Source organism: Carassius gibelio, chromosome A4 (genome assembly GCF_023724105.1).
Source record: "Carassius gibelio isolate Cgi1373 ecotype wild population from Czech Republic chromosome A4, carGib1.2-hapl.c, whole genome shotgun sequence".
Taxonomy (NCBI): Eukaryota; Metazoa; Chordata; class Actinopteri; order Cypriniformes; family Cyprinidae; genus Carassius; species Carassius gibelio.
The window spans coordinates 24,908,444-25,152,236 of NC_068374.1; the positions used below are offsets into that span (position 1 = coordinate 24,908,444).

Below are 243,793 nucleotides of genomic sequence, written 5' to 3' on the forward strand. Positions count from 1 at the left end.
ATGATACATATTTTAAATACATTTCAAGGTCATTATTTTGTCCTTGTATCATTATCATTAGATTATCTATGTGTCATCACTGAGGGGGAAAAATATGTCTTTGTATTTCAGTACACTAGACAGATTTTTACAGCATAGACTTTATACCTACAGCCATAATAACTATCAAGATGATCTCCGTGATATCTTTGCAGATAAGACGTCGGTCCTCAGCGCAGTAATTAATCAATCGGTTTTAACTTTCACTGATGTCATCCCGACACATATTACAACATAAGTCTTGCATTAACGTTTATTAGGAAAGGTGTGTCATTGAAATAGTAGTGACCTGCTGTTCTGTTTTTAAGCCTGAATCATGTGTTACTGTTTGATAGTTTCTTACTGTGTGTGTATTCTCGTGCTAAGTTAAAGTAATATTAAAGATCAGAGAAAAGCAACAGAACAGAAATTAAACAAGTGCTGTTTTGATTTGCTTGCAATTTGTTTAATCTCAGACAAACGGCAAGGAAAATGTCAGACATTTTAATGAGATGATGGTTTGAATAGATACATTTCTTCATGTTTGTCATTGTTTATCAAAATTAAACTAGTCTCATTCAGTCCATGTCTGTTTGCTTTGAGGGAATTTAATCCTAAATGCTGACAAAATTCACTTTTAAACTTTAGTCTTTCTTTTCCAGAAAAATAGACAAACAAAATGTTAACTCCTGCACTAGAAATGTTTTGTCCAATCAGATTGTCTGTAAAATTAAAATGACACACCCCTAATACCACCTGCATCTGACTAGCAACAATAGCATGTGATGTGCCACAATTCCCTGTTGTAATAGGAAATGCATAAACACGGGGGAAAAAAGTTGTGCCCTGTTAATTCTGCTTGAGTCTCTTGGTTTGACATTACACATAAAAATAATTCATTAATTAATGACAGACCTTTTTTAGTTTCTGACTATAGTGATATCCAATCTAAGAACAAATCTGTGTCAGCAGACAAAAAAAAAAAGCTGGGCCTCGATACTGATGAATTTGGAGTCTTGTATTTGCCTCAAAAATGAGGCAGTAAAAATGAAAACACCACATGCTCTTTAACTTTTGCATTTGGTGGTTCTTATCTAGCTCAGATGTGGAAGTCTTCGTTAGCTCCACTTTCAGTTCTCCCAGGATGTCTCCTGACCCAAAATCAGCAAATGAATAGGACGACGATGAATGTCTTTCCCAGTGATTCTTAACAAGGGGAGTGTTTCCTGAGTTTGAAAGTCCAAAAATAGCCTAGACATAAAGGAGAAACACTTGTTTGATTTGTTGATTTGAGTTATTTTAACTGAAGTCATAAAATAAAAAGATATGGGATGCTCACCAAGTCCTGGATGTCATAGGTCTCTATCAGGTCCTCATCTTCTCTTTGTTGTCTTGCAACTGTTAAATCTAAAGAGAGAATATACAGTGTATACACTGCACATTTTGGGGAATTTTAATGTGCACAGAATGCTAGTTTTTTAAACGTTTTGAAAGAAGTCTTAGGCTCACCAAGGCTATGTGCATTTGGTCAAAAATACAGTAAAACCAGTAATATTCTGAAACGTCATTGATTCGTGTAATGGCAAAGTTGTATTTTCAGCCGCCATTATTCCAGTCTTCAGTGTCACATAATTCTTCAGAAATCATTCTAATATGCCAATAGGTGCTCAAGAAACATTTCATATTATCACTATATATATGGTGTTCCTTTAGCTCAAGTGGTAGAGCATTGCCTTTATCAAATGCAAGGTTGGGGTTCGATTCCCCAGGAACACATGATAAGTAAAAATTGATAGCCTGAATGCACTGTAAGTCGCTTTGGATAGAAGCTTCTGCTAAATGCATAAATTAAAGTACATTTTAATTTTAATTTATAGATAAATATTAATATATATATATATTTTTCCTCATTGAGCAATATCAACATTTTGCTCAAAGGAGTGCCAAACACTCCTTTTACTTATATCTTGTTTATCTTGTATCTTTGATTATCAGGATTTACAGTCCCCCAGATTATCAGGCTCAATAAACCAACAAGAAGTTTATCAGTCACCTTCCAAATTTATGTTATCATTGAGCAGCTTCATTATGAGACCGCTGACACATGGAACCATTATAATTTTACCTTCTCAGCTAATGGATCCTCTTCATTTCCAGTGGAGGTTTTCAGCTGGATGAATAGAATGGCGTCATGGGCTGAGAGGAAGAGATTGTCTCAAATAACCTCTTCATCAAAGAACGACAGGGCCTTCGTTCTCCTGACAAGCTCACCTGTGACATGAGGACCCCTTAGGTTATTCACTGTGTCCTAACCTGCCATTATCAAACTGGAGATTGGAGTAACAGCTTGTTGCAACATACTGTTATAGAGTCAGGCCTTACCATCACAGCCTGCGATGTAGACACTAAGCCCAATATGTATGATTGCCTTCACAGTCTGTGAAGATGGGAAATGACAGTTAGCTACTACTTAGTTTTTTATTTATTACTTAGCCTCACATCATTCCAAACCATTCTTATTTGAAACACACAAGAAGATATTTTGAACATTGGACCCCATTGACTTTCACTGTATGTACAATGACACTTTTTTCAAAATATCATCTTTTGTGTTCTGTGGAAGACGAAAAATGTCATACAGATTTGGAATGATAAAAAGGCCACCATCATATTGTAGTTATGCATTTTTGCAGTGGAACGATGACTCAGCAAAGGGCAATAAAGATAACGCATCAGTTTGAGGGACTTGGCTGCTACCACGTCCAGGAATGAAACGGCAGAGAAGTCTGTAAAAATGGACCCTGGGTACTGACACACTGACGGGCAGCTCAGATGACCAGTCTACCTGAACCTTCACGTCCAGCTCAGGAACCTGCTCTTTTTCAAAGGCTTTGTTTTTCTACTCCCAATGAGGCCACCGGTACCAAACCATCCTGTGAAGGAAGGCAGATACGGAAAAGACCAGAACTTTTATCCAGTAACTTTCCTGCACTGATGTTCGTGACAGTGCAGTGCTGGCCACAAAGCTTGAGAAAATGTTGCTGATGCCAAAAGCTATCAGCTCTTAAGGCGATTGAAAGGGTAGCAAACCAGATCAGGCTGTTTATATTTAATCTATATCAATTAAACACCAGCAATGCAGTCAATACACTTTTTCTTATATACTAAACAACAACAGCAATTTAAACTTTTCCTCTCTCTTTGGAGTGTTACAAGCTCTTGGTGCTGTAAGGTAAAGTAGCAAAGACTAAAGTCTCAAATCCAAAGATCTATTCTTAAACAAAGTTAAGACTCTACCACGCCACCCTAAAATGGCTTGTTCAAACATGCCCCCACATGTCTACATCACTGTGTGGAAATATTTGTGTAATGCCACCCAAATGTTTACGCACAGAAAGAAGCCGTGGTTTCAGTAACCACAGTTAGTGTTGAAGCAGCCATGACAGGAAGACGCTGTGTATAGAAAAAAGCAAAAGTAGATGCATTTAGGAACCTTTAAGATTACTTAACAGCAGAACAGCAACGCATTTTATGGACAACCGTTTCGTGGACCTTGTAGAGGAGGTAATTCTGACTTTGCTATGACAGTCTGGCACTTCTTAATTGGCTATTTCAAGTATTTGCTATTGACTGGTCAAATGTGGAGTTTTGCGGTGGTCTGCTCTTTGATGTGTTAAGCGTGCGAGTTGTCTCAGTGCAATTTATTTGAAAGAAGAAGCTCGTGATTATGGAAAGGGGCATAATATTTCCAATGTGTGCTTGAGGTGATCAGCCAATCACAATGCACTGGGTCATTTGGCCTATCAGAGCAGACTGCTCTTGTCGGAAGGAGGGACTTTGTAGAAAACTACACGTTTGAGAGAGGTGGGGCATAGAGGACCTACAATAACGTATGGTATTTGAAAAAAATGTGTTTTTTAAGCATTAAAGCAAATCAATATATACTATCACACCAAATACACTAAATAATGATCTTTAAAAGAGCATCATATTACCACTTTAAAGTGCAAAGAAAACAACGTGAAACGAAACAGAACAAAGCAAAAATGAAGCAACGTGCCAAACACAAGATGAAACAAAAAAATGAAACAAATGTTGCAAACTTAGATTCCTTAAAAATTAGTATGCAAATACATTTTGAACAAAACCCTAAGCAGAATCTTTAAAGACAGAACAAAACTGTAGCTGTGCCCTAAAGATTTATGCTTCTATACCTAGTTTAGAAAAAAATAACAGCTGCTGTTGCAAACTCAAATTCATTATCTTCTGGCAGGTGAAAGTGACCTTAAAAGGCCAAGTAGTTCTTTTCAATCAGTGGGAGAGTGATGATCTGAGCCTTTTTATACTCAACACTAAAATAAGCACCACTGCTCTTTTTATTTCCCCAGTACTTGTTTATAACACCCACATTTCTTGCAAGAAACTAAAGTTGTAGTTTTTAAATGGTTTTGCCACTGACAAAACACAAAATGAATTGTGTTCAGCACAAACCTTTTAGGTGTTATTTTCCCATGCTGATTTAGTGATTGGCTAGTGATTAGACTAAATGTCATTGTTCTAGAGATAACATTTCTGTTGAAAATCATTATGTCATGTCGGGGATCTGGAAGGAGGACCCAACAGTGTGAATAACATGGGTTTATTGACAGAACAGACCGATACAAGAGGGTTGTGAAGTGCACAAGTGATACTACAACAGGAACACAGTAAACAGACACCATTAGGGAAGGCCACTGGAACAGCTTCAGACATCAACTGGCAGAATACTATAGCTGCAGATGGGGCGGCAAGACCAGGCTGTTGGGAAAAAAACCCAAACAAGGCACCATAGAGCAGAGCTCAGTTACTCGTTGACCGCCGACTCTGAAGCAGACCAAGTGCCAGGCAGGTAAAGCCAGTGCCAGGACTCACAGGAACTCTAACACAAAGAGACACGACAAAGCTCCACAGGAACATAATTACCCCAGAATAAAGGGGATAAATAAGAGAAAGAACTGATAACCAGTAACCAACACACTAACTTAAAGAAAATACAAAGCCAAAGATCAGGATACAACAAGAATCTTACGAGTAAAAACACAAAAACAAGAATAAACTAATTGCTAAGACAAGGAGCTGGAAAAGAATCTGGAACTAAAAAGGACTAGAAAAAAAAGGGCACAAGACCAACCAGGTAGGAAGACACGGACATATACTCAGCAACATCCATAGAGAAAGACCACGAACTGGCAACGACAATAGGGCAAGGGGCACTATAAATGGGAAGGAAAACAAACGAGGGACAGGTGAGCACAATTAGACAAACAAGGCTAACAAAAGGGTGTGGTAAAGAGGAAACGAGGAGGGCCTAAGAAACAACAATCTCCATTAATCTTTCATCTGTCACTGTCTCATTCACACCTGTAATGTTCACTGAATGCAGAAAGTGCTCGTCGGGCGGGAGCTAAGGTCAAAACTACAGAGCCCACCATCAGACAGGTGACAGGGAATGGACCTAAATGAGAAATATATACAAATATGAGAACAACAAGAAAGCGCTGGATTTTTATTCAATATTTAAACATTTTCTATATGCATAAGGTTTTGGGGGTGAGTGTAACGAGTAAGTGCTGTGCAGGTAAAACCTCACTCCCCGATCTCAAGAGATGCACTAGCGACAGACGCCGAGCGAGTGCGCGGTGTTGCAGTGAGGACCCGGGAGAGAGGGGTTACACTTATTTGATACCAATAGAAATGTATTTATTAATAAAGCCATAGACCTACCCACAAAGATGTGTCCAGATGTGCCCAACAAAGTACGTGAGAAATGAAAATTCATAGACTGGTGCTACAGAGCAAAGCATATGCCACACATGTAAAACAAATTCAAATAATGACCTTATCTGTGGCATTATGCCGATACTAGTTTATGGGGTTTTCACAGTTCACAGATTGCATCTTACCCCGTAAACAGCTGTGGTGACCCCAGAAACGACATCACCGGGTAACCATTGCTTGACTGGGTATTTAGGGAGCCAATCCAAGATTGGCAGAAGCCCTTTTATCTTCATTAATTTTACATGAATGAATATGAAGATGAAATCACTAGATAATGGGCTATATACTCACCCTCTGGTTCTGCTCAGCCGTTCTCGTAAACTCTGGATCTCTTGGGCTTGTCTCTCATGAACCGATTTTGAGTAGATACGTCGTGATACGTGGTAATCGTTTCCATGAAAACACTAATCCATCATACTGCTTGATTGTTTGTCTGTAAAATCTGCTTGCATGTTGTATTTTATCTGTAAGAAAAACGAAAAGCAAACTGATTAGATTTCAGATTCATTTTGAGTTGCCATTCCATTTCCAATGAAAATTTAAGTACAAAATCTGGTTGTACATAAATCAGTCTTGATTATAAACTGTTGTAGATTTTCTACTGTCACAGATTCATTTTCTTTCTCTCTTCTTCAGGGTGAATTAATAAGTGAAAACTTATAATCTAAAGTCCTGCCTCCACTGTGTCAGAATAATTTTGATCGAACAGACCAAAAGAGCCGTTATACCTTTCAATAGACCAGCTCTTCCAGGTCTCCACTAAGATCACTTAACCCACTGACATCAGAAACCCTTGCAAAAGTTGGGAGGGGATCTAATCTCCCTCTCTACCACTCTTTCCCTCACATTTGAGAACCATAAGTACAAAAGCATTGCAAAATCTTATTCAAGTGTATTTTAATAAATTAATTTCTTGTCTATCATGGTTTATGCAAAAATACTAATTGATTATGAAGTCTTACCAGTTAGGTTTTGAGTTTGTTAAAGTGAAATTCAGGGTTCATCCATGGCATGCATCCTCTTAAATGCACTTATATCCATGACTATAAGGTCGGCTCTCTTAATAGGGCCAGCATCTCTTTCTTTTGTATTTATAAGCAGCATTGGAATGTGGGAGGTGTATCAGCGTTAAGCACCATAGGAAGCATGGGGAATTAGATCAGAGCCCCACAGCATGCATCCTTGCCAAGGGTGACTGTCCTCGCAATCTTGTTGGAAAGCATGTGTGCCTGTCTGATAGTAAATTAGTGTGTTTGTGACAGAAAGGGAGTGCTTTGGCAACACAAAATGTATTTTTGCCATGCCAATAAAGCTATTTGAATTGAACTGAAAGGGAATGAGGGGTGTGACTGAACACACAAATAATGATATGATCTAGCCTTCTTAGTCTGGAATGTCTAGATATGGCCATCTCTCCTCAGAACATTAGCCAGTTCTTGAATACATTGTGTCTGATGATCTGTCAGTTTCATAATTTATCAAAAATGAATTTTTTTGTGAGGAATGATTTTAACATCAAACTCTTTTTTGCATAATAATTTTTCCGAGTTTCTTCTCTTTCTTTCTTAGTGAGCTTGTGACATAATCATGATTGGTACCAAAATAAAACCTTGAAAGGTACTCTAACAGTGAGGCATGTACAATGGAAGTGATTGGGGCCAATCTTTGGAAGATTTAAAAGTAGAAATGTGAAGTGTATACTTTTATAACAGCACATATTAATTATTCTGTTAAAAATTGTGTAGTTACATTACATCCCATTTAATCATTTAGCAGATGCTTTTATCCAAAGTGACTTTCAAATGAGGACAATGGAAGCAATCAAAATCAGCAAAAGAGCAAAGACATACAAGTGCTATAACAAGTCTTTTAGCTTAACTCACTACACATAGCAAGGGCTTTTAATATATATATATATATATATATATATATATATATATATATATATATTAATATAATAAAAAGAAAACAGATATAATTAAATTTTTGTTAATTGAATAATAAATTTAAATAAAACAGATATAATACAAAAGTTTTTAGCCGAATCTGTGAAGTCTGTGAAAGGTACTTTGTGCTTCTTTGGGATGGCACTATAAAGTGATGTTAACTTGCAGAACGTAAGTTTCTAGTGGGCACATAAGTCTGAAGTTATTAATTTAGGTAAAGGGGTGCAGAGTCAGTGGTGGTTTTGTAGGCAAACATTAATGCCTTGAATTTTATGCGAGCAGCTATTGGTAGCCAGTGCAAATTGGGTGTGACGTGCATTATTTTCGGCTCATTAGAAATTAATCTTGCTGCATAATTCTGGATTAATTGTAAAGTTTTGATAGAACTGGCTGGAAGACCTGCAAAGAGAGCATTGCAATAGTCCAGCCTGGACAGAACAAGAGCTTGAACAAGGAGGCTGTGCAGCATGTTCCGAAAGAAAGGGCCTGATCTTATTGATGTTCAAAAAAGCAAATCTCCAGGATGGACAGTTTTAGCAATGTGGTCTGAGAAAGTCAGCTGATCATCAATCATAACTCCAAGGTTTCTTGAACAAGGAGGTTGTGCAGCATGTTCCGAAAGAAAGGGCCTGATCTTCTTGATGTTGAAAAAAGCTAATCTGCAGGACTGGACAGTTTTAGCAATGTGGTTTGAGAAGTCACCTGATCATCAATCATAACGCCAAGGTTTCTGGCTGTTTTTGAAGGAGTTATGGTTGATGTGCCTAACTGGATGGTGAAATTGTGATGAAACGATGGGTTTGATAAAAGCACAAGCACTTCTGTCTTGGTGATGGTTCTTCATCCAGCAAGAAACATCTGTTAGACAAGCTGAGATGCGAGCAACTATCATCGGATCATCAGGATGAAATGAGAGGTAGAGTTGGGTGTCATCAGCATAGCAGTTGAATGAAAAGGGATGTTTCTGAATGACAGAACCTAATGATGCCATGTAGACCGAGAAGAGAAATGGTCCAAGAACTGAGCCTTGAGGCACCCCAGTAATTAGATGTTGCGACTTGGACACCTCACCTATCCAAGATACTTTGAAGGACCTGTCTGATAGGTAATTCTCAAACCACTGGATTGCGGTTCCTGAGATGCCCTTTGCCAATAGATTTGACATGAAGATCCTGGAGGTGGTTATCTGTGTCAAAAGCAGCGGACAGATACAGCAAGATAAGTATTGATGATTTGGAATCCACTCTTGGCAGTCTTAGGGCTTCAATAACTGAGAGCAAGGCAGTCTCGGTTGATTGTCCACTTCTGAAGCCAGATTGGTTGCTGTCAAGGAGGTTCTTCTATGTGAGAAAGAGCATATATACAGTCAGGTCCATAAATATTGGGACATCGACACAATTCTAATCTTTTTGGCTCTATACACCACCACAATGGATTTGAAATGAAACGAACAAGATGTGCTTTAACTGCAGACATTCAGCTTTAATTTGAGGGTATTTATATCCAAATCAGGTGAACGGTGTAGGAATTACAACAGTTTGTATATGTACATCCCACTTTTTAAGGGACCAAAAGTAATGGGACAGATTAACAATCAAAAATCAAACTTTCATTTTTTAATACTTGGTTGCAAATCCTTTGCAGTCAATTACAGCCTGAAGTCTGGAGATCAATTAGACATCAGCGTACGCTGGGTTTCATCCCTGGTGATGCTCTGCCAGGCCTCTACTGCAACTGTCTTCAGTTCCTGCTTGTTCTTGGGGCATTTTCCCTTCAGTTTTGTCTTCAGCAAGTGAAATGCATGCTCAATCGGATTTAGGTCAGGTGATTGATTTGGCCATTGCATAACATTCCACTTCTTTCCCTTAAAAATCTCTTTGGTTGCTTTCCAAACACCAAACTACCCGGAAGACCATGGAAAACAACTGTGGTGGATGATCGAAGAATTCTTTCCCTGGTGAAGAAACCCTTCACAACAGTTGGCCAGATCAAGAACACTCTCCAAGAGGTAGGTGTATGTGTGTGTCAAAGTCAACAACCAAGAGAAGACTTCACCATGTGAATACAGAGGGTTCACCACAAGATGTAAACCATTGTTGATTCTCTAAAACAGGAAGGCCAGATTAGAGTTTGCCAAACAACATCTAAATAAGCCTTCACAGTTCTGGAACAACATCCTATGGACAGATGAGACAAAGATCAACTTGTACCAGAGTGATGGAAAGAGAAGAGTATGGAGAAGGAAAGGAACTGCTCATGATCCAAAGCATACCACCTCATCAGTGAAGCATGGTGGTGGTAGTGTTATGGTGTGGGCATGTATGGCTGCCAATGGAACTGGTTATCTTGTATTTATTGATGATGTGGCTGCTGACAAAAGCATTAGGATGAATTCTGAAGTGTTTCGGGCAATATTTTCTGCTCATATTCAGCCAAATGCTTCAGAAATCATTGGTCAGCGCTTCACAGTGCAGATGGACAATGACCCGAAGCATACTGCGAAAGCAACCAAAGAGATTTTTAAGGGAAAGAAGTGGAATGTTATGCAATGGCCAAGTCAATCACCTGACCTAAATCCGATTGAGCATGCATTTCACTTGCTGAAGACAAAACTGAAGGGAAAATGCCCCAAGAACAAGCAGGAACTGAAGACAGTTGCAGTAGAGGCCTGGCAGAGCATCACCAGGGATGAAACCCAGCGTACGCTGATGTCTAATTGATCTCCAGACTTCAGGCTGTAATTGACTGCAAAGGATTTGCAACCAAGTATTAAAAAATGAAAGTTTGATTTATGATTGTTAATCTGTCCCATTACTTTTGGTCCCTTAAAAAGTGGGATGTACATATACAAACTGTTGTAATTCCTACACCGTTCACCTGATTTAGATGTAAATACCCTCAAATTAAAGCTGAATGTCTGCAGTTAAAGCACATCTTGTTTGTTTCATTTCAAATCCATTGTGGTGGTGTATAGAGCCAAAAAGATTAGAATTGTGTCGATGTCCCAATATTTATGGACCTGACTGTATATATATATATATATATATATATATATATATATATATATATATATATATATATATATATATAAGGAAAATCCCAAATTCATCATCTCAGAAAATTTGAATATTGTGAAAAGGTTCAATATTGAAAACACCTACAGAATTATTGTTATCTACTGAACATCAGAGCAAGAAATGTTTAGTCAAAGTAAGTTAACTGTATGTGATTTTAATGTGATATTTGGCATTATTACATGATAGTGCTAGGCCTGAAGTATCTGATGTCACCTGATTTTATTATTTTAGATCTGGAAAAAGTTTCTGTACTATAAAGTGACATTTTATCCTTACACGTCTCTCACACGTGTTACATGTTGATTATGCAGTTTCCTCTCATATCCTGGCCAAGATAATCTTGAAGAAGAAAAACAAATTTTTTTTTTTTTTTTTACTTCTTAAAGTAGCTGTAAGACTGACAAAACATGCAGAACTAACAGATTCACTTCCACCAAAGTTGCATGCATGAACCTTGGCCAGATATAGAAATGCTTCCACCCATTACTTCATCACCCACAGAACCCTTTGCCTACCTTAATTAACCTCACACACAAAAAAGAAAAAATTCACAAGTGACTCCTTTTGCAAGGTTATTTATACTTCGAGAAGAAATATCAGTATACAATTCTTGAGCAAAGTTACATTGTTATGCCACAAGTGTGTTTTTTCCACACAAGCGGATTATTGAATCATTCACTCAATCGATTCATTGAACAATACTGAATTGTACACGACTGAAACAAGTCTACAAATTCAATTTGCTATTTTGCATTGTGTTTAAAAGTAAAAAATAATAATAATAATTAACACATTTTTACACATGACGAAAGCAAATATCATATTTTATCACAGTTCTGACTGCTTTTGACTTTTTGACAATATTGATTTATATGGCGCACTGAAGGAATGAAATGCTGTGTTGGCTGATTCCTTCATTTTGTTTAAATAAAATGGTTCAGTTCCAGTTTTTATAAATGATTATACATTTTATACATTTATTTCTTTAAAACACATTTGCAACACGTTTGAATGTTGTTATAGTTAGTCTTTGAAGGCAAAAAAGTATCAGTTCACTGAATGAAAAATGAGTCATGCATGTCATATGAGAAGGATTCCTTCACTTACAAGATTTGCTCAAACCAAAACACCACTTAGAATCACTTAGCATCACTCTTTTCGTTCTAGAATTGTATATTTAGCCATTGTAATTTGTAGCTATTATTATCATATAATAATGAAGTTTCACTTCCTTCTGAACGAAAGCCTACTAAATCAATTTAGAATAAATTCTTATTCTTCAACAAAACTCGCGGTCTACACTGAGGTTTTTAAGTTCACAAGTAGTAACCACTGCCCCCTCCCAACTGGTGCATTTCATTCCAGGTTGTGTTTCAAAATCTATCGAGCTGTCTACCTAGACAGCATTTTGGGCATCATAGACGCCTTTCTAGTCCTAATAGCTGCGGTAAAAGCTCTGGTTGGAACGCTTTTACGACGCGCAGAATGTTGCATACGCCCTTGTTACCCACAGTGCTGCCTAGGTAGTCAGCTCAGGAGGTTTTTAATCGCAGCCAGCGTCTCAGTTCCGCAATGCGAAGCGGTATCTGTCTCGGAATGTCAGCAGGATGTGTCATTATTAGGCTACTGTTGTTATGGATCTAAAAAGCGAGCTGCTGAAGTCCATCTGGTACGCGTTCACGTCTCTGGATGTAGAGCAGAGCGGAAAAGTGTCCAAGTCGCAACTGAAGGTCAGACCACCTGTGTACCTTTGACTTGACTTGCGTGTCAGTGTGTTCAAGTGACGTTTTCTTTAACTCTACATTAAATGGTTTGCTCACTTATTTTAAAAGTACAATGTAATAACGTTTTCTACATTGGAGATGGGTAAATGTCATATTTTATTATCAAGAGATTGATATTGTTGCAAAGAAAGGAACAAAAGTCCAAATATCCATGCAATATCAAAACTTAACGCTCATACACACACACTTTACTTATCTATCTATATGGGGACATTCGTAACGATATATTGTTTTTATACCGAGGTAGTTATAAAATACTACTAACATAAACCTGACCAAAACCCTAACAGAAACAACACTCAGCATTTTTATAATTAATATATGTGTGTATATATATTTATGAAGCGTTCATATGCAAAATCCTCTAAGTGCCATCTGAAATTTGTTTGGGTTCAGTCATTTTACTCTAATGGCGTGTATATGTCCATAATTTTATGCAATTAATGTGAAATAGATGAACATAAATTTAGGAGCCTGATAAAAATGCTCATTTTAGAAGAAAATTCCAGAAGGCACTTAGAGGCTTTTGCATCTGAACTCTTATATATATACATACATACTACATACATTTATATATTTATAGAATGTCAGATTTAACTCACTATTGGTACTTATTTGACACCAAAATATTGTTAGGTGGGTACACACTCAGCCTGATACAGTAATAAATGATCTCCGATAATCTAAAAGCTTATTTCTTATGGGTATCGAGAGGGCAACTGAATGGCATCACTGGTTGGTGAACTTGAAAATAATACAGCTTTGAGAGTCTTTCTCATGTTTAAACATGTCCCGGGTCAGCACTTTGATAAAAATTTAGGCATAAACAGACACGCGTCTAGACTTGTTAGTTCCTACACAAAGCATTTTTGCAAATGCCTGCAAGTTTCTGTGTGTAGAACTACTATTGTATATTATATAAAAGTCCTTCTACTGATTCTGTGTCATATAATATCAGCGCAGTGTCCCATTATCGTATCAATAAAATGGCTATTAGATGCTATTCATTTTTCACAGCTAGTGTGACTAAACGAATGCAGGTCATGCCTTTTCAAACAGTTAACTTTATTTTTCTGGGCCATTTTGGCCATTAATTCTACCCAACCGGTTTCTAGGTGATTTTTTTAGTGGATGTTCTGTATAAAGTCAGTTCGCCTCTAGTTCACACAGATATCCTAGCATAGTAACCACAAATTAACACTGAATATAGATATTTTCTCTACTGACTTTGACTAGAAAGTGTATTTGACTTATTTCGAACATTACATCTACTGTGGTATCATTTAAAAATATTTTGCTTTAAATATGTGCTTATGCTGTTTTTCAAAACAAATGTCATTCGGTCTGATATTTTGTTATCGAAGCCAACATTTTCAGGTTTGCACATCCTTTTGGGGTCACTTTAAGATAGCTCGTTTATATCTAACACACCAGGCTGTAGTTACACTTGCTCTCTTACCTCTTGTGTGTGGGGTCTTGATTATCTGTTATTGCGGCTATCACGATCTAAAACATAATGTGTGTGTGTCTTTCTTCACCAGGTTCTCTCACACAATCTCTATACAGTGCTGAATATTCCTCATGATCATGTGGTGTTAGAGGAGCACTTTAAGGACGATAATGATGGGCCCGTGTCCAACCAGGGGTACATGCCCTACCTCAACAAATACATTCTGGCAAAGGTCTAGTAACTCTCCAGAATTACAAAAAAAAATAAAAAAATACACTTGAATCTTTTCAAATATATCTTAAGTACATCTTTTTCTGTCATTTTATACTTCTATTATCTTTGAAATATGGTTTTAGTGTACTACCAAATGTACTGACATGCATTTATAGTGAACTAAAATATGCTTGTAGAAACCTGTATGTCATGTATGTATGTATATATATATATATATATTTGTAATCACACATTTGTAATAATATAGCTGCGTTTTAGTACATTTAAAATATATTAACTTTAAATTTAGTGTCAAATAACACTGAAATTATAATCAAGTACTTTGCATGTTAGACACAACATCAAAATAAACGTACTTCTTTAAAGAATGATAACTGAAACTTAATAATTTAGAATGTAGTTTAATGTGAACCCATATTATTTGACGTTATAATAAAGTGCACTATTTAAAAGCATGCTAAGAAACAGTCATGAAGTCTTTTAAGTAGCGCATGTACTTTTTATTTCTTTGAAGTTAATGGAATTTTATTTCATATTCTAATCTGTAAGTGCAGTTATAATTTTAACATTTAAAGTACACTCCAAGTGCAGGTGTGATATAAATGAGCGCGCTTCTTTTCCACGAGAGATTTCTCAACCTCATGTTGCTCCAAATCAATGTGACTGACTTTCTGCCATGAAACACAAACTGAGAAATTGTGTTCTAAGCAATTACAATGAATTGAGCTTGTTAGCATCGAAAAGCATGCAAATGTTCTCTAAGAGTACAATATATGTTTTTTATGTTTCTGCTTTTGTGCTCCACATAAAGCCATACAGTCTATGAATTAAATTATACTAATCAAATAATGAACTCATTTTAATAGAACACTGGGAAATGGTGGGTCAGGTGATGTTTCCTTGGCTGTTAATAGTGCTGTGTTCATTTACAGGCCACAGAGGGGACGTTCTGCAAGGAAACCTTTGATGATCTGTGCTGGACGATGACATCAAAGAAGAACTGCAAACCCAGCATTCAACAGGGCCTGTGTTCAGCCAAAGACTGCTTCAAACTCTTCTGTCTGTTCAACCTGCTCTCTGAAGACCGTTACCCATTAGTCATCATTCAGCCGGAGGTGAGTGTGAGAGAAGGAGGGGCAGATGCAGATAAGCAGAGTTGCAAATAAGTTTTGCTGAAACGATACACATGAAACCAGACTCTGGCTGAAGTAATAATAATGATAAAAAGAAAATTAAATAAATAAATCTCTTAAAATATGTATATAAAGATGAATAATATCAGACTAAAGCGTTCAGACACTGAACAACCCCTAATGCAGGTTAGACTTCCTCACTATTGGTTAGAGACAATTCTTATTTTTCCGAGCAGAGCAGTTTTACGAGGCTAAAGTGAGAGCTGACACTAAAAGCAAGACTCTAACCTTGAGAATCTCAAAGTTTGTTATTCAGGCAAAGTTGAAGTTGTATGAAGCTACACCACGGTGTTGCTTTTTAAGGAAGGAAGTGACACAAGAAATGGAACTACATATAGATGGGGTGATTTCCTGATGATAACACATGTCAAAAGTAGATTTTTATCAGGTAACCAAATCTGAGGATGTTGTAACATGCATTTCTTGCCATCTGTGTTCTCTCGTCTCATCCCCGTTGGGTGTTCTTTAGCATATAGCAAATGAAACTCCTTGAAAATACGCTTTATAAAATGTCATGTTTTAAACATCTGTCATGTTTTTTTTTTTATTTCCTTCAAGAAAATCAAACCTATATTTACTAATAAATGCAATTTATTTACATTTATTTTATTTTATTAAAATAATAAAATAGTTTATTAAATTAAAATGTGTTTTATTTATTACCCCCAAACTATATCGTTATTTTATTTCATTAATATTTTTTGGGTGACTCATCAATACACGTATATAATGTATAGCCTATAACAAGTACAGTATGTGTAAGTATATATTGTCTATAGGTATCTTAACTTATATATAATTAAGATACTTATTTTAACTTAGTGTTTAAGTTAACTGTTAACTGTTAACTGTCACCCCGTCCCGAATACGGGACGCCTACGTTGACTATACTATATTAAAATCAAATCTAATCTAATCTTGACAAACTATAAAAATCATTGGAAAGGTCTAAGACTCCCAAATATATATTTTACCAATATTTTTTGTTAAAATTTATGTAGGAAAAGTAATAGATTAATTTATGACAAGAGTGCACCCTCAGAAATCTACATTACAAAAGGAGTTTTGACCTTTGTTTAAAAAAAAGACTTCCTCGTTGCCTTTTTCTCTATCACATTTAAGAAATCATCAGAAGTTATATATCACTTGAAAACATAAAATTCATCCTTTAAAACCCATTTTAAAATCAGACATTGCATTACCATGTAAATGGCACATCAAAATCATGTTACAAAATGTTTTCAGTCATGAATTATAAAAATTTAGGTTTGTCTCATGCACATTCAAGTCTATCTTCAAAAACGTGAGTGACAGTTAAGAGGTTTTAATATAGATTTCAAATATCTTACCAATGCACATGCTCTAAAAGCTCATAAGTTGCAGGTACTAATGTGGCAACCCAAAGTCATGAATGCTCTTTTGCCTCTGTTGATTCAGATAGAGTACCTGCTGTCAAAAATCTCCAATGCAATGAGTCTGGAGTGGGATGGGTCTGCACTGGAGGAACTTTTGTCCCAGAATGCTGCTCTTCAGGACGGCATGTCAGTGTGGGAGTTCCTGGAACATTTGAGTGCTGGCCAGCTTTTGCATGTAGAGAGCAAGGAGACCTTCAGTCTCGCTGTGGACGATGTTTTTATGGAGATGTACCACGGCATTATCAAAAAGGTGACGATGATTCGTGTGCATGCTGTAACTTACACGCAACATCGTAGATTGGTTCTTCCTGCATTGTGAAACACATGGCATGTCATTAACACAATCATTTACAAAAAACTTTCAGTCCCATTCTATCTGTTTCCTGTTTGCTTCATCCATCAGGGCTACCTGTTAAAGAAGGGGCACGTTCGCAGGAACTGGCAGGAGCGCTGGTTTGTTTTAAAGCCTAGTAGCCTGATGTACTATGTCAACGAGGACCTGAAGGAAAAGAAAGGAGAGGTCCTGCTGGAGGAGGGCAGTGTGGTGGAGGTTGATCAGCAATCTGTATTCCACTGTAAAATAAATATCCGAAATGCATTAGGCCTCCTAACTTTCTCACTTTCGTCATCACACTCAGAATCTCTCTGATAAAGAAGGGCGCCGCTGTCTGTTCTGTGTGAATACTCCCGTCAGGACCTATGAGATGAGTGCCTCAGACATGAAGCAGAGAGTAGACTGGGTACAAGGTAAGATCACCTAATCCGACACTTAGTATTTGGTTATTTTTCTATGCCTTTCTAGTCATGCTAAGCTCTAAAACATTTTGGGTGAAAGGAGGGAACCTTAAAATATAGTTGTGGACAACAGAGGTGCTTCAAAAATCAACAGTTTTGAGATCCACTAGTCTAAATCAAGTTTAAATAGTTTTATTGCTATTTAGTTATTTAATTAGGTATTGATTGCATTTGAAACAGAAAGTTTTACATCCGGTCACATTAATGATGGTATTAAATACATCAGCCAATGCACGTGACATATATTGAAGTCTCCACTGTTGTGGTCTTGACTGGTCTTCAAACAAATCCTGAGTGATCTTAGACTGAGACCAAGACAAGCCAAGACCAAGACTTTAAAAAAAATGGTCTTTGATGATCTGTGAACCAAGACCTGTCTTAAGTACTAGAACACTACTAATAACACTCTTACTTTCTTGTCAAAGTGTCCTGTTTTTTTTTAAACGATGATGTCCTGTTTTGTAGCCATTCAGACAGCTTTGAGACTGAGGGCCGAGGGGAAGAGCTCTCTCCATCAGGAACTGAAATTGAGCAGGCGCAAGCAGAGAGAAATCCTTCAGAGAAGCCAGAACAACCAGAGCAGCCACAGTGAAACCATTACAGTTGAGGCGCCGCAGCACTCTGCTCCGGAGCAGCAGGGGGAGACGAAGAGCTCGGAGCCTCACATCGAAAGCACCACGCAAGTAACTGATGGGGGAATAGGGCAAAAGGGAAATGTTCGAAATAGCATGCTTTTATATTAATCGTATTATATCTGCAGGAAACAGTATGTGTACTGTGGACAGTACGCAGTATTTTGATCCACCTACTTTTTCTCTGAAAAGTGCAGTTTATAATATAGCAGTGGTTCTCAACCAGGGGCCTGAACAAACTACTTAGAGGGCTGAAGGTTGACTATTTAAATGAATACATTAACATCCTGTTTCATTAAAATGTGTTGTCACACTACATCTGCTTCTCACAACACATTTTTAACACATTCATTCACTTGTTCATACTGTTGTAAAAAAAAAAAAGGTTGGTAGTATGCAGTATGTACTGTGCAGTGTTGTGTTATTTTGTCTTAAAATTCTGAGCATGTGTTTTTGTTTGTCCTCCGAGAAACAGAGGGAGGTGGAGGCGAAGCGTATAGAAGAAGAGAAGCAGGAGCGAGAGAAACAGCAGGCAATACAGAGAGATCTGGAGAGACAGCTTGAAGAAGCTAAAGAGGTCAGACTGAGAAAAACAGCTTTTTTTTTTACCATCCTGTTTCATTAATAAGTGTTGTCACACTACATTCACTTAAACACATTTTAACACACTCATGCACTTGCATTACTAGGAAAAATTTATTCATTTTAAACACAATTTTTGTACTTTGAATAAAGCAGTTATATAATATTATGATATACTAATTCTGATTACCGGTCATTATGAATTCTTTTGTCTTTAAGTCTTTTTTGAAATAGGTCTCACAAAGGCTGCATTAGTTTGATTAAAAGTGCAGTTAAAACAGCAGTATTGTTAAATATAACTACAATTACAAAAAAAAATGTATTTAAAAAATGTTATTTAAAAATTTTAAATCTAATTTATTTCAGTAATGAAAAAGCAGTTTTTGATGTCACATGATCCTTCAGAAATCATAGTATGCTGATTTGGTGCTTAATAAGAATTATTTCTTATTATTCTCAATGTTAAAAACAATATTCTGTGAGAATCTCAGAAAGTTCAAAAGAACAGGATTTATTTAAAATACAAAATCTTTTGCAATATTATAAACGTTTTTACTGTCACTGTTGATCAACTTAATTATTTTTGAAACGTAAAGACATAAAATCTTACTGACCCCAGACATTTGAGTGTTATAAATATCAGCCCTTAAAGACAGGACATTGTAGTGTTAGAGCATTAGAAACAATAGTGATTAAGTTGCTTAAGTAGGCCAAAGAGAAGATGACCGCTACGTTGACTGAGATGGCGAAGGAGGTACAGCAGCAGAAGAAAATGATTCATGAATTACAACTCACGCAAGTTAAACTGGAGGAGGCGCTCAATGCTCAGATTCACGCCCGTTTAGAAGAAGACGGAATCCGACAGGAACTGGAGAGGTACTGCTGATCTCATATTATTTCATCACACTTTTGCCAACACACAAGGACGCTCTGATTTCTTTCATTTCTACTTGCAGGCAGCTTGAGGAGGAGCAGAAGAAACTTGTAGAGGTTCTCCTTTATCAAAGTCAGCTGGAAGCCTCTGCTCCGAGGAGTCAGGAGGATTCTTCCACCACAACACCTCCCATCAGTCAGCCAACAGAAGAGAGCACAGAGGTGAGACACTAAGCTGATGTGGAGAAATAAAGATCGTAAGGAGACACAATGTGTTTTATGCTTATATGGGTATATTAGTAGAGTAATGTAAAGAATAGGGAATGAGGGTATAGGGGGTTGATTTGGGATACATCTGTTGGGTTAGTAATGGTAACATTTCATTGAATGTGTCCATCAAGCCCTGTGTGATGACCTGTAGTACTGATTTAAAACAATAATATTCTATGACATTAGTAAGGCCAAGTGCCCTTGGTTGTGATGCACTCTAGCACTCGAAATCTTAGGGATGCAGGGTGCGATTTGCCGGGGGGATGCATGGGATTTCTACCTTTCTGGTCCCTGCCTCTGCTTAATTATTTTTGTCCCCAGTGGGGATAAATTTACCCCCCCCCCCCCCCCCCCCCAAAGTATTCAGTGCTATTACACTAGTGGCGAGACGGATCACAAAACTTATCACGGATCCGTGGTTTGATTAAAGTGAATTTTATTTAAAAATGTGCTACTTTGGCTGGCTCTGATATAGCTGCCGCACAGCCTCTCTGCAGACTTGCTCAATGTCCCGCCCACGGCGCTATCTGATTGGTTACACCTCACGAGTAATAGCCTATCAACACTTGCGAGACGGTTGAAGCCGGTCTGCTGGGCAGTGGAGTTGCTAACTTGGCGACTTTGTCGCAAGATTAAGTGACTTTTTTCCCATTTTTTTTTTCCAAATCTAGTGACTTTTTGGACAATAATTATTTAGTCTCTGAGACTCTCTGGTGCTGCCGCACGAGCGCGATCTCTCTTTCCCAGCGCGAGCCTCTCTCTCTGCATCTGCTGTGTTCAGCGAGCGCAGAGAGGAGCACCACTTTCAGGTAAAAAAAAAAAAAAGATATTCTGTTGCTTCTAAGTCTATTTTACAAGCAAGTATAGCCGACATCAGTCACTGCACAACCATTGACATTATCGTATGTGTATTTGATTACATTAGTGCAGATTAATGTTTGAGAGCTAGTTATGTCCTAGTCTTAATGGACCACGTTTCAGTCATTATAATATTCATTCAGTTGTCTGACAACAGACACATTAAAATATAGTAATAAAAACAGTTTTATTGAGAATTAAATTAAATGGCTAAATTAAATTGCAGTATGTGAGCATAGGGAGGCAATATACAATATGACACTCTTACTCATAAATATGCTAATAAGCGCATGACGTCATCTAGTTCATGTACTCATGATTTATTTTTATGAATTTAAATGTTTCGAAACATCCCCCCCTGTTTTTTTTTTCACAAATCGCACCCTGATTATATGATCAAAAGTAGAGTAAAAATTTTCAAAATTAATATTAATAGCAATACAGTAAAATTCTGTTTTAATATATTTTTAAATGTAGTTTATTCATATGATGGCAAAGCTGGATCAGCATCCATTACTTCATTCTTCAGTGTCACATGATCCTTCAGAAATCATTCTAATATGATGATTTGGTGCTTAAGAAACAATTATTATTATTTATGTATTTATTATCATTATTAAAAAACAACATGTATTTCAAGTATTTTGTAAAATTCGGTCTTTGCCTTTAATAATGATCAGTTTAGTGCATCCTTGCTGAATAATGATTGAACATTTTTTTACATTTTTTGACGGTATTTCGTGACACACTGTCAACCAGTTCGATAGCTGAAAATTGTAAATGAGATTTGGAACAAAAATTGGACCAGAATTATCCTTTTAAACAGTTTTGTCTTTAAGATTTCTTCATATAAATACCTTTTTTATAATTGACTGAAGTCCATGTTTCTGTGTAGTTCACACAGTCATGAAATGTGATTTAATGAAAGCATCGCTTGGCTGAATTAGCCCTGTTCTATTTACAGCTATTAATACACAGCTGTTTAATAGTGCAATAACAAACACCTTTTATTGTAGAAGGAGATACCTGTCCATGAATCGACTTCCACTGCAACACCACCCGACATCCAGCGATCAGAGAAGAGCAGCCAGCACAACACAGAAGTGAGAGACTAGAAAAGAGTGGGGCTAACAAAAAAGGCCATTTGTGCTACTTTGCCATTTGACGTCTCAAATCATGCCATATTGCTTTAAGTGACCAGGCTTTTGACCCCATGCCATATTCTATGTATTTCTATACCACTCAGATGCTTAAGAACTGGACAATTCAGCATAACCACCTCATGAAGCCAATCAGACCAGGAGGTAAGATACAGGGTCAATCACTAATGTTTTTATGGCCTGAGTAGTTTTGGTCCATCATGTGAATATGAAATAAACAAGATATGTTCCGCTTGATCATATCTACACAATCATAAATGGCTTTTATTATCATTGTTTTTTACCTGTCTGCTCTTTTACAGACAAAGTCGAACAGTCCACCTGCCTCAGACAGGGCCAGGCCCTCACCAGCACAGAGTTCATTGCTAAAGTTCAAACAGGCATCACTCAAGAAAAAGGAAATGGTTACAGCCCATCACCAACAGAAGAAGAGGAAGAACAGGATTCCTAAATTTGTGTCCTAAATCTGTGTATCTATAATAGATTATACATGTTTTCTACAGCTGGTTTGCCCAGTGTGTTTCAGTTTGGCTGCAGGTCGAAGTCTTATTTTATTATTTATGCACATAGCAATCAGCTTTTTTATTATTTAATATGCACAAAATGGTAACACTTTACAATAAGGTTCCATTAGTTAATGTATTAACTAACATGAACAATGCATTTATTACAGTTTTTATTCATCTTTGTTAATGTTAGTTAAAAAAATACAATCGTTCATTGTTGGTTCATGTTAATTCACAGTGCATTAACTAATGTTAACAAGCACAACTTTTGATTTCTATAATGCATTAGTAAATGTTGAAATGAACATGAATTAACTAAGATTAATAAGTGCTGTTGAAGTATTGTTCAGACTTAATATTCTTCAGCATTTACATTACAAATGAATTTGTGACTTTTGTCATTTATTTATGTTTTTACATACTAATACCAATTTCTCAGCAATTTTTACACATGGAAATATTTTAAACATGGCATAACCAAATTAAACTGAGAAATATGTCGGCTTATATTTTGATCATTAGTTCTTTTAGCTTATTTTAATTTATTAAAATGTTCTAATTTAAATGTTTGTCTTTTTTCTAATCACTTTAGTTCATCTTGAGGCTCACTTAGAAATTTGGCCTCCGGGTTGAGAGCCCACTTCTTTAGATAATACTTTAGTTTTTGTTACAGTGTGTAATTCTTGTGTGGTCAGTAGAAAGGGTGCTTGGTCTGAGCACAAGTTTCACATTAACCAAGACTAAAACTGACCGCACATATACACTATCTACTTTTTTCATCATTTTCTTGCCCCCAGCCTAATAGATCAGGAGACAAGTCATTCTGAGAAGCCAATTGACATACTTTTATTTTGCTAATCATGTTTTTAACTTGATTAACCAAGTCAAAACATTTAGGACACCCCTTTTTTGTGCTAAAAAAAGTCAAAGGAATCATGCAATCTATTTATAGATCCATGGAGGCCAGCAAGAAAGAACAGTTGAGTTTGTGGCTTTGAGGCCTCTTTTGAGAATGAATAATGGTTATCTCTGTTAGTTTTCAGTGGTCTTTAAGAGACTTGACAAGACAAATTATCTTTGTAAAAAAAAAAAAAAGTTGTGGCCATGATTTTTCCAGATAAATATCTTTTCCTCTTATGGTTTTGGAAGGTTTCTACCTGTGGGAGGTGGGTCTGAATGCAAGCTTGGAGTCCATTGTAAAAAAGTGGCGGGCTTTAATTGGACTAAGTGATTGGAGAAATCCAGCATATGTCACTAGAGAGAAGTATGTAGTTTCACACTTAGATATGTATATGTAGTTGCCATATTAAAGACTTTCTATGGGCTGCTGTATGTAAGCTGTCCGCCATATTGGAACAGTCAAAGCCAGTTAGTAAACACTCGAACAAGTTGACTGTCTGTCTGCATCCATTGTTATATGCATATATGATTGTTTATATCGATACAAGCACAATACAACAAGACAAAGGCATTAACACAACATCAAAGAATTTACCTAATATTACAGGTTCTGGAACTAAGGTAACTTTCTGACCATTACATCCTTGTTTTTCCTGTACGCATCCTGGCCTTTTAAAAGTCTATGGTCCGGGCCAGGATTTCAGTATTGCCTAAAATATCCAGGTTTGGGTTTGCTGTTTTCATATATCTTATAAGTGTCAACACACATACACTCAGAAAAAAAGATACACACATTTGTACCCAGAATCCATATTGGTTCCTTTAAGCTATATATAAGTACCTAAAGTGTACATTACAGTTCCTAAAAGGTAGAAAATGTACCACCCCAGTGCAGTATTCTGGAGGTCAAAAAAACTTAAGCACAGATGAATCCATCACAAAAAGATTAATAACATGCATTTAGAAAGGGTGAAATTTCATTCACAAGCATCACTCACTATATACTGTACATTCATTGACGATGGACATTTTTCTGAGACCGCAGGTATTGGTGGTTGTTATTTAGAAATTGTCAAAAATGCTTCTCAAAGTAAATGGATCTGTTACAAATACTAGACGAACCTCCTGTCAGTCAACTGTAGGCTAGTTTCTTATCTCTAATGACACGTTATGTCCTGTTGCACACAACAGTGTCAGCAATAGTTTCTAACACTCTCAATATTTAAACTGTTGTAGAATGAGCCTCCTCCTGGAATGAAAATGTGGCATGATATTATAATGTCTCCTGAAAGTCTTTCATTGTGAAAGCAATACTTCACTGCACCCAGCTGCTTCCCATGATGAAGTGTTTTATGAGAACCATATTAGAGCAGCACACATCCCAACTGCTATAATATTTCTGCAAGTGTTTCAGTGATCATTGATTTAGCACACATTTATCTGCTCAAGGACACCACGAACATTTGGAGTGGTGGAGGGGAACATTGTCGGCCGCCCCTGTAAGCCATTAAACACAGTAGATGCTTTCAGTTGGCTTCTGTCTCTAATGATCAATGACTGTTTTAAGGTCTGGTAGCGGCACTACCCCATTTATGCAGTAGCTGCGGGTCCACCCTTAACCCGAGGATATATGTCTGATACAAAACCACCTGTAATTATATTCTTCATGCAAGACCAACTTCCTTCAGTGCATTTCTCGGGCCAGAAAAAAACACAAAATGAACCACAGAATGGAAAGCCAATGACCCAAAAATACTCTGGCACTTTTGAGATTTCGAAGGGGAACTGTTGTTTCAGCTGGAACACTTTTCCCGACATTTTGTTTATAAAAAAACTGGATCAATTAATGTCCTTTGAACGTTTGATTCAGATGAATGGGTGTCAGATGGCCTGGCTTAAAATGATCTGATGATTTTATCCTTGAATGGGGACATCAAGAAAGTTATATCACGTAATAATATTTAGGAATTGCCACAAACATTTGGTCTGTCCTCTCAAGATCAGATTCAATCAGTGTCCTTCACTGAGAGACAAAAGTGTTGGCATAAAATAAAAGCTCAAAAAATTAAGGAATGTGACTATTTTGATTATAATGCATTCACTGGAAGGTGATTTTCGCCTGCTCCACCATATGGGTCTTGACCGCCTTGACTGTATGTAATAATTGAAATCTATTAAATGATTATTCAGTGAATTGTAGCAAAATCTTTTTTATTAATACATTTTAATTACCACGGTAATGTTGTGAAATTAAGAAAATTAAATATAAAAAGTCAAATCTCTTCAATCTCAGATTTAAGAGGTTATCTTACGCACACTTAAGAAGTTAATTGGTTTCTTTCAAATATGGTTTGTAGACTTGTAACAAAAAATATACACATTACCCTGTATCAAATCAAGAACCTTAACGTAAGTTCGCGGGCTTTTATTTTGAAATCCATTCTATCCGGGAGGCGGAAGTAAAGGGCTGTGTTTATGTGCGCGCGTGTTGATGGCAGCCTCCACTGACAGCATGGCGAACATAAACAGCGCGCTCTGTCAAATAGCCACGGAAAAACTTACAAACACGCATCTCATAACTTTGCAAACTGTGACGACAACTTTACGGGATGAGCAGTTCAGGTACTAGACACTTTCCACAAATGAACAGAAATGTGTGTGTGTCAGTCTATGTATACTGTGTACTTACACATGAACCAGTTATTGTTTATGAAGAAAATGGTAGGATGCATGTACTACCATAAACATTCACCGAGCTGAAAATTGACCGACACAGTTTCTGTTTTGTTTCAGAGCCAGTGTTGACAGAGAGGCTCTTGGAAACCTCTTTGCAGTGCTGTCAAGGCTTTTTGTGGATGTACAGCATATGGTTGAAAAAACGGATTCACAGGAAGAATCAGCATCTCTGTGCCTTAAACTCACCGCAGAGTGTTTCAGAGCGCACAGAAATGCCTGCGTACAGTGCACTCAAAACCAGTGCTGTCTGAGGTAGTGTAGTGTCCAAAAACTCTGAGCTTTTTCATTTCAAATGATTTCCTTGGCATAAATATGTGATTAAAATGTTGAAAATGTAACAAAAAATGTATTGTCTAAATATATGTGTTTCTTAGTATTTTGTATGTTCTTAATCTAATTCAGTTTGTTTCTTTATTTTATACGGGAACTGTTTTTAATATGTTCTTGAAATCCTAGGATTTTGCAGATTTTTGGTGCGGTCTCTGGCTTACGAACACTTTTTATAACATCATAATCATTATAAGCATATGAATATGACTGTGGCCTGTCCAACTTAAAAAAATATTTTTTTCACAGAGATCTAGGCTCTATCAAGCTATCTTTTGAGATCTTGACCATACTCCTCAAGATTTCGTCAAGAGGTTCAAATGACATTTGGGACGGTGAGTTTCAAGAGTTGTCAGCTCCTCTCAGAAAAGATCTCCTCTGCGAGATGGCGGGTAACAGGCAGATAACTCGATTTATGATTCTATCCATTGGCAGCACTTCGATGTGGGATTCAGTTTCTTGGTAACATTGCTGTTGGAAACCAGCTTTGCAAAGATGACATCTGGGAGCTTGGGTTCCCGCATGTCTTTTGGTGAGTGAATTTATGGTCCGGCGGCCGCTGCTGCATATATTACGATTGCAGTCAAAAAATGTATTTGGTCCTCATTTTGTAAAGCCCTCGGGTGCGGTTTATAACCACTTTTATATCATTCAAGGGACCTTTTGGAGCTTGCAGATGAGAGAGCGGTTTCATACACATGTATGGTGATCCACACTTGTCTGGATAAACACAAGACAGAACAGCTTGTTAAAGACACACAGCAGCTTAAATTGTCCCTGAAGATCATAGACTTGTGCAGGACGTTGCCTGATGTGGACTGGACGTAAGCTTTGTGTTTTCATTGAAACAAACAAAAGACAACCACATCTGTTATATACCCCATGTTGGTCATATATTACTCTTCTTACAGGGTCTTTATTGTCACAAAACACTTTCTCAAGTCGTCAGAGCTCATTAGGAAGATGTACACTGAAATGAGCAATGAGGAAAGGTAAAAACTATCAATTTTTTAATTCAATTATTGCACAAATAAGATAAGGTTAATATATCACAATACTGAGTTTTGACATTTCTGATGAGTTGATGTGTTTATTTAAGGCTCTGTTACAATTTCTAGTAATACTATACAATGTGGATACATTTGTTAACATTAATAACTACATTTATTCATTTTAGGTAGTGTTAATCTAAATGTTTACTATTATGTTTTCAAGTTCAGTAGTTTTAAGTGTTACTGCACCGTGAACTAACATGAACATGAACAATTTTATAAACGAACAAAGGTTTATAAATGCTAGTGAGCTGCCTAACTAGACTGCATTTTCAGACATCATTGGCTGTTCCAAATGCATTTTAAAACACCTAATATTCGAAGTTAACATTTCATCCTTTGTAGATAAGGAATTGTGAGGAACGGAGTAAAAAAAAAATGGTGGATGCCATTTAAAAAATTCCAAAAGAAAATACACATTCACATAACATAATAAAATAAAATAAAAAATTTCTCGACACTTTTGTACTTTCAGTGTGTTATTATCTATTGAAAATATAAATTAAAAACACTTTGGTTAGGACGCTTCACTGTGTCAGCTCACTAGGGTTTGGAACAGAGCCTGATTATCTCTCTTAAAACATAGTAAAATGGGCCACAAGAACAAATGTATCTTTCTAAATCATATTGTATGTTTAATATAGATTGTTTTGTGAATGTAACTGTTTACTACCAGGCTCACACTGTTGGAGCTGATATTAGCCCAGCTTGGTGTCGTTGAGGAGGAGAAGTGCTCAATGCCTCTGAGCACAGCTCAGTTCCTGGCTTCCTGTTTTACTGATCACTGCAGTGCTGTTCTCACTCTGAGCTCTGAATCATCAGATGACCAGGTCAGCTTCATATTGTATATATTATGGATGTTTTTTTGTTTTTTTTATCATTGTCTGTTGATATTGGACAGATATTGGAAACTACAGTTATTACTTATATTCTTGAGCATTAAATCAGCATTTTAAATTGATTTCTGAAGGATCATGTGAGACTGGACTAATGGCTGCTTTGCCAATACAGGAATACATTTTTTTTTTACAATATATGCTTGGTGAGCATTGAAAGAAGAGACTTCTTTCAAATAAACATTTTTAAAAATCTCATTGTCCTTAAAGTTACTGTATATTATATAGAAAATGTACTAAGCCTGGTATTTTCTCTACGTTTGTAGGAGGCTATGGTTGTCATCAGGCTTTTAGACATCCTTTGTGAGATGACCTCTGACTGCAAGGAGTTTATGGCCCTGCAGGATCACGCTGACCTTTTGAGAGCAACAGTTGGTAAATTTGGATTTCTGGCGTAATGCTTTTGTTGGAAATAAAAATCCTAATGCATTCCTAATGTGAATACATAAAAACCATAGGGAATTATCAAGTCTCTACCATGAATTGAAGATGCAAAATATTTGTTTTGGTGCAACTGCATAATCACACTGTAAACGCTCTTGAAAACATGGGGCTGAACTTGCTGTCCCTTATTCTGTCTTGGAGATGATTAACTAAACTGAAAAATCAAACCACACACCACTATATGCCTTTTCTCTCCTTTCCTATTTAAAACACAAAGCAGCCATTTCAGAAGGGTGCTTTACGAAACCAACACCTCTGACAGGTCACAGCTCACTGCAGACAGACACTATTTTCATTCTTCACAGACTCTGCTGTCATCTCCAGCTGTGATGTCACGCATTAAACATGAGATTCGTGCCAGCATGCATTTCTTTTTCTCTCGCTGTCTCTCAAATCTTCTATGTAATGTATAAATTCTACATTAATCGTCTTTGTCACCCTCAGATCTCTTGAAAGAGGTCCACTTACTGGGCAAAACCAGTAAAAATGTGTTTACTGCTGCACACGACTTCTCCTTGACAAGGCCAGGGGGCGCCGATACCCATCCTGTCCTCAGTTTCAAAGCTCATCTCATTCGGCTCATTGGAAACCTGTGTCATGGCCACGCTGTCAACCAGGACAAGGTACTGCACACAGTAGACACTTCTAGAATGGTGCTTAAGTGAGTCTGCATATATGAGATTTTGCATGAAAGTTGAAAGTCACATTATTAGAGATGTTCAGAACCGAGACCCCATATGTTTGTTGGATATTTAAGATTTAAGATTGCATTTTTGTGTCCACATTAAAATAAAATTTACAAAAGTAATTTTATATACATAGAAATTACATTAAATGCAAGTGTCTGCTTTAATCTTACAAATAACTTGTGGAAATGCCAAAATATGGGAGCGCAGCGTATATTTTTATAAAAATCAAACAAGATACTTATTCTGACCTGTACTTATTAAAATGTGTAAAAGAAAATGTAGAGCTACTTCATTTGATTATACTTAAAATTTTTAAAAACTTACAATTCATTGGTTTTGAGGGGGCTGCACTGCGATTCTTAAATAAAGTCTTTTAATGTCATCTAATCTTTCTTTCTAAATATGAAATAAATTGATGGTCGAGACTGGTTGTAGTTTTGTCTGACACCACCTTGCTTGAAATTCGTCAATGAAAGAGAACTGACTGATGGGTAAGAAAAACTTCAATAGTGTGATTGCCGAGGGAAGGAGGTAGTTAGCAGAATTCCTGGAAATCATCTTTTAAACTTCCTCTCCTGCGATTTCTATGACTTGTTGGAAAGTGAAGGAATGTGTTGGCAATGAATGATGAAACTAACACCATAGATTTTGCAGCCAACTCCAGTAAACTGCTGATCAATGGACAGCACAACCCAGTCGTGGTAAACACATTAACAATACTGTGGTTTAGAGCCTTTCTCTCTGTCCATCAACCCAGGCCTGGGCTTTTTGTTTGTGGAAGCTCCCTCCTTGAAAACTAATCAGGGGATTAATGCCGTTAGATAAAGACTTGAGAACCATGCTGAATTTCATGCTAGTACAGTCTCATTGCTTCCCCAAATCTTTTTCCACTTTGTTCCCTTTCTACTTTTTTTTCCCTTCTTTTTAATGAATTCTCTTCTAAGCAGTCTCCTGCGATGGAGGGATTTTCAGGTCTGTCCCCTTCAATCAGCACAGAGGAGAACCTAGTACTGGCCTTCTTAAATAAGGTCAAGGCACACAACTGAGAGGTCAAAGGTCAAAAAACAATAGCAAGCCCCCCCCCCCCAAGCCTGCACCCACAATTTTTGACCAAAACCCTCTTCCTAAACGTTGTGAGCGTACGGCTCCTATTGCTGCTTTCTAATGGGCCGTTCACTCAGAATGCATTTTTGCATTCCACTACGCTGCTTTTCCATAAATTTTCTATGTAAACCAGACGGGATGTGCTCGCCTCTCACCCGTGATCCATCTAAATTCCCAAATCTCTAAACCATTTTCTTTGTTAGAGGACCTCTAAAAAATATTCATTTAGACAGCTCTACATAAAAAGCAATACCACACCTGTTTGGATTTGTTTTATTGTTTGCTTTGCTGCAAGAAAGTATCTTAGATGGCGGTACAGTTAAGTAGGACGTGCTTTTGCATCAGGGGTGCTGATGTTTTAAAATGCTGCCTCTGTAGTAGTCCACTACATGTGAGGATAGCCAAACAAAACTAATTCTGTGGCTGAAGCATATGGTTACATAAGTTTCACTCATTTTGATTGCTTGCACTACTTTCTCAATCAAATGCCATGTTTGTCATTAGCAGAAGAAAATTGTCAGGGCTCTATGTCTTGTGTCTCCTCTTCCTTATTCAGTTTTTTCTTTTTTTATGTAATCAAAGTAGTTAAAGGGCAACCGCTGTTGCTCTTGGGTTATGATACATACTCAGGGTAATGTACGGTATAGTTAGAGACTGCATGTGACGAAAACCAGCGCAAACTTGTATGACTGCGCCAAACCAGAGCTCAACCGCATTGACTTTCCTCGATGGAAAATAATTGTTTTCTGTCCAGTCTGGCTCACGATGTCCCTGTTTTTTTTTTTCTATTTGTCCCCTATAGGTAAGAGAACTGGACGGTATAGCTCTCATTCTGGACAACTGCAGCATCGACAGCAACAACCCCTGTATCCTTGATTGTGACTCCATGCACTTATTTTTTCACACTGTGCTTTTGAGGTGTATTTAATGAGGGTTTTCTGGTTTAGTGAAAACCACCACAAAAATGCTAAGATATTGCTATCTAAAGTGTGAACTGCATTGTAATGGTCTCTTATATTCAATTACTAATAGAGGTTTTACCTCAGTGTTTCATGTTTGAGTGATTGAGGCTTGTTCAGACTTGAAAACGCAATTGAGATGTTATTAGAGCAAAGCCAGCATCTGGCCCAATGGTTTCATGTCCCACCACCTAGCAATGTCCACTGTACAGAGGTGGAACTGTTGGGCTGACTCACGATTATTTTGTAACCCTCACTCATCGGTCTCCTTGTGTGAAAGATCTAGTCGGAATAGTTTATGAAGCTAAATGTCGGTATTGCATTTCTGAGTAATTTGGTGGTGTTGACTGAAGTCTTTTTTTTATAGATGTGCAACACTTTCTGGAAAACTTGATTGAAATCCTGGGTGGAAAACCACCACTTGAATGAATTGAAGTGATATTTTGTATTTTTATAGTGTTGACCTGCATCCTGCCAACTCTGTTCCATATGAAATGGTTCATTGATAACACGACAATCTGATGTATTACAGCTGTGTATCCAAAGGCTCCTTGACTGAAGCTGGCACTGTTGTTTAAAAAAAACCTTTTCATTCTCTAGCGATCACTGCCGGTCTGTATTAGAGAGAGCAGGGCACAATGTCAGCTGCTCTTTCACTAGGGGATGAGCCGCTAAGCTGAGCTTGTGTCCTCATGGATGCTGCTTCCTGACCACATTAGGAAGTAGTCATTGTTTCTTACTGTTTAGCATGGTTGCTGGACCTGGTGTTGCTAGCTTCACTTCTGATATGGGCAAAGTTTGTATAAAATATTATGTGACGTACTGATCTACCGATATATTGTGCATCCCTGCCCTAAGTATAATCTTGGATATTAATTCAGAAAGTGATGTGCTATTGAATTTGCATTCTGGTGGACAAAGAAAATGGAAAAGTTGTTTTGAAGTTAGTTCTAGATTATATATCTAGAGTCCAGAATATCATGGAGACTTTTTGGCTGAAGCCAGCATGAAACCAACAAAGAACACCCTGACAACCACATAGCAGTGCATTAAAACGGTTGAAAACTATCCTTAACATTCTTTCCAGTCATAAGCCAGTGGGCTGTGTTTGCCATCCGGAACATCCTGGAACACAACCTAGAGAATCAGAAGCTGATACAAGGACTTCGGAGACAAGGTGTGGCAGACGACTCTATGCTCAGAGAAATGGGCTTCAGAGCGGAAGAAAGGGATGGAAGTCTACTGCTCAGGCCCCTAAAGAAAGACTCATAGTTGATTAAGTAGAGCTGGGAAACTGCTGTCCCGGAATGCCCATCCCCACACCCCTTTACCATGCTGTATTACACTCTGGAGATGGCTTAAAACGCCCACAACACATTGGGGTAATTAAATATCCAATCAGTAGTTGGGAACATAAAGGGGGTGGTCTGGGCTTTGTGTTCTCCACACAAGAGGAAATCAATCAGAGGAGCTTATGTGAGAGAACTCATGCTGGCGTCTGTGATGCATTTAGTGGTCTTTGATTCCAACCCCTGAAAGTGGGATTCAGATCCTATGAAACAAGGAGAACTGTGTCTTCCTGGCTTTTCAGCCACTAAAGAAACTCTGGTGACCAACAGGGAGTAGAGGTTAATCCCTAATTCAGTGCATTTTATTGAGACCAGGCTGTCTCTTGACCTGGACACACAAAGTTCGTCTTTGAATAGCTGTGAGACTTGGATCCTTCTTTTTGAAAACTGCCTTAAGATTTTGTGCTTTAAAATGGGGTTTGTATACAAAGCCGTGGAATTTCAACAATAATCAACAATTATTCAACAATATATATGTATAAATATATATATTATATATGTGTGTGTGTGTCTCTTATAATCTAATATGGAGTAGAAAACATACACACTTAATATAAAGTAAATATTTTCATGATTATAAATCAATTAATTTAAGTTTGTAAACGATGTGTTTTCCTTAGAATAAAATGTATACTCTACATGCTTTTAAAAGATAGTATAAATGTGTCTTTACACATAAAAATAAAATAGCTGCTCTTCTATTTTAGGAAAAGTGTCCCAGGATTCTTATTGATAGTTTTGCTTATTTACTGTCCAGCCTAACATACACACAGTGGGGAAAATATTTATTTGATCCCCTGCTGATTTTGTAAGTTTGTCCACTTTGTGATTTTTTTTGATAGGTTTATTGTTTTACTTATAGAGACATCATTCCAACCAAAACAATCGAGAAAAAACACATTATTTAAAGGGGGGTTGAAATGCTCATTTTCACACAATCTCCTGTTAATCTTGAGTACCTATAGAGTAGGTATAAGAATCACGAGCGCGAGTAGGCTTTTGCGTTGAGAGCGGGTTCATTCTGACGCTCCTCGGACTCGCTCCGAGCGGGGCTCGAACCCGGGTCTCCTCTAACATGGAGGCTAAATGGCTACAGCCACTAGCGTCTGTTGCTAGCGCGTCTCTTGAGATCGGGGAGGTTTACCTGCACAGGACTACTCGCTGGCATCCGTTACACTTAGCGGTTTTGGAAAATGACTAAGTTCCACTTTATGTCGTCTTTTTTTTTTCATTAAAGGTGTACAAGGTTTACTTGATGTGCTTACGCGCCAAAAGCTAAGTTAACAACACAGAGATATTTGAAGCAGTTTTACCCACCGCCTGCGGTTCCAACACACGATCGTGACCCTTTTTCATTGGGACTGCATTATCCTTAAGAAATAAACAATATGCAAATCCGGCGTCAAACTGGGCCTTGTTTGTAAAACAAGCATCTTCGAAATGCAGGGAACCAACAAAAACACTTGCACAACTCCGTCGATGCTCTTTAAAAATAAACTCCGTCCACTGGTCCCTTGATGTTTTTTTTCTGGTAATCTGTGCAGGGTTGTCTTGTCCTCACAACCAAAAACACACTTTCGCTCTGGTCAGTGAATGTCTCTGCTCTGCTATACGGGAGCGCGCGCTCTTCCGGGAGAAGTGCCTTTAGGACCCATATAAGGAAATTCCGCTCCATCTCACGTCACAGAGCCATACTCGAAAAAAACTTTCCGAAACTTGTGACAAACCGGAAGATTAATTTGTACGTCCTTCAAACGTACAAATTAATTTTTGAAACTTTGTCCATGTTTAGCATGGGAATCCAACTCTTTAACAGTGTAAAAAACTCAGTATGCATGAAATAGCATTTCACCCCCCCTTTAAAGGTTAGAATTGATTTGCATTTCAATGAGTGAAATAAGTATTTGATCCCCCAAACAAAACATGACTTAGTACTTGATGCAGAAACCCTTGTTGGCAAGCACAGAGGTAAGACGTACCTGGTAAGACCAGGTTAGGTTTGCACACATCTCAGGAGGGATTTTGTTCCACTCCTCTTTACAGATTCTGTATAAATCCTTAAGGTTTCTTGGCTGTTTTTTGGCAACTCAAAGTTTCCGCTCCCTCCACAGATTTTCTATAGGACTGAGGTCTGGAGACGGGCTTGGCCACTCCATGACCTTAATGTGATTCTTCTTGAGCCACTCCTTTGTTGCCTTAGCTGTATGTTTGGTGAAATCGTCCTGTAACCTTAGCAGAACAACAGCCCCAAAGCATGATGTTTCCAGTCAGCATTTCTCTCCCTCCAAACATGGCAAGTTGAGTTAATTTTGGTCTCATCTGACCACAACACTTTCTCCCAAGAAATGAATCATTTAGATGTTCTCTGGCAAACTTTAAACTGGCCTGTACATGTGCCTTCTTGAGCAGGAGGACCTTGTGGGCGCTGCAGGATTTCAGTCCATTGTGGCGTAGTGCCACCAATGTTTTGCTTGGTGACTTTGGTCCCAACTGTCTTAAGATCATGTGAAGCTGATTTATGATTATTTTGTATTTTATCCAATTCTGAATAATCGCTAGCCTGACAACGTCAGACTTCCTACTTCCGCTCAATTTCACTTCGCTTCTGTACTCAGTCTGATACAGCGTCAGAGCTTTCTGTTTGCCACCGGTCTGGAAACAGCCGGGCCAATCAACGAACAGAGGGCAGGCTGAGAGCCTTGACGTAGATGCGTAGATTAACTTCGCATAATCTGCAAAAGTCGTTTACAGCCATGTTCACTCCAGTATTTCGCTCGCATCATCATGTGTTTACAACAGGTTTACAGTGTTCAATCATAGATTTGAGTTCGATGCATGATGTCTGTGCTTCGATGCGGCTGTACAGGCGCATAACATACATCATAACTAAATGTATCTGATTGGCTTACGGTAACCAATGATTTTAAACTTCAGACAAGCGCCCCCTAGAAAGAGAGAAAACACTTCTCTATTATGCCATTCCAGACTCTGTCTACGAAGCAAAGTGAATTAGCAGAGTCTTACCAGGCTAAATAATCGCACCCACAGTTGTCTCCTTCTCACCAAGCTTTTTGCTGATGGTCATGTAGCCGATTCCAGCCTTGTCCAGATCTACAATCTTGTCTCTGACATCCTTTGACAGCTCTTTGGTCTTGTCCATGGTGGTGGGAGAGGTTGGAATGGAACAAACCGATTGCATGGACAGGTGTCTTATACACCCAACAAGCTGACATTAGGAGTAACTTAAAGTGGCAGGACTAATCGTTTAACATGGGCACATAACCAGTCTTTGGGAGCCAGAACTCTTGCTGGATGGTAGGGGATCAAATACTTATTTCACTCACTGAAATACAAAATGGGTTCTAACCTTTATATAATGTTTTTTCCAGATTTTTTTGGTTGGTGTTCTGTCTCTATCCATTAAAATAAACTTACAGACCCCTAATTTCTTTGTAATTGGGCAAACTCACAAAATCAGCAGGGGATCAAATAAATATTTTCCCCACTGTAGGACATTAGAAGAGCAACACCTCTTAAACCGACCAGAAATCAGTCCTCAGGCCTTTCTCTCTCTGGCTATCCCACAGCACTTTTTGGCTCTCCTGGTCATCTAGTTCTGCCCTTAGTTTGTCCTAAGTGAATCGGACCAGAAGTATTAGCTTGCAGAATCACATCTCACCCCGTCCTGTTCTGGAATGAGCTGAGTGGTCCACACACATACACCCCTGTAGCATTAATACCCCTCTGTGGAGGCCTCTGCTCTCCCAACCACACCCTGTTTTTTCTGCCTCATATTTTTTAATGACAAAATGTTTTTGTGAAACAATCGGGGTTGACTTTTCTCTCAATCCGGGGTATAGTGTTGGGAGCTTACGCGGTTCCGGTACCCAGCATTTCAGACGGCTAACAAAACAGGTCCACTTTACTTCTGCTTCGGTGACTGCCTGCAATGCTTTTCACCCACAGGAAAAAGACCAGAGGGGCAGAGAGCACGCGGCGGGTGAATGAATGAGCCAGGTCGGATGCCTATTCAAACCCAGGTGGGAACAGCTCTGCGTCACTCCGAGATCAGCGTTTCACAGTATCTACACCCACGGCTATAAGCTGCTTGGTGTTTCTGGGAAGAAACTTTCGAGTGAGATGTTGACATGCATTTAACAACATGGCATCATTTTTCTCAGTAAACAGATTCATTTAAATTGCCACAGTTTGATGCATTTGATCCAAACTCTTTGATTCTTTATTTATCTAGCAATTCTACTGTTAATCTTTGCCAAAAAAAAAAAAAAGTATAAATACATCTAGACAACAAAAAGATGAGATGGTTCAATATCAAACTTGAAAAAGAATTCATGGAGAACTCAAGAAAAGTCATAAAAAAAGCTTACATAATTCGACTGGGTCAAACATTGTAGATCTGAAATTAAACAATAAAAACATTACAGGGAAAACAGTATCAATAATTACTCTGAATGTACCTGACATAAAGTGCCATAATTCTCTACATAAAAAAATAAATTTTAACAAATTTGCCAGCTATTTAACTCGTATAAACAATAATAATAATAAAAAAATGCTACTCGAAATATTTCCAGTGACCTTTTAACCATTTTCAGACCCATAGCTGTATGGTTCATTGACTCAGGCGGAATATAACTTGACCTTGTGCACGCCGGAGCAGTGATGTGGAATCCCATGTCTCTGGCATTCGTGGGAATGGTTTGGTCACTCTATGAAGTATCTAAAAGCGCTCTCTCTTTAGTTCCCACACACATTTACACACTCCCGTTCAGAGTACTGCAGCATGCATGACCAAGTCTTGATTTGACAAAGGAACCTCTTCTCATAAAAAAAAAAAAAAAAAAACAGTATGCACCATAACCACCAGTGCAACAATGGGCAACATAATCACCAAGAAACGACTTGGCCACTTTTCTTCATCAGTAAACTGCAAAAGAAGCTCTTTTTACATACTCAGTGTCCTATACTGTTTCGGCTTGGGTTTTGGAAGCAACAGATCAGTAGCAATGATATTAGAAGTGTTTACTTCTGTGTACCATTACGAGACATCTACAGTATGAACATTTTCAATCTTTTTTTGTTTTTTCTCCCTGAAGAGAAGGTAAGAGGGTCATTTTTGTTTTCAGTGTTCAAACAGATACAGTGTGACTGAAGCTTTCCAGCATTTCCAGAGTTGCAAAGTTGCAGCACCTCTTTCCTCTTGAACGACCATAGTGGCTCAGCTGGTGGGATATTTTACAAGTTCCCCTTGCCTCAATCAGCTTTGTGAGCCGTTGAGAATGTCCAGTAGGAGTTTTGAGTCAATATCCCATCCTCAGAGAAGGCCTTTATTGACCATATGTCCATATGTTTGCGAGGTCAGTCTGAGGTCAGTGCATTTTCCTCTCAAGTTCCGGCATCATCTTTAACCTTCCCCGTTCTCTTTTGGCAACGGTCTTTCTTGCATAAAGACTGCCTGATGTGCAAAATAAAGCCATCCAGTTCCGACACTTCCGTTTCTGTTTCAAACACTTCCTGTTTCTTTCCACTGGCTTCTTGCCTTTCCTTCTTGTCCTTTTAACTCTTCCGTTTGCTCATTTACAGGTGAACACCTCTGTCTTTTCACTGCACGTGTTACACTTAACGAAGCAGCACCACTGGAATTTACAGTTGCACTGCCACACGCGCGTGTACTGATGGGTGTTGTGACCCCGGCCGCAGCACATCAGGTTGCACCCATCTGTGTGAGGGGACGTGTGGTTACACAGCCGTCCTCTCGTTCCAGTGCTCCCCGTCACAGCATCCTCCTCACAATAGTTGGGCGAGCGGTCCAAGTACACCAAGTCTGTGTCCGTGGGCTTTATGTACCCACGGGACTGCTTGAGACGCAGGAAAGAGGGTTGGCGAAAACGCGTGGCTCTCACGGCCTCCACCTCGACGGCAGTGGCATAACGCTCCTTAAGCAAATAGCCGATCTCTCGGAATTTGGGCAGAGTTGTCCAACAGGTTTTTGTGGTACATGAGCCAGAGACGCCATGACACTTACATTCCAGTTTCATCCTTTCCTCTAGAACCTGCAACAGTAGGGAAAAACCCAGTGTTAGCAAATGTTGGCGCTTCGTTTTGTAACTGAACATAATGTATACATCGTTTTATTAATTTTATTCATAATTTTGTGCAGTAATGTAACATATAATTGTAAAATGTAATTATGTATAATCATAAATATAACGTAAAATATCATTTTTTTACTTAAAATATAAGTAGTTATTTGTTTATATTGCTATATTAAATTTATATGCAAGGTTTATGTTTTTTATACTACATTTTAGATTTATTTACAATGCTCAGACCACTAAAATATCAACCTAAATACACACACACACACACACACACACACATGTGGTTGATCTGTTTTTTTTTTTTATTTCCTAGTAAGACTCATAGTATTTTACAATGGGCATGACTTCATCAGAGGCCTCTGAAGCTGAGGTGCCAGTGAATCCATGCAGCTGTTGGGTAAGGGAAATTCTTGACATTTTATCTCGACTGTTTTCAGCAATTTAAACCGAAACCCATTATTCAATAAGTCCTGAGCAATGTTTCGATGTGCAATGCCAGATATCTGTCAAAACTGAGGGGGAGAAATATGTTTTAGCCAGATCATACCCTGTAATTTTCTCTACCTTCTGCAGGGCCACATCAAAGAACGGGAGAAATGTCCATAATTCTCAAATCCCCATTTATGTATAGGGTTACATTTGAGTTAAAAGCAGAACTTTTGGGCTGTTTGATGTGTTCCTGATATGTTCAACAGACAGAGGTACGTGATAATTGACGTTTACCCATTTAGTTAAATGTTAATATTCCCCTTCAATGAGAGGGACTAGAAGTTTAGTAGTGATGTTCCTATGTTTTTCCCTTAAGTCTTTAATCTCTCGGTTTAAAAGCAATGTATTACAACTCATGGTTCTTCATGATATATATATGTATATATAGTCTATGTATGTATGTATTGCTCTATACAACTTGTCTTCCTTACCTTTCTTCCTGCTTCATTATTGTGCAAGTTCATTAGTCTCCTTGCATTTTTTTTAATCTCTCGGGCATCCACAAAGCGTCTGGAGAACTCCACTCCGTATTTGACATCTGCCGAGCAGCCGCCCCATTTCCATCCCTCTTCCTGGTCATGGTAGCCCTGCTTTTCTCTGTCACAGCCGCAGTGGCTCAGATTGCCCTGACTACAGGCTGCTGTCACAGCGTGGGCAACACCTGCTGCCGTGATGGCGTAGGTAAACGCAGCCTCCTTGCTACCTAGGAAGAAAAGAGTTGAACCTCCTGAGATGATCTGACACCATTGGCACCCCAAAGTTCATGCCAGTGAGTTCCCTCGAGTGCATCTTTAATAGATTTCATACTGAACGGTGTAGCTACTGCATTCACTAGCAGGGTATAACTTCCAATGCGAAGCAGCAAAAACACACCTGTCATTTTTAACCCTTAGAAATGATTAACTGTTTCATGTTTGTTTGATTAGTGATAGAACTAAACTCTGCAGGGATGTAAATCTCCAGGAGCACGACTGAGCACTCCTGATCTCGAGATTGCTGTAAGGAGACTAAACTGACCCCTGCTGGTCGGCCTTTATGAAAAGAGGTTAGTAAGAATAGACTGACCAACACAAAGATCTCTATTCTATTATCTCTATACTAACACATTAGTTAACGACCGAAGGTAAGAGTTTCACTTTGAATTAAAAACAAAGTGCTGTGGTCATTTGTCATTTGGTTACTTTCTATTCTATTTTATTCTATTCCGTTCCCCAAAATGTTTGTTATTCTATTGTACATTAGTGCCTTGTTGTGTAGTGTCGAACTATGGTTATCACTTTCGCAATTATAGTCATACCTTGTTTCCAAGCTTTACTTGAAGACTAATCATCAAGTCTGCCAATAATACCGCAATATTTTAGTATGCACCATTTGCATTTACAGTAAAAGCAGGAAACAAATATCAAATTGCTGTTCTCATTTTTTAGGATAATATCCCTCATTAAGATATGCTGGCAGTGAATCTTGTAAAGACAACAGTGATTACCTGCTCCATCCTACAAAAAAGACTATTAGTGTTGTGTTTTTTTTCTCATAGCTAAAGCCGAAATCTTACAAATGATCATCAGGTTTAACTGAGCACAGGGTTATTTTCCTTATCCAGCCAAAAGATCTAAATGATATAAAGTCTTTGTATAATTTGACAAGTAATGTCTGCCTGGATCTACTGGTGAATATTAGCTAATGTTATTTTAATGGATTTTTGTGGGGGAAAAAAAAACAATAGCCTTTCAGTAAAGTTCATAATGGCTAAACAACCTACGGTTTATCCTAAAATGTACATTCGAACAGCTAATTTGATTACGCTTTTAACTACTAATAAAGCATACTCAACTGTTTTGTTTAAATCAATTTTATAGTCAAAATTGGTGCAGGAATTGAGTAAGTCTGTAGATTCCATCCATTCCTAGATACTGCATATAAACTCATACCAGAGCATAAAAAGCTTCTTACATATTAGAACCCTCATATGCACAGTTTAGAGCTCACCATAGCTGAGAATCATACAAAAGAAATAAGATGTTGTTGTGTAGAGTCAACCAACCCCAAAAAGAGTGATTGTTACCAGGACCGTTGAATTAAACCAAGCCTCGCACCGCACCCTGACCGTAACAAAACATTTCTGACTGAAAGGCAATTTATATGGGAGTGCTATATTAAAAAAAAAAAAAAAACATTATTGTGTGTTCTTCGGTTGAGTTTCTCACAAAGTCAGTGGTGCCATTAGTGTGTGTTTGTGTAAGTGTGCAAATGATTTGAATGTAATTGCGGACAGATCACGTCCACTTTAACATCTTTTCATCTCACTTGTGTCGCAGGGCCACACTCTCACGGAAACAAATTGCAGCCAAAGCAACACATGCACACACACAAGAACAGATCTCAGGGCTGTACCTACTGACCTACTCTCAGCTCTTGCCCAAAGACGGTCCTCTCGCCAAGGGCAGAGCAGTTCCATCGTCCGTAGCGAAACTGATAGTGGCACTCGTTGACGCCCAGCTGAGCGCCTTCCCCAATGATGATGATGGCATCTGGGCGGCTCTGGCAGATGGCGCGCTGTCTGGGGGCCAGGCCAGGGATTTTGTTGCAGATGATGTTCGCACCCAAAGCCACGACTGAAGAAAAAGCCCTTTGGAGGAGACCAGGTATATTGATGTCAACAGCTGATATAGACCAGGTATTCAAGAAATGGGGACCCAAAAATGAACATTTGATTGGAGCCAAAATCTGCAGCGCATTGACCCTCCAAAGCAAATTTGAGGAACCCTGCTTTACTATATGAAAAAATTTAAGAACATCTCATGACTCATTTAAAACAGAACGACAAACTCAAAGTTCATGAAACAAAGCTTTTACAGGCAAGTGTGGAAATGAACTTGATAATAATGTCCCAAATCATGTCTAAACAGATGAGCAGACCAACCATACACTATTCTACATATAAAGACCATACACAACAATACGATCGCAAAATATACAGCCCAATTAAAGTGAAACTACACAAAATTGTAACCCCAGTGTTAGTCTATTGAGTCTATTGATCAAGTGAACATGATTCAGAAATATATTGACCTTTTTTTCTGACATAGTGGGAGATGTTCGTACTAATGACCAGAAGATGAAGTGTCCTAATGTCGTGATACAAATTTGGAATAAACCCATTTGAGCCAAGAAAGACAAATTTGAGAGGAGCTACCAAAACTAGAGTGTCCATTCATCAGTCATAATTAATAGTTTTGCATTCTTGTTCTTGTAACAAGAATGTTATTTAATAGCATCTGAACACAGGGAAACTTTAAAAGTCATCTTCATAGGTCTGGTCTGAGGAAAATCCATGAAGAATATTTTGGGCTCTAAATAGTCCACAGGCTTCTAAATTAACTAAGAATCAGAGAACAATGTGTAAATTTGACAAGACTCGGACTCAAAGCTTTAAATAATGATTATGAAAGAGTGACCAGAATCTATATAAAGCACATTTATGGTCTACACATGTGTGGCTCAGTAATTTCTCCAAAGGCTGAACTTTAGTGCAAATAAAAGGTTCTCTTTTCCAGCCACATCTCGCACACCTCACGCTCTGTGTTTTTTTTTTTTTTTTTAATGCGGTTTTCAAATTACAAGCATTTCAGATCAGAATATGGTGTGATTAGAAAAACAGATTACTCACTGTCTCACAGCAAGTGAATGAAAAGTAATCCCATCCATTTTGACTGAATGAACTGGTTTATACTGGCATGACATGTTTAGCCTGAAACTGGGTGGTATCATTAGTATAACTGGAAATCTACTTATTTAAATAATTAATTTCAGTGCAACTTCACTGTAAAAATATATAAGGTATTTAGGTAGGTGCTTTCCTTGTATGGTTTAAAGTTTATAACTATTGTGTAATTAACTATTATAAACTACTTGAACTACTAAAATCTGTGTTGAATCTCATATATAATATATATAATATAATATCATATAATATATATATATATATATATATATATATATATATATATATATATATATATATATATATATATATATATATATATATATATATATATAATAGATTTACACCATAATAATGCACTCATATATAATATATATAATATAATATAATATATATATATATATATATATATATATATATATATATATATATATATATATATATATATATATATATATAATAGATTTACACCATAATAATGCAGGTGGTAAACCAAAAGGCATATACATTGGCTAAAAGACATGCAGTGTTACCCACACAAACACCATCAATGCAACACATGGCACTAAAAATGTAATAAACATTAACTAATCAACCATATTGTGCTTAACTGTTAACAAAAATGATAAACATAAATAAAAGAAAATAACATTTGTGGGAATGTACTTTACAGTTTTTTTAAGAGTTGGTATGATAATTAATACTTTTTACTAAAAAAACACAGTAAATTACATTTAGTGTGTTAAAGTTACAGTTAATCAATGTTTTTACTGCACCATTTAAATGTTTTCCTGTAAATAAGTACAAATTTTACAGTGAATGGATTATGATACATTAGTGTATTTTTTATTATATAGAGAGAGAGAGAAAGAGAGAGAGTCTCTGAGCATTTGTTTTTCAAGCACAAAATGGCTCAAACATATTTACAGCACATGCTCGTTCTCATGGTGTAACACAGCAGGTGCACTAAATAATGCTATTTCCAACATATGTGGAAATGATTATGTGTTTGCACTCTTAAAAACCATTCACGTCCAGATGACTGTCTAATCTTGCGATGCAATAACGATAAACCCTTTAACGCTTTCATTTTCTCCAGTTGTTAACTGTTGAGCCAAAAGCGACGAGAGGACATTAAAGGTCAGGATAAAAAAGCAGTAGTTCAAACCTACAGGTAGCTGCCGCTGCTGAGGATGAGGAAGATCTGGGGGTAGTAGACTGACAGCAGTGCACCGCAGGATGAGATGCTGCGCATGGTGACATTGAAGAGAGCACGTGGAGAAAGCGAACTTCTGAAGTTTTGTCGTGACGTTACGCTGCTGCTCGGCGCGCCGCGGTCCGTGCGACGCGATCCGTCATCTCCTGCGCGATACCGGCTAATTCAGAGTGTGCTCCCCGCCGCGGGTTGACGGCTGATTTTAGGGATTTCGAGTTTAGTGTCGGTGCTTTGCCATTGGCAGAGTGGGGGAGACACTCCAGTCCGCCCACCTTTACGGGCACGGTTGAGTGATGTCTCCGCCTTTCTGTGATCGGCGCTTAATGTCAGAGAGATTGATGAGACATGGACAGAAATCTGATTCGAAAACGTTTCTTTTCATAATAATAGTGACATGGTATATTAAGCAGACCTTGTTTACTTCTTGCAATTCACAAAAAGCGAAAGTTTTCTGCTTTGTCAGAAAACAATTCCTTCCAGTAAATGATGCATGCAGCTACTCTCATCACTGAAGAGGGCAGGCATGGGGCACCATCGGAGCCGAATAACGAGGGGGCGAATTATGAGGGGGTTTGGGATGTCTGAGCCCCCCCGATTAAGGCTTGAACCTTCTCAAACGATTTCAACATTAAAACCTATCTGTTCTCTCTTTTTTATATACATAATATGTATGTATAATAGTGCTGTCAAACGATTAATCACGATTAATCGCATCTAACTTATTGTGTACAAACTATGTGTCTGTACTGTGCATATTTATTATGTAGCCTATGTATATAAAATATTTACGTGTGTGTCTATAATATATATATATATATATATATATATATATATATATATATATATATATATATATATATATATATATATATATATATAGCCTATATAATTTTTTTTTTTATTATTATTTTTGTTTTTTGCTGATAATCAGTCTTGGACCTATATCAGTTCAACTAGTTCATTTCCTAATGACTAGCTAATGAGCATCTAAAACCAACTAAACCATCTTAAGCTGGATTTTTTTTTTTTTTTTTTAATAAGCTTTTTTCAATTATTTAATTTGTGTTCGTCAGAAACAAAGAGTGCAATGCCGGTTTGGAACTATATAAAGGTAAGTAAATGATAAAAGAAATTTAGTTTTTGGGTTAACTTCCCATTGAATAATTGCATAATGACAATCAATACTTTAAATAAGTGCCATTTTTTTTTATTTTTTTTTTTATTATATTCATTGTACACATGCAACTTTTCTTTCACATAAAATCAAACAAACAAACGTACAACCAGATATAAAGAACTTGCAAATAACAACAGCAACAACAACAGAAACTCCTTATCCATTCAAAAAGATTTAGATTCAAATACATAGAAAGACCATGAGAGGCAGTTTTAACATTATGTGACATGACATCTGACGCACAGATGCCACTGGCATGTCACTTAATGTCAAAACTACTGCTGAAGACCATTCTGAATTAGTGTACTCCCTCTAGTGACAATTGGTAAAAGTGGGTTCTGCTCTCATGTCACAGACAGCCCACTAAGTAAAACAGCTTAGCTGTACCTGCTGTCAGTCTTTCAAAAAAAAAAAAAAAAATATATATATATATATATATATATATATATTTATTTATTTATTTTTTTTTTTTTTTTAAACGGGTGTGTGTGTGCATTTTAAAAAAGATTTGTGTTCTCATAATGAAAAACATCAGCAAAGTCAAACGCTGTGAGTGATGGGGGATGATTGGTGAAGGAAAGCAAACAAATTTAGTCTTGTAAAGATGCTCTCTGAGCGTGTTTGCTTTAAGGCAGGGAACGTTGGACAGGATAAAAGCTGGAGAATTAGCTGTGCAATATCATATGCTTCAAAGGGTGGACATGTTTATGAGCCTGTGTCTTTCGCTAGTACAGAGATCAAAGTGCACAGCCTATTCAACATTTCTACTTTTGTTTGTATCTGATGGTTCAAATGGTAGATCCCATGTTTTGCTAATGGATGGAAACTCGAACCAGAAAGCTATTTAGTTTGGACTTGGATTCATTTTATTAATCTGTCATTCATTACTACTTTGTAAATTAATATGAATTTCAGTCCTGAAAATGAACACAGTGCTGCTGGGGGGCGAGATGGTTGCAACTGACCTTTTTGAGGATTTGCAAGACCTTGTTATGTGTTTCTTCATATTTCTCCCAGCAAGTGGATGTTAGAGATTATGCATTAGAAGAATATACCTCCTTTTGGATAGTTATGATTTATCAGTAGTACAATTTGCACTTCAAACATCCTTTGTCTTTTCCTCTTGGAAATGTAAATCTTCTTGATGATGTACGGAGTTTTTATTTGTTTTTTTTGTTTTTTCTGTTATGTACATACACAAGCCAAAAGAATGGCTGACATCTCGCGCAGATATAATTGAAAACTTCTATTCAAACCCATGTTCCAGTCCATGACCCTGAAATAATTTGCAGCCAAGAGAAAAGTATGGATGATATTCGAAGATAATTGAAAGGATGAACCCAAAAAAAAAGGGAGCGAGAAAAAGAAAACCCATCAGATGCTTTTGTTAGTGTTTTTGACCACAGAGCTTTCTAGCCAAAACTGCACTTTAGCTGTGCTCTGGAAGGTTACACAATGGAATCTGTTTCTTTTCATGTACTTAATCAAGATTGTAGAGAAAAAAGAAGAGAATTTCCCTCATCTTGGGGGAATATCATTGTCTCATTGCATTTTGTCAGTGACCCGTTTGCTTTAGACCCTTTTGAAAATGCCAGCAGAGACGGAAAAGGCTTGTTTAGCACTCTTGTCCTTTACGAAGGGAAAGGGAACATCAATACACCTTCCTTCACAGCTGTTGGTCTCAGTTGCTTCATCAGCAATTACTTTCCAGATATTTTTTCACCTCTGTTGCACAGTTGATTATGTCCACATGTTGCTATACTGCAGCTGAAATTGATCACATGATTATGATGCTCTGCTAAATCCTCAGTACTGACAAAAGAAAATTGTAAATGTGTACAGAAATGTGTTTTAGAGACGAGTCTTCCCAACTACAGGACCTATTTAAAAAATGTATACAAAAAAAATAGATGCACGCAAAATAAGAAAAAAAAAACTTTCAATAAAGTGTTGATTATAAATGTCTGTAAATCACATAAGTAATTTTTAGATTAAAAAAAAAAAAAGAAATTGTTCTCACCCATGCTAAACATAAACCAGATGCTGGTACGATTACCCACAAACAGATGCATAAGCAGCTGGAGTAGTGACAGTGGGATTTGATATTTACCAACAGCAGATCAAGTTACTAAGTTACAAGACCTAATTTTACAGCAATGAGGCTTAAATAAAAGTACAGGATTCAGACATACCAGTAGAGGGAGGCAGAACTCCAAGAATGATCCCCTCCTCCCAGTTTTCAGACCAGGCCTCCATCTGTCATTGGTGTAAGGATAACCACTCTCTCTATCCCTCGATCAAAGTGCCCACCTTAGGTTTACCATACACTTAAAGGGATACTCCACCTCAAAATGAAAATTTTGTCATTAATCACTTACCCCCATGTTTTTTTACCAAAAGCTTTGTTCATCTTCGGAGCAAAAAGATATTTTGGATGAAAACCGGGAAGCTTGAGACTATTTCATAGACTGCCAAGTAAATAACACTGACAAGGTCCAGAAAATATGAAAAGCATCGTCAGAATAGTCATCTGCCATCAATGGTTCAACCGTAAAGTTATGAGGCGACAAGAATACTTTTTGTACGCGAATAAAACATAATGACTTTATTTAACGATTCCTTTGTCAACAGTCTGCAGTATGATCTCATATGTCAACCGCGAAACTGATGTGCCGTTTCTATGTGTATTTATGCTTTGATTTGATTTGAAAGAAAACAGCACATCCTTGTGCCGCGGCTAATAAAGAAAAGCATACGGTGTTGTGGAGAGACACAGAGGAGACTGTTGACAAAGAATTATTGAATAAAGTCATTATTTTTGTTTTATTCGCATACAAAAAATATTCTTGTCACTTCATAACGTAACGGTTGAACCACTGATGCCAGATGGACTGTTCTTTTCATACTTTTCTGGACCTTGACGGTGTTATTTACTTGGCGGTCTATGGGACAGTCTTAAACCTCCCAGTTTTCATCCAAAATATCTTAAACTGTGTTCCGAAGACGAAACAAAGTTTTTATGGATTTGGAACAACATGGGGGTAAGTGATGAATGACCATATTTTTCCCTTTAACATACCCCCCCCCTCCCCCCCAACATTCTCTGGTAAAAGTAGTTTCGATTAATGTCCACAAGGGGGCTCTACTCGACTGCATATTCCTAAGAGATGAAGAACTGTTTTACCGCCTCAAATGAGAAGTGTACCTCACTGCTCCCGCCATCTTGTATCCCGCCCTTTTAAGTATAAAATTACTTATCCACTGTCGATTAAATCTGAACCAAGACCCAAAGCACGACAATTTTTAGAATATGAGCTCAGAAAAATCATATTGTATGAGGTGTTCAAACATCATTCATTGTCTTATTATTGTACCAAGTTCATTTGATGATGATATTGTTACATTTTTATATAGAGTAAAAAAGAAAATCATTTAAGATTCTTAAGTTTTGCAAAATATGTCATAATATGATATTATTTAAAAAGTGATAGGCTACATACTGTAGCAAGGCATTTTGTGGTAGTGATGCATATACAGTAAATGTAATACCTAAAAAATTACAGGGACCTCTGGTTTGAGGGTCAAAGGGAAATATAAGTTTCACCTCAGGATTTATCTAGACCGGATGTTATTATTCACAAAACAAAACAAAAGAAAGAAAGAAATATGTGAGATAAGTAAAATACTTTGGAAAGAACGAGATCTGGAAAAAAAAAAAAAAGAGACTGAGCACTGACATTTTCCAGTGAGACAATCTTTTATGCTTTTTTTTTTTTTTTTAACAACAGCCTTGCTGTATTAGTGCTGACCTGGTTGATGGGGTCTGTGTGTAATCACACGGGTGGATTGAAGGGTCTCTTAAATGGCTAATTGACTTCTAATGAAAGTTCTTTCCCAATTCCACAATGCGCGTGCTTGTGAATGCAGGATGAGGTAGAAAAAAAGCCACAGGTCAGTGCAGAGAATGAGAGAGAGGGATGGAAAGACTGTAAGATGAGTAAAAAAGATAGGATTGTCGTTTTGGTGCCTATGTGATGAATCCCTGTTGGGACAACAGATGTGTGGTGATGTCATGCAGTGTGTGAGAGAGTGTATGGGGAGGAGCAATAGCAAAGTGCACTCAATTCTCTGGTCTGTAGTAAACATTTTCAGTCGTTCCTGTTGAAAAGACCAACTTGGACATTCATTTCCATGCTGGTCCAAGCTGGTTTATGCTGATTTGGAGCTGGAGGGCAAAAAAAAAAATATTGATGGAGACACCAGCATCCAAAACATGGTGAGATTTTAATTCTATTTTGGTTGCTGACTTCCATGGTTTTCAGGTGTTCAGGGTCTCCAATTGACACTAACTTTTTTCAGTACCCTGCCACCACCACCAGTCACCTTACACAAAGCCCTGTCTCACTATAACGGGCCACTGAGCGAAAGGTTTCTGATTTAATTGTGCTTGCTATGTTAAACTTTTGCCTCTGTCTTCTGACTCTCTGTGAGAGGCATAAGAAGTCAATTGTTCTTGCGGTATGCAGTGACAATAGCTGTTTGTCGTCATGTGGAGCCAGAGAGAGACGGGGCAGCACACACAGTAACTTCACCGCTGCCAGCGTTAGGCTTTAGGCAGGGTCACACCAAGGTCAAAGTACTTTCGATCACACCATATTGTGTGCCAGTTACGCCAATAAAATCACCTTTTTCTAACTGACCTTTTTCGGTTCCTCCCATTTAAGAATTCGAAGTGATTTGCCTGGCAAAAAAAGTATGTAGTATATTTCTTTCATTCTGAGAATAGTATATTATTAATATTGGAACTGAAGACCAGCAGTCAGGCTGATTGTTGGAACCTGTACATGTAAATAAATCCTGCAAAAGGAGAAATGCCTAGCTTTCTGAGCCTCAGAGTTCACAGAATCACTGATATATGTCATAAATGTGTGATTTTCCAGGCACAGAATAAGCCGAATCTCAGAATAAAAATGATTTTTCTATGGAGAATGCAGTTTAGTATAGGACTAAGGTTAATCTGTTGCTGGGAATCGGACCAAGATGATGCAAACATGAACTCATTTGTTAACTGTGTCGTGTGATCATATTGCTTGATGTGTAGAATAAGCAGATGTAAAAGAAACCTCTCTGGACAGCTTGTGAAGTCAAAGAGAGACTGAATGATTTCATACCTTTTAAGAGCTGAACTGACAGCATATCAAAGCGCCAGCACCAGAAGAAATCACTCTTAATGTAAAGTGATACACAGCTGTCCGGCTCTTTAATGGGCTCAGTGTTTTTCACTTCACCTCGGACAAAGAGGCCATGCAGAGCAAATATTCACATTTTCACTTTACTGTGAAGAAATAGGTGTCAGCATTGTGAATGTGTCGTGGATGTTATCTGGTTTTGTAATAAAGTCATAGGTGTGCTCTGGGTTTTATCGTTCTCTTGTTGCCTCGAGACTGTGACCCCTTGTCTGAGGACATGGCTCATTTCTCGGTAATCATTCACTTGTAGCCTTGGGTTGTGGGACTGTGACAGGCATTGTTTTGGCTCTTGAAAACAAAGTAAAGGTATCTCATATAATAGATCTGTGTTACTGAAACCCCAGGCATGTGTTTTTGTTCCAAAACCAATGACTCCGCAAACAATTTAGTACTCTGTATATACACAAGTATTCAAAAGTTTGGGTTTGGTAAGATTTTATTTTTGTCTCTCATGCTCACCAAGACTGCAATTATTTGATCATAAAAACTGTAATATTATGAAACATTGTTATGTTTTTTCATGAAAAATATGAATATTCAGTAGCCATGACTTCAGTCTTCAGTGTCACATGATCCTTCAGAAATCACACTATGCTGATGTGCTGATTAAATAAGGATCATTTCTTATTATTTTTGATGTTGAAATAATTTTGTGTAAACTGAACCAATTTTTTTTCAGGATTCTCTTATTTATTTGAAATATAAATCAATATTATTAACTACTACTTTTTATGAATTTAATGAATCCTTGCAGAATGAAAAAAAAAATCTTTAAAAACTAAACGTACTGACCCTTTTAAAGACCAAAAAAAAAAAAAAAACAGTTCACAGATGCAGTCGACAGATAAAGCAAAAATTCAACAACCATAGAAAGAGTGATGCAAGATTTTTTTTTTTATAGATTTTTTTTTTTATCTCACTGACCCTATAGAGATGCAACATAGATACAAAGGTATATTAGGTACATTAGATACATAAGAAAACAGAAAAAGTCATAGAAAGAAAGAGTTAGTATACAAAGCAGTGGCATCATCATTGCACTATAACCATAAAAAATAGACAGCTATATATATATATATATATATATATATATATATATATATATATATATATATATATATATATATATATATATATATATATATACATAAACAGTTTAAGATAGATAGATATAATAATCGTGATATAGTTGTGGAACTATGAAATGAAATTGATGTTTGTTCTCGTAACGGCGAGACACTGGCAGAGTGCAAGTGTTGTGGGTGTTGTCCTGCAGCGTGCCTTTCTCTCTCGCTCTCTGTCCCGCCCCCTTTGCCACTGCCATCTCTTGGCTTTCCCAGAATGCCCTGAGAGCACTGGCCTGAAATAAAACTATGAGGGCCTGCGCGGAGAGAATGGGAGCTTTGTCTCAGCTGCCATTTACACTGTCTGGGGGCATAGAGACCGAACTCAAAGAGAGTGTCTGATTGCAAATTAGCACAGCCCAGGGCTCAATGCTCTGTGCACTCATACACGCTCACGCGCTGGCGGTGTGAGCCATGGAGAAAGTTCTGCATTAAACGCCGCCTTTAGTTTTATTGTTCTATCTAGTGCCACATTTCAGTAAGGGGCACAAAAAAAAAAGAATTAGCATCAGGCTTCTCTTAAGCTGACTTGTGTATGACCGAAGCATTTGGGGTTGTTTAGTATGCAAGTGATGCCGGGTCTGAATTTGTGATTAGCTGAAAGACAAAAGGTGCAGCCGGTGCACTGCAGGAGTGACGTCTCTACATCAGCGGGCTCCAAGAGTGGGCCTCTCGCTGTGTTTCCCTGTGATTGACATGCGTCAGGGAATCACATACAGTTTGTTACATGATGACTCTATTCGGCGTGAGAACTTGAGTTTTATAAATAGTCTTATAAATAGGATTCATTTCGAATGGTTTGACCTAAATGCATTCTTACCAACTATTTTCAAGGTAACTGACTGCTTGAGGAGGCAATCTCTAATTGGCACAAAGCCTTAAAAGTGTGTGCAAACTGTGTGTCATATAATCACATCTCTCCTTGACTTTCCGGTGTACAGATTTAGAGCACTTGTTGGCATTAACGTCTACCCTTTTTTTCTTGCATATATTTATTTATTTAATATGAGTGGCATGTAATGCTGAAGACGAGAATAAGTTTCATGTAAGCATGTGATGTCATGTGAACTCAACAACCCTTTGGTTATAATCTGCTGGCCACCATCTCATGTTAATTCCCACGAGGCCGCTTTGTGTAGGACATAAACACACGCGCGTTCACACATAGGACACAATTCGACCCTTTAATCTGATTAGCTGCGTCTGTATGGATGAACCTGTGGGTTCATGGAGTGTGTTCCTCTACTTCGAAACCATCGGCAGAGTGACGAAGGAATGACTTCAGTATTTATAGAGAAAGTAATCTGGTTTTTGAGTCCCGAGGTGGAATTAGTTCTGAAATGCACCTTAAGGCATTATACCTGTCAACAGCATCCTTTATGAGAAGTAATATTTTACTTAAGTGTCAAAAAGATGCACTGATGTGAGTTATTTATTTATTAAATTATGTCAGCCCTATCCTTTTTTTTTTTTACCTACATTTAAAAAAAAAAAAGGAATTTTAACTAAACAAAGGTGTAATCAAAGCTTCTTTTTCTTTTTTAATAAAATTTTCTGTCTTGAGTGTTTTTATATATATATATATATATATATATATATATATATATATATATAATTTTATTTTATTTTCTGCACATTTTATTGGAGAAATCTTGCCTTGTTTCCAATAAAACTTCTATCTGTACCTGGCAGATAAAACAGAACTCTGTTTGTTTTAAGTGGCTTTGTAAAATATTTTTTTATGAGTAGGTATTGCATTTAGAAATACATTGGTGAAATTGTAATTCCTGACTATAAACCACAAATTCAACAGACTTGACCTAAGTGAGCCCTGAAGCAGGGGGGAAATCACACCAATGGTCTCTGAGAGCCAATAATAGGGGTATATTAGAATTTTGATTGAATTTGAATCTAAACTTTTATTTCCTTAACAGAGTTTACAGTATTGTAAGTTAGTCAAGTTTTGTTGTTGTTTCTGTTAAAACATTTAAAACATTAACCATGTCTGTACTGAACATCCAGAAGGAAATTCTTAATATTAATATTGCATATTAGTAAGTCTTCGATGAATGAATGCATGAGTCACATCACACACTGTTAGCCAAAACCTGATGAAAATGCCCTTCAAAATGCCTTTGATGGCACACACACACACACACGTACACAGGTTTAACATCATATCACATGATAGCCTGAAGTCCTTCTCATTTAACCAATTTAATCCCCTGTTTGTGACTAAAAAGTTTTATTGTCAACTATAAAAAAATGAAAGTGCATTTTAATATTGTTGGTGTAAATACATGACCGAAGCGGTTTAATGCCAATTTGCCTTTCTGAAAGATGATGCCAAGGCCCCATAAAACGTTAATACCATTACAGAAATACCATAATTGATACATATAATATTTAAACGATCTATTATTCTCCTATAAATGTCTCATATAAATCATGATGATAAATGTGCCAGTAGTCACATTTTGAATAAGTAACTGACTGCTTCATATTATACAATTGTAAATTTTGTGTTTTGAAGTATTGTCACATTAAATGAAACGAAGTAAAAGTAAAATAAATAAATGATCCTCTTTTTTTTCTTCTTCTTTACACTCTGTCTCTTTAGAGGAACTGTTTAACTTACACTTATGACCAGGGATATACTTTTACTAGCTGTTTATTTTTTCCTTCTTTCTTCATTTTATGTATTTATTTCCTTTTAGAAAAGCTATAAAGTTTAAATAATGGTAACGTTACTATCCAGGAATTAAAATACTTGCTCAAACTAAATGGGTTAAGCGACGGCTTACAAGACCCTGGACATCTACAAACTTTTATGAAAATCTTTATAGAATGGTTAAACGCCTTTAAATATTTAATATGTAGACATTTATACTAAATGATTTGTAAAATGTGCTATTATTACTACATAAATCGGCAAGGCAACAGGTAGCATGTCTTATTTACTTCAGAGATCAGCAAATGAGCAAATATAATTCCTAACACCCTCTTCCTTATTTAAAAATAAATAAATAAATAAATCTTAACCCACAATTTTATTTTTTTGTAATTATATTTACCTACGGCGTTTTTTTTTTATCTTAGATCAACCACAACAGCCTTCTCAAATCGAAACTTTTTAACGTTAACGTTACCTCAGACTGCATATTCGTCGAGCTGTTTAGTCTCTGAGGTAAATCTGCCGAGCGGGTCGAGCACGACGGGCCCACGAATTAAAAGAAAAAAGGTCCACAGCCACCACCGTTGTATATCCAATGTGAATAAGAGTAAACTGTGTTATTTAGATCTGATATTAGGTCAGCGGCTGCTGTCTGTCTCTTGTGTAACGGTCGCTGCTCGCGCTCGTGTGCGCGTGTGTGTGAATCACCTCAGTTGAACTTGTGTGATCTAACGTTAGTTCACGGTAACGCGAGGCAGTTGGTCCGGTCTGGTGTGGCTGTCGCGAGGATGAACAGCTCCTCTTGACCATTACACACACACACAAAAAAAACTACCTTTAAAAGACGTAGTGTGTCGTCATGTTTTTGTGTGGATCAGAAGGTTGTGATAGTTTGCTGGCGGACATACTGCTTGAACGGTCGTGGGTTAACGTTACTCGTTCAAGAATTTCAGCCTGAACTTGAAAAATAAAACCGGTCGTCATGGTTTTACCCAACGGCTCCCGTCAGGTTTCCTTTGTTTGTTTGTTTTGCTGTTGCTCGTTTCTAACGACAACTAAAGGAGCACGAATGATCCAGATGATGCTAAGAAGCGGATGAAACGCGGACGTAAATAATGTAAGTTTGCCGTTATCATATTTCAGTGGGTCCCGTTAAGTCTATTTTTCTGTATTGTTCTTATTACGGTGTTTTGCTTGAAATTGCACGCGCCCATCATACAAAGACTGAATATGGGGAATTATTGAACTGTAGCCTAGTTTTCACAGCTTATTTTCCAGGCATCAGATGTAAAATATGTGTCTAGCACTCACTCGAATGAATTAAACGAGGAATAGCTCATTTTGTTGGTGCATGTCGAGGAGAATAAAGGAGTTATAGACACATCAGAGATAGAAAAGGGGTCAGTTTCTCATGGCCAGACGTTTTGGTTCATGCTTTTCAAATAATCGATCGTGCTGCTCTCTAAATTCTTCTCTTTTATTGAAGGCACAATGAGACTAATCAGGTCTTTTCATTTAAAAGAAAAATAAATCGAGTATGTATTTCATAAATGCTCAATCAAATATCTCTGCCAATTCTTTTTTATTTTTTGCAACCTATTTCATCCCGTCTACAGTGTATCAAGCTGAACTGTGGTTGTGGACAGAGTGTCATGCAACATAGTTAAAAATAATTTATAAATGAATCTCAACTGATATGATTATTATTAAAATAAAATAGTTTTTGATCCCTTTGTACTGAAAATGTGTGCTTTAATATCTTAGGTGGCTTCCTTGACTTATATCATGCATAAACAAGTCCTAAGACAATATGCACCTTTAAGAGTTGATGATAATGCAGTTAATCAAAATACATGCCAGTTATTTAACCAGGTTTTGTTTCTCTTTTTTTTTTTTTTTTTTTTTTTTACAACCAGTGAGAATAGAGCTTATTTGGAAATATTAGACTGTGTGTGTGTGTCTGTGTGTTGCAGTGGTGCTTGAAATGGCGAAAATCTTTTTGGACACAGCCCAGAGATGGAATGCACGTACACCTTTTATCTGGTACGATTTTGTCTTTAAATATACATATTTTATTTGTATTGTTTTTTTTTTCAGAGTGAGCAACTAAATAATAGAAATGCGATAATAATCTGCTGTTATGTGCTTAAAAATTGAGATTGCCGTTATCATTGTATTTTTTTGTACCCGTACATCAGACAATGTATTTAATTGTAAATAGATATTTAAAAGTGCATGGATTTGTGCATCTCATTATGTATCTGTGAGGCTTTACTTCTGGTTGTTGACAGTTTCGTGTGCTACACATACATGCTATAACATGTTAACCAACATCCTTTGAGATTTGTTATGCTGACTGTGCGATTACCAACCTAGGCTAAAATGGCCTTCTTATCCTCGGATTGTCTTCTGTGAATGAGTTACTTAACTGAAATAAGCAAAAACTTTTTTACTCAAATGGAACATAAGCAACTTTAAATATATTTTAAAAGCAATTTTATCATCGGCAGATTAATTTCTCCTTTTGTAAAACGTGTGTTTTGAATATGTTGTCAGTGATAATTTTGGCAGGCCAAGGGCATTAGAGAAATTCAGATGTAGCATAAGTTGTCCTTATTGTCGCTCTATTGCGTTTTGAATAAATAGAAGTAGTCTCACAGAAAAAAAGTATGGGGATGTTTTAGGTATTTTTGAGGTTTTACATGAAACCTCCAGTCAGATGTTTTACATATGGATGTCTCTTAATGTGACCCAACACGCACTGTAAACAAAGCCATGCATTATTTTATACCTTCTAAAATAGGAGCAGACATTTAGAATGCAGATGATCTCAGGACTTTAAAACGAAAAGAAAAAGAAAAAACGGTCATTTTGGAAATCTGTTTCCATTTGTCTTAATGTTGTCACTCAGCACTTGATTTGTCTTGCCAAAAATATCTTTTCATTTACATCTCTTGTCGGGGAAATAAGCAAACCGCCATTGAACACAGACCGAGCTACGTAACCCTAGGCAGGAAGGCTCAGGCCAGGCCGATGCAGAGAGCGCAGGACCAAGGCTAGATCGCATTCCCTAGGTCTTGCTGAGTTCGTAAAGTGTGTGTGGATGCTGGAAGTGTCTTTCCATGACTGGCCCCTAGTGCTAAAGCCACGCCAAACTGTCAATCCCACAGGAATGTCTCCCCAAACTCTTTGCAACAGATGACAGAAATTTGGCGTATGGTATTGTCATATTCTTTTTCTCTCAGACTTTTTTTCTTCATCGCTTCTGTGCTTTTGTGCTCGGCCCTAAAGTTTTTCAGTGCGCTTTCCCCCTTCTTCCCCTGCTGCATTTCAGCAGAGACAGAAGGCCAAACATGTAATGTGTCAACATGACCTGGACTCGGTACTGTAATCTGAGCATTTCGCTTGGCCTTTCGAAATGATTTGATAATGATGACGGCTCGTTACCGCCATCTTTTGCTAAAATGGTTTGAAAATCGCCAGATAATTGAGCAAAGCCAACTGAGCCCTTCGAGATTACAAAGAGGCGAACAATCCTACGCGCTCTTTGCGCTGACAGAGTCATAAATTCATCTCTCTCTTCGCTGGCCCACATCCAAGCCGGTTTACCTCAGCTAACCCTACGAAAAAAGCATACATCATTTGAAATTTTAAATGCAGTCACCACAGGGAGGGGGAGGCGCCTTGTCTAACATGACACATTCATACAATCAATCCTCGCTTTTGTGTGGCTGGATGATTTGAGTGGCCTGTAGTGTCAGCTGAGGTCAGGGGCGTGTCCTGAGCTTTTAGCCTGTAGCCTGTCTGAAGCTGGCACTAAAAGGTTGCACAGATGTGAGAAAGAGCCGTTAGAGCAATGCGTGCCCGACAGGAGTTGGGAACATTGTAGAGCACAAGGGGACATGCATAAGCCTTTTAGATTCAGAGTGCAGCAGAGGAGAGTCAGACTGACACACATTCTGTAGTCACAGGGTTGTGTGTTTTACCTGTCATGCAGGGAGACATCAGGTGATGCATCTTATGAATGCGTGTGCACGAGGGAACTTAGGTCGTGCATGTGATTTATGTATGTCGGTGTGTGTGCGCTTTCGTTTTAGAGAGTGAACTTGTGAGTATAAGCGAGGAGCTCTTAAGTGCTTGACCTAATTTCGCAGGCAGAGAAGAATTCGGCAGTGAAGGCCTTCCTCTGTTACTGTGAGGTTGCTGTGCTGGGTGTTTCCTCCCAGGGTCTAACAGGAAGCTCATGTTTGAGTTCATTTGAGGACAGGGAGAAGGCTTTTCTTTCCACTGTGGATCATTCTCAGGGATCAACGCTTAAGTTTTTTTTCTACTGGCCCGGTCTTGCCCTGCAGCATTTTCACTGGTCTTGCCACAAAAAATAAAATAGTTACGTTCATTGTTTTTGATGGGTTATCTTGTAGTATAAATCAGCTTATATGACACCAATATTTCAGATACCAATTAAATTTGACTTTTCTCTATTTCAATTTCGATACCACAGCAAGAATCACTAGCCAAAAAGAAACATAAGGCTATCCTTAAAAATATTTTGGCTTGCAGTAACAGTCATTTTTTTAAAATGGTCGGTAGGAAGGCCTATATTTTTTTTCAAGTTTCAATGTAAAAAAAAAAAAAAGTAAAATTTTGGTGATGGTGATGATGTCGGTATGGATTTAAACAAATTAGCATATCGTGACGTCACTGACTGGGTCTTCAACCCGTGCCTTCGGGCGCATCATCGCAAACCTCATTTTGATGCAGGCTATATAGACCACAAACAAATTGAAATCTTTTTCAAAAACATTTTTATTGCATGAATTTCAGGTGAGAAGAAAAAAATTTGGGTACTGTTTTACTTGCATCCACCACTAGGTGTCAATGCAACCTACAAATGAGAGACCGGTTACTTTGCTTTCTTGGGTTGTCACTTTGAAAAAAATCCTGTTTGATTTGAGTGACAAGTGTTCATTGAATCGATTGTAAAATCCATTTTGCATGTCTAGATGCACAACAGGATTGTAAATGTAAAGATTCAATATATATATATATATATTCAATAAATGTAAAGATTCAATATATGGGCAAAGACCAATATTTCTGATGATTTATTGGCGTGAAATTACGTGCACAATGACAAACAGGAGTCCAACATTCTCTAAAAACAATAAGCAGAGTGGACTGCCATAATGCAGAAAATTTACTGCAGGCTCCAACATGGCTGTGTTTACGATTAGAAATGTCAACAATAACAAAAAAATCGCATACGGCGATTCTAGCCCGAATCTGTATCTGTATGCTTGAGACTGTCTGAATACCGGCAGAATTCACATTTCTGTTGTAAAAAGAGAAACACTGCGCAGAAGTATTATCTGCTGTTATGCGTGTGTCCGAAGCTGCAGTTGCCGTGTGACGCATGTTCAAAAAAATTAATAAATAAATGGACGCGCTCCATGAGGAGGCCATAAAAATCAGTTTGCTATTTTTGTTTTCGAAACTTGTGTTGGTTGATCCAGTCAATTTGTGCAATAGATTTACGAAGTTTTAGACTAGACGGGAGAAGGGATGGGAAAAGATCTGGGCACAGTTTTTCCAGAACTTCATGCTAAGTTAAAGCAGTGCCGAGAAAGATCGGTCGGACTAAAAGCAAAAAAAATAAATAAAATTGAGTCGGTCCTAAATTGACAGGGTTGATTGGGTTACGGCAAACAAATATTTTTAAGGATGGCCTAAATATAAAGTTTAAACAAGACAAGACAAGTGACAGCCAATAAATAAGAACAAATGAACAAATTACAAGTAATAACACAATGAAATAAAGGCCCATAGCACAAAAATAAAATTCAATATTTTTGTTCCCGTCTTCAGCATCTCTGGCCTCTGTTAATGGCCGTTTACAGACTAAGTATAATAATACTGTAATATTTCCACACAAATGTCCATTTGGAAAAAGATTACAGTGCAGTTTGTGTGCAAGCATGGAACAGAAGATTAATGTCCAGTAGATCGGTGCATCTGTACTCCAGTGTATAAGTTCAACATAGATTAATCATTGTTAAAGCTACAAAGTTACTTGCCAGAACAGGTATTCTGACATACTTTTGTATGTATTAGCCCATTCAGGCGAGTACTCAAAGGAGTTGTCTTTTGCCCCAAAATGCTTTTTACTCGCTAGAATTTTTTAATTAACAAGTCTTAAATACACATGCAAATGATAAAATGTCGTGACAATGCTGTAGTGGACCGATCGGGCAAGTGACAAATATGTCTACTGTCCCAAACATCTTTCACGCTGGCCCCAGGCCATCGGGCAGTCCTTATTGTCGAGCAGTGGTTCTAGAGAGGGGAAGAAAGCCAGGGCCTCAGCTCTGAATCGCCCTTCTGCAATCTGGCATGTGTTTTAGCTCCTTATACTGCTGTATTGTCCATTTTGGCTGAACTTAGTTTTTTTTTGCTCCTGCCAAGAAAACATCTATTTTTTGGCCTTACAGTGAGCAGAAGCTGAGATCCTGAGTCAAAAATGACTTAATGAATCCTGTGAGCAAATGAAACAATGCCCTGCAGGGTTCTTTTCTGCTTCCTTTGATTCGGTTTTACATTCCAGGCTCAACTGAGCTAGGTCGGGACCCATGAAAATGCTGCGCTGTTCACCATCGTTTTGGATGAATATTCACAGCACAGATGAGCCTATGGACAGTTATTGAGATAAATGAAAGTGCTTGTGCTCTCCATTGAGTTTTAGAGAATGCTCTTTGGCTGTTATTTGTTTTTCACTGGTTTCAGGGGCTTTGGACGACACTGACAAATATGCGTGCCGCAGGACTACGCAGGTGAGAAACATTTTAAGAAACTTAAGTGACCATCGACACACATTTGCAGTGCCATTCCATGCCACAGCAAGCCAGTTTTGTGAAGGAAAAGTAAAAAAAAGGGCATATTTTACCTAATTGTTTGCTGCATTGCAAATATTCTGGATATGAAAATATTTCAGGTACTTAAATGTTCAAAATCTTCGTTTACAATAATAATTATATCACAACATTTAATGATGTCGCTTTATTCGTCATTTTAAATGCAGTCTGCAGGCTTGCAGTGTTTGTGTGGTCTCTTTGAAATGTGGATTCTGTGTGGGAGGCCTCTCTATTCATCCTCTGTGAACGTTTCATGTTGATCGTTTAGTGGAGTAAGAAGATATCAGGTACTCTAGACATGTCCTTTCCTAATTAAAATCTTCATGATACGTATTGCATAATTCTAAATGTTCTGATACTCGATTACATGTTCGGGACATCATACGCAGATCAAATCTTTCATCAGACGGTGGGGTTGTTCAGATCTAGGGCACGTCTTTCAGAGCTTATTTCTAGGGTGGCCAGAGCAGAAAAATGATGAGGATTGACCTGTTAGTCTCCCATTGCATCAGTTTGACTGAAATTAGAGGCAGATTTAGGATGAAAGGTTCACAGTATCCAGATTGTCTGAAAATGATCGCTTCAGCGTGCCAGTGTTCTTAACCACACTGATCAAACATGATTTATCTTAGTGGTGAGGTTGTTGTCTGATCTGCAGGGTTGGTTTTTTGGCTTGTTTGCGACTGTCTTTCTCTCACTCTTCTGTTCATGACTGTGTAGGTTGACATGTTGGTTTTTACATGGATTTCGGAAGTGCTTGAAATTAGCATGATGTGAACGAAAACATTCTGTCTTTCTGATCTTTCACTTTTGCAAAACATCCCAGTATCTCCCAAATTATTGTATTTACTCAAGACTCAATGCTCCCAAACTTTGCAAGCTATCAGATAAGTATTACGTCACATGTTTCAACATACTCGGTGCATGTATTGTGCAGTGGAGCAAAAGAGAGAGGAGGAGCTTACTTGAAACAGCTGGTTTATATGAAGATGCACTGTCTTTATCACTCAATCATCTCACGCTCTCTTTCACACATTATACACATTTCCTGGTCTCCTGCAGCGTGGATGTACTCTCAGGTCATGTGCTGTTTACAGGTGTCATCCAGATGTTTTCTCGCATGTTCTGATGCTCCCTCTGTTAGTACTTAATGCCATTTTTGCAGAAATGTTCCTGGTCTATATACCCTAAGTATATCACACTTACACAAGCTTAAAGAAAAAGCAGGGTTTTTTATGTATTTATGTTAATTATTATTATATATATTTTTTGTGTGTGCAGAAGTAACTTGTGGCAAAAACATGACCAGCTTGAAACTGTTTTTGCAGAGTTTTACAGGGTAAATAGTGACAAACAGACATACATTTAGGAATACTTAAATCATGATTTAGTTTTTTGGATAATGACCACTAAACTGTATAATTGACACATCCAGCCACTTTACAGCATAAAAGTGCAAGCTTCATGTGTCATTTTTTTTTTTACAGTCTCTTTGTTCTCACATAATGAAATTATTTAAACTCAAATCAATATTTCATGTCCATTAATTATTTATTTCTTAGGTAGCTGCATAATAAATACATGAAAGTAATGACATAATGTTCATGCATTTATATAGTTATTTAAATAATTAACTGAAATAATGGCATTTATCAATATTTGCTGGAAAAAAGCCATCAAGTTAGTTAATTATTGAATTATTGAATAGTTGAATTAGTTAAGACTAATTCAAATACATTACATTTTAATCTTTTAATAGATGCATATATATTTCATGCAGATAGACTTATTGAGAATGCACATTCATTCTCTGGCAGCAGGAGGCGCTTTAGGTGTTGCAGGCGGTTTCCCCGGTAACAGCTGTAAACAAAGCAGTGCTCTGCTCATAAATGTATAAATTAATTGCCACAAATAAATCAATGTATGTTAAACACTGTGTATATAATATATACCTTTTATGCCAAAAATCATTAGGATAATAAGTAAAGATCATTTTCCATGAAGATATTTTGTAAATTCCCTACTGTAAATATATCAAAACCTGATTTTTGATTAGTAATATTAGCACTGCTAAGAACTGTATTTGGACAGTAGTAAAATAGTTGTATCTCACCAAATATTGTTTGATCCTAACAAACCATACATCATCGCAAAGCTTATTTATTGATGATGATAAATCAAATGTACCCTTATTTTTGTGGTCCAGCATCACACACACACCCACACACACATACTGTATATATATATATATATTAACACACGCAGTGGGACAACTGTTTTGGTTAATTTGCCATATCACACTGTTTTTCAACATCTTGCACCATGAGCACCATGTTTTTAAGACAAGACAAGTTTGTCAAGTAAAAAAATATTTCAACTTTGAAAAATGGATTTGTTCTGTTCTGCTCTGTCCAGCTGTAACGTAAGAACCCAATCTGTGTGACTGTGAGCTACTCCATCTGCTCTCCGTAGGTGCGGTTTAATGGAATCAGAATGTCATAACAGTTTCATATCATAGCAAAAGCTTCCAGTTCAGCCATTGCAACATCCAAACTTCTTCCCAACTACACACTGTAAAAAATAAATAAAATAAAAATCTGCAACATATACGGTAAAATGTCTGCATCCGTGGTTGCCAGATCTTTACCATAAAAAATATGGTAGCAACATTTTTAGGTTTTCAGACTTAAATTTACAGTTAAAAACTGCATTTCATTAACTGATATAATGTTAATGTTAATACACCAACCTATAGTACTAATACCTGTTTTATAACATTGTAATACACTGATAACCACCATAAACAGGTGGTGATGAGAAAGACAAATGATGAATCAAAGCTCATTACAAGCAACTCTTCCACAAGCTGGGGAGGTAAATACTAGAAGGTGTCATTTCGCACAAATACTGAACACTATCATGGTAACAGGTGATACGGAAATATTGCAATAAAAATGTATTTAACAATATTAGACATAAGATAGAAGCCCAGTGAACACAACTGATAAGAAATAAAAAAACTGAAGCGTCGTGCAGGGAATTCTGGGAATGTCAGTTTACACTTTTTCACTGTAAATTATACAAAATAAATGTTCCCCTTTAACAGCATTTGACTGTAAAATTACAGAAAATAACTAGGTTTTTAATGTAGCATTCATAGTCTTTTACTGTTAAAATCATAATTTTTTACAGTGCAGCGAATTGAGAATTTGCACTGACAAAGACCAAATAATGTCTGTTTAGTTTGCATGAGAGTCAGAATTTGTGAAATTATCTCACATAGTAATAAAATCATCCAGCTTAAGCAGGACAGTGTCCTTGAGATATTTCATGGTTAGAGATCATAGCCATGCATAAAATGTTATTACAATAAACTTTTTGTTTGGCATGTATTAAATCTCAAGTTGCACCGGCATAAATCTTTTTATCAGCAAGTGCTTGTGCCCAGTGCTGTTTTAAAATGATTTACCTAAGCTCACCATCAGACCATGACTAATATGATTTTTATTTGACTGAAATAATATGACCTGAATAACTTGTCCTTGCATCATCTTCCACCTTCCCACTAGTTATAATGACAAATGAGTGATGTGTTGTTTGTCACAGCTGCATTTGTCTTGTCTTACATATCATCCTTCCTTTGCTTATAGTTTTCTCTTTTTCAAGAGCACAATCTTTGTTTTTGTGGAGTAATAAAATGTTTATGCAGGTTCTGCAGTAGTAGTGCAATTCAGAAACTTTCTATTTCTGTCTTTAAAGCTCTGATGATTGTGACATCTCCTGACAAGAGCTGACAAGAATCTACCCATCCGGTGGAATCAAGCCCCAGTCAGCTCTTTATTGGGAAAGATTCTCCCTTGTCACATTCAAGTGACCATTGTGTCAACCTTAAGCAGTTCCGTTTGTCATATCATGGCTTGCTTTTTCTAAATTTAGAAATGGCCATCTCAGTATTTCAAAGAGCTATAAGCAAAAACATGTTTAAAGATGTGTTAACTAAGATATGGCAATATTCTGTCAACTAGGGCTGCACGATATTGGGAAAAAAAAATGACATTGCGATATTTTATTTTTCTGCAATACATATATATTGCGATATGAAATCTAACCAAATTTTTTCTTACAAACAAAAATGGGGTGAGCACACTTACATTCTCAGTTTAAATGATTTAAAAATCGACACCATCGTGTCAATTGATTAATATGCGCGAGGGAGAGAGAGCAAGACAGCGCTTGTGTTGTTTGAAGACGTTGAGTGTGCGGCCGGAGCTCGCTCTCTCGCTCTCTCTCTCTCTCGCGCTCTCTCTCTCGCGCTCTCTCTCAAGCGCTCTCTCTCTCTCTCTCTCTCGCAGGCGTGCGCGTGCTCTCTCTGGCCCATACAGTTAATGAATAATGGATCAACTACGACAGGCTACATCTCACATCCTGCGATGTGACTATCGTGGATTCGTACATCGCGATATCGATGCTTAAACGACACATCGTGCAGCCCTACTGTCAACTATAAGAAAACTTATCGTAGATTTCCTCAAAAAAGTGTAGATAAAACATTGTTCTTTGTTTGAGCACCCTGACAAGCCCGACACACGATGGCACAACTGTTGGCTTGAGTTTGAGAAAGTTTGCAATTCCATTTGAGATGCAGAAATGGCAATTTTTGTCTTAAAAAGTACAATTCTTCAGAGATAGTTTGTATTAATTCAGTCAGCTAATTCTTAAATGACAGTCATGATAAAAATAAATGCAAAAACCCCTGAACCTCTCATAGACCTGTTTTGTTTTTCATTTGACTGTTGTTAGCATTGAGTTTGAAGGCCCAGCTCCATGCAAGGGCTGCTCCATGGGTAAGCCAATGTTGCATTGTAGGCAGTGGCTCATATGAATAGCCCTTTAGTATTTTGTGTGAGCAAGTCAGCGCCATTTGCATTTGTTCCAGTCACAAAGGTTTACAGGTCAATAGGGACCAAGCTAACATGCAGAGGAACCCTCTTTCCTCTTATTCTCCTTTCTCTCACCTTCTGTTGCCCTTCCTTGGTAGTCATGATATACTCTGCCCGTCTCCCTGAGAATGTGTTTGTACATGTATATTGTGTGTGTGCATTTGTGCATAGCTAAACCTCAGATGTCTGATGAGTGATTAATTCTACGCTGGGAATACGATTGAAGAGAGGCCCCTGGTAACCCTCAAGCAAACACCAACAATAATTTGATTATCACACTTAAACATGCTTATTTAGCCCGTGCATGCATGTGTCTGTAGGTCTGCACACTGAGGCAGAAGAACACAGAACATATCTGATTGAATGGAGTTCATTCTGGACTGTTGTTTGTAAGCAGTTGGAATGGCTGCAGTGCTGACACATAGCTTCTTAGATGTGCACACATAGAACCAGAAGTCCCAGGTCTTCATAATTAATCCTGGAGTTAGCTCACGGCTCAATCCTCAGAGCTTTAACTCTGTACTTTCCATATGTCACACTCCTGCATATATGCGCACAAACAGAGAAGGACGTTTACACAAGACAAAAGTATAATAAGTCATATTTAGAACAATATTAGAGTGATTAAATTATGACATTTTTGGGTTAATTATTTTGTTTATTACTTTAAAACGTAATTTAATTATCAGTATTTGAGCCTAGTTTACAACATATTGCTTTAAAAAGAATTTCATTAATTATTTGGTTAAGTCATATTAAAGGGTTATTCCACCCAAAATTAGCCCATAAATTATTCATCCTCAAGTCATCCTAGATGTATATGACTTAATTCTTTAAGAAGAATCCAGTCGGGAGTTATATAAAAAAAATGGTTTTTGATCTTTCAAGCTGTTTGATGCAACTCAGCGGCTGTTGCATGCATCGGGCCAAAAGAAGTTAAATAAAAAGTGCCCATACAAAAAAAGAAAAAAATGTCTCACACTGCTCCTGGGTCACTAATTAGAAGTACAAAATGAGGATTTGTAGAAGAATGTCGATTGTACACATGAAGCAAATCTCTATTAGCACTGTTAGCTTTTCTGACATTTTCACAGTGTCAGAGTTTTCGCTTTTAACAATGTTTTTAGTGTGGCCGCAGGAAGGCAGTGGTAAATCTCTGCATCTCTCTTGTGGCCCATTCTTATCCCCTCTGAGCTGGATGTGTAAATTGCAGCACAAAACGTGGGCTGCTGGATCAGCATGCATGCTACATAAAGACTGCTTTTGTTATAGCCTGCACGCTCATGACCGTTGGTATCTATAGTCATTCACCCCCAACCACTCCAAACTCTACCAGGCTGAGTGGAGAAACCCCCACGGAGGGAATGGACAGTGACTTTCAGTCTTAGAAGCTCACACCCACAAAACTTTATATAGCAAAATGAATACATAAACTTGAAAGACATCTATTTTCCTTCTGAGGACAATATAATCTTATCTTATTCCATTCCAGATCAAATTTAAGTAAATTTGTCTTATTAGAGATTCGCTATATAAGGATAACACAATTCTTAGCTATAGATCAGATAATGTTCCAGTGCAGCATAACTCACTCTGTTCGCAATTTGCAATGTAATTATGATTTCAAAATTCCACACAGCCCTTTAATGCTGTCTGTAGATGACGGGAAGAGCATGTGGCACTTGAGCGTGCATGTCTGTTGGGCCTTGGAACTAGAGCGATGGTGGCAGACGTTGCCTCGCAGCCACCAGGCCGATATTGCACCATGTTCACCTCAGCCTATTAAAGGTTGGGATTCCCATCGGGAGAACACTCATGCGCAGACAATTAATGGAACAAAAAATACGAGAAAAAAAAAACCATGACAAGATAATACGTTTGTGATAATGAGCCTCCACTGACCTATAATCATCGTTTTAAAATGATTTTTAACCAGGATAATGTCCTTGAACACCAGCAATGACAAGTGCCTCATTTTGTGCGGGTCTTCAAAAATTGGATGTTATTTTAGACTTGCAATGATGACCTAGGCAGAGATTGTCGTTCCAGAGAGAGGAAGCTGACCTCTAGGCCAACGTTTCATGGTACTTCAGGAATGATTGAGAAATTATAGATGAAATTAAGATGATGCAGTACTAAGGTTGTTTTTTTTTTTTTTATGATGCATTAATTAAAACCAAAGTGTATGTAACTAAGACCATTGACAGATTCTAGTCTGGGTCAAATGATCTGCTTTTGCTCTAAAATTTAAACTGCATAGTGGCTAAATTTAGTCTGAAGCTGAGCTCAATTAAAAAAGGAAGTTGCACTGGAAGGTTATACCCATTGTCTTGCTATCATTAAAACCAAGCTTCACTTATTTCTTTATTAAATATAGAGAGTAAATCAGCAGTAAAAAAACATTTATGTAATGAAAACATTCGTCATCTAGAGGGTGTGAGGATAACAAAGCATCATCCGGCACATCCCTCGCTCCGGTCGTTGACGTTTTCGGGGTAAGAGGGTTGACTGGGTGTTGAAGGCTCAGCTGGGGCAAATCCTGGAGGTCTCATCCACTCAGAAGCAAAGTGATGTGGCACATGCAGAAGCAGCCTGCGCTGGCTTTTAAGAGCCAGACCTTTTTAAGTGCCAGGACTGTCCCCATTCCCCTCGTACACACACACACACACAGCTCTCCAGAACTAAGGAAAATTAAGAAGGACTAGTGTGTTAAAGTGTATTATTAGACCCAAACCAGAATGGAGTGGAGCATCAGAGGTTATTTAGGTGGGAGTACACCCCACTGAATGATGCCTGCACTGCATGTTAGGGAAATATTTGGATACAGACGTAGCAATTAATTTGTGCATCCATTTTAAAGATTGAAGGTTTGTTGTACGTAGCTTCAAACATCTTCCCCTCTCAAAATGTTTGAATACATCACAAGTAATTTATAATTTAGCACTATTTAAAACTTATTTAGGATCTCACATTTTAGTATACCAATGTGCTGGAGTTCATTTGTGGTTAATTATTTGCTAGTCATTTGTTAGAATAATGTCTTTTTTGGTTTATGCCCTTTCCCCTACAGGTTAAAGTGATATATTTAGCTCTATGAGCAGTGTGTGTCCCCTCAAAAATAGTGCACCTGTTCATTTTCATTTCAATTTGTGCTGTTTTTATTATGGAATGGTCTGATTTGGAGTTTTTGGAAGTTTCAGAGTTAATCAAAGTGCCACAGAGTCCTGCTCCTCTCTCCAAACACAAAGTGCTCGGCAGAAAGTTCTGGAGATTGGAGCATGCGGCAGTTAACGGCCATGCGAGTGAGCTCTTGTGAAGTGCACAAGGAGAAAGCCTGTCCAGTCGATTTATTATTTTTTTTAAATCGGTGTCCCATTTTCCCTACACGACTGAGGTGAGTTTATTTTAGAGTAAAGTAGTTTTTAAAATGTTTCAGTGTATTTCCAGCTGTCAGATAACAGATAAAATACTCAAGTATTTAGTATTTAGTTACATGAAATGTAAAGATCAAAAAAAGACAGAAAAAAAGCCTTTTTTTTCTTATACAGACTACCAAGCTCAGTAGTTTAGGAACCGGATTATGCAAGTATGAATCCCAACAGATGTTATTGCACTGATTTAAAAATATGAATGATAAGACATCAAATTAAATGTGAAAAATGAATAATTTGATGTGATTTTGATGAGAATCCAAATGCATAGTAATTTTAAAATAAAGTATGAATTGCTGAAATGGCTCTCGTTTTAAGCAAATCAAAGACAGCAGAGCCATTCAGTCATATCTTTCACTGTTAAACCCATTTTTCCTTCAGCGCATCAAAATGCTATAATTCAGAAATGTGTTAGGAATATATTAATTTTAAAGACTTAAAGCTTCTGCCTTTTTTAAAATTGGTGTATTTATATAATTGCTAATAGGAGCACGCTTCTGGACTTGTTTAATCTCCACTGCCGGTAAAAGAAAAAGGAGGATAAATCAAGTTCAGGTTGGTTGTTAAACATTTCAAATTAAAACATAATTAGTAAAAAAAATTATATTCTGTCAAAAGGTAGCATAAGTGCTGGGGTTATAAATGTTGTCGTTCATTTTTCCTTTCAAAAGAAAGTTCAGTTTCATTGCATCAGACACTTTTTTGTCTCGATAGTTTTCAGTCGTCCTGTTTCTTTTTTGGAAACTAAAGATGTTTTCTCTTTTTATGTTTAAATAATAATAGTAAAAAAGCACTTAGCCTATATGAAAAAAAAAAATGTCACTTCATCATTGCACAGTGATAAGTCATTCTGCCTCTGTCATATTGTGTTAGTTTGTTTCTTTGTTTGCGATGCCTAATGAACCTTTTACTCAATTTATTCATTTGCTTTGTCTTTTATAATAACAGTGTTTACACTACTAAACTACAGTAAATGCATCTGCAATAAATAACCATAAAAAATAAATGTATAAAAATGTTGTGTAACAACCTTTTAATTTTGTTGCTATTACAAAGCAATAGTTCTCAGAATTCAGTATCATAAAATAATTGTAATATCATAGCACTTCTAAAATATATATATATTTCTATTAATGCATTAAAATGATTTCTTAAAAAAAGTTTTTGTTTCTACACACTGTGTAGAAAGTAACTTGAATGCAAACCCAGACCAAACTTTATTTCTATTCTGACTTTTTTCCCCCCGACTTTAACCTAGATTTTATTCATTTATTTACTATATTTACTATATCTGTTTTAAAAGTATTCTTCCTTGTAGCCTTTTTTTCTTTCTTTTTTTTTTTTATCAGTGCTGACCGTCGATGTAATGGCTTGGCACTCTGAACACACACGTTCAAGGTTATGCCTACTCTTTTGCAGAACCTTAACAATCACACTGAACGGTTTCTTTCATTACAAAATTTACACCAAAGTATTGTTGTATTTATAATACAGATATCTGCATAATGACATGCAGGGCGCCCCATCCTGCCTGCGTGGACATAAGCGCATGCTCTTATCAGAGGTGACCGCCATGTTCTCTAACTGTCCTCCATTTTGTGGTTTCAGACCTTTACTGTACTGTAGCACAGCTGCCCCACCCTTGCAAAGTTATGCAGTCATATCCCAATGGATCAGAAATATTGATGCTAATCCTTACTGATTTCATCTGGAATTATTGAGCTCGTGAACTTTTTTCCTCATGGACACAACATTAGTTTCCCTTGTGTGATATTGTTGCTTTCAAAAATGGTACTGTTACAAGCCTATTAAAAAACATTTTGGTAGATAAAAATAAAATAAAAAGGCTTTCGTGTGCACTGGTAGGACAGGGATATGATATATTCTTAGACAACACCATACAAGTAGCATGGGCTTATGATTAATAAATGTCATCTATATTTTTTCTACTAACAGAAGAACAGTTGTCCTCATATTAGCTAACAGGACAACAAGAAAACATAAATGTAGATCACATGGCAAACTTTCTCAGAACGAGAACAAGGTGTGTATGTGTGTAACAATGGCAACTTCCAAGTTTGTGGAAAAATTGAATCACACCCACAGAATCTGTTAAAACATGTACTACATTTTTTTTTTTTTAATTTAATGTAATCCATCATAATTCTTATTACAAAGTGGGGGGGGTTAATTATTAGTTTGTTACAGTTTGAAATTTCTCAGTTACAAGAGTCAATGTAGTTATCTTTGTTTGATTTAGTTCTTTATTTTTTTGTTGCAAAATATTGTATATGGCTCAAGTGGTAGAGCATTGCATTAGCAGCGCAAGGTTGTGGGTTCGATTCCCAGGGAACACATGTTAGGTAAAAAATGTTAGCCTGAATGCACGGTAAGTCGCTTTGGAGAAAATTATCTGCTAAATGCATAAATGTATTTATTTTATTTATTTATAATAACTTAAATTTATTATAATAATTTTTAAGCCGTTTTGTTTGCTACTTTTAATGCTACTTATAATTATATATAAAAAAAACAGTGCATTTTTTTATATACTATTCAGATCTTATGCTGAATTTTATCTTTAAATTAATACATATTTTAAATAAATAAATAATAATGATTATCAGTTGTTGTCAGTCAGTTACCAGAGCTCCGCTCATGTTTCTGTCAGTGCCGCGGCGAGCCGTGAGGGTCATTAAGCGTCTTCTAATGGCAGGCAGAGGTCAAGGGAGTTAATCGGAGTTGATGGAGGGGCCCTCTGAGTGACAGTCCTAAGGGGCTCACCTCTTAATCTCTGTTTGTCTGTGTTTTAGTAATCTTTACCTACACAAAGCAAACAGCACCCTCCCTCTCAATGGGGACCAGCCTGCTTCCAGTCTAGCACTTCTGACCTGTGGGTCGTGCCCTTTGTTCCTGTCTCTACAGAGGCTGACCTCAGATTTCACCTCTGTAATTGAGGAGTCCTGTAGACACGTGCCCACGGGGGCCCAGGAGAGACCACCACCACCGCCGCAAGTTCATTTGCTACCTCTGCGGCAGAGGAAAAGGGTGTCTGAAAATATGACATGAATATGAAAGTTTGGCCGATCAGATCTTGCCATGGTTTTCGGATTATTTCCCAGCTGTTTTGATTTCTGTCATGTTGTGCAGATGCTGCTTAATTGGCTTAAATCTCTTTAACACATACACTATGCCTTCAAAAATCCATTTCTTAGTGTGTATGTGGGCTTGTTCTTTATTGAATATACATTTTTCTCTACATAAGTGTAAACTCCAGACCTTTTTGCGAAAGATTTCGACTCTGATGGACATTATTTAGATTATTTAGTTACTTTTTTTGCGGAAGTACAACCATCAACTAGGACTGAAATGCTTTTTAATCTGCGCCAGGAATTTCTTGTTGTGTTTTAATAAACGTTTTGCTTTATGGGAGTGTTATGTTGTGTATATTGAGACACTGCTGTTGTTTTTGTTTGTTAGTTTTAACTGTCCCACAGCTCTGATGAAAGATTGTATGTTAAAGAAGCTCATGCTATTAGTTTTTACTCCACAAAAACATAATTATGGGTGGGAAATAGCAGCTCGGTGATGTGCATGTGCAAATTCCTATTGGATGCTTTTTACGTTTTCTAGTTGATTGTGCTGAAAACCCTGATGTTCATTCGGGAGGAAAAGAAAATATACTCTAAAGCTCCTACTGACAGTTATTAGGATCTGTGATCTGGTGAATGGCTTTACATTGTTTACGTTCGTTTACGTCATTATTTTATTTCGCTTCAATCTCACATGTAGGTCTGAAAGGGTTAATGTGCATTTTCATATTTAGTAAGGTATTTTTTGACATGCATTAATGTTTCGAGACCATTTTGTTCTCTCTGCTTCAGTTTTGAAATTTGATCAATGTAATGTCAACTAAAGATAAACAAAATTTGTTAAATCATGTCAGATGCATTTATTAAATGTTGACCTTTTGAATAAGTGATCAGCACGCTGTGCTTTTCAACCTTGCGAAGACAGCGACCTGAAAACTCACTGTAGCCGTTTTTGCTCTTTGGTAACTTTAACCCCAGAAAACATACACGCTATTCAAATCACATGAGAGTCTTTTTAAAATGATCTCAGCGATGGTGCATTAAAGTGCTCTGAGGTTGAGCCCTGAAAACTACCATAAAGAGTTTGTTTTGATTGGCGTTTGATCATAGTTTCTGAGCCTTGTGAAGGATGGGGCCTTACAGAACAGCTCACTGTTTGGGACTTGGCAGCCAACCCAAAACCAAAATTGTATCCTCAAATGAACTTTAATGCAATGTACAACACAACACGTGTGCCAAGTCCCAACTCCCTGCTCGCAGGTCCTATAGTAAACAAGCAAGAAAATGAACTCCTGAGAATCAACAACAGAGAATAAGAAATAAAATAGATAATGTGTAACAAGCGCAATTTTGGATGCACACTTTCTCATGTGAGGCGCGCCTTCTTCGTGATTGGCTGACGGACGTGGCGCAATGTGACGTGGGCGCGTCGTACCTTGTGCCAGAGCGCGACCTGTAGCCATTAGGGAATCGGACTCGGAAAAAAGGGGATGAGCACTTGGAATTTCATTTAGCTGTAACGGTTTTAAATGGCTGCGATTCGGCCCAGATTTGGTGTGGAATTGAGGGTGTGGTGTGCAGTATGTAGGAACCGTGTATGTATGTGTGTGAGAGTGCGTGTGTGTGTATATATGTGTGTAATGAGAGGTCAGTGCCATGAGGGAGCCAGAAAGAGGAGGCCGAGAATGAGGCAAGAAAATCTGGGCGGACCGGGTGCTTTCAGTCCCTCCTCCACGTCTGTGTGTGTGTGTGTGTATCTGCGTGTGACAGCCTGATGAGCAGCAGCACCCTCAATGCAGCCATGTTCACTGGTCGACGAGCATGCTTTTATCAACTCTTTAGTTCACTAAATGCAGAAAAGGTTTGTGATACAGTCCGAGGAAGAGAAGCAGGCGCAGACCCCTCACTTGCACGTTTCGGTATGTGTTTTTGCATTCTCTTTGGGCTCGTTCACAGTAGAGAGATCATCTGTTTGAACTTTTATTTAATCGCCACGTTGATTAACCACAAAAAAAAGTTTTGCACTCGGCAGTACTGGCGTTTTTACGAGAGCGCGCAATAGCCGCGCAAAGGATTGTTGGTAAAATAAGCCACAGAATAACGCAATCTTGAGTTCGTTTTTTTGCATCCCCAACACCGGACTGCCTCGCAAGTTATTTCTGGTCCAAAAGTGAGGCGTGACGGAGGTGCACCCTAAATGATCGAAAAGCATGATTGGCAGCATGCTCTGCTAATTTTTCCTCCACCGGGCAGATTCTCAGGTAGGCCACGGCTGCAGTGTGTGTGTATGTGTGAACGTGTGTGTGTGTGTGTGTGTGTGTGTGTGTGTGTGTATGCGGTCACTGCAGATGAAATCTCCCTTAAAAATTGCGACAGATGTTTCACCTCCAGACCGTCTCGCCCATACGTCTGACACTTCTCGACTCCTACTCAGGACGGTGGGATGTACAAAGACACCCCAACATTTGTGCACTCCACTTTTCCCAGAACCCTCCATCATGGTGTAGTACCTTTAAACTGCTGACTCTTTAACTGTTTCTCGTTTCTGATTGCTTGTATTGTTAATCATTGCTTTGAAACCAGAGGACAGCTTCAAGTATCGAGTTTTGGTCTTGGCGGCGGAGCGCCTGCGCATTTGGTAAATTGTGTTTGAATGGTTCGTAACGGGTGTGAGCGTATGTTTGTGTGCACTCTCCGGGTGAACCGGAGTCTGTGTCACGCTTCCCTCCTCTCTCCAACCCTCCCTCCCTCCCTCCCTACTCCAGCTCTCGCTCACTGGCTGGAACGATAAAAAAAAAAAAAAAAAAAAAAGATTGCTCACGTACTCCACTGCCTCTCGGTTTCATCATCAACTTTTTTCCCCTCTACTTCAGTTTTACTTATCTCCTCTTCTCTCTAATTCCCTCCCTCTCTCTCTCTCTCTCTCTCTCTCTTTCTCTGTGCAGATAGAATTAAAAAAACCTCTGCTGCTGTTTCCACAGTTCAGTCTCCTCCCCTTCACCCAGTCTGTGCCAAGAGAAGGAGGGATTTCTACTACTCACAGGATTTTAACCCTGTAGCACAACCGATTGGCTCAAGCTGTTTCTCTGCCACTTCAGTTTTTTCCAGTATGTCTTGTCCACCACTTCCCTAAACCTCGTCGCTGTGTTCTTCTGCGGTTTCGTCACCCTCAAGACTCTTTCAAACGGAGCATTTACGGCAGCCGGAGGTGTGTGGAGTTCTCATCCTCGCCAGGGGTTAATGGATCCTCTCCGTTGCTGAGCTTTGAAAATGGCTGTGTTCTCCCCGCTTGTTGCGTGTCCCGGAGAAGGGAGGTGCCTGGAGTTCTATCACTTTAGCACCGCCCTCTCTCTCTTTCGCCCTCCCTCTCTCGTACGCACACATACAGTTCTTCTTTTTCTCTCTCTTTTTCCCTCTCTCTGAAAGGAGAGCGGGAGGATGGTGCGGTGTCGGAGCTTTTTCTGGGACAGGTGCCAATTCCAAACAAAAGACATAAAAAGGCAATGAGTGAAAGATGCTTCGGTCGTAAGAAAGAAGTATGTTGCACGATGACACGAAAGACGTTTGTGGCGACCGTGTGCGCATTCGGCTGAACAGAAATGTTCGAAGCTAAATTTTGAAGTACTTTTCTTCTCTCTCTCTCTATCTCTCTCTCACAAAACTCCTCTGGTGCTCTTCAGCCAGTGAAGGCATTTCAGTCATGATGGGGGTGGGGGGGGTGAAAAGGGGAGGGGGCTCGGTTTTCAAGCTCCTGAATTATTCATACGCCTGGGCCAATGCTGCGATCGGACTGACTGGGACATTAACATGCAGCGGTCATTCTGTTTGTCTGTTTGCTAACATTCCTCATTCAAAGACTTGTTAACTGCAAGACGGATGGACACACGTGTCTCTCGGGCTGCTTTTTGTGACCAGAGCCCAGTCGTCCTGACTAGGGGACCACAGGTAGATGTGTAGCCCGGTGCTGGGGACACGCAGCTGGGGTGGGAGGATTGGCTTGGCCCCCCAGCCTTGTGCCTGCTGTGGAAATCTCACCGCCTCTTCTTCTCCTTCTCTCTCTCTCTCTCTCTCTCTCGTTCTCTCTCTCTCTCACTCTCCTTCAACACAGGGCTGGTGAAGTGAGTAGAAAAGGCCTTCAGCACTTGTCCTGGAATGTTTCTGTCTACAGACGCATGTCAATGTTATCGGGTAAGTTGCGAATATTTGAGTTTTGTGGTATTTGTACATATTTAGTTTGTTTTTTCGTTTCTCTGATACAATTGTTGATTTTTTTTTGGTGTCTTAAGATTGTTTCTGAAATATTTTTGTTATGGTTTTACGGGTTATACGAAGTGTTTTATAAACGATACGATTCCTAAAGAAAATGGCGTAGCGGGTATGTAAAGGCAGGTAATATCAATATGACGTGCTCTTCTGTAGTGAGGAAGTCCACCTTCCACAGTGCATAGTTTTGGGGCTAATGTTTTTGTGAGTGAGGAGTCGTGTTCTTAAATCGTAAAGAGTTTTAAATCGTGTTATCAGAAAAAGGGGTTTACGAATCATCCTTTCATTTTCTGATGCCTTTGGTGTGCATTTACCAGAGCACTTCAAACATAATGAATGGACATCAGCTATTTGGGCCTTGTGTTTGATTATCACGTTGTATTGTCATTCATCTTATGAACTTCATTGCGATTATTATTTTTTGTCATTTTTATATTATTATTGAACTGTAACACAGACGCTTATGGATAGAACCATTGTATATGCCACGTCAGAGCTTAGTTTTTGTGCAGTTTTGCATTAAAATTTAAATATATGTGATTGTAGTTTCCGTTATGTAAATGTATCAGTTAGAGTTGTTATTTAAATTTATATTTATTGTTTGTTTGTTTTGTCTTTTGGATGCTTAGTTTCGATAGGTTCGACATTAATGTAAAGGCATGCAAATTCAACTCAAATTCCTGTCAGTTTGACTCATATCTATCATTGTTTAAATGTACACATATTTAAATATATCGAACATGACCGCATTTCATTTTATTTCATTATAGAACAATTTCTGCAATTTATACAAATTTTAACCTATGAATATACATATCAGTTTAACTTTTATAAGAGGCATTTGCTCAGTCTAAAACATGTATTATTTTATGGCTTTTATTTAAGAAATACATATTATGCAAAGATGTCTTTTAGATTTTTTATTTTTATTTTTAGAAATTACCATCCTAATGTTATTTTTTCTGTCACACTCTGTCTCTCTTTCTCTCTCTAAAACACACACACACACACACACACACACACCCTCTTATTGGCCTCTTAAAAGTAAATGAGAATTCAGAATTTAACAGCAGACTGCAATGTGATATTTAATTAGCATTTTACGTAAAACAGCATTGTGTTTCCTCAATTCATGTCATGTAGAATTTACAGGACATTAAAGTAAACTGTTGTGCTTTTTCGTTCGAACGAATGATTTTGGCTGTTTAGTAGTACGAGTGAGAACACCAGGGGCAGTGCTGATGAAGTGTGTTGGCACAGAAATGCACTATGGTTGGCCCTTTTTTGGTTGTGAATGGAGTGTTCCAGAGATGATGTATAGAGTAAAGAACAGAGCAGGTGGCATCATCTAAAAAACGAAGAGGGGGGTTGGCATAGGAACGGAGATTTTAAGAATAAATGTACCCCATTTAGTCATATATACCAAAGATTTTTGCTTCTTTTTCTTCTTTCTTCTTTTTTTTTTTTTTTTTTGTATGAAAATTTTATTTTATGGTTCTCACACAAATGCTGACTAGTTTATGTCGTAATTTAGATGCAATATTTATTTAAGGAACTGAAAATTACAGTTTTAGAGATTAAGATTTTTTCTAATATTTTGTTGTGAAAATAGAATGCATGTGTGTCAAACTGTGGCAAGGCATTCTCAGACATGAGACACCCAGTCTCGCTGTCACGTACAGACATACACACACTCTCTCGCACACACACAGACACACTTGCAGCCATGTGCTCCATAAAAGACCTCTGATTCAGCCCTGAATAGAGTTCCCACGCCTCCGTGTGTGTGTCTGTATGTAATAGTTAAGGGTGTAGACCCCCCCCCCCATGCCCACCCTTTTCAAAAGATACTTGTGTACCCTCTCTCACACACACAGTCTAGACTTAAGATGTCTCCTTCATTCTGTTTGGAGGTGTATTTTAACAGCTACACACTGTGAATTGATAATTAGTTCATTTCAGATGAAGATCCAAGGGTGGAATTTAACACAGGTTGTAACAAAGTGATTGAAAAAATTATAATTAGAAGACTCATTGATTCTTAAATATGTCACCTTATAATTTTTTTTTTTTTTTTTTTTTATAATTTTTTTTTTTAGAATTTTAATTTTCAGTTTAATCTATAGCTTAAAAAAACAACAACTGATCACTTGATTTGTATTTTTATTTCATTTGTTCGTTCTGATGGCTGTATGAAATTTGCACGAAAAAGGAAAATTCCCAAAGATACAGTACTGTTCAAAACGAATTCACGACTTTACATGTATTGTTACATGTCTCAAGCCGGGGAAAATCGTTGAATATTAATTGGTGCATTTTTAAATATTTCAAATTGTGAAATATGCAGGGACTGTATAATTATTAAATCATACATCCTCTTTTTTGTGTGTGTACGTTTGAAAGAAATAAATGTGCAGACAAATACAGTTATAGGTGGATAAGATGTAAATTATGTGTGCGTATTCTTTTAAACTTTTTCTATTTTTATCAAGCAGGTATAGATTAGTATTTTGAGGAATTATTGGTTTATGTTATTTTCAGTATCCTTAGGATACCAGCAGAAAAGCTGATAGACACTCGCATATCGGTGTGGTTGTGTCCAGTATTTTAAAAAGTTTTAACCTTTTTATGAACGCGCATATTTGTTTCCTGTTTTTTTTTTTTTTTTATTATTAGAAAAAAATAGTGTTTGGTTATCATTAGTCATCACAATTTGAAAATGATTATTTCACTTGAATATTACGATTAAACTAAACAACTCTTATTAAAAAAAGTTCTGAGCGTGTTTTTAGAGATTTAGATTAGCGTCTGAAGGAGTTAAAGAAGCTGGAGGGATAATTGATTAAGATTAGGGGCTTATATTTTCATGAACACGCTTTTTTCTAAATATTAGAAATATTGTTTGCAGTATTGCTAATATTTTTGTGTTACTGATCTATTTAATTTTAAAATGAAAATAGACGAAAGATAAATGTATCTGTGTGTGTGTGTGTGTGTGTGTGTGTGTGTGTCACTAATTTTAGATTTAACAAGTATGAACAAGTATGACCACATACCATTTTTTTTTTTTGAATGAATCCGTATGTATAATTCTAAATTAAACCATTGATTATGATGGCAGAAGTAGACAGACACGTTTTCTTTACGATAACGATTCTAGGCCAATACACTCCTATAGACTCTGTGGTGAAAGGAGTGGAGGACTGTTGGGTCATTTGGGGATAGCAGTTCTCAACTTGTTTCCCATGAACACAATAGGAGCCAGACGTGATTGGCAGGTGACAAAAGGTGGAGTGGAGCTGAGTAATTGCTCAACACTAGGATGATGTCATGGGGAAGTCTTGAGACCAAGAGCGGCTTGAAGTTTTAGCAAAGACTTGTGTTCTGTTGTGTGATTGTGATGGTTTGCGCTTTTTTGTCTTACTCAAATTTATGTTCACCGCATTTAGGGTCTTCCATCAAAATGAACTATTCTTCATAAACGCAACAAAATAAATCCAAGGAGCCGTGGCCTGCCCAGACAAAGCAGAATATTACGTTACCGATCACTCCTGTAATCTGCAGTTTAAAGTTCAAGCTCAAAGTCCATTACAGACATTGTTATTCACACTCTGTTGTAACCAGTCTGAGATATCTCTCGCTCTCCGGCAAGTCACATGAGCTCTTTTTTTCTTTCTATGGTTTTGTTTGAACAAACATATTATACAAACACAGAAGATGGCTTTGCTTCTGGAGCGATGAAACAGCCAAGAGTTTTATTCTGTCAATCAGCGGTTCTTACATTTTGTAACAAAATGTTGTTTGAAAGATCGCGCGATCAGGTTTCTTTTGTCGTATTGCTTGTTTGTATTTGCAGGATTGACACTGAGCAAATAGGGATATAGACAAAGTGTAAATGTGCAATACAGCTGAAAGTCAAACGATGAAAGAAAATAAGAATCACTGTTTAGCAGCCTTTCTGTGTACTGGGCCTATTGTGACTTAATGGCAAAAGCTGATTGAATAAAGCATGAGCGCCACCTTATGGCAGTTGGCTTCTCCAATAGCTCACAAAAGTTCCACTAATTCAAGAAAGTAACGATCTATGGTTTGTTTCACAACTAATGTAAACTACAACCTGACTGCTTTTATCAGTAGCAATGTTTATAATACTCTGGTAATGTTCTTAATATGTTAGTAATCAGATGAGTGTAAATTGTTTGAGTGGTTTTGCAAAATATATTTGAAGCCACTCAGTAAATCATTGCTTTTAGTTATGGAGTTGATTCTGAGTGAAAGTATCATCTCTTGGATTCCTTGGCTCTCTTTTGGAGCACGATCCCAGCTCTGCTGTAAAAGAACCAGCTTTAGATGAAGTACAGCAGACTGTTTTCCAAATGGACATGTCAGTTCTGTCGTCCGTTCTTCTCTTTCCATGAAGCTCTTTGAGCATGACATGTTTGGAAATACTTTAGTCGTATTGACTCTTAGGTGAGGTGTCACTGTTCCATGTTACTGTGTGATGTGTTAGAAATATCTGAGGTAATCAGAGAACACTAGTAAAAAATGCTTTTATTGATACATGTTATTTAATTTAAAATGTCACATATATATATATGTATGTGTATGTATATTATCTCTTCATAAAAATAAAAAAAATCAACAAATTTGAGTTCATTTGAAAACAAGTCCTAATATTTTTAATCTTAATATCTTCTTAACTTGAAAATGTATGTGTGTAACCACTGGCCCCTGTGACGTTGGTGGCCTCTGTGAGTCAGCAGTGTGTGTGTGTGTTACTTGTCTGAGGTAAACCACACTGCTGCCCATAACCTGACTCACCACCCGCTCTGACCACACACACCAGTTCCCAAACACCAGGGGTGTCCTAATCCGCTCGTGCACCCCTGTATACTGCCAGGGTCGGCAGCACAACAGATGACACAAGTCAAACAGGACATGGAGCTGATGTACTGACTTGAGCATGTGAACTTCATGCCTGAATAATCCTCTCTCTCTCATTCTTTCACAGATGGCAAACCCAGAAGGTGACTATCTACTTTTCTCATGTTGGTGACCTTGATGGTTTGGAAGGATCCCTGACTGAAGCTTTGGAGACAGAGGTGATAGGGGCTGTGTTTAGTGCACAGCAGAGAGTTTAAGCCCACAAATGTACACTTCACTTCACATATCTGTGTCTTTCATCAGTTCTGTGAGTTACCTAATGCTGTCAGTTACCGCCATGTGATTTGTTAGACACTGGGCAGTTATTAGGCATCTTGTTAGGGAAAAAAGGAGGTAAACAGGAAATGGAAGATGCTGTTGCAGGAAGAGGACAAGAGAGACTGTCGTTTGGGGTGAGGTAGTAGGTTGTATAGTTTGAGGGTTTAACCCTTGCTGTCAGATAACTATACAACTTACTGTCTTTCCCGAAGTGACTGTAGTGCCATCACATGGAGGACATCAACAGGAAAGAAGAACACATTTCCAGGTTCCAGCAATAATGTGTGTTTATCAATAAAATAAAAGAATTTTAAAACCTGATGATTCATACCAAACTTTCAGCGTTACCAATAAAACAGCTTTGTTCTTGCTGCATCGCATACTGGTCATACATTCGCATGAATCCATATAGAGGACAGAATATGCTGATAGTGATGATAACAGTATGGCAATTAAAAGAAAAATGGCAAATTTGATTTATTTCATTTTTGATGCTGTTGAAACATCCTTGAAATCCTTGAATTTCCTTCTGAAACAAAAACTCTGCGTATTTAATGGCTAGTCCCTTTTCACTAATAGCCAGTGGCCTTCGGTTACATCACAGTCATGACTGAGTTTGATTGGACAAAATCAGTGCAGTGTTGCCTGTGTCAATTTTTTGGAAGAAATAAAAGACTATACTATCTTCTAGGATTACAAAAGCATGTGTGTGGGTTCAAAGCACATAGGAACTGTAAAACTTCAAAACAGCATATATACAATATATATACTAATAAAAAGGTATACGTAGCATACTGTATTTCTGATAAGAATTGAAAAGGTAAAAATGTGTCATTGTGTTGTCGAGGAATATTCAGCAGTGATGTTCGTACAGGGTGAGGTAGTAGGTTGTGTGGTTTCAGGGTTGTGTTTTTGCCCCATCAGGAGATGACTATACATCCTACTGCCTTCCCTGAAGGGCAGCATAACATCGCCAGACAGTTTTTTTTGAAGAGTGACTGATTCTCATTATGATGATCTTGCCATTAATAGCTGCATGAGGATTACATAGAGCACAGGTGTGTAATATTTAAACCGGAATAAACTGTTTGATATTTCAAAGATTGCCTGTTTAATTCTTTGCCTCACGCATGATATTGACGTTTATAAAGAATAAGAGCAAATAATCTCGCAAGAAATCTCTTCGAGAAATCTACGAGTTAAAGGAGCAGTACACTCAAAAATGACAATTCTGACATTTACTGTCATGTCACTGAAAACATTTTCCTATAATTCTGTGACGGAATGAAAAGTATTTTGTTCACTAGGATGTAATGGAGCTGCGGTGTTTTGATATTTCATTTGTTTGTTATTAAAAATGCAGTACAGAAGCAAGTAGAGTGCTTCTGCCAGGGTAGCTTGTATTGTAAATAAAACATGGCCATGGCTCCAGACGGCCATTAGCTGATGTTAAAAACTGCAGGGCTGTAGAAAGGCTGACCTTTCACTGCTGCACAATTTATGGGTACTGCCTGGCACATCTCCACAGGAGCGCCCCTAGACTGGCACTTACAGAAGACAAATAGCAGCAAGGGCGGACAGAATGTGATGGCCATGTCACCTTGAAAAAGTTGTGTTTCTTTGGAAACAGGTGTTATGCATGCTTATGTCAGCATTACCGTCAGTCTGACAAAACGACATTGTTATGCACATTACAATAATCCACAGAGGATAAGAGTTTCATATTAATACCTTGAGACCACATCAGTGTTTCCCTTTCAGTTCTCAAAAGTGTTTTAGTTTTTTCCCTCAATAACACTATTAAACAAACAAATAACTAGTAAAGCAGAACTGTAATATCAATGAGGAATGGGCTTTAAATTTATTTAAAATAATGTTAATGAAAATCTTATCTTACTGTGACATGAGGCCAGAGGTTTTCAAATGGCAAAGGTTTACAGAAAAATATAAAAAATAAATAATACAATTATTTTTTATTACTAATACATTTCGATTTAAATAAATAATCCAACAGTACAGTATAATAGTAAATAGGAAATGTTTATATATTCAATAAATAATACAAATTTAATTTAAATAAATAATTAACAGTACAGCACTGCAGTGAATAGGAAAACTTAATGTGAAATTATACTTTATTGCCAGATTGAGAGCAACGTTTTTCTTGTATGACAATGTCATTTTCCAAATTATATTCAATACAATGGTCCCACTTTATATTAGGTATCTTTAACTACTTTGTATAATAATCTTTAACTACTTTGTAAAATAATGGATGATTATATTTGGTGGGGGGTCCATAGCATCTTAAAGATAGAAAATGTCTTCAAATTTACACACGATAGCATTGATTAATTTTAGAATATCACCAGCAGGTGGCAGCAGAGGTGCGTTATTGTGACATTTAGTCGCCAAAGGTAATCCCTCTTTAAGGTAACTAAACATACTTCTTGATTAATAAAACAACATATGTAATATGTTTTATTTTATCATTAATTGTTAAGTAATATGACGAGATATTATTCTATTTAATAATATCATCATCGCGACCATCGCGGTGGGCGTGGCTTTCCTCTGAACATCCTGCGCCGATTGGTCGAATCCATAGGTGTGTCGGGAGGTGTGCGCTGTCACGTCCGGGACAGGCCGGCGAGCTCGACTGGTGTCAGAGTGGTTTGACAGCAGAGGTTGCGGTGAATTTTAAACAGGACGCTTGTGGAGTACTACAGCCTCCCTCGCACCACCGAGCTGAGTGTTGGCAGTGTCACAGAGCCCGTGTGTTTTATTCCTGCCTGCATGGCGGCCTGGGATTGGGAGGTAGACGCGCAGCTCATGTAAACAAAGCGCTTGTGTTGCATTATGATCATGTTTTATCCGGTTTTATGGCCGTAATTACTGTAATCGTAGGCTTTTAACTGGAGTAAAGTAAACATTCACATAAGAACAGATGTCTGTGCTATTTTCACAGCGAGAGTCTCATCACATACTCTGTAAAGAACAATACACGCGCGTTTGCTCGAGTTGATCAAGATTTTAACTCTTTTGAAACCGTTGCATTTAACTAGATGCACTGGGTTGGTCTTTAGAGTTAGTTAGATGTTATAGTGATATTATAGGCCTATTAAGTATCTTACAGCACTTTTACCACAGTGTAAACATTAACGTTGATGTAGTAATGTGAACTAACATAATCTATAATATCATAATTATAATATAATTATAATTTCATAAACAATTTGAATTCTGTTTAGAATTCCATTTAAACAGTATAATAGATGTAATTTCATTTAATCTAGGCCTAAATAAATCAGTAGTTTTTAAGTTACCTTGGTTAACCTTTCTAACAATTTAAGGAGCAAGGACATAAAAGTACTTAAGAGGATATTACATTTCTAATATAATATAATAATTACCAGTAAAATTTGATGTTTGTTATAAAATTGTTGCCTTGGTTTTAAATTACAACTTGTAAGATGTAATAGGTTTTATGAGGAATATGTCAGATCCACAGTATGCTGGCTTGAAATGATGAAAAGGTTTTAAAGTCGCTGAGAAACTATTGTAGTTATTAATATTTTATATATAAAAATATGAAAAAATGTTTAGTTCATGTTTAGTATAATCTTGTTGTTTTTGTCATTTTAATTCGTTTTTTAATGTTTTTACATATCTCATTTTATTTCAGTTAATGTTTATTTTATTTCAAGTAACACATTTTTATATATCTAGTTTTGATTTTAGTTAACTGTAATAAACCTGCTTTTTAAACATCTTTTACATAAATTAGTCCCACTTGCTCACTGTCCCTCATCTTGAAGAATTCATTAATGAATAATTCTGTACGGTCCTTAATGTAATAATTTCAGTTCCTGTACACTGACAATCTCTGCAACTAAATGAGATCCCAGTGACATCCAGCGCAGCTTTCGTAGCCCCCATATCAGTGACCACAGGCCCTCATGAGCTCGTCCATTCTGTCCTGTTACGTAACATGCTTCAAGGGTCACACATATCTTACCGCCCCATGACATCTTCCCAGTGTCTGACATCACTGTGTGAGCTCTGAGATTTCTCAAAATCAGTTCACAAACAGTTATTTTTGTATGTAATGTTATATTCACATTATTCACACTTTGCGTGTTTCATTATATAGTGTGTATACAGAAGCATTAACCCCCCATTTAGCCAACTTTCAAATGAGTTCCCTTCAAGTGAAGTCATTTTATAGCCTTGTCCATACTCTTATCTCCATGGCCAGGTTTCTTTCTCTTTCACCCTCTTTGGCTTTGTGAAACGCTGATTATCATACATCATCTATAAGATTAGATTAATGCAGATTTGTGGAGAAATGATCATATTTAATTTGTGGTAACACCGACACAGACTTTTGGCCATGACTGTATCAGCAGGTTAGAGAAACATATATGGATGCACCTGCTTCAATTGCCCCATGTTTGCATTTCAGAGTCCATATGAAGCCGTCTGCCTTGACGTAATGTCTCTCTGTAGGTTGAATGTACTAAAGAGACAGGATGTTTCCCGGCGTGTGGAAAGAAGACATTCCTGCCCTGTTGTTGAAATCCTAGCTGTCTTGATTCTAAGCGCATTCATCCAGACATTAATGTTCTCTTATCTGCGGCGTCCATTTGTTGGTGTGACGCCAGCCAAACTCCTGAACGGAGAGAAGCAGGCATGCAGGGTGTGTGTGTGTGTGTGTGTGTGTGTGTGTGAGTGTGGATTCGGACTTTGGCCCTGGAAGGGGTGCGTGTATTTATTGGCAGTTGGTAGAGCAGAATCATGAATCGTGATCTGGTAAGCACTGATTTCATTCCGCTTTGCTCTGCGTTTACGTGATGATTTGAGTTGTGCTGTCTGCTTTAAGCATAGGCCTCACAGCTATTGTGTGCATTTCTGCTTCGACACAACAACGGTGTGCTGCTTTGTTGTAGCTATATTTGAGTGATTTAATTAAGATTATTAGAGTGATTTAAAAAAATGCGTTTAAACCACGTTGTTGTTGATATTCATATTTTTCAACTTTTTGCAGTTTTTAGGAAAAATGATTTCGTAACACTTTGAATAAATGTGATCTTGATCTTTATTTTTAGTTGTTGAATATATATTTTTCAGTATACGTATTTTATATGATATATATTCATTATGACATATAATTATGTCTTTCACACATTGCACAAGCTGAACTAACGTTCTCAAATGTCTGATTTTAAGAGACTTGTTGGCCTAGACATACATTCATGAGGGTCTTTGAGGGGTCCTGTCTAGATTTCCATTTATCGTTTACCTGTTTTCTACATGTTAGTTGCATCCTATGGATTTGATTTGGGGACAAAATTATAATTAGTAAAATATTTTTTCTAAGAAATAATAATAAAAAGATATGAATGAATTAAGAATAAATAATGCTAAACTGTTTTCTTTCCCTTTTTTTTTTATAAAGATTTTCTTTATAATATCAGGACAGCTGTAATTATACTTTTCCCACCCAAAAAACAAAACACAATTTGTATGCATTTTTGAGAAATCAATAAAAAGAAAAAAAGAAAAAAAACGAATCATGGCAATGACCCTTCACCAACACTGAGCAAATAGACTTGGCCTTATTTTTGCCAAATAGTCTTGACCCACATCCACTATGGAGAGAGACAATTGTTGCACGTGCAGCTTGACAGATGTGCATTTTATCATGTGCAGATTCAGTATTTCTTTCAAAAACCAACTCACATATGGTCTGTGGTCAGAGATGAGTGTTTATACTTCAGATCTGTTGTTTCTATCCAGTGGGTAGAGATTCTGCTTGGTCATTGCTAGCTGGCTGATTCAGTGGAAATTTCTACACTGATGTGTTTGCTTTACGTCTGTTGAGTCCAAGGCTGGCTCTGAAATGATGATGGGGAACACATGATCAATATGACCTGTCTGTAAAACACTGTTTTTGGGATAAGCTTAGGTACATTGACACTCATTGTCTTCTTGTGGATCTAAAATACTCACAGGGACTGCTGTATTGTTACTACACGATCAACCTAATAGGACTTCATTGAGCGCATTCATGCGTCGAGATGTTTGTGTAGAATTGGTTGTAGTTTGGACGCGTCTGTGAGGTTTGGTTTTGCTGGTTAATGGCTCAGCTGGTCTCCATGGGCACTTTTCCATTCCAGTGAACTGGCGTTTGGCTCCCGCTCGTTGTCATGAGGCTCAAGTCATGCGTATGTGTGCCCATGTGAGTGTCTGGGTTTACACGGAATAAATATAGTAGCTTCAGCTTATCGCTCTCTGTCTCGCACCCTAATACATGGTTAGGTACACAATGCAGTCGCACTCAGACGCATGGGACATGCATAATCTTGTTTACTGTGAATGGCTGGCTTTGATTTATTTTATTACAAATAATAAAAATGCATTAAATGAAATTAAAAGTATTTTAAAAGTAGATTTTCTTGAGACATAGTTGCATTTAAGGTATAAAGACAAATCAAAATTTGAATAAACATTTACATATTAATATTATATTTAAGCATGATGCTTATGTAAAAAAAAAGTTACCTTTAAACATGTTTATATATTTAAATTTATACATTTATATATTAACCGGAAGTGGAAGACAAGACCAAATTTTTTATTTAGTTTTCTTTTGCAGTGTTTTGAGTAATATAGAGTCAATATACTATAATCCTTCTGTAGCCAATATGTCAAAACATATCTTATGCAATCATATTATCAAGGTCATTCATCTCCTTTTAAGGAAATTTAGATGCACTTTAAAAATGTTTACAAAAACAGATGAAGAATATTAAAGGTATTTAATACCTTGTGTTACGTTATGCTGTTTTAATTATCAAGCAAATGTATCTTGTTTCACTACTATTTAGATGCACTTTTTCTTCTCAAGTTATTTTTAAGCATGCTTATGTAAATAATGTATATTAAAAACAGGTCAAAAAAACAGATTCAGACAATGTTTTTTTTGCAGTTTAGTAACTAATGTGCGGTGGTTATGGCTGCCCATATGTTTCTCCAGTGGGGACACTTGTTGCTGCACTTGACTGTGCACGCTGAGTCACAAGCAGAATCTGGTGCGAGTCAGACATGATTGTCTTTCACTTTTGAGAGAGCGAACAGCTATGTGCATTGACCGAAGGATCACACTGTGCTCAGGTTACAGCTGCAACAGCTGGAGACAACCAGATGTGAACAGCCGGGTAAGATTTTTGCTCTTCAGGTGAATCTACAGAGCCGAGAGATCAGGTATAACTTAAAGCTGGATGGCTTCCTCTCGCAGACGGAGCTGCAAACTGAGATTCTCTGCCAAGAGCTGATTAATGATGGGATTCTGCGGGAACGGATTGTCTGCTATCAGTAGTCAATGTTAGTGTGAAATTTGTCAGCTTTTTAGCACAGGCGGTACTGCAACAGAGGGAAAGGATTTTATACATTTGTATTTTTTGATTTGCTGTGTTTGTCACTTACAGTTAAAGTGTATTGTTCTTTCTTCTAAAAAAACAGTGATCTGTTGCAGAAGGGTTTGATTGCGAGTCTGGCATTAGTTAGCCGTCTCCATGTGACTGCTGTAAGAAATTAAAGGGTTGAGTGGAATGGCATTTCAGCCGTTGTCCACGAGACCCCTTGAGCTGCCATAAAAATTCCCTCGAAAGCATCTGAATCCATTTAAATAGTTAATTCTTTTGTAGAGGATTTTTATCTCCTGCACACACTTTAAACGTCCGGCAATAGTAAGCAAATTAAGTGCATCAAAATAACTCTCCCGCAACGCTTAAAACTAGCCCTGCAGCAGCACAACAACGCCCTGGATCCTTCTTTGAAAAGCATATAAATTGAAACCAATTAGAGTTTTCACTGAAATATCATTTACACCCAATCTTCAGGTCACTTCAGTCGATTGCTCTTGGTCTTTGGTCGGACTCTTTGATAAGCTCACATGGCAGGACGAATGAGATCACACTACAGTGATGACACAGGCCCCTCATGTCTGAATAAAATACTGCCATATCTGTGCCTCGGGTTTCCTTGCCAACCCTCCTTCAACATGTTACTTCTGCCACTTGTTAAGTGTTGCTCTGAATGGAACTACTTCTAGTCACTGAGCCCAGGCTACAGTTTGCATATTAAGTATATATGAATTTTTATTTAACAAAATCAAATCGAGTTGTTTAAAATTAATTATAAAATGTAATGAATAAAAAAAAAAAAATATATATATATATATATATAATTTTTAAAATAATAACTGCTAATATTTATGCATTTTTTTATGACAATGGTCTATCTATGTATTATTTTAGTATACTGATATACATAAAAAAAACAACATCATTTTTTATTTCAATGTAAATAATAAAAAAATGCAAAACTATGAAAAATTATTTTTTACCATTAATGGTAAAAAAAAAATTACAAAAAAACAAACCATTGTTAGTTGCTTTTTTTTTTGCGCAAACGCATCTTGCATGCTTTTTTAAAGATATGACACATATTTTCTTAACTCCATCTTCACTTTTCTTGCCATCGTTTTTTCTTTGCAGACTGATGAATGATTCAAAGCTTGCCGTGGTCCAGCGCCATGGTAGACATGCCGAGCCTGTACAGTCCCTCGACCCCGCTGAGCGATCAGATTCTGGACAGCCCTCTGTGTGGGGAGCTCATTGGTGACATGGAGGTGCTGGAAGACATATCTCAGTCTCTCAGCGATGATACCTTCAACTCCTTTCACGTACTGGACTACCAGAGCAGCAACACTGCAGCAGACAGCTCAGCTGTCATAGGTAGAGCATATAAAACCCAATACTAACAGCAATCCCAATCAGGCTTCTAAAAAAAAAATTAACACCAATCTGTCAAGTTAAAGAATTAAATAATTGCCTTCACTTTATGCTTAATTTGTGCCTTTAAAAATGATATATAAGTTTTACATCTGGGTCAGGATAAATAAATACTGCCAGTGGGATGTGTTTGTCTTGTAGATGTCTTAACACTGGCATCGAGTCCGTTCTCAGAAGTGTTTGCGTCCAGCACGGTTCAGGACGAGAACTCCTCTGGTTCTCTGGCCCTCGAGTGCCGCGTCTGCGCCGACCGGGCCTCAGGTTTCCACTATGGAGTGCACGCGTGCGAAGGGTGCAAGGTAAGCGTGCACGCAAAGTGCACAGTGGAAAATTCTCACATGAGTGCTAAGAGTCAATACCGAAACGGCATCAACTTTTTCCTGCTTGGCTTCGGTGCAGACACTGTTATACTTTCATAACCACAAACCTACCCTGGACGGAAAACACTTGAGCGCTCACACCGGGGTCGACAGAAAGCACATGAGTTTCTTTAGTATTTTCATAGCTGCTTTGCAAAAAGACTGAGGGTTCCCCAGTGTCTTGTTCTCCCTTCGTACATGTAAGGTGAAGCGTGTACAAGAGCTGTTGCTTCATGCGGTGCATGTCAAATTCATCAGAAGGACTGCGCACAACACACTCCAGCTGAGCCTGGGTCACGCAGTTCTTACTCCTTTACAGTTAACTACTGCCAGCCCAGTTATTGCTATGTGCCATGTGTTTTTCTCTAGCAAGAGCAGACTTTGACCATTGGCACCCCTTATGGTGCAATTAAATCAGGACAATTACAACAAGGTTTATTGCTGATGCGGTTTACCACTCTTCCACATTGTACTTTGGTGAGACCAATTAAAATATACTTTATAAATAATTTGTCTTAAGCAAACATGGTAGTTGTAGTTATAGTCAAGCTACTTTCAAAATAGCTGATTAAGAACGATTTTCGAGAATTGAAAGGAACTCTATCAGCATCGCTGTGGACTTAGTTAATTATATAGTTTGATATTTACACAGTGACCTAACTATGACCGATGTGATAAAGCAACAAGTGCTAAAAACTATACATTCACGTAAATCTGCAACAAGGATGGAACGGTTTGTTTGTATCACGGTTTGTTTTTTGTTTTTTTGTGGCATTGCACTCTGTAGACCCACACAGATTAACTGCCACTGGGTAATAATAATAGTATTATTCCACTTAATTTATTTTGTTACTAATTTATTAAGTGTGTTCATTCTGTTATGTTTTAAAATAAAAAGTGAGTATTAAATAGAAATACAATTATTTTATAGTATATTAAAAGAAAAATACAATTCTAATATTTACATTTTTATTTCATTTCATCATCTTCAAACCTAAAATGGGCAAGCTTTATTTTGGTGTGTTTCGGGTGTTCTGACTATCTGTGTTCCCTGCTCAGATTGTGCTTCCTCCCATTAAAAAGATAGGTAGCAGTTGTGCCAAGTCCGTGGTTTTCCTACACAATTTTTAGCGGGGAACCCCCCTTGAGATGCAATTAGGATAGTTTTGAGTAGCAATTGGGATAGCAATTTTGTTGTAAAAACCTGGCAACCCTGATAGGTAGCAGAAATCCATAGCAAAAAAATTCTAGATTCTAGATTCAGATTGTGCTACCAGTGTCTTATTCATGTGGTTTGAGTCTTTTTTTTAAATGTCCATACCTACCCCTGAGTCTTTTTTCTGCTCACAATAATCCAAAAGCCAAGGGGGGGGGGGGGGGGGGGAACAGTATTTTTCACACAATTCACATACTGTATCTGTATACCGCTGTTTTCACTGTCATAGAAACGGGCTGATGACTTCCTTGTTCTATGAAGTCCCTCCTTTAAAAATACGTAACAAGTTCTGATTGGGTCAGCGGTTCCTGTGTTGTGATTCGACAGCAGCTGAGCGCGTGCTGCCCTCCTGGAAATGCTATTGGGCTAGTTTTGAGAAAGCAAGTGGGCAGGAGCATGTGCTGGAGATGTACTTATAATCACAGGAGCGTTTTTACTGACGAGATGTGCATGAAAATCGCATTCGTTTTTTTGCACAGCCCTAACATCTAGTTAACAAAGCTAAACAGCTTTGCCCTTTGTGTTATAAGTTACAGAAACTGTTAAACGCACCAACTTAAATAAAATACACTTACCGGTTGTGGTCCATAAACAACGCCTTCTCCAGACAAAGAGGGAACTGCTCCATCTTTCAAGAATAATCTTTGTGCGAATCCGGCTTTAAACTGATTGAAATTGAGGAAGTTGTCCTCAGTAAAATGTGCTGCACATAGTTTTACATTTGGATTATAATTTTCGGGAACCGAGTTTAACACAAATTGTAACCATTAATCTCCAAGTATAGCGTTCCTGGGAAGCCCAAACAAAGATGATTGGACCCCGAGATGAAAATAACAGTGTTTCAACGACATGGCAACAAACACAGCTTTTCCTTCTTCTCCGTCGGTGCGCAACAAGACCACGCCCCCTTTTTGTGAATTCATGTGGGCGGAGGTTAGTCAAAAAACTGTTTTAGTGACGTCATTACTGCAGGAACTAGAGGGATGTAGTCCAAACGGGTCATTCGTTGTAGGTGAAATCTGTTAAATCAAATATCTCGCTTGGCATTGAACTTTGAGCTTTAGAATTTTACAGATATTATTTATACTCTAACAACAACATTACACACTAACTAAAGTTTAAAACATGGGATCACGAAGAAGGGGTCATATGATGTGATTTGATCTTTTCCTTTTTCTTTGGAGTGTTAAAAGCTGTTGGTGCATGAAGATCATCTGTTAAGTTGTAAAGACTAAAATCTTAAATCCATAGAGATATTCTTTATAAAAGTTAAGACTCGTCCACGCCGTCCTAAAATGACTCATTCAAATGCCCCCCATGTCTACATCACTATGTGGGAAGATTTGCATAACACAGTCCAAATGTTTGCGCAAAGAAAGAAGGCCTTGCTTTTGATTCTCGCTGTTGCCGCTGCCGCCATGTCGTTTCTCCGATCACAAATGCAGACATGGTTTTTTGCGTAAAAACACAGTATGAGTCATAATCTGTACCGTATTTTTCTGACTATAAGTCGCATTTATTTAGAACCAAGAACCAAAGAGAAAACATTACCGTCTACAGCCCCCAGAGGGCGCTCTATACTGCTCAGTATGGACTACAGGAGCACTGAGCAGTATAGAGCGCCCTCTCGCTGCTGCAGACGGTAATGTTTTCTATTGGTTCATTTCTCTTGGTTCATGTCAAATTAATTTTGATAAATAAGTTGCACCTGACTATAAGTCGCAGGACCAGCCAAACTGTGAAAAAAGTGCGACTCATAGTCTGGAAAATACGGTAATAAGTCCCCACTGGATGCAACAAATGGGCTTTATTGTTTTTGTTTCTTTTGCGCCGGTGTTCAGACTTCAGTGTTCAGACACGCATCGCAGTATGGTAAGAGGCGTAGAATTTCTGTCACACACTTGAGGTATTCAGCCAATCACAACACACTGGATAGCTGGCCAATCAGAGCTCACCTCACTTTTCAGAACGAAGAGCTTTGTAAAAAACGACACGTTTCAGAAAGGCAGGGCATAGAGGAGGAACAAAAATGTTCATTATCTGGAAAATAATGTTGTTGTTTTTTTTGTTTTGTTTTTTTTTTTTACCTTAAACTGATGTAATGAAATGTGTTTATGCAAATACAAAATAATGTTATTTTTAGGAACATCACATTACCCCTTTAAAAAAGCAATTGTACGTGAACATTTTAACAATTATATTTGTGCTTTTTGTTTAGCTAAATCTGCAAGAGTAAATGAGTCATTTCCAGCATGCAAATATATTTTAAACTTCACTTCCTAAAGCTTTTGAGAACCGTAGGAAATAATGCATCAGCAACACACATTACAGAACCTGTGTCTGTCCTTGGTTGGTATTTAAGGGCTGTTCCATGATGAGCTGTTTCTTCAGTCCAGTTTTATTGTTTGGTATGTTCAGTGCGTAGAGATGCGTCATCACTTCTGTTTTTAGCGCGGGGAGCAATCCGTGACAGTCTGTCATGAGACCAAGCTCTCGTCTGATACTTGTTTCCATTGTCAGGCACGTGTTCTGCTTTTCCCTGTTAAATAATTCACCTGGAGGGACAAGAATGTCTTTGCTGTAAACTGTGACCCTTACTACACATACCAGGCCCCGTTCACAGTGCCTATTCTGATGAAGATGTGTGGGAAGACTCTACAAAGCTCTGATAGTCCTTCATTCACTGCATCCATTATCATTCTTTTTTTTTTTTTTATCTTTATCTAATAAACAGATATTCCCAGTGCACCTTTCCACAAAGATCCTGCACAAGACCTCTTGCAGTAACTGATTTTTGATGAAGCATTTAGCATCAGGCCATACATAAATCTCTTTTGTTGAGAAAAACCTTTTTCAAAAGGCCTAATCTTGAAGTTGACTACAAAAACACTAACCAAATCCACACCTTGCTGCACAAACACACATACATTTATTAATGCTGCAGGCAAATGCATCTATAAATCGTAACATCTATGTGCAACTTACATTTAACGCCGTACCTCTGTATTTGTTCATGGATACACAATGTTCTTGTGTAATATATATTGGTATCGTGTGAATTAGCCTTCTTATCACATGTGCAATTAGCATTTGGTTTATCAAGGTCATTTTATCAGAGTCTTGTGAGGTTCCGCTCTGTATTGGAAATTAGAGGCTAAAGTCCAATTCAGAATGTAAACATAAATATATATTCAAATCTATGCCTGTACTTGAACAAATTGACATAAAATTTGGTATCATATGAATTCTGACTGTACAGGTAATCTCAGGGTTTCTGCAGGTCTTAAAATGGCCTTTAAAAGTTAAGCTTTAAAAGGTTTTAAATCGGAGATAGCCTTAAAAAAGCCAAGTAAAGAAAATTGACCTTCATTAAAACCTGCGGAAACCCTGTTCTTTTATCATGACAGCTTCCATTGTATGCGCCTTTTTCTGAATTTTCCACAGGGGTTCTTCAGGAGAACCATTCGACTCAAACTGGAGTACGACAAGTGCGAACGCAACTGCAAGATCCAGAAAAAGAACCGAAATAAATGCCAATACTGCCGTTTCCGCAAGTGTCTTGCAGTGGGCATGTCCCACAACGGTAAGAGCTTCTCAAAGAGCATATCTCTTAAGATTTAGATTATACAGAATCAGTTTATGGCTTTATTATTTAAGTTCTTTAATTGCTTTATCTGTAATCAAGATGGTGTTCCAATTTATGACAATAATAATTCGCAACACGTAGTTTGGTTCTCTAATGGAAGGTCAAGCTATTTAGATTAGAATCAAAATATACAACAGCAACCTTTACACACTCTTAGCTTTGACTTCATGAGGTTGCACAAATCCACACCTTCCAAGAACCAGTTCACAAGGAAGACACACCGTCCCGTTCTCTCACGGGACTTTGACCCAAACCGGGAATAATTCTTCTGTTAGCCAGGGCTAATGTCATGTGACTGTTAGCGCAATCCCTTCCGAGGGAGATCTGTATCATATCACGCCACACAAACCCTCCCCCCAACCCCCAGCGTCTGCCCTTTGTCCCGGGACTGATGAAGTGGCAGCAGTGTGATGACCTAAAGTTCCACTACAGTTGGTTTGTGTATAAACGGGGGCTGACGATTCAATACGTTAAAGTACCGTGATTAATTATTAAAAACAATAATGCAATCAAATGATCATAATCAGTGCCCCTGACCCGAATTTCAGTTTGGGGATTTTCCTGTTATCTGAGCAATTCCAGTATGGATCTGCACACAGACCAGCAGTTAAAAATGGTTTGTTTCTTGTATTCATGTATTTTATCTGTATATTAAGTTTTCCTCATAATGACAAATGCAGTTGCAGCACGGCAGACTATAGACTGTTGAGCTGCGCTGTGGAAATAAAACTAACATATACAATTAATTAATTCAGTTAAGTAACACATCATTGTTTATTTAAAGTAACATTTCACATGACATGCATTTACCAAATGCTTCTATCCAAAATAACTTACAAAAGAGGGCAATAGCACTTTTTAAAAAAGCCAACAAAAATCATAACATACACTGTCCGGCTTATTAGAAATCTAGATTAGGAAAGAAACAAGAGAAGATGAGAAATGCATAGAAGGGGGTTTAAAATAAAACTTTTTTTTTTTTAGCCTTCGTATTGACATTGTTAAGCATGTATGTATATTTGTTTGTTTTGTTTTTATAGAGTACATTGTCGGTGACGTCATGCATGAGCTTGCATCTGGTTTCATTGGTACTGTGTGTGTGTGTGTGTCTTACAGCTATCCGTTTTGGGCGGATACCCCAATCTGAAAAGCAGAGGCTGAAAGCAGAACAGGACGTCAGTGTAAAAGATGAGCACGAGTCCCAGCAGCCGGACACAAAGAGTCTGGCCAAGCAGATGCATGAAGCCTACCTCAACCATTTCCACATGAACAAAGCCAAAGCACGTGTGTTTCTCACGGGCAAGACCAGCACTCCGGTGAGGGACTGCTGTGTTGGCCACTCACTCACTCACTCTTTATTTATGCTGTATTGCTCAAACAACTTTAAAGCTGAACAAAATGAGGCCACATTTAAATGTTGTCCATTATAGAGAGGGTTCCCAAGTGTTTTTGTCAGCCAAACCCTAACCCTTTGACCTAAAATGATTACAGTTTTCGTAATTTCAGTCCTTTTCACAACACATTTGTACCAAACCTATATGATTTTCTTTCTTCTGTGGACCATAAAAAAGATACTTTGATTCATTCAGTGTAATTATTATTATTTATTTTTTTTGTAGTTTAAGTAAATACTATTTCAAGAGTTTTGACTGTGTTTTTTAATGACTCTAAATGTAGAAGCTTGGCAAGCTGCGTTTTCAAAGTAGATTCCCCAACACTTAGTGAGAGGGTGTCATTTGCTGATTAAGAAAACAGGGAGCACTATTGCACAAGTTATTCAGCACACTTAGAGTTACACGGTCTGACTGTCCTCTCTCCATCCTTCATCGAAGCCCTTCGTCATCCACGACATGGACACTCTCCAGCACGCCGAGCAGAAACTACTCACCCAGCTGCTGGGCAACGTGGCATCCGGAGACGTCTCTACTCTGCGGGAGAGGGAAGTGGAGGCCCGGCTCTTCCTGTTCTGTCAGTACGCCTCGGTGGCGACGGTCACAGAGCTGACGGAGTTCGCCAAGGCCGTGCCTGGCTTCGCCGCCCTTGACCTCAACGACCAGGTGACTCTGCTGAAGTACGGCGTGTACGAGGCGCTCTTCGCGCTGCTGGCCTCCTGCATGAACAAAGACGGGCTGCTGGTGGCTCGCGGCGGAGGCTTCATCACTCGAGAATTTCTAAAGAGCCTGCGTAAGCCCTTCAGCGACATGATGGAGCCGAAATTTCAGTTCGCCATGAGGTTCAACGCCCTAGAGCTGGACGACAGCGACCTGGCACTGTTCGTGGCTGCCATCATCTGCTGCGGAGGTGAGATGCAGAGAGAGCGTGGGGAGCCAAACAGAGGCTGTGTAAAATGGTCTTCGTGTAAAACATTTGGGACACATTATATAAATGAAATGCTTCTTAACAGTGAAGAATGAAATACTTGACATGAAATTGATATGCCATGTGGTGACACGCTAGAGATGGGGTCAGGGGTCACGAAGGTGTGCTAGAAAGGAACAATATTTGATAAAATATTAATGTTTAGGGATTGTCAAACAAAGTAGCAGATATCCCTTAGACACACAAAAACATCAATGAACGAGCAGACAAACAGTTGCTCAAATGAATAATATCAGAGGTTAAATTTAGGGTCTTTTGCATCAAAATTTGCAGACCTCCTATATTTGAATGCAAATTTAAAGCATCATGGGACTAGTACAAGAAGCAATGCTAAATAAATTTAATTATTTTTACCTAAACTACTTCTGTGCTTCATGAACATCTCATGCCATATTCATGTCATCTCCTGAACTCTGAGTAAGTTAGTTGTGGTTCAGGTTGTTTTTAGATCACCTCTGGAGTGCCACAGACAGCAGATTTTGAAAGGCATGACATAATAATGGTTGGAGTGAGATGGGGAATTTTTTCTCCTGAGAACGAGAGAAAATAACCAGTTTCCCCTCCCGGGCGGTTCCAGCAGCAGCCCTAGGAGCTGGGACCCGAAAGCAGACGCCTCCACTAACCACGGTTTCCTGGAGAGCTGCTCTGTTTTCTTACACACTGTTAGTGAAATGAAAAAAAAAAATACATATTTCATGTACAGCTAAATGCAGGGATATCACACTGCCGAAAATGACAGCAGTCGAAACTCATAGCAGTGATGCCATGAAGTGTAATGCCAATTTTGATACCATGGCAAAACGTAACATAGCAATTGAACAGGAAAGTAATTTATTTGAAAAGTTCAGGATTAATATAAATATTAATAAATGATGTGGAAATAATGGCATGAAGTAATTTCAAGCATTTATTCAAGTAAACGGACTCGGTAGCAAAGTATTAATGCTTTTGTCAACTTTACATGTCTCTCTCGTGTCTCTTCCTTTCTCTCCACCGACAGATCGTCCGGGGCTGAGCGACGTGTCGCAGATCGAGCGCATCCAGGAGAGCATCATCCATGCCCTAAGGCTCCACCTGTTGTCCAACCACCCAGACAACTCCTTACTCTTTCCCAAACTGCTGCAGAAACTGGCTGACCTACGGCAGCTGGTGACGGAGCACGCGGAGCTGGTCCAGGACATCAACAAGACAGAAGATGCTTCACTCCACCCGCTTCTGCAGGAGATCTACAGAGACATGTACTGAGCTCAAAGAAACATGACAGATCACCCTGCACTGGGGGCGGGAGATAAGGGGATGCTCAGCGCAGAAACATCTTTGGGTTGTGCGCTTACTATTGGATAAAGCACTGCCAGGACATTACAGGGAAAATCTAGCGTAAATCTAGGCTGAAAATATAGCACTAACCTTTAATAGGACACAGACCTTTATAAGGTTAATGCCTATAGTCCCACAGAAAAGTGGAATAGATGCTTTTGTAAATTTGCCAAAAAGTGGATTTCAGTTATAAGTGCAGTGAGCGAAAAACATATGATGCCTTGGCTCACTGTAGACTGGCAATAGATCATTAAAGTGTTATGTCCAGCCTCACAGGCATCTGTTAGTGTGATGTGCTGCTGCTGCTCCCCTGCTCCATGTCTGTAAAGCTTGAAGGGCGGGGCTTCGGAAATACAAGGGGCGTGGTTATCAAAACGTAACTTTCAGAGCGGTGACGTCTCTCGACACCTTTAAACTTGAGCGCATCTTCGTCTCTGCCAAAAAATAAACACCAGCAGTCAAGATTTAGGATCTGGAAAAATATAGAGTTGACTATCTTGAATATTGGGTGATTTTTTTTTTTATGTATAGAGAGAGCCATATAAATCAGATTGTTTGTTACCTCATTTGAAATGCTTGTACATTGAACATCATTTGTAAAAATCTTTTGTATAAAAATATTGTACACTGTATAGCACTCCAATTGTAATTTTATTGTACACGTGTAACGTGTTATGAATTAGTACTGATTGGTAAATTATTGTTTTATCTTTGTGTACTTTTTCAGGGTAGTCGTGGCCTAATGGTTAGAGGGTTGGACTCCCAATCGAAGGGTTGTGAGTTCTAGTCTCGGGCCGGACGGAATTGTGGGTGGGGGGAGTGCATGTACAGTTCTCTCTCCACCTTCAATACCACGTCTTAGGTGCCCTTGAGCAAGGCATCGAACCCCCAACTGCTCCCCGGGCGCCGCAGCATAAATGGCTGCCCACTGCTCCGGGTGTGTGCTCACAGTGTGTGTGTTCACTGCTCTGTGTGTGTGCATTTCGGATGGGTTAAATGCAGAGCACAAATTCTGAGTATGGGTCACCATACTTGGCTGAATGTCACTTCAATAAATGTAAATTTTCTAGAGCAAAATCTACTACGATCCACAGTCACTTGATCAGAAAATGCTCTGTAGATTTCAATTACTGCAATTTAATGAACCATTTCATGTTCTTTTGTTTTTTTGGTTTCGTATTCACTGACTGATCTGGTGTTTGAAATTAAATATAACGTTTTGAAAAATGTTTATAAAACCAGGAAACGAGCGGCGTGTGCTTGTTTTATTTCTGGGGCCACCCCCTGTCTAGTCTGATGTACTGCAAGCGTAAACTATTAAACGGAAACGCTTGACGCAGCGTCGTGACGTCACAGCATCATGGCGCGTTCTCCGATGGCGTGCAGACTCATAACAAACAGGACACAGACGCCGTGCAACACGAGAATCGCATACTAGAGGGAATGGATTTGAACGAAGGCTCCGCGCTCGGCGTGTTCAGTTGTGAGCTGTGCGAAATGTCCAGTCCGTACAGCTTCTACGGGCAGAAGCCGCCAAACACGAGAGCGATAGTGTAAGTACGCAAGCATTTGTGACACTGCACCATAGTGCGCGGGATATGGTCTTAATTGGCAAGTAAAAACGTTTGTAATATATAGCCTTAGTGATATGCGGTAAATAATGGCTTGAGCAAACTCGATCATCTTGATTACTGGCAGGTGATGGAGTAGAACTTTGCGAGTGGTTGATCATTTTTCCCCATACGTTTCCACGCAGTTAATGAAACCGATATGATTATTACATTCTTGGCATGTTATTGTATCAGGCCACTAAACTGCAGGATGAAACAAAAGGGTTGCCACGACACTGACCGAAAAGGTGTCATTTTTAATGTCGATGCAAAACTGTGACTGATTAAAGTCTAATTATTATTATTTTATTCTCATTTAAGTCAATGGCAATCAAAACTGTCTTCAAAATAATTTTTTTTTAACCCTCTACGGATACCTTGGCCAGACTGATGTGGATATGTATATTATATTTTTGTTATTTTGTCAACTTTTTTCAAAGACAGTCTGTTACCATTGAGGTACATTCATATAAACTCCTACTCCAATTGTATGGTGATCTGTTTGGCATCTCAACCAGTTGAATTGATTTTTGACCGCTCACGGTTAATCGTTATTTCCCTAAATACTGGTGAAGTTATTTTACCTTCCACTTCTAATGTCAACATCACAGCAAAACAATATACGTTCACATCAAGCACTATCAGAGGCTGATATATATATATATGCTCCTATAAGGAAAAAACTTAGGCGCCAAATGATTTTTTTAGGTGCCACAGAATAAACATGTTTTATGTGTTTTATTTAAATTATTTATTTTACATTTTAACTTTTTAATCATACTGACATGTTTATGTCTCATCTTTTCTTGACTTTATCAGCATTTTAATCCATCTTGTAGATGACCTGGGAATGAAGGTTCACTTAAAGTGGGAGCTTAATGTTTTTTCCAACTTGAAATATACAGTCATGCGTTGTTTATTACACAAAATCTGTACCAATATCATGGACCATGAGCAACACTTGGCCCCTGAGTATAGTTTGGGGTCCTCCTCAATGCATCCTGTACATGTTGTCATACTCTCTTAAAAATAAAGATGCTTCTTGATACCATAGAACCTTTTTTCCTGTCTAAATGGTTTCATAAAGAACCTTTTACATTTCAAGACAATAACAGCTTATGAAAAGGTCAGAAAGAGATTGTTCTTCACAGAGCCTTTGACTGAATGGTTCTTTGTGGAACCAAAATTGTTCCGTGAAGAACCTTTTAAGCTCCTTTATTTTTAAGAGTGCATGTCTTTCACACTTTCAGTCTGTTTTTCTTAATTAGTAAAATAAAATTTTATAGGAGGAGTTGAATCATGTAGACAACAGGTTAATGCTCCTCTTTATAGTTATTTAGCTGACTGATGATGGACACAGAAAGGTTACTGAGGTTAATATTACGTTGCAATGTTTACAAGCTTTACACGTTTTCTGCAGTTTGAAAGTGTTGTACTGTAGAATCTCTTATAAAAAAAAGCCTACCTTTTGATGTTAATTCATGTTCATTATGTACTCTAGTAGTAAAGAGCAAGGTATGATAGGTTCACGTGCTGCTTGAACTGAGGCACTACTCGCGATCGCGCCTGCCGCATTAGGGACCGTTCACATGTCAAGTCTTTTGCGCGGTCAAGTTCGTTATTTCAAATGTAGGCACGCGGTATGCGTGCGTGCTCATAATGGAAGTGACGCGCTCGTTTTTTTCCAGGCGCGTCCGCACCGCATCGAGTTAAAAACATCTCAACTTTTCAGAATCCCGCAAGCGCACCGCAGGTCACGTGACAAGAACCCTTTGGAATAATTTTAAAGCTGATACTTTGTTAATTAAAAGGTAACATAGCACAAAGCTTTTTACGATTACTGGACGGCAAGTGCACTTCAGATAATGAAGTTCATGCATTAACAGAACACAGCATGGACTAAGATCTTGTTAAGAAGAAGCCTTATGATTATAAACGAGAACTGTTAACGATATTGCCAATATCCACACAGATGACAGCTTTACCTGTTGTAGTTTGTTCAAGTTATGAACGAAATAGACGCTGATTTTCTGCACTTTCTCTTCAAGTCTCCATCATTTCTCTCTCGCGCGCGTTTATCAGGTGTGTGTCAGCGCTGCTGCGCGGCAGATGAGGACTGTTTAAAACTCTTTTTCCCACTAAAACGTCAATGCGCATTCTCTCAATGCGCGAATATAACAAAAGATGTGAATGCAAAACAATCAGTAAAAAAGGCATTACATGCAATTTTTTAAAGAGATAACATGTAAATACATATGCCTAGTCGCCAGTGGCGACCTCAGCTAAAACTTCACTCGCATTTTAATATTTATGGTCGCAAATGCGAGCCCTGTATATATATATATATATATATATATATATATATATATATATATATATATATATACACACACACACACAAAATCTTAGTACCAGTTGACTGGTAATGTGTTTTTAAAGAATTCTGTTCTCCTCACCAAGCCAGCATTTATTTGATCCAAAATACAGCTAAATCTGTGATATTGTGAAATATTTGTTGTTATATTAATCTTTTTGATCTCTTATATTAAAAATTCACAAAGATCTAACCTTTCATTGGATAATAAGAATTTAAAATGGGATAAATATTATGAAATGAATGTTTTTCTCTAATGCACATTGGTCACGATTAACAGCCCCCTTTTATTTAATACTTTTTGAAACCTCCATTTGCCAGTTTAACAGGTTTAAATTTTCTCCTATAATGCCTGATGAGGTTATAGAACACCTGACAAGAGATCAGAAGCCATTCCTTCATCCAGAATCACTCCAGGCCCATTAGATTCCCAGCTCCATGTTGGTGCTTCTCTTTTTACGTAGGGTTCAGGTCAGAGGACTGGAATGGTTATAGCAGAAGCTTGGTTTTTCACTCAGTGTTGTTTTTGTGGTTTGTGTTTGGATTATTACACGGTCGGAAGATCTAAACATGGCCCATTATAAGATTTTCAACAGAGTCAGTCACTTACAGATTTTTCTGTTTGTTGGTATTTGATAGAATCCATGATGCATTGTATCTAAGCAAGATGTCCAGGACCTCCAGCAGAAATATAGTCCTACAACATCAAACTTACAGCAGTGTCTTTCATTGTACACATGGGGTACTGGTGTGCACCAAACCCAAGGTTTTCTGACCCTTCGACTCAACTATTTTCTGCAACTCTCCAGCTGTGGTCCTTGAAGAGTCTTTAGCCACTCAAACTCAACTGTGCATTAGGACGATATAAACTCGTCGTCCTCATGCAGATTTGTAACACTTTGTTGTTTGGAAATTCTTAATTATTGCCCTGATGATGGGAAGATAATTTTTTACTTAAAGCCACTTCAGTAATTTGTGAAGTTCAATTATCTTTTGCTGCACATCAAAAATATATTCTTTGTTTTTTCTCATTGTGATGGATGATTAAGGGAATGTGGGCTTTGTTTTCCCTCCTATTTATATTTTCTATGGAACAGGAAGCCATGGCTGGTTAATTTCATGTTCATAATCACCCTGGAGTGCTCAGAATTGTGAATATGAATTAGAATATACTTCAGCGATATTTTAATTATAAAAATTTCTAGGGATGCAAATAATTGTCCAACGTGCATTTGAGAAAAACATTTATTTCACAATGAGACCCCCCCCCCATTTTAAATTCTTATCATCTAATGAAAGGTTAGATTTAATTTTTAAATCTTTTAAATAAAAGCTTAAAAGGATTAAAAATACAGATTAATTTTCAAAGCCTTCTGTTATCATATTAACCAAGGGTGCCAATATTTTTGGCTATAACTGTGTGTGTGTGTAGTATATAAAACATACAGAGCTATATTCTCTTTAACAATTAAGGATCCTGCTGTGAGTGAATCGTAGTTTGAGTTATAAGTTGTGCCCGTTTAGTTAATTTATTATTTGACTTGCATGCCTGATTAGCGTATAGTGTCAGGTTTTCTTTAAAAGGAAGATGAAAACGGGTTTTCAAGCATCAAAAACAAAAGTTTAATACAGCGTTATTTATATTTATTTTATTTTTTTTGTATGTTAGAATGTTCTGTTCATTTTATTTTATTGTTTTTTCTTCCTGAGCAGAAAAGAATGCCTGTTATACATTTTTACCATGATTTACAGAAGATATACACTAAAATGTTACTTAGTGTAACAATAGCTCATTTATCAACTAATCTTTTTAGGCTTGTTTAGAATAAGAATCTTTAGATTAATTCATTAAAAGACTGTATTTAAGGATCACAGAGCATTATTATTTGAAATATTTGCCAACCTTTGCCACTGTCCTTCAAAGCACTAGGTTTTACCCATTTATCACTAATACATTTTAAATCAATCTATCAATAAAAAAAAATAAAAAAAATTGTCACATGGTAATTTTTTTTCTTTTAGACATTTAAAATACAATTCAGAATAATTGTGGTTTCCTTTTTACATAAATATGTCTGTTACACAATGACAGTGGAAGATTATTTTACCCATATTTGGACACTGTATTTTCACTAACGTTATTAGAACCATTGGTGTTTCCATGGCCTGAACTGTAAAATGTTCTTCCTGAAATCAGCGATTAACATTTCAGATATGGAAAGGGCCTGTATGCTGCTGACGTCTGAGATAAAAGCTCATTTAAATGTTTGTATTAGTCCGTTTAAAAGACTATATCTTGGTTTAATGTCTGATCAATTACACGTAGCTGAATAATTTCATGAATGGCAGCGTGAAGGATGCCACTGGATTGAGATGTGCTTTGTCGTTTGTTCTTCAGGCTCTTGGAGGAATGTTACGGCATGAAGGATCCCTTTAGCCCAGAGAGAGAGAAGTTTCTGGTCTTAGGATCCAAGTGCTGTCTGTGCAGTAAGACGGTGTGTGTGGGAACGGTACGTGTAGACTTGATTTAAAAAAAAAAAAAAAAGCATGGCTCTCCAATAGCCTATTAGTTTTCCTCCTTTTTGAATGATTCAATGAAAGTAGTAATGTATAAATAAAATGATCCTCCATCTCTTCCATTATGTTCAGAATTCTAAAGATATATATCAAACAATATTTGTATGCTTGCATGCAGTGTAGAATATCGATGGCAGCATCAGGATCATTATGATATATATATGTTTTGGAATCAATGTCAACATAGTGATTGTGTTTTTGTTTTCTGACAGGACTGCAGTCTGTTCTACACCAAGCGCTTTTGTTTGCCCTGTGTGCGGGATCACCTCCATCAGTTTCCAGAACAAATTCAGAATGAGCTGCTGAGGAAAAAGAGTGTCCAGAAGACGTCTTCTTCATGATGCTAGAATGATTTAGTCAGGACACTAGTGAGCCATCTGGGCAGACACACAATATGTTTTATTATATTTGTATTTATGTGCAACTGGAGGCAGCAAAGCATGTTTTGATTAAAATCAATTTCTGTGCTGTCAATTACTGTGATGAATTTTACAAACGAGTTTTATGATAGTGATGAATGCCTTATGTTGCACGTAGCAATTATACAATAAGTGATGTTTGTCATTGGTTTTGGTTACTTGATGACTGAAAAGATAAGTGACTGATACTGTATATGCACGTGCATGTGTGATGATATAGGGGAGTGTCGAACCGGTTGTTGGAGCACAAACCTGTTGTGAGCATGAGCATGTGTGGGGAAATCTAGAATATACATTGATAGAATAGTATAATTGCTATAAGATAATTGTAAGTTAAAAGATAGACCCCCCCCCATGTAATAGTTTTTGTAATTTCAGTTATTTTATTAATAATGGTTATTTAATTATTTAGTACATGCATGTCAATTTGTAGTATACAGCTATGTGATGGGTGTCCAGTTGGTGGCAGTAAGCCAGAGTGAAAACACCCCGGAGAAAAACCTAGAAAAGAAAAGTTAGTTCACGCGAGGTTTTGAACGAGACTATCAGTATTGAGTCATGTTGTACTGTGTGGTACGGAGCTGTTGCGAATGACGCTGGCTGAATAAAAGAACCCAACCAAAACACACGCTTGTTCATTCCTTCAAGTGTGCTACAAAATACTGGCGACGAGGATGGGATCAGCGGTGCCGTTTTGAGGTAGTTGTCTACGAAGACGCTGAGCATGGACACTGAGCAACTGCAAGATCAGCTGAGCGCTGCGTTGCTCCGGCTGCAGCTCAATCAGCTGCACGAGGTGTGTGTGTATGTGAAACTGTCAGTGGAGGAGGGACAAACCAAAAGGCACTCGCTGATCAGATTAATAAATGAATCAGTAGAGAATGTTATAGAGACGGAAGATGACGATGTAGCCCGTCAACATGTGTTAGATTTGTTAGAGTTTTCTAGCAAGATGACGCAAAGCAGCGACCGCGCGGTACAAGATTGCAGTAGTGACGCAGACAGAAATTCGGCGGAGCTCGCGCATTTAAAGAGACAGTACACAGAATTGCAGCATCAGTTTGAGTTGTCAACAAATGTGTTAAAAAACGAAATCCAACGTCTGAGTTTGAAAGTTCCTGATGTGTCAAGTCCCCCTGTGTTTTCTGATCATCATCATGCAGTTCCTGAAGTCACTATCCGGCGTGATTTTAAGATTAATGGCCAAATTGGAGAACGTGGTCAGAAAGATAAGCTTTCATACAACAACTTGATGCACCAAATTGATGCTGGAGTGAACAAGGGACACAGAGAGTCTGAAATTATTGATGCTGTGATAAGAGCGGTGAGTCCAGGTATGAGCCTGCGTGATATGCTGGAGATCAAGACTGATTTAACCCTTTCTCAGCTGCGCACGATTCTTAAAGGCCATTTTAAGGAAGAAAGCTCCACAGACCTGTATCATCGGCTGATAAACATCACTCAAGAGAGCCGTGAGTCACCACAAAACTTCCTATTCCGTGCCATTGAGTTGAAGGAAAGACTTTTAGCTGCTGCTCGAGAACCAGATGGAGAAGAACCATACAGCCCTGATCTCATACAGAGAAGATTTCTGCGCGCACTAGGAACAGGGTTATCGAACGATCACATTAAGTATCAGCTAAAAACTTGCCTTGATGATCCCACAATCACAGATGAGGTTCTCCTCACAGCTATGAACGAAGCTGCAAGTCTTGAGTGTGAACGACAGCAAAAGTTCAAGAAAAATGCCAACATCAAAGAAACTAAAGTCAGTGAGGTTCCAGTAGAACTACGTCAAAGTCAAGAGAGAACGGGTCATGCTGTGGGAGGTAAAGAACAGTCCACATGCACACAATTAAAAGCTTTGAAAACTCCACAAGTCATGGACAAGAAAGACTCTGAGCTTTATGAGGTCGTTAAACAGCTGAAAGAGGAGATCGGAGAAATGAGGAAAGCGATGAGTACTTACCGTTCCACGCAGCCCAGAGAAAGGAAGCGAGGATGCCGTGGATGTCAAGATAATGGCAGAGGTGACCAGTGTGATCATTGCTTTAAATGTGGGCAAAGTGGACATCTTTCCAGAGGGTGCAGGGGACCACCTACAGGAAGAACCGAAAGAGGACACTCAGCTAGCAGTATGGCAGTAACAACTCACACCACACCCTCACTGTGGCCAGAACATCAATATGACACCTTGTGTGATGGCATTAAGCAGCTGGAAACTCAGGAAGCAGTGAAGCGAAAGGAGTGTCCTCTGCAGCATATCAGACCCATAACTACTAATCAGCTGTCGACCAAACATAATGCAAAGTTATTGAATTTGATCGGAGAAAAATGTATGGTGAACTGTTTCTTTGATGGTGTAGCAACAAAAGCGCTATGGGATACTGGCTCACAAGTCTGTCTCATGAATGAAAAGTGGCGAAAAGAACATCTCCCACACACAACACTGCGTGGCCTTGAAGAGATCCTAGGCCCTGGAACCCTCACCGGTCGAGCAGTGAATCAAACAGTGATCCCGTTTGAAAGCTGGGTCGAAGTGACATTCAAGCTGGGAACAGACAAAAACACACCGTTGGAACTGGAGGTACCGGTATTGGTATGTGGTGACGATGAAGTGGCAGAGGAGCCCATCATTGGTTACAATGTCATTGAGTACCTGTTGAACAGTGGTGTAGAGCGACCTACCAATGTAAAGACCAAAGCAATGAGTACTGCACTATCCTGTGACTGCAAGAAAGCAGAGGTTTTGCTGAACTTAGTGAGAAGCCAAGACGAAGTGTTCAGTGATGGAGTAGTGAAGGTAGGAAAGTCAGTAACAAAAATCCCTGCCCAACAGGCTAGAGCTGTCAAATGTTGCATCAAAACGGGCCCTTTGCTATCTGATCAAGATGCTCTTTTTGTACCGGATGAGTGCGCTAAGTGGCCAGATGGATTGAGGGTGGAGGAAAACATTGTTTGCCTTAAGAGAGGGACCTGTTCACGCATCTGTATTTCTGTGATCAATGATACTACTCATGACATTGACTTGCCTCCACGGGCAGTTCTGGGCCATATACAGCGAGTAAAAGACATCTACCCTGCCGAGGTGAGACCAGTGACCGCTCAGAAAGAGGTTGCATGTGCGACTGTTGCTCACACCAGTCAAAGCCTGTTCCAAAAAGATGGTGAACAAGTCAGACAATCTACAGAAAACGCAAATACAATGTTAACGGTTCAAAAAGAAAACCTATGGGACCCTCCTGTATGCATTGATCACCTAAAACCTGAACAGCAGCAGAAGGTGAAGCAGCTTTTAAGGGAGGAGAGTGGTGCTTTTGCTCGTGATGACAGCGATGTAGGTTGTATTCCATCTCTCCAGCTAAAAATCCGCCTCCATGATACCACATTCGTAAAGCACACATACATGTCAGTCCCGAAGCCACTTCGCAGAGAGGTGAAAGAATACCTGGAGGATCTGTTAAATAAGGGGTGGATTACTAAATCTAAGTCACCATATTCTTCACCAGTAGTCTGTGTGCGTAAAAAAGATGGAACTCTCCGCCTCTGCTGTGACTATCGGGAGTTAAACAAGAAATCCATTCCAGATAGACACCCTATTCCCCGCATACAGGACATGCTCGACAGCTTGGCAGGCAACACCTGGTTTTCAGTCCTTGATCAAGGCAAAGCCTATCACCAGGGTTTTGTAGAAGAATCCAGCCGACCTCTCACTGCCTTCATTACACCGTGGGGACTATATGAATGGGTGAGGGTCCCTTTCGGATTGTCAAATGCACCTGCTGAATTCCAAAGGAGCATGGAGGAGTGCCTGAGAGAATTGCGTGATGAGGTATGTCAACCATATTTGGATGATAATTTAGTTCATTCTAAAACATTTGATGATCATCTTCAGGACATTAGAAAAGTGCTGCAGTGTTATCAAAATCATGGTGTCAAACTAACGCCTCGAAAATGTGAAGTGTTCCGAAATCAGGTACGATTCCTAGGGAGGCTGGTGACAAAAGATGGGTACACGATGGACCCGGCTGACGTTGCTCCTGTCCAAGCACTGAAAGAAAGGACCCCTAAGACAGTAGGTGAGGTGAGAAAGTTGTTAGGATTTCTCTCCTACTACCGATCATACATTGAAAACTTTTCCCGCAAGGCCGCACCTCTCTATCTGCTGCTCGCCGAAAAAAAGACACCAACAGGGAAAGTACAGATGAAGCGGAAAGGAAAAGGGAAACATGGCCAAGGACAGCTTGTGTCATCACATCCAGTCACGTGGACAGATGAACATCAAAAGGCCCTGTGTGAGTTAATCGATTATTTATCTAACCCACCAGTGCTGGGATATCCAGATCTGGATGACCCTTTTGTACTCCATTGCGACGCTTCACAGGAAGGCCTTGGTGCGGTGCTTTATCAAAGGCAAAGAGGCAAGTTAGTGGTAATAGCATATGGATCAAGAACCCTAACCCCCCCTGAGAAAAACTACCATCTTCACTCAGGAAAGTTGGAGTTCTTGGCCATGAAGTGGGCTATATGTGAGCGGTTCAGGGACTATGTCTATCATGCACCATCATTCATTGTGTACACGGACAATAACCCTCTCACATATGTGATGTCAACAGCCAAGTTAAATGCCACAACGTACAGATGGGTAGCGGAACTTGCTGACTTTCGATTTACCATCAAATACCGCCCAGGAAAGTCAAATGGGGACGCGGATGGCTTGTCGCGTATGCCGCTGGATATGGAACAGTACATGAAAACCTGTTCAGAAGAAGTGCACCCAGAAGTCATGGTCAGCTTATCTCAGTCGGCAATAGTACAGAGTCAGGAGAGAGGGCCGTGGTTGTGTCCACTTACAATTGAAACTGCGTTGTCGGGAGAGCAGGAGGAGGAGTTATTCACTTCAGTTGCAGAGATCCCCAAGGAGGTACTGAGAAAAGCCCAAGAGGAAGACCCTGAAATCAGAGAAGCTGTTACGTATCTAAAAATGAAACCCCGGCCTGTGAACAGAAGTCAGGGTAGAGAGCTTCGGGGACTGATGAGGGAAAGAGCAAAATTATACCTGGATGAACATGGTCTCTTGTTTCGGAAAACAGCAACTCGTGATCAGTTGGTATTGCCTAAGACATACCATGAGCTCGTTTATAAGGAGTTACATCAAGACATGGGCCACCTGGGAGCAGAAAGGGTGCTGAACTTAATTAGAGATCGGTTTTATTGGCACCACATGCAAAAGGAAGTGGAACATTTTGTCACACGTGTTTGTAGTTGCTTGAGAAGCAAGCGTCCAAACAAACTGACCCGAGCTCCTCTGGTAAACATCACCACCACTTATCCATTTGAGCTGGTCTCTATTGATTTTCTGCACCTAGAGAAGAGTAAGGGAGGTTATGAATACATTTTAGTTGTGATGGACCACTTCACGCGATTCGCACAGGCGTATGCATGCAGAAACAAGAGTGCCAAGACAGCGGCTGAGAAGGTGTTCGGGGACTTTGTTTTGAAGTTTGGGTTCCCGACAAAACTGCATCATGACCAAGGTAGGGAGTTTGATAACAAGCTGTTCTCAAAGCTGCAAGAGTACAGTGGCGTGCAAGGCTCCCACACGACACCGTATCACCCACAGGGCAACGGTCAAGTTGAGCGGTTCAATCGAACTTTGCTAGCAATGCTGAGGACCTTACCAGAAACTGCCAAAGCTGACTGGAAGACGTCACTTGCAAAAGTTGTGAATGCATACAACTGTACGAAAAGTGAGGCTACAGGGTTTGCTCCCTATTATCTCCTGTTCGGCCGTACTCCCAGACTGCCCATTGATATTATGTTCGGTGTACCAGCAAAGAACCAAAGCACATCGTACCATGACTATGCTGAGGACTGGAGAAAGAGAATGACAGAAGCTTACAAGTTAGCCTCAAGAGTGTCACACAAAGAGAAAGAAAGAGGTAAAGCTTTGTACGATAAGAAAATACACGGAGCTGAACTGATCCCTGGGAACAGAGTACTTGTTCGGAACTTCAAGGAAAAAGGTGGACCTGGGAAGCTTCGATCATTTTGGGAGGAACAAGTTTATGTCGTCACCAAGAGGAAGTACCAGGATAGTCCAGTATATGAAGTTCGACCTGAACAAGGCAAAGGGAAAACAAGAACACTACACAGGAACCTCTTGTTACCGTGTGACTACTTACCTGCAGAGAGAGAATGTTTGACTGGAAGACCTGAAAAAGAAAACAAGAAAAAAAGCCAAGACTGAAAAAACATTGACACAGCAAAATCAAACATTCTGTGATAGTTCAGATGGTGAGGATGATTGGAAATGTCTGGTTGGAGTGCCAGTCAAAAAGGAGAATCAGAGCGTCGGAGAACCTCCAGAACCTCATTCAGAAGACACAGTGATGCTGAACGATGCAGAATCAGAGGTTGAACATGAACAAGGAGCAGGAAGGCGAGAAGACGATGTGTCCTCATCCAGAGAGGAGGCTGGAGAAACTGATGATCCTGAAGAGAGTGACGGGGAGACTCCTTCACAACCTGCCTGCAAAAGAGTATATCCTTTGAGAAACAGAAAACAAAAAAAATTGTTTACTTACCATACTCTAGGTCAGCCTAGTATTGTAGATGGGTAAACTGCTGAATTAAATCACAGTAATTAGTTCTAGTTAAAATGTTAAATTAAGATCAGAATAAGATTGAGTTCATATTTTTGTTTGAGAGAGAAAATAGTTACCATCACATTCCGGAAGAAAACATTTAGTAAATTGTTTCAATGGTGCAAGGTTATATTCCTTCAGTGAAAGTACAGATTCCTGTTGATAAACAGCGATGGTGGTAGAAGATCATGGTGCACAATGATGTCTGCTACAAACACACTGCATGGAAAAGGAGATACATGTTGTGTGTCGTGTGACAGTATAGCACGAGTACTAAAACTGTTGTATCACTGACTCCTACCAAAGAAATGATCTACAGGTAGATGACCAGTAATTTATTCTGAGAATGTCGGGACTACATTCTGTTTTGTAGGGGAGAATGTGGGGAAATCTAGAATATACATTGATAGAATAGTATAATTGCTATAAGATAATTGTAAGTTAAAAGATAGACCCCCCCCCATGTAATAGTTTTTGTAATTTCAGTTATTTTATTAATAATGGTTATTTAATTATTTAGTACATGCATGTCAATTTGTAGTATACAGCTATGTGATGGGTGTCCAGTTGGTGGCAGTAAGCCAGAGTGAAAACACCCCGGAGAAAAACCTAGAAAAGAAAAGTTAGTTCACGCGAGGTTTTGAACGAGACTATCAGTATTGAGTCATGTTGTACTGTGTGGTACGGAGCTGTTGCGAATGACGCTGGCTGAATAAAAGAACCCAACCAAAACACACGCTTGTTCATTCCTTCAAGTGTGCTACACATGCAAACACTACCACCACACCAAACCTTCAGACCTGCCACCTCCTAGATCCTTCCGGCCTTAAGCTCAGGCCGAGTCTGACTAAACCCGACTTAGTTGCAAAAACCACAGGCAAGTAGTGAAGTATAGGTTCCAGCACATGCATAGTTGGAGATCTGTGGCTCAGTGGTCTGAGCACTGGCAGACAGTGCCAGGGATCCCTGGTTCAAATCCAGCCAGATCTCCACAATGAATCAATTGCAGTGGGCAGAGAAGGAGGACTGGAGTGACTGACAGGACCAGACTGAGGAGGAACAGAATAGAGAGGCGGTTAAAACAAATTGGACTGGCTGCCCTGACCCAGGATGGAGCATTGGCATTGCTGAGGAGATGGAGACTGGGACAGCTGCCTGGATGGAGCACACAGTGGTGAGACAACAGTGAAGAGGAGAGTGATGACAGCACCTGAAGAAGGGGGGACCATGACTGGGGTCCCCCCCCCCGGCCTCCAAGACAACGACCAGCCAGGGTTATGGACCTCTCTCTTGAGACCATGAGTAGAACCCTAAATTACTTAACTCTGGCAGCTGAATTGATTCATCCACTAGATGGCAGCAAAACCATTAGGACTGTAACAACTTTTTTTTTTCCCTCAGTAGACAAACATTCCACAGCAAGGAAAAAAAATGACATGCCAAGGGTTTATTTCAATAAACAGATTATAACTTTTAACAAAATTGACTTCACGGTACTGCTTTAATACATTCTATGCCCTCAGATCGGTTATCAATTCACTCATCTATAAAACACACTGATTTATACACATCACTTTTTTTTGTTACTTGATGAGGAGCTGGACAAAGCAGTGAACCTCATACATATTTTTCTTATATTTACCCTTTTCCACGGAGCTCAAACCAACATGATTCGGCTGTGATGCTAAAAAGTGTACACACACATAGACGGAGATGCTCTTGAAAAGAAAGTCTAAAAGGGGCTTCTGGAACATTTCAGCTACTTATTACTGGTAATGCCACAGATAAGCTGCTTGCCAACTATGACCTCAGACTTGGCAGAGAGATAAATCATACAGATGTTCCCATCAGCCTCGGTCACACCGTGATTGTGCATTACAGCTTTATGACATGCTCACATGCACATTATAAAACTGTGCTATTATCTTTTTAACACCTTCATGACACATTTAGCATTACTGATTTAGACAATTGGCAAACCACAATTTAATCTGCAGCTGTGTTGCCACATCAACAACATTTAATACTTTTTCACTCCAAGGCCCTCATTTAATTTGCACAACTTTTTCCAACTATATTTTAATTTAAGGGTCAATGCTTTCTGTACTGTATTCATTTACTCAAGAAAAAATTATATATATATATATATGCAATAACCTTATATTTTTTGCTACATCCCTCTGTCTTAATATATTCTTTGCCTATTTTATTTATAGCAAACCGTACAAAATTTATTTTATTTTCCAATTTATTTTTCTATATAAATGTAGTTTATATATACATGTGTATTTTATTTGCACCTTACTTTTTATTATATCTGTTATTGCTCTGTGTGCTGGAAGCTTGTGACCCTAAAACTAATTCCTTGTGTGCAAACACACTTCTCAATAAAGCTCTCTCTGACTTCTGAAATATTTTACAGCTTGACAAAAAGTAAGCATTTTTCTTCAAAGATATGTCGACAGCATTTTAACTTCTCAATCATTTCCGTGATTTTTGCTGGTCTACAAAACACGCTTTTAAAATTAAGTCACCTTTTTCAAAGATTGCTTTCTTCTTTAACAGAAAAATAGTTAAAGAATTGCGTTCAAATAAAGGATTAAATAGTTTACTCCCTTTTTCTCGTTTAAACTCATTCACTCATTTTAGATAATCTCGAGGGCCCCTAGTGGGTCCCTGGCCCCTGGGTTTACGATATTTACACCAAAATTTACACCACACCGCACTTAAACCAGGGTTGCTGGCTTAGAGTAGGTGGACCTGGCAACATGAGACTGCAGGAAGCTCAGGCTCTAGTATTTGTATCGTCTTTCACTGATGGGCGGGCCCCGCGCTCCGCCGGCCAATGAGAAGCGTCTTCTGTTTAAATAGCCTTCGCTGTCAATCTTTTTTTCCCCTGCCAGTTTACTTACGTTCGCCATATTGGGTGATCGCCTACTCGAATAACTCGTCTGTTTTTCTTCGGAATTACTACGAGACGGCATCGGAGTCGCCTGCTGTTTTCATGACTTGTTTTCCACGCGCCTTCGCCTTTCCGCAAGCATTCGCGCGATTGTTATGCGTGCACTCTGCGTCTGGCTCGGATTTCTAGGGAAGAAGGGTCGCTCTTAGTTAGACCGCGTCTGGCTCGATTGCGACTGCGATTCTCTGGACGAACTTTCATGTGCAAAATGTCAAAAGTGCGCGTTTCCAATGGAAGCCCGACGCTGGAGAGGGTGGACGCGAGGCAGGCGGATCACGCCAAACCGCAGGTCTGCAGAAACCTCTTCGGCTCCGTGGATCGCCAAGAGTACGCGAGGGACGTCAAGGAGCAAATGCTGGAGATGGAGAAAGCGTCCAAAGAAAAATGGAATTACGACTTCGCCAAAAACGAACCGCTCGCGCCTGGCGACTACGAGTGGCAGGAGGTGGACGCGAAAGAGGTACCGGAGTTCTACATCAGACCGCCTCACGCAAAACGGGATAACGTTACCTCGACCGGGACTGTGGATCATAACGGGAACCACGACTATTTGTTGACAACGAGTGGACAGGGGGACTCTGACAACGCGGAGCACGCAAGTCGCTCGGATTGCCGAACGGCGCTCACCACGCCGAGAAAAAGACCGTCGACAGAGGATCAGGGTAAATGTTTCGGGAGTCTCGGTGCTCTTGATCTCGCGTAGATCTCGAGGGACAAACAGTTTGCCCTCCCGATCGTGCGTAATGGTGAAACTGCTTGCTTTCGCGGTCTAGCTCGCAAATGAAGTCCCTTTTCTAACACCATCTTCATTCTTTCGATAGATCCTCCTTGCCAAAGCAAAAGAGCCAATGTCCAAGCGACCGAGGCGCACTGCTGTCCAGAGACGAGTTTGCACGCGCCCAGCAAGTCGGATACCAAAACGTAAACAAGGTGAGTTTCGTGCGCGCTGTCTGGTGCATGACATCTTTTGCATTGGTGTAAATGCTTGTTACTTAATGCTAAAAAGACCGCGTTCAACATAGCTTATATATATATATATATATATATATATATATATATATATATATATATATATATATATATATATATATATATATAATTATTCTCTCGGTTTTACTGTTGAACCCTAAAACGCCAAGAATGTTCGATCCTTGACGCGTGCTTGTCCACGCGTTCAGAAAGCGTTTGGTTTGGGCTTTTCAAACAAACGCGCGTTTAAGACGTTCTGTCACCGCGCAAGTGACAGTCGAGTCAAACGGGACTCAGAAGCATAACATTGTAGTAACACGTCAGCAGGTCTCTTGTAGGGTGTGCGCGTGGGAGGAGGAGGGGGTCTGGGTTCACAATGCACGCACGCACATACTTGCGCGCAAAATTCTTCGCTTTTCATTCGCGCTGTCCTCCGCTATCGCTCCTGTTTTAAACGCATCGTGGGAGAAGTGCGTTTGTTTGCGCGCAAATATTGTTGCCGTAATTTTCTGTGTCGTTTATTTCAAGCATTGTGTCGTTGTTTTTGCTAGCGCGTTCGACATGCTGTTTCCTTTGCTAATAAACTTTTTTTCCCCTTGTTCCCTGCAGAGGCAGATGAAGAAGACCATTTTCTCCATCAAATACTTCAAGAGCTTTATGAAGTAAACAGGGACAGCAGTTGAAAAATACAAATCGAGCCTTGGAGAGGCTGTATAAGCACTGAATTTTTACACTAAAATTTTGGCACTCGACAGAATATATTTGCCTCAAAAGCAGACAATGTAGCAGTGTGCAATTGGAGTTTCGTTTGTTCTTTTACTACCTATGTATATACTTTCATTTTATATGTAGCACATTTAAATGTAATATTATGTTTAACAAAAAAAAAAAATACAATCATTTATAAATGGAGTGCGTTTGACTTGAATTGCTGTGCAGTTTTCAAAACGTCTCCCCAAAATGAACCCTTTTAAAGTAAATATATCTTTGTCAAATACAAACACACATGCATAGACACCATTTCTCTTTAATTAGGGTTAACAATCCCATTGTCTCAGTTTTGGCTGGCTCAGGATGTTGACAGTCAGAAATACACCTTCATGTGTATCAGTGTTGTGCTCAACAGCAGCAGCACAACCTTGGACATTTTTTGAAGTTGCACAAATGTCACTGTTTGAAAAGCATTACAGAATTCTTCCCCTTCTGTGATCCGGCTACATTCAAATGATTTGATATTTACATTGAGACCGTTTTATGTTTATTGGTACTTATGATTTTACCAGCCAAAGTTACAGCACGTTGGGCATGTGGTGTTCTTCTCTGAAGGGACTGTGACTCCTAGAGTGGTATTAAGGTTTTCATGCTTTTTTTTTTTTTACAGTATTATTATATCCCCGGGTTATTCCACTAATTTTATTTTATCTTATTTCTTTTTTTTATTTGGGAATAATGATGTAAATTCTCATGAACTACAAATCCTACTGAGTATACATTCAAAAATTTATTTTCTTATTTTTCTTTGTCAATTTTATGTTTTTCCATTCATTGCCATGTAGCATAATGTTTATATAAATATACATTTCATTTTTTATTTCCTTTAACACTGGGTCATACAGTTAAGAAAATTAGTCCATGAATCCACTTCTTTGCCACAATATATTTGGCTTTCGTGTTGAACATGAAATGGCACTATGAAAAAAATGTATAAATGGGATTTTTTTTTTTTTTTTTTTTTAATTAAGACGTTACACTGCACGTGTGTAAAACATTGAAGTGTACACCTCTGCGTACTGCTTTGTCAAGAAGAAAAACATTAAAACAACAACAACAACAAAAAAACACTGATGAAGTTTTACTAATTTATTTATATCAAGCTTTTTGTTGTTTATGATTATCCAAAGTGGCATTTGTGCATTTTCTGTATGTACTTCTTTTTATAGTTTTTTTTTTCCCTCCAAAAATTTGTGCAAGGTTGCAAACTGAGCCTATTAAAAATTTGATGTGGATTATGTACTGCTTTATAAATGAGATGATTAAACCATAATGACATGAACACCTTTCACCTGACTCCTTTTCATTATATTGTGCTGAAAAAAATCTGAATGAAAACACACTCTTAAGGGAAACTTAAATACACTTCTCACACCCTGCATTAGCAAACGCCCCAAACTGACCTTAAGCGGTTTTAAAAACCTAAATACATTTAAAACAATTCCAGAAGTGATAAATACATCACTCTCTGGTGCTAAATTGGTATGTGGCACTGTTTTTTCCCCAGAACCAACACAAGCACCTGTCCACAAAAACACAATTATGTAATTTAAACTGCACTCCCTTTTTTTTTATTTAGTGATATTGAACAAGGTAGGACAAACATGCTTTAAAATGTAATTTTATGATGTAGTGTACTTACAAAATCTAATATAGTGTGTGCAAGAGATGCACACTAACAATCACACTTCTTTACACATAATATATTATTGAATATATTAATAAACACAATGGATCGAACTATATTACTCAAAACACACAGTGTCAAATCGAAACGCTGTTTTCTTTTAAATTGTTTGGTCGCGCATGTTGACTTGCAAAAGACACACATCCTCAAATATTTATCTCGATTGAAGATAAGGTACGTGGTCACGTTGACCTTATTCTACTCGTACATTATCCAGGACATTTTAAGCGAATTCTTGAAGCGTTTTTGCAGCTTGCGCACCTTTTGGTTAACACAACATGCAACAAGTTTGTGCGTTACAGCTTCTGCGTTTCTAACGCATAACTTACGGAGCTCCCTGCTTCAATAAAGAAAAAAACAAGGACACGTCCCGAGCAGAGGAGTGGGGGGAGCCAAGATACTGACATGCGGTTTGTCCAATCAGACAACTATTAAGAAAAACACACCACTTACTGAAGCCACTGAGATTGGCTTTGCGCGCGCTAAGGCTGGAGGAAGAGTGTGTTTGTACAGAGTGTTCTGCTCGTAAAGAACAACCTAGAATAAGAGCCATTGGCCAGACTGATATTTCTGCTGATGTTTGCGAAAGGGAAGGGAGAGGTGAGTTTGGCCCGAGGGTTAAATCGCAAGGATCTTTCTAAAGCCCCGTCCTCCTGCTCGGAAATCACGGCTGCATTGAAGGTGACGAAACACGTGTATGAATCACACAGCGCGGACGCAATTTACACGAGCGAATGAAAAATTATTTTAACTATAACTTAACAATAACTTCATAGGATGGTGATGGTGATGTGAATGAAAATGTTACAGTGATATATATTTATAAAACAATTACAGTTAAAAAGTTAATTAACGACAGCAGAAATTTAAGGGGCAGCACAAATTCAAACCATTGTTCTGGCTTATAGATTAGGCCTATGATAAAATTAAATAATACAAATAACAAAATAAAATGTATAACATGTCACAATAAATAATAATATTAAAAAAAAAAAAAAAAATTGTCCTGACATCCTTGTCCTGAGAAATTGTTCTTTTAAAATCTATTTATTGACTCATCTGAATACTACTGTCATTTTGTGGTAAACTTGTGTATCCAACAGCTTTAGCAATTTTAAACATTTTAGGCATCTTATAATATATATATATATATATATATATATATATATTCTAACTGAAAAAGAATCAGTTTTGAATTAGTTGCATGTTTCATAGGACTTAAGACTAAAAAAGCTTAATACAGACCGTGCAAGAGATGTACACTACCAATCACACTTTACACACTTCACTCAATTTGTTACACATGATCTAATAAACCCTTTAAATGTTCAAAACTACTTTTATAGAAAAATGTAAACTCCTACAAATATTAATTTCGTATTAATTTTGATTCTTTATTTGATGACTACTTTTAGTATGTCTTCGATAAGACAGTAAAGGAACTCATTGGAGAGTCCGGCACATAAGAACTTCTTCAATAAAGCATGTGGGAGAAAGAACAGAGGGTCGCACATTTTTGGTCACTACATTTTTCGGTCATCTTATGACCTTACATAATTTTATGATTTATTATTATAATAAAAATCATCATAACGTCTCAAATTAAAATAATAAACCTTAAGTTTTATAATTAAATGCTTTGCAAGGAGGAAATCATTAATACCCATATTGCTGCTTGCACTAAAGAAAACAATTCTTATTATATGTGATTATTTTCACCCAAACATCTTTCCACTAAAAATAAAATGGGCTTGTTGTCAAATTATTGAGAAAACCATTGTTACTGACACAACACCCTTTATCACATGAAACAATATGCTAAAAAACTCTTTCTGAGAAGATCTAAGTGGTTTGTACTCCTACAGTCAATAAGTGATTAAGCAATGCACAGCTTGAACTGGAAGCCTGCCATGACATGAGCCTTGGTAAACACTAATAGCAGGCTGATGAAATCAGTAATTATGATACAAAAACAGCAGAAGGCTTCACATTTGTGCAGCTGTAAACCACCAGTGACAACGCCCTTGCTTGCCCTATGCAGTAACTAAAGACATACAAGTCTGGTTTTTAATATAAAATTATAGTTGTAAAACCAAAGGATTAATTTAATCTACTTGCATTTACACAAGAAAAGAGGATTTTTCTTTACCTCATTCACATTTCAGATGTCAGGGTGCTTCACACAGGACTCATGGTTGCGTTCACCTTTTCGTCTCCAAACAATCAAGTTTGCAGATGTCCCAACCAGTCAGTAGAGAGCTTCATCAGAGAAAATAACTTTGCACCAGTCATTAATATATAACTTCATATATTATTATTAGTCAGCCATGGCAACACTTTGACTACATAAATTAAATATCCCAAATATAAAAATAAAAAACAAACAAACCGTTATGGCTAAAAGTTTTGCAAGTGACATAAATTTTGTGTTTTGCATATATATATAAATAATGAGTCAGTATTTACAGTACTGACCCTTGTTCTTCATAACCTCTGAAATTCACTCTGGCATGCTGGATATTAGCTTCTGGGCCAAATCTTGACTGATGGCGATCCATTCTTGCCTTATTAGATCTGACTTGATCACAGTTTGTGGGCTTCTGCTTTTCCACTCACCTTTTGAGGACTGACCACAGCTTCTCTATGGGGTTGGGATCCGGGAGTTGCCTGGCGATGGATCCAAAATTTAAATGTAATGATCTTTGAGCCACTTCTTTATCACTCTTTCTTTGTGAAATGGTACTCTACATGCTGGAAAATACACGGATCATCACCAAATTTCTCATAGGTTGTTGAAAGAAGTTGTGCTTGCAAGACGTTTTGATACTATGCAGTGTTTTTGGGCAGAATTATGAGAGAGCCCTACTTCCCATGGTTGAAAAGCAACTCCACACATGGATGATCTCAGGATGCTTTACACAGGACTCATGGTAGCGTTCACCTTTTCTTTTCTGAACAATTGATTTTCCAGATGTCCCACACAGTCGGAAGAGAGTGTCATCAGAGAAAGTAACTTTGCACTAGTCTTCTGCTATCCAATCCTTGTCCTTTCTGCTAATTTCAGTCCGTCCTTCATGTTTTTCTTGGAGAGAAGGCTTCTTCGCTGCGCTTCTTGACACCAGGCCTTGGCCTCACTGTGCGTGCAGATGCTCTCACACAAACCTGCTGCCATTCCTGAGCAAGCTCTGCAGTCTGCACTGCTGGAGACACGATTCTGTAGCTGAATCCTCAGAAGGAGACAGTTTTGGTGCTTGCTGGACACTCTCGGACGTCCTGAAGACTTCTTCACTACAGTCGAATCCCTCTCCTTGGAGTTCTTGATGATCCGGTACATAGATCTTTTCAGGTGAAATATTCTCTGTAGCAAATTTCCTGCATGTGAGGCCATTTTGATGCAAAGCGATGATGGCTGCATGTGTTTCTTTGGAGGTAACCATTGCTAACAAGAACACAATGATTGGAAGCGCTTCTTCTCTCCTTTTATAACAACCCGTCTGCTCTTACAATCTAATTTCACCTGACTAATACTCATTCACACTTTCACATGTGCTGCTGATATGACTTGTCAATTAATGTTAGCTAGTCAATCGCCACCAGCTAAAAGGGCGCCAATGAGTGCTCATACTGGCATTTCAAACATTTTTGCAAGGTTGTGATAAAGACTGGCATGGGCGCCCCCACTGGATCCCCCAACATCATTGGGCTAGAGTACTGTCAAACTGACAATGCCTGTATGCCATTGGATCAGAGCGCTGTCAATTGGTGCCTGATTGCTCCGTGCAAAGTTTGCATTTGGAGCGCTCATCAACGGCATTAGATCAATGGGCTCTGTCAGTGCTTTGGCAAGACATGTTTTTTTTTTTTTTTTTTTCATGCAATAAAGCTAGTTCAAAGGCCAATTTGCACAAAAGCAGTATTTTTGTTTATTTGTGGCAGTTGATAAATCATGCATTTTGATGGAAAAGTGTGCTTTTGCTATATATCTGTAATTATTTCTAAAGTCAAACATTTTGGGGGGAATAATATATATTACTACAATGATTCAAACTGTTTTAAGGTACAGCACAACTGTAGGCTGGCGTACAGCTGGCAGAAATCAGCTACTCATCTCAATGCACCTCATAAAGGGGAGGATGATATGACGGCACAAAACAAATGAATGCCAGAGATAACCTCATGTACTGTAGGACACTGAAGGTTGAATGGTGGTTCGCTCTTGTCTTCACCACCCTTTATTTACATAAACTTGCTGCGTTTGCTCATTCACGAGTAATTACAGAGTCCCGGTCTCTGAGATCAGCTCTTAGATATGTGCGGATCTGCAATCTCAAATCTCAACGCCTGCAACAACAAGGTGCAGAGCGGCCAAACTCCCATCCAGCTCTGTCAAACTAACCCCACATTTCCAGGACAAAATTAGCTGAAGACTAATTTTATAACCTTGTAGATAATGAGAGGAGAAGGATCATAAAATCAGAAAATGTTTACAGCTGGCCCTATTGCACAGCTCCGCACATGACCTCATATTTGGCCTACCGTTGGGAATGAAACCTTTGTGAATCTCAGTCATATTTTTGAAATGTGACGTATCATCGGTTTTGCATTGTTATTAATTTGAGTGAATTTTATGAGCCTCAGTGTGATTATTTTCTTTTTATTCCTCTGCCTCTCTTTGCCCAGCAGTCATGTGTTGTCTAGAAACCTGCATTGGCCAGTCAAGAGAAACAATGCTTAGTTGGCCCAAAATGTGTCCAAAAGAAGGATGTAAACAGTCACCTTCGCCAGCATTTTTGTGTGTGTGTGTGTGTGTGTGTGTGTATGTGTTCTGCCTCGAAGCTCAACACCGTGCTGTGAACTTCAAATGCATGTGTGTTTTTGGTTTGCTCTCAATGTTATACTCTTGGGGTCAAACCAAATTTCCCCCCTCCCCCTATGCATTCACTCTCTTTATCTCTAATGATCAACTAGCTTTCATTTCTTTTATCGCATCCCATCTTTTTACAGGCAAAAATGGATGTAAAAGGGGGAAAAAATAATTTGTGCTGACTTCCAAGTTGAAACATCAACCGTGGTTCTTTGCTTACAGACCTATTTAAAAGAAATGCATGGTGCGAAAAAAGTATACATATAAAATAATGTAAAAATAGTATACATTTGTGTATATATTATTATTATTATTATTATTTTATTGTAATGTCTTTACTTTAGAAAAAAATAACTGCATTAAAAATGTGGTGTTGTTAAATCTAGTGACTATTTATTTTCACCTGAATGACAAAATAGAATGGACAACAGAATTAACTTACACTGTTGAAAGGTCCTGAGTCGTATCAAGAAATCAGAATATCAGCTACTTGAGGAACACGTCAAATCCTGAAACTCAGTCTAATGCATGAGGTGTAACTAATCATACAAATAACAAACAACCTCTGGTCAGACAGCAGAGGACAGCTGACAACGATGCAGATAACAGGCCCATCAAGTCAAGCATCCTAGTTTTAAACCTGTGTGTCTATGGTTTCACACAGTTTGACTTTACTTACCAGTTAGGGTCACTGCACCATTTTAGATACGTTCCAGCGGTGCGGCTGGATTGAGATCCCAGAGGTCAAAGACATTTCAAGGGTCAAGCTGCCTCTCTCTTGTAGGAATTAACAAGCACTTTCTGAAGTAACAAACCACTATTGCTTAGATAGGGACACGTGCCTGAAGGTCAGAGTGTATCTGACCAGTGTGAATAAGCAGATGGTAAATGTTTTCTTATCCTTTTCACTTAAAACCCTCGGGAGAAAGCCCTCAAGAAAAGCTTAGAGACCGCTTATGATGCAATCTTGGCTGGTCTGCAAATTTACAAATTTTACATTAGTTTATATATATATATATATATATATATATATATATATATATATATATATATATATATATACAGATATATAAACAGAGACTAAATTACAAAAGATTCTGTTTTCATGCAGGTTTACCAACAATTATTAATAGGAGAAACTATTCTAAAGCTGATCTTGTCTTTTAACATGGCTTACTGATTTCACATTGGTTCTCACCAATTCAGTTAATGTTGGTGAAACCAAGAGAAAGCTCTCAGGTGAAAGGTCATGTCAGATGAATTGGTAACCACTAATATTTAACAAATATCACACCCGAAGTCACTAACAAAAGTACCCGATGACACACTCTTATCAGCACAGTACTTAGCAATCTTGCGTGAAATCTAGTTTAGACATCCCATGTCTTGCACTGACTCTCAAATTATAGCTCAAAATAGAAGCTGTTTGCGAAACGTTAGTTCTTTGGCTCCTTTATGCAATTTAAAAGTTCAGTAGCTCAGGATTCATGTTCTAGTTACGCAGCACATGTGCTAATTAACTTAACACTTTACTGCAGCCTCCTACGCATGGTGAACTGAAATGCTGAATGCCAGCTCTGTAAAATGCCACAAGTAGGAGTAAAGAGAGATGTAGAATAAAGATACTTAAATGAATAGTGTGCCCGAAAAAGAAAATCATTTACCTACCCTGAAGTCGTTCTAAACCCATAAGGATTTTTCTACAGTGGAGATATTTAGCAAAACATCTACGCTGCTCCTTTACATAGAATGTAAGTAAATGGCGGCTGTCAAGCTCTAAATAAATGAACCAAAGCATTATAAAACTTAATCTTAAGTCATTATTCACTGCCAATTTCCTCTACTGCTACAGGTATCTATATCTGCATATATTTAAATAGATGCTTCAGATGTGTCAAATCTGGCATTAATAATGTACAATTTATTCGGTTCTCATATTTAAAATTATTTTAAAGATTTCAGAGCTACAGCAAAGGAGATTTTCACTAAATGGTTGAATTTCACCTAAAAATAATTTCACTGAACTACTTTTATGGGTTTTTTTTAAGCTAGCCAGTCTCTAAGCACTTTGTATTTTGATGGATTTGGAATGATATGAGGAGTGTCAAACTATTTATTATATATTATATAATATATATATATTATATATAATATATACAAGCTGCCTGTCTCTTGTTCCTTCAAATCTTGTTTGAAGATAACTGGTCCCTTTTAAGCACAGTGTTGGATCGGTAAAAGAGTAGGACTATTTGGCTCCAGACCGGCATAAAAGAACAACTTTGTCTGATTACTCTGCTTGCTGCACAAACGCACAGGAGTCTTTTAAAATGCAGACACATCTCCAATCACAGAAGCCCTTCGCCTACGGCAACCACAGACAAGTCTGCAAAGGCTGACGAACACCTACATCTAGAAGAAACCACTGATGTCTGTCTCTCTGCAAAACCACAGTGCAAACGTCAAGCCTGGCATAGTTCAACGGCCTGCTAAATGATAAAACGAGAATGATAATCACAGTCTATGAATGTTTTTATATGTTTTATATCATTAGGCAGGTTACAGGTTCATTTGACACCAATAGGACATTTCTTAGATGCATTTGGAATATATGCATTCTTGTGTTCAAAGACAAATGGCAACAGCCCCAAGACATGTTTTTAAAAAATTTAACTTGACATACACAGTTATAAAGTGATGTTTTGAATACAAATCAATCATAATCTACATCATGTGTGTCATAACATTTCATGTGTGGCATGAAATGAAAAAAGCAAGCAAACATCAGTGCAAACGTAGCTGCAGTAGCTACACTTTAAAAGACTAAAAGACAACTTCGACGAAAGGTTTTTGCCTAAAACCTGCAAAAAGACACAAAAAAAAAAAAAAAGCATTAGTAATTAAGCAATTAGCTGATTATTGGATATATCATTGCCTTTTATATATTTCTAAATTAATTAAATTGTTTAATGTGGGTACATTTAAACTTTTTAGTCATTTTAATAAAAGGCCATTAAAACTTAAACAAAATAAAATAACAAAAATCAAGAAGATCAGAGTATATTCATTCAAAATAAATAAAGGCTCTTGCATCTCTCTCTCAATCCAAAAAATGCTAAAATACCTGTGCAATTTTGACTGTCATTTCGGCTTTGATGTGGAGAATGTTTAGAGAGCACTAATAACAGTTTTGGGAAGAGACGCGCTTGTGCATGACATACACACAGGGCATATTTGTGGAAAGACATAATATCAAACTGACTAGACCTGCTCTATCATATTTACTACTAAACTTGTTTGAGAGAATGTGTGTTCAGGCATAGTGTAACCTACTCAAATACGGCTCAAACAAAACAACCTTTGACGTTTTACAGCCTAATGATATATAAAATGATGTTAAATATCAATAATGACATATAACAAAAGGTCTGCAATTTTGGGTGTGGTGTGTTAAACTTCAAATATATTCAAGGCTTTCTAAATACATATTCACTTTGTAAATATTTGCATTTCCAGGAACCAAAACTGAAATATACAGAGAAAAGTGCATGTTGCCACTAAAAAAAAAAAAATCGTTCCAAAAGGAGGTTTGTACAGAAATCCCATAGAAGATTTGATTTCTGTTTTTAAAGGGGTCAAATGATGCGATTTCAATTTTTCCCTTTCTCTTTGAAGTGTTACAAGAGATATTCTTTATAAAAGTTAAGAGTCAACCACGCCATCCTAAAATGACTCATTCTAACACGCCCCCACGTCTATGTCACGATGTGGGAAGATTTGCATAACACCCTCAATCCGACGCTGTGTTTTTCATTGTGAAATGCTTTCACAACTAGAAATCAGTGGTTAAGTTGTATTTACAACACTGTTTCAGAACAGTTCAACCCAAATATTCAGATGTGTGCAGTTCATTTTATGGAGGACAGTTTCCTGATCCTGGGAGAGTAGACTACGATGCCAGCTGTTCTGACTCACATTCTGTAAATACATTTACATATTTAAATGATTTTCCACTGATGATTCAAACCTGAGTTTTAAGCAGTGTAGAGTAGTGCTTGTTGTTTGTCATTTCTCTGATCACAAATGCGAACATGGTTTTATGTTTACACGGCATGATGCGAGGCAAGGCAACGCATAGAAAGTCAGTATAAGTCAGCGGTTCTCTATTCCAGTCCTCGCGCCCCGCTGCTCTGCAAATTTGTCCGTGCCCTGCGAAGTGGACATCACAGGATATTCCACCATGATTCCAGGTCGAAGTGAACGCATATGTTTCATTCAAAGTACACTGAAGTGCACAAGACGTGAATTTAAATTATATTTATTTACAGAGGTATATGATGTCACACTTGTCCCTGTGTGAAGACATTGTGCTGCGCTAATTCGTGAATGAATGATACGAAGTGAGGTAAACTTCAACAGATTTCACCTGCTCAGGGAGCAATAAAAACTGTGTAGGGACCATGTCAATTGGAACACAGTTCAGACACGGAGCTCACTTCTAAAGAGCTAATTATCTGAATCAGGTTTGTTAACAGAGAGACATGCACAATTGCCAGAGCTGGGGGCCGCGAGGACTAGAATTGAGAACCGCCGGTATTCTCATTATAATCCGTATTTATGTACCCACTGGATGCAATAAATACCTTGTTTATAATGGGTCTAAATGTCTTTGTCTCAGCGCTCCGGAACATGACATCACAGTATAGTAAGGTGTGTAACATTTCCATCGCACGCTGGATAGCTGGCCAATCAGGACACACCTCGCTTTTTAGAATGATGAGCTCTGTAAAAATGAACTCGTTTCAGAAAGGCAGGGCATAGAGAAACAATAATGTACAGAATGTGGAAAATAATGTGTTGTTTGAAACTTAAACAGCATAAACCCATTTCATTACAACCAAATACACAAAAGTTTTCTTTTTAGCAACATAATATGACTCCTCTAACAGAAACGTTTTTAAAATAATTATTTTCTTAACGAACGTATAAAAAATCGGAAATCTGCTTTTTCCTTCCTGTGCTTAAAGTTTTCATTGATGCCAATAAAGAACCAGATTGCTAACTAACAATCTAGCTAGCAACAACCCAGGACACCCTAGCAACTGCATTGTAACACACTTATGATGAAATGTAATAGCCTAACATTGTGGCAAACAAGTTTTACGTGGTTCATACTAATTGAATTTGAGATGTATTTGGGCAGATGAATAAATTAGTAATATATCCTGTAAAATATATGATTGCAAACATCAGATCACTCAAGTCAGAAGTGTTTTCTCACATTTCTTGACCGGAGCGGATTCTTTTACGGGTCTCCAATACGGAGTGCTGCCCTCTTTTGGATGTGAAGGGCATTGTATTCCGGACAACATCCCTAAAATATCAGACTGTACGAGAGGAGATCCGCAACCGTAGTGTGTGTGTGTCAGAATCACGAAGACATTCCACTCTGAAATCTACCTTATCTGTGGGCTGGGGTGATAACGGTTCATAATTATGGTTCAACCATAATGTCATCATGCTAATGTCATTCAGGGCTTGAGATCAGGATTCACATAGCAAGAAGAGGTGGTGGTTTTTTTCTCTGAGGCCTGGCTGAGCAAATAGATGAATGTCCCTGAATAGAGACCAGATATATGAAACCACAGTCTCCCTTTTCATTGCGTGGAAGAACATGGGGTTAGCTGCCAAAGGAACAAAAATACTACCAGCTTGTGGAATGTCTTGGCATTGGCAAATAGAGAAGCAAACTCATTATGAAAGAGAGAGAGGGAGGAAGAGAGAGGAAGTGGGGAAAAAAAACTTCAGGCTAAACGCCAACAGCCTCAAATCAAACTCTGACACTAGAAAAACCATGCGGGTATCAAGAGAAACCGTGAAGTTCACCTAGCTCTCCAATTCAACCCACTCAGTCTCTCAATATTAATCAGTTTAGTTCTTGTTTCTCTCTTAATAAACTGAATTTTGACCTCAGGAAACACATGGAGCTTAATCCGATAGGTCTAATCTCAACTATTATGGTTACAAATGAAAAATCATCATTTGGAACCGCAAAATCGTGACACTGGATCCAACGAGTGGTGATACTAATAATTACAAATACCACATAAAAAATTCCTCGGTCTTACACAAACAACACAATAACAGGAAGGTGATCAGTGAACTCTTCAGGATCTCTACGCTAGGCAAGCCTGGGCTTTGTTGCCTTTGTTTACGGACATGCTTGCACTTGTTCAGAGAGACTGTGGCAGAAAGGCTGAGTGATGGACGGCCAATTACCTTCAGCCTCTCATCCTGTCACAGTCTGAGGTGAACCACATGACCTTTGAAGAGGCTTGTCGCCCAGGGAGGCCATTGTTTCATTTGGATGTTTCACACCAGAGAAAATTACAAATGTTTTTTTGTTTTTGTTTTTCTACTTTTTAAAAGTAAAAGGGAAAAGTGCAGTCATATTTCCAAGTGCTGGCCTAAACCAGACTTTCATCAAAACTATATTCCACCTTTTCATGACGATGCAAAATTATTTGCTGCTTGTTCTTGAGCTGAAATACCACAGAGTTCAACTAAAGTACAACAGTTAGTAACAGTACAGCAATAGACCATTAACTATATACACTTCAACAAATTCACATGAAATCAAGAAGATTGTACAAGAGTAAATGTAACTACCTGTTGATGAAGTGACTCTTTCTCATTCTTGTATAAAGCCATGATTCACCGAAGGGTTGCTTTGGTTACATCCAGCCTTCTAGAGACTTATTTTTTTAATATCTCTCTATATATATTTATTATGCACTGATTTTAAAGCGATTGAAAGATTCAAAATGTGGAACACAGAAGTAAGGGAACTTTAACCTTTTTGGCTGTTGAAATCATGACCTTCAATTAAGTGCATTTAGTGCATTTACATATATTTTAAGTTTATTTTCATAAAGTAAAGATATTTTCATAAAGTAAAGTAATCATTTAGTTTTTAAATGGCATGATGCTTTATTCCAACTGAAATTGTACCAGTATTACAGATTAGGTCTATGTGGGTGTCTAAAATTGCACACAGACTGAGCAACAAGAAAGAAACTTCACACACATTAAAAAATATGTTCTATATAGCATGAATATGGCGATAGGAATGAAATCTGAATGAAACGAAACAGAATCTGCTGTGTTGTCTTATGCTGTCAGCGGTCACTGCATTGCCATTCACAACTCCTCTCCCACGGCCTCATGGGATAGTAAATAATCTCAAAAGTAGTAGTAGTTCACCTGGGTGCTTTTTATTTACTGTTTTATGAATACTCAGGGAAGGCTACCGTAGCTCAGCTTTGTCATGTGACCAGTGGCAAATAAAATAATGGCCATTACAGCTGGTACTGTCAAGACCGAAATTTTTTTTCTTGAGTACAGTATTATCCATCACCTTCTTAAATGTAACATTAGTGGGAAAAAAAGGGATTTGATCTAATGTGTATTTCTCCTCCAGATTTACTAGGTGCAGTTTTTTTTGTCAGCAGATGTAATATGACAAAACATTTCTCTTTTGCACTCATGGGGTTCACTTGAGGATCTAGAGTGGAAAAATACAGAATGTGTCCAAGAACTATGAACCTCCTTTTTCGAAAATAATAATGGTGAAAAATATTGCTGCAAGCTTGTGTTGCCTATACTAAAGGGTGCTGCCTCAACAAAGATCAGCTGGGTGAGATAAAGGTTGATGATACCTAAAGGGCAAATGTAATTAAACTCTCTTTTACTACATAGCATGATATCAAGATCATACCTGAGCAGCCAGATCTAAAATCCTTGACTGGATACTATTTTACTCTCGGCTCCTTGTCTAAGCTGTATTTAAAGATGGACTGCGAGTCAGAGGAGTTAAAAATGTCCCATTTAACCTCTGAAAATAAAATCCAACAGAGCTTGAAAGCCAAAAATACACCAGCTGAAAAGACTTCACAGGGACAGCGATAAGCAAACAAACATAACTGAAGCGATGTAGACAGGGTGAAAGACAAGAGGGGAGTGAAGAGGCCTTGCTTACAAAGAAAAATAAATCACAACATTTCAAAACACAACATATAAGAGGGTCCGTTTGGCCACAGTTTTCTCTGTGTCTGCAGGGATGTGGCCCTTTGGTACTAAACACGCTGCAGAGATCTCCGAACCAAACCGTCAAAACCAAAGCATTGTCTCCTTTCGATATCTGGATTGTGTTGAGTCGAACAGATGAATTTGCGTTCCCCGTACAGCTGACACTGCATGCTCTTGGCTTTATCCCTGGTTTTTGGAGAACTAAATTAGAGACAGGCAGCAGACTCTGTGCTAAAGATCCGGCCAAAGCCCGGGGCGATATGGGGGACAAGAATATTCCAAAAAAGCAACAGATGAAAGAGCAGTGTTCCTGTTTATGGAGGGTCTCTTTCAGAGGGCTCAAGAGCAGCTCATAAACTCACACTAATTCAATTAAGCGGCATTGCAGCAGGCTGACTGGAACCTCACGTGAACAGAGATACAAGCAGAGAAAGAAAAACAGAAGAGAGGGAAAACAATGAGTAAAATGGCAGGGGGGGGGGGGGTTATTTTGCTATTTTTTTCCCTTTTCTCTAAAAAACATTTCCTAGCATCTGGTGCAGATCCTGAGACCAAAATGAGTCTAAATGCTTTAGGTTGTCCCTTCAAGAATTAATTCACCCCCCAAAAATTAAATTCAGTCAAAAAAGGAGATGTAAAGCAGGATGTTAAATGTACAATAAATGAAAAATTGTGATGGGTCAGTCAAGCTCCATCAAAGCATTATAAAAGTGGCCATTACTTATAACCAGACTGACTAAGTCGCCATTCAAAGAAAGCTCATTTTCTCTCAATTGTGAAATGTTTCATATACACCGATTTGTCAGTGTAATGTTAATGTTCAAACAAATGATTATTTCATGTAAGGAAAAATGCTTACACATGTCATTTTACTTTCCATGTGATCAAGCACTTATTGAACGTTTACAAATTATTTTAACAGATGTTATAAAGTTATTACATATTAGCTAAAAGTCCAGTGCCCATGAAGATACTAAATGATTAGTAATCATTTATAAACATTTGCAAATTATTACTAGTTTCCACTTTAGATTGGGTACTGCAAAAACATGAACATTAGATTATTTGTTAAGATGTGTAAATAGAGGTCTACACAACAAAGACCAACAAATGAAGATCATATGAACTTAAAGTTTACTGACATTTGTAAGCATTTCAATTTACACTGAATAATCATACGTTAATCTTTAGGTAATGTTTAGGTAAAGTCCATTAGTAAGAATTAACAAGAACATCATCATGTAATATTTCTAGCTCTGATCTGTTAAGCATTATTTAATGTTTGTTAATGACTTATAAATGAAGGTTATTAAAAAGTGTTATTTTTTGTCATTTTAAAGCACAATTATTGTTAGCTATATATAAAATTACAAAAAATTATAGTTCATGTTTTCCAGCCATCTCATTGCCAACTAGCCTTTTTATGACCCTTGTGTTTGGGTAAAACAGGTGCCTCTCATGTGATTTTGCACTTCACCTCAAAGGTTATATATATATATAAATTTTAAATATGAAAACAAAAACAAAGCTGCACAATTGCTGCATGAGAAAAGTGTGTAGGTGTTGAGAGAAGTCAGTAAAGTTATTTACTGCAGATACACAGCCTCAGGTAGTACTTTTTGATTCCACTGTTCCTTCCTCCTTACGCTTCCATCACGCTTCAGAACAAACCTTTGACTTCTTCAAATCTGTTTGCCATGGGACGCCCCCCTAAAACTACCGTGTGCTGTACTTTCATGTACAAAACACAAGATAAAATGAGTTGTGATGCAGACAGACCTGATTTAACACATGACGTCTATTACCTTAGCAATCCTAATACAACACAGATGGCTACTGTGTCAGGTCTCACAGCTTGGCATTACACCTTAAATTGACAGCCCTTTGTAATGTATATGTAACACGAACACTGTAAAATTAATTGTTACCCAATCACATCTGATGTGCTTGTACTGATAAGGGATCTATTTGACTCATGTCAGATTAATAATACTGTAAAACAGTATTTGTATAAAAGCATTTCATTTCTTTCAGTATACCTATGAAGAATGCCAGCTTTGCAAATAAAAGTGCGTGCTCCGATCCATTATACGTGACAGGGATTAGATCTCATAATATCTAGAAGCAAATTATTATGCTGACATGTGGTAACTGGAACAGAGACTAGGACCAGGATGTTACCTGTAGTGGGTACATTCCACACATGGTAGCCATAAAATACTTATCATTTGACTAGTGCGTTAATGGCATATAGATGTGTAAAACACTGGACTTGTGCCAGTCCACTGACAGCATGTGCAAGTTATAAAACCGAAATTAGGCCATACTCACGCACATGACACAAAGGGGTTAGGCAGAAAGAGCCAGCATAGTTTGCGAACTAAATAAAGTACACATTTTAGTAACAGTGTAGGGCTCTGCAGATTTGTGTAAATGAATTACCACATTAGAGCACCCTTAAACTGTTGCTGTTTATCAGGATGTCTTGTTTTTCAAGAAAATATAAACTTTCGAGTCTGTATTTCAATGTGATTCATCTCGAAAAACCCTTTGATTCCCTTGAAATATACTTTTATGCAGAACGTTGTCTTTGAGAAGTAAAATAAAGCTTTACAAGTAAATGGTATTTTGTCTGGTAAATGCACCTGAAGGCTCCTGAGTTTGTTTGTTTGCACAGTGTAAGCACATCTTTTTATGTTACATATTCCACTGCAGATGCACATGATGCACTAATCTACAGCTACAGTTGTGGGATCCTGCATGTGTCCTGCACATGCTTTCATTCAACAGAATTAGTAATAAATCTTTGTAGATCAATCCGGAATGTTTCGCCCAAAAGAAAACAAAAGGTTTTCCCTATCAGATTTAAAAACGGGGATAGCACCCATTAACAGAAAACTGCGCATTGTCCTAATGATTCCAGATTACAACAACTGACATAAAATATTTGCTGGCTGTCATTATCAAGACACTCTTCCGTCTGGGCCGAGGTTGCAGACAGAGAGGAGACTCTAACCGATTTTATGATTACACTTGGAGCACACACCTGCATTAAACTAGGCAAATAACAGACAGTAAACCTTAGGAGTCATGCAATGCTGACTGTAGGAGTCTGACTTTTCCCCAAACTAGGGGAAGTGCATTTAGCAGATAAAGGCTCGCTCTGCGTGCATGTAGACGACTGGAGACCAGAGGCCCAGATAAGATTACTGCTCTTGAGAGCGGTGCGGGGCAAATGGGGGCAAGTCTCTGCACACAGCCACATTTTGTAAGGTAAACCTTACACAAGTATCTGCTGCTTCATCACTGAAAGATATAAGCTCTGTTCCAAAAGCTACTGAGCTGCTTCGCAGTCTATATCATTTTGGAATGCTCTACATAGGTAACAATATCAAACGTTAGAATCAGTCAAATCGGTTTAGACGTCAAGAAACGGGCTGTTGTTCTTCTACAGTTGGTCCTTAGCATGTTGCTAAAGAAATGACGTAACGATGAAATGTAAAAATGTATAGCCCACACATAAGCACTGTGTAAAATATGGTTATTGTGGATTGTATTGTATTCTGGAATGCATCGTTTTTTGCAATTCTTTTAAATGTTGAATGAAGTAAAAGTACATTTAGTCCTATTCTAGGATTTACTTTTCACTATTGCAACGCCTTGTTACACTGACTCAGCCAACAGACTTTAGTTTATGCCATGGCCACAAAATATGATTTGCTGCTTCCCATTTCTAATCAGAAGCAGGTGGTATGAGGACAGGATAGTCTTATTCTAGATAGCATTTTATTGCACAAAAATTTGAAGTGCAAAATCAATCTGTTTTTACCAAAGAAGAATGATACATTTTACATGTGCAGATAACTAAATGATACATTTTTTTTTTTTTTATCTGATAGACGTGGACTAAAATCCATAAAACTCAAGATATGATTAGGGTCTGAGGAATTTATCTGGTTATTTTAACATAGTACTGGTAGCGCATCATATGTTAGTTGACATTTCTGTCTGACCTTCACCATACTGTATCTAAATACAGAGAAAACATGATTTTCTAATGGAGAGTCATTAATATTCCAGCCTTCAAAACAAAGAGCAGTCTCATGAAGTGGGCGGTGAACATCAGAAGTTCACGGAAAAGAGAGAAAAGGGGAATGGTTAAATTGGCTACTATGTTTGTTGACTGGTCATCAATATGCCATGGCAACCACTCCAGATATGAAATTCAGAAAAATAAGATGAAAACATAAGATGGATCAAAGCCCAAAGATGTCAGAAATGCTACTTCTAGTCATTATTTAGTCACTCTCATGTTTTACCAAACCCACATTAATTGACTGACTTTCATGGGAACACAAAATAAGAAGCTTTCAAATGTTTACAAGGGTAAAAAAAAAAAAATTGGAGTACCTGTACAAATAATACACTAAATTCATAACTTTGATTTATTACTGAAAACATAATACCTAGTATGTGACACCATCCTATTTGTTGCATTGTCCAATAAAAGTTCGCACGCTCAATGTCTATTATTATTATCTGCAGATATTAGGTTATATTACGGGTCATCTGAAGCTGTATGATAGCTTTGTGGGTGGAACAGACCGAAATTTGGGTCATTATTTAGCTAAAATCTTGACATCAACAATCTTGAGTTCATGAGTCATGAATTAATTTAAGATCTTTTCTAAGAAATGGTTTCTTTAGTTCACAGAAAGAAAGAAAAAACTTTGTCATAACCATTCTGTACAAAAACAAAAATCCTCATAAAAGATTTGTTTATGAGTCAGACCAATCCTAGAGTTCAACTCACTGATAAAGTTTACTCTCCACTTAGGAACACGGTTTATTGAAGAGTTTATTTTACATGAATAATTTAGAGTAAACCATGTTTTCAAGGATTAAGAGAAAGCACTTTAGCACATTTGGGTTTCTACCAGAGAACGAGTCTTATGTGGTCATGTAAACACAAAAGTGGCTTTCCTACAGGTTTTTAAAAAATGTTCATGTTCATGAAACATCTAAAGTAAGGGAAATATATCATATTAGCCACTTTCTAGTGCTGCTGAATGTATACGGAGAAAAAAAAAAAGCCCCAACACATTGCATGGAAATGCGAACACCACTTTTGCGTCTTGAACCACTTTCACAAAGTGGTTTTCTGGTGTGCTTTCTAATTGAATCAGTTCTCAAAACTGACTGAATGATTTGTTCATGAATCAGACTGATCTTAACTCACTAAGTCACATGATCTGGTTAACAGCCCACTGGAGGGAAAGATTATCAGTAAAGGCCGATTGTCACAAAGGTATAGAAACTTGTTTGCATGCCATATGCACCAATTTTTTAAATACTTTGATGGTGCTTTTTGAAACTTGAAAACCTCTATCCACTTTCACTGTAAGATAAAAAAAAAAACAGTGAATGATATTTTAATAATAGTCTCTTTTTGAGTAAAAATTTCTGCTTTTAAAAGTTTTATTACAATATGGAGGTGAGTTTATGACAATTTTCGTGGCATCTGTAAAGACAAATTGATTGTAGATATAGTGCCAAGATATTGATGCAAAGGCATCAGCTAAAAGTAGAACCGGACAGCTCTTAAAAGTAACACATGGCATAAGTGACAAAAATAGCTGAGTGTTCATCCAGAAGCACTGGTCACACCGCAAGTCATTGGAACCCCTAAAACGCTGCCTGTTTTCAGATGTTATCAGACGACAGATTTATTCTTTATTAATGATAACCTAGCCACTCTATTTTCAGCCAGTCTTGGTTATTTCCAGACATATTTAGCACTGGCAAATCCGGGTGTATTTTTTCCACAGAATAGTTGAGGCTTAAAATCTGAGCTGAAACCACAGACCACTATGGCACTACGTAATGCCTGATTAAAGAGCGGGAAAAGCGTAGGCCGAGCGTGCAGCAGGCAATCCCTTCTTTCGGTACTTAAGATGAAGCAAGCAGCCCCCATCAGCATTACACCAAATGATCCAAGCACACAGTGCAACAGAGCTGGGTGCCAAGTTTTCACGGTACAAGTATGCAAAAAAAAGGATGTGAAAAGAGATATCAAAGAGTCACCCAGTTCTGTAAGGAAGTGTCAATCTAAGATGATCAATCTAAGGCCTTATTCAGAGCATGTGGCCATCCTTAGACAAATGTCACATGTGATATCAGAAGCAAAACTCAACTTTAGTGGTGTCCTTGCTTTTGTGCTATCATAACTATAGCAAATATCTGATAAATCTGATGCTTAAAACTTCATTACATGCATAAAAGCAGAAACTGCGATTAGATAAAGGACTATAAAGTAACTATATCTGCTTACACAAATGAGTTCTACCTCTCTGGAATTTTAAGTTTCAGTTCTGATTTAATGCATCCTATCAGCACAAAAAAAAAAAAGAAACTAAACGAATTACAGACAGATGGGAGACACTTGAAGCACCTGACAGATTCAGTCATTCTTTGTGTGCAAAAAGAGAATTGATTTCCTCAAACAATTTTTTCTATTCGCACAATGCTACAAAATCAATGAGCACTTGGGGCTGGGCCATTGGCACGGTCTGCTCTCTGGGCGTTGCCTTTGCTGTGTTGGCCTAGTTAATTGAATGACTTGCTCTACTGGACTTTCTAGCCTGGTGACGTGCTAAAAAGGTTCTACCTTTTGCTCCAGATGCCTTTATCTGTCATTAGAGACTGTCTGCAGTAACACATAATAAATGTGCTCTGGTATTACCCACACCCTTCTTTATTGGTTTAATTCCTCATTCTTTTAAATGAAAATGTTAGAAATAAGGCTCACCTCCTTCAGACGATGAGTGACCATTTTCTAAATTCTCAGTAATTGCTGTGGTGCAAAGGTCAACTAACTTTAATCTTTCTAATACTATAATAGTGGAAACAACACTTATATAGTAAGCCATTTTTACTCATAGGATCTTTTATTTATAATTTAGGGAAAATTCTCAGTGTAAAATCATTTGCAAAGAGCATTGTAATTGCACTTATAGTGCAAACAAAATCTAGCTTTGAAAAAAAAAAAAAGTCAGAGTATATCTGGTATTAGTCACCAAATATGTTTTTTTAAATAAATAAATAACAATAATAAATAAATAAAAGGTATACCATAGCGAAATTAAGACAAGATAACTATCTTCACTTCAGAAAATTATTTTTTGGTTTTCCTGCTGAAATATTTTAATATCCTTAAAAGACGTTAACATATCAGATAATTTTTTTTAAGAATACAATTTGAATTACGTAAAAAAAGTACTATATAAAATGTCAAATACATGCTTAAATTAGGAAAAAACTTATATTTGCCAATGAGTTAAGACCAAAATTATTACATTTATCAAAAGTGAAAGACATTATACATCAAACAAATGCTGTTCTTTTTAACTTTCTTTTCATCAACTTTCTATTGTAATAACAGTAGGCCTATTTGCCAACATATATATATATATATATATATATATATACACACATACACACACTAGGGGTGTAACGGTACGTGTATTCATACCGGACCGTTTCGGTACAGGGCTTTCGGTACGGTGCACGTGTGTACCGAATGCAATATTTTGTATGCGGAATATAGGTACATTTTCGTGTTTCCAAACGAACATATTATGTGGCGCAAATCCCGCCCTGTAGCTGATTCTAAGGCTGGTGACACACTGGATGCGTGGTGTGAGCGTGGCGTTTCTGCTGCGTGTCAGTTGCGTGATGGCTGATTCGTGTTTTCTGTGTCTTTACACACCAGAATCGTGTCTGACGCGGCGCTAGTGCGCTGCTGCTACTGTAGCTAACAGAGGGAAGCCACCGACAGACCAGGATCTTGTCTTCACGACAACAATATCTATACTTCATGTTGAGCATAAATATAAAGCCTACTGATAAAGGACACCGTCAACAGTGTTGACGGCAAAATAGACTTTGTTTGACAGGTGCAATATGCCAGTGTGTCACCGGCCTAAGGTTTTCAAAAGGCATCACACGAGTGTGAACATCACTTTAACTAGGAAAAAAAAAACGATTGTAATTCAAACGCAGCTCCTGTCAGCATTTAAACAAACCTTTGTTCTTAATTCCGACCGGTCCAACGCAATAACGAAATCTGAGCAGGTCTAAAAACTGAAACTGTTGTTGCTGCATTTTACACTTTGGAAAAGTTATATGTATATATTTTTAAATATGAGCAGGCCTACAAGCTGGGATTGGTAATGCTGCACTGTAATCATAGTTATTTATTTATATTTTTCATTATATTTTATTATATGATATTGGTTTGAGAGAGTATTTTATTTAGTGGAGAACTTTGCAGCAGTATTTTATTTCTTATTCTTTTTTTATTATATATATATTTTATTAAAAAGTATTTAAAAAAAAAGTGTAAACAAATTGTTAAAAAAAGTTTATAGTAATAAACAACCTGCAGTTTAATGTTTGCATTTCTTTCCCTTACTGTACCGAAAATGAACCGAACTGTGACTTTAAAACCGAGGTACGTGCCGAATCATGATTTTTGCGTACCGTTACACCCCTAATATATACGGTTGAAATCAAAATCATTCAACCTATAGACCTGCAAGACATTTTGCTGTGGAGGACAACATTTTATGAAATCAATTCAAAAGACTGAACAGGCCACTAAAGTACATTCTATGACTGATACCTGAACCAAGCAGAAGTATGGATGTGTACTTTGGTATGACTGTCCTGCAGGAAAGTCCATTGATCATCAGCTTCAGTCTTTGCACCAAAGGCATCACAATTCTTGTCAAAATGGCCTGATACTTCAAAGAATCCATGATGTCCTTCACACAGTCATTATTTCCACTTCCTTCTACAGTAAAGAAACCCCATAACAGGAAGGATCCACTTCCAAGTTTGACGATGGAGATGGTGGTGTTCTTCTTATGAGCTTTGCCTGTTTTGCAGCAGACATACCGCTGATCCATGGGTCCAAAAAGTTCCAGTGTGGTAACATCACTCCATAAAACATTCCTCCAGAGCTCCACAGGTTTACACAAATGAATTTTATCAAGTTCAAGTTGACCTTTTGTTCTTCTTGATCAAGAGTGGTATTCTGCAAGATGTCTCAACATGAAGGCCATACTGGTCAAACTGTATGTATGTGTAACAGCTCAAGCTAATTCTGTTTTTAATAGTTTCTAAAGGCTTAATTGTGTTTTGAGACTGTTTTATTCCCCACCATGCAAATAAGTGATTTAAAAACATCAATGTTGAATAATTATGACATAGCAGTATTATTTAAAAATCTTATAACTCAAAAATATTACATTACATATTGACAATATCACTTTTAATATGCCAGTGAACTGTTATAGATGCAATTTTTATTTTATCCTGGATCTTCAGAAAATCTTGTATTTGTAAAGTACTACAGTCTCTGAGGGGTTGAATAATTTTGATTGCAACTTATACACATATATATATATATATATATATATATATATATATATATATATATATATATATATATATATACATATATATACACACATATATATTTTATATATATATATATATATATATATTAGAATGCAAAACCGCAATTGTAATAAAATTTCACAATATGATTTTTATCAGTTTTACTGTATGTTTGATTCAATGCAGCTTTAGTGAGCATAAGGCTTCTTTCAAAAACATTTAAAAATAAATTATTAGTGGCCATAAACCTTTTGAAGAGCAGTCTATATTCTTAAGCCTTTATAACATGAAAAATATTAATAAATTAACTTAAAGTATGTTTGGATATTTTTAATTCATTTGTCAGTACACGTGTGTACACACTTAACCAATGGATTGCTTGACAAGAATCACATATGAAAAAAGTATCATGGAATAAATTTTGGCCACAGTGAGTTAACGATTAGCAGCTATGCGAAATTAAATAAATACAAGCATGCCTCGGATGCAGTTATGCCATAAATTCATGGGCGATTTTCTACTTTCAGCAGACAGCTTGCATCTATTAGAAGTTGAAACAGTGCATATATGCCAACTAAGTTCAACAGAGGTACAGAGAGAACAATGTAGGTCAGAGATGAGCATTAAATTTGACCAGCATTGGTGAGAACGCTGCTGTTGGTCAGAAGGAGAGTAACATATGGCAGGGTGTGAGTGGGAAAGTGCGGAGGATTTTCAACGAGAGAGTTTAGTCACCAGCTAATGGTCAGAAGGGCACAGCCTGTGCACGTGAGTCAACTGGTGGAGTCGCTCGGAGCTGATGACAGCGTTTGCTCTCGCCCATTCGTCACAAAGAACATATACACATTTCTAAATCTCACACGCCCTTTTGAATGCTGACTATACACACACCTAAACACAAACAGAACTGTGCAAATTCTTCACAAAGGCCCTCCCTGAGATGTAACCAAAACCACAAAGTGGACAGCAGGGCTACTCCGGTTTCCAAACAATTACAGGGAAAACGATGAACTCATCTCCCTGTAAATATACTGTGGTAGTGCAAACTCCTCCATTCTCCGAGTGTCCTTGATGTCAGAATCCGTGTTTAGTAAGTGATGTCACCCCTATGTGGATTCCTAATCAAAACAGAAATGGTAAATAGTGAAGACATGCAAAACAGGCTTTATGGCCTGTTACTAAAGCAGTCTGTATCAAAGTTGAAGGAGGAAACAGGAAGTGAATCAGCTGATGCCATTCCACACCCGTCAAAGGAAAATACAGAGTAAAAATGGGCTCTTTCAAGAAGACCACATGAAATTCAAATAAGAGTTGTGTGGTTCTTAGTCCACGTCTGTCACTTTTAATATCTGGCTAATACAGTAGCTGACACAGACTAACAAGCAGCAAATCATGCCTCTGGTGTACCTGAAGCCTACTGGCTTTTTAAATAAATGTATAAAAAGAAATATTCATATTAAAAATATGAATAAATTCAAAAAAGTCAGTCAAATAAATACACTACTGTTCAGAAATTTAAGGTCACAGCAAGATTTTTGTTTTAAGAAAATATTTTTACTCACCAAGTATACATAAAATTTATCAAAAGTGACAAAGACATTTATAAAGTTACAAAAGATGTATTTCTAATGCTGTTCTTTTAAACTTTCTATTCATTCAAAAATCCTGAAAACAATGTATCATAGTTTTCACAAAAATATCAAGCAGCATCATTTTCAACATTGATAATAAGAAGAAATGTTTCTTGAGCATCAAATCGGCATATTATAATGATTTCTGAAGGATGATGTGAAGACCGGAGTGATAGTTGATGAAAATTCTGATCTTTGATCAAATAAATACAACTTTAGGTGATGTGATATATATGTTAAGAGATAAAGCATGGCTAGGAATATGTGAGTGCAAAGTATTACTTTTTTGGCTTCATCTTGGCATGGCTTTATTTGTTACTTGGCACTACATACTCATCCATAAACTTCTGACATCAAATGAATTTTAAATGATGTAAAAAATATTCACAGAAATTAAATTACCCATTATTTGAAATGCACACACAGTAAATGTTCGTATAGCCTATGGACCATTAGAGGTTTCCTCTAAAGAACAAGCTATTGCGACTTTTCCATCAACTTTTGCGATTGTTTTGTAACACAGACTATGAAAATAAAGCCCATTTTGCTCCTTTAGCTCTTTTTTGGCCTTTTCATGCACTGCTTAGCGGAGTTAATTGTTGATGGAGTATGAGGCAGTGTCATCCTGCATGGGCGGTGGTTAGGCTTTGTGGTCGAGTCAGAGACAACAGGCTCCAGTTCACAGTCCTGTAAAGACACAGCTACTGGTTTCAGACAGGCTCCGTTTATTTAAAGATGGACAACCCAGTGAAAGGCCTCACTACTGTCTCATGGCAACAAGTCTCAGTTCCTAGATGTCAAAGCCATGCATTTTTTTTCCCCTAGAGGCAGCTTTTCAGACCTTACAAGCCTTTTTAGCAATTGTTTCCCATGACTTTCATGCATCCAGAAAGGAGCTAAATGGCTGCAGAAGTCAATTTGCATCTTTCAACACTAGTCACAGATACATGAAGCTCGTGAGAATACTGAAAGTCTATTGATGCAAAGAAAAGCTGCAAGCCCTCACATACATTTCACACAGGAAGTTCAAAGTAAGACCCCACACAGGAAACGAAAAAGATGATAATTCACTACCTGATGACTAGAGACTGTTAACATCAAGTCGATCGGAACACACCCACCACACACGCTCTTTCGTCTTAACTTTCAGTTGTAGATATTTGACTCATTTGGAAAATGAAAGCCAAATGGGTGAGGGGAACTTAAGTCTGTATATGTGTTTCTTTGACATTTTAATTCTCTAGCAGAATGAGTTTTCCTAGTTAGTGCAAGGGCGTCTATACTATTACTACAATACTATTATTAATGCCCGATTCATATGATTCCAGCTGAAACAACCTTTCTTGAACTAGCAAAGCACTGCAGCCATGATCACTGCTAAAATAAATACAAAAATGCAAGTTCTGCATAAAAAAAACAAAAAAACAAAACAATGCACATTTATGTTTTAGTTCTTAACTGGACAATGAAACAATAAATGGATATTTTGCTCATCATGAGACCAGTAAAAAGAGGATTTTTCTCTGATGTTTTCAATTAGAGAACACAAAAATGTGTAATGGAGAAAACTGGCTTTAGGAGAGGACCCAAGAGATACCATCTGGGCTCGTAATTGGTTTGTTTTCTAAAAATTACTTTTTTCAGTCTGGTGTTTCCTCCATCAGTATGGTGTGAATCACGCGCATGATCTAAAACTTCTACCAACTGCAAGCTTGCACATGATACACGTGATACGCTCAAAACATTTTGCTTTGTTTGGTGTAAGTTTGTTTGGTTTAAAAAAGAGCCACAATGAAAACAACCATTCAAGATCACATGATGACTCACTGACCACCATGTCTGTCACGTATACCATATCCCATTCATGATTGATACTTTAAGTTCTCTAACTCATCTCGACGTTCCCCTTTTCCCAGCACATTCACGCCATTCAATGTTTTTCCACAGGACTGAGGGTTTGCAACAGTGGTTAATAAAGAAAACAAAAAATATATATATAAGGCAACGTGCAGTCCACACAAAAGTTTTGCTGACTACAATGTCATAGACTGCAATGTGTTTATGATGGCACTGCAATTTCTCTGTCATTCAGATCTTTTTTTAATGCTCATTAAAAACCTAAAATGAAAACAAAAGTTTGAAGATTGTGCATATTATGTCACAGGCATTTTAATAAGCAGAGTATGGCACACTTGAGCTAGAAAACTATTTGGGTCAGTTGGTGGGATTGTCACTTGCACTATCGATCCAGTCACTGTTTTTCATTCTCTGGTCATGCATATGTCTTTTTACGCTTTGAATTTTTTTTTACTGAATACTGTTATTGCAAAGTCATAAAAGTGTCAATATCTAGCTGGCTAATATAACCGTTTTGCTGAAAGTTGTAAGAGTGATTTGTTATCAGGTTGAAATTTACAATAAAGAACTCGTAAAGTAATTTTTATACTTTTTACAAAAAACAAAAAAACAATTATCTACAAATCCTTTGCTATTCTAAAAGCAAAACACTGCATGACATTAATAATGTGGTGACTAAGATCAAGTGAAAAACACAGTAAAAAAGCATTTATGAATTTATTACTGTATATGTGTTTTTTTTTAGGTTATTCCAAAATAGTAGATTAATGTATGTTTGTATACATTCTTTTTATTTATGAAAAATGTAAATGATTTTCCTGACATACACACACACACACACACACACACACACACACACACACACACACACACACACACACACACACACACACACACACACACACACACACACACACACATCTAGAAACTGGGCCAGCAGACAAACTCCTTATTGTAAGTCCCGGCAAAAATTCCCATCATCTGTTTTTGCATAACTTGTCATTGTCGCCTCAGGCAATGTGACAACACATTTGAAAAATGCACATAAACTTTGATCAAACTGTGCTATTCTCACCCAGTCTTGCTTCTTTCACAACCTTTTCATTCAGGTTTGAACTGGAATAAAAACCGCTGAAGCATAGGGCCTTCAGTCTGCCAAAAGTCCCTCCATGCATTTGCCTTGGAGCAGTTGATTTAGGCTGTGAAAAAAACACACACAAGCATAAATCAACCGGGTTTATTTATGATCGTTCATAAAGCCGCATTGTTGGGGATGCAGGGTCTGAGTCAGACGCTGCGGCTGTGAGATGGACACGCTATGTGGCTGCTTTGGTTCCGATTTTGCCCTCTGATTAGGTCACAGAACCTGCAGGGGTTAATGTGTAACTCTCGTGGTTTACTGCGCTTGCCAAGTCCAGCAAACATGAGCGGGAGTGGGAGGGAGATATGGCTGGCTCCTGATCAAATATGCTATCAAAACATGCGATTTCTTGACGTTGTTAACGTACGTTTGGCCAGAAATGGACCTATATGGGCACAGAGGGGGTGTGCTGATGAGGTCACAGAAAACCAGTGCATGTGCACTCTAATTTACACACTCTTAAATTAACACTAATTTGACATACGCAAAGCTGTGAAAAAAATGGACGAGGGCAGTGCATTATGTTTTTACACACACACAGCACTATAGTTTCATTGTGAATTTTATCCCAATTCTATTGTTCAATGGGCTGTGGATTTTTTCCTCCTATGTTTCACACACAATTCATCTGAACATCAGTGCTGTGTCCTGAATTCGGCTGCTGTAATTTCTGAGCTAAAAGATGAGGCTTGTGGTTCATTTGCTCATATCCTGTGGGCAGGCTGAGGCTCTTCTTCCTGTATGTTTAGTCAGCCATCTTCAACTGATCAACACTTCACAATCAAGCAGGAGTGGACGTTTCTTTACCTTAGTGCAAGTCACAAGTATCACCATCATGTCACATTTCATTTAAAAATATTTTTCAGTTTCTTTACATTACAATTAAACATTTCACACTCCAAATTTTCTTTATTAAAATATGTCTGAATGTTTTACTTGGTCTTCTGCAATTCCAATTTCCCAATCTTTATTCTTATTACTTTAATACAGTAATTTCCTTTCTAAAATCAGTACACATGAAATGCAGTATAACAAATAATTATTTGTATGGAGGGCCAAAACCTGCAGAAATAATAAATGTGTTTTATTTAAATGTACTCAAAAATGTCTTACATTATTTAGATTTTTATTAACTTTTATTATAATAACATATCATTTAAAATAAAAAAATCAGTGTGATACTAGACATTCTTCTAGAAGGTTTTGTGCAATTCACTTCCTTATTCCATCCATCACTTTCATTTTTCCTTGTGTTTTTGATCCTATGCACCATTGTTGTCAAGACAATCTTTATTTTCTCCTTTATATTTGGGAGTTAGGTAGTACAGCACATGCATCTTGTTTTGCTCTAGTCATACAGAAAATGACTAGAAGAAAACTGGCTGAGGAAAATTGGATTCCAGTGGATGAGATGAGACAGAAGAGGCACGCAGACATTGGCATCATGGGAGGATAATATTGAAGCTACAAGATCCCCCCAGGGCCCGACTATCACACCACCTCTCTCGGTGAGACAGGAGGAGAACGAGAGGTATGTTTGTATTGTACCTCTCACACTCTCTTTCAGTTCATTTCCTTCTCTCTCTCTCCCCTCCTTCAATCCAGATCAGGTTATTAGGTCATACGGAAATGTTGACTAGACATCTCCATGTTGGGCCAAGAAGGAAGCGATCAACGTGCAGGCATGTCGTTGAAATGCTAGTGAGATTAATGGATAGTTTGCTGCCGTTCCACTACAATAAGCTCCCTGAAAGGCCCACTGCATCCCTCCATCTCTGTGCCTGTTCTCTCCTCCCATGACCTGGGACTGCATTTCTCAAATGGAGTCCGTCAAGTGATTTAAATTAATTTATGCTGCCTACTACCATGTAGAACTAAGTGAATGAATAACCTGTCCATTGTTACACAACAATCAACAAGTACATGGGAAGCTGACTAGTTTAATAGCATTAATAATTAACATTCCATTCCATCTAGTTGTTTTTAAATGCAAAAACATGTCTTATGTAACATACCCTATGTAAAAAAAAAAAAGAAAAAAAAAGCACAGCAACTCTAGTTAAAGGGATAGTTCTCCCAAAAATGACAATTTGATGTTTATTTGCTTAAAATTTGGGTTGGCACAGCTACGTATGTGCACCACAGCTGTTTCCTCCAGTGACAGTCAAGCCCTTAACACATATTTACATATACTTTAATTATATTTATTTAAATATACTTCATCTAATTATTAGATGAATTAAACCCTGCGGTTTGTGACGATACATTGATGTGTAAAGATACAAAAAATGATCGGCCTGTGCAAGAAACTGAACACTATTTATATAGTCGTTTTTACCTCTGATTAAATGCAATGTCCAAAACTGTTAGAACACTCCTGAGTGCATCCTCCTGAGTGCGTCCTCTGAAGCAGGCGCATGAGGTGTCGTCGTCATCTTACTTTTTGGCGGATCGCAGACTTATTAGTGCATTACCATTACCTATCTCTCAATCTCCTAATTGTGACTGTAGATAGAATGTCAATGGTCAATTTGAGAGATAGGTGACAGCAATGCACTTATAAGTCTGCGGTCCGCCATAAAGTAAGAAAAAGGAAAGGAAAGTTCTTATAGTTCAGACATTGCATGAAATAGAGGTAAAAATTTATATAAATACTGTTTAGTTTCTTGCACAAACCGATCGTTTTGTGTCTTTACACATCAGTGTATCATCACGACCCGCTGGGTTTAATTTGGATTTGTTGGTGTATGTTTTAATTTCCTCAAAGCCGTGATTCCAATCCACTTACATTAAATGACTGACAGTCTGCAACGGTTTGAGTTAAGAAATCTCAGTTTGTGTTCTACTGAAGAAACAAAGTCACCTACATCTGGGATACCCTGGGGGTAAACAGATAAACATCATATTTTCATTTTTGGGTGTACTATCCATTTAAGTCCGATGAGCCAACTAGTAATTCAGAGAACCCAGTGAAAAACCTTGAAAATCTGTTGTTTTACACATCCCTAATGTGTAACATGTTGCAATGTCTAAAAACTAAAAGAGGCTGGTTTAAAAAACCAGAAAGACATTACTAGATGTCAATGTGTATTTGATGTGGGCAATGATATATACCCAACAAATGCAAGAAAGCTGACAAAGGCTGAATAGTCTGACAATCAAGCTGAAGAAAGTAAAATATGTCTCCATGAGAGCTTTTGTCATCTAAATATGCCTTTTGTCATAAAGGTCACAGATGCTTGTTTTTTTTCTTCAAAGGCACCGCAAATATTGGATGTGTCATACATGTGGTCTTTTGTGTCTTTGACTTCAAAAGGTTCTAGAAGCTTAAACTGTGTATTAAAAATGTCCTTCTGAGGTCACCAGATAACAGCAGCGTAATGTCACCAAAGCATCTGATAAAAATTCCACTGCACATTCCTCAGAGACAACGATGCTTAGTGTCAGAGGAAAACCGTGTATGAACTAGACAAATGCTACATGGAAATAAACTATGGAGAAAGTTTATTGTAGCAGGACATGCATCAAAATAGCAAGGGTAGGGCAGGAAAAAGCCTCAAAACGAAGACAAAAATCACTGCCAAAACCCCCAGAAGGCACAATGTAGATAACTTCTCAGTTTATGACAGATGCAAATCTACTGTATCTAGGCCGCAGTGCAGGCAGCAAGTGGCTGTAGGCCTTTATGAGTATTCTTGCTAGCTCGGGCATGTTTAAGGTTAAATATATCCTCACCAAAACACATCAATTAAACAATGTTTGCTGTACTCTGAGTCAACCCCTCCATGTTACGCACAAACCATGCTTTCAGCTTTTCTGATATTTACACTACTTTAGTGTGAAAGCAACAATTACACGTTTTAAGAAATTTGCGAGCCCCACAGACCATTTATTTGATGTAGTGCACCATGTCTCCTGGTCCCTACATCAAATTTTTGTTTTAATAACTTGGGAATCTGACATATTAAAGAGGTGAAATCACGAAAACAAACTGTAACTTTCAGAACTCAACAAAATGTCTTTTATTAAAACAAACCAAACCAAATTTACATCAACAGCGGCTACCGCATGCTGAGAAACTTGGGCTGCACAGTCACAGTGAGGAGATGAGGAAGTAGGATATTGTAGATTATTTCCTAGATCTCAGAACTATGGAGGAATTATTGAGTCAGTTTATAAACTAAAAGTCTAAAACTAAAGTCTTAAACCACAACTAAAAATCTAAATTTGAAACTTAAAGTCCAAGTTGAAAATTAATTTGGTATTTAGGATTGGGCATTTTCTATTTAGGGTTGGGTATTTGGTCAATTAGCCATTTAGGATTTAGGATTGGGCATTTGGGGATTTAGGGTTGGGAATTTGGTATTTAGGATTGAGCATTTAATCATTTAGCCATTTAGGATTGAGGATTGGGCATTTGGGGATTTAGGATTGGGCATTTGAGGATTGAGGATTGAGGAGTGTATGCAAATTAGGAGGCATGGCCCAAATACTGGAGGCTGGGTTTGAAATGGCTGGTGCACAGAAGCACCTTATGGACAGCAGAGGAAGCTCCCAGTGCTAAGGAGCACACTGTAATGAAAATAATGTAATTGTAATGTAATTCTGTTTCTGTAATGAAACAGAGCGAGTGAGCGGCTTGAGTGAAGACTGTGTGATAACTTCAATTTAATGACAGCTTTGTAACATTTGTGGCCTCAAACACAAAGTCACTAGTGACAGGAGGTCTAACATTAGCTACTAGTTATATAAGCTGATATTGCTAACATGCTTTAGTAGGCTATTATTATATTGGGACATGCTGTTTTGTTTTTTAAACTGCGGTTAAACCCTCTGACATTAGTAGATACACTCCTTTCACATTGCCACTAGATGGTCTTGTTTCTTTTTTTTTTTTTTGCTATATAGCCTATATATATTTTATAAAGATTGTGAGAGAAAAGAAATTAGGCTTGTTCAAAGTACTGTGAGAGCGATTCAAAAGCATAAGGAGTGTCTACTCTCTTTGATGTCATATGTCGTGTGTGTATGTATATATTCAGACTGGCCTGTCTGGCACCAACAACCATGCCATGCCCAAAATTGCTTAAAACACCTTTCTTTCCCATTCTGACATTAAGTTTGGAGTTCAGGAGATAGTCTTGACCAGGACCACACCCCTAAATGCATTGAAGCAACTGCCATGTGATTGGTTGATTAGATAATTGCATTAATGAGAAATTGAACAGGTGTTCCTAATAATCCTTTAGGTGAGTGTATATATACATACACACACGACATATGACATCAAAGAGAGTAGACGCTCCTTAAGCTTTTGAATCACTCTCGCAGTTCTTTGATGTCACAAACCGATCGGTCTTACAGTGTGCAGCACCGGTTCAGGTCAAACAAGCCTAATTTCCTTTCCCTCACAATCTTTATAAAATATATATAGGCTATATAGCAAAAAAAAAAAAAAAAAAAAAAAACGGAAACAAGACCATCTAGTGGCAATGTGAAAGGAGTGTATCTACTAATGTCAGAGGGGTTAACCGCAGTTTAAAAAACAAAACAGCATGTCCCAATATAATAATAGCCTACTAAAGCATGTTAGCAATATCAGCTTATATAACTAGTAGCTAATGTTAGCATCTTACCTGCTTCACTGTCTGCACTCTGTTCACTCCTTAATCCTCAAATGCCCAATCCTAAATCTCCAAATGCCCAATCCTAAATCCCCAAATGCCCAATCCTCATTCCTAAATGGCTAAATGATTAAATGCCCAATCCTAAAAACCAAATTCCCAACCCTAAATCCCCACATGCCCAATCCTAAATGGCTAAATACCAAATGCCCAATCCTAAATACCAAATGCCCAATCCTAAATACCAAATAAATTTTCGACTTGGACTTTAAGTTTCAAATTTAGATTTTTAGTTTTTGTTTAAGAATTTTAGTTTTAGACTTTTAGTTTATAATCTGACTCAATAATTCCTCCATACAGAACAACAAACATCAAGAGTACAATGCAAAAGTCTACCCAAAATGTTGCTATTCCCAGTTATGTGTAGTACCTTCTATAGAAGTAATGCTTTGTGTAGCATTACTTGTTAAATGTATAAATTACTGGTCACTTTTTTTTTTTTTTTTTTTTTACAGTGGATGGGGACTGAGACTTCCAAGCTTGAAAAATGAAGCAAAAGCACCATAAAAGTAGTTCATACGACTTGTGCAATACAGTTCACAGTCTTCTGAAGTCATACAATAGTATTATATGATGAACAGTCCAAAATTTAAGATACAAACGACATGAATAATGACAGACCAGCAGCTCTTCACATCATTTTGAAGGATTCGAACATAAGAAAAGAACAGCTAAAGTTAGTGTTAACACGCTCCCTGATCATTTCAGACTGTTTTATGAATCCAATCAAGCAAGTCAAGTTGTCTGAAGACGATACAAAAGCTTGAGTGAAATATTCCCTTAAATGGTACAGTGGCAAAAAAAGAAAAATTTGAGAGGATGAAAAATAGTCACCATAAACTAAATGACTGCTTATGGCATAACAAAAATTATAAGTGGACCCCAGATTAAAAAAAACAAAAACAACTCCTTTAAATTGATGGAAACTAAACCCACCCAAGCCCTTCTCCAGCATGATTTCGGTTTCTGTACTTGAGAAAGTAAACTTTCTTTCCCAAGTACAACTGCAGTAACTGAGGAACGTAGTAAACAGATGCTCAAACGGGACATAGCAGTGACCTCCTGAGCTCTGGCATGTGCCCTTCTCGCAGACATCCCGAGCATCGCAGAGCTATGCGAGAGCTTGTGTTTGCGCTCAAGCTCTCCTCTTATTTCATTCACCCTCAGCCACATTTGCTTTTTATGTTGGGGGACGTGGTCAAAGACTGCTCTGATCCGACTGCCGTGCTCGTTTGAACCAGCCCAGAGACGACTTCAAAGCAGGACATTAATGACTAACAGCAAAGGGAAGTATGTCCTCTTTCCATGTATTGTGATCTTTTGGTTGAGAAATCCCCAACAGTAGTGGAAGAATAAGAGGGAGGGGGAAGAGCAAGAAAAAATGACAAAAAATATATTTTTAACAAAGAGATAGAGAGGCAGGCCACATCTGTAGAGCACTTGTGTCTCCATGCCCACTGACGGACAAACCAATAAACAATCAGATACAGAAACTGTATCAAACAAAAAATATGAAAACAAGTTATGACTCACTTTCTCACTGACACAGAGTCCAAAATGAATACTCACCAAGTGCAAGACTTAAGTAAAAAAAAAACACTGCCCGCCAGTTGGCTTTATATATATATTCCTTATATATAAAGAAATGCAACATAATACATAGATTCAATCAAAGAAGAACAACAATAATCCACTACTCTGAAATGTAAGTGACTTCAGTGATTCAAATCAAAGACATACAAATCATCTACTAAAGAAAACAGCTGTCCTGACTCGTGTGTCCTCCCAACAGTTTTCTCCCCCCAGTGGAAAATGAACCATCAGAATTGCATCTAGGATGCCTAAAGTGTTTTTCTTTTCCAAAACTCTGACCCATATGTGGAATTTTGCTATCATTAAATCACCAAAACAAAAATACAAGAAACAAAATCACAATGTGTCTGTTTTTATGAAGTGCTGTCACATATACAAGGAATAAAGTTTAAACAATTATATTTTAATTCAAAAGAACAATTTTATATATAGTTGCAAATGCAAATCCAAATTATTCAATGACCCGCAAGACATTTTGCTGCCGAGAACCTAATTTTATGAAAACTACTACAGAAGGTTTATCAATGCACATCTGAGAGATTCTGAGAAAGTAAAGGCAAAAAAAACTTTGGCATGTAAACTTTGAGCAGAATCTTTCACTCTTTATAACCTCCAATAAACGCTGCCTCTGTAAGTGCTTAGAAACGTAGAAAATAAGCGTCACTTCTCTGCATTCATGGCCCATTCCTCGCTTGAAAAAGCTTCCAGATCACTGATAGTTTTTGGTTTTCTTGTTGCCGCTGCTTTCTTCAATTTCTACCAAATATTTTACATTTGTATTCATGTTGACTGAACTGGCCACTCAAGAACATTATAAAACCAATCCCTCAACTAAATTTCGTTAGATTTGGATGTATACGTTGGGATGGCTAATTTGCAGGAAAGTCCATCGATCAACAAGCTTCAGTCTCTACACCAAAGGCATCACAATCTTTGCCAAAATAGCCTGATTTTTCAAAGAATCCATGATGTCCTTAATACAGTCAAGATTTCCTCTCCCTGCAACAGCAAAGTACACCCATAACAAGAATGGTATACCTCCATGTTTAAACACAGAGATGATGTTGTTCTGTTTATAAGCTTAGCTTTTTTGCATGAGACATACCGCTGATCCATGGGTCCAGTCTGGTCACATCACTCCATAAAACACTGGTGAGGTCTATTCAAATTATTGATAGCATTTTGGTCAAAAGAGACAATCGGCGAGGTGTCAAGACATGAAGGCCATACTGGTCTAGAGTGCTCTTAGCCTCTGCTCTGAAATGCTTTTTTTTCTTCTTTCATCAGGTGATCTTATAAGTCTTTGGCAGTAAATTAAGGGGTTTTCTGGCCTTAGACTTCCTAACGTAAAAAACAAAATGTTTTCTCTAACTCTTGTGAGAGTTCTGTGGACTTGGCCATATTTGCTACTTAACTTTTGCACATGTAACAGCTCAAGCTAATTCAGTATTGTTATAGAGTTTCTAAACTCGTGTTTTAAATGTGTTTTATAATTTTTTATAAATTTTATAACTCATTTTGGATAAAAGTAACTGCTGAATACAGAAAAGTAACACCCACACATTTTACACATCCACTTTGACACTTTGGGATGCGTATGTGAGAAAAGGACAGACAGTGTGAAAAAAAAGAAGCAAAACAGAAACAGAGGTGGTAAGAAACTTGAGCTGCTTACTTTCCTCGGCAGACAGGTCTGGTGCTGACTCAGTGCATTCAAACTGACTCACGCTCCACTGGGACTCAGTGCAACAAAAACCAGCGCTCAAACTGCCCGACAGGCATCCAAAACCAATCTCTGACTCCACCACACCAGCTCATCCAATATATATCAGTGTCATCTTGGAGAACTTTGTTTTGTTTAGAAAAAGAATGATTTACTCACTATTTTATCTAATATTTTGTAATTCGTCAGCAGGCACTTCAGATTACACAGCACAGCATCTGTGGTTAGAGAATCTGCAAAACTAGACACAGGCACAAATTTATACAGGGAGGGAAATGGCCATCTGAAGGCTGTTAGATTGCACCATAAAATCACAATGGCCATCATATTGAACCATTGATTGATACCATTAGAGATTTTTGTGAACAGTATAAATTAAAGTTTGCACATAAATTGGTTAAAACTAAGCAAATGTTACTCTTGAAATGAAGTGTGCCATTGCAAACCATTTTTATCTGGTGCTTTATTTGATTTTATTATGCTATGTTATTATAAACCGAAACTGTGAAGATGAATCAAGGCAATTGCCAATCACAGTCTTAAAAGAGATATAAATGATAACGTTATTGTAAAGAGATATATTCAGTAACGATATCGGCTCGGATACTGCCACTTTCTGCCGGAGAAAGGCACAAAAACATTATAAAGCACCATAATGTTTTTATGCACTATATTCCAAGTGTTCTGAAGCTGTTCCATTGTTTAATGTGAGGTACATATGACTATATATTTATGTAGTTAAATTCACTGCTGCGGCTGTCTGGCATCCTCCATTCAGCTTTCAAACTGCGTGTCGCGTTCGGTTATGAGTCAAGATGATGAAACTCTCTCCAAGATGATTCAATGTTCTTATACTTGATCTTCAGATAAAGATCAATGGCTTTGCATAGAAGGCCTTAATCTTGCTGGAGTTAAGTGCTATTTCTAAATTGTGACTTTCTATTGGTTGCTGTTAGTAGGAGTACTACTCGTGCACAGTAATTGAAATTTTAAACTGTTAAAAGAAAAGACTATGACAGATATAATACACCAAGCATCAGTATCTCTTCCCTTTGTGCTTTGAACTTTTCTAGCGCTGCACACTGAGGCCCCGTCCACACGGAGACGCGTTTCTGTGAATACGCACAAATTTTTTATCGGATAGGCGTTTCGTCCACACGGATCCGGTGTTTTCGCAAGGTGAAACCGCTATTTTTTGAAACCGGGTCCCAAAGTGGATAAATTTGAAAACGCTGTCTTTGCGTTTTCTTCTGGACGGCTTATCCTTATATTTTCTGAAACTATGACGTCATCAGCCCACGTCTCCCCCCTAGTCAGACACCTCTACGTCACGTAACAGCAACAAAAACATGACAAACACTGAACGATTGTCTTTTTATTAACTAACATGAACACGGATTAATAAATGTATTGTTCCATGTTCGTTTGTGTACCATGCGCAATGTTTATGAGCATAGTCCAAGTCTTCTTCTCTGTTTTTAGTGTATCTCTGTGGCAGAATTACAGCGCCACATACTGGTCTGGCATGTATACTACATCATTTTGCGGTTTCGTGTGGACGCGGATATTTCTTGAGACGAGAAAAAAGAGGATTGGGGTAAGCTCCGTCTCCGTGTGGACTGGGCCTGAGACTCTCTTTTGCTTCAAGCACATCTTTCTGCACAAGGGATGTGCATAAGCGCTTTGTGCCACTCTGTATTGGAGCCTTTCACATTATAACACTTAAGCAATTAAAAATGTTTAATAGCCTTTCTTGTTCTGTCCCAGCTATCATATGTTGCTGCCTCATTACTGTGCTATACATATATATAATATATAATATATAAATATATTTTTTAATTTTATAGTTAATATTTACATATGAATATATTTACTTGTTTTTCATGAATGTATTTTACAACAATAAAAAGTCCAATGTGTGACATTTTCCCAGATTTAGTCCTACACTTATTCACTTTAATTTATTCCCCTTTAAATGTTTTTTTTTTTTTCACTAAATATTTAGATTTTATTCAATTATTCTGAAGCTCTGCTGATGATATCGGCAGATACGATAATGTTTTGGTACTGGATTGGATTTGAAAAATGATATCGGTGCATCCTTAACAGAAACACACTAACTCTTACTATTGACTCAACTATGACCTGAGTCAATAAAAAATTGTAGTTGTAACTTAAATGTAGGTGTTCTAATCGATATATACATGTTTGTATGTTCATGAGAGTAGAGACAGTTAAACAGTAGCAGTAGCCTTGGCAACAGCATTTTCCCCAATGTTTGGACAATTGCTGTAAAATTTTATTTAAACATGGGAAAGTTACATTTTTAAGGCAGGGCTTAGCAATGCGTCAACTAAGCCTTGCCCAAATTTAGTCTCACCTAGCCCATTTTGTAATAAAGTAATCTTAATGGCTTCACCAAAATCCTTCCATATAAAAGTAGGATCCACCCAGAATCCATCAGCTACCTGAAGCCTAACAGCATTATTGTACAGTGAAACTGAGTCTGTGCAGGTGAGTGTGTCGGCACGACCCAGACCTTGAGCTACAGCACCCCACATTTCTGTCTAATTTGTCAAAAACACTGCAGGAGCCCTGAGCCATGGGCTCTGAAGCACTTTGGAGCACAGTCAAAAGCAATATGAAGTGGAGAGTGTGATGCTGACATAACATACGGATCCCAGGCTGAATTTATGGAGGGAGAGGCCCTTCTAGTGCTTTTCATTATTCCTTTTAAACATCAAAATACCATAAAGGAAGCCAAGTAGTTCCTCTTTTTGCTAGAAGCAAAATGTGCAAATATTAAGAAAAGTGGCGTATTGAGAGAGAGACTGAGCGAGAGAGTGAAGCTAATTGGAAACATAAAAGTGCAGCACAGTAACACAAATAAAGTAAACTAACCACACAATAGGGGTAAGCCTTCAGTTTCCTCTCAGTTACAAACAGAAAAATTGCATAAGAACATAACTACTCAATTCCTTCTCTTCAAAGATTACATGGCACGTTAAAGCCATTTCCACCTCTTTATTTATTGAGACCTCTTGGATTACTCCTTTAATATTAATATGAAGGAAGCCAAGCAGCAGCAAAGAGAGCTCTGGATTGTCTCTTCCTACTGTACCTTGTTTTAAAAATTACTTTCAACATTAAACTAAGTCATAGAAAACATCATACCGCATCTGATTCATAAATATGTGTTCCATAAAAACACTCTGCCAGTGTGAAATACAAATGAGAGAGTAAAAACTCCATTAAATGATTAGTTGAATGGATTCTGTGATGGCGATCTAAAATGATCTGTTCCACAGTTTGCATGGAGACCCAGCCTGATGCAGCCCAGTCTATGACTCACTCATTGAGGCTTGTAAACACACATTTTTTCCCTTTTGGTACATGCTCAGTACATGCAAGGATAATTCTGAGGGTATGGAAAAGCATGACCCATGTGACACACAAAATGAATCCATTCTTTAATTAGATGTGTGTCAGAGTCTGTCAAAAGTCCACAGAGGTGGCTAGACAGCCCTTGTCTTGACAGTTTAACAGTGGTAAAGAGACTATGGGACTGTCTCACCCACAAAACATTACATCTGCCCACCTCTGGGGCCCCACAGTGCGACTCTCACACACTGTAATTTTCCTATGGGATATCTTTTCATGGGTGGGCCACTGGTCTCTCTTGCTTTCTAACATGCTCCTCTTTTTTGTCTTGTCTCGCCTTGGAATTTTTTGTGTGTGGGATCATAGGCCACTAATGTCCTCCCCATGAGATAAGCCTATGCAGTATTCTAAAATTAATGGAGATAAATAAACAGTGACTTTGTGTACAAGATATTTTTTTTTTTTTTTACATATTTATTAGCTTTCAGCCATGGTTATTTTCATTGTTAGTGATGTTCAATAAGGGGATCATTCAGAATTGAATGTCTCTTAACACCCAATTCAGTTTCAGAATTTGAACTCAAGTAGTTAAAACCCTGGCAACCCCATATTAACATTCTTAATAGTACAGAATACCTTAGCAACAGTGTAGCAATGCCCCGGCAACCACCCACAACATTTTAACAATGAGACCAGAACTGCTTTAAAATTATTCTCAAAGCACAGAGACTAGTACATGCAGCTGCCTTGCCTAAGGGCCAAAAATGCTATTATCCCAGCTGGGATTCAAACCAACAACCATCTGATCCCTTGAGTAATGCCCCCATGTTACTAAAGATGATCATTTCCATTATAGGGCTCTTGGCATGCCAATCAAACTACAAGTGCTGCTGTGGATGACTGAGATTCATCCCTTATTTCAAACTAAGCTGAACAAAACACACCACTTTATCTCTCTGCATGAGAACAAAGAAACACACACAGAGATATAAGGGCTCATGGCAGACAGCAGCTCATGACAGAGAGCCAGGTGTCAGTGAAATCTTCCGTTAAACTAGAGCTGAGAATAACTGCTGGCCCTTGGTAATGGTGATAAATGGTGATTTTGTTTTTTTTAAATACTTAAGGGACAGAACATTTTTCCTCTCATAGACTGGTCAATGACAGACATCGAAAGCTGGACGAGGAAACTCTGCATATCTTGAGCTGTAACTTCACCCCTGGCTCACTCCAGCTTCTCTGATTGAGCTTGGTCAGAGGGCCAGAGAGTCAATACTGCCACCTCCTGCCTGCCTGGACGAAACTAGAATCACAACAAGTACAGACATGCCCTGAGTGGGCATGTGTGTTTTTTGAGCAATGCATACCCATGGTGGGTAATAAAACAAGAATAAGTATAGCGTGCCTGTCATCTGGAATTGAGCCTGGCCATTTTTTTTAATAAGTAATCACCTTCATTTTTGAGCTGACATGTAAAAATGTTAAATGGTATCTTTAATACACACTAAAGTTTTAAACAAACAAAGCCCCCTCAAAAGGACTTAACTGAAAGAAATGACTCAATGCAAAGTACATAAAAATAACTCCAGCCAATGCATCAAGCAGGTGTAACGGAGAAAGCTTCACTCTCAATGTTTTGTCAACAAGCACCCTGAGAAGATCTTACGCAAACATGTGAAGGATGGCAAATCTGTACCCTGGAGCAAAAGTGTACAGCCCTAAGTAAACATTATATTCTACTCACTGCTTTCGTTTTGAGATTTGTTTATAAGAATAAAGGCATTGCTGTTGATCAGGCTTCGGCAAGGCAGGGTGGCAATATTGCTGCTAGACTTCAAAGGTGTATCTGCGTGACAAACAAAAAACAGGCCAAGTGATTTTTTTGGGGGGGGGGGTTCTGCAAGGAATATCACAAGTTCCAGATTTAATCTACCACCTCAACAAATCTCTAATGTCTTGATGAAAGCCATGTGTGTTTTTAGATTTAGAGGCCTTAACCCTTTCTGCTCCTCACAAACTTACTTTGTGTTGAAGTGAGACACTGGAAGATTTCAGCAGAACTACAAAAACAAAATCGAGCAGTCAGTGATTTTCATGTTGAACTATAAGTTGCCACTTTGTTGAAGAGACACATTGGTTCATAGATGGAAACACAATCTTGACTTTCTTCCCGGAACGCTACAATGAGTAAAACACTGTACTGTCATTAAATAAAAACACCTCCCTTTTCTGTGTAGGGACCAAGAGAGACCGTCCCTGTGCTACTGTTTCATTATGACAGAATGCTGGAGTCTCTCCTCCCGCCCAGTGCAGATCTGTAATGCAGGGTGTTATTGTTCCAGCTGAGGCTAATCAAAGTGCCTCAAACGGACAGCAGAAGGGTTGTGGAGAGCTGGGACTTGGTCTATGGACCAGTGCACACAGGGTCAGACACACAGAGTTACTTTTAACGAGTACAATCCATTCTCATTCAGATGTTTCAATACAGCTTTCTATACAATGGAAGATTTGGCTCAAGAGATGTTTGTTTAAACTCTGGTTGGGGAATCCAGCTGACAGAGTAAAGGAAAACTGAAAATCCTGCTTTTCTGTTCAGATCTTTACACCTTACTCACCAGTTGTGGAACTTATGATGTGCTTGTGAGGCAATGAGTGATACTGCGGTTTAGGAGAAGGTGTAAACACCCTTACTAACAAACTAGCCATGACACGCATCATGGCAAGAAACTGATATATTAATAAACTTCAAAACACGTGGCTTGCGTGCACTACAGCAGCCTCAGCTAAAGATTTCATGAGCATCAAGCTTGGCTTGTAACATGATCTTCTATTGTTCAACCCAGCAGCCCAAGTGCTGTTAAGTGCTAGTGTGGAATGGTTTACCACAAGACCTTAGGATAGATGCTTTTGCTCTCTAACTTTCTCTCCCGACTTCATTCTCCCATTTCCATTAAGTGCCATGTTCCAAGCAAAACCTCAAATTAATTTATTTTGCTCAGATTGACAACACTGTAATATGTTAAGTAAATAATAATGGCAACAATATGTACAACAAAATACTAACGACAACAATAGTACTGTTATCTTTTTATTCCTATAATCCTACAGGTGACATTACAGGCATGTTTGTGTCCAATGTTGTTGCAGTGAGGGGACCCAGCAGATTTGAGAGCTTAGTGAATATCGGTACCTGTTTTCATCATGATCTTTTTAGGGACAGTTTTTGCATCCTAGCATAAGGCCTTTGTAAAAAATGACTGTGATTTTAACGGTAAAGAACTGTGAAAATGCTACAGTACAAACCTGTTTACTGGTTAACGGTAATTTCTTGTAAACTTTACAGAGAAAAACCGTAAACTTACGGTCCCAGAATTCTCTGCGTTGCATTTCAAATTTTGTTTGAATTGGATGTTTTTCTTTGAAATAACTATGTTTCTTCTTAATTTTTTCTCATCTGTTATGTTTATTAGGCTTGTATGTTACATAAAATGTTGTTAAATTAATATTTATTGCATATTTCAGTTTAATGAGTCTCACCATGATGGTGTTTAGTGCTTGTGTGAATGATACCATGCATCTTCTATGTATCTTATTATTTAAAAGCTGCTTGTGATGGGCTTTGTTTCACCACGTGACTCTCTCTTCACCACCTGCTTTTGGTGGTTACCTGTGTAATACAAAGGTACAAAACAGATTTCAGTGCTTCAATAAGTTTGTATATTAATATTATATCAGTTAAATTATGGTATTAAACTGTAAATATAAAGTAAAACCATTAAACCTACAACAGTGTAACTATTTTTTACGATATAAAACTGTTAAACCAAAAAACGGTTTTACCGTATTTTTTACGATATAATTCTGGCAACCACAGTAGCCGGTTTTTTACCGTATATTTTACGGAATATTTTTAACAGTGGCCCCAGTTGCTATTGCCGTTAAATCATCCCACAGTGGTCGGGTGATCCAGGTCAAGTATGTAGATCCAACAAACATCATCAAGTCATCAAGTTCCTTTCTTCTAGAATTACTTGTTAAAATGAAGATGGTTGGAAAGGTTGGTTTAAAATTAATTTGAAAATTAAGGGATTTGGTCAAGAGCATTACCTTCTACTTTACTAAAGATGGCTGATTCATTGTAAAGAAGCACAGGACACCTATCTAACACCCTGCTTTCCACCAAATCCACCAAATTTTGTCAAGCTCCTTTCTTCTAGCATTACTTTCTACCTTAGAGAAGATAGTTGAATAAATGAAGGAAAAATTAGGTTTGTCTTGGGGATGTTGTGGAAAAAACATGAAAAGCATCCTGCTGAGACAGATGCATGAATGAAGCTGGGTCACTAAGGTCTATTCAATGGACAGTGGCGTCCATCCCCTTATCACAATTTAAATACCAAAATACGGCAACAGGATGTCTCAATAAGCTATGTGGTTAGCTTGACTCGACTGCAGGGATTCAAGATGATGAGAGGTGATTTGCATCCTACATCAGGTTAAACTGGAGTTTAAGTTTGCAAGAAGATCATCTGTTCAACTGAACCAAAATGCTCTTCATTCCCTTCATCTTTTTCCCCATTCAAACATTCCAAAATTCTCATCCAGTGGAACTAACTGCAGGATTTTCAATCCAATAAATTACAGATGATGAACGACAGTATAGCTCCAGCTGGGTTGCCTGGGCTTCACAGTCACTCATAATGGCTGCATTCATAATAGATGGCAGAGAGCATGTGGACACAGAGTGGTGAAAACAGCCACTGGCCATATGTTGGTAATGACCAAGTTAAAGGCAGGGAGAACATGGTCTTTTCACTGATGCATGCACTCTTCCTCCTCTTCTCTTCCAAACAGCCCCTAAATGGTGCATGAGACTACCCATAAAACAGAACCTCACCTAAGTTAGCAGATGGCACTGACAGGAAAATTTAAACGGATGCACTTACTCCATCTTGTCCTTTGTCTTGCAGGCAGCTGCCCAAACATGGAGCACGCAGAAATGCATGCTATGCTATGGTTGAGTTATGTTTTTTGTGATGCTAAATGACAGCACCCCAATATGATGTCATTACTAGGGCTGGGTATCGATTCAGATGTTCCAGATCGATTTGATTTCGATTCACAAGCTCTCAAATCGATTCGATTTCGATTTCGATTCCCGATTCGGTTTCGATTTTCTATTAGAGCTGTAATCGGGCCTTAAAAGTTAAGCCCAACAGATTTCGGCCTGAGCCCGACAAGTACATTTTGATTGACAGCTTTTTAAAAGCCCGAACCCATTTACAACCCGACATTATTCTAATGTACGCACGCACACAGCTCTTTTGCCAGGAATGAGTCATTTATACATGGTTTAACAATTTATACATGACCAACGTAATAGGCCACTTGGAATTTTGAACAAAGAAATAAAATAAGTCCTCTGTAACATCTCAGCACTATAAATAGCCCTAGGTATAGACTCATTTAACATATAAATAGGCCAACGTACCAATAAAAACAGATCTTTCTTAAATTTAATTAAGATAATTTTTAAATTAAGATGGGTATTTGGCAATAACGAATTAATTAAGATAAAGGCTCTGACGGATTTGCTTCGCCATTGCAGCTGACATAATACAATAATAATGCCAACATTAGCTTATATAGCCTACTCTGTCTACATTATGCATTTAAGACTCAAATAATATTGTTATTATTTGAAAAAAATGTACTCATCAAGATTAGGTAAGGCCTACGTGTTTTTGTGGAGGAAAATGATTGAATCCACTGTAGATGTCTTCAGCGCGCTCCTGCGCTCACTGATGGTGTGTCATTATTCACTCATTATTCTCATTATAAACAAGGTCAAAACTTTTCCAAACCTCAGACTTTGCTTTAGTTGCTGGTACTACCAAAACATAATCGTCAGAAGCAAGCCTCCGTTTCAACTACTCAGCATACATTTTCACATCTTTCTCTCGCTAATCGAAACATTACATGACCGCTCATTTACCGCACAAGCCCGAGCCCGGCCCGATTGGTTCGATTGACAATGGGCTTCTTCACACTGCCTGAACATGTGCAATTGTGCTTTTGAAGACTACTGACCACGCGCACCTGTCCGCACGGTCGTCTGCTCAGAGCCTCAGTAGCTACACACTCTCCGATGACGATGTTTACATCAAGCCTGCATAGCGGTCCATAGCGGAATCGCGGACGCAGAAAGTACAAGAGGCATTAAGATGCAGTCTGTAAGACGCGAATGGGAGCATGACCTGACGCGCAGCATTGCAGATGTTGATCCAAATATGGAAAGCACTTTCGAATTTAATAATATGAGGTTCTCTCCAGAGATGTTTTGCCACATTTCTTCAATTAAGCATGATTGCTGCGTAGTATATGGTGTTTCCCTTTGCTTTAACTTCTTCAAGTGAGTTGCAAAAGTTGTGTTCAGCATATGGTGGGCCGCATTTGAATTCATGATGGGCCGCGGGGTTGAGAACCACTGCATTAAACTGAATGAATGAATGACAGGTTTGCTGGTAACATCGCACAAGGCACATAAGAGGGTGACATCTAGTGGAGAAGATTTGTAATTAACGTTAATCTTACGTTCAATGTCTGCGGAAATAAATATGGAAAAAAATCGATTCGTGGCCTTTGAGAATCGATTTTGAATCGACCACATTTAAAAAAACGATTAATCGAAAAATCGATTTTTTTTACCCAGCCCTAGTCATTACATATGCTACTTTTTCCTGGTAGAAACCACATCTACTTCTTCACCCTTATCAATGGGCGAAGGCCAAACAAAGGAAAACAAAACAGGATTACAGGAAAATTTACCACCAATCTATCCCCAAAGACTCATGCCTTTCTGATCAAAACCAGATTTTTTAAATCATACCTAACATCAGAATATTATTACCTGGCTTGATTGAAGGACATAGGCCTTAAAGAAATGAAGTGAACCACTGTCGATGTTATCGCTGCAATAACACGCACATTTATTCCAATAACTATTTAGTGACACTAACGGGTTGACAAGCAGGTTGAGGTTCCATGATAGAGAAATCCAGGCAGCAGGCTCGGTTTCTGTTTACAAGTTGGCTCAAGAAGTTTAAATCCCCTGTCAAACAAAGTGTTCTTTTTTTCTGTCTTTTAATGCTAGTTTTGCAGAAAATTAATTATAGTATCCAACTCGACAGGGTACGACGAGGGCATTCTTCACTGCACCACTTTCCATAACAACGCTCAGGGCTCTAGAGAATACTCTGGGCTGGAGGAGTTTTCATTTGGAAGGAAAAAAGCTGGAGCTCTTCCAAAGACAATATTTGTCAGAGAAGCCTCAATTCAGACCTAACAGTGTTTATTAAATTGGGAGCTGCTGTACTGCTTTTTTCATTCTCTGAAATGTATGTACTTTGAATCCGCTTCAGACTGAATTTGAGATTGGTTCCTTTTTCCCTTGCTCTGCAGTCTCTTTCAAGTCTGTCGTAAACAACTGATCAAAGGCTCTGCGTTTTAATCAGACACAACAGATGTGAAGTCAGATGACCGTGGGAGTGTTACGTACTGGTTTTGATTCAGTCATCTGACGACTACTGATATCGAATCAATGGGTGATATGGGGCATGGCACTTCAGAGGAAAAGTTCAGAGAGATGTTTACAGGAACATTAGCCTAGCTTATTTTATCTCCAAATAAAATGTAATAGGTTCTGGCATGAACTTAAACAGACCTCTTAATCTCCCCATGCTGGATCTTCAGCTGCCTAACAAACAATGAAGAACAAGTTTTATTGTTCTGTTGACAAATGCTTTAATTAAAATGGGTGCAGAAGGAGGGTTAAAACTGCACTAAAAAACTGTTCCAAGACTGTCTGCCTCCACAGCCGAACACTTTTCCCCCACGGGGTAGGAATCAAATCTACTCTGCAAACAGGAACCTTCAGCTCACAGCTCAGAGGGTCAGAATAGATTCAAAGTCATCCGATTGGGTGAAAAGCAACCATGGAAACATTTGAATAACCACAGGGACTGCTCAGATACTTGAGCAGGCTGTTAGCACTGTGTTTAAACATTTAATGCCCCCTCTACACAGAGACCTAAGAGTCTCTTTCCAAGAGTTGGAGCACATCCAAGCGAAGACTTTCTGATTCGCAGCACCTGCAGAGCTCAGCTGGGGGGAGGAACAGACACGGCTGCATGTTCAAAACTATATCTAGGTCAACTATACTGCAGCAACCACACTTCCCCAAACAAACACGATCGTTCAGGAAACACCCCTTCTCATACAAAAACATGAGGCCTACTGTTCGCCATGTACTTTGTGTCTGCAGCATGTTAGGCGACAAGTGTGCATGGGTGTGTCTCGCTCCAAGCCGCTATGTTTACTCTTTATGGTACACGTGTCAGTTGTGTATGTGCGCAGCATGCGGGATAAGCGTAAGGTTTTATTTACATCCTTTTTATGAGATCAGGCAACGTGCAGTGTTGTCTTCCGGATTTTAGCCAAGCATTAGTATGTTCTAAGGAAGACTGGCATGTGTACGAAGAAGTCATCTTATGTTTATCTGGGGAGAGGTTACAAGGTCATTACACACATGAGGTGTCACGCTTTTACTCTAACCACAAGTCCAGAGTGTCTAAAAAAAAGCCTTGCAGTAAGCGGAAGAACGCGAACCAGCTTGCATTAAAAAAAGTGCTTCCTTGTGCATGATCCAAATTAGTTTTAATTCTCAGATTAGTAAACCTAGAACAACTAATGTGCTTTTAAAAGGGTAGTTCAATCTAAAATATAAAATCTGTCGTCATAACTGCACCCTTGTATTGTTCTAAACTTTCTTTCATCTGTGGAGCACAAAATCTGAAATTTTGAATGTCATATTGATGGTCAATATAGGGGACCCCATTATCTGTCATTGTATAGCCTAAAATGCAGTTACTTCCCAAAATATTAATGCAAACCTGTTTGAAATGGCATGAAGATGAGTAAATGGAGACAGAATTTTGTTTTCTGTCTGCTCTTTATGTAAAGGTATAGCAGAAATAATTTAATTCTCATGCAGAACATTCAAGTTTCACTTAAGCATTTCATTGGCCCCTGAGCAGCAAACACAAACCAGACAGAGCTGAGTGAGGTGAAACAGGAACTTCAATTTGACCTATTTCACTGAGTTCATTTCCTGTTTTGCCCACTCGTGGAGAGACGCGTGAAACGAGACACCCAAACACTGTTAATGAATGTGACCACAGAGAGCGGATGCCACAGCCACGTATAATAAATGCCAATAATAAGACTTGGTTTAAAACAATAGACGCCTTAATACAGCCAGGTTCAATGTACATAAATCCAGTGTTTTTCTTTGAAGATCAAAACAGTGTAAATAGCAGACTCCTATACGTTCCTGTTTAAAGCTTAGTCGGTGTCCACACGCTAAATGACCTGAGGTGTTACCCTGGCAGAAAATAAACATCACCTTTAATCTCATCACCTGTATGGCTGCATTTCCACTGCATGTCTTAATGCACAGATCCAATCTTTTGACCATATCTGATTTTTTGGCCCATCTGTTTACATTAAATTTAGACACGACCAGTGTTGGGTGTAACGCGTTACAAAGTAACGTACAAAGCGTTACTGTAATAATATTACTTTTTTCAGTAACTAGTAGTGTAAGGCATTACTCGTCTGAAAATGGTAATATTATTACAGTTTTCCCAAGCTAGTTCCTTGCGTTACATTTGCCAGTAGCACCTTCATCACACACAAGGCACACAACACAGAGAACAGAAGGGAAGGGAAGGAGGGCGTGAATGGAACAGTGATTGGTCTGGGTTTGGCACGAGGTATCATTTACAATCACTGATTGGTCGACAGCCGGCAGCAGAGCGGCACGCTCAGACAGATGGGGAAAAATGGAAGCGTCAACAACGGCAAGCTCTTTTTCAGAGGAAGGTTCCCAGCAACAGAAAGCTAGTTTCGATGGGTGGAGATTCAGTAATTATTTTGTAGGAGTGCTCCGATCACGATCGGCCGCTCGTTAATGCGCATCTCAGTAAAGCCGGTTCTCTAATCAGCGGTTTATTCCATCAGGTGCGTGAACCATATGTTCATACAACCGTGCCAATAAACGCTGAAAATGAACGTGGATTTGCGCATCTTCTCAGTTAATAACGGCTCTGTGTAGTAACAGCTGCTCTATGTGAAATCACGCACCTGATGGAATTAACCGCTGATTAGAGAACAGGTGTACTGACGAGCAGTAATATAAGTGAGTTGTGTAAACAGTGATTTATGTGACTTCAATTATTTCTTATTAAACTGAAATCGAAAAGTAAAAAGTATTTTTGGGAAAAGCCACATCCTGGTGTTAGTCTTCATATGCTGCTGAATAGTGTTAACACGGATATAGAAAAATAAGGAGTGCAAGAGATTGATTCCTAATGTCAGTTTATTTTTAATTAATACTACAGTAGTTCGGTTCCCTTTACATCTTTAACTACCCGTTAATTTATCAATTGAATGGGTGACCTATCCTCATTAATAGAGCAAACATTTGCCCCCCCTGAGAGAATTGGCAGGAGCCGCCACTGATAAAGACCCTAAAGAACACTCCTCCTTTGTATGTTCTCCCTCCATCTGATGCATCTCAGGCAATCATAGAGTAATTAAGAAAAAAAGATGTAACTAGTAATATAACTAGTAATATAACTAGTTACTTTCTCCAGGGAGTAATAAAGTAAAGTAAGGCATTACTATTTTTGAGAGTAATATGTAATATGTAATATATTACTTTTTTGAGTAACTAGCCCCAACACTGGACACGACTGGTATCCGATATCTGTTATATCAGAAATTATTTATATAATTCACGTCAAGTGGCCATTTTATCTATTATTTGCCAGCATGGACAAAGGCCGTCATGGATGTTTTGCATTTAAAAAAAAACTTAACGGATAAATGACGGTAATTTTCATTTGGTATGCTATTTTATATAGCTCGAGGTAGAATTCTTTAGTGAAATAAAGTAGCACCAAGATGATATTACATGAATTCAAATGAAATGACGAGAGGGAGAGAGAGAGAGAGAGTTATCCCCTAAAAGTTATCACCTCATTGCTGAGAAATATATTGTAGCTTTTAGCAGTGAAGCTGTTGTATTTATAAAATTCACAAGGCAGAGGTTGAAAACCCGGTACTGAATGTGCATTTTTTTTAGTTTCCATTTCAATAAAATGCGAGCACATACAGCACACCGGTTTTAAAACAACACATCTTTATGGACAAATGTGTCGCCTTGCATTGGGAGTTCTGCGGGGAATCGAATATGTGTGTTAAGACCGTATGTCGGATGTCCAGATATCGGATCTGATTTAAAACCACATTTGGATATGGCTCAGATGGGATGCGAAAAAATCAGATCATGTGTGGATTTTTGGTTTTACACGCATGCATCAAATTCCGACCTGTGTCAGATGTGGTAAATAAAAATCCGTTTTTTTTCTGCTAGTGTAAACGCAGCCAATGATATCTGTCACTGCCCCACCTACTGTGCCGCAATAGTGGGGTGTAATGTTCTGTGCAATGTTAATAGATAATGAATAGGAGGCTAAAAAAAGGTTGTTCGAGCACATTAAATTTTCAGAAACAGGTTCTGCATTTATTTTCAATGTATATTTCATCCCAGGGTGTTTTAGGCAGCACTTTGAGAGCTCTCTGTCTGCACAGAGCAGCTTAGTGAGTTGCAGGAATATTCAGAGGATAGGAACTTTGTGTTTCCTGCACCTCTTGCTCAAAGCCAATTCAGTCCAGCGTGGCCAATTCAATTGAAAACCCAGACAGAATCTGTTCCAAGCAGGCCAAGAGCCATTCTATGAGAAGGCTGAATAATTAGACCGATTAAAGAGCTCTGATTCTGCGTAGGCACTGTGGTGAGATTCCTCTGGTGGGGGAGGGGTGTTTTCAAGTTAAGGGATTCCTTTGGTAACTATGACTAAGTCTGTCCTACTTCACCGGCCAGTAAGGGCCCATTATACATGCCCAGTGAAATGTGTTAAGCAGATAGCAGAGATTTAGATGTCAGAAGAATTCCAATTATAGTTCTGTCTTTTTTATTTATAGTGCGAAAAACGAGTGTGCAGAATAACTGCTGTGAAATTCAAGCGGTTTTTCAATATTTTGCTCATATTCTGCTCATGTGGCAAAACTCAATGACCATACTAACGGCAGCTAGTGCTAAATAACGTTTCTTCATGTACCAAAAAAAAAAAAAAAAAAATGAAGCATTACAGTACAAAGTACTTTAAAGAACTCAAAGAGTTTAAAGATATGTTTGAAACACTAAAATGTATTGCTTTAGGTAATTTTACTATTACACAGACTAATTAGACTAAAAACATGACAAAAATATATACAGTGGGGCACACAGACTTAGACAAATAATAAAAATGCTTCTGTGGTATTTAGCGATTTCCCAATGATTAAAATAATTTAATTAAAGGCACAGGTTGTAGGACCTGCCACGAGAGGGCGAACTACCAAATCAATAACAATCACGTGGTTTGATGATGCTAAGGAGGAGCGTGGAATGATGGGATTTGTTGTCTTCAACCCAACTGCTGACGGCCATCAATCAGACGGAAAGATAAATCATGGATTTCATTCAACGATTTGCTTGAGTAGATTACATACAAAAAGTCAATGCAAAGACGCGATCAGACTATGGATCAGATGCGTCCTTGCGCGGGTCTAGAGATGCGATGCCCCGCGTTTGACGTGTATTACCCATATTACTAATCTTGTTGATCGTTATAATAGCATACGTTTTCTGTAAAGATACAAATCAAAACAACTCACCTGTCGATTAAAACACAAGCGAGATCGGCATCTCTTTTTCTAGTTAAAGTTTGTCGCGAAGCTACTTCCGCATTTGTCTACGACACTGTTGTCATGTGGTTTCTACGTCAATAAAGGCGGTAACAAAGGGTAAATAATGTCATTGACAGGCGACTGCACTGCCCCGTGTCACTGTTTAGAATGGGAATTTTCTCATGATTTACAAGTAGTTGAAAACATTAGAGATATTGTTAGTAATCAGCTGGACAAAATATATAACACTAGCCTAGTGGTTTTTGGATATTTTACTGCAAATATCTTACAAAAATACTTATCTGAATTTCAGAATATCAGAAAAACCTACAACTTTTTATTTAATAAATTTTGGTTTAAATGAAAAATAACTATGGTCCGAGGCTTTTGCTCCCTATTGTATTTTTAAATGTTAGATAGAATTTTTTTTTTCTTCTTTGAATAAGGTATGGGTTGTGACATCTATAGGTGTATTCGCCACAGCTGTATATGTTAACGTTTGTCTACAGGTAAAAGGTCAGATATGGCAGGCCCACTAAAAGACAAAGACACTCCACTGGCACACAGATGTCTGACAGCAAGAAACACCCACACAGTTTCCCACAAGAAAAACATACTACACCCCTTCAATCCAGATGGCACCTCCCTTCCCAGAAGAGGTGAGGCACCATTCTCACCCTGGATATGGTTGCAGCAAAACTATAGCAATTCTACTGAGCACTTTTCATATAATATCTTCATACATCACAGACTGTTAGTGCAAAATAAGTGTAATTACAATTATGTAAGCCAACTCTCCCTTACGCATCCCAACAACAGTAACTGGTGTCATTTGCAAAATGAATTGTTACCTGGATTTAAGCCAAATAAAAAGATCTCAGTATATTAAATCAGCACACAAAGTTGAGAGACTGAATCAAACTGTGGACGGGTTTTAGTGAATCATACCAGATGGTCCTGTGTAACATAAGCGCTCCCTTGTGGCAATCACAAAACTCACAAAAGTGATGAGCTTGGTCCATTTTCATTTCATCAGATCTGCACTTTTGGATTCACTTTCTCTTCATTAAAAGGCACACACAATTTGTTTCACTGATATTAAACAGAAGCCGTTTCTATGGAAAACGGCCTCCATTAATTGGACGCCTGTCAGGATTTGTGAGGTTCTGTGCTAACGCCATGAGGTTCAAGTCATGGTTTGGAGAGGGTACCTGTTAGTTGTAATTACCCTTAAAACACACAGCTGGATTTAAATGGCAGTAAAACAGCAGCAACAGGTGTGAAGGCTGTTGAGGTCTGCTTCCAAGTCAGTCACACAAAACACACCCGGCCATAAAGTCACTACTTCACACCAAGGTGCACACGCACACCGCTAAGATTGCAACATAGTTACAGTACAATCACGATCCCAGAAGCTGGCAACAAAGCAATTCCTTTAGACTGTAGACTAAACAAATAGACTACTAGACAAATACCAGTCTCAAAAGACACCCTGGATGTGACTGGGCTCCTTCAGTGGAAACTGAACCCAGCGGGAAGGCCTGACAGAGCTGGAAATGAGCAAAGGAGAGCGGGTGTTTGTACAAGTGTTTGAACCTGGCCAGCCGCCTGACATTTTTCTGAATGAAAGAGGCGACTTTTAAAAATCACACCTCCCTCCACAGGCCTCCGATGCACAGCTTGCTGAAACCACGAAATGTTCCAATTCGCCTGATGCTTCACCCTGTAGGAATCCCTCCAAAAAACACACTGCACAGGTGCATTTGCTCTGAAGTTCACAAATAAATGATTTCACTCTTGATCGCTACAAAGTCTGAAGACTATTAGCATTCCAGAGTGGTGGAAATATTCATGGGTTTTCTGCATCTTTACATGATAAATTATCCAAGACAAGAACAATCTAGTGCAAGTGCATAAATCAGCCTAAATTACTTTTTCACAACTACAATAACCGTATGTAAACGATTGACGATTCAGTCAGTGGCGCCAATGATATTTTGCCTTTTTTAAAAGAATAGTTCATCCAAAACTCTTCACAGAGAAGCCATAGAATACCCATTCTGGGTTTCTGAAAGAACAGTTCTTAAAAGAACCTTTAACTATCACTCTAAAAAATAAAGGTTCTTTATTGGCATTGATGATTCCAAAAATGGTTCCTCTATCGCATCACTGGAAAAAAAAAACTTTTGGAAACTCTATTTTAAAGAGTAATTATAAAGAATTTTATTTAAAAATATATATATGTATATGTATATATGTATATGTATGTTCTTTATATGTTAACTTTTATTTATTTGTTTGTTTGTTTGGAGAACTTTTTGTGCAAGTTTAAGTTTTTTTAGGTTATACTTTAACATAAAAGACTGAATCAATTTGACCCCATTGACCTTTGTATTCCTCGTTTATAAATCAGCTTGGATAAAATGGATTATGAATGGTTTTAAATGAAATTGACCCCAATGATTGACTGATGGACTATATAAAAATGTTCATGATCAGGTTTCAGAACAACATAACTCTGCTTTTGGGTGAACTGTTTTCTTTTTATTTTCATATCTAGGGTTACAAACAATTTCCTACATCTGTTTTCACAGCTACAGACTATTTTTCCAGAATGAGATAATGACTGTACGTGTAAAACAAATGAGGTTGGATGCTTCTGAGCTATTCCACCATATTTATCAATGATATTTTAAAGAAATGAGTAACCTGATAGCTCCCTGGTTTAAGTCACAAACACTCACCACCTGCTGAGGCTGGGGAGAGGGGCGGCTGGAACCTCGGTGCAAATCAATCAGCAGGCTAGTTCAGACGAGGACACTGGCAAACGCTCCTCAGGAGCTTGCGTGTCGAGAGGCCTGGCGTGAACTGTGGAACCAAAGCTCCCTGCCAGCCCTCTCCATAACTAAAGTTGATTTAGACTGAGTGCCTAGAACGGAATTAGGTTTCATCCTCTGTCATGCATTTTCATAGTGATGTTTTCAGTCCTGCGGCCCTCTTTGATTCGGCCAAAAAAAGCCTGGGCTTTTTTTCCTGAATCTATGTAACGCAAGATGAAAAGCACAGCAGGATGAAATGCAGTCCTCTCGATTTCAGTCTTTCCTTCCAAACACTAAGAAAAACAAATCTAATGTTCCTTAAACTGACCTTGGTGTTATTTAGTACGGTAGATGTTCTCCTTCACATTTCCAATTTGTTATTCCTTAGCGAGCCACTCAAGATTATAAATGGACAGTCGAAAGGCATGTTTTTTTTTTTTTTTCACTGTTACATCATGATTTATATACTAAATAAATAGTATCCTGCTTCCAAGTGTGAAATCTTGTCCCAATGAGCCTTTCAGAGATATTTACGGTGAGTGCAAAATATTATGAATTGTGTTAAATAAAAGAAATGCAATAAAAACAAGGCTTTATACTCCCTACAGTCTAATAAACGTCTGATACCAACATGCTATGTTCGGACGGAACTGGGAGCTAGAATACACATACATAATATAGTTTAATTTGAAAGGTGTGTATTGATATTTGGGCCAATGTCAAATACAAGAGTCCAAGATAAAGAAAAGCAAATGTTTAAAATCCTAGTTTAAAACAGTGACATGCTTAAGCAATGTAATTTGTATATATGTTGGTTCCATATGGTTATGAATAGCTTGTAAGCAAAATGACAATTAATTGACATTAATGACAATTTTTTCACAATTTAATGACTGTGGTGTAACCATCAAGTAAAAAGTAACATCTTAATTATTTTCCAATTTTTGTATGTTTTCAAGGTAAAATATTTAAAAAAGATATGTACAAATTAAAAAAATAAATCAATTGGAGTGGTTGTACCATATGACATTTTGCAACCTGAACTAACCTTGCCATGTCATAAAAAGGCCTGGATATAGTGCTCAATTTATGTCAATGATAAAATGACGTGTGCTCTTGTACAATAATTGAACCAGGGAGAAAATAATCTGTCAGGAGATACTTTAATAGCGACAAAGTGTTTAACTAGCCTGCCCTCCACAAGTAAAAGAAATCTCAGAACGCCAATAAATGACCATTATCTGAAAATGTATATGTTTGACTTAACAGTCAAAATGTCCTTCACAGTTCCACAAAAATTGCTTACCATTGTAAGCCTGCACTCTTGCTCTCAGGAGACAATCCACAGTAAAAGCAGAAAAAAGATCCAAAAATCCAAGATGGTCCATGATTAAACTTTAAAAAATAATAAATATAGAGAAAATCATCTTCTTCCAAAGGCCTGAGGCAATGTCTGGGATTCAAAATTTAAATCTTAAAATAAATAGTAAGTTTTTGCATTTTGAAAAATTCCAAAACAAAGAACTGTTATGACATTTTAAAACTAAAATGTCATAACAAAAATTAAAAACCACAATAACAGTGGTCAGTTTGTACAGTCGGTCAGCTGTTCTTGCTTCCAAACTCAAGATCCTCTCCTCCAAGCTCATCTCAAATCACACAAAAGAACAGGATCATCAAGATTTTTCAAAGACCAAAAGGCATACAGACCTTCAAATCACCTGCTAGCCCAAGATGAAATTATAGCCTGAGTGTTACATTCAATTACCCAAAGTATTTCTCATCTTTAATGATCCAAGTCTTTGTTCCAAAACCTAGCATTTTCTTAAATCAAATCAATGCAAAGAGGTAGGCAGGGGTTAAATTAAAAAGCAGCTCTTGTTCAAGCTCCCCCCATTATCAGCCCTTCACCCGCCTCGGTTGCACTTGAATCTTTTTGCCACGCGCTCGCGGTTCTTCCCTGCCAACTTTTTTTTTTTATGAGTTCCTCCTCCTCTCTTTCTCTTCACCTCAAACCTGTCAAATCCTATAAGCGAAAACATATTGAATGCACACTATTTTCTTTCTTTCTTTTTTTCCTGTTTTTCACAGGACTGATGGATTTTCAATCTACAAAACATTTGTCTGCATGGCATCACCCATGGGTTTTAACTGCATTATTTCACCAGATATTGTAGGAGGAGAAACACTTTCATTACCTTCATAATTCACTGTGGAAAATGTTCCACAGATGTCTCCTTTTCTCTTTGGTTTAGCTGGTTAATACTACAGGAGGAAAAAAGCCATCTTTACTTGGCATGTATTTAATGGCATGTATTTAATTGATTGATTGAGATTACAAAACACTGCGGTGGATGAGATTCCTAGATGCGGACCTCGATAGAATTGCAGTGCATGGTCATCAAATAATACATGTCACATTTCCTTCTCAAGTGGTTAAGCAGATCAAACTCAACTAACATTAATTAACTTTGAGCAGTAAGAGTACCGAATCACATAGAGTACATTACTGTCTAAAAGTTTGGGAAAAATTTTCTATTCATTGGAGAATCAAAAGGACTTTCACAAAAATATGTTTCCAACAATACGAAAAATTTCTTGAGCCCCAAATCATCATCATCAGAATAATTTCTGAAGCGTCATGTGACCGTGAAGACTGGAGGAATCGCTGCTGAAAATTCAGCTTTGGCATTGCAGGAATAAATTACATTTTTACATATTTAAATAAAATAAAAAGAATATTTTTTTTCACAATTTTACTGTTTCACTGTATTCTTGATCACATAAATGCAGACTTGGTGAGCAAAAATATCACATTTAAAAAATTTTTTTTTTAAATTTTAACCAACCCCAACAGTATAACAGTATAATGTATATATTATAATATTCTATTACTACTAAATTGAAACTTTTATAATAAATCCCTTGATATTTGTTCTAAAACTATTAAAAACTTACATTTTTAATAGAATTAGATGACTGATTGTTAATAATCTATATGCTATAATTTCTTTAATTTAATTTACATCAATATTCATATCTTGTATTAGACATTACAGACATTAAGGCTACGTTCACACTGATTTCTTGATTAATTTGATGATTTGATGAATTCACATGATTTTTTGAAAAAATTCGATTTCTTTGCAAGGCCGTTCACATTTCCAATTAAATGCGATCTTTTGTGATCTCCTGTCTGAATGTGAAATGATCCAGAATTGACCCGCATGCGCAGAAGAGTCCTCAACGGTGAACGACGTCACTCGTTGTTTGCGGAAGTAGCTAACGTTAAACATGGCTTTCAACAAGTGTAGTCAACAGTGGAGCTCTTTTTGCAATATTAAAGTTATTTTCCCAATGGAGCCAGCACAATTACAATCTTCTCGTTTTAAGAAGAAAATTTTAAAGAAGGAGGAGAGCAAGGTTTTTGGCCATGGCGTTTTGTGGAGCAGTGTTAGCAACGCCGGTACAGAGAAACGTGTGGGTGCTGAGTCGCAGCCAGGAATGGTGGGAATGATACTGATGTGAGTTGCTCTTCTCGTTCCCGCCTACTTCAACGCAGAATTATTACCTTTGTAGCGTATCAATGACGTACGGGTCGGATATATGTGGCCTGGCCATTCAGACGGAGGTCGCATTTCAAAAGATCGGATATGTATCGGATTCAGGACCACATACCCAAGTGGCCTGGGTCACATTTGAAAAGATCGGATCGGTGTCATTCAGACGGTCATGAAAAGATCAGATACAGGTTGCATAGGGGCAAAAAAAATCGGAATTGGGTCGTTTCAGCCTGCAGTGTGAACGTAGTCTAAGTAGCAGCTGTTGCACCGCAACTTGCCAGTTGACAACTTTCTACCGATCTCAGTGCAAACGCTTACAAAGGGGTGTGTCATAGTGTTGGGCGATATGATAATTTTTTATATAGTCATATCGGTAACCTGTGAGATCACCGATAACCGATATTATCGTGCATGAGTGGGTGAGGCAAGAGAAAGACTCTCTAAAAGTTATCATACGCCATTTCATAACTATTGGTGTTTTAAACTGTGCAAGCGAGAGCATATGGAAGCACCAATAATCAAAATAATATACTTTCAAACATACTGATAAACTAACATGTTAAATAAAAATATTTAGTTCATATTCAGTATATATATATTCGGTAGTTTATAGTCAATGGTGAAAATCAAAAGTAGATTTAAGACCAAAAATGTAACACTAAATATTGGACATAAACGAATATGTTAAATATAAAAGTATTTTAAATAGGCAAGTTCATATATTTGGAGTAAAGTTTAATTAAACAGATACATTAATCATACAATGCTCCATTAGATTATTAAAGTAAGCTTATCTGCATATTTTTATAATAACAATGATGAAGAATAAGCATCAATATTTTTTGTGAATGTGCTGTAAAGAAAACGAAATGATGGCGATGCAGTTTTTGGCATGCCCATTCATACAGCGGTATGAGATGTCCCGAAATATATCTCTTTTAGCACTTTTGACATAATTTGTAAATATAGGTTTACCACCTTGCAGTTCAATTGTGATGTGGGCTTAGTTTTATCGTCTGTTTTTAAAACATTTCAAATGAGGATGAGAAGCCGATTCCACATTTATGCGTGTGAAGTGGGGTGCTGAGGTGAAATAGTGGGGCAATTTGATAATAACAGCTGAATAATATAGGAAAATTAATAATAATTGAATACATTAATAGGAGATGCTAATCTTACATTTAAAAGGTAACGAGTGACTAATGCCGCATTTCCACTGAAATTACCAGGAACTTTCCCCCCCCCCAGACCTGTTGCTTTCTGCATTTCCACCGCGGTGTAACGTACCGGGAAGATTAGGCAAATAGACTTGTGATGTAGGTCTGCGCACGTTTCTCAATACTATAGTACGCTGATTTTGGACGTGCATCCTCAGTAGTGCAGACTTTGTGCATTCGACTTGGGAGTATGATGTCCGCAACGATGCAAATCCGGTAAATCTGCAAACAGCAGCGTACTTGATAACATCAGTCAGCTGACCATGGCTACTGCAATTTTCCTCTCTGTATATTTACAATAATACTAATTATGATATCAAATACCACTGCCTCCTTTCATTTTCATTTAAACATAATAACAGCTGCAGAAATGTACTTAGTTCAGGGATATGTGTATATATACAGCCATTACAATGAAATTAAATATTATATAAATTTGCCTTTTTTTTCATTTTAACATATAGATCAATTGAATACAGACCAAATATAACCTGTTAGATTTACCCAAAATGAATTATTATGTTTAACCACTAAAGAGACATCAGAGCCAGCGGCACACATCAGAAGGTCTAGCCGAGTTGAGAGTGCTCTCGGTGGATACATGAGGACTGAGCTCTCGCTGATCGCGAGGAGCTCACCATCTCCGAGATCAGCGAAATACATTTTTAAATAGGCGCAGTCTTTATAAATCAACCACAAATTTGAGTTTTAAACAACAACATTCTCACCTGAAATACTTTAAGTTAAATTTCATGACGCAATAACAGTAATATTTTGAAAATGATCCGAACAAATGGTGGTTGAACTCAACCAATGCTGTGAAAACTCAACCAATCAGCATGTTTAGCGTCCAAGTCCCGCCCCCCGAAAGTTCCGGCACCTTGAAAAAGTACTACCTCGCCAGCAGGGACTTTCTGAGGGGCATTTTTTTACCTGGAACTTTATTTAGTTCCTGGTTCCTGCGATGGAATCACACCGAGTAACAGGCCAAAGTCCTTTGTTCCTGGGTAAAGTTCCTGCGGTGGAAACACGGCATAATGGAGCAGATAGTGTGCTGCTTGAAATGAGATTTGGTCATAGTGCATTACTTTTACCCTCAAAGTGTGTGTGTGTGTGTGTGTGTGTGTGTATACACACACACACAATATAAATACAGAAATAATGCTAAAATAACAGACATATTGGATGAGTAAAAAAAAAATAATTTTAACAAATAAAATTATGTACACTCAAATATATGAAGTCTACAGTAATATCAGTCTGAAAAAAATTTATTAAATGGAGCTGGTCACTTCAAGATTTTTTGTGACCAACAGAGAGGAGGAAAAAAAAATCAACTGAGTACACTTGTACCATGTTTTGTTTAATATTAATGTATTTTTGTCTTGTGCACAGACAACGGAGAACTGAAAATGCATTGTCAGTGTCACTCTCAATAGAGGTGGTGGATGCATCTAGTCATCTGACATCTTCAGACCACACGACCTCATTTATGTGCATGCTTTTAACTACAGAATGCACCTATTCAGAGAGACTTACTGGACCTCTTCACCTCTACACAGGTGGGCTGGGTAAGGAGAAACATTTCACCTCTTTAAAAGTGGAGAGGGGCAAATTTTATCAGCAAATCTGAGATCCAGTGACAAGCAGTGAAGCGAGGCGACTTGGGTCCTGGCAAAGCACTCCACACAGGCCCGATGCTCCCTGAGGCTTCGCTCTCCATGTGTGGTCCCTCTCTGTTTCTCTGAGGGCCTGTGTGCCTCCATGCACACAAACAATATGACAACACCGACGGCCCCAGATGAGCCAAGACAAGAAAAACCATCAATCTAGGGCTGTGAACTCGACTGTGAGAGCTTGATTTTCCCTGCCCTCCACTCCTTATCTAAAAGCAGCCCACAAAACACACATACACACAGGATCTTCTTTTTTTCCACACTCAGTCTGGTAACATTGCTTAATGGAGCCAATGGTAGGATCCATCCCCTTCTTTTACGTCCTCCATATGCTTTGATTTCACTGCTCTGCAAGAAAGGAAAATGATTCACGCTGCTGGCGTGCGCAGCGGAGCTGCAGCTGGAAGCTGCACCTGCAACTCCCAAATCTGGGAAAACAAGCTCCCGGGAACAGGCGGAGAGAAACAGGCCGGGCTTCACAAACACACATACATATATGCAGAATACCTCATCACCATCCAAGGACTAACTGATCATTTTGAACACAGATGAGCAGTTTGAACTCTGTGGTTTCTAGAAAATCCATTGATAGATTCATTAAACCAGCCAAGTTGCCACAAACACAGGGGGGCATCATCAACATTGTGATTCAAGCCAATAAAAAGCAGCTTTTTTCAACAATAAAGGCTTTAATTACCAAAAACAGTAACATTTCAGCTTTCATGATGACTTGTTGGACTGCTTATTAACTAAACTGGTATGTCAAAGCAGGACTAGATCAAAAGGCCATACTATTAGAGATTGTTACGGTCTTCTTTTGCCCTGACCATCCTCTTAACACCGTCCTGTGCGACTGTTGCCCCCAAAAGTGAATTCTCCACAGTCACAAACACATGTACAAGTCAGACATTCCACACGGTACCCCTGCACGAACATGCACAAGTCTTCATTGCTGGCAAAACTTCACCAGTTGAAATTAAGTGTACAAGTGCACCTTACTTTCCACAGTCAATTGACCTTAAAACATTTGAGTATATTTAAAATACATAAAAAGGGATTATTAGTTGCAATGCGACTAAAGTCAAAGGGTTTAGAAGTATAATATATTATAAACAGTGATTCTGTCTACACTGGATGATGTACATTAGGTGCAAATGTGATTTTTTTTTTCTATATTGTTGTTATAATGTATTTCAGAGTGTGAGCTATATTTAGTGAAAATCTGTATTATCTGAATGCACAGTGATGTTACAGTGAGGGTTAAAATACACTTAAATCAGTGATATTTGCATGCCAAACTAAACTAACAAGGACACTGACACACACACGATCTCTCACGCAAACTTGTGTAGCCCCTCTATTCACACGCAAACAGCTGGGTGAGGAATGTGGGGAAAACATGCTCCCAGTTCTGTTTTGAATAGTGCTAACTTTGCTGGTCACCCCCTGCCACTTTGAAGCATTCAGAGGCACCCTTGGTACTTCACAGACAGACTGTAATGTGGGATTATGGAGTGCTGCTGGATGTTTGAATTGCTATGAACTTTGTCCTATAGTCAAAAAGATTTCTTACCTTACGATGGTGCATATGGTTCCACATCATGCATACTGGACCTGTTTAAAAAAATACAAAAAGATATGTATCCGTGGGTACACATTACAATAAAAGACTGTTGGACCTTTATCTCACAGTGACATCAGTTATCTTGATTCAGAAACAAGGATGGTGACAGTGATAGTGATGTATCACCATCAGGTAAGTCCTGACTGGGCCACCCATGTTTTTAACTCAATACATCTGACAGCATCGGTTGCAGTAACAACTTGAGAAGTTTTTGAGAGATACTTAGAACTAAATATCTAAGTCTTTGGTATGAACTTTACAAAAAGGGGTGAGTTGGTTGTTATGGTGCAAAGGCTTCCCCAAACAGTCCGTCTCCCTGGTCAAAATTGTCATTTTCATCACTAAAATGTTCAAATTTTTATGGGTGGGCCGCCTCTCCCCTGAGGCCAAATGAGTAGGCTATGCTCATCAACGGTCCCGGGACAATGTTCTTGATTGCCCGCTCCCCTCAGTTAAACACTGTCCTCGCTGTAGTACACTTAGCGGAGTCATTTTTCATTTTCTTCTGACAGCTTGTCAATGTAGGTATGTTACAAATGCCTTTAAGGTACTGGTGTTTCATCTGGTAGGTTGTGACATAGTAAGAAAAAAAAGCAGAATAAAATAAGCTGTGCAAAGTTAAAACAGCAAAACTCTAAAATAATAAAAATAATACATATATTTATCTATAATAAATAATTTTGATAATGTTTTACATTTTAAATACTACCACATTTATTTATTTTTTTACATTAAATGTTAATGTTTTAAACTATGCTTCAAAACTTTTATAATTATATTTCTATCAATTAATATATTATTATTAATAATACTTATGTGTTCGTGTGTGTGCTTATATTTTATTTAGCCCAAAACACATAATAGACTCACCAGTATTGATCTGGGTACTGTTACAGAAGAAGGGGTCCAGTTTTCAAGGTAAACTTGTGTGTGATGCTGACTGCCATGCTAAGGTGGACTGGTATAACGTGCCAGTTTAAGAAACTTCATACAGCTGCTGCTCAGGCCAGAACTGACTTTGGCAAACACTCGGAAACCTCAAGATCCTTAACAACTCATGTCCTTTCTGCCATCCAAGGCAAGCAGAGCCCTGTCAGAGTCGTGTCAGGAAACCTCAAACCGGAGGAGTGTATCAAAGAGGCCTGCAGGCACTTAAACGCCAGCGCCTCCTGCAACTAAATGAGCCAAGAAATAAAACTTTTGACCGATTTATGTCTTTTGCAGTACCACAGTACTAGGAAATGGCATGAAATACTGTATAACTGCTTTTACAGCACTAAACGTGGTGACTGTAGTGTCTCCGTCGCTGGCACGCAAGCCAAATATTAATGTAGTCAATGCAGGAACGCACTAACAAAGCAAACGTTTGGAAAATATTTGGACACTTTGGATTCAAATATAAATATAGACGACCCCTATGCCGCGATAATTGTATTTTTTGAATGTTTACTAAAAATAAACATATCAATTGATCTTATTTTCCGTTTTTCACTTCTTGATGACTTCTTCTTAAAGCCGTTGCGTCTGCATTATCTTAAACTTTTGTTTTAAATTTACTGTGAGACATATAACTTACAGCATATACGGGTTTCTAAACACATAAGTGTCGTTTTGTTCTGAAATAAATTTATTTATCCATGCTTTGCCTGCTAGGTTGAGAAACTAGAAACGCTACTAACAAACAACGTCGTCCAAGGTCGAGCTCATGAATGTTAATTAGATTACGCAAACGGTTTTGATTACGTGCCAGATGGCGTTACAGTCGAGTGACGTAATTACGTATATTAATATTCATGAGATTTTTCCCTACAATTTAAAGTAAATAGCGTAGTACTTTTAACAAGTAAAATATTATGTATGCTAAAATAAAGGCATATATGTCAATGTCCACCATTGTCAAAAATAAGAAAATAACATCTTTCCTAAGAAAGGTTACAGTTTCGTTATTTTAGTTTCTCAACGGCTCTGAATTTCTTATCCTTATTATTACCATGATATTAATGTGATTAATGTTTACTGGTAGCCCTAGTTTATTAATGATAAGTGTAAAAGGGCATTTTTTATATAATTTTAGCAAGTAGAAGTACACTAAATAAAATAAAAAATTTGACCTTTTAGGACAGTTTGAGAAGGTTCTTCCACTAGAGGGAGCAGCGGAGACTGAATCCACTGATGACGTGTAGAGCAGCATGGCGGCGCCTATGATGGAGCACAACAGCCACAGCGGCAATGATTTTTCTCAGCCAGAGCGTACAGAAGGCAGTACATCTAAATCTCCTTCAGAGAATGACAACTTTACAGATGATGTAGTTGAACTTGTTCAGAAAGAGATAGGTGGCGATCTTAAGTCGCTAAAGAAGGTGGCAGGGCTTTTGGAGAAACTGACGTTGGAGAACAAGCAGCTGGAGGAGCAGGTAAACAGAGCCACAGAGTCTCCGTTGACATCATTCAAGTGTTGTAGAGAATAAAAAAAGAATAAAGACATTTTCTTAAATTTGAATTAAATTTTTTTTATTACGATTGGCTTCAAATGTGAGACAAACTACACCAAATGCTTGACTTTTCATTAATGTCGTGTTTTAAGTTTTATTTATTACTTGCGACTGCATAAAATAAGATTCACAAAAGTGAGTTTACACGCAAGGAAAGCATATTAAATTCAAGTAAATTGTCTACTTTAATGTTCTAGTAAATTCTGTGGAAATAAAATGTCAGTGCACTGGGTGAAATTATGCTCATACAACGTAATGTAAAAATCAAACTACATACATATTCTGACCTGTACTTACTAAAAAAAAAAAAAGATAAAATATCATACTCAATTTTATTATATTTTAAATTATTTAATAATTCTAGATGATAAATGTAAAACCTAGTTGTTTGAAGGATAGTGGCAAAGATTGGTAAAGATTTAAATGAGAATTAATTATTTTGGGGGGACTTCACTGCAATTCTTTAATAGTCTTTTAATGCCATTCAATCCTTTTTGTTTTAAATATAGCTGATAAGATTTTTTTTATTAAACCTTTATTGTTCTGATGCTTGAAAACCCAATTTAATCTTTGACCCATATTTATACATTTTCTGTATTATTTATGCATTTAGTTTTTTATATTTGTAGTTCTGTTATTATTATTTTAGTATTTTGGGGTTATTTATAAAATTATTATTATTTATTTTTTAGGAATACTTTTGTTTATTTGTAATCCAAAACAACCCTTCAGCAGCATGTGTGTGTGTGCATGCAGGTGCTGACTGTGTCCTCTTCGGTGCCGCTGCGTGTGTCCGCTGCCCTGTCCGCGGCAGAGGAGTCTCGAGTGAAGCTGGAGTCTTTACTGGAGAAGGAGAGAGTTCTGTCCAACACTTTGCAGCAGCATCTGCAGGGCGCACAGGTCTGGGCCGACAGCATCGGGCAGGTCTTGGGTCAGCTAGACACATTAGAGAGGCATATGAAGTACCTTCAATGTCTTGCTCGTATTGAGGAGCTCAGGTAAGGGTTTCTAAAGATTTTGGAGGGCACTGGAGATGTATACTGGCATCTAACACAAGCTGCACTTCGCTTTTTTGGTTTTTGTGTTGCATTAGTGACAGCATCCAGCAGTATCTGATGACCAATAGCATGTGGGATGCAGTCAGTGCGATAGACAGGATGGCCTCTCTGGATATGGGTTTGAGAGAGTCCGGCTGTAGCCACTTGCAGGCCTTCCTCAGAGAAACACTTCGCTTTTGGCACAAGATCCTTAAAGACAAACTTGCCAGGTATTAGACTTATAAACATTTCGTATTGTATGTTTAAAAGAACAAATATTTTCACACTAAACGTTTGGTTCTGTTTCAGTGATTTTGAGGAAATCCTGACGCAGTTCCACTGGCCGTTCATCTCACCCCCTACACAGACCCTCTCACCCCCAGCCAACGCACAGGAGCTCAACAGCCAGCTGGAGCTACTGGGGTCCCAGCTTCTCTCTCTCCAGACCTCGTATCCTTAATCATTCAGAATTAAATCCACCTAAATATAGATTTTCTCAATACACTTCACGTGATCGTTTCGGTGTGCATAACCTGAAAGGATTAGATTGATTCAGAGTCATAACAAAATCCTTAAAGTGTGAGACAAACTACATGAGATGATATTCTATTTTATTTACAGTATACTTTATTTATTTTATAATTATTTTAATTATTTATTTTTCTGGTTTTAAAGATACAAAGCTGGTCATTTTATTTACTTTTTATTACATTTTTCTTTGCATTTTTTTAATTATGTTATTATTTAAGTTAGTAATTATTTTCTTTTTTTTAAGGTGCAAAGCTTGTCATTTTCCTTAACAGGTGCTAAAGTGATGACCTTATATCAGAGAATAAAGAAACAGCGTCTCGTCCTGGGCAGTCCCAGACTCCTCCACTCTCATTGCCCATTCAGATCATGTTGCTTCCCCTCGGTAAGAGGTTCAGGTATCACTTCACTGGAAACCGCCAGACCAACAACTTAAGCAAGGTCAGAGATTACGCATTTGTGTGAGAAGGCAAGCTCCTGATAAATGATCAAATGTACATTAATAAGACATGATGTGAACTTCCACCTTTACAGCCTGAGTGGTATTTGACCCAAGTCCTCATTTGGATGGGAAACAGCTCCAACTTTATGGATGAGAAGATTCAGCCTATATTGGATCGTGCCGGGGCCAAAGTTAGCGCGAGGGTATGTTCATCATTGCACTGGTTACAGTCGGTATTCTAAATGCATTGATTTCATCTAGTTTTATTTCCCCTCATACAGCTCTCATTCAGATCTGTCTCATTTTTTGAATGATAAATATCACTCAGATTTACATCACAATATGACTGAAAAGATCTATTTCTAATTCTGGTCTAATGCGACTTTAAGAAATGCATCAAAGCCATCATAAGTCCTTAAAGTCTTATCAATCTGTCCTCCAGGTGGAGCTGTGCAGGGGGCTTCTGACTCTTGCCCAGGAGAAGCTCACCCAGGACGCTCCTCGGTTGCTCTATGATGATGCTCTCTTCTGCCACCTAGTTGACGAGGTGCTGCAGTTCGAAAAAGAGCTCCGCAGCACCCACAGCTACCCGCGAACCTATCCCGGCGTCTTACACATTCTATTGGAAGAGACTGTGTTCCAGAAGTGGCTCAGCGTGGAGAGAAAGAGTGAGTGTAAATGCTAGGACTTTGAACGTCACATTTTCAGTTTCTGTGATAAAGTAAATTGTGTATGTTGCTTTCTAGTGGCTGTGGAAAAAGTGGACGCCATGCTGTCTGCAGAGGGAGCCTGGAGCTCCCAGTACAAAGACATCACTGATATGGATGAACTTAAAGCACCAGATTGTGCAGAAACCTTCATGACCCTTCTGCTGGTCATCACTGGTATAAATAATAATAAAAAAAAAATCCTCATCCTCATATTTGATTCTTAGGTTAAAACTTGTTTCTAAATCTCTCCCCAATCCTTCGCTTAGAACGGTACCGCTCTCTGCCGTGTCCACGGGCTCAGCTCAGTTTCCTGGCTCTGCAGAAGGAGCTGGTGGATGATTTCCGTATCCGCCTCACGCAGGTCATGAAAGAAGAGTCCCGACAACCGCTGAGCCCTCGCTACTGCGCCATCCTCAATGCTGCCAACTACATCTCCACTGTTCTCAGTGACTGGGGGGACAATGTTGTAAGTGTATTTGAGTCACAGGAACAGGAATTTGTCAGGTGTGTCCAAACCTGTTCCAAGAGGGCCACTGTCCTGCAGAGTTCAACTCTAGCCCTAAATAAACAAACCTGAAGCAAAGCAATCAAGGTCTTCAGATTCACTAGAAACTTCCAGTCAAGTGTGTTGGAGCAAAAAACTGTAGGATACTGGCCTTCCAGGAGCAGGATTAAAAAACCCTGTACAAGGGTAATGAGGGTCATGTTACATATTCTTTGTATTAGTAGTCATTTAGCATTTTTGATGATAATTTCTGTCCAAAAAAAACCCTACCTAGTAAATTTATAAGATTCCTTATTTTTAGTTGTGTACACTCTTATTAGTCCTTGACCCATTAATAAATACCTTGATTGAGAACCGAAACGCATGCATGCACAACATGCTTTTGTTTTCTCTCAGTTCTTCTTGCAGTTGCAGCAGGCTGCAGTGTCAGTCGGCGAGGAGATCCTAGGTCCTCTCGGGGCCACAGAGACGGGGCGTCTGGCCTCTCTGGAAGGATCTTTGTTTGAGGGGCTGTTAGCCCTGCTGGAAAGGCTACGAGGAGACATGCTGGGACGATTGCTAGATGCAGTCATGAGAGACGTCAAAGAGAAGGCACAGCCATACTGTAAAGACAGGTACGGGTGGGAATAACCTAAAAACTCAACAGTTGTGTTAACAGCGCATTTAATGATTCCTTATGAGCATGTGCTTATTGTCAGTGTTAAGCTTTAGGCCTCAACGCCCCTTAAACGGCTCTTTAGTTCACCAGAATTAGGACACTAGAAAATGAGTTAGGATGGTTTCAATCTGAGCAGCGATCTTGTGTATCAGGTTTTGAAGTGTAAGTGTATAACGCGAATCTGGTCTATTTCAGGTGGATCTCTTTGCCATCACAGAGCGACCAAGCCACTATGTCGTTATCCAGCTCTGCATGTCCCATGATGCTTTGCCTACGGGATCACCTGCTCCAGCTGCAGCAGATGTTGTGTCTTCCTCTGTTTCAGATGTTCTGGCAGGGCCTTGCCGAGAGACTCGACAACTTCATCTACGAAGAAGTCAGTCTCTTTCTTCAACTGTCTCACTGTTAAAACTGAATTTACCATAAACTAATGTGGCTTAACTAATGCTGACACTAATGTACAAAGGTTTAGATTTGTCAAATGTTTTGTAAGAAGTCTCCTATTATCAACAAGGCTGCATTTATTTGATTTAAAATACAGTTTAAACAGTAACATAAGAAAGAATTATTACAAATACTGTCACTTTTGATCAGTTTAAAGCATCCTTGTTAAATACAAGTGTTAATTTTCTTTTTAAAAAATCTTACAGACCCCAAACCTTTTAATGGTAGCGTATCTTTAAAAGCCTCAAAATCAAACTTAAAAATGTCAAGTCAAGATTACCTGTATCTGAAGTCTGCATGCATTATTTTGTTGGAGTGTGTTGTTTATTTGGTTTTTGGCTCTCGCCCTTAGCTGATCCTGTATAACCATTTCAATGAAGGCGGGGTGGCACAGCTTCAATACGATATGACCAGAAACCTCTTCCCTCTCTTTGGACACTACTGCAAGAGACCTGAAAACTTCTTCAAACAGTACGTTTGTTTATTCAGAGCTATTATCTAGGAAAACCTCATTCTAATTTGTCTCTTTCCTCATCTCAGTGTGAAAGAGGCCTGCATCATCCTGACTCTGAAGGTGGGCCCGGCGCTGCTGTTGTGTGATGTGCTGAAGCCGTCAGAGGAGGATGAGGGCATGCTGAACCATCAGCAGCCCAGTCCAGAGTCAGCGCTCAATGAACTGGGAGTCTATAAGCTGGCCCCCAGTGATGTGCAGATCCTCCTCAACCTCCGCTCAGCCTGGCTCAAACAATGAGAAATCACCCAGAGCAGCACCAAGAAAGCATTACCGAGCACTCAAACACCTGTTAAGACTTACAAGATAACTACATCAGCTGATCTACAGTATTTAAAGTGAACTGAAGGGAGATATGAAGAGTACGCTGATGTGAAAAAAACTATTTTGCTGACATACTTTCATCAGAAACAAATAAATTAATACATGTTTCAGTGTTTTCCTCTTTATTTAGTGTTAAAACATTTACATTTTGTGTATAGTATATTAAATAGGAGTAGTTGGGGAATTTGGTTTTATCTTATCAAGCTAGGGCAGATCAAGGCTATGGGTTTTATCTCAGAAGCGAGAGGAGCCATGCAATGATGGCTGTGTCTTGCAGTGTGCCGCCGGTTGCAGGATTAAAGCAGCGTTCCAGGTTCGGAAGAGTCTGCATGCTTGGGTCAAAGGGCATCTGTGTGGGTACAGTAAAGCATTCGAGACGGAATCACACACACGTCTGTCAGGAGGTTTTCTCCAATCATAACAACACATGTTCGAATTGCTGTTGTTATTGTTGACAGATTAAAACTTTTTAAATAGGGTTTCGTTCATTGAAATATAAATATTAGATGAAAAACCTAAACCTAAATAACTTTAATAATTAGGAATGTTGCCTTGGCATCTAACAGAAATAAGTTTCAAGTACTAAAACGGCATAAAAAATTAAAATATATAAAAAAGAACAATAAAATTACTAAAATAATAAAACTGAATTGAAAACTGAAAATACATTAAAAACGTTAAATATATGAGTATATAAATTATGCTAAACTAAGAATGTTTAGAATATATATGACAGTGTGACACTTCACCTCTGTAATGGTGGCTGAATTGAAATCGGGCTTCAGTAAATTTTGGATCTCGGAGCAGATGTGTGTGGTTTTCTCCAAAAACTTTTCCTGAAACAAACCATTGTAGGTGAATTTCAAATAGAGGTAAATACAGGGTACTCTTCATTTAGGGTTAGTGTAAAAAGTACAGCATGGTGATTTAGGACTCGGAGAAACCTGTCGGTGTGGGGTGGAGGTAGACGTTTTCTGCTCCTTTTCTTCTTGTGGGCTGAAGGAGGCGGCCGAGTTGGTGGAGGGTGAAACATGCCCATCAACCTCTTCACATGTTGAGCTCAGCAGGGCATGAACGGCCTTCAGCCTGGATGGAGCAATAACAGTAAACTAAACTCAGTTAACTAACACTTAAATCAAATGCACAAAAAAATTGGTAATTCTTAACCATCGTTCCCTTCCTGCCAAAAATGTGCTCTGTAAAAACAGTGACTCTTCATGGCCTTTAAATACTGGAATATTGTGTCCATGAGCATTATCTTAGCAAGTGGAATCCAACACAAAATAAGGTTTGTCTTTGGATAGATAAACATAACTTATACCTGTCCAAACAGATCGCTCTCTGTCCAGCCTGTAGTACTGCCACTACATCTGCAGTAGGGCTCATTGCTGATAGAGGAGCATTATTTACAGCAAAGAGAAGCAGAATCTGAAGACATCAAATACAACACTGCTCAGGAACTGATGTTTATGACTGAGACAACTTTTCAATTGAAATAAAAGGATAAGCAGATCAAAAAACTTACTCTAAAGGACTAGAATAAAAAAAAAACATGAGTTCAAATAATTCGTAAACACTTGAGGGTCTGACTACCGTGTTGTTCTCTGACGTGGGTCTGTACCACTGGATGATCAGTTCCTGGATGTCAGTGCTGGCCCAGGGGTAAAGATCTGACAATGGCTGCCCATGCTGGCAAGGCTTAGGAGACAGACAACAATAACAATTTCATTTTTTTCTGTTATCATTATTATATAACAGGTAATGCATGTGTGAACAGAAACCTGTATTCGCTGAGGCCTCAGTATTACATCTGCAGGGGGATCAGGAACGGCCCACTGATCTCTGTAGGAGGGTTGGTGACGGCTGAAGAAGGTGTGTAACTGGGACAGTCTGAGAGCAAGTTTGGGATCACCGGACATGGACAGCAGCCCATCAACACCCTGCACTGCTCCTGAATAGAAGCCAATTACACCAAAACATATATATATATATATATATATATATATATATATATATATATATATATATATACAGTACAAATGCTTTCACAGAGTAGATTTATTGATTGTTTAATGTACTGAATGAAAAAGCCTTAGTTGCTTGTGCTGTACCTGGTTGTGAAGAGACCTGTAGGAGGTTGTTTAAGTGCATGTAGTAGCGGGACATATGAACCCAGGTCAGATGAGGGCATTTCCTTTTGTTAATCTCATGCTCAGCATCCATGAATGCCTCGGGATTGGTGACACAGTTCTCAGGGTTTTCTAGCCCCCCTGCCAATGAGATGAGAACGTCATGTACGTATTTAGAAATGAATACTTTTGTTCACTTTCTATTCTTCAAAGACTCCTAAATATACTAAAGCAGCACAACTGCTTTCAACATTGATGATAATAACAAATGTGAGCAGCAAATCAGCATATTAGAATCATTTGTGAAGGATCATGTGACACTGGAAGGCTGGAGTGACGATTGCTTTTCGCATGAATAAATCACATCTATATATTCAAAAATAAATCAATAATTTTAAATTGTAATAATATTTCACAATATTACTTTTTCAAAAATACTGCTTCCAAAAATATTTAAAAATCTTACGGACCCCAAACTTTTGGACGGTTACGTCTACTTCATCTGATTCAAAGCAAGAATCTAACACAAGACCTAAAATCCTATGTCTAATGCAAAACTAAATACTGAATTTTGGGTTAGATGTTACCACAGGGGTGAAAGAGATCATTCAATGCAAAGTCAGGCAGGGCTTTAGTTGCAGAAAGGGGTACAGGGCCTTCTGTAACGTGAGTAAATCCATGCGAATGGCCACATTTGCCAATAACTTCTGATGTCTAGAAAGCAAAAGGATAAAATGAGGATAAATCCTTTCTGAACAAACTTCATTCGGATGTGTGGATGATGTCCATACACACCTTCAAAGCCATCCTCAAACAAATCCAGCTTAGCAGTAGGTAGGTCTCTCTGACTGTTTCCTACGAAAACCACACACACAGATGCATAAATATCACAGAGGTACACTGCTGTTATCCTCAAATTCTGTCAGTTTATAGCACCTTGCTGGACTCATCATATGTTGGTGAGGGGGGAGGAGTCTGATGTTTAGGGGGTGGGGTAATCTGCTCGCACTCTTGCAAGTATATCAAAGCCATTTCCAGGTAGCACTTGTGTGTCAACCTGAAATATTCACATACACAAAATGTGAGTCATGTATGAACAGAATTAGAGGAGAACTTTAGTAAAACAACTTACCGCAAGCTTTGGCTAAGAGTATAGTTAAATGTGGTTAAACACCCAAAAAAGGCCTCTAGGACTTTCTGAGGATCAGATTTTTGCATAGAAATAAGACGTCTGCCCACTACTCCTGCAAACACAAACGATCGACCATCTGCGATTATTACTGGTGCACAAGACAAGACGCTAGATATAAAGATCACTCCATACTGGTCACCTGTGCAGTAGAGGATATCAGCCTCCAGCTGGTGGTCTCTGTTGGCAGAGGCCTGAGAGATGCTGAGCGCAGACTGCAGAACTTCTTGAGCAGATATTAAGGGCCTCCAGGGTTCCTCACCTCCTTCAGAGGAACTTGACAAGGCCTGCAATGCCAAAGAGTGACCTGGAACAAACAGAATCAATATGCGGCAAAATCACAGTAGAAACTCAGCTTGCATTTTGTAAAAGAAATGCCCATGGCTTAGCAAAAGAATTGTTAAAGTTTTAGATTAGGTTTAGGTTTGACATTTAATTCTATGTAGACTAAATGCTTACAATTAAGACAAATGATGACTCAGTATGCAAAATGATATAATAAAGAAATCTAATCACAATTTAGATATAAAATATCATATAACAATTTTAATTCTAAACATTTTTTCAACAAAAAAACTAAAAAGGAATAGCACACCTAAGGCTATTTATAAACCAAAGTTTCTATATGTTAAGCAGTTCTGAGCAGTTCTAAGTTTACTGCACAAGTTGAACACTTAAAGAGTGTAATGTTAGAGGACTATCAGGCTATGCAGTTGTCATACCGATCCGCATGGTTGCCTTGGCCAGCAGGGGAAGCTGCGGAAGATAAACATTCTTTAGGCCAGCTAGTAGTTCCACCTCCCCTCCTTTTTTGAGACCTATGGACTCTCCAAAGGCACAGAGCTGAAAACAAAGAACAATATTACCACTTCAAAATATGTCAAACATGCATTTAATGTTGTTGTTCTTATATGTTCAAAATGACCTGTTCTAGAAACTCTACGTCTTTCTCAGATCTTTACTGTCTTTAGATTACAACAAAGGTGAAGTGCACCTGATTATCTACTCTTGTGTAATGCTTCACCAAACATTTCGAGCATAATATCCGAAACCTGTTGCTGCAGTAGTTTCTGTGTGAGCAGGTGAAGAGTCTGGCTTCCTGTTCCTCTCAGCTCACTAAGAAGTAACGCAGCCTCAGCTAGAGTCATCTGAGAGCGCAGAGATAGAGCATTGCGTCCGGATAACAAGCTCACAATCTCCTAAACAGACACACAGGTCATCATCCAACAGAAACAGTCAAATAGCACAGCGTCAGAATCAACTGTCATAACAAACTACTGACCTGTAGCATGGACGTGCTGTCTTCTCTGGGTCTGCCACGGTGTGTATTAAGTTGGACGCCTTGTAGGAGCAGCAGGGCTTTAGAGTCAGGGTCTCCCCAGGCCTCTGCTTCCTCCAGACCTTCTTTCAGAAGTCGGAGCGCCTCTGCACTGCTGTCTGCACCTGCACGAACAAACGCAAGCTGTCAAACACCAAATACCAATTCTACCGCATTAAGCTTCGCAAGGCAGCTAACCGGAACAGATTGCAGTTCCAGGGATATGGCCTACGAGGGAGCGAACCACTGCCAGCCTACAGCGCAACCAGAAAAGGAGATCCATGCGTTCTCTCGCTTCCACTTCTTCTGGAACACCTCCGCTATTGAGACTGAGAACAGACTTTGCGTCCCCAGAGCTTGTCTGTAGAGAAAAAGACAAAGAGATAAAAGTCGAATGAAACTGAATCTGTCCTTTAGAGCATGGATGACACAAGATCTGAATTAAGCACTGAATTTCTGGAAGTAAATCAGAGGTTGATTATTGCCTGTTGTGCTTTGGCTCTGGGTCGTCTGAAAGCAGAGGAGGGTGGTCCGGGAGGAGGCAGCGGGCGGAAATCACTTTGAAACACAGGAGACCCCTGAAGGAGCCTCAAAGCAGACACTGACAAATCTGCACTACAATAGAGAGGAAAGACGTATAGTTTTACAATGGGTTCAAACTTCTATACGTGCCTGCATACCGAGACATTCAATACCATAAAAAGTTTCAGGCCGGTTAAGATTTTAAATGCTTTTCAAAGACTCATCTGCTCATATGCCCATCAAGACTCCATTTATTTGATCAACAACATAATTTAAAGTAACTGCTTTGTCATACCGATCCACATTAATATATTTTAATATGTAATTTATTTTTTGTGATGGCAAAGCTGATCTTTTAGCAGCCATTACTTCCACTGCTCCATATTTTTGTGGAAATCATGATAATTTTTTTCAGGATTCTTCAGTGAATTTTAAATTAAGTGAAAATTAAAAAAGAATCTTTATTTGGAACATTATAAAAGTCTCGTAATTTTGAATAAACGAATGCATCCATGCTTAATAAAACTACTAATTTCTTTAAAAAAATAAAAAAATAAATCAGACAGAGCCCAAGCTTTGTAACAGTAGTGTACATAGACACCCACACAACTACACAAACATGCACTCTTCTTCATGATTTAAGTTTCTGCACTACCTGGCAGCCATTCTGCCCTGCTGCATGTTGATATTGGACATTAACAGTCTGATCTCCACTGCCAGCTCCATTTCTTCAGGATCGGTGCTCAGCGGATCTGGGGTAAAGAGCTCAGGACTAACCAGAGCATGTGCTTCTTTTAGAAGTATGGCCTAAATGGGGCAATAAAGAGACATTATTTTCACTTTGTCCTTAATGTTCTTGGCATTGGGTAGATGCATTTATATTTGTGCTTATAACTTCATATTTGACTGCTATTAATGCTATAGGGTCAAATAATGTTCTAGATCTGGAAGAACAATTTAACAAAAAAATAGTTGGAAAGGCTTTAACAGTAAAATGGAGCACCTTGACTTCTCCTAATGTGAGTTTCCTGGCACTGAGCTGGAGACCCTTGGAGTTGTCACTGCTGGAGACATCAGGCAAACAGGAAGTGCTAGATGACTTCTCTTGAGATGACTCTGTGGGTTAATGAAAATATTTTAGTAATGTGTGAATTTATCATTGAAATGTATAATCTGTAATTGGCCATAATAAACTAGTACTGAAATGATACCTGTTGTCAGTGGCTCAGGCAGGTCATGTATAGTACTACATATGGCCAAAATGAGATGAACTCTGGCCATCAGGAGTCGCCTGGTTAACCTTGAGCCATAGAGAGCCATGATGTCTTTACTGGGCCTCCTACTGACCACTTCATCCAGCACCTGAGTAAGCGATCACACCAGCTTTATGCTTTTTACAACAGTACAGTATGTAGTCAATGACTTGATGTGTTGATCTGTAAACTTACTTGAAGATTGGAAGGATCCAACAGCGGTTTCCCTTCAGTAAATATTTCCTTTGCCTGTGGGATTTATTGTGATTTTTCATTAGCCATTACTTCAGTCCTCAAAGTCATATGATACTCCAGAAATCATTCTAATATGCTGATGTGGTCCTCAAGAAACCTTTCTTATGACCTAATGCTGAATACAGTTGTGCTGCTTAATATTTTTGTGGGAACTGTAAAACGTTTTTCAGCACTCCTTGATAAATAAAATGTTCAAAAGAACAATACTGATTTGAAATATCAATTACATATTATACACAAGCAATTATACATTTTACTATGAAAAAGATAATAGCATGTATAGCTTTTGTCATCTGGGTATTTTATATTGCTTATGCTGCTTTACCAAAAATGGATTCTCTGTTCTGAGGCATCCATGGGGTACAGGGATTTCCTTGCCAAATGAGAGACTGCTGAGTTCTTTACATGCCTCAGTGAAGGCCCCCAATTCTGTCAATACCTTTACCTGTATACACACACAAACTCAATGGCAACTCAACAGACTCAAATAGACAGACACATTCACTGAAAAAACAGATTTACAAGATGTACAAGAATATACAACAACATCTTTCAAACCTTCAGTATTCTGCATGTGACAGTGAGGTGCAGATCACGACAAACTGTTCTGGCGACATACAGGTACAGAGCCAGCACAGGAAGAACCTGAAGGATGATGAGTTGAATATTAAGATGGAATAGACATCAGCTGTAAAATGCACAAATGCTGCTCTAACCATCTTAACGTAAGTGTAAATGAGTGTTGCTCTGGTACCTTGAGAAGATGTCCTGAGGTATACAGCCAGTGGCAGAGAAAAGACAAACTGGCAACAGTGCTACCGAGATTCCCCCGATTGGGCTCAGAGAAAAGGTCGATACCTGGGATCAGCTCCGTCTCCACAGAGTACGTGGAGTATGCCAAGTCCGTCATCGGATGGGGCATAGAAGCCATCAGCAGACACTGTGAAGCATATGACCTTATTAAATTTTATTTTTAATATTGGTGCTACTATTCATAATTTCCTCATTAGCTGAGTTTAAAACAGAGGCCTTTTACCAAACTCTAAGAAAAACAACTCAATTTTCACCTTGAAGAGTTTGCCACAGAGAAGGCAGCACTTTGTGCGCTGATCGATGTTGGAAGTCAGAATGTGCCTGTTATTAAAGGAGAAATCATACTGCTGTGATGGAGCACAGTGACAAATACACTTTTTGGTTTCTCACTTACTGTGCAATCTTGGCTGAAAGCAAAGCTCCCTGGAGGCAGCCCCATATCCCAGCATGCTGCAGGGTGTCCTGAGAGGAGCTGCTGCCCCATGAGTCACCATCCCAAGATTCCAGAACTCCAGAGCTTTGCAGAGCACAGTCCAAAGCCTTACTCCAGAAAGCGTGTGCAGATCTATACATAAACATAAACAAACACAAATAAATGAAGAATTAATTTTTGTCCTTGTTTGTTTTTGATCACCTACACTTCCATTCAAAAGTCTGTGGTCCATAAGATTTATTTTATGATAAAAATTTAGTAAGGATGCAGTAAATTGACCAAAAATAATGGTACAGAATTCAAAGTACAAAGTATAAAACATCTACAAAGTAGTGTAAACATATACAGTACAACTTCTGTAATTAATATAGAATAATTGCAGGAAAGTAATGCTGTGAACGCATCATACTTTCGATTTCCATTGTAGAAATGCAGGTTTCCAAGGTCATGGAGTGCTTGCACCTGAAGGGAGTTGTACTTATTTGCTTGAAGATATTCTGCATGAAACAACAAAACAACATATCTGTATTAGAAAAGCTTGCTCGTGAACAATTTCTGCTTGTAAGTTGTCAATGTTCCGATCGGTCCTCACTAATAGCATTGTTGTAGGAAGAGAAAACAGTCTGGAGCTGTGATGGTGGCAGGGTGGTGGTGTAAATTGAGCCCAGAGAGCTGAAGTCCTCTGCAGAGAAGTCTGGAGGGCTGATGCCTGGCAGGGTGCTGGCTGCAATGCTGAATTCCACTTTTCCCTGCTGTACACCGCTGGGCTCTTTAGAAAATGGCACCTCAACATATGCTGAGGCCACATGTCAAGAGTGTGATTGAAAATATAAAGAAAATACAGTTTTATATAGTTTATATAGTTGTGTATTATAGTTTAAAGTCCTGAAAACACAGACTTGAGTAACCAAAAGTGTTTTTAAAATAGCAATTTTCAATTTAGAAGTAAATGACGTTTATGGTTCTGACTTTTTCTAATTTATGTATAATGTAATATGAAAGTCTCTTCAAGTAATGTTCACTTTTTTCATGATTCTTTGAGGAATTGAAATTACAAATGCCTTTACTGACTGAATACGTCCTTGCTGAAAAAAGAATGGCTGTCTTTAAAAACAAGACAAACTGTGTGTAAGACTTACAGTGCTGTGTGTCTGCCAGTAGCAGCAGGAGTAGAGTTCGGCTGTGCTGAAAAGTCAGCAGTGTGTGATTTCTTTTCTCCAGTGTATCTCTGAAACAGTGCAGTGTGTCCTCTACATCCAACGGTACACACACCAGACACATGGCTCTCTTCACATCTATAGTAAATTATAAAGCACACAAGACTCACATGAGGTCTTTTAAAAAAATTAATTACACATTTAGCATAATCATGTATAATGACCCGAATATGATATTCATGCACTGCAGCACTGGCACCGCAGCACTGGCCAAGAAAGCACGCAGCTTCTCTACTTCCTCCGCAAACTGAGAAGAGCCAGAGCTCCGGCCCCCATCATGTGCACATTCTATAGAGGCACCATCGAGAGTCTCCAGGCCAGGACCAGCTGACTGATGGACAGCTCCATCCATCAGGCTGACAGGAAGCTGAACTCCCTCCCAACCTTGCCCCCACTCCCCTCTTTTTCCTCATGCACCACTGAACTATGAACCTCAGTATCACTGGTTTGCATTCTATCTGCCATGTGCCTTGTACTGCTTGACTTATCTTTCTTTTACATGACCTATTTGTATATTTGTATAGTTGTACTTTATATCTTATTATTTTATTCTCTGTATTTAATGTTCTACTGTTAGTGTTATCTGTACACACCAAGGGTAACACAATTTCAATTCTCTGTAGGTATGTATTGTACATGTGGAAAAATTGACAATAAAGCAGACTTGACTTGATATGGAATATGCACAAAATGGTAAATTAATCAGAAAATAAATGGAACCTGGCAGTCCTACTTTGTACCTGCAAGTTCCTTGGGCTCTGGTTCAGCATCATTTGCAGTGATCATAATCTGACCTCTTCCACAGGGGAACAGTAACAGCCTGCTTGCATAATTCCTGCAGGTCACCTATGGATGTCAGTCACATTTTAACACATTAAGAACAGGCTGTGAACTCAAAATGTTAAGCACTGCATGTCAAAGTTAATCAGAATGTTGTGTATGTGATCATTTATCCGTACCTTTTCTCCAGAGATCATCTCAGTGTAGGTGAAGTGAGGTTGAGGAGCTGGAGGGCCCCCAAAACAGCTGATCCTATCCAACAGTCTCCTCTGAGCATGCACCAGAACAGGTGTTACCATGTGAGAGTAGCGCTCCCTAAAACCCATAACGCAATGTTTTTCAATAGCTACACTTTTTTTAAAAGGATTTATACTCATATATACATTTCAATTGCTTGTATACTTTCAGCAAGTATACAAATGAATACTGCACAGGCTGATATCAGTAAGTTATCAGCATACCGTGTAAATGTATTAAAAATTAGGGCGAGGTGGACTAGATTCTCCCACTTGGCCTGATAGTACAGAAGCTCTAATGTGTGCAGGACCAGAGTCCTCAGCCAGCGCAGATCTATCACTGTCCCGTCATCCATTGGGCTGGAGAAGTGCAGACTAGCCTCAAGCTCTGCATCTTGATCATCATAAACATTCCACATCTAGAAAATAAAAATAAAAATGGTGCAAAAGACCAATCATTATCAAGCATCCCATTGACAACTTTTAAGTGAGTCACAGGATGACTGAAAAAAATTACATGATTATAATTAAATAATTAATAGATACCTAAAGTGATTAATTAAGTAACTCAATATCTTAATAAATAAATAAATAAAATACAATTAAATTAAAATAAAATGCATACTGGAATCATATTCCTCCCCCTCTTTTATTATGTAGAGGGCCTTTGAACAATGTGTTAGACATTGGGCCTTGAATTCAATAAGGTTGAGATCTGCTCTAGAAGTGATGTGGATTAACCTTCAGCTTTTCCATCATGTCCATGAGAAGATCTGAGGCCAGTACTAGTAGAGGAGTGATCACTGTATACAGCTGCTCTATCGTCAGCCGTCTGGCATGGGCAACAGGGCCTTGGGCATGCTCCAACATCAGGGCCAATGTGCTGGATTGGTCCCAGAGAGTCCTACAAGCCCACTGTAAAGTTGTCCAGTGCCCCCACCGATGAGCCAGCACCTAGTGGAAAAAAATGGGATGTCGTCATTAGAATGGCGAGATAAAGTGCATGGCAAATTATGACTATTTAAATGAAATGTAATTTACCATAGCTCTGCGCATGTGTACAGAGGCTTTGTTGAGTGTGTCCAGTAACTGAGACGGGGTTTGATGAGCGGGAGCGCTGACAGCTTTAGAGTCGCGAGTATGCCGAAAGTCCGCTTCATCTTCCACGTCACTATCTGCAGAGCTGAACTCCTCGTCACTGGTATTTGGTTCTCCTGAGGATGTAACGTAAAGCAGGACAATCCTATACTGCATCTACATGTAATGATCTACACTATCATTCAAAATACTTTTTTCAATGTCTGAAGAATTACATAAAACAATATTCAAATAAATTTGTTTGAACATTTTATTCATCAAAGAATCCTTAAAAACTGATTTCATCAATGATGATAGAAATGTTTCATGAGCACCAAAAATATAATGTTAAAATTATTTCTGAAGGATCATGAGACCCTGAAGACAACAGTGAGCAACAGTGTAGATTCTGTCACAACAGTGTAGAGCTCTCAAGCTAAAGAGACTTTAACCCACCTTGATTAGTGTCTTTAACTTTGTGTTCAACAGCTTTTGTGTGAGCACGGCTTGCAGGACGGGGTACAGCTTTGGGATTTGGAAGCGTCAGTTCAGGTGGTCTGATGTGCTGTGGAACGTTCTTCCACAGAATCAACATTCCACAGTGAGCCAGAGAAAAGAAAGACTGCGAAAGATGACTGAAACTGGAAAGGATCAAACAAAGCTCAAGTTTTACTAAAACTGGTTCAGAGAAAACAATAATCAGAGAGTTATTAACAGAACAGAAAAACAGACTTGATATTAAGATCAGCTTGAGGTTGAAGACCCAAACTGACATCACTATTGATTATTTGGCATTATTCAGTTTTCAGATTTGCTTTTGGATCTAACTACCAGAGCTTTGGAGGTGGTCCCAGGTTCCTCTTCAGCAGGCCTAGGTGGGCACAAGCCAGACTCAGATTGACATGGCAACGCCACAGTGAATCCTCTGAGCGCATCTGCCTCAGCTTCCAGCACCGCTGATGTCTTCTGATAAGAGCAGCCAGTTTACTTAGGAGGATGTCCACAGCTCTGACCTCTCTGAGAGACACAACGGCAAATACAGATAAAGTTTTAAAGATGTAATCACATACACTAGCATTAAAACGTTTAGGGTGCTTTTAAAGAAATACAGTATTAAGAAAATGCAGCTTTTTGGAGCATAAGAGATTATTTCAAAGACATTTAAAAAAAAATTACATAATCCACACAATTGAATGTTAGTGTACATTTAAAAAAAATTTAAGATGGAATATTTAATTATTTTGAATGCTGTTTTACCTTTCAGAGTTTTGGCTCTTGAATGCAATCAAAAGTTTCTTCTGTAGCAACTTCCTGCCATCCCAAAATGTGCCATCTTTTTGTTTCTGAAACATAGATTCAGGGTGTTTATAAAATGAAAGAGAACATGCATTTAATATGTGTAAATGTGTTCTAATGTGTCGCAATACGTTAACACATTTTATGAAACAGAAGCTTACTTTGGTATTGTACTCAATCACAGAGGCTGTGAAGTCTTTAAACTCTTCCCCTGGAAGACCTGAGTGCTTCTTTAGCCCAAACAAAGCCTCATCACGTCTAGAAATAATACAGAAAGCTAAAAAATTTAACACAAAACACCTACTCACTGTTTGCAAGCATGGACTACATAAACACACACCTGCTGAGCCAGTTGAAGATGTCCTGCTCCCACTGCAACACCAGATCCAGCTCATCTTCTAGCAGGGCTTTCTTGAGTAAGTGCACAACAAACTCCAGAAAACAAGACTTCTGCTTGAACTTCATCACTAGATCAATCAATCACACACACATGCAAATATACAAAATGAGTGTATTATAGCTCAATCAGTGAATCAGATTTTCTGTAGTATGTGTTTTTTTACATACCCTCTTTAAAAGCATGCTGGAGGGGGCTGTTTTCAATCACCATATAGAGTACGACAGGGTCTTCCTGTCCAGTAAGCTCACATCCATCAGACCCTGCTCCGAAAGCCAAATAACATACCTTTTACTTATTGTTTACAATATTTTTGTTTACACATTGACTTACTGATCTAACACATGAGAGAAAAAAAAAAGATGGACCTGTTTTGTTACAGGAAGTGACATCACGGTTTCCTAATGTTTCTGTAATCCTGGTTTTCATGACCTCTAAAACCTTTAGCTGCTCGCTTGGCCCCTCATCATGGCTGGCAGCTGTCTTCTTCTGCAAATCAAACACACATGCACTGACATTAATATTTATTAAAGAAGATGGTCTGTGATAACCAAGACACATCACACACCCCATCCAGCTCCACAGATGATGTTTTTTTGGCGGGTTGCTGTGAGGGCTCAGTGATCTCCTGAAGAAGCCTCATTCCCAGCTCAAACACAGATGATGCCATATGACTCCCCTGAGTGGAGCGCAAGCTCTAAAAGCAGACAGAAACACATCGAACAGCTGTGACATGTGCAAACATAGCCATTTCTGGTGAAGGTGACATCTACAGGATGCTGGATGAAACACAAATTCACTACTAAAAGTTTGAAGTCAGAAAGTTGTTTTCTTTTTTAGAGGAAAAAAAAGAAGTTCATTTAACTTTTACACATTAAGGAAACACTGAATTTATCAAAAGTGACAGTAAAGATATTTATGTTTTTTTCTTAACAGGTGAGCATTATGTAATTATTACCTTGGCTAAATAATATGTCAAACAGGCGACCATGTGTTCCAGGGACTCTGTGGTGGCAACAGGCCGCTTCTGCTTGAGGACTTCTGGAATCTCCAGCAGCACTGTAAAGCACTTCAGCAATACCTGAAACACACAGATGCAATGAAGCATCTAAAGTTACCTTTGCTATGGCAAAGCCATCATATAAACAATTGTCTGAAAATGAAATTATGGAACTCCTGACTAATGTTTCTCCTCGACCCAACCAAAACTAATCAAACATTCAAATCTTTCAGACAAAAACCTAATAGGACTGAACAGACAGGCTTACACACTGGCATATTTTATCGTTATCTCTAGCACATTTATAAAAGTAGTCACCTCTATGCCCGGCTCTGAAGGTATCTGGTTGAAGATTAATGGAGTGAGAAGGCCGTAACAGCTCACTACAGCCTGCAGGGCGCCACCAGTGTCACTGAGGTGCAGAGCAAGATCAATGGCCACCAGCATACGTTCACACTCTGCCAGTCTGGCCTCCTGCGATGGACGGGCAGACAGAGCAGATATACAACAATTACGGTGAATTAACTGGGTTTTATTATCAGTTCTGATTTAATATATAAACCATCATAAGGCTGATTCACTTTCTTCACTCTTGTCTGTTCACTAACCTGGCCCCAGATCAAAGGCCCCCCATCACAGATGCTGTCACAGAATAACGCCCCCTCTAGGATGTGAATATCTGTCTGGATGAAAATAGTGGAGAAAAACAGCTGCTTTCGGAGAGGAGAAGAAAGCTGCAGGGTCTTTGGGAGGAGTCTGCATGAAATAAAAATAGATGACAAATTGAACAGATAAGATAAATTGCATTTATATTACATTATATTATTAATTATTAAACCTTGTTTGAGCCAGTCCTTCGAGGCAGCCTTCTTGTTCTGCCTCTGGACTTGGGGGAAGAGTAAAGTGGCTCCAAAGCTCATTGCAAGCTCTTTTGGCAAGGGAGTAGAGTCCTGTCTGATATGCCACCTAAGCAACATAAATCTAACATTAAGTGGTTGGCTATTTTTGGTGGCACACAATAAAGATCGATCCATGTACCTGAGCTATGTGGGCCCAGGTTGTTAGTAGTGGGAGAGGCAGGGAGGCCAGTAGAGGCCTGGTGGTCTCTCCAATGGCACCACCCACCAGTTTGCCCTTTGCATTAAAAGCAGCCACTGCAAAAATGTACTTCTTATCAGGTTCCAAGCCGTCTACATGAAATAAATGCCCACCTCTGGCAGGAGTCTGGTTGAAACACAAATTTCATTCCAGGTGCTGAGTATGAAGAGACAACTCAGACATTTAAAAAGTCAGGTATATTCATATTCATGATCTGATATTTCACAGCACCAGCAACCCTACCATATCTCCAGTCCCACACAAGCAGCAGTCTTTAAGTCGTACTTTTAGGTTGACACCCTCTGCCTCTCTTCCATAAATACAGTACCAGCAAACCTTAGTCAGAATCAAAGAGATGTTTTTCAGCATTTACACTTGAACACCAGCGAAGAAATACAAAGAGTAATCAATGGATTTCAAAGTGGTGCTTATAAAGAAGTTGCAACAACCTCGTCCTCCAGGGCGTATGGTGCAGGTTTGAAGGTCATGGAGCGGTTGGAGCGTGAGAGGACTATTGGGGCTGGTGGTGGCTGTCTCTTCACTGCCATTTCTAAATGGTTATCTGAAGGAAATGCACAACTAACTAACCTTCTCTCTTCAAGCTCAGCTTTCTCCATTAGCATTGTGGCCTCCTTGAAAGATGAAATCAGAGTTTACATCATGTTATGCCGATGCGATGTGACACCAATTGGTAGGAGTTGGTTTGAAATACTGACCTCAAGTATTTTCTTGGTCTCTTGGCTCATCTGATTCTTTCTGAATGCCAACAGGGCCTTCTGTGCTAGGAAAACACACTTAGAGATCTTGTTCTTCTTGATTTTTTCAAGGACAACAGAGTCTGTTGAAGAGTAAGTATGGGTAAAACAAACTACTGTACCTGTTTTATTGCCAAAATGTTAATGTTACATTGTTTTGAAACTCACCTCCTGTAGGTCTGACTGTTTCTGAAGCTTGTACGCGGTTAGCATGTGACTTCTTAAACTCCATCAAACTTATCTCATCTGAGCAGAACAAATATGACAGATTCAGTGACATGCATAAAAACGTGTTTCACTGATATGTCGAAAGTTTGCACGTCTCTCTGACCTGACCAGGAATCAGACAGTTTGAGAGCGAGTCTGTGCTGGAAGGTGAGCAACTCCAGGTGTAAATCCATGGAAAGGGCGGCAAGGTCAGAGGTACTGCTGCTCTCTGGGACTCTGTTGCTCTTGGAACTCTTGTCACAAAACTTCTGTGTTGAAGAGAAATGTGACATTTTATAAAGCATGCTTATTGTATCAACAGTAACAGGAGGTAACAGAGCGCAAAGTAAAACCTGGTATGCTCTTGCCTGCGTGAACACCTCGTCAAAGACAGCAGAACCCCTATAAAGAGACCTGGCCCTTCCTCTGGACACACATTCCACACCTCTTTCCACCAAATCCAGCGCAGTTTGCAGCTGTTCAATTTTGGACCTCTGCAGACATGTTTTACAGTTTTATTATGGTTAAAACCTGACACATTCCCATAAAACTGCATTCAATGTTGTTTGTTCGAATGCTATCACAACTTCTAAGGTAATTGTACATGCTTATATTCTAAATGTTGAATCTGATGCCGCTGAACCACTTTCAAAAGGGTTTTATCTAATATTTCTACTCATGGGACAACATACCATAAACAGGGAGCTTGCAGATTTTCTAACAGGGATGGACTCTTGACTGCTATCTTCAGTGGAGGCTACAGAAAGAAAACCACAAAGAAAAATACTGTACTAAAAAATACTGCACAAAATAATACTTACCTACTGTAAATACACACAGTAACTAAAAGTGCAAAATTGCACTATTGTTCAAAATATGTTTAAAATGTTTTCCTATGCTCCCAAAAGCTGCATTTATTTGATTCAAATACAGTAAAAACAGTAATATTACAATTGTGATTTATTTTATAATATATTTTGAAATGCAATTTTTTTCCTGTCCTGGCAAAGCTGAATTTTCAGCACCCATTTCAAGGAATCTTTGATGAGTCATTTTTACAGCACCTGTTCTGTTGTAATAGTTCAATCATTTGTATACAGATGAAGGTTTGCTGTTTGAAATCTCATCTTGGCACATGGTACCTGTCTTTCTCCCAGACTGTGGCGGGGCGTCCGCGCTGTTTTCCAGCACCATGGCCAGTCTCAGAGTCATTTCAGTCACTAATATGAAGTCCACTTCAGCCAACTGGTGCTCATGGGCCACTTCACACAGCAAAAGCAGGGTCTCCACCCACTAATGAAAAACAATACATAAAAAACGCACGTTATGGATTCAGCAACTTATGTTATGAAGCAGCAGCTCCATGATTGTGTTTAAAATTGAAAACGTCTCTCATAATAAGCATTTAAGTTCTTTAGTTTATTTGAATAATAACCTGGTCTTGGTTTGCCACCCTTCCCAAGTAGCGCACAGGGTCATAGTGTCTCGACCGTGCTCTTTGGAAGACAGTTTTGCATTTAGCCCAAAAGAAGAGCATAATGTCCAACACCAAGTCTGCATCTGGCTGAATATCCTATTTGGACACACACACACACACGCACACACACACACACACATTGTCAGGTTACCAACAACAATATCATGACTTCTTCAGAAAGTGTGCGAGAAAGATCTGACCTTGTCTGTCTTGCAGACACAAGCATGAAGTGTCTGAATAAGACTGAAAAATTCTTCTGTCATGATTGCTGGCACAATGTTCTTTTCTGCAAGGGAATGAAACAATAAAAGAGAGATTATGTTTATCTTTGGTTTATATAACTATAAAACATAAAAATTATTTTATGTAACCCAAAAAGTAAAAAAATAACATTTTTTAATTAAAAATAAATAAATCCTGAGTCAACTTTATTTAAAACAATTTATCATTAGCTTGTCTTTTGCTATGAGTGAATTCCTCAAATTGTTAGTACCAGCTGGACCATCAAAAGCAGCATCTTTCATGATCAATTTAACTTTTTGATTAGACATCAAATGCTCCACGGCCTCCAAAATCTTCAGTTCCAGCTCATACTTCCTAGATGTGCTGCCTTCCATGTTCTGTGAACAGTACAAGAAAAAAGAACTAGATAGCAGTCTGGCCAATATTTAAAGCCATATCACAGATCACAGTACTCACGGCTAGTGCTGATATAAGTGCAGAAGAGAGAAGGCTGAATGTGCTCCACTGTTCATATCGAAAGACCTGCTTCACAAACTTCACCGCTGCATCTACTGCGATCTCACCCTTTCCTGAAAGACACAAAACAGAGACCCTGAGTAACATATAATGCATAAACACGAATGAGAGTCAAAGAGAATAAATTGCAAGTTATATGCAAGGACTAACCAGCAACAGCTGTGTCGAAGAGAGAAGAGGTAGGAGTGATTGCATTGACAGAGGGAGACAGGCTCTCATCAAAAGTGTGGTCAGAATCACCAAAACCTGGAAAAAAAAGGGATATTTAAATTCTAAAGGCCAGTTCACATCAACAACGACAAACACAATGTTTATGTTTATGACAAGCACACATTGCAGTTTTGTCGTCTGTCACTTTAAATGCTCAAGCACTTTATAGTAGGATGGATTATGATTGGCTGTTATAAGGATGATATCATTCAACAACTGGAGAGATTATTATAACTTTATTGTTACTGTTAAGATTATTATAACTTTATTGTTACTGTTATCATTATAGGTATCGTCCTTAATGTGAACAGGCCTTAAAGTGACATTTTGTTGCATGAAGGCAGAGAGGATGAAAAATAGTACCAGACAATAAGCTCGTGCCAGCTGAAATGAGCTCCAGCACCACATCCTGGACCTCGAATTCTTCAGGCATGCCGGTCTGCAGAGGCCTGACAGAGCTGTCCTCTAGAGCTTCCAGCACTGCCAGAAACCGAGCAGCATTGCCCTCGAACATCTCCATCAGGATACGCTCGGTTGGTGTGCGAGGCCATGGAGTCTACCGAGAAATATAAAGGAAGAGACAGAGGGGCAAAAAAGAGAAAATATTATAGAAGAACTTAGATAAAAGATGCATTATTAAACTCAATACTCACTTGCTGGAGCTCTTTCAAATTGCTCTTCTGTTTGGGTCTGAAGAGGCCTTTCGGCTTCCTTCGGGGCTCATATACTGAACGCTTAAACACCATCACGGCAAGCTTCTCTCCATTAATGCAGCAATAACGTGATTCAAGAGAGACATGAAAACGTGGTAGTTATAATACAAGAACAATAAAAACAACCTGTTTCATTTAGGCAGCATTTTCCTACTTTTATTGTGGCCTCCTTAAAAGCTTGTTGGGTCTCCAGTGACACTTGGGAGCCAGTCATCTCCTCCAGCTTGGCCAGTTCACTGATCTTGCCGAGGGCTCGGCGAGCAAACACCTACAGTATTGCACAACAGGAGGCAAGAAGGACAGATTGCCTATGGGCTCTTTGATATCAGTCGTAAAGCTAAGTTGATGTGAAACTCACCTCTGCCTGAACTGAAGCACAGTCATGAAAATAACATTTACAAACAGCACAGTAAAGTGTGGCCCTCCATGGCAGGAATTTTGCAGTCAGCAGAGGAACAGAGGTCTCTAGACACGTGCATGCCCATAGTAAGTACTCTAAAACCTGAACAATAGACAACAAAAAGGGTAGCACTTTATTTTACAGTCCTGTTTCTCATGCACAGGATTCTCTTACGAATATATTTTTCTTTTTTGTAAGTGTGAAAATCTTTATTGTCAATTTTGAGAAATAAAAAAAAAAGAACTAAAAGGTGTCAAGAAGTGTATGTTCTGAAAAGTGGAACAAAACATCACAGATAAAGGGATGTTTTTGAGTACCTGTGAAGCATGGCCTGCTGACATCAGGAATCTGCATATGTTGTACATGTGTAACGAGCCTGAGAAAATATAGAAAAAGTCACAGTCACCATTCATTGTCAGTGTGATACACTACACCCAGAAGTCTTACTGAAAGTACCATTGTACAGGATCCAGCATAAACTTTCATCAGGCAGAACAGCCTGCATGAGAATGCGCAGAAATCCCAGGATGCTCAGCAGGTTTTGAACCCTGCTCTGGTCTGGCAGTGCACCTCTGTCTTTCTCCAAATAGAAGATGCACTGGCATTCTCCCTGAAGAGCACGGAACTACAGACACATAGTTCAAAGGTCATTGAAAACCAAAAAGAAATTGTACTGAAGCCAAAAAAATGATATTGAAAACAGTCGACTTCAGGGAGGAACTCTAACCGTTAGTCGGGCTCTCTTTGAATCAAAACCATCGGAGAAGAAGGACTGCCTGAAGTGCTCCACATCTCGAATGCTTTCTGGGCTTAGTGTGCAAAACTGCTGCAGATAGAGTCTGTACCCCTGCCAGAGAGCAAGCCTGTAAAGCTTATGAAATTAAGAAACATTTATAGAAAGGAAACGTGTTATGGAATGAATCAAGATAGAATGCATTTGCTAAATGTATTTGATATAACCACCAATTAGTGTAAATGTGGTTAAAAAAGGTAACGTTACTTACCTTAGAGTTCAGCAGGAAATCTGCTGTTTGCAATAGGTGCTCTTCGAAATAAGACGGAGGAAGGCGGGATTTATACTTGTTCCATGTTTCAAACAGTTTTGTGGACCTGTCAGTTAATAAAATATATAAAAAACATAATAGAACATTAAATATACTACAAAGAGCTGATGAAATTCGATTTTTTTTGGCTTTTTATCCTTGTTTATTTCTTACCCTCTAGAATAAGATCGGTAGTCGTAGTTCGGTGAGCTTGAAAGTTTCTTTATATGTGCTTTAAACTCTTTTAGGTCACTTTGAAAAGCTGACAGGACTGGGTTGTTTTTATCCAGGGGTCCGTAGTAAGACGCTGGTGCAGGGTCCATGGTCCAGACAGCGCGTGAGAGCCGCGAGGCACTGTTGTTGTGTTTGCGTCCGTTGCTATGGATATGACGCGGGGCTCGCACTCTCTCGGGGCATGATCGTGCACGAGCGTATAACATAATAGCGACAATCTTCAGTCTGATATTAAAATTCGGTTGATAAAAAATTTATTAATAAAAAAAAATAATTGGAAACCGACAACTGCAAAACATGACAAGTTTTACACATTTTCATCTTCCCAACCTGCCATCAAAGACTGCCAATGCCATCTAGTGGCCTTTCAGCTCTTGACTGTTAATGACGAATCTACCACGATTTGTACTGTAGCAAATATTAATGCATATCGCTTAATAATATAACATAATAAATATCTATATGTTATTTATAAATATATTGTTTAAAATTACAACATTTCTACATGACCTTCAATGCATGCTGTAAATGAATCTGCGAGCTCGAAACTCAAGGTTGACATTGTCTTACTGTTGTGTGCTGGTTGTGTGTTACCTACTGTCTATGTGTGTTACATGTGGAGCTCAAGTTTACATCTAAGGACAGACGACTGTTGTCTCAGGGTTAGTATAATTTAAACGTGTTTCAACTGTCATTTTGTATTTCAATTTGTGTTCAGTCATGCTTTTGCACCGACCAAAGACAGTGGTATACACGTTTTTTTTTTAAGCTAGTGTTAGCATGCTAATATTATCATCGACATGTCATAGAAGGCTATTGCATTTCTTGTACAGTACGGGATCCAATACGTCATTTTTTTTTCATTTATTCTTTACCAATATTACAAAAAGATTTTAACAAATCAATGCAAAATTCAGTTAAAGGTATCAGAAGAACAATAGATGAAGTAATGTTATGATATTTATATACTTGTATACTGATGATTAGACATTGAATGTTTATGTACTGATGGTTTATGCTTATTCTTTTGTAGATCTGTATAATTTATCATGAATATATTAGTAATAAACATATTGTGATCCTGTTTCTGGAGCTTTATTAAGCCTATCTTCAAGGTCTCTCCACTTGAAAGTGAAAGTGTGACTGTGGGAAGACAGATCTCTAGGATTCAGACTGGAGTTTATCATGAATATTTTAAGTTGCTCAGCTTTGCCTTTTTTGTCTCCATCAGTTATTCGGAGGATGTTGGGACTCCGCTGCCTCAGAGGACTGGATTGGCATGTGAGGTCATGGAGCATCCAGCATTCAACAATGAGAGAAATAAGTCGGCTTTCAAATCATATCCCAAAAGCCACATTCCCCTCATGCAGATCTCTCAAAAAGATGCATATGCCCCATATTAGAACACCAGCTGAAGGTTTTCCTTCAAGACACTGCCGTCTACCATGGTTTCTTAGAGAGCAAAGAGCTTTTTACTCTCAAGGCTCCTCTAAAACGCCAAACCCAGGGTCAACAGCAGGGATTAAACTGCGAACACGCTTAATGGTGACGTTGCTTTTCGGAGGTGGTATTATTGGTACGTGGTGGTATGTTTACCAGGAGAAACAACAGAAGATCCAGAGGGAGAGAGTGGAGCAGTTGAGAAAAGTGGCAGTCGGACAGGGAGACTTCAGTCTGTTGGATCACACAGGACAGCGAAGGACCAAACGTGACTTCCTGGGCCGCTGGGTGCTCTTATACTTCGGCTTCACCCACTGTCCGGATATCTGCCCAGACGAGCTAGATAAATTGACCAATGTGGTGCATACTCTTGATAAAGACCCCAGCCTGCCCCCTGTCCAGCCGCTTTTTATCACGGTTGACCCTGAGAGGGATGACGTGGCTGCCATGGCCAAGTATGTGAAAGATTTCCATCCCCGGCTGATTGGATTGACAGGTACTGCGGAGGAAGTGAAGCAAGCAGGACGGGATTATAGGGTCTATGCCAGCGCTGGGCCTAAAGATGAGGATGGGGATTATATTGTGGACCACACCATCATCATCTACCTGGTTAACCCAGACGGACTCTTCCTGGACTACTACAATAGAATGAAAAATGATGTACAGATCGCTGAAAGTATACGTAATCACATGAAAAACTATGTTAAATTATTTCCAGATTAATCTTAATAATGGAAAATGTGTTTGCACAATAAAGCCTAATTTCAACCACATTCTAGTTCCTTATGTTCATAATTAAGTGTTGTGATTTAAGTTAAACTAAATCTGTATTTTTTTTGTTATTGAAATAAAGTAAATGGATGGAAAATTAAACAACAGAAATGAGAGTAAGTACCAAATTAAAAACAAATCTAATAAAGCAATGCAGAAATATTTTAGTGATAAAAGCGTATAACATTACTTAAACCTAGGGGGGATGTTCCAGTTCTGATTTAAACTTGTGTAGTAGATTAAATCTGTGCAGTACATATAATAGCAACAACCCAAGATGGTTATTAATCCAAATTATAACAACAAAAATCCAGAAACAGTTCTTGTACATCTTACTGCTACTATATGTTAGTTGCACCTGCTATTTACTCACATCACACACAGAAATGACTTTTTAAATAGTGCAGCAGCATTTTTTTATTTTTATGTTTGTTATATAATTCTACAAAAAAATGGTACATGCATGCAGTTTACTTAAAGATTAAAATTAGAGAATGCATAGAAACTGACCTTTTTAACCATTTTACAGCCTTTTATCATAATTTGAGTCAAAAATGACACATTAGCGAATTAAAATGCAAGGCAGGTCTCAAACACCTGTTATGCCTTCATCTCAGGACTCGCATCCATCCTAGCATATTTAAAGACCAAACCCAAATCTAAGTGATGTGATGGATATCAGAATACAGGAATTACCTGGCAAAAAAGACCAAGAAAAGAAAAGCATACAAAGTCTATTTTTGGATTTTATCTCTTTGTTGCTGTCAGTGATAAATAGCTTCTGTTTGGGGCCAAAGGAAAAAAAAATATAAGCAATAAACAAAAGATCAGAGAATATCTGTAGCAGAGGGTGCATTGTAGGTTTTGAGACGTTCATGAGCCCTCTGTGTAGTCAGTAGCGTGAGCTCTATAGTATCTACGCTGTCTTCGAGCCCCTCTCTCTTGTCGATCTCCACTGTGTAATCATTAGCCTGTAATGCAGAAATGGCGTCAGGTCATAATCTGCCATTTTTGTCAGGTTATGTTTTTAACTCAAGTATCAGTACGAATCTCAGTCAAAGAAATAGATGGTTCTCAAATTGGCAAAGACACCCTAAATGGTAATGCATAATTAGACTCTGAGGTTAATAGTAGCAGGGGTCATTAGTTTTTATACCCACCAGCTGTAGCGCAGCTAGCATGTATCTGCAGGCTTCTGTGTTCTCTTTGCCTTTGACGACAAAGGCAAAAGATTTTTTCACTCCCACGTCAGAGAGTGATTTGACAATTCTGTCTCCATACTCATGGATGTCAAAAGCTGGACTGGTCTCCTGTGCACACAATGAGAAGACACTTATTTAATGGGGTTAAACTAATAGTTTTTTTTTCCTATGATGAACATTTTAAGAAACCGGTTACCAAAACCTTGCAAGAATCATCCCACATTACCTGAGCAGCAAGATGAGGGTTGATTCCATCCTCCCACTCTTTGACTCTTCGAGACAACGCGGTCTCCTGCGCGTACTTCTGAGAGTTTACCAGAAACAGGTCCTACATACAGAAAAACCAGAAGGAATAAACTAGCACGCTCCAATTCATGAATCATTACTTCCCTGGAAATCGATCTTAAGCTTTCATACCACACTCTTCTTGACCAGGTCTTCATAACTCATCCGGCTCGTATGCAAGTCATGGAAAATTTGCTCCCGTTCACCAAGGTGCTCCGCAGGTGCAAGGTCATCAAACAAATTGTCATGTTCCTCATCTGAAAAGTCCTCACCTGAATAAAATTGAGGGAATTCCACAAAATGTTTATGTTTGGTGCATTTTTAGGCAAATACTGCCTAATGGTGTAGGGTTGGATCATTTTGAGTGCATGCATGTTAGTGTATGCATCGAACCCTCTTCGTCTGGATGCCGGACTACCTCGACCCGGTCCTCGATATTCTCTGGTTCCAAAAAAGTTCTCTTTAACTCCTCATCAGAGACAAAAACACCCTAAAACAGAAAATACCTTGGGTTATATGACATATCACAAATACACTACTATTCAAAGTTTAGGGTCAGTATCATTTTTTTGTTTTTAAAAGAAGTCTCTAATGCTTACCGAGGCATTTATTTTATATAAAAAATACAGTGAAAACAGTATTATTGTGAAATTTGATCACAATTTAAAATAACTGTTCTACATTTTAATATATTTTAAAGTACAATTTATTCCAATGATGGCAAAGCCAAATTCCCATGAATCCAAATTTTACCCATGAATCCAGTCTTAAGTGTCACTTGATCCTTCAGATCCTTCTAATATGCTGAATTGTTTAATGAATAGAAAAATCCTGGACTGTTTAATTGTACTTACCCTTTTCCTGAGTATCTGCTTCTGTACTTTCAGACGCTGACCCATGTTACTCACAAAGATGTAATTAAGGTCTACAATAAAAAAAAAATAAAAAAAAACATAATTTGTATAAGTTCAACAACTTCTTAGAGAAAACTGTATTACCAGGTAAAAAGTATTACCAGGAAAAGCGGGTCCATTCTTAAGCTTGCGATCCGCAGTCTCAACTGTAAAAGAAAAGAACTTCTCAGTCATCCAAACAGTAATGTCATCTATTCCTTTTTCTAATAACAGCCTGATAACAACTTACAGGCTTTAGAGTACCAGCTCCCAAAGTCCTGAAGTTTTGAAGGACCCTTCCTCTTCCTCTTTCCAGACTCCTCAAGACCTGCTGGCACTTTATAACACTTCCCTAGAGAGTCGAGAAGAGAATAGAAGTCCAACAGCAAAAAGCCATAATGGAAAAGAATAACGGAGTTATTCTAATGGAAAAACATCACGGCACACAACCGGGAGATTAATCATCATCAGATTAAGCACAAACCTGTTTTGAGGGGTTTGTCCTCCCCAAACACAGCGTAAGTATCATGCCATTTCCAAGGGTCCACAATTTCCTGGAATATGCACAAGGTATTGATTAATTTTGTAAGACCATGTTAATGCAACATGAATTACCATGAATGAATGGCAACATAATATACCTACAAAATCATGGTAATTTAACGTATAACATGAAAGTGGTTACTTGATTGAGTTAGAGTGAAGAAAAGTGGCCATTTAATGTCAGTGCACCGCTCTATACCTTGAGCTGCTTGGGTTCCTCTGGAACTGGCTGTACTGCAGGTCTCGGTCTTAACATCCTCCCCTCACTGGGGGCCTAGACCAATAAAAAAAATACATTTAACAAACCTTTACCTCAATGCCAAACATATCCTCATTAGATCACACAAACTGTAATAATACCTGATGCCTTTCCACCCTCTCTTCAGACTCCACCTCCATCCCATCATCTTCCAGTGGAGGAAGAACCTCTGCGCCAACATCATCTTCATCATTACCACCAACAACTTGAGCTACACCTTCTGGACACCAGATGACAACAAAAGAGATCTATTAGTCTTGAAATAGCAGTAAGATTCAGGTTTAATTTGGCGCTAAGTTAAATTTTTTTTAAATGTGTTTGAAACACTAGTGTAAATTCCCGGTCAAAAAACATCTGTCACACGATAAGTCTGTGTCCTCACCGTTGTCTAAGGGCACAGGTGCATGCACAGAGAAGTTGTGCTGGATTTCTGTGACCTCTTTGAGGAAGTGAGTGTGGGAAGAGCCCAGACGCATCAATCCGGATTCGTCCATGGTGAAATTATTAATTCGAAAATCCTTACAGCTGCCAAGAAGCTCCCCTTTAGGACTAGACGATAACGATTAACAAACATTTTGGTAAAGCATTTTAAGTGTGAACTTAATTTCCAGCAACTGAGTCACTTGTTCAGACAATATTCTCCTGATTGATTGGTATTATTGGACTGTCTTTACCTGAGAAGGGGATATTTCTGTTTCTCGAGTGATTCTACAGGAATGAGAGATTCAGGAGGGAGACGGATAATCTTCACTGGCTAAAAAAATAAGAATACGAAAGAATTAGTCTAAAAAACACCCAAACCAAAACTCACAATGATTGCTATACAGGTTTATTAATTGCTAAACACAGTAATATTAGTAAATATCAAAAGTATATGAACTTTACTCATACATTTAATCCCAGTTAGCGCAGTCAAAGACAACCGCAGAAAAGCATGGATGTCCAATACACACACAAACAAAATCTTTGATGAGGTGAAACCTAACTCACCTCTGTTGGCACTTTCATCGTTATATTCTGAGAGTTGACATTCTCATCCTGCTCAATCTCATCAAACTGCATCATAAATACTCGATTATTCACACGGATATATAAACCATTTTATTTTCGTTTAAATTAACAAGCCTTATTGCTCATTTACGCACCTCACAATCATTGTCTTGATTGCCTGAAGGGGCATCTTCATTGTTACCGTCTGATGCAGAACCTTGTTTGTTCTGCCTGTTGAAATAGAGACAAATAGCATGACAACAAACCACCTGCACATACTTTAAACAGATTAAACAGAAACCGGAGGTCCAGGACAAGAACACTTACTTCTTGTTTTTGTTAGAGATGTAGTCCAATGTTTGAAACACCAGAGTGTGAAGGAGCTCCACCTTAATATTCAGAACAGAACATTTTTTAAAGAAAGCATCTTCAATTCAAGTTTGCGACATAAAGTATTAGTTCACCCAAAAATAAAAAAGGGCATTCAAGATGTAGGGGAGTTTGTTTCTGCATCTTACAGATAGTACTTTGTATTACTGGTGTTTTGACCAGAAACTTAAGTTTAATGTTAAATTGCCTTAATGGTAGATTTCTTTCTGACAAACACGCAGCCTTTCACTTCAATAGGCATTAATTGATGGACTAAAGTCATGTGGATCATGGTAATGTTTTTTTATTAGCTGTTTGGACTCTCATTCTGACGGCACCCATTCACTGCAGAGGATCCATTGGTGAGCAAGTGATGTAATGCTAAATTTCTCTACATCTTAGATGGCCTGAGGGTGTTTAAATATCCTGTTTTCATTATTATTATTATTATTATTATTATTAAAACACTAATATCAAATATAATCTTATTTCTTTCTGACATGCATAAATAATGTTAAAATAACTAAATAGAGTAAATAAAGTAATTCAATAAACTACTTATTTTAATCAAAAATCTCTAAATCCATATTTTTTCCCGAAATCAATCGCTGTAGCACACATAAAATAAAAGATTTTACCTTTCTTCCATAGATGCAAGTTGATCCCTGGATTAAAAGTGCAGCCTCTGCAAAGTTCATCATGGTTTTCCCACCATCAAATGAAATGGTCATCTGGTCGAGCTGTCAACACAGAATGGGCTAGAATATGAAGCTTTAAATCAGTTAAGGAGGTTCTTGATCAGTCAGTCTGTGTTTTCTCACCTCCTCAAGATACTCTCCGAGCTGGCTGGCCAAGTCAATATCCCAGTTCTTGGTGAGGTCCCGCAGCGGCTGCAGCAGATGGCCATATCTCGTCTCCGCAGAATCCATGACCATGTATTTCCAAAATACTCTGTAAATCAGATTTTTTTTTAACAGGCATTATAATTATTTTTATGATTAATACTGAATGTACATCCTCCAAAATATTAACAATGTTTTATGGCTCAATGTTTACATTTTGAAAAGTAACTTAAAAAGAAGATATTTTGTCTGTGATTTGCAAAGATCTGTTATACTTTGGTCCTGTACAGTCTCAATAAAATAAAAATTGTTAATGAACCACATAAGGTTAAGTGTAAACAGGAGATTTGCTGGCTGTGTTATAACTAACGTTACACGCACAATAAATATAGCTGCATTAGTTAAACTTTACAATTAAATGTAATGTTAAAGCTTTATAACCACTCGGAATCAATGTTAAACCGTAAATTTCACTTAATTTAAGCAGTAGTAATAACTTTAAAGCACTGACGCTATAAATATATCAATATCAGTATGCTCACCTTTAGAATGCGAATGAGCAACTGTTGCCGGACAAAACAAATACTTATTGCTTGTATATTCCTGAAAATATAGAGCTTCTATCAATAATCTCTGCAAAAATTAATAAAATTAAATCTAAATTTTAGGGAAATACCGCGCGCACGTCATTTTTGTTTTTGCCGCGCGCGTGGGCGTGGCGTCAGAGCGAAGTCAACGTACGTCCGCTGAACTGCTGCCCTCTGCCGGCCTGGAGGTGAACCAAGACCAAAAACGGATTTGGGATTTTGTTGTTGTTGTTTGTTCATGCTTTATTTATTTTTTGTTATATAGTTAAAGAAAAATAACAAAAGCATATGTCAAATGGTTTAAGAAAAGGAAGAAATAACAGCAACAATTATTTTATTATTATATTAAACAAAAAATAAAGGTGGACAATTAATATGCAATATGTTATTTATTTATTTTTTCAATACAAAACAGTTTGACACAATTCCTCAACCCTGCGGAAATAATTATATAATTGAATATTATAATTGAATATAATTGAAAAAAAAAAAGATTGTATACACACATACACTCTCACTTATGTACATGTATATACAAACACACTTTCAAACAAACTAAAAAAATGTGTACATCTGTTTAGGGCTTAACAGGGAGATTTTTCAGATCCTCTTAATGAGTATCTGATCTTTTCGAGGTGGAGCCAAGACATTATCACCCACCGGATGGGTGGAACTGCCTCCTTCCAATTTAGTAGCATTGCTCTGCATTCTAACAAGGAAGAAAAAGCAAGGACTTTACCCAGTGATGCTGATAACCATGACTCTTCTGAGGAAAACTATACTGCTTCAAGAGGAACCTGTGCTGGAGGAAAGAGGCTTAAATACAACATTGAGCAATAGTTGGTTGACCTAGTGTCATTACATTAGTTGGCCTTAGCACATTACACATAGGTAAATTTGGGCTCAATTGACTTTTGACATATAAGTGTTATGCATCTTAAATTGGAATGAGTGCCAAGCACACACTGATGATATTTGAACCTGCTTGAGGACACAGTTCCATGTGTCGTCTGAGACTGGTCTGCCAAATTCTCCCTCCCAGGTCCTCGTCATTTTTTTTTCTAAAGAAGAGAATGTATGACCACAATTGTATTCACTTTAAAGAGCAACTAATTGGTTTATAAACACATGTAGCATGACCCCATCCATAAAACTATCAAGTAAATGAATTGTCTGTGTGAGCAAAGGTCATCTGAGGCATCAGACTTACAGTGAGCTCTGAGCGCCGTGTTAAAGGGATTGTGGGTAACCAAGCAGTTGACAGTACCCATTGACTTCTGTAGTATACAGTAGAAATAGATACTATGGAAATCAATGGCTACTGAGCGCTGTTTGGTTTCCAACATTCTTTAAAATATCTTCTTTTGTGTTCAATAGAGGAAAGAAACTCAGAGGTTTGAAAAAAACATGATGGTGAGTAAATGATGACAGAATTTTCATTTGTCTGTCTGTTTGTCTGTGTTATGGATATTCAGGTGGTTTATTGTGGTTTGGGGGTTTTTACACAGACAACCCCCAAATTAATACAGCTTCTTCTATTTTTGTTTGGTCATAGGCAATAAATCCCTGGTTTAAGGTGGCACTTTAGAGAGACAGAGACAGAACTGTACACAGATCTAAAAAAAAAACAAAAAAAAAAAACATTTACATTTCTTTAAAAACTGTACGGATTCAGATGATATAAAAGCATGCCCATCACAGATGTTTCCTAAAGAAATAAACAATTTGCTCCAGTAAAGTAACAGAATGAATAATAAACAAAATAGATTTGGCAAGTGCTATATTGAACGTATGGCAGTATATTTAGCCAGCCCCTTGCATTTCATTGCTGGTTATGATATTAGGCCTTTATGTAAATAAATTACAAATAATTAGGCCTCTAATGAAAAACATCCTCACAATAAAACAAAATAACATTATAATTACATGCAGCATGGACTGTGATATAAATGTATGGCAACAAAATAGCCAGTTGGCACGACCTTAAGAAAGCGTTCGCATGTCTGACCACGTGATACGATTCCTGGAAAGTTCCTGGAAATTAGTCTTTTGTAGCCTATACCAGTCTTTTTAAATTTGGATTAAGTCGTTTACGACGAGCGCACACGCACTGACACAAACAAATGCAGATGAAATAGGTTGGTTGGAATATCACTAAACTGCTGGAGAGAGTAATTCTATGTAGCCTATCCTGCTCGCTTGGCGCGCGTTGTAACGCGTTTGGACGCACGACGCGCGCGGCGCGCTTGCAGACAGCGCGAGACAGGCACCGTCGCTCCCGAAAGAATCCGTGCGAATACGAGGAAAAACGCGTCCCGACCTGCTGAGCATCAGTGCGTGCGAGTCAGTGATCAGTGTTTCACATATATTAATAAATGATGGGTCTAAATCATGGTGCTACAGTGCGTCTGTAACGTGAAACGCGCTGGACTTGATCACTTACTGCTTTCACTCAGAGAAAAGGTAAGTGATGTGCGCTTTCTCCGACTGTCAAATTTATGTCCAAAATTTATGCTCTGCTTTATTTTTTCCTCTGGTTCATTATGTCTCAGATAGCAGCGGCATCTAACCCTTCATTTACACGTTTAGGAGAAAAGGAAACCCAGTCGTTTGTCTTATTCGTCCCACTATCATTCACCAGGAGCTGTCAACGCAGTTTCCTAGTAAAGGCAGTTCTGCGTATCCCTCCCAAGTCTCTTGAAGGCAGCCTTTGTTTTTATTTCTCATGCACGTGTGCAATGAGCCATTCACAGAAGACAGGCGTTTGTAATGTTAGTGGAGATTATGAAGATTGTCATTTCGTTCTTTCATCCAATTAAAAACAAGAACAGAAAAAAACAACAACAGTAGCTGACCTTTGGATTGTTCCTTAGAGAGATTAACATGAAATTATCACTTTCATTTACCACTTTATGAAAGTTTTTATTATTCTTTTCAAATAACCAATAAGAAAGGAGCTGCAGGGGTGAAATGACTATCATATGTGAGCACCACCCTCTCTGAGGTGACAGCAGAGGCTGTAGGTCTGTCTGAATATTAAGGATATACAGGACAAAAACAATTTTAAGGTAAGACGAAAGAATGGCTAGTGTAACTGAATTTCCGAGTATGATAATGAATGTTAAATGACTGAACTGGTATCATTATTGTTTAGTGTGGTATAGCGTTCACACAAGCTTTTCATTTACGTGTTAAAAAACCATAAATACCACGTCTGAGCAGACGGGAAGGGTTGTAACATTTTCCATTCTGCTGGAGACACAAATATTGAATAAAACAGGACAGTGCTGCTAGGCTCACCACAATTGTGTGACTGAGTGCCTAGCGTTTCATGCATTTTGCATATTCGTTTCCTGTTTTTAAACGTTTTTAACGTTTCCTTGTTGAATTAAATATGTAAAATGAAACGAGGGTGACGAAATTGTTCAAAAATATTTTGAATAATTAAATTTGATTGTAAATGCATTCATGCGCATGTTTTACACTCATGGCGATGTGGAAGATTGTAGCACCAACTCTCCTTGTAGGCTACTTGACATTAATGTACACAGTTTTAGGGATACATTGTAGTTTTTAAACATATTTAATTTGCAGAAGGCAAACATGGAAATATTTTATCAACATTAAAAACGTTGAAACAAAACCTGTTCAATTCCAATTCCGTCGTCTAAAACATGCCTGTATTTTCAGATCGGCACAGCCACGAAATCCACGGACGCTGTGGAAGACTTCTCTCTCACATGTTTTGGTTGATTGTAAGAGTCAGTCGTCTTTGGAGGATAATTATAGACATTGACTGGATGCAGAAAGCTGTTCTCCAATGACCTGTCACTCATCCGACTCCACGGAAAGCATCGAGAATGAAAGGCGATCGCAAACCGAAACCCAAGTCGCGGAGTCCGAGCAGAGTCGCATTGCCACTGCCATGAGAGACCTTAAAAACACCGGTAAACGTTTACTGCTCTTTCTACTTCCATATTCTTTCCGATTGCTCCTGTTGCACTCATTATTGCATTAATGTTGAATGCAACACAGTCACATGAAGTGATTATATGCTTTAAAAAAGAATGATCATATTCATAATCACAGTGCTTTAAATTTGATGTTACAAGTGATAACAGCCGATTTTAAAAAGATTAACCTTCTAAATAACATTTCAATAAAATGTTTAAAGGTCGTTTTAAGTGTACTTTAATCTCATAACTCCAACTTGCTTTTGGCATGGGTTTGTAGAAATATTCAAAGCAGCTGCGATTTCATTCTATGAATATCAAATGGTTGAAAAGGACTGCTATTTATATTTGTATTCCTTTGTGTGATATCATTTGCATCTGGTGTGTTGTTTTCATGCTGTTGCTTGAACAGAACAGAATCATGAAAATATCAGAGAAGTGAATGTCAACAAAAGAGTATGTCAATCCAGTAATTACTTTTTACATTAAGAGGTAATTTTCACCATGTTTGGATTTCCGGGGGCAATATTTTTAACCAATTTTATGAGGGCATTTATTTTCTGTTCATATATTCATTGTTTTAAGTCAATATTTGAATCTAATACATTAATTAATCCATATTAATTAGATATTAAGCTTGAAGTGCCTAATTAAAATTAATTCAACATCAACTGGAAATTATTCAAGCGTAATTAAAATGTATTCAACATCAACTAGAAAATGATATTAAGAACTAAATTAGATGTTACAAATACAAATGTTTTTGCAATTGCATTGCTTTCGCCCCCCACATATTGACTTCCAGGGGCATTTTTGTCACTTTCTGTCATTTTGTCCCATAAGCCCCCATTCCTGACACTCATATGAAGTATGTAAGTGAATAAGTATGCGAATTTCCTGACAAAGCCTTTACTGGTTTCGTTTTGCTTTTTGTGCAACAAAAGAATGATATTATCATGTCTGTGAAGCTTTTGTTATATTTCCTGGTCTGGCTGGAACATTTGTCCTCGGTGGTTTGTGTCTCTGTCACATCCGTTTCTGGTTTCAAGTGCATGAGCAAATTTAGTCCAGCACTGCGCTGTATGAAAGAGAACGCAGCATACCGTCATTATGATGCTGCATTGAGATCCATTTTGGGGTTTATTTTGTTTGTTGCTGAGAAAAACAATGCGAGTAGCTTCTGGGAACATCTGTCAAGCATCTGCAATCAAAAAATGTTATACTCTCAAGACGAATAGTCATGTTCTAGTTCAGTATTTCAGGAAAAATATGAAATTCATGATACAGTGCAGACTTGTTTAGTCTTGCTATGCCACAGTTGCCTTAAGGTTTTCAATTAATGTTCATTGAACAGGTCATTTCAGAAATGCTAGGTTTTTGCTGCATTATCAGATGTGAATTAGCTCTTTAAATCAGCTGAGATGTTGAAAGACGCAGTGCATCCTTTCTAAAAGCCAAAATCTCTGCAGTGAGTCAGAAAATGGCTGATAAAACAACAGCCGTTCGAACATAATAGTCAGGATATGACTGTTTTTGTGAGCGTGTCCTTAGAGGGAAACGTTATGGGTCTCATGTTACACAAGCAAACGACTGAAACAGATACTGTGGAAGAGGATACGTATGACCATCTCTGTGTCTTCTTTTCTCGGAAGCAGGCTGGTATTGGGGCAGCCTTACAGCCAATGAAGCCAAGGAGATCCTGCAGGACACGTCGGAGGGCACCTTTTTGGTCCGGGACAGCTCTCAGAGGGACTACCTCTTCACCATCTCCGCCATGACATCCGTGGGACCCACCAACCTGCGTATCGAATACAAGGACGGCAAGTTCAAGCTAGACTCGGTGCTGCTGGTCAAACCCAAACTCAAGCAGTTCGACAGCGTCGTCCATCTCGTGGAGCATTATGTGCAGCTGTCCCGGACGTCTTGTGAAGGCAGCACTACCCCCATCGCCCCATCCAAAGGCACCGTGCAGCTGCTGCTCACGACCCCGGTGTACACGGCCACACCGTCTCTGCAGCATCTGTGTCGTATTGCTATCAATAAAACCACACGGCGGGTACAAGAACTCCCTTTGCCGAACCGGCTGAAGGATTACCTGACAGACTACACTTATAATGTATAGAACCAGATGGACAGTGATGACCATAAGTGCTGAGGTTCTATGGATCCTAGATCCAGTTATAATAGAGGTGCTGATGTCCTGTTAAGGATCTTTTGCCTGGAATCCCTCATCTTGTGCCCAAAGACTACTTTAAAAGGATAGATCACTGAAAAAATTTAAATCTGTCATTACTTACTCCCCCTCATAACATTCCAAACATGTTTGGCTTTCTTTCTTCTGTTGACCACATATATTCTGTTTTTGATCATATAATGAACGTAAACAGGGTCCGAAAGGACACTGTACTCCGTTGACTTTCAACGTATCAACAATTTTCAAAACATATTCCATTTTCTGTGTTAAGATTCGGACGCGACGTGAGGGCGAGTGACAGAATGACAGAATTTGAATCTCATTATTATGGAGGATATCATAACAATGTTAAGTGTCCTTCATTGCGCACTTAACAAGTTTACGGCCTGTAGATATTTTACAGTCAGTTTGTAATGAGCGAGTGAGCAGTATCTGTAAGGAGCATTGGCCTACACGAACATCGGACGGTTTCTACCTGTAATTCAAATATTAGAAATATACAGGTGGCCACGCGGTGTGCCCATGTCTCTTTTGAAGGAAGAGTTCAGCCAAAAATTAATAGTTCAACCTTATATAATTCCAAACTCTTGGACTTTCTTTATTATTATGTAGAACATAAACGACGATATTTTGGAGATTGTTGCAGCTGTTTTTGTCTTTATATTAAAGTCAATGGGGTCCAAAACTATCAAGTTCCAAAAAGAACATGAAAGTATACACTTAAAAAATAAAGCTTCCAAAATAACTATTTTAGGTTTCCCAAATAACCTTTCAGTTAAACGTTTCTATAGTGTGAAGAACATTTTAACTAAAGATCTTAAGATCCTTTTTTCACTATAAATAACAAGTGCCCACTGACGTTAAACCTCACTGGGATGTTACATTTTCTTTTATGTTCCACAGAAAAAACCAAGCCATATGAGTTTGGAACAACATGAGGGTAACATGAGCAAATTTGTATTTTTGGGTGAACTATCCTTTTATTGAAGCAGATGTCTGAGAAGTTCTGCCTCCTGTGTTTGAGACATGGGAGTTTGAAACTGTATGCTTTTTGACTATGTATGATTTGCTCATTAACCATGTTATATTTTTGTACTGTAGACATAGATGATCATTTGATGTCATGGTTGCCCGAGGAACTTCTGGGAACAGGAAAGTACCTTGCGCTATGATATACTGTATATCCCAATACGTGTCTTCATGATAACGTAGTACCACTGAAAAGTTACATGAAAAATAGCCCTTTTAATCAATTTTTAGACAACAACAACAACAAGAAATTATTTAACATATACACCACCATTCGAAAGTTTGGGGTTACATTTTTTTTAATACTTTTATTCAGATAGGATACATTAAATTGATCAAAAGTGTCAGTAAAGATATTTATAATTCTACAAAGGATTTCCATTTCAAATAAATTCAATTCTTTCTAACTTTATATTCATCAAAGAATCCTGAAATGAATGTCATGCAGTTTCATCAAACACATAAAGCAACACAAGATTTCTGAAGGATCATGTGACACTGAAGACTGGAGTAATGACTGCTGAAAATTCACCTCATCACAAGAATAAATCACATTAATATATTACCAAAGAGAAAACAGTTTGAAATTTAGCAACGTTACTTTTTTGCTGTATTTTTGATCAAATTAATGCAGCCCTCTTTCAAAAACATACTAACCCCTTACATACTAACCTTTCAATGGTAGTGTATAAAAAACCCTTTTAATTTATAAGCTCAAAACTTGCTTAAACAGGTCCTGACCATTCACCAACATTACAAGGGTGTGTACTTTTGCAAATAAAATATACCACCGGATTAGTATTTTATTGCACATTCTGAACCAAGAGGTAATTTAGCAACATGGTTTGTTAAAACTTTTATGGTCAACAAGTATTGGCCTGTGTTAACCCTACCTCAGGAGGGCGTCGTGATAAACCTGCATGCTGATTGGCCGTATTTGGGGAATATTTGATTCTATACTGAATCGCAATTTATGAAACAGACCAAAAATAACGTACTAGGTCGGAAGCTTCTTATTTTCTCCTCACTGCTATTTGCGGAGCAGTTATTAGAAAAATAGGATTTTCCTGTCAAATTCCTCACTAATCTGACCCCCTGTTTTGGTTTAATGAAACATACATAATTTTATCCCTTCAACAAATATGCTGCTCAGTGTATTCTACTTGGGTGCTTGGGTGCTAAATTCCTGCATTTCTCTTCATGCTTAGTCTTTCAGTTAAAGCATAGGAATAGTATTATATTGTAAGCATTCGCTAAAAATGATTACCTACTGCTGTCTTGATTTTGCCATTACTTTTAAATTAAAAAGGTCCCCATTTATTATGACTCCACCGGAAATACCTAACTCATTGAGAAACTGATCTCAGATCAGCATAAAAGGTCTTTCTGCCAACATATCTCAGATCCAGTACACTCTTGACAGTTTTATTTGTCGTCTTCCTTGAGGACATCTTATATCTAAGTCTGACATCATCTCTTTTCCACTACAAAATTCCACTAATATCATTTTACAACAGTGCTGCATCAAGGGTGAATGGATTTTCTCCTAGAAAGTGAGAAATAAAATCAAGCATAGCTTTAATTCCTGTACTATGTATCTCTTTTTCTGGACTTGGGAACTATAACATAATTTTAGTCGGGGAAAAAGCATAAAACACTCTTTTATTTCTGCCCCCAAATGAGCCAATCATGTGCAGAACTGATAATATCACCGGTCATCAATGTACACACCACAGCCTGGCAACCTCTCAAACCTTCAGAAAACCCACATCCTACAGACTTCTGGTTTCTAATATTCTGAAATACAGATAATCCAACTGTATTTGGTGTTTGGAAATTGTTTGTTTGGTTAATAGGACGGTTCATTTGTGCTTTTTTAACACAACAGTGTTTGCGTGCTGCATGACTTTGTCTTGCATGATTTAATGTGTGAAAAACATGGATGAAATATTCCCAGTCTTTTCCCTTTCTACAGTTTTCCTTGGCCTCCTCCACAGTGTTCGAATTGAGGGGGGGCTTTTGGGGAACCCCCCATAATCATTAAGGGTTGGGGGTGATTTGTTCCCCTGGTTTTCAATAAAACTTTACTTCAAATTGTGTTTCGATTGCTGTATTAAATTTAGACCTGCTTTTGTTACATCATATTTAATTGTTTCGCGTTTTTACAGAGTTGCAGGACTGGATTCATATATGATTTTGGATTTGTCAAAGCTGAAACACTATTTCAGTTATTTAAATGTTAAATAAATAAATAAATAAATACTTCAAAATGCTGCATAATTAAATGATTTAGATTAGTCAAACTCGCGAATTCCCTCATCATAAACAGCAACATGATTCAATTTAATAAAATGCATTTAGAAGGCACCCAAAATTTAAGATATGTGGGTATGTATATATTCATATCATTTCATATAGTTGATCAATATCACAGAGTGCCATATTTTCGCAAAAATGTAAAATGGTTCATCAACAGTTGAACAACAGTTGAACAGAACAACAGTTCAACAAACAAGAAGTTAATATTGAGAGACTTACGTTTTAGACACCATATTGCCTGGTTTTTGCTCCATTTCGCCAATAAACTAACTCCAAACAAAGCCACAGCACTGTTTTGCGTCTCGTTCCTGAATGAATCAACCGTTTAAATGATTCGGTTCAATCGCAATGACTCACTTATTAAGAGTGACTTGCTGCCACCTACTGGTGGTTTTAATTTCACATTTTAAAGTACCTATACATCTCCCCCCCCCCCCCCCCCCCCTCTCTCTCTATATATATATAAAATAAATTGTAATTAAAAAAATCATTTTAAATATTAGTATTCAGTATTTTAACATTACAATATCAAAACATTATTTATGCTTTTGAAACTGCACGTTAAAGCCTTCGTGCCTTGCATCCCCCAAGAGCTTTGCCACTGCCCCTCCATGTTTTTTTTCTTAGCTTGCAGCAAAGCATGGAAATTCTGAGTAACATTTTGAGTCACTTCATATTTTCCAGGGATTTTTAGAGTGAATTGTGTGTACAAAGGCTGTATATTTGCAGACGTTTCCAAGAGAGGTAACTGGTTACCTGATCAGCGCAAAAAAAAGTGACTATTTCTCTGTTAAATATTGACACTATTCCCAAGAAAGAGCTGCTTAAAGCAGGTGTTCTCCTTGTCGCAGTACAAATTAGTTGTTCATTCAAAGATATCGTGGAGATAGCACTGTTTTCCATGTAATCTAAACTTAATTAAATTTGACAAGGAAATTGGATGTAATTGACCCAGCAAGTGCACCGTCACAGTTTCTGCAGTCACAATAACATTTAGGTGGCTTCAGCATGTTAGAAGAACACATCATCCTATCCAAGTTCCCTTTTTTTATTTTCACTATTCCCAAGACGGAAGAATCTGAAAACCATATCAGAGTTTTTATTTTATTTTAAATAAAGTCAATGTTTAATTTACACTAACAAAACTGTTAAATTGACATGCTCTGTGCATGCATGCATATCTATCAATCTATCTCATTTTCCAGGGAAACTATTATATTTGTGTTTTGTTATTTTTTTAGACAAAACATTAAATTCATGGTGGATGGGATTTCAGAAGAAATCTTACAAGTGACAGGGAATAAAAATGTACACGCATGTTTACCTGAAATTTGTCAGTGGTTGAGGGCAAGAGGACCTGAACTGATTCTGGAGCTGACATCTCTTATCTATTTACATGACCGGACCTGACACTAGCTTGGTGAATATCTTAACAGTTCATGCAGTCGAGTAAACAGGATTTAAAAGGTCAGTTCAAGGGCAAGGGCTATTACATGCACAGAAAACATTTCAAAGGACTACTTCAGCTTAAAGTATTCACATTGTACTGTACATCTGATAAAAACACAGCCTATTGTATGTTTGCATTGCAAAGCATGTGACACCTTTTGCATCAGTATGGCATTATAAAGACCATGATGATAATATCAAACTGTTCATTCAAATTTGAGACGTGGTGCAATGTGCAGAAACACAACATAATGGACATCATTCAAAGCTAAGGGTGGTAATTATGAAACAGATTCTAAACATCAAGTGACAAAACATTATGAATTTGATCAATTAAACTAAATATTGAAAATGTTTGAAACATGCAGTGACTGTACAGTACGCAAATATCCATGTCCTTAATCGGCCCTGTAGATGCTCTCAATTTAGATTGACGTCCATAAGCTTAAAAAATGATGGATTCTCTGAAGGGGAAATCCCTGCAAACAGATTTGAAAAAGCTTAGTTTAAAATGTGATTGATGCTAAGGCAGGCCTTATGTATGTTGTATAAGGAGCCATGCCATAAATGAAAATAACTGAACATGTACGGCATTATTTGCAAGAAGACACAGGGTTGAATGCTGCAAAAGGCAATGATGGTATGGACCATCAGGATTATACATGCAAATATTACCATGGGGGATTTACATACATTCAGCTTCTTGCAGCTCATAAATGCCATTATATTCAAATAATCCCCTCTTCCTGGAACAAATGCTTATCTACAAAGTGGTTTAACCGAACGTCATGCAAGGACAAGAAAATATACAACAGAACTTTCCCAATCAGGAGACAATAGTCAGCTTTATATACAATATGCAATGTTTTGTAAGAGTCATCACAGGACAAACTGGAAAGACAAGAGCATCACTCAGTGATATCACTCTCTGTATATCATGTGAAAAGGAGAGAGAAAAAGAGAGACAGAAAAAGAAAGAATTGTAGTTATTATGATCATTTAGAAAAGTTTACCATGGTAGGCTAACAGTAGTTTAAACCAAAACAACAGACTTGCTCTAGTTAAGCCTGTTGTTACCACAATAAACTATATATTTATGTGAAAGTAAAGACATTACAGATATTTATACAATTGTGGTACATTAATAATACAGAATGGTTGTTTTACAGAAAGGTGTATTTGTATGAAAAGGATAAAACCAGCTGTATTACGTTTCGCAGGATATCTTTTGTTAGTGGCCATTATTTCTGCACAATTATTAGCCTTAAATGAGCCAATTTATTTACACACATTACACAAATGCGGGAACAACAATGATACCGAAAATGAGTTCCTCCTGCGCCTTGTTTCCAGCCGGAAGAAATAAATGCGACATGACGCGGAAAAATCATGTGTAATGCATAATGTATTACACATGACAGCACAAACGCGTGATATTTATGTGATATATATTCATAAACATCACTTAATGTGCACTTACCAACAATAACTGATAGGTAAACGAATAATTCGCCGGCTGTTTTAGCAAGCTGTTCATAGTTCAGACAGTTCTTGTTGTAAACAACCGCTCGGTCATCGGGTTCAAATATGGACCCAAAACACAAAAGACTGCTCCGATCTCAGCGACTTTTTCTAGCCGAGGAGCTATTAGTGGACGACATGATCATACAGTATTTATACCAGGAGGAGATCTTAACGGAGAGTCATTTAGAGGAGATTAGATCGGAGTCGTCTAACAGGAAAAAAACGCTCAAGCTGCTGGATATTCTGCCCACGCGGGGTTCGCACGCCTTCCATCGCTTTATTCAGTCATTAGAGAAAGATTTTCCCTGGATCAAAGACAAATTACTGGGACTTTGTGCTGAAGACAGCGAGCCTCCTTTTCCGTGCTTCTCAGGTGAGTCCCTTGCGCGTGAGCGCGCGAGCTAAATCTGACACAGCACATCACTTGGGGCTATCCTTAATCGCAAAAAAATCGATTCATAAATATTATAAACAAGACGCAAGTAAGCACAAATACCCTAAATATGCTCATTTTGGATAGTTAAGCGTATGTGTGGGGTTCATGTCCCCACAAAATGAAGTGATATGAAAATTAAAACATGTATGGAAGTTTTGTGTGAGGTTTAGGGAATAGGAAACACAAATTTCTCATTAAATTAATAAAGAAAGAAAATGAAAATCATCCCATAGGCTAATGGTTTATAAACTGTACAATCTATATTTTCTGACCCTAACTGTAACCCTAAACCTATCCCTCTCACAAAACTTTCTTCTGTTTTAGATTTTAGAAAAATGTAATTATATGTAGTTTAGAAGCTTGCTTTCTCTTGTGGACTAGAAAGGTCAAAATTGACTAGTATGAGACATTTGATCTTCATAATGTAGGCAATACCAGGTACACACTAACACATAAACATGTGTGAACCTTATTGTTAACATCAGAGTGGGTGTGGCCATTTGTAACTTCTATGTGTGAGGCTTCATTTGTCATAAAAAAACAATAGCACTTGTGCATTTTTATAGAAATACAGCCTTGATTTTGCAAACTAGTTTTTGTTATAATTTTTACAAAATGTATTATGGTAATTATAAACACATTGATTTGTAGCTCAAATAGTTTTACCGTATAGCATGCCGATCTTTAGTGTTACTCTTTTATTTATTTATCTGTAGTTCCTAATGAATTGGAAGTCTTGCACATTAACAGAAAATAGTTTACATGTCTCACATTTCTGTGAGAGCACTGAAATATAATATAAAAAACATATATAATAGATAAAAAAATAGAATAGTTATCAATAATATTTTAAAAAGATTTTAATTTATTTTATATTTCATTATATTGTAGTTATTATTTCACTTATATGAAATATAAACAAATAAAGATATAAATAAATATAGCAATTTAACACATCATTAACTAAAGCATAAATGTAACATTATTCTAATCCATTTCAAGGCTTCAGTTGCACTACATGTAAAGCTTTCTGTCGTCAGACGTGTTTCTGGTTCCCTCATATTCCCTCTCAGCTTCACCTGATTTCACTCTCTGTCTCATAACGAAACCATTCATCTTTTAATTGAGGTCAAGGCATTACGTCTCCTGTTTCTGACCTGAGGGTTAAATAACAAGTGCTTTAATTGCCCTTCCTCTAATCTCTAACACTAAACCCTCTGTTACTAATTCTAGCAGAGAACCTACAGCAAATGCATTTAAAGCATTGCAGATTTCCATATGATTTGAAAACTAATGTTTTTGCGTATTTAGAGTTTGTGAAATGCCTTATTCACACCCACAGCAGTCTGGTTTCAGATGCTTGTGAAAACCAAGGAGTTCTCTGCGTGCACTGAATATATTTCAGCTGCTGTTTTGCTGAAAGGCGGCTTATTATCTGCTGTCTGTTGTTTTGCCATGCGAGAACCGGACACCCACTAAAAACCCTATACACTGACACTCCCAATCCCCCCTTTTTAGGCAGTCAACCAAACACCAGAACACCTTTGAAAAAAAAAAAAAAAAAAAAAACTCAACCCCTTCCCTAGTAGAAAAACAAGACATAGAAAAAAAAGGAGAGTAAAGTATAGAAAAAGAAAAAAAAAAGAGCTGAAGTTGTGTTTTGAGTCTCTCAAGGCCAGGTCGGCTTGGTACGCTGCCCTGGTTTTCCATGAAAGCTGCATTAATTCCTGGCACTAGGTCTGCGGCTCAGCACTCTCGCCGAGCATCCTCCTTTCTAGGAAAAATATAATCAAAGCCGTTTGTTGGCTGCTCTCCCTCTCCTTCCTGTCTCCAGTTACTGAGCTGAAGATTTTATTGACTTACTGTGGTTCAGATGGTAATAAACTGGGGGATGGGGTGGGGTTAGAGAAGCAAGCACAAAAGAAACGGGAAGGGGAAAAAAGAAGCATGCTTGCACATTTCTAGGAAGTCGAGGACGAGCGCTACTCTGAGCAAACATTCTTCACACTTAAGTACTCGCTTTAATTTTAAGCTCTTGTTAGCTTAATAGCTTTGAGTCATCAGCGGCCGTTCAGGGACACAAATAATTGTTGTGCTTTCTTTCCACTTTTTTTCTTCTTCGGCTGCTCATATTATTAATATTCATGTCACTATGAATTTGGATCTTAACATCAATGATGTCACTCCGTTGGCATGGGAACGTGTTTTTCATTCAACTCGCTCTCATTCTCCATCGTTGTGACAGGCCCTCAATCTGCAGTGTCACGGACACGTTAATAAACCAGATGCATGTTCTGCTTGAATTTACAAAAGCACGACCCTTATGATCTCATTACCTACTTTCGAATGGAGATCAGTCAAATGGGGACACGATATTCTCGTTTTAAAGTCCATTTGCACACCTGCGAGGCATGTGTATTTGCATGTTTATTTACGAGATGCTCGCTTTAAGGAAAATGATGCAAATTGTTCCTTAAGGCTTCACTTACGGGTTCCTGGAACTTGTCGTATACCAGATGCTAAGGTTTTGAATTGTAAGTTGTTTACAAGGCTAAATGTTCTGTGGCAGTCCTCTAGACAAATTTATCACAACTGGCTTCCAGTATAGCAGAAGTTAGCATGCTCAGAAGCCTTGGTGACTGCTTGTTAGCGCAGTTGTGAGTCATTGAGAGAGCTTTCCTTTCCAAACTGACTTGCATGAGAAAAAAATGCCATATTTTGTTTTGTTCTTTACTTTGCCAGTTTTAGCCAAAGAACTGTCCAAAATGGTGACGTATTAAAACGTATAATCTAATATAAAAAATATATATATTTTATATCTTTTAAATTCTCTCTCTCTATATATGCTCACTATTAAACTAACTACTTAGCAAATAACTTAGCATATCATAATAGCATTGTTTTTGCATTCCCTATTCCCTATTTTTGAAGAATCAAGAGATCCCGAATTCATAGTGAGCAGTTAATGTTAATCTCCAAACAGGACTCCAATATCAACCTTCAAAAAAAAGTTGGCTATACAAATGAATATTTTTAGAACCCCTGAATGGTTCCGACACATAATCTTATTATACACCACCTTTCTAAACGTTGGGGTATTTAAGTAATTTTATGTTTTTGAAAGAAATATTTGCATGTTTACCAATGCTGCATTTATTTGATTACAAATACAGTAAAAACAGTAATATTGTGAAATATTATTACAGTGTAAAATAATATTTTTCTGTTTGAATGAATTTAAGACGTAATTTATCAGTGTGATGGCAAAGCTGAATGTAATGTTTATATGAAGTTGAAATACATTGTTACAAAAAAAAAATCACTTTTGATTAATTGAATGCATCCTTGTTGAATAAAAGTATTAAGTGCTAATTTCTTATGCATACGTATATGTTTATTTGTAAATATATATAAAGCTTCACCAGCATCGATTTCTGAAATCTTGATTATATATATATATATATATATATATATATATATATATATATATATATATATATATATATACAGTGAACAGAACAGGTCAACTAGCAAAAAATAGATTCAATGAATGAGGTTAATGATAAAAACATATAAGCTAGTAAATTTATAATAGCAAGCACGATTGTGCGGGTTAAGCCAGACTCTTCTCCTCATACAATTGGCCGTCTCTCTGCCTCGCCCACGGAGGAATGGAGGAAGGCACTTTTAATAATTTGCTTTTGAAGCCAGCCAGCACAGTGCTGTTCACTTGTTTTTGTTGGCCTCTCCTCCTCCGTTCCCTCCACCCATCTCTAGTACAGTCTGATTTCCAGGAACGTTGGCTTGAGGAGAGTCTTCCTGTCAGAATGTGGAAGCGGGGTGCAGCGCTCGGCCGTTCCAGCTGGCCGCTACACTCGGACTGATCCCTTGATGTGCTGCATCTGTTAGGAATGTCTGTTTTGATGAACAGAGATGACACTCTCATATTGATGCATTTTGGAGATGAGGTTTATCGAGATCAGATGTTGAGCATCCACAGCCAATTTAGCCACACAAGATCATTTTTTTGTTCATGTGCCCAAAGCCAAGGCTTACACATGGGGTCTATTAAGGACAATTAATAAGTCTTAAATTTATGCTCCATTAGAACATTTTGAGCAACTTCATAACACGAAACCATCTGTCTAAAGATTCTTGTCTCAGGCAAATCCTTTACAGTTCGACAACAGAGCGGTTTAGTGTCTGCCCGCATCGCTCCCATTCTGATTTATATGGAGCTTTATTAATAACTTCAAGCAAACCACAAAAAGTGCTCTTGTGCTGGCCCAGTCAGTTCAGATTTGTACTTTCCTTGTCCATGTTTGCACTTAAAAATATGATAAGAAAAACACAATAAAATGTATTTTGTGAAAGCATTTTATTATTATTATTATTATTATTTTTACTTAAAAAGTTATATAATAAGTTAAGAATGGCAAATGTATTAATCTTACCCAAGAAAGTCTATTCTTTGTTGAAGGGATACTGATCCCTGATTAAGGTATCAGGCACAGAGCTAATGCTAATCAAAACATAATCAATTATTATTTGTTTAATTATTGTAATATTTTAATATATAAAATAATTATTTATACATATATAATAAGCTATTCATTTAATTAAAACATTATAATTTGTTATTTTGAAATAAAAAATTAAATAGTAAATAATAATAATTTATATAAAATAGAATTTATATATATATACACATTTGATTTTATATATAATTTTATATAATTGGTAATAATGTAATATTTTGGTTTTATATGTATAATTATATAATTTTTATAAATTTATATTAGATTTCATATGATGTACATTGAAACGTTTTTTATGAAATATTTATTTATTTTATTTATTAATTATTTTAATTACAATTATTTAAAAAAAATATATAGATTCATTATGTTTTTAATTCTTGTCTCTAGTCTTATAGTCGTTTTGTAAGTGGCATACTTTCCACAAAGGATGTATTTAAACAGTTAATTCCATTCTTTTTCTTTAGATGTACATGCATAAGCCACATGTTTTTGACTAGACATTTCGACTGGAAAGAGGTGTAATCTTATCTTGTTTTCAGTTTAGAGCAACTGGAATTCCTTCCTTGGGCAGCAGAATAGCAGTCAAGGAATGAGATGGAACGTTTGAAGCTGGATAAAAACTGGAGTGTACTGAAATCACGTTTAAATGTATAAAATGTGCAACCTCAGAGGAAGCCAGACCATTATATATATATATATATATATATATATATATATATATATATATATATATATATATTCATTTGAGGCTAATTTGAAGTAATTTGTGGCTTGTTAGCATGAATGTCCAAAATGTCCTCAGTGAACCCAGTGAACCTATACTGTCCCCCATCTCTCTTCAAGAGGAAACAGGAACATTAATGTCACATTGTGATGTTGCAGATTTATGTGAGGTTAGATGTGAAATTCTCTAGTTTATATTGTATATTATAGTGATTTATACGCCTGTAATTTTCCCTCTTTTCAACTTCAGATAAACATGCCCTGTCCTGTGACATCACGCTTGTTGAAAAGCAGGGTTTATTGTGAGTTTTTGTGGAATTTTACAGAGATACAGCTTGTTGTTCCCTAGAGGCCATGTGTGGGCGGTTAACTATCACCCTGCCTAAAATTAACTAATTCTCTTTTCCTAGAGAGACAGAGTGACCCGTTTTAAGAAATACACACTCGCTCACCTCTGTATTTTTATTGCCTTTTTTGAAATTTCTTTTCCTAATCCTTCAGATTTAAAGCATCCTCTTACAGGGATGCTTAAGTAATTATGCAAACACATTCCGCTGTTATACACTAATTCACGGACACTTCTTTTAACAAAAGTGTGATGGATTTTATATATATATACGGTACATCAGAGTTTCATGTGTCTCCGTACGGTCTCTTAAGACTAAGGTACTGTAACTGTCCCCTCAGATAAAGGCTTCTGCATACTTTACATTCTTAAAGTGCACAATCTGTTCCCTCCAGCAATCTGGAGTTAAGTGTCCACATGTACGCATGGAAATTGAAGCTGGAAAGCTCCATCCTATAAAAAAGAAACAATTCTCCGAAACGTTAAGCATTTCGGCGAAACCCAGGCAATGTTCTTTGCAGAGCACCCTCACTGTCTCAGTTTTGCTTTCTGTCGTTCCTTCTACACTATATTCTGTTCATTTAACATTGATCTAACATATTCATTTTGATTGAAAAATTCAAGTAGAGCAACTTTTTACTCTACCAGTTTTTTCAACTTTAATTGTGATTGTGCTATACACATTTTACATTAGTTGGTTGTAACATGAATGACTTATTGATCTTTTAAAGCATTAGTTTTTTTATGTTTTGCACTTTTTAAATCATGTTTAGTGCGAGATTTTTTTTTTGGCGAACATAATATCATTCCATATTTTTGTCAGCTAAATAAAATAAACGGGTGATAAATATGGCTTGCTATCATGTACAGTTGCCAAAAATGTACACAAAAACTAACATTGAATATGACCACAGAATTTTTAAAAGTCAGATGTTTTAATGAATTGGTCAAAATCACTCAGAAACAATCCGTCTAAAGTATCTCTTTTTTCTGAATTAACTTTTCTGAGTGCCCAATCTTAATAGAAAAAAACTTGAATAAAAAAAAATATTTACTTTATCTTTATTCTCTTTGTCTCTGACTGTCTTTTTTCTGTTTTCCTTTGTGTACCTCCACCACCATGAGCCATTCATCAGATAAAGTATTGCCACAGAGATGTTATGGCTCTTTACCAGCTCACCCCTGTTTACTAAACCAGCTCTCGCTGTGTGAAATCCTCTTTGTGGTGTTGTTTTGCTGATGGTTGGGCCACCTCAACACACTAATCTTCTTTGTCTTTGGGGTCTAGAGGCTTTAAAACTGTGAAGAACTACAGCAAAGTGTCCAAATCCATGGCAGAGAATACCTGCACTTGGATATTTGAGCGCCTGTAACAGTGAAGAGGAATTGAAGTGAATCCTTTCTTTAAAGCTAAAGTGGGCAATTAGTACCTATTAGTATCACCAAGTATTATTCTCTTGACCTGGTGTGGCCACTCCTGTCTCTTAACGACAGAAATCAATGGACGTCCTTGATTTTGTGAAGGATTTGGGAACATTCAAAACAAACTCTCAAACCGACCTTTGCTCCATTCATCCCCACTGCTCAAATAAAACACATCTCTATTCTCCTGGGACGAAAACATTGCACAGGGAGAGAAAGATTGAATTTTGAAGGGTTAAATATGTTACCTACTCCGTCTCTTCCAATATGATTAATGCAGTTTTGCTTTTTTATATGTTGGCCTATGTATTATTTTCATTAAAATTAATTGTGTGTCTAATATGTACTTATATGTATTTGACTTACTGAGGCTTCATGTAGATTGAAACCTAACACTGCTGGATTGTTGTCAATATCAAATTTTATTCAGCGGTTTGAGCTGTTCCACTCAGGGTCATGGTGCAGTGCCAGTGTGAGCTATTCAAATAAATATGCTTACATCATACAAGAGATGCTGTTTTCTGTCCCCTGACCCCCTCAGACCTCCATTGCTGAGGTCCAAATTACACATGCATGGCTTGTCACCTCAAGCTGTTCAGTGGCAACCTGAGTGCATGAACAAGGTGAAGCATATATATGAATAAAACATGCTTTACCTCATTCCCTTACATTCTTTTGCTTTCAGTGTTTGTTTCTTATTTTCCTGGAATCGTAACAAATTTGATTGTTCAGAGTGATTCTGATTCAGTTTAAGAATTTATAACTTTACCAAAAAAGCAGATGTCAGAATCTGTGTCAAGAGTTCGGTTCTAAATGCAGTCCGAGTCCAAGTACCCCAACTCTAATATATGTTAGAATCGACTCAATCTTGACATGAACTCTGACATTTTAGCATTTTTTTATCGAGTACAGTAGAAACCACATCATGTCTTACATGGAGGATAGGAAAAGGTTATATAAAGTTACATAAAATTAAGATGACAAGACATTAATATATGTCTTTAACTCAGTTTTGGTTAAGACCTCGGATTTGACAAGGTGGACTGGATATATATGTATATATATATATATATATACCTACTATTTCTGGTAATATTATTTTTATGTTTTTATAAATACAACATATAGTGTCAATCTTTTTCATAGATGATGTTAAAGCACCCTTAACAGAACTCAATGTTACGGAAATCAACCGGTTACAAAAAAATGGAACCAGATCTGAATGCAAATAATCACATGATTCCCAGCCCAATTTCCTTACAATATGTACAATTATTTCAATGATATGTGCTTGTGTTACAAAGTGAGCGACTTACTTCTAAAATCATACGTTGTTTCTTTGTTTTCAGTTCAGTGTGGTGTTCCCGACCACATCCTTCCGACCGTTCCAACCTCGCAGCATCTGAACCGCTTGGCCGCTCATCTGGGTTCAGAGTGGAAGTCTGTGCTGCTGGACCTGGGTCTGTCCTCAGCGGATCTGTACCGCTGCTGCGCTGACCAGCCCCTCTCAGTTCAGAGTCAGGTGCTCGCTGCGCTGGTGATGTGGACGCAGAGGAACGGAAGAGAAGCCACAGTGCGGCGGCTGCTCCAGAGCCTGCAGGCCGCAGACATCCCGCCCTCTGTCCTCCAACAGGTGTTTGTGTGACATCACAAGTTGTGTTTTTCTGGACTTCATGCTGCTCTTGAGCTGTGGAAAACACGACAGACACTGAAGGAGGAGAAACACTGTCCTTGCCTGACTTTTTGTTACAGGAATGTACTGAAACTTCATTATACATCTAATATGGCTCGAACAAATTATGAAATTTATCATGTCATACTGTGCCATATGTGCGCCTTTTAATATTAAAATATATTTTCTTAATTATGCTTCCGGAATATATTTTGTATTGCCCTTAATAGTGTCCATTTTTGTTTGACATTATTCTTAAATACATTTTACACCTAATTTTGGAATGCAAATATCGCCTTGTTACTTTAACATAACATTGTAGTAAGAGAACAACTTTAAATAAAGGTTCAATAAAAAATAAATTGAATCTATGTAATCTGATTGTAGAGAATAAATGCTTAGTAGATATTTTATATAATATATATATATACTTTTGAATGCATAACAGAGCTTGTTATTGATAGTAACAGGTAATACTGACTTTTTTCCGCATAACTATATACATTTTTAAATCTATACTTCTACCATTTATTTCAAATCAATAATGTATTTTCTGGGACTGGATACTGATTCTTTTAAAACACATTTTGTGCTTGTCCACTTATACATTTGTGGAGTGTGACAAATTAATTACAAATAATAAATAAAATATTTTATGTTGTTAGTGCATGTATAATAATTATACAATAACTGAAACATTACACAATTGTTCGCTGAAATGCCATTTTCAACATATTCTCAGGCTACTACATCTGGTCTGCTCTCTATTGTTTTTCTCTCCATCTGTCACTTGTTTTTATTCAGTGCTGTTTATTCAAAGCTCAATCAATATTTACAGATCAGGTGTTTGTAATATGACAGGTCATTTCCTAATCTCTCACTTATTAATCAGAGTCTGTGTGTGCGTGCGTGCCATTGTTCGTAAACATTTGCAGGCGTCAGTTTCTCTGCTGTGTGTACATGCGTGTGCGTGTTATTTGTGTTCGGTCTTTGTTTTCTGCTTTATCTCCCAGGTGTTAGTGCCACGTTATGAGACTTTAAATGCTTTCCTAGAATCTGAGCGTGAATGAGTTTACACTGATGTATAATTGACTTACCTAGTTAAATATAAATGGCCATCAACATCCCCATTGTCCCTGAGGTGATCCAATAATGTCATGTTGCACTGTTTAGAATCAGAAAAAGCTTTATTGCCAGATATGAGCAGGGGCCCCCTATGATTTCTGGGCCCCTTGAACAACATATTGACTCGGGCCCAATATACAACAAATATTTAAAATAAATACACAATTAGACAATTGATGGCTTTTGTGTGTACAGGTATGTTATGTACAAATGATGACAATTGCCAAGTGAACTGTTCTTGAGATGGATTGCCTGAGGGAAGAAACTGTTCTTGTGCCTGGCTGTTCTGGTACTCCGGATGGGAACAGTTTGGAGAGGCCTGGGGTCCAGAATGATTTTGCCAGCCCCTTTACTCACTCTGGATGAGTGCATTTCTTGGAGAGTGGGGAGGGTTGATCGTTCTCCTGATGAGAAACATTCATAAAGTAATGTAAATACGTCCCCTGTGGTGTTTTTCTTTTCTGAATAACTGAGTGTCTCGTTAAATGTGCACAAACACAGAGCCATCTGACACACACACACACACACACACACACACACACACACACACACAGGCCCTCTGTCACCTGAGTTCCCCTAATTCCAGGGAAGCGTTTGAAATTCAGCTTAGTGTACGTTTTTTGTTCCGGTGTTTCTCAGAAATGTGCAGAGGCTTCAGTTGGGACGGTTGAATTCATACCCATTAAACGATGTGTGTGCGGTCCAGTGGCTCAGAAAAATCACGTGGGGTGCCAAAAAAACGCATCAGCGCCCGTAAAAGCATCTCCTTCGAAG

General features: G+C 38.0%; 12 protein-coding genes and 2 long non-coding RNA genes across 30 annotated transcripts; 10 read left to right on the plus strand and 4 right to left on the minus strand.

The window, feature by feature from the left end:
- Positions 1-12,421: 12,421 nt before the first annotated feature.
- LOC127974457 (differentially expressed in FDCP 6 homolog) lies at positions 12,422-23,117 on the plus strand. 2 transcript variants are annotated; one of them, XM_052577709.1, is made up of 13 exons: positions 12,422-12,588; positions 14,184-14,324; positions 15,259-15,441; positions 16,957-17,184; positions 17,338-17,484; positions 17,573-17,681; positions 18,195-18,412; positions 18,837-18,938; positions 19,653-19,819; positions 19,900-20,038; positions 21,961-22,047; positions 22,191-22,248; positions 22,407-23,117. In XM_052577709.1, the coding sequence occupies exons 1-13, from the start codon at positions 12,493-12,495 to the stop codon at positions 22,553-22,555; spliced, it is 1,824 nt and encodes a 607-aa protein (XP_052433669.1). In that variant the 5' UTR covers positions 12,422-12,492; the 3' UTR covers positions 22,556-23,117. The 2 variants fall into 2 exon arrangements, with proteins under 2 accessions (XP_052433669.1, XP_052433680.1); XM_052577720.1 differs by having other exon boundaries at positions 12,571-12,588; positions 14,184-14,287.
- Positions 23,118-25,961: 2,844 nt separating this feature from the next.
- Positions 25,962-37,113, plus strand: LOC127974480 (ataxin-10-like). Its single transcript, XM_052577809.1, has 11 exons — positions 25,962-26,132; positions 26,304-26,498; positions 26,823-26,908; positions 27,009-27,105; positions 27,230-27,397; positions 27,485-27,565; positions 28,302-28,455; positions 28,788-28,896; positions 29,410-29,588; positions 31,561-31,624; positions 32,805-37,113. Exons 1-11 carry the CDS (start codon positions 26,002-26,004, stop codon positions 32,987-32,989), a joined length of 1,449 nt encoding a protein of 482 aa, XP_052433769.1. The 5' UTR covers positions 25,962-26,001; the 3' UTR covers positions 32,990-37,113.
- A 461-nt stretch (positions 37,114-37,574) lies between these two features.
- Positions 37,575-44,837, minus strand: LOC127974486 (protein Wnt-7b). Its single transcript, XM_052577821.1, has 4 exons — positions 44,574-44,837; positions 42,080-42,306; positions 40,109-40,380; positions 37,575-39,140 (listed from the first exon to the last, which is right to left on the minus strand). The coding sequence occupies exons 1-4, from the start codon at positions 44,654-44,656 to the stop codon at positions 38,661-38,663; spliced, it is 1,062 nt and encodes a 353-aa protein (XP_052433781.1). The 5' UTR covers positions 44,657-44,837; the 3' UTR covers positions 37,575-38,660.
- Positions 39,442-43,248, plus strand: LOC127974517 (uncharacterized). The gene is made up of 5 exons (XR_008157306.1): positions 39,442-39,585; positions 39,762-39,889; positions 40,185-40,446; positions 40,604-40,722; positions 41,996-43,248. It is a non-coding gene; the product is annotated as an uncharacterized LOC127974517 (long non-coding RNA).
- Positions 44,838-84,775: 39,938 nt separating the features above from the next.
- On the plus strand, positions 84,776-101,084 carry LOC127974460 (peroxisome proliferator-activated receptor alpha). Of its 7 annotated transcripts, none has more exons than XM_052577768.1 (7): positions 84,776-85,511; positions 91,239-91,478; positions 91,656-91,834; positions 96,555-96,693; positions 97,873-98,072; positions 98,589-99,057; positions 100,136-101,084. In XM_052577768.1, the coding sequence occupies exons 2-7, from the start codon at positions 91,247-91,249 to the stop codon at positions 100,378-100,380; spliced, it is 1,464 nt and encodes a 487-aa protein (XP_052433728.1). In that variant the 5' UTR covers positions 84,776-85,511; positions 91,239-91,246; the 3' UTR covers positions 100,381-101,084. The 7 variants fall into 7 exon arrangements, with proteins under 7 accessions (XP_052433728.1, XP_052433696.1, XP_052433754.1 ...); XM_052577736.1 differs by having other exon boundaries at positions 84,777-85,494; XM_052577776.1 differs by lacking the exon at positions 84,776-85,511 and adding an exon at positions 87,469-87,489.
- Positions 101,085-101,746: 662 nt separating this feature from the next.
- Positions 101,747-115,561, plus strand: cdpf1 (cysteine rich DPF motif domain containing 1). Of its 2 annotated transcripts, XR_008157305.1 has the most exons (5): positions 101,747-102,005; positions 106,835-106,946; positions 107,226-107,381; positions 107,653-107,700; positions 114,845-115,561. XR_008157305.1 is itself a non-coding variant. In XM_052577843.1 (3 exons), the coding sequence occupies exons 1-3, from the start codon at positions 101,896-101,898 to the stop codon at positions 107,352-107,354; spliced, it is 351 nt and encodes a 116-aa protein (XP_052433803.1). In that variant the 5' UTR covers positions 101,747-101,895; the 3' UTR covers positions 107,355-107,564. The 2 variants fall into 2 exon arrangements, 1 of the variants encoding a protein (XP_052433803.1); XM_052577843.1 differs by lacking the exons at positions 107,653-107,700; positions 114,845-115,561 and having other exon boundaries at positions 107,226-107,564.
- Positions 115,562-116,965: 1,404 nt separating this feature from the next.
- On the plus strand, positions 116,966-120,070 carry LOC127974495 (cyclin-dependent kinase inhibitor 1B). Its single transcript, XM_052577832.1, has 3 exons — positions 116,966-117,703; positions 117,863-117,971; positions 118,620-120,070. The coding sequence occupies exons 1-2, from the start codon at positions 117,241-117,243 to the stop codon at positions 117,964-117,966; spliced, it is 567 nt and encodes a 188-aa protein (XP_052433792.1). The 5' UTR covers positions 116,966-117,240; the 3' UTR covers positions 117,967-117,971; positions 118,620-120,070.
- A 7,787-nt stretch (positions 120,071-127,857) lies between these two features.
- Positions 127,858-185,687, minus strand: LOC127974603 (uncharacterized). The gene is made up of 4 exons (XR_008157327.1): positions 184,514-185,687; positions 183,593-183,633; positions 129,973-130,112; positions 127,858-128,190 (listed from the first exon to the last, which is right to left on the minus strand). It is a non-coding gene; the product is annotated as an uncharacterized LOC127974603 (long non-coding RNA).
- Positions 185,688-185,797: 110 nt separating this feature from the next.
- rint1 (RAD50 interactor 1) lies at positions 185,798-191,401 on the plus strand. Its single transcript, XM_052577895.1, has 13 exons — positions 185,798-186,057; positions 186,892-187,133; positions 187,229-187,402; positions 187,482-187,622; positions 187,985-188,141; positions 188,235-188,345; positions 188,585-188,810; positions 188,889-189,026; positions 189,119-189,318; positions 189,754-189,971; positions 190,211-190,391; positions 190,812-190,930; positions 191,000-191,401. Exons 1-13 carry the CDS (start codon positions 185,833-185,835, stop codon positions 191,208-191,210), a joined length of 2,343 nt encoding a protein of 780 aa, XP_052433855.1. The 5' UTR covers positions 185,798-185,832; the 3' UTR covers positions 191,211-191,401.
- Positions 191,402-191,404: 3 nt separating this feature from the next.
- Positions 191,405-212,543, minus strand: cfap54 (cilia and flagella associated protein 54). Of its 3 annotated transcripts, none has more exons than XM_052577872.1 (69): positions 212,046-212,543; positions 211,833-211,938; positions 211,556-211,699; positions 211,285-211,453; positions 211,146-211,204; positions 210,787-210,930; positions 210,583-210,696; positions 210,369-210,470; positions 210,079-210,271; positions 209,656-209,751; positions 209,446-209,558; positions 209,240-209,366; positions 208,947-209,032; positions 208,705-208,842; positions 208,412-208,562; positions 207,962-208,026; positions 207,623-207,763; positions 207,394-207,538; positions 207,231-207,308; positions 207,024-207,145; positions 206,757-206,939; positions 206,551-206,643; positions 206,248-206,433; positions 206,048-206,175; positions 205,818-205,965; positions 205,528-205,683; positions 205,168-205,290; positions 204,778-204,906; positions 204,578-204,698; positions 204,380-204,472; positions 204,153-204,279; positions 203,974-204,070; positions 203,774-203,859; positions 203,348-203,533; positions 202,973-203,157; positions 202,481-202,653; positions 202,181-202,393; positions 201,665-201,858; positions 201,383-201,518; positions 201,164-201,269; positions 200,346-200,501; positions 199,799-200,002; positions 199,616-199,703; positions 199,168-199,338; positions 199,028-199,094; positions 198,715-198,900; positions 198,519-198,605; positions 198,286-198,405; positions 197,901-197,954; positions 197,664-197,814; positions 197,456-197,568; positions 197,108-197,259; positions 196,416-196,545; positions 196,129-196,291; positions 195,895-196,055; positions 195,665-195,811; positions 195,335-195,455; positions 194,755-194,919; positions 194,556-194,667; positions 194,360-194,480; positions 194,219-194,278; positions 194,011-194,137; positions 193,406-193,564; positions 193,076-193,245; positions 192,888-192,983; positions 192,616-192,722; positions 192,239-192,380; positions 192,044-192,130; positions 191,405-191,643 (listed from the first exon to the last, which is right to left on the minus strand). In XM_052577872.1, exons 1-69 carry the CDS (start codon positions 212,309-212,311, stop codon positions 191,524-191,526), a joined length of 9,159 nt encoding a protein of 3,052 aa, XP_052433832.1. In that variant the 5' UTR covers positions 212,312-212,543; the 3' UTR covers positions 191,405-191,523. The 3 variants fall into 3 exon arrangements, with proteins under 3 accessions (XP_052433832.1, XP_052433823.1, XP_052433841.1); XM_052577863.1 differs by having other exon boundaries at positions 192,888-192,992; XM_052577881.1 differs by lacking the exons at positions 191,405-191,643; positions 192,044-192,130; positions 192,239-192,380; ... (7 more) ...; positions 194,556-194,667; positions 194,755-194,919 and having other exon boundaries at positions 195,333-195,455; positions 195,607-195,811.
- Positions 212,544-212,660: 117 nt separating this feature from the next.
- Positions 212,661-214,318, plus strand: LOC127974573 (protein SCO2 homolog, mitochondrial). The gene is made up of 2 exons (XM_052577939.1): positions 212,661-212,767; positions 213,337-214,318. Exon 2 carries the CDS (start codon positions 213,348-213,350, stop codon positions 214,266-214,268), a length of 921 nt encoding a protein of 306 aa, XP_052433899.1. The 5' UTR covers positions 212,661-212,767; positions 213,337-213,347; the 3' UTR covers positions 214,269-214,318.
- Positions 214,319-214,703: 385 nt separating this feature from the next.
- Positions 214,704-230,116, minus strand: ncaph2 (non-SMC condensin II complex, subunit H2). Of its 5 annotated transcripts, none has more exons than XM_052577915.1 (20): positions 230,001-230,031; positions 221,026-221,347; positions 219,679-219,808; positions 219,496-219,597; positions 218,816-218,877; positions 218,644-218,719; positions 218,489-218,554; positions 218,173-218,252; positions 217,881-218,047; positions 217,600-217,718; positions 217,439-217,513; positions 217,181-217,250; positions 216,947-217,048; positions 216,819-216,863; positions 216,658-216,728; positions 216,197-216,293; positions 215,936-216,075; positions 215,745-215,846; positions 215,477-215,626; positions 214,704-215,287 (listed from the first exon to the last, which is right to left on the minus strand). In XM_052577915.1, the coding sequence occupies exons 2-20, from the start codon at positions 221,043-221,045 to the stop codon at positions 215,144-215,146; spliced, it is 1,818 nt and encodes a 605-aa protein (XP_052433875.1). In that variant the 5' UTR covers positions 221,046-221,347; positions 230,001-230,031; the 3' UTR covers positions 214,704-215,143. The 5 variants fall into 5 exon arrangements, with proteins under 5 accessions (XP_052433875.1, XP_052433878.1, XP_052433867.1 ...); XM_052577918.1 differs by lacking the exon at positions 230,001-230,031 and adding an exon at positions 223,931-223,946; XM_052577907.1 differs by lacking the exon at positions 221,026-221,347 and having other exon boundaries at positions 230,001-230,116.
- LOC127974586 (suppressor of cytokine signaling 2) lies at positions 221,929-229,556 on the plus strand. Of its 3 annotated transcripts, none has more exons than XM_052577965.1 (3): positions 221,929-222,749; positions 223,977-224,233; positions 225,892-229,556. In XM_052577965.1, exons 2-3 carry the CDS (start codon positions 224,107-224,109, stop codon positions 226,359-226,361), a joined length of 597 nt encoding a protein of 198 aa, XP_052433925.1. In that variant the 5' UTR covers positions 221,929-222,749; positions 223,977-224,106; the 3' UTR covers positions 226,362-229,556. The 3 variants fall into 3 exon arrangements, with proteins under 3 accessions (XP_052433925.1, XP_052433942.1, XP_052433933.1); XM_052577982.1 differs by having other exon boundaries at positions 221,941-222,749; positions 225,895-229,556; XM_052577973.1 differs by lacking the exon at positions 221,929-222,749 and adding an exon at positions 222,766-223,354.
- Positions 230,117-232,595: 2,479 nt separating the features above from the next.
- Positions 232,596-242,086, plus strand: cradd (CASP2 and RIPK1 domain containing adaptor with death domain). The gene is made up of 2 exons (XM_052577951.1): positions 232,596-233,127; positions 241,572-242,086. Exons 1-2 carry the CDS (start codon positions 232,818-232,820, stop codon positions 241,865-241,867), a joined length of 606 nt encoding a protein of 201 aa, XP_052433911.1. The 5' UTR covers positions 232,596-232,817; the 3' UTR covers positions 241,868-242,086.
- The last annotated feature ends 1,707 nt before the right edge of the window (positions 242,087-243,793 follow it).

What these genes read in the sequence shown, in the direction of transcription:
- cfap54 (XM_052577863.1), bottom strand. Translation starts at nt 212,311, where the DNA reads ATGTTATACGCTCGTGCACGATCATGCCCCGAGAGAGTGCGAGCCCCG. An exon ending in GTGCTTCAGTTCAGGCAGAG is followed by an intron (nt 210,697 to 210,786) that starts GTGAGTTTCACA and finishes GCAATACTGTAG; the next exon opens with GTGTTTGCTCGCCGAGCCCT. An exon ending in TTCTACAATGGAAATCGAAA is followed by an intron (nt 199,339 to 199,615) that starts GTATGATGCGTT and finishes GTTTATGTATAG; the next exon opens with ATCTGCACACGCTTTCTGGA.
- LOC127974480 (XM_052577809.1), top strand. Translation starts at nt 26,002, where the DNA reads ATGGCAGCCTCCACTGACAGCATGGCGAACATAAACAGCGCGCTCTGT. An exon ending in TTACGGGATGAGCAGTTCAG is followed by an intron (nt 26,133 to 26,303) that starts GTACTAGACACT and finishes GTTTTGTTTCAG; the next exon opens with AGCCAGTGTTGACAGAGAGG. An exon ending in CTGAATCATCAGATGACCAG is followed by an intron (nt 28,456 to 28,787) that starts GTCAGCTTCATA and finishes CTACGTTTGTAG; the next exon opens with GAGGCTATGGTTGTCATCAG.
- ncaph2 (XM_052577907.1), bottom strand. Translation starts at nt 230,035, where the DNA reads ATGGAGCAAAAACCAGGCAATATGGTGTCTAAAAC. An exon ending in GAATGGACCCGCTTTTCCTG is followed by an intron (nt 216,729 to 216,818) that starts GTAATACTTTTT and finishes TTTTTATTGTAG; the next exon opens with ACCTTAATTACATCTTTGTG. An exon ending in ACCTGGTCAAGAAGAGTGTG is followed by an intron (nt 215,847 to 215,935) that starts GTATGAAAGCTT and finishes TTCTGTATGTAG; the next exon opens with GACCTGTTTCTGGTAAACTC.
- LOC127974586 (XM_052577965.1), top strand. Translation starts at nt 224,107, where the DNA reads ATGACCTGTCACTCATCCGACTCCACGGAAAGCATCGAGAATGAAAGG. An exon ending in GAGAGACCTTAAAAACACCG is followed by an intron (nt 224,234 to 225,891) that starts GTAAACGTTTAC and finishes TTTTCTCGGAAG; the next exon opens with CAGGCTGGTATTGGGGCAGC.
- LOC127974460 (XM_052577768.1), top strand. Translation starts at nt 91,247, where the DNA reads ATGATTCAAAGCTTGCCGTGGTCCAGCGCCATGGTAGACATGCCGAGC. An exon ending in AGACAGCTCAGCTGTCATAG is followed by an intron (nt 91,479 to 91,655) that starts GTAGAGCATATA and finishes AAATACTGCCAG; the next exon opens with TGGGATGTGTTTGTCTTGTA. An exon ending in AGTGGGCATGTCCCACAACG is followed by an intron (nt 96,694 to 97,872) that starts GTAAGAGCTTCT and finishes TGTGTCTTACAG; the next exon opens with CTATCCGTTTTGGGCGGATA.
- LOC127974495 (XM_052577832.1), top strand. Translation starts at nt 117,241, where the DNA reads ATGTGCAAAATGTCAAAAGTGCGCGTTTCCAATGGAAGCCCGACGCTG. An exon ending in ACCGTCGACAGAGGATCAGG is followed by an intron (nt 117,704 to 117,862) that starts GTAAATGTTTCG and finishes TTCTTTCGATAG; the next exon opens with ATCCTCCTTGCCAAAGCAAA.
- cradd (XM_052577951.1), top strand. Translation starts at nt 232,818, where the DNA reads ATGGACCCAAAACACAAAAGACTGCTCCGATCTCAGCGACTTTTTCTA. An exon ending in TCCTTTTCCGTGCTTCTCAG is followed by an intron (nt 233,128 to 241,571) that starts GTGAGTCCCTTG and finishes CTTTGTTTTCAG; the next exon opens with TTCAGTGTGGTGTTCCCGAC.
- rint1 (XM_052577895.1), top strand. Translation starts at nt 185,833, where the DNA reads ATGGCGGCGCCTATGATGGAGCACAACAGCCACAGCGGCAATGATTTT. An exon ending in GTGACTGGGGGGACAATGTT is followed by an intron (nt 189,319 to 189,753) that starts GTAAGTGTATTT and finishes GTTTTCTCTCAG; the next exon opens with TTCTTCTTGCAGTTGCAGCA. An exon ending in CCTGAAAACTTCTTCAAACA is followed by an intron (nt 190,931 to 190,999) that starts GTACGTTTGTTT and finishes TCCTCATCTCAG; the next exon opens with TGTGAAAGAGGCCTGCATCA.
- LOC127974573 (XM_052577939.1), top strand. Translation starts at nt 213,348, where the DNA reads ATGTTGGGACTCCGCTGCCTCAGAGGACTGGATTGGCATGTGAGGTCA.
- LOC127974457 (XM_052577709.1), top strand. Translation starts at nt 12,493, where the DNA reads ATGGATCTAAAAAGCGAGCTGCTGAAGTCCATCTGGTACGCGTTCACG. An exon ending in ACCACGGCATTATCAAAAAG is followed by an intron (nt 17,185 to 17,337) that starts GTGACGATGATT and finishes TTCATCCATCAG; the next exon opens with GGCTACCTGTTAAAGAAGGG. An exon ending in CAACAGAAGAGAGCACAGAG is followed by an intron (nt 20,039 to 21,960) that starts GTGAGACACTAA and finishes CTTTTATTGTAG; the next exon opens with AAGGAGATACCTGTCCATGA.
- LOC127974486 (XM_052577821.1), bottom strand. Translation starts at nt 44,656, where the DNA reads ATGCGCAGCATCTCATCCTGCGGTGCACTGCTGTCAGTCTACTACCCC. An exon ending in CTCAGCAGCGGCAGCTACCT is followed by an intron (nt 42,307 to 44,573) that starts GTAGGTTTGAAC and finishes TCTCCTCCAAAG; the next exon opens with GGCTTTTTCTTCAGTCGTGG. An exon ending in TGGGCAAGAGCTGAGAGTAG is followed by an intron (nt 40,381 to 42,079) that starts GTCAGTAGGTAC and finishes TTTTCTTCCTAG; the next exon opens with GTAGCAAGGAGGCTGCGTTT.
- cdpf1 (XM_052577843.1), top strand. Translation starts at nt 101,896, where the DNA reads ATGGATTTGAACGAAGGCTCCGCGCTCGGCGTGTTCAGTTGTGAGCTG. An exon ending in CCAAACACGAGAGCGATAGT is followed by an intron (nt 102,006 to 106,834) that starts GTAAGTACGCAA and finishes TTTGTTCTTCAG; the next exon opens with GCTCTTGGAGGAATGTTACG. An exon ending in AGACGGTGTGTGTGGGAACG is followed by an intron (nt 106,947 to 107,225) that starts GTACGTGTAGAC and finishes GTTTTCTGACAG; the next exon opens with GACTGCAGTCTGTTCTACAC.